A 288,358-nucleotide genomic window follows, 5' to 3' on the forward strand; every position below is an offset into this window, starting at 1 on the left:
GGAGAGAGTGAGCAGTTTCAAGTTCCTGGGTCTCAAGACCTCAGAGGATCTAACCTGGTGCCAACTTATTGATGCAGCTATAAAGAAGGCAAGGCAGCGACTATACTTCATTAGGACTTTGAAGAGATTTACTATGTCAACAAGAACACTCAAAAACTTCTATAGATGTACCTTGGACAGCATTCCGCCAGGCTGCATCACTGTCTGGTATGGGGAAGAGGGGCTACTGCACAGGACCAAAAGAACCTGCAGAGATTGTAAATTTAGTCGGCTCCATCTTGGGTACAAGCCTGCAAAGTACCCAGGATATCTTCAAGGAACAGTATCTCAGAAAGGCAGCATCCATTATTAAGGACCTCCAGCACCCAGGTAATGCCCTTTTCTCACTGTTACCACCAGGTAGGAGGTACAGAAGCCTGAAGGCACACACTCAGTGATTCAGGAACAGCTTCTTCCCCTCTGCCATCCGATTCCTAAATGGACATTGAACTCATGAACACCAGCTCACTCTTTTAATATATATTATTTCTGTTTCTGCACGATTTTTAATCTATTCAATATACGTATACTGTAATTTATTTATTTTTCCTTCTATATTATGTATTGCATTGAACTGCTGCTGCTAAGTTAACAAATTCCGCGACATATGCTGGTGATAATAAACCCGATTCTGATTCTGATTCTGAGTTTGAGGAGAGTTGGCATGTCACCAAAACTTCTAGCAAAGTCCTACAGATGTACCAGGGAGAATATTCTGAGTGGTTGCATCATTGTCTGGTATGGAGGCCAAGGTACAGAATGGGGAAGCGATTGCCAGAGCATTAAACTCAGCCAATTCCATTACGGGAACTAGCCTCCCCACCGTGATGGCAGTGGGGATTGAACCCGGCTTGCCTGTACTGTAAAGTGTTGTGCTAACCACGACTCTACTGTGCCACCTTCTGAAGGCGATGCCTCAAAAAGATGGTATTCATCACCAAGAACCCCCAGCACCCAGGACGTGCCCTCTTCTCATTGCTACCACTGAGGAGGAGGACACACACTCAACTTTTAGGAACAGCTCCTTGCCCTCTGCCATCAGCTTTCTGAAAGCACATGAACCCATGAACATGACCCCACTAGTTTTCATTCTCTTATTGCACTAATTATTCCTGTACATTTCTCATCATAATTCGTAGTGGTTCCTTAAAGTTCTCATAGGTGGGGTAATGAGAATGAGCTCCCATTGCCTATTAAACGCCCCCAACGGCATGTATCTCAAATAGCCTCTGACAACCAAGTCCAGCTCCTGGCCTTCACGTGTGTCTCAGCTACTAAACCGAGTGGAACCATTTCTACTGACAGGAGAAGGGGCAAAGGCAGGTTACTGGGGCCTTAAAACCAGTCGCTTTGGGCAGATGGTTCTCATCAGCCGTGTTTGGCAGCTCATCTAGGAGAAGGAAAACTCTGATCTCAAAGCTGTGCTGCCTTGTGGCCGTACCCACTCATGGGGGAAGACATCGGGAGTAAATCCCGAGGGAAAATCCGGAGCTGGAGTCCCTAAGGCAGTCCTACGTCGAGTTCAATGCTGACTGGCAACTCCTGCGACACTGCTGGTGTGCAACTGTATTGGTCTCTGCTGTTCCTTTGTGTTCATCGATGCATGGCGTGGGGGAACCTACTGCACAGGCAACAGCTTGCTCTCCATATCGTACTCCCCTGGCTTGCGTATCCAGGCAACTAGGACACAATGTCCATTGTCAGCTCTGACCAACAGAGGCTTCATAATTGATAGTATATTTTACATATACTACAAACCAAGGTGGGTTCACGATAATAAACCTGGTTCAGATTCACTAGCCAAGCAGATATAAGGATTTTTTTGATAAACAGCTGTTAGAATCTGAGCTTCAATGTCAGGGATAGAAGTCAAGACAGATCCCATTTAAGAACTTTGTCTATTAATTCATCGTCAAAATGATTTAGTCAAATATGATCTGCCTTTTATAAAGTGATAAATCCCTTTTTCTCTCTGTGGCCTTGTTGTGGTGTGACAAGATCCAAACTTGTTCCAATTTCAATGGAAACTTGAGGAACGACATCTCATCTTTCACTCCCAAGAATACATGTGATGTCTCGAATGCCCAGCACTTAGCTACCCCACCGTAATGTAAAAAATGACAAGCTCTGTCCTTTCTTCCACAATCTCCCCGGTCTCTGCTTTACTCTGTCAGTTTTATTTAATGCATCTGGGTGTCAGCTCTTAACTATCACCCAGTCTCTCCTCAGAATACAGCCAGACCTATAGAATACCGAAACACAGAACTCACTGCAGGGAAGTTATAAAATCAATAGGGAGGTAAGGGAAGTTATACATAAACGAGGTCTTATAGAACAGCCTAGTTCCTTTGGCCCACGATGTTTTGCCAATCTTATAACCTACTCTAAGATCAATCTAACCCTTCCCTCCCATATCGCCCTCCATTTTCCTATCACCCATGTATCTGTCTTGGAATTTCCTAAATGTCTCTTTATCACCACCCTTGGCAAGGCCTTTCCCACACTCACCATTCTCTGTATGGAAAAAAAAACTACTTCTGACATCCCCCCTCTACTTGCCTCCAATCACCGGAAAATTAGTTCATGGAAGGAGAATAAATAAAACAACTATCCTGACCTCAGGACGTGCCAATCACAGCCAATGGAAAACTTTTGAAGTACAGTCCTTTTTGTAATTGATTGATTGATCAATCGATCAGTTATCAACATTACTGGTTGAGCAATTTGGTACTTTGTTGTTCCTGAAGGAGCGCGGTGAGGTTTGGTGCTGAATGTGTGGCCTAGAGGTCTGGAAGCCTGGAGATAGGACGCGAGCCCACGATCGACTGCATTGCTTCTCTCTGATTGAGACGACGAGCAGGGTAACAGCAGTGCGTTTGACTGGCCTTCCTCTCCTTCTCGCGAGCTGTTGTTGGAGGAAAATTACAAGACTCTTAGGATCCACGTCGCAAGGATTGATCAGCGAGGGTGTGGACTCATTTTGGGGCATTTTGAGGTTCATGTTGCATGTGTTTCTGGATTCTGGGTTACATTTTTTTCAAACACGAGAAAATCTGCAGATGCTGGCATTCAAAGTAACACGCACAAATGCTGGAGGAGCTCAGCAGGCCAGGCAGCATCCATGGAAAAGAGTACGGTTGAAGTTTTGGGCCGAGACCCTTTGTCAGGACTGGAGATAAAAGATGAAGGGTCCGAGTAAGAAGGTGGGGGGAGGGGAGGAAGAAGTACACGGCAAAATTGTCTCGCCGTCTACGTCATGTCTCACTGATATACAGGAGACCAATTTTTAACAGTTCTCTCTGTAATTAATGTCATCCTTAATGGGATCCCACCACCAAGCACATCTTACCTTCCCCGTCATTTCGCTTTCTGCAGGGATTGCTACCTACACAACTCCCTTGTCCATTCATCCCTCCCCACCGATCTCCCTCCTGGCACTTACCCTTGCAAGCAGAACAAGTGCTACACCTGCCCCTACACCCCCTCCCTCACTACCATTCGGGGCCTCAAATAGTCCTTCCAGGTGAGGTGACGCTTCACCTGTGAGTCTGTTGGGGTCATCTACTGTATCCAGTGTGGCCTCTTGTATATCGGTGAGACACGACATAGACTGGGAGACTGCTTTGCTGAAGACCTATGCTCTGTTCACCAGAAAATGTGGAATCTCCCAGTGACCACCCATTTTAATTCCACTTCCCATTCCCATTCCGACATGTCAGTCCATGGCATCCCTTTACCGCCACGGTGAGGCCACACTCAGGTTGGAGAGCAACACCAACCTGAGTGGCCGCCAACCTGATGGCGTGAACATTGATTACTCAAACTTCCAGTAATTATTCCCCCCCCACCCCCCATTGCACCATTCCCCCATTCCCATTTCCTTCTCTCACCTTATCTCCTTACATCCCATCACCTCCCTCTGGTGCTCCTCCCCCTTCTCTTTCTTCCGTGGTCTTCTACCATCTCCTATCAAATTCCCCCTTCTCCAACCCTTTATCTCTTCCACCAACTAACTTCCCGGCTCTTTACTTCACCCTTCCCCCTCTCCTGGTTTCACCTATTCCGATCACCTCCCACAATGTATTTCTTCCTCCCCTCCCTCTGCCCTCCTGTTCTGACTTCTCATCTTTTCTCCAGTCTTGATGAAGAGTTTCAGCCCAAAACATTGACTGTTTACTCCTTTCCGTAGATGCTGCCTAGCCTGCTGAGTTCCTCCAGTATTTTGTCTGTGTTGCTACTTTTTTTTTGCTGTTTTTGAGTGGTTTGAGCGGGGGCAATCAATGCGGACTGGGGCGCTTCGGCGAAGAATGGTGAAGAATTGACAGAGTTAAGGTGGTGCCAAGTGGCTGCCTCTTTGAGCTCATCTATGAAAAACAGTTTAAATTCCTCTCTTTAATGTCTCTTTCTCCCTTTTTGAGGTAGTTTCGGTTCTCTCGAGGCCTTGATCTGCAATTGGCGCTCAAACTGCTCACTCCAGATCGGTGTTGCAAACTGAGAGAATGAAGATCAGGATTTCACTGCAGAGGATGTGAGGATGGAGGTCTTTGCGGTCGAGCAGCTGCACTCTCTCTGATTCTCAGGTCAGGAGTCTCACAGTAAAAAGCAACACAGCAGACTCTAACACCGAATCAGCGACTGTCAGTCTCCCCTTTCCGATATCTCCCTGTTCCTTGTTAATGAGGGAGAGAGCATGTCGAACTGTCGGGTAAACAATAGTTTTTGTTGAGTGCTGACCATGGTGTCTGTTTGGGTGCTTTGCCGTTCCTTGGCGAGTGGTGAGTGCTGACACTTTTGAGAGTGATGCTTGCTGTATCCTGCGTGGGAGAGGAGCTTTGGGGATCTAATGTTTTTCTGTTATTCATGCTTTTGGGGTGCTTCTGTTTTTCATGGTTGTCTGCAAAGACAAGTATTTCAGGTTATATCTGGGTACATCCTCTGACAATTAGCAGAACCATTTGAACCATTGGCCTGCATTTGCTAGTGGAGGGGGAGGGGCGCTGAGCTGAACAAAACTGAATACAACTGGACTCCTGGTTCAATGTTTGATATTCTATGTTCTCTCACTTTTTACTGTTTGTGCAATTTGTTGTTTTTTTTTGCACATTGGGTGTTTGACGTTTTCCTGACCGGGTTCCATGGTGTTTCTCTGTTTTGTGGCTGCCCACAGGAGGACAGAGTTATACTCTGTATGCATACTTTGATCACAAATTAACTTTGGATCTTTGATTGATCACCGTTATTCACCATATACTCTATATTTGCATGTGTTAGAAATTGGCTGTGGCTTGTTGCCACGACATAAGGTGGGGACTTATATGGGAGGCAGGGTTTGAGGGTCGGCAGAACATTGTGGGCCGAAGGACCTGTACTGTGCTGTACTATTCTATGTTCTATGTTCTACAAGACCATAAGATATAGGAGCAGGATTAGGCTATTTGACCCATCAAGTCTGTTCCACCATTTCATCATGGCTGATCCAATTTTCCTCTCAGCCTCAATCTCCTGCCTTCCCCCCTCCCCCATATCCCTTTATGCCCTGACCATTATGCCTTAAATATACATAAAGACTCGGCTTCCACAGCTGCCTGTGGAAAAGTATTCCACAGATTCACCGCTCTCTGACTAAAGAAATTCCTCCTCATCTCCGTTCTAAAAGATCGCTCCTCTATTCTGAGGCTTTGCCCTCTGGTCTTAGACTCTCCCACCACAGGAAACTTCCTCTCCACATCCACTCTATCAAGACCTTTCACCATTCGATAGGTTTCAGTGAGGTCACCCCTCATTCTTCTGAATTCCAGTGAATACAGGCCCAGAGCCATCAAACACTCTTCATATGACAAACCGTTCAATCCTGGAATCATTTTTGTGAACCTCCTTTGAACCCTCTCCAGTTTCAACACGTCCTTTCTGAGATAAGGGCCCAAAACTGCTCACAATGCTCCAAGTGAGGCCTCACCAGTGCTTTATAAAGCCTCAACATTACATCCTTGCTTTTATATTCTAGTCGTTATATTTTATTGTAGTCTTTGCTTTTATATTCTAGACATGCAACAAAAACAACATACAATAATAAGTGTAAATTATATGAAATAAAGTTAGAAGTACAGATATAGAATAAAATGTGTGTAACATATGTATGGTATAAACATCACTTACAGAGTCATATATAAAGTGCTTATAGGTAGAGGGGGCTAGAATGGTTGAGCAGATTAACAACCTGGGAGAAATTTTTTTTTGTTTTAATAGCCGAATAGAGCCTTCCAGAAGGGGGCTTTTGGAAAAGACAGTTTGCTGTACACAATGATAGAATACCCAGTACAACACCTCACACAAGTATTACTTGTGAAGTAGTCAGATAATTTCTTTCTGTAATATAAATAATAAGAGTGACTCATGGATAGAATGACTGTCTTGTTCTGACTTGAACTAATGACGCAGCAAATTTTGCATCCAACATGAAGTGTCGATGGGGTGTTATATCCAAGGATGACTGGGTGGTGGTTGTCCGACGTATCCACTGATGATAACAGACCTGTGCGGGAGATTTTTGCACTGGGGCAGTTCTACTCCTTGACCTCAGGTGTTCAAGTCCAGTGGTAGGAACAAGCGTCACAAACTGGGCTCTTCCTTGGTTGCAGTGGATGACCATGACATCTCCTGAACCTTGTCCATGCCCTTTGCTCTCCAGTACCACCTTCCTGGCCGTTGGGTCTCACTGGTGATCTACTGAGCCAGTCCACCGGAGCTGACTTCGCAAGCTAGGACAGGCATGTCCCTATCTCGCTGGGGTATGAGGCCCGGTGGCCACACACCTGGTTTAGCCACCTGCTGAAGCAGTGTACCGGGGCGTGGCTACTGTCACAGGCAAACAGCTACCTGGAGCCACAGGTGAGAACTGAGTGTCTGGTGGGAACCAAAGGTGAGTGAGCTGCCCCAGAATGGACATGACGAGCCTCTTCTCTTGAGGTGTTAGCCCTCCCTGGACGTCCCATATACCCCAAGGATGACAATCACACACTAAAATCCCTGTCCAGATCTTTGGGTTCGAGTTTTGGAACAGACTTGTACCTATAACCTTGTGATTGAGATGCAGGAATGCTGTTGGCTCAGACAAGGCAAATTCTTCAATGGTCCTTCACAATGTGGGTGCAAACAAAAGAGAAATCCAACTATTCAGTATGGAAGTGAGATTAATAACTACTGATTGAGGAATATACAGTAATGTGCAAAAGTCTTAGGCACACATGTATAGCTAGAGTTTCCAAAACTTTTGCACAATACTCTTGTAATTTTATGTATCATACTGTACTGCTGGTAGAAAAAAAATGAATTTCATGCCATGTGTGAGTGATGATAAAGCTGATTCTGATATAGGTCTCTGTTGTGGACTGAAAGTGGGAAGGGGACAGGGAGAGGGGAATCACTATTGGGTAAAGGGGAAGGGAGAGGGGAGGGAGCAGGAAGCACCAGAGAGACATTCTGTAATAATCAATGAACCAATTATTTGGAATCAAATGGTCTTGCCTAGTGTCTCAGGGCTGGGTGTGTCTGTACCCATGCCACCCTCTGCCCCTGGCACTCCTCTGCCAACTGTCCCAAACCCCTCCCGAGGCACTACACCCCCACCACTCCCAACATCCTTTGCTCCTGCCAGATTGACAGACTCGCTCTCTGGTCCACGTTGAAAAATACAATACAGTGCAAAAGTCTTAGGCACCATGGCTCGATAGATGTGTCTAAGAGTTTTGCACAGAAGGGGACGTGTGTTTTGGTAATTAATTTACTTCGATCTTTGAAAAATTACAGAGGGATGTTGATCAGCCTCATTCGGGCTGAGGATTGGCAAATAGCTGTCTAACCATATAAATGTACAATATTGCATTTTGGGAGATCAAACCAGGGGAGGGTTTAGACATCAAGCAACACACATCAAAGTTGCTGGTGAACGCAGCAGGCCAGGCAGCATCTCCAGGAAGAGGTACAGTCAACGTTTTGGGCCGAGACCCTTTGTTAGACATAGTAGGGCCCTAGGAATGCTATGGAACAAAGGGAGCTAGGAGAGAGCGTATGGTTCATGAAAAGTGGTGTCTCAGGTAGACAGGGTGGTGAAGAAGGCAGTTGGCACTCCGTCCTTCATTAGTTGGGGCACTGCGCGTGGGTGTTTGCAGTTAGACAAGTGGGTGAGGCCTCAGTTGGAGAATTGTGCACAGTTTTGGTCACCCTGTTACAGGAAAGATGTTCTTCAACTGGAACAGTGCAGAGGAAATTTACTCAGAATTCCCCTGGACTTGGGGGTCTGGGTTAGAAAGAGACGATAGACTTGGACTCTATTCCCTGGAACATTGGAGACTGATGGAGTCAGGCAAGATCACAGGGGACATCGACTGGGTGAAAGCACACAGAGTTTTTACCAGCGAGGGGGTGCTAAAAACAAGGAGGCATAGATCAGAGGCGAGAGATTTCAAGTTCAAGATCATATCAAGTTTAATTATTATTCACCTCTTCATGAATATTTATGAATACAGCCAAAAGAAAAAAACTGTTCTTCCTGGGCCAAAGTGCAAAACACAGTACCAAAACTCATGCAACACAGATCAAAGTTGCTGGTGAACGCAGCAGGCCAGGCAGCATCTCTAGGAAGAGGTGCAGTCGACGTTTCAGGCCGAGACCCTTCGTCAGGACTAACTGACGGGGAGCAACTCATACACAGCACAAGACAGATATATGAAAGCTAACAGTAAAAATACGGTCACAGAAAAAAAGAATAACATAGGGCGTCTCTGAGTTCATGAATGTCGCAAAAGCAAGGCCTCAGCAGACTGCAGAGGAACGCAACCCAGCGTGCCTTCCACCGAGCGAACACTGGAGGGCAGCACTGATGCCAGTACGGACACTGAATTGGGCACCGACTCCAATGCTGATGCCTCTTGCTCGGGTGGCTTTAAACAGGTGATGGAGGGTGACGTAACTGGTGGAAGTGTACAAAATTCAACCCCACCAACATTGACTTGGGGTTTCACTTTAAGGGACTGGTCTGACGTGATGACGTAATACTGCAATGGGTTTTTAGCACATTTTGTGTTCAGGTTTCAGAGTTCGATAAAATGTGTTACAGTTTTCCTTAATCGTAAGACGCCTCACTTCATTTTATTTACATTTTATCTACAGTGACACTGCAGCATGAGGGCCTCGTCCTTTCAGCTGTCCCACCATCGGTCCCACCAATAAGCCAGTGAACCAGCCTTACAGCATGGACAATGAACCGATGTATGCTACCTCAATATAGTTTATTTTCACTTTTTTTTGACTCACTTTTTGCATTATTTATTTAATTTTTAAAAACGTACTTTTCATTGTACTTTACAGTTTTTATTATGTATGGAAAAGTTCTGCTGCCTGGAAACAACAAATTTCATTACATACGCCAGTGATGTTAAACCTGATTCTGATTCTGGGCTGAAATCCTGCATCAGGGATGAAAATTGAAATTAGGGCGTGAGGAATCTTGATGGTTGGCACAGATTCAGCGGGCCGAAGGTCCCATTTCGTTGCCGTGTGACTTCACAGCCTCTTTTGTGTCAGCACAACTCCCCTCTGTTGGTAGGGAGTTGACACCATTTCTCCAGTTAAAGTTGATCCTAATTTGCGAATTGTGAAATTTTCTCTCCAAGGACGTCCTGTGGAATGATTAATCAATGGCAGATGTTACTGCATAATGCTGAATCACAGATGCACAAGTCGACTTGTTGCCCAGGCAACCAGAGCTTTTGCATAGCTCAGGGGTCTCTTGGGGAGAGTAACATCTGGAACAAAGGTTTTATTCAAGATGCCTTGAGCACAACGTCAACAGTGGATTCATTATTACACACAACCCGCCACAAGGCCAGACCCCACCTCAATGGCCCGAAGCCAGCTCAGGTGGGTGCTCTCCCTGCAGGGAGGGGAAAACCAGACAGGTGTTCTATTGTGGAAGTTCAAAATTCATAGTAATGTTTTAAAATCAAGAACATATATGTCACCATATTAAACCCTGAAATTCATTTTCTTGTGGGCATACTCAATAAATCTGTAGAATAAAAACCAAAACTATAACAGAATCAATGAGAGATCACACCAACTTGGGCATTCAACCACTGTGTAAAAGACAACACACTGTGCAAATACAAGAAGAAACAAATAATAAATAAATAAATAAACAAATAAATAAACATTAAGAACACAAGATGAAGAGTTCTTGAAAGTGAGTTCATTGGTTGAACAGCTCAGTGATGGGACAAGTGCAGTTGAGTGAAGTTATCCATTTTGGTTCAAGAGCCTGATGGTTGAGGGATAATAACTATTCCTAAACCTGGCGGCGTGACTTTCTTCCTGGTGGCAGCAGTGAGCAGAGAGTGTGACCTGGGTGGTGGGGTTTCCCCTGCTTTTCTGTGACAGCACTCCATGTAGCTGTGCCCAGCAGTGGGGAGGGCTTTACCAGTGAGGGACTGAGGTGTGCCCACTACTTTCTGTAGGATTTTTCATTCAAGGGCGTTGGTATTTCCATACCAGGCTGTGATGCAGCCAGTTAATGTACTCTCCACCACACATCTATATAAGTTTGTCAGAGTTTTAGATGTCGTGTCAGAACTTTTAACTCCTAAGGAGGCAGAGGCACTGCCGTGCAGTCTTTGTACTTGCACTTACCTGCTGGGCCCAGGACAGACCCTCTGAGCGAGTAACACTGAGGAATTTAAGTTGCTGACCCTCTCCATCTCTGATCCTCACATGAAGACTAGTCTATGGACTTCTGGTTTACTCCTCCTGAAGTCAATAATCAGCTCCTTGGTCTTGCTGACAGTGAGTGAGAGGTTGTTGTGAGACCTTCAATATCCCTACAATATGCTGATTCATCACCACCTTTGATTCAGCCAACGACAGTGATGTCATCAGCAAACTTGAACATGGCATTGGAGCTGTGCTTAGCCACACAGTTGTAAGTGTAAAGCAAGTCGAGCGGGAGCTGAGCACACAGCCTCGTGTACCTGTGCTGATGGAGATTGTGGAGAAGTTGCTGCCAGTGAGGAAATTGAGGATCCAATTGCACAAGGAGGTATTGAGGTCAAGGTCTGGAGTTTATTGATTGGTTTTGAGGGGATGATGGTATTGAATGCCGAGCTGTAGTTGATAGAGAACATTCTGATGTAAGCATTTTGCTGTCCCAGTGTTCGAGAGTATAGATGGTTTAATCTATAGACAACACCCTATCAGCATACATCACAGTTTGGTACGGCAACTGCTCTGTCCAAGACACCAGGAAACTGCAGAGAGTTGTGGACACATCACAGAAACCAGCCTCCCCTCCACGGACTCTGTCTACACTTCTCACTGTCTCAGTAAAGCAGCCAGCAGAATCAAAGACCGCACCCACCCCAGGCATTCTCTCTTCTCTCCTCTCCCATCGGGCAGAAAATACAAAAGCCTGAAAGCACGTCCCAGCAGGCCCAAGGACACTGTTAAAAAGATTAAATCATAATTTTTTCTGTAAAGATGAACTCTTGATCTCTTAATTTGTGTTACTTGTTTATTTATTGAGATGGAGCGTGTAACAGGCCCTTCTGAGCCACACCACCCAGCAAACCCTGGTTTAACCCCAACTTAACCATGGGACAATTTAAAATGACCAGTTAACCTTCTAACTGGTGCATCTGTGGACTGTGGAAGCACCCGGAGGAAACCCACACGGTCACAGGGGGAACGTACAAACTCCTTACGGACAGCAGTGGGAATTGAATCTACCTAAGGGAGTTCAAACCGGAGAAGTATGAAGTGATTAATTTTGGAAGGTCGAACCTGAAGACCGAGTACAGGGTGAATGACAGCATTATAGGCAGTGTGCAGGAACAGAAGGATCTTGTGGTCCATCTCATGCTGTCTAATCCAAGCAGCATCTCTTCTGCACTCTCTCTAAAGCTTCCACATCCTTTTTATAATGCGATGACCAGAACTCAGAATCGGGTTTGTTTATCAATGACATATGTCATGAAATTTGTTGTTTTGTGGCAGCAGCACAGTATAATACATAAAGTTTACTATAAGTTATGACGAGAAATACAAATGAATAAATACATTTTATATATACAGACATACACCTCATATAAAAAAGTCTTAGACACACATATATAGTGACAGTTTGTAAATCTGGCAGGAGCAAAGCGAAGGATGCTGGGAATAGTGAGGGTGGAGCACCCCAGGAAGGGCGTGGGACGGGTGGCAGAGGAGTGTCGGGTGCTGGATGTGGGTGGTGGGTGCGGGTACAGACCCATCCAGCCCAGACTCACCAGGCAAGGTCATTTGATTCCAAACAATTGGTTTATTGATCATCACAGAATGTCTCTCTGGTGCTTCCCACTCCCTCCCCTCTCCCTTCCCCTTTTCCCAACCATGATTCCCCTCTCCCTGGCCCCTTCCCACTCTCAGTCCACAACAGAGACCCGTATCAGAATCAGCTTTATCATCACTCACATGTTATGAAATTTGTTTTATTTTGCAGCAGTACAGTGCAATACGTAAAATTACTACAGTTCTGTGGAAAAGATATGTGCCTAAGACTTTTGCACAGAACCAATGTATTCCTTTCCAGTTCTGATGAAAGGTCTCAGCTTAAAATGTCAATTGTTTATTCCCCTCCACAGGCGCTGCCTGACCAGCTGGGTTTCTCTAGCGGTTTGCGTCTGTTACTATAAATATACACAGTATTATTTATATATAAGGGGTCCTTAATGATGAAAGCTGCCTTTTTGAGGCATCATCTTTTGGAGATGTCCTCGTTGGTGGGGAGCTAGGTGCCTGTGAATTTGCAACCTTCTGCATCTTTTTCCGATCCTGTCCATTGACCCCTCGACACTAGATGGTCGGAATACTTCATAGGTTAAAATTAATAATTCTGAATGTTTTTTTAAATGCTTAATTTATTTCTGACTGTCTCTATTATACGTTCATTGTCTGTTCGTTTGTTCGTTATGTATGACACGTGCGATGATGATCTTTCCATGACCATGATTGTTCTGGGCAAATTTTCCTGCAGAAGTGGTTTCTTCTGGGCAGTGTCTCTACAAGGTGGGTGACCCCAGCCGTTATCGATACTCTTCAGAGATTGTCTGCCTGGCGTCAGTGGTCGCATAACCAGGATGTGATCTGCACCGGCTGCTCATACGACCATCCACCACCTGCTCCCATGACTTCTTGTGACCCTGATCAGGGGGCTAAGCAGGTGCTACACCTTGTCCAAGAGTGATCTACAGGCTACTGGAGGCCACCTCCTTTGGTAGAGACACATCTCCACACCGCCACCTAACATTGATAGTAAACAGCAAGTAAGTAGCCGGACTCACACTTTTTCCGTAAAAAAGATAACTTTTTTATTAATTAATTAATCAATGATTATTTCTGCTCAAAATTACATGGCACACGAGAGAAACTTTTTGAAGATTATCACCACTTTGGGCAACAGGTTTGCCATAACCTTGTGTCCTATAGAGTCATAGAGAAAGGATTCAGTGATTCAAATTCAAATTCTTTGGATTCAAGGAAGATTTCACAAGATTGGAAAACGGCAAATTGGCAGTGACATCATTGTTTTTTGGCAGAATCTCAGATGGTGCCGCCTCCATCAAGCAGTGTGTTAGATTAACTGGTTGAGTTGTGTTGCAACAATGAAGTTCAAAGTTCATTTATTATCAAACTATGCACACTATATAGAACCTTGAGATTTGTCTCCTAACAGGCAGCCAAAGAAACAAAGAAACCCCAAAAAAAAACTCATTAAAAAAAAGACACCCAAAGTGTCGAAAAAAATTGTGCAAACAATTAAAGTAAGCAAATAACATTCAGAAGTGAGTCCACAGCCACAAAGCCAGTCGTCACTACAGTCGATCCAGGAGCCCGTTAGTTGCAGGCCACAGCCTTGGTTCAGCACAGAGATGAGTAAACTCTGCAGAGCAGAGAGCTGAACACCAGCCCGTCCTTTGTCTCTGGCCCCGACACCCTGGCCTTATCAATTGGCCTGGTGCTTAAACCTCAGCTCATTCCTCACTCTTGGACCCCAGGCCCCGCCGCCTCGGTTCTACTGCTTCAAATTGCCTCCAGCGGCCAAACACTGGCTCGTTTCCCACTCCTAGGCCTGGGCCCTGCAGCCTCGGTTAGGACCATACATGCCACGCTCCAATCATCCCACACCTTCGAGTTTTCAGCTCACACTGCAAAAATGCCAGATTATGTGGGCCGTCCAAAAGCTCGACTCCGAAAGGGAAGTAACAGGGTATCGATTGCAGTCATCGTTTACCAGAAAGAGTGTGATTATCAAAGTAATTAATAGTTGTTTCGCTGCCAGTGAGTTGTCGTCGTGCCTCACCAGCACTACTTTAAACTGAAACCCTTGCACTCAGCATCAGCAAGACCAAGGAATTGAATGTGGAGGAACACACAGCAGAACTCGCTGAGGGATTGGCTGTGGAAAGGGGGAGCACTTTCAACATCCTGTATGTCAACAGCTCTGAAGGTCTTTCCTGGGACCAACATATTGATACAATAGTTTATTTATTTAGCAACTCAGCTTAAAGACGGTTCACCTGCAGGGGGGTACCATTGCACAGGGTTGGGAAAAAGTTGCAGAAAATTTTAAACTCATTCGTGGGCACCAGCCTTCCCAGCATCAAGGACACCTTCAAAAGGTAAAGTGCCTCAAAAAAGCGACGTCCATCATTGAGGACCCCCATCACCCAGGACAGGCCCTCTTCTCATTGCTACCATCAGGGAGGAGGTACAGGAGTCTGAAGACACACATTCAACGTTTCAGGAACAGCTTCTTCCCCTCTGCCATCAGACTTGTGAACGGACAATGAACCCATAAACACATTTTTCTCTCATTTTGCACTACTTATTAATTTCTTGTATATTTCTTATTGTAATTTATAGCATATTTTCTATTGCACTGAACTGCTGCAGCAAAGCAATACATTTTACGATGTAATAACAATAAACCTGATTCTAATCAGAATGTCAGAGGGGAAGAAGCTATTCCTGAATTGAGTGAGTGTCTTCAGGTTCCTGTACCTCCACCCTGATGGTAGCAAGAGGGCACATCCTGGGTGATGGGGTCCTTAATGATGGATGCCACATTTTTGAGGTACTGCTCCTTGAAGGTGTCCTGGATGCTGGGGTCGTAGGGAAATCTGGTGGCGACATGGCAATGTAGTGGTTAGTGTATTGTTTTACATTCACTGCTGTAAAACCACGGTTTGATTCCCACCGCTGGGCTGTAGGGAGTTTGTACATTCGTCCTAGACCGTGTGGGTTTCCTCCCACGTTTCAAAGGCATACTGGTTAGGGTTAGTAAGTTGTCGGCACGCTGTGCTGGTGCCAGTGTGTGGTGATACTTGTGGCCTAATCCCAGCATAATCCTTGCTGATTTGATTTGAAGCAAACCACGCAGCTCACTGTATGTTTCAATGTACATGTAATAAATAAAGCAAACATTTTCATCTTTTGGCTGATTACTTTGTTTTTTTTGTAGTTCTCTGCTACACAAGATGTTCTAATATTTGGAAGCGAATGGAAGACATATAGCAGGGAACGATGGAAAAATGGAAGGCAATCAGGCAAAAGTGAATACGGCTCCGAGAGAGGGAATGACATTTGACTTTGCTTTTGAACGTACACAAACCCAGTCTGACTTCGAGAAAACGTACTCATCTTCCCCATCATCACCACGAATGGCAGTGTGGGGCACCTAGGTCCTCATGAGAACAGTGACTGTGCACACTATTAGCTTCCAACTAATAGAGGAGCCCGTACAGCAGGGTACTAGAGGAAAATGCAAAAAAAAAGATTAGGGTACTGTGGTAACATAGCAGTTCTCTCTTGCTCTCTCTCTCTTTTGCCTGTTATGCCACTGACATTTAGGGCAACAATGAAGGTCTTCTGTCTCTGGTGGTGTTCCTGGCTTTCTTGTCTCAGTAGCTTCCTCTCAATTTTCACTACTGTCCAGAGTGGAGACTCAGGAATACCATCACACTCAGACGGAGGATTCTTCATTGCTGTTTCCATAACAGCTTTGTTTCACCAGTCAGGGTTGTTAGCCCCGAGCTGAACCCCCAAACCTGGAGGATTAGTGGACCCCTCTTAGTCTGTCCCCTACCCTTTGACCTGTGTGGGATGGGTGACCCTACCAAGAGCCAAAGGATAAAGTCCTGACTCCAGCCAGCGTAGCTCTCTGGGTCATTGAGACACACAAGCCTCATGAAGGTTGTGGTCCTCTCGGAGAAGTATAGCGCTTAGCCTGGCACGATACACTTGCGGCATCCAAATTCAGAGTTGAATCCGTGACCTCCGTGAGGAGTTGTACATCCCCATCGTGGAATGTGTACGTTCCTTCCCGTGTGCATGTGGGTTCCCTCCGGGTGCTCCAGTTTCCTCCCGTAGTTCAGAGATGTACCAGTAAATTGTAAATTGTCCAAAGGTTAGACTAGGGTTAAATTGGTGGGTTGCTGAGTGGTGCAGCTGAAGGGCCGGAAGGGCCTGTTCTGTGCTGTATCTCTAAATAAAATAAAAGAAAGACTAACAGTTCACTGTGCCCTGGGTCAGTTTGGAGGTATTAACAACATCAACAAAGCCTGCAGTGTGAGATAAGCCATGTAAAGTGTGCTTGTTCCACTTGTTTTCCCACTGCAAAGTGCTGTTGTCAATGGGCAAACCAAGGGTGCACATATCAGACTGGTAGTTGGGTATTTCTATCTAATGTAGAGACACAGCGCGAGCTGTATCTGGACCACAAACCCACGCCGCCCATTTACACCCATGTGACCAGTTAAACCTCCTAACCAGTACGTCTTTGGACTGTGGGAGGAAACCCACCCGGTCACAGGGAGAACACAAACTCCTACAGACAGCAACAGGAATTGAACCAAAGTCGCTGGTACTGTAAAACGTGCCAGCTGCTACACTATTGTTAAAAGATTGGTTAAGCTCACACTACAAATGATAGTTGAAAGCAGCGGCTAATTTACTTTTGAAAGATTCAGGAAATGAGGATGACAAGAAACTAAGTGTTGATATCGAGACTGCCATATCATACTGATGGCAGCCATTATCATACCGATCGAGAACAGCCCTGAAGGGCTGAGTGGCTGACTCCTGCTCCTGTTGTTTTAGGTTCAAAGAAAGAAATCTTCTGACCGTGTGCTTTCATTCTGTCTGCGCCCCTTTTGGTAATCAGCTCACCCCTCAATTTCTTGCGTTGTTGTATATGTGATCAATTCATAATTGCCTTTTGGATGCTCTGTACCTGCGACATTGCTGCAAGTAAGTTTTTCATTGCACTTGTGAAGATGTGGATGGAGTGTGTGAGAATAAACTCAACATTGCCTTTGATTTAAGTGTATTAGGCCACACGACACAGGAACAGAATTAGGCCACTGGCCCATTGAGCCTGCTATTCCATCAGGGCTGATTTATTATCCCTCTCAACCCCACTCTCCTCTCTTCTCCCATCACTATCTACTTACTGCTTTGACACCCTGACTAAGCAAGAACGTATCAACCTCCACTTTAAATATACCCAATGACTTGGCCTACACAGCTATCTGTGGTAATGAATTCCACAGATTCACCACCCTCTGGCTAAAGAAATCCCTCATCTCTGTTCTAAACGGACATCCCTCTATTCTGAGGCTGTGACCTCTGGTCCTAGACCCCCCACCATTGGAAACATCCTCTCTATCTAGGCTTTTCAATATTTGATAGATTTCAATGAGATCTCCTAAACTTTAACGAGTACGTTAGCCATTTCTGCTCTGGGAAAAAGTCGGTCTGTTCACTTGATCTATGCCTCCTAACATCTTGTACACCTCTATGATGTCACCTCTCATCCTCCTTCACTCCAAAGAGAAAATCCCTAACTCACTCAACCTTTCTTCATAAGACATGCTCTCCAATCCAGGCAGCATCCTGGTCAATGTCCCCTGGACCCTCTGTAAAGCTTCCACATCGTTCCTATAATGAGGCGACCAGAACCGAACATAATACAGCACAGAAGTATGGTCTAACCAGGGTTTTATAGAGCTGCAACATGACCTGAACACAATTGGGAGTTTATTTGGAAACAACTGCACATAAATAGAATAAATAATAATTGCACAAATGCTGAACATAATATCTGAATCTGATCCAGATAGTGCAAGGGTGATGTTCAATAGTTAGATAGAGTCCCTGCCCCCCCCCACCCCCCAGTTGTGACATTTACCAACAGCATTGCAGACAAAGGGCCCAAATCATTTTTGAGGATTCCCACCACCCACCCCACAATCTCTCTGACCCAGTACTGCCCAGAAGGAGGTACAGGATCATCAGGACTAGGACTGTCAGACTGGGTAACAGCTTCCTCCCTCAGGCTGTGATACTAATCAATTCCCTGCCACGACTGAGGTCTCGTCACCAGGACAGCGAGCTGTTTACTGTTTACCTGGGCTCTGCACTAGATGCTCTTTGAATTTATTGCTTTAGGGATACAACACAAAATAGGCCCTTTGAGCCACAGCACCCTACTAACCGGTATGTCTTTGAAACCGCAGCACCTGGAAAGAACCTACTCCATATTCCACTCCCCACAGAGGACACCTCTATTGAACTCGGAACTCCGACACAGAGCTGTAATAACCTTGCCCCAACCCCTACGCTACCACGGCATCCATTATGTCTATTAACTTATTTATAGTATAATGTTTTGGTTTATGTGCTGTGTGTGATTTACATTATGCAGGTGCACCATGGACTAGGAGAATGTCGCTTCGTTTAGTTATATATACGTACAGTCAGATGACAATAAACTTGAACTCAAGTCTCTCCTCACATTTAAAAAGCACATGAATGTGTCAGACATGAACCACACAGCACACGTGACTAAATCCATTAAATATCTCATGAAATTTAATCGTCTGAAGCTTTTCACTACCACTTGCAAAAACCAGAATATAAATGTGTGCAGATCCAAGCCCCCACAGGCAATTCAAAGTTTAACCTGTAGACTCATTCAAAGATCTGTCCTCCATCTCATACCCCGTCAGACAGATTCAACTTCAGCTTAAAAGTTATCAGCAGGTTTCAAAATAAAAGATGTGGCAATCAACGCAAATTGCGTGAGCGTTCTTCAAATGTTCTACATTGTGATGGACCATAGCTGACGATGACGACATATTATTTGGGACAGGTCACGCACACAATTCAGTGCCAACAAGCAACCATCATCATGGAATGCCGGAACAGTTGACGTCTCTCCGCTCTGTCTCTCAGTACTTGGGTCTCTTCACCTCGACACTGTCAAAACAACAGATGGAAGAATTACGCTTCACATAAACCCAAGAGATTGTGCACATCTACATGAAATACTGGCACAAGAAATTAGCATCAATGAGACCCCCACCATGCAGCCCATGCTCTCTTCTTGCTGCAGCCATCAGGAAGGAGGTACAGGAACTAGGGATCGTTATTACCCCTCAACCATCAGCATGTTGAACCAAAGGAGATAACTTCACTCACCTTAGCACCGAACTGTTCCCACAATCTATGAAGTCACTTTCAAGGTCTCCTCATCTCATGTTCTCAATATTTATTGTTGATTTATTTATTATTATTATTTTGTTTGTTTTTTCTTTTTGTATTTGCACAGTTTGTTGACTTTTGCACATTGATTGATTGAACATCTTGTTGTTTTGCAGTTTTTCATTGATTCTCAAACACGAGGAATTCTGCAGATGCTGGAATTTCAAGCAACACACATAAAAGTTGCTGGTGAACGCAGCAGGCCAGGCAGCATCTCTAGGAAGAGGTGCAGTTGACGTTTCAGGCCGAGACCCTTCATCAGGACTGGCATCTTTTATGTGTGTTGCTTTTCACTGATTCTATTGTGTTTCTTTGTATTTAACATGAATGCCTGCAAGAAAATGAATCTCAGGGTTGTATGTGATGACATATACAACAATTGACTCCTCAACCTCAGAATTCCAGGTCCAGTGGCACTAGTAGTTGTCGCAACTGGGTCTTCCTCGGTTGCAGTGGATGACCGTGACATCTTCCGTGCCTTGTCATGCCCTTTGTTCTCCACAGAGCGTTGCAGTCGTCTTCCTGGTCGTTGGATCTCACTGTAGGTCACGTCCACCCAGTCCGCCAGAGCTGACTTCATATGTTAGGACGTGTATGCCCACTGGTTACCCTCATCTGGTTTAGCCCATCTCTCCAAGCAACCAGGGTGAAGCTGCTGTTGCATGCAAACACCTACCTGGAGCCACAGGTGAGAGCTGAGTGTCTGGTGGGGACCAAAGGTGATTGAGCTGCCCCAGAATGGACATGATGTGTCACAAGGCAGTAAGCTAGATAACTGCAAGTACAATATCTCTATCCCTCCATTCCCTACACGTGTCTAATATCCTTATAAACATCATTAACGTATCTGTTTGATCTCTATCCCTCCATTCCCTACACGTGTCTAATGTCCTTATAAACATCATTAACGTATCTGTTTGATCTCTATCCCTCCATTCCCTACACGTGTCTAATGTCCTTATAAACATCATTAACGTATCTGTTTGATCTCTATCCCTCCATTCCCTACACGTGTCTAATGGCCTTATGAACACCACTATCATATCTGTTCCCATCACCCCGCTGGCAGTCTGTTTCAGACACCATTCTCTCCTTTATCACACCCTTAATCCAGCAGCATCCTAATAAACCTCCTGCAGCTTTTCCAAAACCTCCACATGCTTCCTGTATTAAGACAGTTATGTTTCCTACAATAAAAAACAGTACACTGAGAAAACTGTTTTATTGGCTGAAAGATGCTCTGGCGTGTTGAGAAAGACTATTAATTATTTTAGTGATACAGCGTGGAGTAGGTCAACCTGCCCTTCGAGCCATACTGCCCAGAAACCCCCGGCAAACCCGATTAACCCTAACCCGATCACGGGACGACTTACAATGAGCAATTAACCTACCCAGTATGCGTTTGGACTCAGGGAGGAAATTGGGGCAGTCAGGGAAAAACTGATTCATTTCACGGGGAGGACACAGAGACCACACAGACGGTGCGGGATTTGAACTCGGAACTCTGGAAAACCCCGAGAGAACCGCTATGCTACTGTGGCCCCTATGTTTGTCAACTCAGATTTATTTATCACACGTACACTGGGAAATACAGTGAAATGCATCATTTGCGTTAACAACCAGCACAGCTCAAGGATGTGGTGGTGGGGTGGGGGGGGGGCAGATGGCAAGGGTCGCCACACATTCCAGTACCTACATAGCTTACCCACAATGCTCAGCAGTTCAACACAAGTAGCAGCAACAACAAAAGAAAACAACAGCAAAACAAGCTCCTTTTCTCTCTCTCTCTCACACACTTCCAACCCCAGGACAGGGCACATATATGTCCAGTCCACAGCCCCAGACTCTCAGACATCGGGTTTCCAGCTTCCAGTCCCTGGCCCGGACTCTCAGACACCGGGACCCCAACCTCCAGACCCCAGCACAAGAATTTCAGACATCGGTCCTAAACCTCAAGCTCTGGCCCACTCTCAGAACCGGGACTCCAACTTCAAGTCCCCAGTCCCAGATATCGGGGCAAAACCACTAGTTCCTGGCCCAGACTCCCAGATGTTTAACAGTTGTCAAAATTAAGTTAGTACAATGCAGAACACTGAAACAGAAGACATCACTTACCCGTCTGCCTCCAACTTCTTTCTCTTTTCAATGATCTGAAACAGAAAGAGCCATTAAATATTCAATCTGGAAAGCTGTGTTTATCCACATCTATAAATTATTAGAAAGATATTGGAAACAAGTGAATCAGGAAGTTTATTGCTAAGCTCAATTTGCAGCTCACTTGGTGGTCCCCTACGGGTTAAGCTGTGCTCAGTGCTGAAGTACCTTACGTGGCCTGTTCACTCTCAGTGCATCATAGATGGACTCATGTACTTTTAGAGCAAAACATCCTAAACTGAGGCTCCATCTACTAGAAGCCAAGAAAGCTTACCAGTGCCCTTTTCCTCAGAAGGCAAAAGAGATTTGACCCTCACCATTTTCAAAAATGAACATACTATATTGATATTTATCTAGATGTATGCTGCCATGATATAGCAATTGTTCTGCCCATGACTGCAGAGAGGTGTGGACACAGCTCAATGCACCATAGAAACCAGCTTCCACTCCATGGACTCTGTCTACATTTCTCACCGCCTCAGTAAAGCAGTCAGCAGAATCAAAGACCCCCCCAACCCCGGTAATTTTCTTCACTCCCTTTGGGCAGAAGATACAAGAGTAATATGCCAAATATTACACATCAAGTGGCAAGAGAGGGTACCAGATGTGGAGGTGCTCAAACGTGCTGGGACAGTCAGCATAGAATCGCTCATTACAGCTTCTCAGCTGCGTTGGACTGGTCATGTCACAAGAACGAGCGATGATCGTTTACCCAAAGCTGTTTTCTCTGGCGAGCTACATGAAGGAACGAGGAAGCACGGTGGTCTGAAGCTGCTCTAGCACCATATGAAGAACACTGACATGAATGTCAACCCCTGGGAGAAAGATGCTTTGGACAGAAGAAGTTGGCACTGCATTGTCAAGAAGTCAATCCCAGCTATCGAGGAGAAAAGGCAGAAGAAATATGAAGGTCATGAATGCAGACATTCGGTGCTAGACCAGTCAAATCACAAATGCAACTGATGTGGGAGACAGTGCCGATCTTGTGGCCCATAAACGTGCCTGCAGAGACTAAACTCTCAGCACAATCAACATCGAAATCAATGGACAGCCGAAGAGAAGAAGAAGACAAGAGCCTAGAAGCTAGTACCACCAGGCTCAAGGACAGCTTCTATCCCACTGTTATAAGATGGTCCACTAGTAGAAGATGGACTCTTGACTTCACAATCTATCTCACAATCTATCTCGTTACGATCTTGCACTTTGTCTGCCTGCACTGTACCACTTTATTCTGCATTCTGTTATTGTTTTACCTTGTTCTGCCTCAATGCACTGTGTAATGATTTAGATCATAAGATAGAGGAGCAGAATTAGGCCATTCGGCTCTTCAAGTCTGCTCCACCATTTCATCATGGCTGATCCATTTTCCCTCTCCGATCCAATCTCCTGCTTTCTCCCTTCGTGCCCTGACCAATCAAGAGTCTATCAAGCTCCCAATGTACCCAATGACTTGGCCACCACAGCCATCTGCGGCAATAAATTCCAGAGCTTCACCACTCTCTGGCTAAAGAAATTCTTCCTCATCTCCATTTTAAAAGGACACTCCTCTATTCTGAGGCTCTGGTCCTAGACAACCCCACCATAGGAAACCTCCTCTCCACATCCATTCTATCAAAGCCTTTCATCATTCGATAGGTTTCAATTAGGTCCCTCCTCATTATTCTGAACTCTAGTGAATACAGTCCCAGAGCCATTAAACACTCTTCATATGACAAGCCATTCAATCCTGGAATCATTTTTGTGAACCTCCTTTGAACCCTCTCCAACGTCAGCACATCCTCTCTCAGATAAGAGGCCCAAAACTGCTCACAATACTCCAAGTGAGGCCTCACTGGTACTTTATAAATCTTCAACATTACACCCTTGCTTTTATATTCTAGTCCTCTAGAAACGAATGCTAACATTGCATTTGCCTTCCTCACCACCAACTCTACAGATCTGACCTGAATAGACAGTATGCAAGACAAACTTTTCACCGTATCTCAGAACATGTGACAATAATAAACAAATATACTACTTTATTTTCACCAGTATCCACTTTTCAACTGTAGTGAACAGAGGTTATGTTTTAGTAACGACAGGTCACTGACCAGGAAGGTCAGTTCTGTCGCCCTCTCCAAAGCTGCATGATCTGGTAAGCGTTTCAGCAGTTTCTGTTTTCAGTGTTGTGGGTGGTTCTGCAGGATGCTGCCATTGTAAGGAGAGACATGGCAACTGAGCTGACGTTGGCCACTTCTACCCACCTTGCAGCAATTTGCATCATCCCACCTTTGAATTACTGATATTTGGAACAGTAAGCAGGTTTCATGCCAGAGGCAGAACGTAAGACAATAAACGGATGATATACAGATGGGTTGCTGCCTGTCTGCCTGTGGTGTGGAGGTACAGGTTTACTACCCAGGACACGAGTAGCGCACATACCGCACTGATCTTCTTCCACTGCCGATCCAGCTCTGCCTTCTCATTCGTTTCCTTGAAACGCCGTGTTTTACGTCCCTCTGACATCTTGATGCCGTATTGGAAAGCAGCTCTGCAGGGAAAGGAGACAGGAAAATGAGATACACTTGCACAAGGCTCAAAATTGTTTAATGCAATTTCCAGTGCACAAGTGATATTCAACAAGGGTCAGTATTGAAACCACTGCTTTTCACATCACACATCAACAATTGGGGTGACGCAATTGATGGCTTTGTGGCCCAGTCTGCAGTCGATACAAAGTCAGCTGGAGGGGCAGGTAGTGGTGAGGAAGCAGGGAATCTGTAGAAGAACTTGGAGATTGGCAGAATGGGCAACGAAGTGGCAGATGGAATACAAAGTAGGGAAGTGTATGGTCATATATTTCGATGGAAGGAATAAAGGCATAGACTATTTTCTAAAAGGGGAGAAAATTTAAAAAAATCAGAGGTGCAAACAGATGTGGGAGTCCTTGTGCGAAGATTCCCTAAAGGTTAACTTGCAGGTTAAGTCAGTGGTCAGGAAAGCAAATGCAATGTGTGCATTCATTTCCAGAGGTCTAGAGTTTAAGAGCAAGGATATACTGCTGAGGCTTTATAAGGCATTGATCAAACCATACTTGGACCATTGTGAGCAGTTTTGGGCTTGTTATCTCAGAAAAGGTGTGCTGGCATTGGAGGGGGTCCAGAAGAGGTTTACGAGGATGAATCTGGGAATCAAAGGGTTAACGTACAAGGGGTGTTTGATGGCTCCGGGCCTGTACTCACTGGAGTTTAGAAGAATAAGGGGAATCTCGTTAAAACCTAACAAATACTGAAAAGGCCTAGACTGAGTGGATGTGCAGAGGATGTTTCCTATAGTGGGAGAGTCTAGGACCAGAGGGCACAGCCTCAGAATACAGCGACGTCCCTTAGAAAACAGAGATGAGGAGGTATTTCTTTAGCCAGAGGGTGGTAAATCTGTGGAATTCAGTGACACGGACGGCTGTGGAGGCCAAGCTATTGGGTATATTTAAAATGCAGGTTGATAGGTTCTTGATTAGTTAGGGCATTGAAGGTTATAGTGAGAAGGCAGGAGAATGGGGTTGAGAGGGATAATAAATCAGTGATGATGGGTGATTGGGCAGAATTGATGCACTGAGAAGCCTAATTCTGCTCCTATGTCTTATGTCTGACTGAATGGCCTGAGCAGCAAATAAAGGAAAATTCAGCAATATACATCATCACTTCCACAATTTTTCAGTGACAGTATAATCATGGAGACCCAAGTTTTGTCCAAGTCAATACTCTAGGCTTTATTCTCTGGACACAGGTACTCTTCATTCAGACCTGATCCTCCTGGTGTACTGAGAACATGTTTCACTGTAGCAGCCATCACCTTTGGTGCACGTGATTAAGCAGTGTCCCCCCCCCCCCCATGTACCCTCTCCAAGGCAGATGCACATGATCCCACCCTGTGTCCAGTACTGGTTCTGATCCATGCTGGTTACTGCCGAAGGGCACTCTTATTCCCTCACGGTTGGACAAAGTAAATAACGGTGTGACTCAGCCTGGATGCTGTGCACAACGTACCTGTGGCACACTACAGCACAGAACAGGGCCTTCAGCCCATGATGTTGTGTCAGCCCTCTAATCTACTTTAAGATTAATCCAACCCTTCCCTCCTACGTTGCCCTCCATTTTTCTATCATCCATATGCCTGTCTAAGAGTTTCTTAGATGTCTCTAATGTAAATGCCTCTACCACCACCCCTGGCAGCACATTCCATGCACTCACCATTCAGTGAAATTAAAAACTTACTTCTGACAACCCCTTGGCCATTGTCTCTTATCGAGTCACCTCTCATCCTCCTTCGCTCCAAAGAGAAAAGCTCTTGCTTGCTCAACCTTTCCTCATAATCCAGACAGAATCTTCTCTAAAGCTTCTACATCCTCCTGATAATGAGATGACCAGAACTGAACACTGTACTCCAAGTGTGGTCCAACCACACGGCTGCAACACTATCTTGTGGCTCTTGAACTCAAAACATTAAGAAACACAGGTTAAAGTCTCAGAATCATAGAAAAAGTCTTAGAGTCATGCACTTTGGTGGAAGAAATAAACAGGCAGACTAGACTATTATTTAGATGGGGAGAGATTTCTAAATGCAGAAATGCAAAGGGACTTGGGAGTCCCTGGGCAGGATACCCTAATGGTTAAACTCCAGGCTGAGTCGGTGATGTAGAAGGTGAATGCAATGTTGGCATTCATTTTTAGAGGTATAGAATACAAGAGCAGGGTTGTGATGTTGAGGCTCTATAAGGCACTCATGAGACCACACTTGGGAGTATTGTGTGTAGTTTTGGGCTCCTTATTTTGGAAAGGGTATACTGACATTGGAAAGAGTTCAGAGAAGATTCACAAGAATGATTCCAGGAATGAAAGGGTTACTGTATGAGGAATGTCTGGCAGCTCTTGGGCTGTATTCCCTGGAGTTCAGGAGAATAAGGGAGGGGGATCTCATAGAAACATTCTGAATGTTAAAAGGCCTGAACAGATTAAATATGGCAAAGTTATTTCCTATGGTAGGGGAGTCTAGGACAAGAGGGCATAACTTCAGGATTGAAGGACGTCCATTTAGAACAGAGATGCGGAGAAATTACTTTTGTCAGAGTGTGGTAAATCTGTGGAACTTTTTGCCACGAGTGGCTGTGGAGGCCAAGTCATTGGGTGTATTTAAGGCAGAGATAAATAGGTTCTTGATTAGCCGGGGCATCAAAGGGTATGGGGAAAAAGGCAAGGGAGTGGGGATGACTGGAAGAATTGGATCAGCCCATGAATGAATGGTGGAGCAGACTCGATAGGCTGAATGGCCTGCTTCAACTCCAAAATCTTATAGTCGTAAAAGTACAGCACAGAAACAGGCCCTTCTGCCCATCTAGTCTGTGCCAAACCATTTCAACTGTCCACTTCTATCGACACGCAACAAGACCATAGCCCTCCATAACCCCACTATCCATGTACCTATCCAAACTTCTTTGAAACATTGAAATCAAACTTGCACGCACCACTTGTCCCGGCAGCTAGTTCCACACTCTCACAACCCCTCATATTTCTCCAAAACTTTTCACCTATCGCTCTTAACCCAACTCTGGTTGTAGTCCCACCCAGCCTCAGGAAAAAGCCTGCGTGCATTTAGCCTATCTATACCCCTCATAATTTTGTATATCTCTAACAAATCTGCCCTCAGTCATCTACGTTCTACACGGATAGACTGTGCGCCATGTGTTACTGGTTGGACAGTCTGCAGCTGCTCCTCTACCCTCAGTCACTGATAGTACTTTGTCTTCTGTGATCGGTAAACACAGACACTTACTTGGGCAAAGCCTCTTTGTTGTTCATGTATTCACTGTATTCCTCCTGTGTATCAAAATCCCAGCGGCCAAGGGGTCCCTTCTTGTTACCCTGCAGACAAAGGCAATAGAAATAGTAATTGAGAGAGCTTGTTCAAGGTCAGATATGAATGCACTAGGTGAGGCAGAGTATGAAAGATCCAACAGATTGCTGGCATACACGGAATAATCTTACCACCACTGAGGGTAACAAAGGACCAATCGATTATTCTCTCTGTTGTCCTAATGGAGCAAGAACAGATAAAGGTCTAGCATACTTATATACTCAGTGGTCACTATATTGGTATACCTGCTTGTTAAGGCAAATATCTAATCAGCCTATCATGTGACAGCAACTCAATGCATAAAAGTGTGTAGACATGGTCAAGAGGTTCAGTTGTTGTTCAGACCAAACATCAGAATGGGGCAAAATGTGATCTAAGTAACCTTGACAGTGGAACTGATTGTTGGTGCCAGACAGGGTAGTTTGAGTATCTCAGAGACTGCTGATCTCCTGAGATTTTGATGCACAACGCTCTCTACAGTTTACAGAGAATGGTGCGAGAAACAAAACGAAAACATCCAGTGAGCAGCAGTTCTGGGGGTGAAAATGCCTTGTTAATGAGAGAGGTCAGAGGAGAATGGTCAGACTGGTTCAAGCTGACAGGAAGGCAACATCAGCTCAAGTAACCATTACAACAGTGGTGTACTGAAAAGCATCTCTGAACGCACAACACTTTGAACATCAAAGTGGATGGGATACAGCAGCAGAAGACCACACCAGGTTCTACTCCTGCATCTAATAAAGTGGCCACTGGGTGTATGCAATAACTATTAACAAAACAGAAAAATAGTTTCTATAAACCAGCTGCATTTATGTAGGCCTCAGTTAGCAAAGAAACGCAGCACAAGCAGGGCAAGTGCTACAGCTGCCCTGTATCTCCTCCCTCACCAGCATTCAGGGCCCCGAACGGTCCTTCCAGGTGAGGGGACACTTCACTTTTGGGGTCATCTACTGTATCCGGTGCTTTCCACAATGGGAAAACTCGATGAGGTGGGGGGGGGGGACCTCTTTGTCGAGCACCTTGGTCCACCACAAAAAGCGAATTTCTCAGTGGCCACCTATTTCAGTTCCACTGTCCATTTCCATTCCAACGCGCCAGTCAAAGGCCTCCTCTATTGCCGCAACGAGGTAGTCTCAGGTTGCTCATTCTGGCTCCCCTTACCTCTTCTCACCTTCCCGTCATCTTCCTCTGGTTCTCCTCTTCCTTTCCTTTCTCCCATGGTCACTATCCTCTCTTATCAGACTCCTTCTTCTTCAGCCCTTTTACTTCTTTCACCTATCACCTCCCAGCTTTTCACTTTATCCCCCTCTCCCCACCCACCTTCCCCTTCAGCTGGTCTCCCCGATGAACTTCCCACCTTCTTATTCTGGCTTCTGCCCCCTTCCTTTCCAGTCGTGATAAAGGGTCTTGCACTGAAATATTGACTGCTTATTTCTCTCCACAGATGCTGCCTGACCTGCTTAGTTCCTCCAGCACTTTGAGTGTTTTGATCTGGATTTTCAGTATCTGCAATTTTTTTTTGTGTTTAAAGAAACCTCAGGAGCATATATCAAACAATCCCTCCTTGTAACTCAGGCCCCCAAGTGCTGGCACCCAATTATTCTATGACCTTTTGCAAAGCATCTTACATTAAACATCAAAAAGACAACTGCCACTGGGGACCCCCATCACCTAGAACATGTCCTCTTCATATTGCTGGCATCAAGGAGAATGCACAAGAGCCTGCAGTCACTCATTCAATATTTTAGGAACAGCTTCTTCCCCTCTTTCATCAGATTTCTGAATGGACAATGAACCCATGTACACTACCTCTCTATTATATTTTCATTTTTGCTCTCTGTTTTCATTATTAATTATATAATTTATACATATATCTCAGGTGGAGATGGGAAGTTGTACAAGGGCGAGATATACCACCTAGTTGAGTGGTGTCGCAGCAACAACCTTGCATGCAATATCAGTTATGACGAAAGAGCTGATTGTGGACTTCAGGAAGGATAAGACAAGGGAACACCAATCAATCTCCTAGAGGGATCAGAAGTGGAGAGAGTGAGGACCTAACCTGGTCCCAACATCTCAATGCAGCTCCAAAGAAGGCAAGACAGAGACTATATTTCAATAGGAGTTCGTTAAGATTTGGTTTGTCAACTAAAACACTCGAAAACATCTATAGATGTACTGAAGAGAGCATTCTGACAGGCTGCATCACTGTCTGGTATTGGGTGGGAGTTGGGGGATGGTGGCTACTGCACAGAACCGAAAGAAGTCACAGAAAGTTGTAAAATTAGTCAGCTCCATCTTGAGTACTAGCCTCTATAATATCCAGACATCTTCAAGGAGCAGGGCTTCAGAAATGAAACTTCCATTATTTAGGACCCCCATCACCCAAGGCATGCCCTCTTTTTATTGTTACCATCAGGTAGGAGGTACAGAAGCCTGAAGGCACACACTCAGCGATTCAGGAACAGCTTCTTCCCCTCTGCCATCTGAATCCCAATGGACATTGAACCCATGAATACTACCTCACTTTTTTTTAATACATATTGTTTCTGTTTCTGTACTATTTTTAATCTATTCAGTATACATATAATCACTGTAATATATTTATTTACTAACTTCCTTTCTTCCTTTCTATATTATCATGTATCACATTGAACTGCTGCTGTTAAGTCAACAAATTTCACAACCCATGCCGGTGACAATAAACCCGATTCTGATTCTATATGCATACACGTACATGTATATTGTATTTCATACTGTATGTACTGTGTACGAATATATATATATATATATTTCTTATTGCAGTTTATAGTTTTATATATTACAAGGTACTGCTGCTGCAAAACACCATATTGCAGTGATATTAAACCTGTTTTGGAGTCTGCAAACTTTTGCCATAGTAGGGTGGAAATTCCACTGTCCAATCCTGCTGTAACAAGCAGCCTTGTTAATGTGACAGGGTTCAACACTCATTCACCTACTGAAGAGAGATTTTAGGGAGCTAGGTACAATGTTGAGAAACAGGGTAAGAACAGGACGATTTGGCAGGTGATTGTGTGACTTAGGAACTGGTGCAGGCTGGGGTTCAGATTTATGGGTCATTGGGATCTCTTCTGGGGAAGCTATGACCTGTGAAAAAAAAGGGACAGGTCACACCTGAACCCGAGGGGGTCCAGTATCCTTGCGGGCAGGATGGCTAGGGTTATTCAGATGGGTTTAAACTAATTGGGCAGGGGGATGGGAACTGGAGTGATAGTGCTGAAGATGAGGTGGCTGGTTTACAAACAGAGACTCCTAGCAAGGAATACGCTGATGACAGGGCAAAACTGCAGTCAGCGGAATGAGTTGCAACATAAAAGCAGACAGAATTGAAAAGAGAGAATACAGGATTAAAGGTGTTATATTTGAATGTGCGCAGTATATGGAATAAGGTAGATGAACTTGTAGCAAAATTACAGATTAGCATGTATGGATGAAGGAAGATTATAACAGGGAGCTTAACATTCAAGGATAGACATTGTATCGAAAGGACAGGCAGGAAGGCAAAGGGGGGTGGCGTTGCTCTGTTGGTTAAAAAAAGATGAAAACAAATCATTAGAAAGAGGTGACATAGGGTCAGAAGGTGTTGAATCATTGTGGATAGAGCTATGGAATAAAGACCCTGATGGGAGTTGTATACAGACCCCCAAACTATTGTAAGGATGTGGTCTACAAATTACAATGAGAGACAGAAAATGAATGCCAGAAGGGCAATGCTACAATAGTCATGGGGGACTTCGATCTTCAGGTAGATTGGAAAAATCAGGTTAGTGCTGAATTCCAGAAGGGGGAATTTCCTTATAGCAGCTCATGGTTGAGCCACTAGAGAGACTGAAGTAAAAAAAAACCATTGGGGGCAAGTGATCATAATATGATCAAATTTATCCTGAAATTTGAGAAGGAGAAGCTAAAGTCAGATGTATCAGTATTAGTGGAGTAAAGGGAATCACAGAGGAATGAGAAGGGAGTTGGCCAGAATTGATTGGAAAAGAACACTGGCAGGGGTGATGTCAGAGCAGCAATGGCTGGAATTTCTGGAAGCAATTTGGAAGGCACAGGATATATACATCCCAAAAAGGAAGAAGTATTCTGAAGGAAAGATGACATAACAATGGCTAACAAGAGAAGTCAAAGCCAACATAAAAGCCAAAGAGCAAAAATTAGTGGGAAGTTCAAGGATTGGGAACCTTTTAAAAACCAATAGAAGGCAACTAAAAGAAGTTATTAAGGTAAAGATGGAATATGCAAGTAAGCTAGCCAATAATATTAAGGAAGATACCAAAAGTTTCTTCAGATACATAAAGTAGAAAAGAGAGGCAAGAGTGGACATCAGACCGCTGGAAAATGATGCAGCAGAGGTAGTAATGGGGAACAACGAAATAGTGGACGAACCATCAGCCTTCACTGTGGAAGACACTAGCAGTATGGTGGAAGTTCCAGGTGTCAGGGGGCATGAAGTGTGTGAACTTACCATAACTAGAAAGAAGGTTCTAGGGAAACTTAAAGGTCTGATGGTAGATAATTCACCTGGACCAGATGGTCTACACCCCAGAGTTATCAAAGAGGTGTCTGAAGGGATCATGGAGGCATTAGTAAGGATCTTTCAAGAATCACTAGATGCTGGAAGACTGGAAAATTGCAAGTGTCACTCCACTCTTCAAGGAGAGAGGCAGAAGAAAGATACGATAGGCTAGTAAGTCTGATCTCAGTTGACCTCAGATGTTGGGTGTCGATTTTTTAGGACGAGGTCTCAGGGTATTTGGAGGCACACGATAAAATAGATCATAATCAGCAAGGTAACCTCATCGGAAAATCATGCCTGACTAATCTGTTAGATTTCTTTGAGGAAGTAACAAGCAGGATAGACAAAGGAGTATCGGTTGATGTGTACTTGAATTTTCAGAAGGCCTTTGCCACACATGAGGCTACTTAACAAGCTACAGGCCCTTGGTATTGCAGGAAAGATTCTTGCCTGGATAAAGCAGTGGCTGATTGGCAGGAGGCAAAGAGTGGGAACAAAGGGAGCCTATTCTGACTGGCTGATGGTGACCAGTGGTGTTCCACAGAGGTCTGTGTGGGACCGATTCTTTTTACCTTATACGTCAGTGAGTTGGATCATGGAATTGCTGGCTTTGTTCCAAAGTTTGCAGACGATACGAAGACAGGTGGAGAGGCAGGTAGCTTGAGGAAGTACAGAGTCTACAGAAAGACTTAGATAGATTAGTAGAATGGGCAAAGAAGTGGCAGATGGAATAGTGTCGTGAGTGTATGGTCATGCACTCTGGTAGAAGAAATGAAGGGGTTGACAATTTTCGAAATGGAGAGAAAATGCAAAAATCTGAGGAGCAAAAGGACTTGGGGGTCCTTGTGCAGGATTCCCTAAAGGATAATTTGCAGGTTTAGTCTGGGGTGCATTCATACCAAGAGGACTAGAATATTATAGCAAGGATGTAACGTTGAGGCTTTATAAAGCACTGGTGAGGCCTCACTTGGAGCATTGTGAGCAGTTTTGGGGCTCTTATCTCAGAAAAGATGTGCTGAAACTGGAGAGGGTTCAAAGGAGGTTCACGGAAACATTTCCAGAATTGAATGGTTTGTCATATGAAGAGGGTTTGATCGTTCTAGGCCTGTTTTCACTAGATTTCAGAAGAATGAGGGGTGACCAAATTGAAACCTATCGAATAGTGAAAGGCTTTGATACAGTGGATGTGGAGAATGGCAGAGCAGACTCGCTGGGTCAAATGGCCTAATTCTGCTCCTATACCTTATGGTATTGACCTTTGCCGCCACCTTCTCACCTGATCCATCTTACTGTAATCCACCTCTTCGTCGCTGTCAACAGCCATGTCATCCAGCCTGCAAAAGGGAAAAAGGAAAAGGGAATGAGGCTAAACTCACAATTGTCTTCACTGCTTCAACAGCATGGGAACTGTGAGGGGAGGGGAAGCAACATGGAGCACGGTGTGATTACTCAGAACCACCTATAAATTTGCTAATGACACAGCCATTGTCGACAGAATTTCCGATGGTGATGAGGAAACGTACAGGGGTGAGATAGGTCAGCTGGTTGAGTTATGTCACAGCAACAACCTTATCCTCAGTGTCAGTGAAACCAAAGATATGAATGTAGACTTCAGGAAGGGGAAGTCAAGGGAACAAACAGCAGGCCTCATCGAGGGATCAGAAGTGGAAAGGGTGAGCAGTTTCGAGTTCCCGGGTGTCAATATCTCCAAGGATCTACCCTGGGTCCAACATATTGATGCAATTACAAAGAAAGCATGGCAGTGGCTATATTTCATTAGGAGCTTTAGGAGGCTTGGCATGACACCAAAAACAATTGCAAATTTCTACAGATGTACCGTGGAGAGCATTCTAACTGGCTACATTACCATCCGGTATGGAGGGCCACTGCACAGGATCAGAAAAAGCTGAAAAAGTTGTAATTTCAGTCAGCTCCACCACGGGCACTGCCAAATCCAGGACACCTTCAATAAATGATGCCTCAAAGAGGCAGCGTTCGTCACCCAGGACATGTCTCCTTCTCATTACCACCTTCAGCCTGCAGACTCACACACAATACTTTAAAAACAGCTTCTCCCCCACTGCCATCAGATTTCTGAATAGACAATGAATCCATATACACTACCCGACTACTTTTTTTGCTCTCTTTTTGCACTGATTTAATTTTTATATAAATATATATATATATATCTTATCATTTATAGATTTTTATTTTATATTGCAAAGTACTGCTGTGGTAAAACAACAAATTTCATGACATATGTCAGTGATATTAAACCTGATTCTGATATTGATACACTGTGGACTCGTCCACTGAGTCTATAGTTTGAGTGATCAGAGACTTTGATTGCAGGTATGTAAATGTTCTTGAACCTGGTGGTGTATTTCATTGGGTATATTTAAAGTGGAAGTTGATAGGTTCTTGATTAGTCAGGGCATCAAAGGTTACAAGAAGGCAGGAGAATGGGGTTGAGAGGGATAATAAATCAGTCATGATGGAATCATGGAACAGAATTGACGGGCCAAATGGCCTCATTCTGCTCCTACGTCTTGCGTGCAATCACTGATGGGATTGTACTATATACAGATTCCCCCAATAGTTATTGAGAAACAGATATCCAGGCAGATTTAGGAAAGGTGTAAAAACAATAGGGTTGTTGTCATAGGAGTCTTCAACTTCCTTAATATAAACTAAGTCCTTCTGATTAGATAGGCACCTCCACCCACTAACCCACCCCTCCAACCCCAACCACCACTTCATCATTTCCTGCCAGTCACCTTTTACATAGACACTCCTGTGCCTGGTGTATACAAGCTATCTTATTTATGTATTTATATTGATTGTATTTTAAAAATTATTATTGTAATTTTTATATTTTTTGTGCCGCGCCAGAGCGGCAGTAACAATTACTTTATTCTCCTTTATATTTATGTACTGGAAATGACATAAAGCAATGTTGAATTTTGAATATGAGTACAATGGAAGGATATGGACATTGTGTAGGTAGAAGGGATTAGTTTAGCTTACTCGCCTCAGTGTTGAACCTGGCTCTGTGGCTGTGGCCTGCGGTCATTGGTACAACCTCAGCATTAAATTGGCTCCGTAGCTGAGGCCTGTAGCCATCGCACTCACCTCAGGGCTGACCCTGCCTCCATAGCTGTGGACTTACTTTCAGAGACTCTGCAGTTCATGTTCTGTGGTTGTTTATTTGCTTTTCTTTTAATTGTTTGCACAATTTATTGTTTGTTTTTTTTACACAATGGATGTATGAGTGTCTTTGTGGTGTGGGTTTTTTATGGATTCTACTGTGTTACTTTATTTTGTTGCTGCCTGCAACAAGATGGATCTCAATGTTGTATAAGATAAACATACTTTGAACTTTGAAATAAAGAATTTAATACTCATTGCAAAACTTACGTGGCTGGGTAACATTCTGCGTAGCTGTCCGACGTTCCGAAAAAATCTCCAAGCCGCTTCTTCTCTTCCTGTCTCTTTGCCTTGATGTTCTGTTAAGGAAATGCTGATACCTGTACCTGTCCTGAACATCAGGAGCCCCATAAAGCCATTTCTACAGAACAGACAACCCAAGCAGAATGAGGAAGGGTTCTTTTTCTGAATGGAAGTTTTGAACAGAAGTTGAACCAAACCACATGGGACTGGGAAATCACGACAGAGAAAGTCCACGGGATCCAAGGGATGGACAAAAATGGGATTTAAAAAAAGTTGGGAGAAAGTTAAGTATGAAAATATTTTAGGGACCAGATGCTATACGCAATGAGGTATTGCAAAGCCTAGAAAAAGGCCCCTCGCTTTTTGTAGTATGTGTGTCATTTTCAATGTAGGGCACCATAACTAAGAAGTTTGCTGATGATACCAAAATTAGTTAATGCTGAGGAAGAAAGGGGCCAATACACTGGTTGGTAGGCAGTAATGTGACAAATGGATCTTATCCTGGGATTAGGGCAACATATTAGGGTGTAACGGTAGCGCAGTGGTTAGTGTGATGCTATTACAGCTTGGGGTGTTGGAGATTGTAGTTTAATTCCGACCTCATCTGTAAAGAGTCTGAACATCCTTCACGTGGAATGTCTGGGTTTTCTTTGGGTGCTCTGGCTTCCTCCCAGTTTCAAAAATGTACAGGTTAATAAGTTAGCTGTAAATCGTCCTGTGATTAGACTAGGGTTAAATCAGGGGTTGTTGATTGGCTTGGCTCTATTCCATAATCTATCTTAATTTTAAAAATATGTATATTTGGGGAAAGCAAACAAGGAAGACATAAGATAAAGCAGAATTAGGCCATTTTGGCCCATCGAGCCTGCTCTGCCATTTCATCTCAGCTGATTCAATTTTCCTCTCAGCCCCAATGTCCCACCTTCTCCCCGTATCCCTTCATGTCCTGACCAATCAAGAATCTATCAACCTCTGCATTAAATATACATAAACATGGTCTCCACAGCTGTCTGTGGCAAAGAATTCCACAGATTCACCACTCTTTGGTTAAAGAAATTTCTCCTCATCTCCATAACTAAAAGGACTCCCCTAAATTCTGAGGCTGTATTCTCTGGTCTTAGACTCTCCCACCATCAGAAACATCCTCTCCACTTTCACTCTATCAAGGCCTTTCACCATTCGATAGGTTACAGTTAGGTCACCCTTCATCCTTTGTGTTGGGCACGTGGCCAAGTGGTTAAGGTATTTGTCTAGTGATCTGAAGGTCGCTAGTTCGAGCCTCAGCTGTGGCAGTGTGTTTGTGTCCTTGAACAAGGCACTAAATTACGCATTGCTCTAGTGTCTGTGCGAGGAGTGGTGCCCCACCTAGACTTCCAGTCTGCGCCTTGTAAGGCATGAAAATGCCCAAGGCAGGCCTCTCTCGGTCTGAGTCGATGTTCCCTCCCTCCCTCATCCTTCTGACTTTGAGTGAATACAGGCCTAGAGCCATCGAATGCTCTTCATACGATAAGCCGGTCAAACCTGGAACAGTCAGTCACATTATCACCATTTTGTGCCATGTCGTATGAAGTGGGCGACCAAGGTTTGGCCATGATTGTTCTTGGCAAATTTTTCTATAGTGATCGGCCACTGCTTTCTTCTGGGCAATGTCTATACAAAGTGGGTGACCTCAGCCATGATCAATACACTTCACAGATTGTCTGCCTGGTGTCAGTGGTCACATAACCAGATAGTCACAGGGTAGTTTAAAACTAGAGATTGAAGGTGAAAAAGGAAAGATTTAGAAAGGATGGGCAGTTTTTTCACACAGTGTCATGGGTATGTGAAAAGAGCTGCCAGAGGGATGTGGCACAGGGGGTCATGATTACAAAATTTACAAGACTGCGAAGTACTGTCAGCTACAAGGGAGGGAAACGTTAGGCTGATCTTGGTTAAATGGTCAGCACAACATGGTGAGCTGAAGGGCTTGTACTGTGCTGTATTATTCCCTGTTCTGGCTTTCTACCCTATCTCAAAGATACGTGGTTTGGTCGGTTAACTGTCCACTAGAAACTGTGCCTCGTGTGTGGGTGACTGGTAGAATCTGGGGGAGTTGATGACAGTTTAAGAGAAGTAATGAATGTGATTACTGTAGGATTTGAGTGAGGGATTGGGTCGTATTGTTGTGGGCTCTCTCGTACAAAGGACTTGTTCTTTCTATCTCTCTGATCATGGACGTGAAAAGCCAATAACCACAGACACACTTATAACTGCTTGTAATGTTCCTCTGTTTCCTATAGTGGGGAGAGTCCATGCTCAGAGCACACAGCCTCAGAATAGAAGGATGTCCCTTTAGAACAGAGATGAGGAGGAATTTCCTCAACCACGGACGGCTGTAGAGGCCAAGTCATTGGGTATATTTAAGCAGAAGTTGACAGGTCTTTGGATGTCAAAGGTCACGGGGAGAAAGAAGGAGAATGGGGTTGAGAGGGAAAATAAATCAGCCATGATGGAATGGCCTAATTCTGCTCCTAAGTCTTATGTCTATGATAACTTATCTGTTAAATGCCACGGAGAACTACAAATATGTAAGGCAACTGGATACCTTCAGCAAACTGCGACAAAGCAATTGTGTAGCGTAGTGGTTAGTACAGTGCTATTACAGCACCAGCAACCCATGTGCAATTCCGCCGCTGTCTGTAAGGAGTTTTTTTTTAAAAGGAGATACAGCGTAGAATAGACACTTCCAGCCCAATGAGCTGCAGCACCCAGCAAGTCACCTATTAAACCCTAACGTGAGAAATTCTGCAGATGCTGGAAATCCAAGCAACACACACAAAATGTTGGAGGAACTCAGCAGACCCTGCAGCATCCATGGAAAAGAGTAAATGACTGTTAAACTAACCTAATCACAGGAAAATTTGCAATGACGCCCTGTGCCGTAATAGTGCAGTGCTACTGCTATGCTACCAAGCTGCCATATCGAGTTTGCATGGGTTTCCCCCGGGTGCTCCATTTCAGTATTGTTCATTCATTTCCGCAGATGCTGCCTCACCTGCCGAGTTTCTCCAGGATTTTGTCTTTGTTGCCTTGTCTTGGGAAAGGTTTCTATTTCCCTTGGCATAATTTGGAAGGCTGCTGTCATCCAGTCTTAGATCTATCACCCAACCACATTATGTTATCGTGCCTCCAAGCAAGCACTGCGCTGAGACAGTCCCTGTCAGACGGAAAGGATATGATTCTGCTCCCTGCCAACCTCCAGCTCCGGCAAACTTCTCATTGATCGATTTAATCAGATCCTTTGCCGACCCAGGACCTGCATAAAACAAACAGGGAGAGATGTTAATTTTCTTTTAAATTAGAAAATTCACCCCCCCACCCTCCCTGCTGCTAACATTCACCCCTCCTTCCCAATCCCCGTGAAATGTGTGTTACAATGAGTATGTTTTATTTTCTATCATTCTATCTATTTATTCATTTTATTTTGAGATACAGTGCAGGAACAGACCCTTCCAGTCCCACGAGCTGCACTGCCCAGCAACCCACCTACTTAACTGTAGCCTAATCACAGGAGTACAAGCTCCTTACAGAGGACACCAGAATTGAACTCCAAACTTCAATACCCCAAGCTGTAATGATGTTGGGCTAACCACTACGCTACAGTGGTGCATGTTACACTAGAAGCTGCCTATCTGAACTTGGCAGCTGGCAGTACACCCATTATGGTGTGGCAAGGCACACCTCAAATGCTATGTCAGCAGGATCTCGGAGTGTGATGAGGAGGTATACACAGGAGTGTGACAGATCTGCTGGTTGAGTGGGGTCGCAACGCAACCTCGCACTCAACATCAGTAACACCAAGGAATTGATTGTGGACTTCAGAAAAGGGAGGCTGAGACAACACAGACCAGTCCTCATCAAGGCGTCAGTAGTGGAAATGCTCTCTTCTCATTGCTACCATTGGGGAGGTGGTGGTACAAGATCCTGAAGACACACACAGCTTTTTAGGCACAGCTTCTTCCCCTATGCCATCAGTATCTGAATGGACAGTGAACCCATGTACAATAGCTCAGTATTTTCCTCTCTTTGCAACGCTTATTTATTTTTTAAATATATTTCTTATTTCTACTACTAGCACTTTTTAAATGTACTGTACTGCACTGCTGCCACAAAACAAATTTTACAACATGTCATTGACACTAAACCTGATTCTGATTGACTTCAAAGCAACACACACAAAATGCTGCAGGAATTCAGCGGATTAGGTAGCATCTATGGAAATGAATTGCCAGTCGACATTTTGGGTCGAGACTCTTCATCAGGACTGGAAAGGAAGGGGAAGAAGCCATAAGAAGAAGGTGGGGAGAGGGAGCACAAGCTGGCTGAGACCAGGCGAGGGGTAAGTTGGGTGGGTGGGAGAGCGGGCTAATGTGAGAAGCTGAGAGGTGACAGATGCAAAAGACTGAAGGAGGAATATGACAGGAGAGGAGAGTGGACCATAGGAAAAAGGAGAGGAGGAGGGGCTCCAAGGGGAAGTGATGGGCAGGTGCGAAGGGAAGGGGTGAGAGGGGAACCAGAATGGGGAATGGTACTGAGAGAAGGGTAAGGAGTTAAGAGAAATTAATATTCATGTCCCCTCACCTGGTCTCACCAATCACATGCCAGCTGCTTCCCCTCCCCCCACCTTCTTATTCGAGCTTCTGTCCTTTTCCTTTCTAGTTCTGATGAAGGGTCTCAGCCTGAAACATCGATGCTGCCTGATCTGCTGAGTTCCTCCAGCATTTGGTGTGCACTGTTCTGGATTTCCAGTATCTGTAGGATCTCCTGTATTCTAATCAACTTCAAGCTCTCCTAGGCCAGACACAACCCAGATTTGATGTGGAGCAATTCTGGCTTTTAATGTGATCCCACAATCTTCAACACTAATTTCAGGAGACTGTGTCTATATTCAACACCAGTGGCCTTGTTAACTCCTGACACGTTACTTAGACCACAAGACACAGGAGCAGAATCACGCCATTCTGTCATCAGGTCTGCTTCATTATTCTGGCTAAAGAAATTCCTCGTCTCTGAAAGAGACATCCTTCTATTCGAAAGGAAACATCCTCTCCATATGCACTGTATCTAGGACTTTCAATATTTGATAGATTTCAATGAGATCCCAACTCATTCTTCTAAACTCCAGCGTGTACAAGCCCAGAGCTCTTCATACATTAACCATTTAATTCCCAGGATCATTCTCATGAATCTCCTCAATGTCCGCACATCTTTAATCAGCTTATGTGGCTGCAGCAACCGGGGGTGGACTTGCCAAGATCACGTAAGACAGAGGCTCACAGTCAGCATACAGAGGCGGTATTCACTGACTTATTCGGTGAATGGGCTGGGCCGGGCCTGGCCTGTGACAAAACTCCGTCTGTATATTTAATGAAAGGAAGCTTGTCTACTCTCCAAAATATCAGTGAACCATTTTACCAAATAATTCTTCCTCTCTAATTTACCAGTAGATAATTATTGGTTATATTACACAAAAAGGGATAATTCCAGTCACATGCAAATATCATACAGTTAAACAAACATTAATAGTATTCAAAATCAAGAGATTCTGCAGATTCTGGAAATCCAAAGCAACATACACACACAGACACAAAATATTGGAGGAACTCAGCAGGTCAGGTAGCATCAATTGAAGGGATTAAGCAGTTGATGTTTCAGGCTGAGACCCTTCATCAAGACTGGAGAGGAAAGGGGAATGAATCAGAATAAGAAGGTGTGGAGAGGGAAGGAGGACAAGCTAGCAGGTGATAATTGAGACCAGGTGAAGGGGAAGGTGGGTGGGTGAAGTCACTAGAAGCCTCCCTCATAAAGGGCTCAGATAGGAATGACAGACTAGCAAGCACAGAATGGCAACCCTCTGTGCTGCATTATTTTGTTTCTCTACGAAGAAAACTGTTTGCCCAAGTAAAGGGCATCAAAGTAGCGTAGCGTTACAGTGGCACTATCTCAGCTTGGGGCGTCAGAGTTCAGAGTTCAATTCCAGCATCTGTCTTCCCCGTGAAAGCGTAGATTTCCTTTGGGTGCTCCAGTTTCCCCCCACAGTCCAAAGACAGACTGGTTAATAGGTTAATTGGTCATTGTAAATTGTCCTGTGATTAGGCTGGGGTGAAGTAGGTTGGTTGCAAGTCAGTGAGGCTCTTTGGTCTGGAAGGGCCTGTTCCGCATCATAAATTTATTTAAAATAAATGAGAGAATTTTATAGCGTACACAGGCTCGGAAGGCTCTGCAGCCCATCTAACAATTAACCCTGAGACCAAACAGGATCCCTACAGAAAACGTGCTGTAGAAATACTCACCAGCATCCATCTCTGCTGGCTGTAAAACATTGAAATAGAAATGGGTTAGGATTAGTCTTGTCGGTATAATTAACAACAGAGCAAAAACACAAACAACAACTGCATTTTTCAAAAGCAATACAGAGCAAGATGACAGAATAGACTTTTATTAACTTTTCCTGTTATTCCCAAACATTTTAGTGTGCTGGGTGTTGTGTGACACATTCCTAAATTACTGCACTGAAGAAAGGGGCCAAACTCCATTTTACCACACAGCACAATTATATTCCAGAACTTGTCAGCTTTATATCAGCAGACCATACAATCTGCCCTTACCATTTTTTATTTTAGTTCTGCATTTGTTCTTGGAAATAATTTTTTAAAAAACAGAATTTTAATTTGCTCCAACTTCTTAACTGTGGCACAGAAGAAACCTAACGAGAGCAGCACATAATTGCTGTGGATACATGACCAGGCACCCAGCAGTGATCCTGGGCCCAACATATTGATGCTATTACGTGGAGAGGCTGTTTCCTACAGTGGAGGAGTCTAAAACCAGAGGGCACAGCCTCAGAATAGAAGGACATCCCTTTAGGACAGAGATAAGGAGGAATTTCTTTAGCCAGAGCATGTGAATCTGTAAAATTCATTGCCATGGACACCCTGTGGAGGCCAAGTCATTGGGTATATTTAAAGTGGAGGTAGGTTTGATGGACTAAATGGCCTAATTCTGCTCCTACATCTTATGATCTTAATCCTAGAAGGCAGCACAAGGGAATTAAGATAAATGCCAATTGCCTGCAAGCCTCAGTTCCACAGATAAATACCTGGGCCAACGACAGTATCGCTTGTAAATGAGTCAAGGTCTACATATGGATGATATGTACACTATGGACTTGTCCCTTATGGCCTCTTATTTGGCAATCTTTTAACCATTCTCCCCCACCCCCTCATAGTCTTGAAAAAGTTACACTTATTGGCCACTTTATTACGAACACATGCAAATATCTAATCAGCCAATCATGTGGGAGCAACTCAATGCGTAAAATCATGGTCAAGGTTCAGTTGTTTTTCAGAGCAAACCAGTGATTAGAACTTACTTCGTCATCCACTCTGGGCTTTTCAAAGTAATTGTGCCTGGATTTTTTCTCTTCGTCTCTCTCTCTTTCCCTCTCCCGTTCCCGCTCCCTTTCTCGCTCTCTCTCCCGCTCCCGCTCCCTTTCTCTCTCCTTCTCCCGGTACTTTTCACGCTCCTTCTCGCGAACGACCTTCGCGGTTGTTGGCACATAGTCCCCGATGTCATCGAAGATGCTAAAAAAAAAAAGAATTAAACCCAGTAGTCCATGATATGTGAGATCATTCAAGCATTCTGCAAAATATATGATTCCTCCCTAACTGCAGTCCTCAGAATCAGAATCAGGTTTATGGTCCAGGTACAGGTCAATGAAGCCAGGCAGATTAATAATTCAGCATGGACTAGATGGACCGAAGGGCCTGCTTCTGTGCTGTAGTTTTCTATGACTAACAACACCTTCCTCCTTCCTGTTTCTTCCATGGTCATTGTCCTCTCCCATCATATCCCTTCTTCTTTAGCCCTTTATTTCTACTACCAATCACTTTCCAGCTTTTCATTCATTGCCCCCTCCCCACCAACCCTCTCACCTGCTCTCACCTATCACCTGCCAGCATGCACTCCTCTTCCCACCTTCTCAGTCTGGTTTCTTCCCTCTTCCCTTCCAGTCCTGATGAAGGGTCTAGGACTGTAACGTCAATCGTTTATTCCTCTCCTCAAATGCTGCCTGAGTTTCTCCAAGGTATTGTGTATTACACCTTTTGTTTCTCCAATATGTAATTTGTAATTTATAGAAATATTATGATTCCTTAAGATGGTTACAGCCAGGGGTGGTAATGGGGATAAGCTCACACTACCTAGTAAATGTGTGCCTCTTAAATAGCCTCCGACAACCAAGTCCAACTCTTGGCTTTCATGTGTGGCTTAGCTAAGTTCGGCAGGACTGTTTCTAACAGCAGGAGAAGGGACAAAGACAGGTTACTGTCGTCTTAAAACCAGTCGCTTCGGGCAGATGAGGTTCGCCAGTCATGGTTGGCAGCTCAGTTTATGTCTTTGCGCTGTACTGCTGCCACAAAACAACAAATTTCAAGTCATATCGTAAGCAGTTCACAAAAATGATTCTAGGTTTGAAAGGCTTATCATATGAGTAACATTTGATGGCTCTGGGCCTCTGCTCACTGGAATTCAGAAGAATGAGAGTGATTGCATTGAAACCTATCGAATGTTGAAAGGCCTAGATAGCGTGGATGAGGAGAGGGTATTTGTTAGAAACTATTGACACCCTTACATTTTCACAGCTCCGTATCAAAGTTCAAAGTAAAATTTATTATCAGAGTGTATACATATCAGCAGCCTACAACCCTGAGACTCTTTTTCTTGCTGGCATACTCAGCAGATCTATAGAACTGTAACCAGGATCAATGAAAGATCAAAAGCATAGAAGACAACAAACTGTGTAAATTCAAACATAAATAAATAGCAATAAATAACAAGAGAATGAAAAAAACAAGTCCTTAAAGTGAGATCATTGGTTGTGGGAAAATCTCAATAGATGAGTGCAGTTACCCCCTTTCATTCAAAAGCCTGATGGTTGAGGAATTATAGAGCGAATGTGGAGAAGTTGTTTCCTATGGTGAGGGAGTCTAAGACCAGAGGGCACAGCCTCAGAATAGAGAGACATCCATTTAGAATGGAGATGAGGAGGAATCTTTTCCAGCCAGCAAGTGATGAATCTGAGGAATTCGGTGCCACAGGCAGCTGTGGAAGCCACGTCACTGGGTATTTTTAAGGCAGAGGTTGATAGGTTCTTGATTAGTCAAGGCTTGAAAGGATATGGGAAGAAGGTAGGAGATTGGGGCTGAGAGGGGAATGGATCAGCCATGATGAAATGGTGGGGTAGACACAATGGACCCAATTGCCTAATTCTGCTCCTATATCTTATGGTCTTACTTAAGTCAGTGATAATAAACCTGATACCGAGTCAATGGTCTAAAGATTAAAGATTAGCTTTATTGGTAACATGAACATTGAAACAGGCAATGAAATGCAGGAATGTGGGAGGAAACTGATGTACTTAAAGGAAGCCCACACATTCATGGGGAAAACGTACAAACTCCTTACAGACAATGGTGGGAATTGAAGTAGATTTTTCCCACTGATTAGAAAGCTTTCATCATCTTGAAATCCTCTGTTGTGCCACAGCAACCTTCCCCATTCCAGTTGCTGGCACCGTAAAACGTTGCGTTAACCACTCTGCTACTGTGCTACACATTACGCACACGCGTGTGTGTGTGTGTGCATTTTAACTTGAAACCACCTGCCTTTCTGAACTGAATCTAAGCCCCTCTCTCAAGCCTCTTCAGCTTTTCCAAGATAAGCGCCCCAGGAAATTAAATGAAATATAGTACCTTATATCAGCTTCTGGTGGCCTCTTTTCATCACCTCCCAATTTACCTGAGAGAGAAATCGGGTGCAGAAACATTAAAATTGTTATTATAACCATTATGGAACATATTCACATTGTGCAGAACAATTCCACCATCCTCCCCCCCCCCCAACTTTCCCCCTTGGTGCATCAATAGAATTTAGTACAGTTATGACTACCAATGACAGACAGTACAGGAACAGGCCCTCCAGCACAAATGCTATGCCAAACCAATTAAATTTGTCATCAAATGGCGAACTAAACTAATCTCTTCTGCCTATGCAATGCCCATATCCTCCATTTTCCTCACATTGTCTTATCTAAATGTCTCTTAAATGTCCTTTATGTTTCTGCCTCTACCACCATCACATTCCAGCCATCCATCAGTGTAAAAAAACCTGCCCCTCACATCTCCTTTGAAATTACCCTCTCTTGCCTTAAATGCACACCCTCTGGTATTTAAACATTTCAACCCTGGGAAAAAAATCAAATCAATCTACGGTTCTCATAATCTCATAAGCCTCTATCAGATCTCCCCTCAGCTTCCGCCTTCAAGGGAAAAAAACTCAACTTTGTTTAACCTCTTAGAAACATAGAAAACCTACAGCACAATACAGGCCCTTCGGCCCACGAAGCTGTGCCAAACATGTCCTTACCTGAGAAATTACCTAGGGTTACCCATAGCCCTCTATTTTTCTGAGCTCCATATACCTGTCCAGAAGTCTTTTAAAAGAACCTATCATATCCAACTCCACCACTGTTGCTGGCAGCCCATTCCACGCACTCATCACTCTCTGCGTAAAAAACTAACCTGGATATCTCCTCTGTACCGACTTCCAAGCACCTTAAAACTGTGCAGCAGCCTTAAGTGTCCTATGGACTCGGACACCAAGATCTCTGATCCTCCACACTACCAAGAGCCTTACCATTAATACTATATTCAGTCATCATATTTGACCTACCAAAGTGAACCATCTCACACTTATCTGGGTTGAACTCCATCTGCCACTTCTCAATCCATTTTTGCATCCTATCAATGTCCCGCTGTAACCTCTGACAGCCCTCAACACTATCCACAACACCCCCAATCTTTGTGTCATCAGCAAATTTACTAAGCCATCCCTCCACTTCTTCATCCAGGTCATTTATAAAAATCACGAAGAGTAGGGGTCCCAGAACAGATCCCTGAGGCACACCACTGGTCACTGACCTCCATGCAGAATATGACCAGTCTACAACCACTCTTTGCCTTATGTGGGCAAGCCAGTTCTGTATCCACAAAGCAATGTCCCCTTGGATCCCATGCCTCCTTCCTTTCTCAATAAGCTACCCCTTGTCAATGCCTTGCTGAAATCCATATACACTACATCTACTGTTCTACCATCATGTTTAGTCACATCCTCAAAAAATTCAATCAGGCTCATAAGGCATGACCTGTCTTATGAGTTCTTGTTATAGCACGTGTCCTCTAATCCAGGTGGCATCCTGCTAATCCTCTCATATTGTGTTATGTGATGGAAAATTAGAGAAAGGGGCGGGAGGAGATCATCAGAAGTTAGAGAAATTGATGCTCATGCCGTTAGATTGGAGGCTATCCAGAAGGAATATGAGGTTTTGCTCCTCCAACCTGAGAGTGCCCTCACTGCGATTGTTCCTGCTGAACTGCTCTTTCGATGTCCTTGCCACACCCATTGTCCGGAACTGCTCCAGGAACAGCCTTGACATCCCATGCACCATCAATCTACAGGCCATGACATTCAGGGACTTGGGCCATATTTGTCTTTGACTGGATGTTTTACTGCTATCGTAATTATATCTGCTATATATGTCTTGTGCCCGTGTGTGACTGCTGGTACAGTGTCTTGTACCTTGGTCTTAGAGGATTGCTGTTTCATTTGGCTACAGTCACATGTATGGTTCAATGACAATTAAACTTGAACTTGAAAATATTGGGTGGAGTTACAAACTTTCTTTTCAACCTTACCTTTATCTTTCTTCTTCATTTTTTTGTTACGAGTTCCCTGGCGCAAGTAGGACAAGATCTGAGTCAATTTATTGATAACAATGTCATTGGTGGTCAGCGTTGTTTGTGCCTGAAGCGGAAAGATAAGATTGTTCAATGCAGAATAACAACATCCTCACTATACAAAATGATATAACGGTGATGTTTATGCCCAGGAGCTTCAAGTTCCTCGGCATAAAGATCACCAAGGATCTCACGTGGTCTGTACATACCAGCTGTGTGGTGAAAAAGGCACAACCGCGCCTCTTTCACCTCAGATGGATGAAGAAGTTTGGTATGGCACAACAAATTCTAAGAACTTTCTACAGGGGTACAATTGAGAGCATCCTGACTGGCTGCATCACTGCCTGGTATGGGAACTGTACCTCCCTCAATCACAGGACTCTGCAGAGAGTGGTGTGGGCAGCTCAGTGCATCTGTAGATGTGAACTTCCCACTATTCAGGACATTTACAAAGACAGGTGTGTGAAAAGGGCCTGAAGGATCATTGGAGACCCGAGTCACCCCAACCACAAACTGTTTCAGCTGCTACCATCCGAGAAACGGTACCGCACCATAAAAGGAAGGACCTACAGGCTCCGGGACAGCTTCTTCCACCAGACTGCTTAATTCATGCTGATGCTACTGTATTTCTATGTTATATTGACTATCCTGTTGTACATAATATTTATTATAAATTACTATAATTGCACATTTGAATGGAGACGAGTTTTACTGCTCATGTATTTGAAAGATGTAAGTAATAAAGTCAATTCAATGAAACCTTGTGTGGTGCACAATCTCGTAGGAGTCATGCATTTTCTTCATTCTTTTGCTTAAGTTAGTCAGTACTTCTTGGTAGAGGATGTGCTTCTTGTAGCAGTTGATAAAATTCCATCTTCCTCAGAACGTACTCATGCAATTCTACACTACCTTCATAGAGATCATCCTCACGTCAGCCATCACTGTCTGGTTTGGTGCAGCACCCTCCCACAATAAACAAAAACTACAGTGAACTGTCAGGTCAGCAGAAAAAGTTACTGTCTGCAATGTACCGTCACTGCAGGACTTGTATAGGTCCAGGACAAAGAAGTGAACGCAAATGTCATCTCAAAAGTTTCTTCCTGCTGGCAGAAGCTATGGGGTTAAGAGGGGAGGCAGAATACGAAATGGAAAAAGAGGGAAGTGGAGAGAGGAGAATTGCCAGAAGTCAGAGAAATTGAAGTTCATGCTGTGAGGTTGGAGGCTCCTCAGATGGAATATGAGGTGTTGCTTCTCCAAGCTGAGAGTGGCCTTATCATGACAGCGGAGGAGGCTATGGATAGGAATGGGAAGTAGAATTAAAATGGAGAAACCTGCCTTTTGTGGCGGACAGAGTGAAAGTGCTTGCTCTGTTCTCCTTAAAACTAGCAAAAAATGTAAAACAGCAAACAAGATAAATCAAAACCAATACAGAAACATAACACATTGATACTGCACCTCCATGGTAGGACAGTCGGCTTTGCTTCTGATCAGCGTTGTGGGTACATCCGTGTCTGCATATTCATCATCTAAATCCACAACATACGCCATGCGTCCCGGTAAAAACAGCTCATTTCGCTCCTGGGGCTTCATTTTAAACAGAATACGGTATATGTTGCGTCCTGCAAAGCAAGTGTGATGGTATTGAGTTCACTGTCCGCAAAAGCCCTAAACTGAAAAGGAAACTTTACGCCCTATCTGATATAGATATCTATGGGCACTCTCAATATAGGGAGGTTATACTGTATCAAGATACTCTTCAAAGATTATCTTACTTTCCTGCCTAGTCTCTGTGATGATGTCTTGCTACTCACTATTTGAGTGGTGGGATCTCACCCCTACCAAAGAGAGGATACTTCCAGCTAATAAAGTAGTTTAAATACAGTTTATCTTATTTTTCATGGTACCCGTTAGAAAAATAGGTCTGAATAAACATTCAAACAGAGGAATAAGAATTAAAATCAAAATCAGGTGCGACATCACTGGCATATGTCATGAAATATGCTGTTTAGTACCAGCAGTACATTGCAATACATAATAAGAAACTATAAATTACAGTAAGAAATAGAGTTGCAAGAAAAAGTTTGTGAAACCTTTGCCTAGTTTTCTCCATTAACTACTCATAAAATGTGGTCTGATCTTCATCTAAGTCACAATAATAGACAAACACAATCAGCCTAAATTAATAACACAAAGACAATTATACTTTTCTTGGCTTTACTGAACACATTGTTTAATCATTTACAGTCCAGATTGGAAAAGGTTTGTGAACCCTTGTACTTAAAAACTGGCAAAACCTCCTTTAGCAGCAATAACCTCCACCAAACATCTTTTGTAGCTGCTGATCAGACACGCACAACAGCGAGGAGGAATTTTAGACCATTCCTCCATACAAAACTATCTCAGTTCATCAATATTTCTGGGATACCTTCTTGTTATTTATTGCTCTTTATTTATGTTTGAATTTACACAGTTTGTTGTTGTAATGCACTGTAAGGTTTCACTGCTACTGTAATGGTTTCTCTGTAGCAGCAATGTTTGGGCTACTAGTAGAGATAACGGGGGCTTTGAAATGTGCGCCATCCAATGAGAGGGATATCGCTCTTTCTTGTGGGTCTGAAAGAAGGGATTTCGTGGTCTTTTGTCCGGGAGAGTTGAAGAGAGAAGACGCAAGTGGAGGGAGTTGGTAGACAGCTGGATGGAGTGGACTTGGAGTGAGGGTCCGCGACGCTCAGAGAAGGTCGATGGGGAACAAATGGACAGAAACTTGAGCTCCAACGAGCGCATTAGACTGTTTCATTAAAATGGGCCCTTTTTCTTTTTATTTTGTTTCTTACTAAACTATTGTCAAATTAATTATAAAGCTCAATCGTTTAACTGCATATTGTGGACTGTTTGTTATTTTGTGGTTACCGTACGGTCCATATTGATTTTTAACAGGGGAACACATCACGCAGAATCCACCCAAACAAGATTTCTCAAGTTTGGCCAGGCTGGAGGCTGCCTTCCCCTAGGTTAAGCCGCTAGCCGAACCGGAGGGTTACATTGTCCTCTATGCTCTTTGTCTTTCATCGATCCTGTTCAGTTACTGTTCTATAGATCTGCTAGTATGCCAGCAGGAAAAAGAATCTCAGGGTTGTACAGTGGTGATATGTATGTACTCTGACAATAAATTTTACTTTGAACTTTGATAAGGACCTATGAAAATGTAAGGCTGTCAATAATTTCTAATGAAGCAAAATGATCAGGTAACAGCATGTGTTAATGTACTTGGAATATGCAACAATTATGAGTTTTTAAATTAGTAATATTGTTTATCCATGTCTGATTTGTTGCTCAACAGACAGGCTTGTTGAGAATTGTGTACAAAATTCCTCAGGCAGTTTTCCAAAAAAGCCCATTAGCAGCAGTCATGGGTCAGCAGCTTTAAATTCCTCAGTGTTCTCATTTCAGAGGACCTGTCCTGGACCTATCACGCAAGTGCAATTACAAAGAAAGCATGGCAACACCCCTACCTTCTTAGAAGTGTGCAAATGTTCAGCATGACATCTAAAACTTTGACAAACTTCTATAGATGTGTGATGCAGAGTATACTGACTGGCTGCATCACAGCTAGGAATGGAAACATTAATGCCCTTGAACAGAAAGTCCTACAGAATGTCATGGATACGAGCCAGTCCACCACGGGTAAAGCCCTCTCCACCACGAAGCACATCTACACGGAGCACTGTTGCAGGAAAGCAGCATCCAATATCACTGACCCCCACCACCCAGGACATGCTGTCTTCTTTGCTGCTGCAGGAGGTACAGGAGCCTCAGGACTCACACCACCAAATTCAGGAGCAGTTATTACCCCTCAAACATCAGGCTCTTGAACCAGAAGGGATAACTTCACTTGCCCCATCACTGAACTGTTCCCATAAACTATGGACTCAATTTCAAGGGCTCCTCACCTCATGTTCTTGATATTTATTGCTTACTTACATATATTATTATTACTACTTTTTTTTCTTTTTATATTTTCACAGCTTGTTGTCTTTTGCACATTGGTTGTCTGCTCTGTTGGTGTGGTTTTGCATTGACTCTATCATTGTTATTGGATTTATTGATTATGCCCACAACAAAATTAATCTCAGCATTGTATAAGGTGACATATATGTACTTTGATAATAAATTTACTTTGAACCCTGAATTCTGGCACTCCGAGCTGTAATAGCTTCATGCCAATCACTGCACTGCCGTGACGCTTGATAAATTATTACTTATAATTGTTCTTATTATATTTCTTACATAAAATATACTTTATTTTACATATTGCATGGTACTGCTGCACAAAACAACGAATGCCAAAACATACGATACTGAGGAAGTGACTTCTATTTTCAATCAGCAATAATTCTGTGATTAAGTTCAAAACTGTAGTTGCTTACCCAAGCGGGTCTTGAATTCAATTTTATTTTCTGGATCTTCGTCTTTCCTGAAGAAAAAATTTAAAATAATTAACATTCAGAGTGAAGCACACCACGCCAACAATCACCTGCAAATTAAAGTTGACTCCTACTCAAATCAAGCACCTAATGAAAGTCGACATTAAGGCTCTCACAACACACATCAAAGTTGCTGGTGAACGCAGCAGGCCAGGCAGCATCTCTCGGAAGAGGTACAGTTTAAAAAAATTAAAGCTCTCAGTTGGATTTCTTACTACAATGGATTTCGGTTAATTGGGCAGGCATTTATTTGGGGAAACTCTTAAAAGAATATAAGCTAAACCAAGAAAACAGCCGGGATTCCTTGACTTATTTGGGACACTATAGCACTTAATTCGGGCAGGAGACTGTTGCTGAACAGTTTCTAACTAGGATTGTGCATGTCTTGAGGCCGATAGACATTACACCATGCTTAGAGCATTTTTAAATAGCATCAGTTGCATGTTTGAGTTCAAAAAGCAGTAACTTTTGTCACTGATAGTTGGTGAGAATAAGCAGCAAGACAACTCTACTGTTTTGCTCATTGTGGTTTCAAGCATCCAAGTTTGGAAATGGCAAAAATGGCCGGGAGTGTAAATGAAACAACTTTACTACATCGTCATGTACCCCGTGACGGGGGTTAAGAAACCAGCAGAAATAGAAACCACTTTGGAGTCTTGTATTGCTATAAACTACTAATATTTATTAGTAACTACGCAATACAGTAATATAAATGTAGATAAATCAAACCGGTTAGCAATGATTATATATAAAAGTAAGTGTGGAATATATATGTATGAAAACCAAGCTTCTTTTAAGTCTTGGGGTAAAAAGATACAGTCTTACGATGTTGAGTAAAGTTCAGTTCAGTTCAGTTCGTGGTATTTAGTTGAGTAGTGATAGAGAGAGAGAGTGAGTGAGTTGAGTCTTCAGGTGAGTTGTTGCCGTCGATCTTCTCGTCGTCCTCCGAAATCCTTTACAAGTCACTGACTGTGACTTTAACCAAGGGGACTGGTCTTCTGTGGTGGAGCTATCACCCAGGCGAGGGTGGACACACAGACAACTCCCCACCAGTCAACCCCTTCTTTACCGATGGAATAGCAATTTGGATCGATCCGCCTGATCGATCCTCCAAAACCCACTTTCTCTGCGGGCACAACAATGCTCATTCAGTGTCCAGATCATGTGCCCTGAGGTCTGTATCATCTGACCTCCCATTTATTTCACCAGGCTGAGCATCATCTGTCATTTAAAGAGTCCCTCCCTCCTTTGTCTGTAAAGGAGTGCACAAGCAGGCAACACGTCCTTGAAAGTAACATCAATAATCTGCCTTTGGTCACCATAGCAACTTCGAGCTGCTCGGTGCTGTCTCCAACTCCAAACTAGTAGAAATCCAAAGTTACTTCCAATGCCTTAAAGTGACAGTCCACTGTTAATCTTCGTCTCTCTCTCCTTTCCAAACAACCCATCAATGATAAATGTCTCTCTCCAAACAGTTAATAAGGGCACTCCTGGATCCCCGTACACTCCCCTTCCTCAGGGAAAAAAAAATTGTTGAAGACGATTTTTTTAAAATGTCCATCACAGGGTTTTAAACAATACAGGGAAAAAACATCAGATGACAAAGCAAAAATGGTTACAGTTTTCAACTTAACATCTGGATAATTAATCAGCTATAACATTGTCAGTACCTTTTACATGTTTGATTTTTAAGTCACCTTCCTGCAATATTGTACTCCAATTTAACAACCTTCTATTCTTATCCTTCATCTTAGAAACATCAATGGATTATAACCCATGTAAACCACAAGTGGTCTCTGAGCAACAAAAAGGTTTTGAGGTCTCTGATCATAGGCCTCAAAATGCTGTAAAGCCAGAATAAGTGTTAGCAATTCCTTCTCAACAGTGGAATAACTTTTCTGGTGTATATTAAAGTTCTTTGAGAAATAAGCTACTGGATATTCAATGTCATCCACTCCCTTCTGTAACAGTACTGCCCCAGTAGCTTCGTCACTAACACCTGTTGTTACAGAAAATGGCTTTGAAAAGTCAGGTGCTTTGAGCACAGGATGGTTTCCAGACGTTCAAATGCCTCCTGGCAAAGGTCACTCCATTCAAACCTTTCACTTTTCCCTAGGAGTTTTGTTAGGGGGAGAGCAAGGTCAGCAAAGTTCTTACATAACTTATGATAATACCCAACCATTCTTGCCCGTTGGAACTGGAACTGGAACTTCAGCAATAGCGTGAACCTTGGCCTGTACAGGAGCCAGTTGGCCCTGGCCCACCACACACCCCAGATATGCCACTGTGGCATGGCCAAATTCACTTTTAGCGAGGTTCACCGTAAGACTGGCCTTGGAAAGTCTGTCAAACTGTTTTTCTGCAACTGCAATATGCTCTTCCCACGTGTCATTCCAGACCACTAAATCACAGATATGAACTCCTGTGCTTTCTAACCCTCCAATCACAGAATTGATTATTCTTTGAAATGTTCCTAGAGCATTCTTCATCCCAAAGTGTAAAACATTGTATTCATACAGTCTAGACGGTGTCACAAATGCTGGTATCTCTTTAGCCCTCTCTGTTAAAGGAACACCTTTTAACCAGTCAATCTTAATAAGGTATTTAGCCTTCCCCACTCTATCAATACAGTCATCCATTCTCTTTCTTTGTTCTTTCTTGTTTCTAATTCCTTGTTCAACCATTTTACTTTTCTCAAAGTTCACTCTGTGAAGATACCATTTCATAGGCTGGGCTAATTTCATAATGATGTCATTCACTGCACCTGTGAACCATTTCAAAACACCAATTAGTCGTTTTACTTGTTTTTTCGGCTTTGGGTCCAACTGGTGGACCATATCAGTAATATTTTTCAAAACAATGGAATTCTGACATTTTAGTGAGTCTAGATTCAATGGGCAAACATGTTTTTCCATTCCATTATCAGATTTCACGACTCCATTTTGTACTTCAACAATTTTCCCAGCTACAATTCCAGTAAACAAGTGTCTTATTTTGACTCGACCATTTTGTAAACTTTCCTTGGCAAAGTCACAAAGCTTACTAAATCCCTTCCAAAGTTCTGTGAGTAGGGTCAAAGGTCCTTTTGGCCTGTAACTGAACACAGGTTCCAACAAATTACCCTTCACTGCCTTCTGAGTCGAATCTCCACCACTAAATAAGAAGAGGGGAACCCCCTCGTCCCAATTTCCTCATTTCTCACACAATGATATCCACCTAAAGGCATACTGTAAGCCATGTTTAAAATTTCAGCCTTGTAACCTTTCAAAACGACCACGTGGCTTGCAAGCACTGTGGCTGGTCTCCACCTCCTCATCAACACCCCATCTTTAAGGTAACATCCCACTGACTCTCTCTGAACCTCCTCTCCTGTGAGAGCCATCTCCCTTAAAGCCACCATTCCAGAATCTCGCTTCTGTTCCTCCATACATTCCTTTCTCAACAAAGACAAACCTTTCTTATACACCTTACCCTTATCAGCTGTACTACCCTCTAAGTCCTGCTGAAATCTGGAAGGTAGAAAAGTCTGTGATACATCATAATTTAACCCTTTGGTCTTGCTATAGGCCTCAACAGCAGCTTTGCTCATTAGCTGAATTGCTGAAACACTCTTATCTTGAAGAGCTGTCAACATGCCTCCATTGTTTACCAAATTCTGCATCATCATCAGGCTGATGAGAATATGAAAGAGGTTAAACAATCTCTTTATCAGCTTTCTCCGACCTTCACTACGCCTTGCTCCCATCACAGTACAGTGAATAACAGCACGACCTTGCGGGTGCTCACTTCCAAATGTCCAAACAAAATCCAACAAACTAGCGCGTCCTGCCTCGGCAGGCCTCTGTCCTGTAAGCAGGGTCAAAGGTCGTGCAACCAATCCAACCTTTTCCAGTACTTTTGCCATTATTTTCAACAACACTGACCTCATCAGGTTCCACTTCATGACCAACTTTTAAAACACGGTCAGATACAAATGACTGAGAATCCTCACTTTCCACTGGTACCAAGGTTAACCCCTTATTCACTGAACCAAGTCCATCTGACACAAAAGGACTGCATTCCCTTTCAACCAAGTCAGGCACCTCAGACTTCAACTGAGCCTCAACACAAGGTTCAGAATCCTGTGAACTCACAGGTACTTCAACAACCTGAACCACATTCAATCCGAACAACTGCCTCTTCTGGGCTATCATCACTTGTCCCAGTTTCAAATTCAAGGTCATCTCGAACCTCCCAGCTATTCTCTGGCCAACTCCTTTCTGGAGAAAACTCAACCTCGTGGGTTAAAACTTCTTCGTCTGCTTTCTCAACAGACCCCTGCAGGGTACAGAAAAACCCACTTTTTCTGCAGGCACAACAATGCTCATTCAGTGTCCAGATCATGTGTCCTGAGGTCTGTATCATCTGACCTCTCATTTATTTCACCAGGCTGAGCATCAGCTGTCATTTAAAGAGTCCCTCCCTCCTTTGTCTGTCAAGGAGTGCGAGCAGGCAACACGTCCTTGAAAGTAACATCAACAATCTGCCTTTGGCCACCATAGCAACTTCGAGCTGCTCGGTGCTGTCTCCAACTCCAAACTCAGTAGAAATCCAAAGTTACTTCCAATGCCTTAAAGTGACAGTCCACTGTTAATCTTCGTCTCTCTCTTCTTTCCAAACACACCATCAATGATAAATGTCTCTCTCCAAACAGTTAATAAGGGCACTCCTGGATCCCCTCACAACATCAACAAGTTTGAAATTATGAAGAATTTGAAGGTATCGACAGTCATCTTGAATGCCACGAGGAAAATGAAGATTTGAAGGATATAATCATCTAAAGCATTGTATGAAGGCAGTCCATTATATACACTAGATGGCTGCACTGATTTTGTTCATTTACAGTCAATCTAAAGAACATGGCAGATGAATTCCTCTGGTGATAACTATTAGGAACCTAAAAACTGTTTTATAATACTGTAAAGGTATTGTTAGTGTTCTAACTTGTTCTGCATTTCACTTAAATACATAAACTGTAACTCATTTAAATGGTAGTGTGTCTTTTTTTTGTACCTTTTAACTATTTCCATGAAATTTCAGCTAATTGGGAAACTGCTTAATTGGATGAAATGTACTGGTCCTGATGTGTCTCAATTAACTGATATCCACTGCAATTGTATTGGTAGCACAGCTATTAGTGCAATGCCATTACAGCTTGGAGAGTCGGAGTTCAGAAATCAAATCTGACACTATAAGAAATTAGTCCCTCCCCGTACTACATGAATTTCCTCCAGGTGCTCTGGTTTCCACCCATATTCCAAAGATGTGGTAATTGCTAAGTTAATTGGTCAGCGTAAATTGTCCTGTGATTAGGCTAGGGTTAAATAGGTGGGTTGCTGGTGGTACTGTTCATTGGGCTGGAAGGGCCATTTCTGCACTGTATCTCTAAATAAATAAATGATTGTCACATGCATCAAGTTGAAAAATTTGTCCTGCATAATGCTGTAAGTAATTGTGCACTGTGGGTGTGCTATAATGGCACTGGAATATTTTGTTCATTTATTTTATTTAGAGAGGAGGCATTGGTCAGACCACACGTAGAGCACTGTAGGCAGTTTTGGGCCCCTTATCTAAAAGATGTGCTGGCATTGGTTTATAAGAATAATCCCAGGAATGAAAAGGTTCATGTATGAGGTGAGTTAGATGGCTCTGGACCTGTACACACTGAAGTCAGAAGAATGAGGAGCATCTCATTGAGATCTACTGAATACTGAAAAGCTGAGAGAGAGTGGACTTGGAGTGGATGAGTCTCAGACCAGAGGGCAGAGTCTCAGAATAGAAGGATGTCCTTTAAAACAGAGATAAGGTGGAATTTCTTTAGTCAGAGGGTGGCAAATCTGTGGATTTTTTTTGCCAAAGATGGCTGTGGATGCCAAGCCATTGGGTATATTTAGAGTGGAGGTTGATATACTCTTGATTTGTCAGGGCGTCAAAGGGGAGAAGGCAGGAGAATGGGGTTGGGAGCAATAATAAATCAGCCACAATGGAATGGCAGAGCAGCCTCAATGGGCTGAATGGCCTATTTGTTTTCCTTTGGCTTATGGTCTTAGGTGAATTTGTAATCAACTTTCTCCACCCTCCATATACAATTTGACTGCACACATCTCAAGCCATTTGAAGGACTCCCTCAATGATCTATTTATCCTACATACCACATAACAGCTTTTAAACTGTTCTATTTACCCCTCTGTGAATGCTGTACGTTACACAGAACATAGACCAGAACAGTACAGGAACAGGCCCTTCGGCCCTAATGTTGTGCCAAACCAATTAGATTATTCATCGAATGGCCATCTAATCTCTTCTGCCTACTCAATGTCCATATCTTTCCATTTTCCTCACATTCATGTGCCAGTCTAAACATCTCTTAAAAGTCCCTCATGTTCCTGCCTCTACCCCCACCTCAGGCAGCACATTCCAGGCACCCATCGCTTTGTGTAAAAAAACTTACCCTCTCATTTTAAATGCATGCCCTCTGGTATTAGACATTTCAATGCCTTGGAAAAAGATATTGCCTACCTATTCTATTTATGACTCTCATATCCTTATAAACCTCAGCTTCTGCCATTCTAGAGAAAGCAACCCAAGTTTGTCCAACCTCCCGTTGGATTAAGGCAACATCCTGTGCTCTCTCCAAAAACTCGACATCCTTCCTAATGGAGTAACCAGATTTAATGACTCATTTCTTGTTCATATTTCTTGTGTTTACCAGATAATGATAGACTGATTCTCTAATCCTTTAAATATTAACTATTCTTGCATCTCAATTATTTTTAAACCAAAATTTTTCCTCACATTTTTTGCAGTATACATCACCTGTCTGCCCTTTCACTTCTGCCCCCAAAATTCACTTGCGATCTCAAAGCCCACACTGCCACCTGGCTTTGGAGCAGTGGAATTCACCACTGCAACATACAATTCACTGGAGGAAATCAGTGGTTCTGATGCAGAGTTTGAACTTGGACCAGCATCATAACATTTCCATTGTAATTATATGTACTCTGTGCTGTGTGTGACTGTTGGTACTGTGTGTTTTGCACCTTGGCCCTGGTTTCGTTTGGCTGTATTTATGTGCATGGCTGAATGACAATTAAATGAGTTTGAACAGTTGCTCCCTCCAACCTGTGTTCCTCCAGCAGATTATTTGTTGCTTCAGATTTCAGCACCTGCCCTCTCTGTGTGTCTCCGTATATGATAATCAACATGCAGATGCTAGCAAGCAGAAAGAAAACAAAAAGAGAAATCGAACCACTCAGTAGGTCAAATAGTATCTTTAAAATAAGAAATAGTATGTTTCAGGTAGACAGCAGCATAGTGGTTAGCACGACGCTATTACAGCTTGGGGCATCAAAATTCAGAAATCAATTCCAATGCCCTTTGTAAGGAAATTGTACATTCTGCCTGTGAATTGTGGATTCTTCTGGATACTCCAGTTTCTTCCTACATTCCACAGAAGTACTGATTAGTAGGTTAATTGGTCATCGTAAATTGTCCCACAATTAGGCTATGGTTAAATCTCAGGGGCATTGAGGCTCATTGGGCACTGTATCTTTAAATTTAAAAAAAATAGACAGATATTCACTCTTCGTCTTTCCATGGATGTTGCTGTGCATTGTATGTTTCCAGCATTTTCTGTTTTTATTGAACACTTACAGTTGGTGTCTACTTTATTAGGTAAACCTGCTCGTTAATGCAAATATCGAACAGCCAATCATGTGGCAGCAACTCAATGCATAAAAGCATGCAGATGTGGTCAAGAGGTAATCAAAACTGCATACAGTACCCCAAGTTAACATCTTATACAACTTCAACATAGCATCCCATCTCCTGTACTCAATACATTGATTCACGAAAGCCAACGTGCCAAAACTTTCTTTACGACCCTATTTACCTGTGATGCCACTTACAATGAATTATGGACCTATATTCTCAGATTCTCAGTGAGTCATCAGTCAGTGAATTGATCATCAGTGAATTAATTTGAGAGATAACTGAACTGGAAAGGGTCCAGTGTAGCCAGGAGAAAGGTTTTAATGTGCTCCATGACCAGCTGCCCACAGCATTTCATAATGGTTAATGTTAATGCCACTGGATGATAGTCATTTAGGCAGGCTACTGTTGCCGTTTTTTGGCACTGTTTGCTTTTTGTTCCAGAGAGACGCTGAATATATCCGTCAGCTGAGCTACACGGTCTTTCAGAGCCTGACCTGGTATATTATCAGGCCCTACAGCTTTCTGTGGGTTTTCCTCACCTCAGTTTCAGCCAGATGGACTGTCTGCTCCCTTGAGGGGAGGGGTGCCTTCCTTGCCAGCACTTTGTTCTGCACCTCAAACCGGGCGTAGAAGACATTCAAGCTCTCAGGGAGTGAAGTATCCTGGTCATTAACAAGCAGGGTAGACGTAGTTTGTAATCTGTGGATTCCCTGCCACAAATGCCTCATGTCTCTGGTATCTCAGAAGATGCTGCAAATTCTCTGAGAATGCTCTTATATCGCCTTCCTGATGGAGCAGAAAAGCACAGTTCTTGCTTCCCTGAGAGCTGTTCCATCTCCCAATCTAAAAACAGCATCACAATTCCTTAGCCTAGCACGGATCTCTGCAGCAAGCCATGGTTTCTGATTTGCCTTCAGCCAGATGTGTTTTGTGATAGTAACATCCCCAGTCCACTTCTCTCTGTAGCTGGTCACAGAATCCACATATTCCTCCATGCTAACATGACTGCCACAGAGCAGCCTCCCTGAACATTCTCCAGTTCGTATTATCAAAGCAGTCCTGCAGTGCAGAGATTGCACTCTCAGACAGGCAGCAGAAAACCATAAATGTACACTCAGTCGCCACTTATGAGGTATACAATAGCCTGTAACTTCCCTTTTGGGAAGTTTGAACCACTTGCACGACTTGGCATTTGTGTGGAGTCTCAAAGGTGCAGAGTGGTGGCACCGTAGCATGTACAGGCCGACTTCAGGGAGCCTGGGCCTTGGAGAGCGGAATATGAGCCAATGCTTGGCCATTACTGAAGCAATTTAGTGCAAGGCAAGCAGAGACAGCAGGGCCCAAGCTTGGGCCAGACAGCGAGGAAAGACCTGAGGTTTGACCATTTTAAGCACTGGGATGAATTGGAAGGGGCAGGTATGGGCTGAAATGAGACATCAGGGCCCGGGCCCAAGAGCATATCAGAGCAGCAGGGCCCAGGTCTGAGACTGAGGAATGTCAGGAGGTCTGGCAGATTTAAGCATCGGACCAGATCGAAAAGGTCAGGGGGTTGGGGGATGGAGGTGAGGGATGGGCCGGTTCAGCTCATTGCTTCGAGAGGTTTACTAGTCTCGGTGCTGAACTGAGGTTGTGGCCTACAACGAATAGGCTTCTGGATCAGCTGTGTGGCTTCGTGGCTGTGAGTCACCTTTGTGAACTTCAGTTCTGAATGTGATTTGCTTACTTTTATTGTTTGCACAATTTGTATTTTTCTGTACATTAGGCACTTAACAGACATTTTTTTTTAAAAAAAAGGGTTCTATTGAGTTTCTTTGTTTTGTGGCTGCCTGCATCTCAAGGTTGCACATACCTTGATAATGAATTATTTAATTTATTATTTTTTTTTTTACAGGAGCTACCTATTAAAGTGACCACTGAGTATAGTTTCCACGTGTTGGACAAGATGTAAGAAGTGACAGAGGCAGCATGGAAGCAAGCCCCTTAAACCAAGATCAACTCCGGCCACAAGGGCTACCCGAGACAGTCCTGCTTTCCCCAAGCTTGGTCCACAGCTGTCTAAACCTCTCTTATCCATGTGTCACAGAGATCGATAATGGGGCCTCAACTAGTTAAAAGGATTTATATTTTTAAACTTTATTTATTTAAAACTAAAGAAAAGGCCAGGAGAAATTATTTACTCATTTTATTTATTTAGAGATACAGCGTGGAACAGGCCCTCCCAGCAACCCTTGATTTAACTCCAGCCTAATCATGGGACAATTCACAATGACCAATTAACCTACTACCAGCAGGTCTTTTGGACTGTGGGAGGAAACCAGAGCACCCGGAGGAAACCCACACAGTTCACAATGAAAATGTACAAACACCTCAGCAGCAGTGCCTGAACTCTGGAATGCCCTGAGCTGCAACTGTGTCATGCTAACCGCTACACTACTGCGGCACGTACTGGAGAACAAGGAACTGACAGAGAAATTAAACCTCCTTACAGCAGGGCAGTGCTTTGGGCATAGAATGAAATAGGAGCCTATAGGAATGAACGGTAACAAGGAGGAATAATATACCATAAGACAGCCCATTGAATCTGTTCTGCCATCTGACCATGGCTGATTTATTTTCTAATAATATGTAGGCTAGTACAAGGGGGACTGGAGGGAAGCACATGGGTATTTAAAACCCACTTTCAAATCCCTTACTATCTCTTCTTTCAGTTAGTCCTGATGAAGGGTCTCGGCCCAAAACGCTGACTGCACCTCTTCCTATAGATGCTGCCTGGCCTGCTGCATTCACCAGCAACTTTTGTGTGTGTTGCTTGAATTTCCACTATCTGCAGATTTCCTCGTGTGGCATTTAAGAGTAGGCTATTTATTTATTTTACACAGAGTGGTGGGTGTGTGGAACGGGCTGGCAGGAGTGGTGGTAGAGGCAGAGACATTAAGGACACTTAAGAGACTCTTAACTCTGCCGTGGACAGTCCCAAGCCCAGCTGTGAAAGGAGGAGGGTTGGTCATCACAACAGCAACCCCATCCTGTAAAAAAACCCAGAGCTACAGAAATAGCAAAAGGAGCTCCAAAGACCTCAACCCTGGACAAGGAAGGACCTTTGATGGGCCATATTGTACCTGGGGACCTGAAAGAATGGACTAGGACAGAGGAATCTGTTGAGCTACTATCAGCAGCCTATGCCCCCATGGGAATGATGGGCTTTAAAAGAAGAAGGGAGTTTTAGATAGGCACATGTTTGAAAGAAAAGTTGAGGGCCATGTTAATCTTGGAGTAGGTAAAAGGATGGCACAATATTGTGGGATGAAGGAACTGTAATGTTCTGTTTTCATATTCCTGTCCCACTGTTAGAAGTATTTCAAGTTACTCAGATGCTGGGATCTGGAACTACAGGATGGTGGCATCCATTAGTCTCGCGAGACCATGAATCTGCACGTGGAAAGTCTTGCTTCAGTCTGTGTTGGTAGAGCAGCGTCTGTTGTGGCTGTAGAGTCCCACACGGGAGTGACAGTCTCGGCTGCAGCGACTGCACTTGAAGGCGCTGTCCTCCAGTGTTGTCTTGGTGCTGTTTTTCCGACGAGTGCGCTTTTCTTCAGCAGCAAGCCTCAGCTTCTCTTCTCTTTTTAGACCTGTGCGTAGTTCCAGCCTCCAGTGAGAGCGATCGCCTGTAATGTCCTCCCAGCTCTCAACGTTCATGTTCAGTGACTTCATGTCTCTCTTGCAAACGTCTTTGAAACAAAGATGAGGCAACCCTTGTGCTCTCTTGCAGGAGGCCAGTTCTCCATACATCAGGTCTTTCGGAATTCTCCCATCTGATATGCGGTGTACGTGGCCCAGCCAGCGGAGACGGCGTTGTTAGAGCAGGGTGAAGAGGCTGGGTATCTGGGCACGGGCCAGGACCTCATTGTTGGTGACTCAGTCAGTCCACATGATGTCCAGGATGCGTCTCAGGCTGCGAAGGTGGAAGGCGTTGAGACGACGCTCTTGTCTGGAGTAGAGGCTCCAGGTCTCGCTGCCGTAAAGCAGTGTGCTGAGGACACAGGCCCTGTAGACTGCAACTTTGGTGTGCATCGTCAGCTTTCTGTTCTCCCAGACTCTCTGTCAGCCTGACAAATGTTGAGGCTGCTCGTCCGATCCGTCTGTTGATCTCCGGGTCTAGGGAGAGGCTGTCCGTGATGGTGGAGCCAAGGTATGTAAACTCGTGAACTACCTCCAGCTCGAAGTTGTTGATGGTAATGGCAGGGGGGTGCTCAACACCTTGGCCCAACACGTTGGTTTTCTTCAGGCTGATGGTCAAGCTGAAGTCCTGGCAGGCTCTTGAGAAGCTGTCCATGAGGCGTTGCAGTTGCTCTTCAGAGTGTGTTGCCAGTGCCGCGTCGTCTGCAAACAACATGTCCCCGATGAGTACTTCACGAAGCTTGGTTTTCGCCCTCAGCCGGGACATACTGAACAGTCTCCTGTCCGATCTGGTGTGGAGGTAGACACCATCAATTGATGTTCCAAAGCCGTGCTTCAGCATGACTGTGAAGAAGATGCCAAACAGGGTGGGGGCAAGCACACAGCCCTGCTTCACACTGCTGCGGATGTTGAAGGTCTCCGAAGAAGAGCCGTCGAACTGAACGACGCCCTTCATGTCTGTGTGGAATGACTGAACTATCCTGAGGAGCCTCGGGGGACAACCAATTCTGGCGAGGAGTTTGAACAGGCCGTCTCTGCTCACAAGGTCGAAGGCCTTCGTAAGGTCAATGAAAGCGACATAGAGTGGTTGTCTTTGCTCTCTGCATTTCTCTTGTAGCTGTAGAAGGGAGAAGATCACGTCTATTGTGGAGCATTATGACCCGAAACCGCACTGAGACTCGGGACATACCCTTTCGGCTAACTACAACGCGATACAGAAAATCAGCAGGTTAAGCAGCATCTATGAGGGTGAAGGAATTGTCGACATTTGGGTCACAACCCAACATCAGGACTGCTACTTTTGAGTTACTTACTTCACTTCCTTCTGCACTTTCTCAATCAAATCTTCTTCTTCTCTCTCTTTGCTGGTGATTTCTGCTCGGACCTAATAAAAATGGACAACATAAATTCCTTTGATCCACCTGAAAACGTGCTGAAGATTATTTCTCACAGTAAAATAGTCAGGTGGGCTGTTACAAGACTATTGAATGCACTGCTAGTACGATAAAATGGATTTATCCTCTCAGTCTACTTGTAATGGACTCGCACCTTACTCAGCTTTCACTGTAATACTTTATTCTGCATTCTGCTATTGGCAGTTAAATCTGATCAACTACTCTAGTTAACATCCCCTCTCACCCCTCTATCCATGACACTTTAAACTAAAAAACGATCCAGTGCTTTCTCACCATATATGACAAATAAACTTGTCTTGGGCTTGCAGCTAGGAACAGGTAATGATTACAACCAAAGTTTCGATGACAAACCCTGCGAACTTCATCCCTCATAAAGCCCGAGAAGAGTTTATTCGTCACTTTAAACTACTTATATAATGTTGTTCACATTGTAATTACATGCTGGTATTTAAATGCTTATACACATTTTATTCCATACCTGTATTTCTAACTTTATTTCGTTAGTTCTTCTAATGCCTGAATGTTGTTTTTTGTTGCACGTCACACCTTGACCAACACATCACAGCAAGTTCCCAACACATGGTAAATAAAGTTGATCCTTGGTTTACCTTGTGCTATCTCAAAGCACGGTGTAGTGATTTGATGTGTGTACAGTATGCAAGTTTTTCCACTGTACTTCAGTACGTGATAATAAAAGAATAATGTACTGAACTGGAAAACGTTAGTTACAGCAGTGTTTAACCTCAGTATCAATTGGCTGACAACCCTAGCTCTGGAGCCAAGAATCTTTACTGAAGGATGATTAGACGCCAACACGGTATTACAGTGACAAAGGGCTCTTCTGAGATAATTTTGGTAATTTTAACATCATGTCATCTGTGCTCTGCCCATTCATAAGACACAGGAACAGAATTAGGCCATTCAGCCCAATGAGTCTGCTCCACCATTCCATCACGGCTGATTTATTTTTCCTCTCAACTCCATTCTCCTAGGTCAAAGTAAAGTAAAATTTATCAGAGTGCATTCATGTCACCACATACAACCCTGACTTTTCCCCATTACTTTTGACACCTTGATGTATCAACAGCACATCAACCTTCATCTTAAATATACTCAAAGACTTGGCCTGCAAGCATTCTGTGGCAATGAATTCTACAGATTCACCTCCCTCTGACAAAATAAAATTTTCATCATCTGTTCTAAAGGGCCCACTGTATTCTGAAGCTGTATCCTCTGGTCCTAGACTCCCCCCACTGTTGGGAAACACCCTGTCCACGTTCACTCTATCTCAGCCTTCCAATATTAGATAGGTTTCAATGAGACTATAAAAATTCAAGTAAAAGACTACAGAAAGTGATGGACATAACCCAGTCCATCAAACAATAAACCCTGCCCACCAAGTACAGTAAATGCTGCCATCAAGGCCATGACCGCTTCTCACTGCTGCCATCAGGCAGGAGATACAGAAGCCTCAGGTCCCATATCACCAGGTTCAGAACAGTTATAACCCCTTAACCATCAGACTGCTGAACTGGCATGGATAACATCACTCACCACAATTACACACTGACTCACTTTCATATTGTCATTATTAGTTTTATTTGCACTGTTGTCTTTTATTCACATTGCTGGTTTGTCCGTCTTCTTTTATGCATAGCTTTGAGCAGGGGAATCAAGAACTCGAGGGCATAGGTTTAACGTAGTGGGGCGGGGGGGGAATCTTGTCAGGAGTCTACTTCCTCAGCATATCATCAAAAAAACCCTGCCAAACTTCCACAGATGTGTGGTAGAAAGTGTACTGACAGGCTGTATTATGGCCTGCCATGGGAACACCAATGCCTTGGAGTAGAAAATTCTACAAAATGTAGTGGATTCTGCCCAGTACTTCACGACTACAAAATCCCCAACCATTGAGCACCTCTACATGAAACGTTACCATGGAAAGCAGCATCCACAATTAGAGATCTCACCACCCAGGCCATGCTCTTTTCTTGTTGCTACCATCAGGCAGTAGGTACAAAGCCTCAGGACTCAGGACTGAGTGAAATACATGTTAGTAGGGAAGTGGTGTTAGGTAAATTGAAGGGATTGAAGGCAGATAAATCCCCAGGGCCAGATGGTCTGCATCCTAGAGTGCTTAAGGAAGTAGCCCAAGAAATAGTGGATGCATTAGTGATAATTTTTCAAAACTCGTTAGATTCTGGACTAGTTCCTGAGGATTGGAGGGTGGCTAATGTAACCCCAATTTTTAAAAAAGGAGGGAGAGAGAAACCGGGGAATTATAGGCCAGTTAGCCTAACGTCGGTGGTGGGGAAACTGCTGGAGTCAGTTATCAAGGATGTGATAACAGCACATTTGGAAAGCGGTGAAATGATCGGACAAAGTCAGCATGGATTTGTGAAAGGAAAATCATGTCTGACAAATCTCATAGAATTTTTTGAGGATGTAACTAGTAGAGTGGATAGGGGAGAACCAGTGGATGTGGTATATTTGGATTTTCAAAAGGCTTTTGACAAGGTCCCACATAGGAGATTAGTGTGCAAACTTAAAGCACACGGTATTGGGGGTAAGGTATTGGTGTGGGTGGAGAATTGGTTAGCAGACAGGAAGCAAAGAGTGGGAATAAATGGGACCTTTTCAGAATGGCAGGCGGTAACTAGTGGGGTACCGCAAGGCTCAGTGCTGGGACCCCAGTTGTTTACAATATATATTAATGACTTGGATGAGGGAATTAAGTGCAGCATCTCCAAGTTTGCGGATGACACGAAGCTGGGTGGCAGTGTTAGCAGTGAGGAGGATGCTAAGAGGATGCAGGGTGACTTGGATAGGTTGGGTGAGTGGGCAAACTCATGGCAGATGCAATTTAATGTGGATAAATGTGAAGTTATCCACTTTGGTGGCAAAAATAGGAAAACAGATTATTATCTGAATGGTGGCCGATTAGGAAAAGGGGAGGTGCAACGAGACCTGGGTGTCATTATACACCAGTCATTGAAAGTGGGCATGCAGGTACAGCAGGCGGTGAAAAAGGCGAACGGTATGCTGGCATTTATAGCGAGAGGATTCGAGTACAGGAGCAGGGAGGTACTACTGCAGTTGTACAAGGCCTTGGTGAGACCACACCTGGAGTATTGTGTGCAGTTTTGGTCCCCTAATCTGAGGAAAGACATCTTTGCCATAGAGGGAGTACAAAGAAGGTTCACCAGATTGATTCCTGGGATGGCAGGTCTTTCATATGAAGAAAGACTGGATGAACTGGGCTTGTACTCGTTGGAATTTAGAAGATTGAGGGGGGATCTGATTGAAACGTATAAGATCCTAAAGGGATTGGACAGGCTAGATGCGGGAAGATTGTTCCCGATGTTGGGGAGGTCCAGAACAAGGGGTCACAGTTTGAGGATAGAGGGGAAGCCTTTTAGGACCGAGATTAGGAAAAACTTCTTCACACAGAGAGTGGTGAATCTGTGGAATTCTCTGCCACAGCAAACTGTTGAGGCCAGTTCATTGGCTATGTTTAAGAGGGAGTTAGATATGGCCCTTGTGGCTACAGGGGTCAGGGGGTATGGAGGGAAGGCTGGGGCGGGGTTCTGAGTTGGATGATCAGCCATGATCATAATAAATGGCGGTGCAGGCTCGAAGGGCCGAATGGCCTACTCCTGCACCTATTTTCTATGTTTCTATGACTCGCACCACCAGGTTCAAGAACCGTTACTACCCCTCAACCATCAGGATTTTGAACAAAAGGGGAAAACTACACTCATTTAAGGACTCTTGTTACTTCATGCTCGTTATTTATTGCTATTTATTTATTATCTACATTTGGACAGTTTATAGTTAGTTATCTATAGATTTGCTAAGTATGCCCACAGAAAAAGAATCTCAGGGTTGTATGTGGTGACAAGAATGTACTCTGATAATAAATTTTACTTTGAAATTTGAGATCTAATAGGAACCCGAGGGGTAACTTCTTTACCCAGGGACCAGCCAATAAATGGAACAAGCTGCCAGAGGAAGTAGTTGAGACAGGTAGGTTGACAATGTGTAAAAAGGATGTATATACAGAAAGGTGGTGGGAAAGGGCCAGCATCATCATGCAGGATCCCACCCACCCTGCTCATAGGCTGTTTGTCCTACTCCCTGACAGAATTGTGATAATGCAGCATCCACACCAGGACCAGGAGACTCAAAACAGTTACCTTCCCCAAGCAGTAAGGCTGATCAACACCTCCACCCACTAACCCACCCCTCCACACCCCCAACCACCACTACGTCATTTCCTGTTCAGAATCACCCAATGCATAGATATTGCTGCGCCCAACAACACTTTATAGATGTACAATCAATGTCTATAAGCCATCTTCTGTATTAATATTTATTGTGTTTTCATTAATTATTACTGTGTTCCTTACCTTACCATGATTTTTGTGCTTCATTGGATCCAGAGTAACAATTATTTTATTCTCCTTCACAATTGTATACTGGAAATGACATTAAACAATTCTGAATCTTGAAAAGGTACTTGAGCAGGTACATGGATAGGAGAGGTTTAGAAAGTTATGGGCCACACACAGGCAAATGGACGAGCTTGGATGGGACATCTTAGACCATTGGACCAAAAGGCCTGTTACTGTACTGTATAACCCTAAGTTCAAAGTAAATTTAATTATCAAAGTACATATATGCTACCACATATTACCAAATGCTGGCATAGATGGGCTTCCAGAGGAGGTTCATGAGGATGATCCCGGAAATGATAGGGCTAACGAAAGAGATGCAATTTGATGGCCCTGGGCCTGTACTTGAAGAAAATGGGGGGAATCTCATTGAAACCTGTTGAATACTGGAAGGCCTGGATACTGTGGATGTGGAGAGGATGTTTCCTATAGCGGCACAGCCTCAGAACAGAGGGACGTTCTTTAGAGTACGATGAGCAGGAATTCCTTTAGCCAGAGGGTGATGAGTCTGTGGAACTTATTGCTACAGATGGCTGTGGAGGCCAAGTCATTAGGTATATTTAAAGCAGAGTTTTGTAAGTTCTTGATTAGCAAGGATGTCAAGGCTATGGGGAGAAGGCAGGAGAATGGGGTTAAAAGGGAAAATAAGTCAGCCATAATAGAACAGTGGAGCAGACTTGATGGGTCGAATGGTGTAATTCTACTTCCATGTCTTAAGATCATGAGATTCATTTTCTCGCAGGCTTTGACAAGAATTAAGTACAACAGAATTTTACAAAAAATTATACACAAACATACAAAGAATGACAACCAATGTGAATCTCTATTGCTCTCTCAGTTAGCCATGGATTTGCACACCAAGATCCCTCTGTACATCAAAGCCCACCGATCATGGTATTAAGCTGGACATCACTGTTGTGGGCCAAATCAAAGGTGATTATGAATCAGCATACAGGAGGGAGATAGAGCATTTAGCTGAACAACAACCTCTCACTCAATATCAGCAAGACCAAGAAACTGATTGTAGATTTCAGGAGAGGGAAACCAGAGGTCCATGAGCCAGACCTCATCGGAGAATCAGAGGTGAATGGGATTAGAAACTGTAAATTCCTGAGCGTCACTATTTCAGAGGATTAGTCCTGTACCCCAGTACCCGTGCGATTGCAAAGAAAGCATAGCAGCGCCACTACTTCCTCAGAAGTCTGCAGAGGTTCAGCATGGCATCTAAAACTTTGACAAACTTCTACAGATGTGTAATGGAGAGTGGAGAGGCAGGTATAGAAACACCAATAACTTTGAATGGAAAATCCTACAAAAAGTAATGGATTCAGCCCAGCATATCACGGGTAAAGTCCTCCTAACCATTGAGCACATCTACATATAATGCTGCCATAGGAAAGCAGCATCCAACGTGAGAGATCCCCACCACCTAGGCCATGCTCTCTTTTCGCTGCTGTCAAAAGGTAGAAGGTACAAGAGCCTCAGGACTCGCAACACCAAGTTCAACAGTAATGACCCCTCAACCTTCACGTTCTTAAATCCACTCACTTACTCCATCATTGAAATGTTCCCACAATGATCTCACATTAAAGACTCTTAATCTCATGTTCTCATTATTTATTGCTATTTATTTATATTGACATTTGCACAGTTTGTTGTCTTCTGCACTCTGGTTGATCATTCATTGATCCTGTTAAAGCTATTACAGACTCTCTGATTGTACCCACTGGAAAAGGAATCTCAGGGTTGCACATGGTGACATATATAAAATTTGATAATAGATTTAGTTTGAACTTTATATTCTCAAAGTAGCTTACAGCAATTGGAATGCAAGCATCAGATACTGACTTCTGAAAGACTCCCAAATTATAAAGATCATCAAATGGGCAACTACTAACCTTCTGCAGGAGAGCAAAATCCAGCCCCTTCACCAAGTGAGTGTGCTCCATGTCACCACCCAAGAACTTGGACTCCTGGATGAGCTGCCGCCTCTTCTCTGCTGCAGACTTGTCCCTGCGACAAACAGAAGGACAAGATAGAGAGTTACAGCTCGATCACTTAAAGTCAACACAAAACTCACGCAAACCTAATTTTCCCACCATACACAGCCAATATAAGTTGGCTATATGAATACAGTGCTATATTGTAGATCATTTATTCCAAATTATGTCTGTTAAATCTGATTTAAAGAGTTAAAATAATTGTTGTAGATCTACCATAACGCCCCATCAATGAAGGCTGGAATTAAAAGGGTTTAAATTGATGTTTAGATAAAGCTAATCCTTCTATTTTATTTGTCACATGTAAATTGAAAGACACAGTGAAAGGCTTTGTTTTGTGTCAAATCAAATTAGTGAGGATTGTGCTGGGAGTAGCCATTCTTCCTGCACCAACATAGCATACCCACAAATTACTAATGCTGACCCACGTGTCTTTGTGGGAGACTGTGGGAGGAAATTGGAGCCACCGAAGGAAAACCACACGGTCACATGGAGAGTGTACAAGCTCTTTACAGACAGTGGCAGGAATCGAACCTGGATCGCTGGCACTGTAAAGCCTTACACCAGGTACTGTGCTAAAACTGTTTATCTTTCCAAATTTGGTTTTTGGTGATGCTGACGGTAAAATGTTACTTAAAATGAACTTTGGTGTGCAAAGTGGAAAATGGAAACTAGAAAGTAACTTTTTCCAAATGGTATCTTCTAAACCTGACTTGAAGAGTTAATCTAATCGGTTAAACAAATATCTCCCAGAACCCCACATCAATCAAGATGCCAATTAAAAGGGTTTACTTTATTTACAAGGCACTGAAATACCCATTTAAATTGCTGTAGTATTCATGATGAAAACAAACAGCATGCGGGGACATTTTAAGGGCAAGTAAGATTCAATGACATGACTTGGGTCTTCAGGGTCACCTAAAGGTCACAAAGAGCTCAATGGCTTACTCCCTTCACTGGAAAAAATAGATGAACCAGATTTGGCTTTACAATAATCAAGTCGCTCTTCACTAGAGATCTGAAGATACTAAAACATTATTCTGTTCATAAAATCTAAATTCCAAGAGGTGCTGTGGTGGGATTTGAAGTTAACGCCTGCGGATCATCAGTTGCTGCATCTGGAGTACTAGAGCAGTAACACAAACATAAACTCCAGCATGGACAGTCCCAAGCCCAACTGCAAGAGGAAGAGGGTGGGGCATGGGGCTAGAAACCCGGTAACATTAAAAACCCAGGGCTACAGAAACGCCAACTACCTCATCTCTGAGAGAGGAAGAATCTTCGACGGGCTACACCTAGGGTAGACAGACAGAGGACTCTGGCAAGCTGCTGTCAGTAGTTTATGCCCCAGAAGTGGAGATGGGCTTAAGTCAGAAACACAACCATTACTGGTCCTAGATCCAAGTTGATGAGCTGCCATTTCTTCGTGATTGTTTATACTTTCCTTCCCATGTGCCCATGGGTTTCCTCCCACAGTCCAAAGATGTACCAGTTAGTAGTTTAATTGGTCATTGTAAATTGTCCTGTGATTAGACCAGGGTTGTTGGGCTGTGTGGCTCGGTAGGCCGAAAGGGCCAATTCTGCCCTTTATCTATAAATAAGTAGGTAATAAAAATCATCATTTTTAATACAAGAAACTCTGCAGATGCTGGAATCCAAATCAACACACATAAAATGCTGGAGGAACTCAGCAGGTCAGGCAACATCTATAGAAATGTTTTTTTTAAATATGGGAATTATATTTCAATTGGCTGAGATTAAAAAACTGTTCTAAATGTAGAGATTACGACCATTAGGATTTGTGTCATTGCTCTGACAGAAGGAATGTAAACTGTACTTACGCCTCAGCAGTTGGTCCAACGGCTCTGTAGTTTGCCGTCGTACTGATGAGCTCAGTTTCCTCATAGTCTTTGTTCACGCCATCTCGTCTCTCCCGTGCTCGATCACGGTACTTCTCAGCCAGCTCGCGTTCGCGTTCCAGCTCCTGCTGCCGCAGCTTTGCATAGTAACTGGATGCAAGCAAAACAATGGCATGCTTCAATATTATCAGAGAGGCGCAGAATTAGGCCATTCAGCCCATCATGTCATTGCCATTCAACCATTCTCAATCTCATCCCCCTGCCTTCTCTTCGTAACATCTGATACCTTCACTTATCAAGAAACTATCAGCCTCCAATTTAAATATACCCAATGACATGGGCTTCAATCGCTGCCTTTTTCCATTGGATTCAAAAACAACACATCATCACTTTATCATTAACCAAGGAAAACTCCAGGTAAATGCTTGAGAAAATCTTAATTTGGATCCCAATGATGCTGATGCTTGAATGTAATTTAAAATGGGCTCTGATGTGCAAAGTGAGAAAGCAGAACAGAAACACGCTCCAATATCTCTGCCTCTTTCATCGCTGCATCAGTTTTATTTATTTTCACTTGCACAGTTTGGTTGTGAAACACCAATGCCCTTGGATGGAGAAGATTACAAAAAATAGTTGATACAGCCCAATCCATCAGAGGTAAAGCCCTTCCCACCATCGAGCACATCGACATGGAGTGCTGCCACAAGAAAGGAGCACCCATCGTCAAAGACCCCCACCACCCGCACACGCTCTCTTCTTGCTGCTGCCATCAGGAAGGAGGTACAGGATCCTCAGGAACCACACCACCAGGTTCAGGAGCAGTAATTACCCCTCAACCATCAGGCTCTTGAACCAAAGGGGTTAACTTCATTCAATTTCACTTACCCCATCATTGAACTGTTCCCACAGCCTGTAGACTCACTTTCAACGATTCTTCAACTCTTACTCTCAGTATTAACTGCTTATTTATTATTATTTTTTCCTTAGTATTTACTGTGAATGCCAACGAGAAATGAATCTCTGGATTGCATATGGTGACGTTTATGTACTTTGATAAGAAGTTTACCTTGAACTGTTTACAATCTTGATATGAAGTTGTAACCAAATTCTCCCGTGTGGAACCTGACTACTCGCAGCCCAAAACCATCCGAAGCAATTCTGCTAAGCTTACCTTTTCTTCTTCCTCCTGCGGGCAGCAGGGTCGTCCTCCTCGTTGTATTCCCTCGGCATCCTGTGATGAGACATTAGCAAATGTTCAATTACACTCGCACCAATGGCCTATCAAATGGGAGTGGTTAATGGGCAGATTGCAATTCCTCTTTACTCAGCTCCAGAACCCGCCATGCTCCCAAAACGCTTCGTGCCAGTAATTATGCTCCAAGTAGATTCTTCCCAGGCAAAATCAGCTGATTCCGCCTAAATTGCTTACAGGTTTACTGCACTCCTCCTCAACTGAATATATACTATTCACCCCAAGGAAGGTTTAAAAATCACTGGCAGGTATTGTGAAAGTGGTTTTGCAGCAGCACGACATTGCAATATAGAAACAGTATAATTTCATTGTTGAAAATAAAACCCAACTCCTGGAAGATCTCAGCAAGCCAAGGGGATGGTCGATGTTTAGGTCAAATCCTCACATCAGGGATGAAAATGTCAAGGGAAGATGTGAAATGGAGGGGAGAGAAAAAGAGCTGGTAGGTGATGTAGAACCAGGAGAGCTGTGGGGACTGGGAGAGGGAGGGCAAGGAGATTACGAGGAGCAGTACAAATGAGAATGGGAGAACAGGGAGACAGGGACAATCTTACTGTCTGCCCCCCAACTGCCGGTGGTGAGGCAGAACTATACCAGACTGTGTACATTGCAGTCAATAATCGCCATCAGTGGCCAAGTCTGCTCCACGATACAAACACAGTGGGTTCCGGTTAATCAAGGCAACTGCTTATTTGGAACAATTTTCAAAGAACAAAAATAGAGAAAATAGCTGGGATTCCCTTCGTTTATCTGGGACACTATGCTGTTAATTGGGATGGGAGACTGCTGCCAAACAGTTTCTAACAAGCAACAGCTGCATGCACTTATGTGGCCGTTAGACACGACATCGTACTTAGAGTAATCAGTTTTTAAATATCGTCAGTTGTGTGTGTTTGTGTTCAAAAAGCAGTGATTTTGTAACTGATAGTTGGCAAGAAATAAGAACAAGACAATTCCGAACTGTTAACAAAAGTTTCAAGTATTCAAGCTTGGAGATGCGAAAAATGGCCCAGTATGAAAATGAAACAATTCCACTACTTCAGCAAGTTAGGACCTATTTGAAGGCATCGACAATCACCTTGGATGTTACAATGAAAAGAAATTTGGAGAAGGCAATCGTCAGAAGCAATATATTATCTGCACTAGGCACCTGCGCTAATTTTGTTCAGTTGTCAGAAGTACACAACAGCGTACACTGGATGAATTCCAGTGTTGATATATATTAGGAACCAATACACAGCTTTATAGTACTCTAATTTGTACTGTTTCATTTAAATACATAATTTGTTACTCAGTTAAACAGTAGATTGTCTCTTATTTTTTACACCTTTTAACGGTTTCCATGAAACTTTGGCTAATTGGAGTAGCCACCTATTTTGGCCAAAATGTACTGGTCCTGATGTGTCCTAATTAACTGCAATCCACTGCATTTATAGTTATGGCCTTTGCTGGCAAAACTATCATTTGCTTTCCATCTGTTAATTCTCTTCAAGAAGATGGTGCTTCGCCGTCTCCTTGAGCCACTGTGCTCCTCTGGTGGAGGTGTATCGACAGTGTTGTTGGTGATAGGGTTCCAGGGTTTAGATACATGAAGAAATGGTAAACTGTATAGGTTTCTGGGCTTGCTAAGAGCCCTGGCACCCTTGTTGGGTTTACCTATTTACAGGTCTGGGGCTTCCCTGCAAGAGGGAATGTTTACAGGAATAAAAAACTTCAACACAAGGCCAACCAAAAAAGCTTTGCACAGTGTTAACTATGCCAGATAACTAAAAGCTTCATTGCAACTGTACAACTAAAAAAAAAATTAAACAAACATTTGGAAATAACCATAAGACCATAAGACAAAGGAGCAGAAGTAGGCCATTCGGCCCATCGAGTCTGCTCCGCCATTTTATCATGAGCTGATCCATTTTCTCCTATTTAGTCCCACTCCCCTGCCATTCACATAAGCAGACCGACCTCAAAACTCTTGAGCATCTCATTATACTCACTCATGTTGGCGAGTTTTTGAAGGTGGAGCCGATGATGGCGTTGACCTTGGGGTCATCAGTAATTTTCGGAAGTCCTCATTGGTCAGCTTCGACCTATGAAAAGCAACAGTACAATTTTAACAGAAGTGTAACAATAGTTTCTCAATGCATTGCCAAGTTCAAGTTCACATTTAGGGTCATTCAACAATACACATGTATGCAGCTAAGTGAAACAACATTCCCCAGGAACCAAGATGCAGAACAGTACATATATCACATAAAATAATATCAACAGATAAAAAGGATATTCTGTCGATGTACAAGTTGACATGAAGTGCATATATGACATAGTATTAAATACACAACTGTTATTGTTACTGGCATTGTCATAAATAGTGTGTACTGGGTGTTCAGAAGTCTCCCAGCCTGGGGAAGAAGCTGTACCCAGCCTAACAATCCTTAATTTTATATTGTGATACATTCTGCCTGATGGTAGGAGGTCAAAGAGATGGTGGGTTGGATGGGAGGGGTGCTCTGCAAACACAGAGCTTCTGGTTTACAGCCGGGGTAGGGGTGAGAGAGACCTTGATAATTCTCTCAGCAGTCCTCGCAATCCGTTGCAGGGTCTTGCAATTCCCAGACCAGATGGTGCTGCAGCTGGTCAGGATACTCTCGATGGTGCTCCGGTAGAACGTGGTTAGAATGGAAGCGTGGAGTATTGCTTGCATCCATCTCCTCAGGAATTGGTGACGCTGCTGTGCTTTCTTGACTACAGGGGTGGTGTTGAGGGACCGGGTGAGATCATTTTTGATGTACACTTCAAGAAACTTGGTGCTCCTGATTCTCTCCAGGGAGGAAGCAACAACCCCTTGAATTAATTTGGTTATTTCTTGACTTTTCAGGAAGTGATGCACGTGAGCTATGAAATTACAAGAATGGATTCCCACAAATAAAAACAGTAAATGGTGGAAACACTTCAGCAAGTCAGGCAGTAACTGTGGAAAGAGAAACAGATTTAACACTTTAGCTCAAAGACCTTCATGAACATGCTCACTAAGTCTGCTGAACCAGAGTGCAGAGGGCCCAGAATGAATTCAGCTCAACGGCAAACACCTATCAGGGCATTCATGGATGACCTCACAGTCACCACAGAATCAGTCCCAGGCTGCCGGTGGATTCTGCAAGGGCTCGAAAAGCTGGTGGAGTGGGTCTGGATGAGTTTCAAACCTGCCAAATCAAGATCAATGGTGCTGAGGAAAGGGAAGGTGGAGAACAAGTTCCGGTTCAGCATCGCAGGCACAGCCATCCCAACCATCACAGAAAAGCCAGTCAAGAGCTTAGGCAAAGTTTTGGCAGCTCTTTAAGGGACACAACATCCGTTCAGGCAACCTGCACCGAGTTGGATGGCTGGCTGAAATCTGTGGACAAGTCTGGCCTAGCTGGGAAGTTTAAAGCCTGGGTGTATCAGCATGGCATTCTTCCCAGAATCCTGTGGCCCCTCCTCGTCTATGCAGTTCTGATCTCGACAGTCGAAACCTTAGAGAGGGGGGTTAGCAACCACCTCAGGAGATGGCTGGGGCTGCCAAAGAGCCTGAGCAGCATCGCACTCTATGGACACCACAACAAACTGCAACTGCCCTTCAAATCCTTGGAGGAAGAATTCAAGGTAACAAGAGCCAGAGAAGTGCTACAGTATAGGGACTCAAGTGACCAGAAGGTGGCTAGAGCAGGGATCCAAGTAAGTACTGGCAGGAAGTGGAGGGCAGAGGCGAGGCTGCGTCACAGGAGGCTGGTGGGAGTGGTCACACGAGGCCGAGCTGGGCTAGGATCCTTTCCAACTCCCCAAATGGACAACAGAGGGAAGGAAAGGCGTCGTCTAGTTCAGGAGGAGGTGAGAGCAGTAGTGGAGGAGACGAGAGCCTGCAAGGCGGTGGGAATGAAGCAACAGGGAGCTTGGACAAGATGGGAGAATGCGGTTGAGAGGAAAGTGACCTGGGCTGATCTTTGGAAAGCCAAACCACACCGCATCCAATTTCTCATCCAGGCAGTGTACGATGTGCTTCCAAGCCCATCAAACCTGCACACATGGGGCAAGGCAGAGTCATCTGCATGCCCACTGTGCTCCAAGCGAGGAACCCTGGAGCACATTCTCAGTGGCTGCGCAAGGGCACTTGGTGAGGGACGGTACAGGTGGAGGCATGATCAGGTCCTGAAGACCATCGCTGAAGCTGTCAGTGCAGGAGTTGAGTGGGCAAAGCGGTCCCGACCCTCCAAGCAGAGCATTAGTAGTAGTCATAGTCATACTTTATTAATCCCGAGGGAAATTGGTTTTCATTACAGTTGCTCCATAAATAATAAATAGTAATAGAACCATAAATAGTAATATGTAAATTATGCGATAAATTATGAAATAAGTCCAGGACCAGCCTATTGGCTCAGAGTGTCTGACCCTCCAAGGGAGGAGTTGTAAAGTTTGATGGCCACAGGCAGGAATGACTTCCTATGACGCTCTGTGCTGGATCTTGGTGGAATGAGTCTGGCTGAATGTACTCCTGTGCCCACCCAGTACATTATGTAGTGGATGGGAGACATTGTCCAAGATGGCATGCAACTTAGACAGCATCCTCTTTTCAGACACCACCGTCAGAGAGTCCAGTTCCATCCCCACAACATCACTGGCCTTACGAATGAGTTTGTTGATTCTGTTGGTGTCTGTCACCCTCAGCCTGCTGCCCCAGCACACAACAGCAAACATGATAGCACTGGCCACCACAGACTCGTAGAACATCCTCAGCATCGTCCGGCAGATGTTAAAGGACCTCAGTCTCCTCAGGAAATAGAGACTTTGTCAGAGCTGGGGAGCAGCCAAAACCTGCCAAAAGAACATCTGCAGGCATTCTGACCTCTGCAAGGGACTGGCAGCTGTTGGTGGACCTTGAAGGGCAGCTGAAGTTCCCCAACCATATCGCAGCCACCACCCTGCGACCAGACATTGTCCTAGTGTCTGAGTCTACTACGCAAGTGGTGCTGCTGGAGCTGACAGTCCCATGGGAAGATAGCTTGGAAGAGGCCTTTGAAAGGAAGCTCTCCAAGTACGCAGGACTGGTCAGCAACTGTCAGCAGGCTGGATGGAGAGCGAGGTGTCTCCCAGTGGAGGTTGGTTGTAGGGGATTCACAGCCCGTTCCCCAGTTAGAGCCTTCAGCAATTTGGGCATCGAGGGAGAGAGGAAGAGGAGAGCCATCTGCAGTATCAGCGACGCGGCAGAGAGGGCCTCAAGATGGCTGTGGCTCAAAAGAGGGGAGCCATGGAGTCATAAGTAACTAGCCATCTGGACACAAGCTGGGGTCTGATCAGCCCCGGCTGGGTCACCTGGAGGAGGTCGTATGATGTTGAAAGACCCGAAATACCCGATGATTCCAGGAACATCACTGAAGATGTGTCCGGAAGCATCAATAGATGTATGCACACAGGAAAAGATAGAAAGGCTAGGGTCAACTTCATCTGCCATATACACCAAGTGTATAGTGTCTTGTAAAATTATTCAGCCCCAACCCTTTGTTCATATAAACGAGTATTACAGCCAGGGATTTTGAGCAATTTAACTGAGAGTTTGTATTTGTGAATCACATGCTCATTTTTCGCAATAGAGCCCAAAAAAAACGGGAAAATTTTAAAACATGAAAAGTTAAACATTCAAAAACTTAAATGTCAGGAGTTCAGAAGTATAGTTAATTACTTACTTGAAATACCTCTTGCAGATATTACTGCCTTTTTTGTCTTATATGTCTTTTTTGATAGGTCTCTATTAGCTTTGCACAGCATGATAGAGCAAGATTTACCCCATTCCTCCTTGCAAAATTGCTCAAGCTGTGCTAGGTTCAAAGTTCAAAGTACATTCATGTATACAGAATACAACTCTGATTCATCATCCTGCAGGCAGCCATGAAATAAAGAAACATCGTGTAACCTGTCCAAGAAAACATCAAACACCCAACACACAAAAAAAACCTAAATTACACAAACAGCAACGAGTGAGTGAACAACACACAGAATATCAACCATCAAACCAGGAGTCCGGGAGTATTCAGTTTCATTCAGTTCAGCCTCACACCGTTAGCCCACTGCAGGCACAGGGCCATTCTTCACCAAAGCAAGCCACTCTGCATCAATCACCCCCATCAAACCGCTCACTCTAAAACACAGAGTAACCAGGATCCAGGAGCACATACAACATGAACCCAAAGTCCCCCAAAATGAGTTCACTGCCATGAGCCTCGCCAATCAATCCTGACAACCTGGATCTCAAAATTCCTGCATTTTCCACTAACAGCGGATAGTGAAACGGAGAGGAACACAAGTCAAATGCAGGCAGGCAGCAATGAATGCCTGCCTGTTCCTGTTCTCATCCTTGTTGGCTTCAAACTTGCTCGACACCTCAATCGGAAAACAGCTATGGAGGTTAGTTGGGAAGTGGCAGTGAACAACTATCTTGAGGTTTTACGAGAGATGTTTGATCGGATTAAGGTCAGGACTCTGACTGAACCACTCAAAGTATCAATTTCCTTCATATGACGCCAATCCATGGTTACTTTGGCAGTGTGCTTCGGGTCATTACCCTGCTGAAAGGCAAACTTACTCCCCAGTTTAAGCTTTCTGGCAGACACATTGTTATGATCAGGACTTGGACACATACAAATAGAGGAGTAAAGCAGAACAGAAATTTGTGAAATACATGTGGTGGACCATAAAACATAGGAGCCGAATTCAGCCATTTGGCCCATTGAGTTTGTCCCACCATTCAATCATGGCTGATTTATTTTCCCTCTTAACCCTGTTGTCCTGCCTTCACCCCATAACCTTTGACACCCCAATTAATAAAGAATCTATCAACCTGCACTTTAAATATACTCAATGACTTAGCCTCCAGTTGTTTGTGACAATAAGTTCCATAAATTCACCGCAGTCTGGTAAAGAAATTCCTCCTCATCTCTGTTCTAAAGCGATGTCCTTCTATTCTGAGGCTGTGCCCTCTGATCCCAGACTCCCCCACTGCAGGAAGCATCCTCTCCAAGCCTAGTCTATCTAGGCTTTTCAATATTTGATAGGTTTCAATGAGATCCCATCTCATTTTTCAAAACTCCAGCAAACAGGCCAAGAGCCATCGTACGCTAATCCTGTCATTCCCAGAACCTTTCTTGTGAACCTCCTCTGGACCGTCTCCAATACTGGCACATCCTTTCTTAGATGGAGACCAAAGCTGCTCACAATACTCTGAGTGCGGTCTGACCAATGCCTTATGAAGCCTTAGCATTCCATCCTTGCTCTTATATTCTAGTCCTCTCAAAGTGAATACCCGGGAACGCATAGGCACGAGCACCAAACAGTATACATCTGTGGTGAATGCTTATCTGGGAGAACAGTGGTTCCACTTCCACAGCTGTTGAATACTCACTGATTCAGCGACCGAGGATCTTCCATCTCGTGTGAATCAGGCGCCAGAGGGTTTGAAAACGGCTCATCTGTAGTGACAGAAAAATATATCAGGTGAGTTCAAAGTAAATTTATTATCAAAGTACAAATATGTCACTATGTACAACCCTGAGATTCATTTTCTTACAGGCATTTACAGTAAATACAAAGAGAATAAAAATATAATAAATAAGCAATAAATATTGAGAACATGAGATGAGTGGTCCTTGAAAGTGATTCCATAGGTCTTGGGAACAGTTCAGTGATGGGGCAAGTGAAGTAATCCCCTCTGGCTCATGGTTGAGGGACAATAACTGTTCCTGAAGCTGGTGGTGGGGATCCTGAGAAGACAGCATGGCCTGGATGGTGGGGGCCCTTGATCATGGATGCTGCTTTCCTTTGACAGCGCTCCTTGTAGATGAGCTTATTGATGGCGAGAGCTTTACCCACTGTATCCACCTCTTTGTCACAAACAGGAGAAAATCTGCTGATGCTGGAAATCTGAGTAACACACACAAAATGCTGGAGGAACTTAGCAGACCAGGCAGCATCTATGGAAAAAAAAAAGTACAGGTCCTGCCGAAGGGTTTCAACCCAAAACGTTTTCCACAGATACTGCCTGGCCTGCTGAGTTCCTCCAGCCTTTTGTGTGTGTTGCTCCACTATTTTGTGTAGCCTTTTCTGTTCAGGGGCATTGGCATTTTCAACGGGAAATATCAATACCTTTGGCCTGGTGAAGACATCTTTTCAAAAAAAAAATCAGATGTCAAGCACCAACTTGAAGAGGCATAAAGAGGACTTGAATTTATTTTCGCAGATCAATAGAGAATGCCTTTGTATGATCACGTTGGCTGCTTTACCGAGGCAGCGAGAAGTGTAGGCAGGGTCCGGGGAGGGGAGGCTAACACTATTTTCTGCAATTTTTATTGCCTTTTCCCTCTATACTACCTCAAAGTACTAAAGCAATGAAAAACCTGTATGGATGACATGCAAACCAAAGTTTGGACAAAATCAAACCTCACAAACTGCTGGAGGAACTCAGCAGGTCAGGTAGCATCCATGGAGGGTAAATAAATAATCGACATTTCGGGCTGAGACGAAAGTAAGCAATTGCAACGCCGCAAAATAACAATTTTACGACATATGCAAGTGATATTAAACACAATTCACATCCTGAACATAATATAATGTGTCAAACCCTCCGTTCCGATCACGCCAACACCTGCGACTTCTCCTGTTTATATGCAAGTGTCGCCTTCCTCACAAACACCAGGCCGCAAGCTTCGGGCCCACTCCACCCACCCTCCCGCTCGCCTGGCAGCGTAGATCCCGGCCACTTACTGTCTCTCTCCGGCATCTTGACCGCTTTTTGTGCCCGTTCCACCGACGACTAGGACGCGATACCGCGACAAAACCGACAGCGCTCCGCAACTCCTGCAGACCTCCAGCAACTATCCCACAAGACACCACTACACACCGTCCCGCCTGTTACCCTTGGATTGGTTCCGATTGCGCCAATCTCTGCGATGTCACCGCACAGTATCCCCAATCCTATCACGGAACCCAATTGAGTGACAGCTATTACTCGCGGTTTGGCAACGAGGCAGTCTGTTGGTCCAATTGGTCCATCTGGAGCCAATCGTAGCTATCCTCATCTAGCCCGCCGTTGAAATGTTTCTATTGGCAGATTATGCGTTATTCCCTAAAGTGATTGGTCCATCGTGACGCCCTCAGGCGGAACGCTTGCTGTCACTCTAGGTGACTCGCTGTTCTGACTGGAGGTGGTTGCCCGTGACGACACAGGGAGTGGAGCAAGATGGCGGCGCAGGCGGCTGCGGCGGCCGTGGTGAGAGGCATCGGGTCAAAGCTGAGCCAGAACCTGCGGGAGCTGCGGATCCACCTGTGTCAGAGTTCGGCGGCTAGCCAGGGCGTCCGGTGAGCAGCGGCGGGCTTGGGAGGAAGCAAAGAGGTTGGGATGATGTACTGATGGAGGCGACTATTGAAAGGGGACTGACCAAAGGTGAAAGGGTCGTGAGGTATATTGGGCTGAAAGAGGACAGAATATGATGGGGGGCAGTTGAGCGGGGAGTCAAGATTAGTTGGGGGAAGGGGCAAGAACTAAATGGGTTCGGGGTGGCAGAGCAATAAGTGATTGTTGGGTAGGCGAGGTGGGGGTGGAAATATGAGATTGGGGTGTGTGGAAGTTCGGGTGGAGAGTAGTGATGGGGAAGTAGTGAGATGGGAGGTGGCAAGGTCAACTACAGTGAAAAACTTGCAACAGGATCGGGCACATAGGTTCAGACAACATAACAATTATAAATTATACAAGGCAGTGAAGGGCGATCTGTTGAATGAAAGGGTTAACGTTTGAGGAGCGTTTTGACAGCTCTGGACTTGAACTTGCTGGAGCTTAGAAGAGTTGGGGAGGGGGATCTGATAAAGTTTAAGGGAAAGGGGGATTCTCAAGATTCCTGTAAAACAATGATTTAAGTACTGACTATGTCTGTGACTGCAGTGTGTTTGAATAATGTCTCACAGCTGCTTTCTTTGGAGAAGATAAGGGTTAAAGTTCGCCCAGATCTACATAGATGTCTCTGGGCTTTTCACACCTTTTGATTTTGACAAAAAGCAATACCTGATGGAAATTAGACAGAACATTCCTTTCTTAATTAAAGCATAAATTTGATGGATGTTCTTATCTTTGTAATTAAGTTGTGGCTCCAGCAAACCAGGTAGGACATTCTTTTCTTTAATTAAAGTGGCTGGAGTGTCTAACAAATTGATTGTACTTTTGTATCAATGGTCCATTGACTTGGCCGGAATGGTTATCAAACTGATTGTTCTTTTGTATTGGTGGCCTTATAACTTCTGACAATTCTGACATGGGGCAGTGAACTTGTAGAACCGCCGGGGAGATGAGAACGGTCCTTTCCCTGATGTCGGGTCCAAGTTCACTCGCCGGCTGAGCTCGAAGAAATAAACGGGTGAAAAGATAAGTAACAATCTTTTTGTGCTGTCGTTATTTGATCTAGCAAAGTTACGTTTACAGATCTAAGTGAAACCTATCAAATATTGAAAAGCCACGATACAGTGGATGTGGAGAGGATGTTTCCTGTGGTGGGAATGACTTGGACCAGAGGATACATACGGGGGCGTCCATTTAGAACAGAGATGAGGAAGACTTTCTTTACTCAGAGGACGGTGAATATCAACTTGCAAAAACAAGATATTGGTGCAAAATCAAGACAAGCAGAGACAAGAGGTGGTCTGTAGAGTTCTGTTGCTGAGGTAGGGTTAGGATTGTGCAGGTGAATAGAAGAACCTGGTAGTTGAAGAGAAGTAACTGTTTCTGACTCAGGAGGTGTGGGACTACAGATACCCCTTTTCTGAAGGTAATGATGAACTCCTTGGTTTTGTTGACATTGAGGTTGTTACCAAAGTTCAAAATCAATTTATTATCAAAGTATTTATTATCACTGTCACCATCTACAATCCTGAGATTCATTTTCTTGGGCATTCACAGTAAATACAAAGCAACACAATAGAACAAGCATAATAATGATAATAGCTATGGTGTTTGACCATCGTATCCAACAATGACAGGGAACTTGTGCCGGAGAGTTCTTAAAGTGGAAAAGCTGTTGCACTGGGATAGTTCCACTCTCTCAACTTCAGAAGCCACGGTCCAGTGGTGTGAACAAATAACAGAAACAGAGGTCTTCCTTGAGGTTGTAATGGATATTTGTGATGTCTTCTGTGGCTCGTCACACCCTATGCTCTCCAGAGGGTGTTGCAGTACCTTCTTCTTGGCTTTTGGATCGCACTGGGGTATAAGGCTGCCAGCTACCCTCACCTAGTTTAGCCTGCCTGTTGATTCAGTGTCCATAGAGGGGTAAGGGCTCTGGTGTCCATTCTGGGGCAGCTCACTCACTTCTGGGCCCCACCAGACACTCAGCTCTCACCTGTGGCTTCAAGTAGCTGTTTGCATGCACACCCCAGTAATAATAATAAATAAATAAACGATTTATATCGAGAATATGAGATGAAGAGTCTATAGGTTGTGAATTTAGTTCAATGTTGGGTGAGTGAAGTTATCCTGAGAATGCCCAAGAAAACATTTAATTGGAGTGGGGGGAAATATGATGCTATTAGGCAGGAACTTGAGAGCAGATGTTCTCAGGGAAATGCACAGCAGAAATGGGGCAAATGTTCAGGGAACAGTTGCATGGCATTCTGCATAGATATGTTCCATTGAGGCAGGGAAAGGATGGAAGAGTTATCTACCATCTGGTTATCTAGCTTAAGAATGGAACTAGGAGAGCCAGAAGGGGCCATGAGAAGGACTTGGTGAGCAGGATTAAGGAAAACCCCAAGGCATTCTACAAGTATGTGAAGAGCAAGAGGATGAGCCGTGTGAGAATAGGACCAATCAGGTGTGACAGTGGAAACGTGCATGGAGTCACAGGAGGTAGTGAAGGTACTTAATGAATACTTTGCTTCAGTATTCATCAGGGAAAAGGACCTTGGCAATTGTGAGGATGATTCACAGCGGACTGAAATGCTTGAGCATATAGACATTAAGAAAGAGGATGTGCTGGAGCTTTTGAAAAGCATTAAGTTAGATAATTCACCAGGAACAGATGAGATATACCCCAGACTACTGTGGGAAGCGAGAGAGGAGATTGCTGAGCCTCTTGCGATGATCTTTGCATCAATAGGGACGGGAGAGGTACTGGAGAATTGGATGGTTGCAAATGTTGTTGTGGAATGTTGAATTGTCTTTATTTCTTACATCCTTCACATACATGAGGAGTAAAAATCTTTGTGTTACCTCTCCATCCAAATGTGCAATCGTGGTAATTTATAATAAATGGAACAGTTAATGTAATATAGAGTACACTCAGATCAGTGTGAGTTCATCAGTCTGGTGGCCTGGTGGAACAAGCTGTCCCGGAGCCTGTTGGTCCTGACTTTTATGCTGCGGTACTGTTTCCCGGATGCTAGCAGCTGGAATAGATTGTGGTTGGGATGGCTTGGGTCCCCAGTGATCCTCCGGGCCCTTTTTACACACCTGTCCTTGTAAATGCCCTGAATCATGGGAAGTTCACAACTACAGATGCGCTGGGCTGTCCGCACCACTCTCTGCAGAGTCCTGTGATTAAGGGAAATACAGTTCCCATACCAGGCAGTGATGCAGCCAGTCAGGATGCTCTCAATTGTGCCCCTGTAGAAAGTTCTTACGATTTGGGGGCCCATACCGAACTTCTTCAACATTCTGAGGTGAAAGAGGTGCTGTTGTGCTTTTTTCACCAAACAGCTGGTATGTATAGACCACATCAAATCCTCAGTGATGTGTATGCCAAGGGACTTGAAGCTGTTTACCTTCTCAACCCCAGATCCATTGACAATAGGGGTTAGCCGGTCTCAATTCCTCCTGTAATCCACAACCAGCTCCTTTGTTTTTGCTACATTGAGGGAGAGATTGTTTTCTTAACACCACTGTGTCAGAGAGATGACTTCTTCCCTGTAATCCATTTCACTATTGTTTGAGATAAGGCCAATCAATGTAGTGTAGTGTTCAAGAAAGGGAGTAGAGATAACCCAGGAAATTATAGACCAGAGAGCCTGACTTCAGTGGTGGGCAAGTTGTTGAAGATCTTGTGAAGCAGGATTTATGAGCATTTGGAGAGACATAATTTGATTAGGGATAGTCAGCATGGTTTTGTCAGGGGCAGGTCTTGCCTTACGAGCCTGATTGAGTTCTTTGAGGATGTAACAAAACACACTGATGAACATAGAGCAGTGAATGTAGTGTACATGGATTTCAGTAAGGCATTTGATAAGGTTCCCCGTGCAAGGCTCCTTCAGAAAGTAAGGAAGCATGGGATCCGAGGAGACCTTGCTTTGTGGATCCAGAATTTGCTTGCCCACATAAGGCAAAGAATGGTTGTAGGTGGTTTGTATTCTGCATGGAAGTCGGTGACCAGTGGTGTGCCTCAGGGATCTGTTCTGGGACCCCTCCTCTTTGTAATTTTTATAAATGACCTGGATGAGGAAGTAGAAGGTTGAGTTAGTAAGTTTGCTGATGACACAAAGGTTGGGAATGTTGTGGATAGTCTGGAGGACTGTCAGAGGTTACAGCGGGACATCAATAGGATGCAAAACTGGGCTGAGAAGTGGTAGATGGATTTCAACCCAGATAAGTGTGAAGTGGTTCACTTGGTAGGTCGAATTTGAAGACAGAATATAATGTAAATGGTAAGACTCTTGGCAGTGTGGAGGATCTGAGAGATCTTGGGGTCCGTACCAATAGGACACTCAAAGCTGCTGCACAGGTTGACAGTGTTGTTAACAAGGCGTATGGTGTATTGGCCTTCATCAGCTGTGGGACTGAGTTCAAGAGCCATGAGGTAATGTTATATAACAGCTATAATAAGACCTTGGTCAGACCCCACTTGGAGTACTGTGTTCAGTTCTGGTCACCTCACTACGGGAAGGATGTGGAAACTATAGAGAAAGTGCAGAGGAGATTTACAAGGATGTTTCCTGGATTGGGGAGCATACCTTATGAGAATAGGTTGAGTGAACTTGGCCTTTTCTCCTTGCAGTGACGGAGGATGAGAGGTGACCTGATAGAGGTGTATAAGATGATGAGAGGCATTGATTGTGTGGATAGCCAGAGGCTTTTTCCCAGGGCTGAAATGGCTAACACAAGGGGCCATGGTTTTAAGGTGCTTGGAAATAGATACTGAGGGGATGTCATAAAGAAAGTGGTGGGTGTGTGGAATGCACTGCCAGTGGCGTTGGTGGAAGTGGATACAATCGGGTCTTTTAAGAGCCTCTTAGATAGATACATGGAGCTTAGAAAAATAGAGGGCTATGTGGTAGGGAAACTCTAGGCAGTTTCTAGAGTAGGTTACGTGGTCGGCACAACATTGTAGGCTGAAGGGCCTGTAATGCACTGTAAATTTCTATGTTCTGTCCCCTCTGGTTCAAAAGCCTAATGGTTATAGAATCATAGAAAGGTACAGCACACACTTCAGCCCATGTAGTGGGTGCCGAATTATTTAAACTGCCTACTTCCATTGACCAGCACTGAGACCACAGCTCTCCATGCTCTACCATCTATGTACCATCCATGTTCTCAGATGTTGAAATCGAGCTTGCATTCACCACTTTGCTGGCAGCTCATTCCACAAACTCACCACCCTCTGAGTGAAGAAGTTTCCCCTCATGTTCCTCTTATACTTTTCACCTTTCACCCTTTTCCTCTTAACATATCTGTAGAATCCCTTGGTGTTCTCCTTCACCTTATCTGCTAGGGCAACCTCGTGCTTTCTTTTAGTCCTGCTGATTTCTTTCCTAAGTGTTCTCTTGCATTTCTCATTAGCACCTAATTTGTTCCCACATGCCTATACTTGCTGTGCAACTCCTTTTTTCTCTTAACCAGGGTCGCAATATCTCTTGAAAACCAAAGTTCCCTATACTTATTATCTTTATCATTTGTTCTGATAGGCACATACAAGCTTTGTATTCTCAAAATTTCACTTTTGAAGGCCTCCCACTTAAAGTTTCAAAGGTTTATTTATTATCAAAGCATGTATCTGTATACAACTCTGAAATTCACCTTCTCCAGATAGTCATGAAACAAAGAAAGAATATGAAAGTTGTTCAGAGAGAAACATCAAGCCCACCCATCCACCCCTACGCACACAAAAAGAACGGCATCCCGATCGTCAACCTCCAAAACCCTCTTCCATTGCACAAAACAGAACAGGAAAATCCCCTCCACCCCCACAAAAAAACCTAAAAAAAACCCAACAGAACATCAAATACACCTCCCCACACACAACAAAACGGAAATGAATGGCTGATAAACAAAAACAGAGAATATAAAAACCGTAAGTCTGAAAAAGTCCACAGTCCATAAACACAATAGTCCAATCCTTGAACCATACCATCCTCCGATATCACTGACAATCATTGAAAGAGAGGGATGCCACACCAGGCAGAGGAGCCTATCTGCCCGCCACAGTGAGCCACACAGCCATAGGCCACTCACAGCGATCAAAAGGAAGGCAGGCAATGCCGAAAATTCGCTGGCCTTCTGCGTTTGCCTCGATGTCACAATCTTCCTTGACACTTTAATTGGCAATTGCTGGACACTTCAATAGGCGAAATGGAGTCGGACATAGGCTCACGCCCCATCTCGAAGTTTCTTTGCATTGAGGCATCCGAGTACACGTTCACTTGCCGGAATCTTCTCGGAGACAGCAAAATGTTGGATCACTCAGCCGATCTCCAAACTAAATTGCAGGCTCAAACAGTCCCAGAAACACCTGAAAAACAGGTGTGAAAGAGGTGAAAAAATAGAAATGGAAGATGTCGACTGAGGGAAAGTTGTTTGTTCACTGGTGCCATCTTGACTGGAGTAGATCTTTGTCAGAAAATAGCCTGTCAATCCACATTTGCCAGATCCATACCAATACCTTCAAACTTGGCCTTTCTCCAATCAGAATCTCAACCCACGGACCAGACCTATGTCTTTGCATATTTGAAACTAATGGCAATGAGATCACTAGATGCAAACTGTTCCCCTGTTCAAACTTCTGCCCTGTCTCATTCCCTAATAGCAGATCCAGTATAGCATGTTCTCTGATGAGAACTTAAGTGTACTGAGTCAGGAAACATTCCTGAGCACATTTGATTACCTCTATCCCATCTATTCATTTTACAGTGTGGGAACCTAAGATGCTATAGAACCTTATGTTGCTTGCAAGTGTGCATTCTCTGCATACATTTGTTCTTCTAAATCCCTCAGACTTTTGGGTGGTCTATAATAGAGCCCCATTAACGTAGTCATACCTTTCTTATTTCTTAGTTCCACCCATGATGCCTCACTAGTCGAGTTCTCCTGACAGAGCCCTGCTGTGACATTTTCCCTGACTCGTAATGCCACCCCTCCTCCTTTACGTTGCATCTAAAACAACAAAATCCCAGAATATTGAGTTGCCAGTCCTGCCCCTCCTGCAATCACGTCTCCCTGATGGCTACAATGTCATAACTCCGGGTGTTGATCCATGCCTTGAGCTCATCCGCCTTTCCTACGATACTTGGTGTGTTGAAATAAAAGTGGCCCAGGACATTAATCGCACCATGATTCCTGACTTTGTCTGGAATCAAAGTAGGGTTGAGGGGTAATAACGGTTCCAGAAACTGGTGGTGTGGGTTTTGAGGCTCCTGTACCTCCTTCCTGATGGCAGAAGCAAGAAAAGAGCATGACCTGGTTGGTGAGGGTCCCCGACGATGGATGCTGTTTTCCTGAAGCAGCGCTCCTTGTAGATGTGCTCAGTGGTTGGAAGAGCTGGGCTGTAGCTGCTACTTTTGTAGGCTTTTCCATTCAAAGGTATTGGTGCTTCCATCTGTGATGCAACCATCACAATACTCACTTCTGCACGTAGGTAGAAGTTTGTCCATTTTTAAGTGTTGTTGTGGCACCAGTCAACCACATGCTTTATTTCATTGCTCTATGCAATTTCATCGCCAGCAATTTTGCTAATACCAGTGGTGGCCACAAATAGGTGATACTGGAGCTGTGCTTAGTCACACAGCTATGGGTGTAAAGAGAATAGAGCAGGGGTACGCTGTGGGGTTGGCTTGGCTTGGCTTAGCAGAGAAGTGATTATGGGGCTGGTGTGGAGGGGGAAGAGATGAATCAGATGTTGGCGGCAAGTTGAGAATGGGGTGGTGAGTACTGATTGGCAGTTGATGGGTGGACAGTGGTGGGGGCAGTTGTGAAATAGAACGGGAATAGAGATGAGAGTAGAGGTAACTGGTGACATGGGAGATAGATGTTGGGAGCAAGGAGAGGTGAGCTACTAACACTTGTACTCTCTTGATGTAGAGGACGGCATGGTAACATAGCGTTTAGCACAGAGATGTCAAACTCATTTTAGGTCACGGGCCGGATTGGGCAAAATGCGACTTCATGCGGGCCGGATCAGTTGTGCACGCGCATGTGCTCCCACAGCTTTTGTTGCCTTTGTTTTTTCAACCTGCTCTCATGTGTCTCAGTCTCTGCTATAACTACAAAGTGTTTCACTTTACGAATTTCATTTCTTATGAAGAAGATTGCCTAGCAAGCATTATTTTTATGATTGGTATTAACTTACAGTTGTAGGCTACAAGAAAGTTGTGATGAGAGAGAGAAAAAACGATGCTAGTTTGGCTAAGATTGTTTTGGGAGCCACACCCTTTCCATTAATAAACCATTTGAAATCGAACATTAGCAGACACAAATGTAGACCCAATGAAATAAATTGTAAATGCAGGCTACACAACTGCACCTAATTTTTATCAGCCTGCTTCCAGCAATCAAACTCAGACAATGAACACAGTTAGCCTCTAATTTTTATTGAAGTGATCACATTTACAATAATAGAATAGCCAGAAAATGAATGAATCACCATATTATGACACTCAATATTTCATAATGCATTTTGCTTACATGTCGCAGTGCATTGAACAGTGTCACCCATTTTTCACTTGCTGCTTCCAGACACCTGACATCTCTTGGCTTTAACTAGCTTGTCAACGTCAGGGACCAGTTTCCGGGCAGTTGTGATTTTCATAATGTCATTTAGATGTCTGTGTGTCAGCTGCCAGCGCAGTTCAGATTTGTTAATGTTCATTATGGAGAACACCTGCTCACAGAGATATGTTGTCCCGAACATGCAAAGGATCTTTGAGGCAAAGTCTGTCATCTTGGGGTACATCAGTCCCAGGTATCGATAGAATGAGTCCAGACCCACAGTCTCAAATTTGTATTTCAAAGCCGAGTTGCACTGAATTTCAATTAGTTCCATTTGGAGTTCCTCCGGCACATCTGATGCTGCGTTGATGGGAAACGGTGAGCAAAATAGTGAGAATTCCTTCTCGAGCTGAGTGAAGACTTGGAAACGATTCTGAAACTCATTTTTCAGCCGTGATATTTTGTCCTTGTATCTACCCATGTTGTCATTATTCCCATGAGTGACACGCACAGACTGCAAAGTGGGGAAATGAGCTGGGTTGTTCCAGGACAGTTGCATCTCCCACAGGCCTAATTTAATTTGAAAGGCACGAATGCTGTCGTAGTATTCCGTAGCAACACACATAAAAGTTGCTGGTGAACGCAGCAGGTCAGGCAGTATCTCTAGGAAGAGGTACAGTCAATGTTTCGGGCCGAGACCCTTTGTCAGGACTAACTCACGAAGTCAACACAACTTTTATGTGTGTTGCTTGAAATTTCACTGCCTGCCTTGATGTCGAAGTTGGAGGTTCGTCGTCTGCTGTGGCTGATGTGGAAGGCTTGCTCGACTGCTGAGCCTCACACATTTTTAGATCATACAGTTCTTTGTAAGGACTCAAACCATCTTGCAAATATGCTCTAAACCGACGTACCCTTTTAAAATTAAAGTCGTACTTTATCATTACTCATTCAGTTTCAATTGTTATCCTTTCCTCTTCCAATTGCATCAGCTCTTCATCTATCAGATCTTGGTCATGGGGTGCCAAAACCTCTTCAACATCACCTTCGTCAATTTCCACAAGCCAAACTCACTTTGTCCTTACTTCGTTCACCACGATCAAAACGCTTAATTATTTCTAGTTTTACGCTAAGTGTAACACCCTTATGAGCTCTTTTAGGCTTTTCCGATACAGTACCTTAGAAATCATCTTGCAAACGGCTGCTCACAGGCATGTGTTTAAGCAATGCCGTTCCGAATCCGGGGGAGAGCGGCTGCTCGGAGCGTGCGCTGATTTTCTTTGTAACAGTGAAAACACCTTCTGTTAGCGAAAACAGGGTACTAATGTAGGTCTTTTGTAACAGTGAGGTTTCATAAAGCGAACATTCGAAAAGCGGGGACACCTGTACCATGCTGCCTACATTTCCGATTTCATACACAACTGATATCACGGAAAAAATTTTAGGCTTAAATCCTTATCGGAAGGGATTAATAGCAACTATTTATGATATGATTATGAAAATACAGCCAGGTATATCTGATAAAATTAAAAAATGGGAAAGGGAAATTCAACTTCACTTACCTATAGAGAAATGGGAGAAAATTTTGCAATTAGTTAGCTCTTCCTCTATATGTGCTAAACATACGCTGATATAATTTAAAGTAGTGCATAGGGCCCATATGTCTAAAGATAAACTAGCTCATTTTTACTCCCATATAAATCCTATTTGTGACAGATGTCACTCTGAGGTGGCTTCTTTGACTCGTATGTTCTGGTCCTGCCCTCTCTTGGAAAAATTTTGGAAAGATATCTTTGATATCATTTCAACAGTTTTGCATTTTGATTTACAACCCCATCCTATTACAGCAATTTTTGGTTTGCTAATGATGGGACATGACTCTTTATCCTCTTCAGCCTGTCGTATGGTCGCATTTGTTACATTAATGGCCAGAAGGTCCATTTTATTGAATTGGAAAGAGACCAACCCTCCTACCACATTTCAATGGTTTTCTCAAACTATATCATGTTTAAATTTAGAAAAAATCAGAAGTGTCATTTTTGATCCTTCGGTTAAATTTGAAGAGACTTGGAAGCCATTTATTCAACATTTTCATATGATGTAGTTTGACCTTTTCCGAATCCTTTTTATTAACTTAGAATATATGAATAAAGGAGCGGAGTTGACAACATTAATGAATGTATTCGATCTAATATATTGGTTCAGCCCTGTTTTGTTCTGTTTTTTTTTTGTTTTTTGGGGTTTTTCTTTGTGATATCCTTTTCTTTTTATTTCTTTTTTCTTCATGATTAATTATATTAAGAGTTTGGAGGTCTATTACATTTGTACTATTTGTAGTTTCTCTTGTATGTGTTTATTAGCAATAATGTAATTCCAATCTCTTTATATCACTGTTGTTATTATATTTATGAACTTGAAAACTAATAAAAAGATTAAAAAAGAAAAAAAGAAAGAACACATTAATAATAATAATAAAAACACAATAAATATAAATACATAAGATAGCTTATTGCTGGTATGCTCATGAAATAACTGTAGGTTGTCCATAAGGTGACTGATGGGAAATATTAAAGTAGTGGTGGAGTAGTGGATGGAGGTGTTGATCAGCTTTACTGCTTGGGGAAGTAACTGTTCTTGAGTCTGGTGGTCCTGATTTTCCAGTAAATTTGTGAAATATGTCTTTGATGGCAGGTAGGCTGGTGCTGGTGGTGCGCTGGGCAGCTTTGACTACCTGCTGTAGAGCCTTACTGTCTACTGCAGTGTAGTTTCCATATCAGACAGTGATGCAGCTTGTTAGGATGCTCTTACACATCTTTAGAATGACCTGAGGGTAATTGTGCAGGTAGAAGACAAACGATTAATTTATTACATGGTGGAATAATCTAGAAGAACTATTTAGCACATTAGGTTTACTGTATTTTCTAGGATGCTGTCTGGATTAGAGAGTATGTTTTATGAGGAGGGTTGAGCAGGCTGGAGTGAAGGAGGATGAGAGGTGATATGATAGAGGTGTATAAAATGATAAGAGGCAAAGATCGGGTGGACAGCCAGAGTAATTTCTCCCAGGATGGAAATGGCTAATACAAGGGACCATTATTTTAAGGTGATTGGAGGAAAGTATAGGGGGATGTTGGAGGTAGGATTTTGTACATAGAGTGCATGGAACATCCTCTCTGCCAGGGGTGGTGGTAGAGGCAGAAAGATTAGGGACATTGAAGAGACTCTTAGATAGGCACGTGAATGATAGAAAAATGGAGGGGTTTGAAGGAGGGAAGGGCTAGATTGACCTTGGAGTAGGTTAAAATGTAGGCACAACATTGTGGGCCAAAGGGCCTGTGCTGTTCTGACGGGCAAAAGAAATGCTTCAAAGATAACATCAAAACCAGCCTGAAGAAATTCAGCAGGACATCTAGAAATGGGGAAGACATTGCACTCAATAGATAGACTTGGAGGAAATCCATTCATGAGGGAGCTGCCCTACAAGAGAATGACCTACACTATGCTGCAGAGAACAAGCAGAGGTGTGAAAGGAGAAACTGACCAACTAAACTACAGCCACCACTTACTCTAGCACGCACTGCAAGCAGAATACACGGGCCCTGGATCGGGCTCCACAGTCACCTGAGGATCCACCAACAGACAACCCCTTCGGAGAACATCACACTCCACTCGAGTGATCCCACTACTGCTACTGTGCTGTACTGTTCTATGTAATAGCAAGTACAATGGATTCTGGTTAATTTGGCCATCAGTTAACTGGGGAGCTGTTTATTTGGGCCAACTCTTAAAAGAACAAAATCTAATTGAGAAAGTAGCTGGGACTCTGTTTATTTATTTGGGTCACTACGCACCTTAATTGGGACAGGAAACTGTCGGTGAACGATTTGTAGCTATCATTAGTCACATCCATGTGCACTTGTGTGGCTGTGAGGCACTACACCTAGCTTAGAGTGAACAGGTTTTAAATAGTGTCTGTTGTGTGTTTTGGTGTTCTTGTCGTCACTGATAATTGGCAAGGACTGCTTTGTTCACTCTGGTTTCAAGCATTCAGGCTTGGAAATGCCAGACATGGCCAGGGATGAAAATGAAACTATTTCACTACTTCAACAAATTTGGAACTGTGAAGAATTTGAAGGTATTAACAGTGGTTTCAATGTTGCAATGAAAATGAAGATTTGGAGGATGCAATCGGCAAAGGCATTAAATGAAAGTAGTCAATTGCCTGCACTGATTTTGTTCACTTGTAGTCAATCAAAAGAACACAGCAGATGAATTCCTCCATTGGTAACAATGAGGAAGTTATATAATTTTATAGTACTGTAGTATTGACAGCCCACCTCAGAGTACTGAAGCGTTACGTTTATCCAGCTATGTTATATGGCTCAGAATATTGGACAATATCTAGTAACATGAGGAAACAAATTGAAGCAGCAGAGATGTGGTTTTTGAGGAGGATGCAAAGAATATCATGAATGAAACAAATATCTAACGAGGATGTCATGAACAGAGCAAGCACAAAAAGAGAAATAATGTATGAGATCACGAAAAAGCAACGTAACTTCATTGGACATGTGATTAGGAAAGAGGAGTTAGAATGCACGGTAATTAGATTATGAGAACACTCAGTCCTCTTTTATTGTCATTTAGAAATGCATACATGCATTAAGAAATGATACAATGTTTCTCCGGCGTGACATCACAGAAAACAAGACAGACCAAAGACTAACACTGACGAAACCACATAATTATAACATATAGTTACAGCAGTACAAGCAATACCATAATTTGATGACGAACAGTCCATAGGCACAGTAAAAAAAATAGTCTCAAAGTCCCCGAGTTGATCGACTCCCGAGTCCCCGATAGCAGTGGCAAAAGGGAGAAACTCCCTGCCATAAACCTCCAGGCACTGTCAACTTGCCAATACCTTGGAAGCAGCCGACCCTGAGTCCATCCGTCTGAAAACTCTGAGCTTCTGAGCAGCCTCTCCGATACAGCCTCCTGAGCGCTTTCGACCTCTCCCCGGCCGCTGAATCACGCAACGCCGAGGATTTTGAGGCCTTCAGCTCCAGAGATTCCGGTTACCACACAATAGCAGCAGTAGCAAAGCAGACATTTCAGAAGTTTTCCAGATGTTCCGCTATGCACTCTGTCTCCATCAAATCAGAATTGTGCACGGTCCCCTACTTGACAGATAACAGATATTCATCACCGGAGAGGCCGCGCGCGCTGCCGTCGCGCCGCCATCTTCTCCATAACTATTATGGGAAAGATTGAAGGGAAGAAAGCAAAAGGAAGACAAAGACAAATGATGATGGAGATAGCAGCCAGGGAACTGGAAATGAATACCAATGAATTGATCCACTTGACCCAAAACAGGAGTGTGTGGGCCATGGCAGTCAAAGCTCAAACTGGGCATAGCACCTGATGATGATGATGAGTAGTATTGATAGTGTTCTAAGTTGTTCTGTGTTTCTTTTAAATACATACTTTGTTACTTAGCTAAACAGTAGTTTGTCTTTTTTATACCTTTTTCACTATTTCCATGAAACTTTGGCTAATTGAGCCAGCTGCTTCATTGGGCCAAAACGTGCTGGTCCTAATGTGTCCCAATTAACGGGAAACCACTGTAGTCATATTTCATTTGACTCATTTGGCAGGGGGTGAGGTTTCAGCAGAGTGAATGGGAAAAAAAACTTGCCATCTGTTACAGGAAAGATATCAGGGGAGACGAATTGAAACTGATTGATGAAAGTATTTAATATGGCAACTGGCGATTGGAACGCATTGCCTGAAAGGTTGGTTAAAAATAGATTAAATAATGGATTGGAGCCTACTGAACTACGGCCAGTTCTGTAGAGAAATGCTGCGTAGGGCTGAGTTGTTCCAGGTTTCCAGTGCTGCAACAAAGAAGTCAAGTAAACCAGTGGTCAGATATCCAAAGTTCGAAGTAGATTTATTATCAAAATATGTATGTTACCATATAATCCCTGAGATTCCTTTTCTTGCAGACGTTCACAGTAGAACAAAGAAATACAATAGTCACGAATAACTACACAAAGACTGACAAATAATCAATGTGCAAAAGAAGACAATCTGTACAAATACAAAAAGCAAATATTTAATACTGGGACATGAGTTCTCACTGGAGTTTAAAAGAATGGGGGGGGAGGTTCTCATAGAAAGGGCTAGATAGAGTGATGTGGAGAGGATGTCTCCCATGGTAGGGGAGTCTAGGACCAGGGGGCACAGCCTCAGAACTGAAGGCTGTCCCTTTAGAACAGAGATAAGGAGGAATGTCTTTAGCCAGAGGGTGGTGAATCTCTGGAATTCATTGCTGTGGGCGGCTGTGGAGGCCCAGTCATTGGGTATATTTAAAGCAGAGGTTGATAGGTGCATGCTTAGTTAGGTTGTCAAAGGTTATGGGGGGTAAGCGGAAGAATGGGGTTGAGAGGGATAATAAGTCAGCCATGGTGGAATGGTGGAGCAGATTTGATTGGACAAATGGCCCAATTTTGCTCCTCTGTCTGAAGGTCTAAGAGGCTCCCCATTCTAGCTGTCTGCATGTGAGCAGACGGCTCTTTTCTCATATCCAGTTTCTCAATACCCCTCGGTAACTTCGGTAACCTCTCAGTAAACGAAGAGGTCATGCACTGGCCCTGGAACTCTTCTTCCCTTACTTTTAAAACCGTCCCACTTGACAGATGTCTCCTTACCTGCAAACTGCATCTTCTAATCAATTTCTGAGAGCTCCTTCCTGATGACATTGAAATTAACCTTCCCTAGTAGGGCTTTAACTTGAGCACCAGTTCTGTCTTTTTCTATGACTATCTTGGAACCAATTGAACTCTGGTCACTGGTTTCCAACTCCCCCTCAGCCGCCCCCCCCCCCCACCGACACATCAACCACTTGACCAACCTCATTTCCTAAGGGGGGTAGTGTTTAGAGCCATCTACATATTAGATCTTATGACATAGGAGTACAATTGGGCTGTTCGGCCCATCAAGTTTACTCTGCCAATTCCATCATGGCTGATTTATTATCCCTCTCAACCCCATTCTCCTGCCTTCTCCCTGTAACCTTTGACAACCTTAATAATCAAGAACCCATCAATGTTCACTTTAAATATACCCAATCACTTGGCCTCCACAGCCATCCGTGGCAATGAATTCCACAGATTCACCACCCTCTGGCTAAAGAAATTCCTCCTCATCTCTGTTCTAAATGGATGTCCCTCTGTTCTAGTGCTTTGTCCTCTGGTCCTAGAGACCCCTCTATAGGAAAGACCTTTTCCACAATCCCCACCCCCATTCATTGAACCTATCAGGGTCATCTACTGTATCTGGTGCTCCCAGTGTGGCATCCCTCTACGTCGGTGAAACACGATGTAGATACAAGGAAACTTGCCCAGACACACTGAACTTGGGGCAGTTGTACTGATGTGGGATTAATTTTGGTTCCTTACAGAGAGGTGACCAATGTAGAATGGTCTCCTGTGCTTCTCCAGTTTTCAGTGGTTTTTAATGTTTTCTTCACTCAGGGATTTCATCGAGCAGCACTACGTGACAATGAAGAAGGCAAATCCTGAATTTCCCATTCTGATCCGAGAACGTGCCGGTATCCAGTCTAAAGCATGGGCAAGATATGGTAAGAAATGAAGTTCAGCTGTCAGGACAACAGCTGAAATTGGGGGAATGTGCTGTGATGGTTTGAAATACTTCGTGGAGCTAAGCTGAAGAAATTTCGCAGTACCTTTAGAGAGCTAGTGCCAATTTTCCCTCTAATATTTTTCCCAGTAATTGTGGACATGCTATGTGGGCGCCGGAAATGTGGTGACACTTCCAACGCCAACATCCTCAGACTGTGTTGGTCGTTGACACAATCGACTCATTTCACTGTATGTTTTGATGTACATGTGACAAGTATAGCTAATCTCTTTAAAGAGCAGATTTTGGCTGCATCATTAAAAGTGAAAATAATTTTTGCTATCTGCTGGGAGAAAATAATGGCAATGCCTCAGAACCTCTGTAGGGGAGAAAAAAAAATGAACTTGAACGCAAATTAAAAAACATGAGTGGCCTCTCAGCATTGAATGCAGGAGATTTAAAACAGAAAATGCTGGAAATACCCAGCAGGTCAGCCCTCATCTGTGGGAAGAGATACAGGGTCAATGTTTCAAATCCCTTTGATCCACTACTGTCAGGGACAATGTACGGTAGCATCAGGATTAAGACTGCTACACTGAGTCATAGAATCGTAGAAAACAGGCCATTCGGCCCATGAAAACTCCCTAATCCCGTCGACCTCGTACCCAGACCATAGCCCTCCATACGACTGTCATTCAGGTACATACCCAAACTTTGCATGAACATTGAAATTGAGCTCGCATGCACCACTTGCACTGGCAGCTCGTTCCACACTCTGACCACCCTCTGAGTGAAGAAGCTTCAACTCATGTTCCTCTTAAACTTTTCACCTTTCACCCTTAACCTATGACTTCTAGTTGTAGTTCCACCCAACCTCAGTGGAAAAAGCCTGTTTGCATTTACCCTGTCTATTTCCCATCATAATTTTATAAACCTTTATCAAATCTCCTCTCAATCTTCTACTTTCCAAGGATAACTTCTTCCCCCAGTCTGTGAACCTACCACTATCGAGGTCTGGTCACTAGGATAACAGGCTGTCTACTGTTTTCCTGTGCTGCACACTACATGCATTCTGAATATATATTTATTAATTTAGTTATAATATTTTGTTTTATGTGCTGTGTGTTGTTGGTGCACCATGGTCTGTAAGAATGTTGTTTCCTTCGGTTGTATATGTGTACAGTCAGATGACAATAAACTTGAACTTCATTAGAACTTGGAAGAAAACTCAATAATCTTATTAATCTGATTGGTAAATGGCTTTATTATTGTTACATGTATGGTGAAAAACCTGCCTAGTTTACTGTACATACAGATCAGGTTGTTACACAGTGCACTGAGGCAGAATGGGGTAAAACAATAACAGAATGCAGAATAAAGTGTTACAGTTCCAGAGAAAGTGCAGTGCAGGCAGACAAATGTAATGCAAGTTCATAAGGAGGTAGATTGTGAGGTCAAGAGTCCATCTTATCGTACTAGCAAACTGTTCAGTTTTATAATAGTGGTCTGCTCTTCCACGGTTCTGTGCGTTCTCCTTGATGTGGACGGGGAAGTGGATGTCCCAGTACAACTCTGGGAATAAGCTGTAAACCAGGTTAACTGGCCACCGAGTTAATGGGAGCAGCTTGAGAACATAAACAATCAGCTTGAGGAGCTGCAAAATGCAGAGCAGGAAGGCACGCCCGGCAGGTCAGGCTGGAAAAACCTTCCCCGGCCAGTGGGGGAGATAAAATCAAGCTGAGCCAGTGTAAGATGTTAACAGTCTTTTTTCCAGGCAAGGCGAGTCCAAAAGTCGGGGGCTTAGGTTTAGGATGAGGGAGAAAAATTTCAAAAAGGACCTGAAGGGCAATATTTTCACGTAGAGGGTGGTGAGTGTATGGAACGATATGCGAGAAGAAGTGGTTGAAGCAGGTACAATAGAATAATTTAAGGAGCATTTAGAACATGGAACACTACAACACAATACAGGCTATTTGGTCCACGATGTTGTACCAGCCTTTTAACCTGATCAAACATCGATCTAATCCTTCCCTCCCACATAGTTCTCCATTTTTCTGTCACCCATCAACTTAGCCAAGAGCCTGTTAACTGTCCCTAATCTACCTGCTTCTACTACCATTCCAGGCAGGGTGTTTCACACACTCACCAGTCTCTGTAAAGAACTAACCTCTGATATCTCCCACTATACTTCCCTCCAAACACCTTAAAATTATGCCTTCTGGTATTAGGCATTTCCACTCTGGGGGGAAAAGCCTTTGCTTGTCCAATCGATCAATGCCTGTTATCATCCTGTACACCTCTATCAAGTAACCTCTCATTCTCCTTTCTCTGCAAAGAGAAAAGCCCTGGGGGAAAATCAGATGGAGGTTGATAAGTATGTGAAGGCGAATAGATTGCATTGAAATAAGTGGGGGAATGTATGAGAGTCGGGATCCTGGAGGACTTGATGGGCTGAATGGCCTCCTCTCTGTCTTACAACAAACAAACTTAACAGTCACAAAAGCCACTATACATATGGGTAAAAGTTGTTAATTTATTTTGTTTATATGTATTATAATCGTTTGCCATGCTCCCATCAGGGAGGAGGCTACGTAGTAACCACGCCAGGACCACCAGGCTCAAAAACAGTGACCTTCCCCAAGCAGTGAGGCTGATCAACACCTCCAACCATCACTACTTTATCATTTCCTGACAGAGTCACAGACACTCCTGTGCCTAGCGTCACTTGTTCAGTTTTATAATAGTGGTCTGCTCTTCCATGGTTCTGTGCGTTCTCCTTGATGTGGATGGGGAAGTGGATGAACCGGTACAACTCTGGGAATAAGCTGTAAACGAGGTTAACTGGGCACCGAGTCAGTAATTAAATGGACAATTGTTCTATGTATATATGCTATCTTATGTATTTATCGTTATTGTTTTTATTATTATTGTGTTCTTTATTTTATGGTGTTATTTTTGTGCTGCACTGGATCTGAAGTAACAATAATTTTGTTCTCCTTTACACTTGTGTACTGGAAAGTACATTAAACAATCTTGAATTGCTCAGACAACCATCGCTATTTCTCGTAAACTGCACTTTGCAAGTCAAACATTCAGTCCTGAGGTGCAGTTTACTGATCTGATTCTTTATTTCCCTCCTGTTTCAGACTTTGGAAGAGAGAGAAATGTGCCGCTAGATAATTTAAATTCTGAGCAGGTGGCGAAGGCGCTGGAGTCCCTGATTACCAAGCCGTGAACTGCAGCCCAATCCATGTGTGAAGAACAAACAGCGGTGTGGGAATGTTCCTTTCACTGCATTGCCAGATTTTCCTGAGTGGAAAGAAATTTAACTGTAAAATAAATCTAATTTTAAATGGATCTGTGTCCTGTCTGCATCCATTTTCTGCAGTTGTGTTCCAAATATCGTTGGCTGCAACACTGTTAATGAGCAGGCAGATAAAATATTAAACCAGTCCCTGATTGCCTAAGCAACATCTTGGTATGACGATTTCCCAACCGTGCAAGATTTAAGGGCAATTTGTGTTGTGAATTGGCTTGGGATTTCTGGGTCTTGTTTTCCTTAGCTCCTTTAATGGTTCACACAGATCATCGTCCCAGCTGTCTCATATTGGATTGAAATTCAAGTTCCCAGATGTGAAAGCACTTACACTAAATGCCCCTGAAGTAATTCCAGTGAAAAAAACTTCCCTGATCACCTGACCATTTTTTTTTGCCTGTGTGTGAGAATTTGCAGTTTAGTGTTTTGAATGGATGCTCCTGCAGTACTATGCAAACTCTCTGAGGACCTGCCCTGGGTCCAGCACGTACAGGCAGTTACAAAGAGGGCACAGCAGCACATATATTTCATTAGGAGTTCCAGGAGATTTAGTATGTCACCAAAGATGCTCGCAAATTTCTACAGATGTACTGTAGAGAGCAATCTGACTGGTATGGGGAGGGGTGTATAATACACGGGATTGATATAAGATGCAGAAAGTCGTTAAATTACTCAGCTCCATCATGGGTACTAGCCTCTGTAGTATCCGCACATCTTCAAGGAGCGATGCCTCAGAAAGGCGGCATCCATCATTAAAGACCCAAATCACCCAGGACACGTCCTCTTCTCACTGCTACCATCAGGAAGGAGCTACAAGAGCCTGAAGACACTCACTCAATGATTCAGGAACAACTTCTTCCCCCCTGCAATCCGATTCCTGAATGGACAATGAACCCATGAACACTACCTCACTATGTTTTGCACTACATATTTAATATATAGATATATTCTCACTGTAAGTCACAGTTTTCTTTTTATGTATTGCTGCTGCACAACATCAAATCTCATGACACGTAGGTGATATTAAATCTGATTCTGAAGTCTTAGACACATATATATAGCTTGGATGCCTAAGACTTGAGCACAGTACTGTAGTAATTTTATGCATTGCATTGTACTGCCACAATAAAAAACAAATGTCATGACACGAGAATAATGACAAACCCAAATCTGATATGGGTCTCTATTGTGGACTCTAAGGGAGCAGGGAGAGGGAGTGTGAAGCATCAGAGATATTCTATTCATTTGTTATGTGCTGTGTCATATGATGGGTGATCATGGCCTTTCCACGACTGTCATTGTTCTTGGCAAATTATTCTACAGAAGTGGTTTGCCATTGCTGCCTTCTGGGGCGAGTCTTTACAAGATGGGTAACCCCAGCCATTATCAACACTTCAGAGATTGTCTGCCTGGTTCCAGTGGTCTGCACAAGCTGCTCATACGATCATCCACCACCTGATCCCATGGCTTCATGCTACCATGATCGGGGGCTAAGCAGATGCTACACCTTGCCCAAGGGCGACCTGCAGACCAGCACGAACACCTCCTTTGGTAGAGACATATCTCCACTCCAGCACCCTCATTCTGTAAAGATCAATAAACCAATTGTTTCGAATCAAATGACTTTACCTGGAGTTTCATAGTTGGGTGTGTCTGCACCCACATCCTTGACACTACTCTGGCACCTGTCCCACAACCCTTCCATGGCACTTCACCCTCACCACTCCCAACACCCGTTGCTCCTGCCAGATTTACAAACTCGCTCTCTGCTCCACTTTGACAAATACAGTACTGTGCAAAAGTCTGAGGCACCCAAGCTATGTAAACTATTTGCCTAAGATTTTCCACAGTACTCAAAAAATCTAAGTAATGATAATAGGCATCCGTTAGTCTCGTGAGACCATGGATTTGCGCCTTGGAAGGTTTCCAGGGCGCAGGCCTGGGCAAGGTTGTAGGGAAGACCAGCAGTTGCCCATGCTGCAAGTCTCCCCTCTCCACGACACCGATGTTGTCCAAGGGAAGGGCATTAGGAGCCATACAGCTTGGCACCAGTGTCATCGCAGAGCAATGTGTGGTTAAGTGCCTTGCTCAAGAACACAACACGTTGCCTCAGCTGAGGCTCGAACTAGCGACCTTCAGATCACTAGACCAACACCTTAACTACTTGGCCACGCGCAAACACAAGGTAGGTAATGATAGAGATCTAGAAAATTATAAGGCTAGCAGGAAGGAGCCTAAGAATGAAATTAGGAGAACCAGAAGGGGCCATGAGAAGGCCTTGGTGAACAAGATTAAGGAAAACCCCAAGGCATTCGGCAAGTATGTGAAGAGCAAGAGGATAAGACATGAGAGAATAGGATCAATCAAGTGTGACAGTGAAAAGTGTGTATGGAACCGGAGGAGATAGCAGAGATACTTAAGGAATACTTTGCTTCAATATTCACTACAGAAAAGGATCTTGGCGATTGTAGGGATGACTTACAGTGGATTGAAAAGCTTGAGCATATAGACATTAAGAAAGAGGATGCGTTGAAGCTTTTGGAAAGCACCAAGTTGGATAAGTCTCCGGGACCAGATGAAAAGTATCCCAGGCTACTGTGGGAGGCAAGGGAGGAGATTGCTGAGCCTCTGGCAATGATCTTTGCATCATCAATGGGGATGGGAGAGGTTCAAGAGGATTGGAGGGTTGCAGATGTTGTTCCCTTATTCAAGAAAGGGAGTAGAGATAGCTCAGGAAATTCTAGACCAGTGAGTCTTATTTCAGTGGTTGATAAATTGATGGAAAAGATCCTGAGAGGCAGGATTTATGAACATTTGGAGAGGCATAACATAATTGGGAATAGTCAACATGGCTTTGTCAAAGGCAGGTCATGCCTTATGAGCCTGATTGAATTTTTTCTGAGGATGTGACCAAACACATTGATGAAGATAGAGCAGTAGAGGCAGGGTATATGGATTTCAGCAAGGCATTTGATAAGGTACCCCATGCAAGGCGTATTGAGAAAATAAGAAGGAATGGGATTCAAGGGGACCTTGCTTTGTGGATCCAGAATTGGCTTGGTCACAGAAGCCAAAGAGTGGTTGTAGACGGGTCATATTCTGCATGGAGGTCGGTGACCAGTGGTGTGCCTCAGGGATCTGTTCTGGGACCTCTCCTCTTCATGATTTTTATAAATGACTTGGATGAGGAAGTGAAGGGATGGGATAGTAAATTTGCTGATGACACAATGGTTGGAGGTGTTGTGGATGCGTAGGTTGACTCTGTGGTTAAGAAGGCCTACGATGCATTGGCCTTCACCAACCATGGAATTGAGTTTAAGAGCCGAGAGGTAATGTTACAGCTATGGTCGGACCCTACTTGGAGTACTGTGCTCAGTTCTGGTCACCTCACTACAGGAAGGATGTGGAAACCATAGAAAGGGTGCAGAAGAGATTTACAAGGATGTTGCCTGGATTGGGGAGCATGGCTTATGAGAATAGGTTGAATGAACTCAGCCTTTTCACCTTGGAGCGGTAGAGGTGTATAAGATGATGAGAGGCATTGATCATGTGGATAGTCAGAGGCTTTTTCCCAGGGCTGAAATGGCTAGCACAAGAGGACACAGTTTTAAGGTGCTTGGAAGTAGGTGCAGAGGAGATGTCAGGGGTAAGTTTTTTTATGCAGAGAGTGGGGAGTGCATGGAATGGGCTACCAGCAACAGTGGTGGAGGTGGATATGATAAGGTCTTTTAAGAGACTTCTGGATAGAAAAATAGAGGGCTATGGGTAACCCTAGGTAATTTCTAAAGTAAGTACATGTTTAGCATAGCATTGTGGGCCGAAGGGCCTGTATTGTACTGTAGGCTTTTCTATGATACTGTAGCAATAAAACAAAACTGTGATATTGACTAAATGTCACAGGGCAGTTGAAGGTTGAATATGAAATATGAAAGCAAGCATGCAAGTACAGCAGGCAGTGAAGAAAGCTAATGGCATGCTGGCCTTCATAACAAGGGGAATTGAGTATAAGAGCAAAGGGGTCCTTCTACAGCTGTACAGGGCCCTGGTAAGACCACACCTGGAGTACTTGCAGTCTATTGAGGGAGTGCTGTGTAGGTTCACAAGGTTAATTCCCGGGATGGCGGGACTGTCATATGTCGAAAGATTGGAGCCACTAGGCTTGTATACTCTGGAATTTAGAAGGCTGAGACGGGATCTTATTGAAACATATAAGATTATTAAGGGATTGGACACACTGGAGGCAGGAAGCATGTTCCCACTGATGGGTGAGTCCAGAACCAGAGGCCACAGTTTAAGAATTAGGGGTAGGCCATTTAGAACAGAGTTGAGGAAAAACTTTTTCACCCAGAGAGTAACACACATCAAAGTTGCTGGTGAACGCAGCAGGCCAAGCAGCACCTGTAGGAAGAGGTGCAGTCGACGTTTCAGGCCGAGACCCTTCGTCAGGACAAGTCGACTGCACCTCTTCCTACAGATGCTGCCTGGCCTGCTGCGTTCACCAGCAACTTTGATGTGTGTTGCTTGAATTTCCAGCATCTGCAGAATTCCTGTTGTTCACCCAGAGAGTGGTGGATATATGGAATGCTCTGCCCCAGAAGGCTGTGGGGGCCAAGTCTCTGGATGCTTTTAAGAAAGAGATGGATAGAACTCTTAAAGATAGCGGAATCAAAGGTTATGGGGATAAGGCAGGAACTGGATACTGATTGTGGATGATCAGCCATGATCACAGTGAATGGCGGTGCTGGCTCAAAGGGCCGAATGGCCTACTCCTGCACCTATTGTCTATTGTCTATTGAAACACCGAGGAGAGGTCATTCATCGCACAAGGTTTTGCCAATGTTGATACCAAATTATACTAAATGGGGTTGAAGGGTTACGGGGAGAAGGCAGAAGATTGGGGCTGAGGGGAAAATTGCATCAGCCATGATGGAATGGTGGAGCTTCCTGTGCATCACCCACACCCCTACATGCAGCCTCCATCGTGCCAAAAACTGACAGTGATCAGGCACTCAAGCTAGTGTCTGCTGCCATCACCGAACAGGAAATGCAGTCTAGGCATTTCGCAGGTTGAGACAAATGTGATGTTAGCATTCATTTCGAGAGGACTAGAATATTAAAGGAAGGATGTAATGTTGAGGCTTTATAAGCCTCACGTGCAGTATTGTGAGCAGTTCTGGGCCCCTTATCTAAGAAAGGAAGTGCTGACATTGGAGAGAGTCCAAAGGAAGTTCATGAAAATGATTCCTGGGTTGAAAGGTGTATCATATATGAGGAGCATCTGAGCCAGTACTCACTGGGGTTCAGAAGAATGGGGGGGGTGGTGGGAAGGGGGAATGTCATTGAAATCTGTCAAACACCTTGACAGAGTAGATGTGGAGAGAATGTTTCCTACAGTGGCTGAGTCTGAGACCAGAGGGCACAGCCTCGGAATTGGGGGGGGGGGGCGTCAATTTAGAACAGCAGTGAGGAGGAATTTCATTAGCGAGAGATGGCCAAGTCATGGATAGATTTAAGGCAGAGGTTTATAAATTCTTGATTAGTGAGGGGTTGAAGGGTTACAGGAAGAGGCAGGCGATTGGGGTTGAGAGAAAAATTGGATCAGCCATGATGAAATGGCGGAGCCAACTCAATGGGCCAAATGGCCTAATTCTGCTCCAATATCTTATAGCCTAAGAAACGGTCCACCCTAATGCATTTCAAGTCATAGTCAGGGACTTCAATCAGGCTTGTTTGATGAAATCTCTACCCAATTACCATCAGCATATAACCTGCAGCACCGGGGTTCCCGACACACTGCTACACTACCATAAGGAATGGTTACCGTTCTGAGCCCAGACACGTTTCGAGAAATCTGTACACTTGGCTATTCTTCTACCTGTATACAGGCGGAGGCTATGGAGCAAGGCTCCAGAGGTAAGGACAACAAAAAGGCGGTTTCAGGAGGTGAAGCAGCAGCTACAGAATTGCTTCAAGTTGATGGAGTGGGCCTTGTTCAAGGATTCATCAGAGGATCTGAACGAATACCCCGCAGTTGTTACAGACTTCATAAAAACAGTCATAGGCAAGTGTATCCCCACAAAATCATTCAGTGACTTCCTCAACTCGAAGCCCTGCTTGAACCATGATCTACAATCTGCAGAGGGTCAAATCAGTGATGTCCCTGTTCACTGATTTCTCATTAAGGACAGCTTGGTACTCCTGTGGATAAGGGTACCATTGATCTTTTTGATCACAGCCTTACATCAACATACTTCCTCTATAAGGGGCCCTACTATGAACAAACAAACGAGTGACCATGGATCGCCCTTGTCGCCAGCTATTGCTCATGTCTACATGGAGGATTTTGAGGAGACGGCTCTGAGTTCATCACCCCTACGCCCCAAGTGCTTCTTCAGATACATCGATGACACCTTCGTAGTGTGGCCTCATGGACTGCAGACACTCCAACAGTTCCACGACCGTCTGAACAGTATGCACCCAAACATTCAATTTACAATGGCAATGGAGGAGCATGGTTGCTTCCAGTTCCTGGACATTCTAATATGACCGAAACCGGATGGTAGCCTCAGGCATGACGTCTGTCGGATGCCCACTCGCACGGACTTGTACTTCAACAATAACAGCCACCATCACACCTTCCAAGGTAGAGCAGTTCTTTCTATTTTGGTTAACCGTGAGGAAACTGTTTCGGAACCAGACAGTCTCCCTGACGATTAGAAACATAGAAAAATAGAAAATAGGTGCAGGAGTAGGCCACTCGGCCCTTCGAGCCTGCACCGCCATTCAGTATGATCATGGCTGATCATGCAACACACGACCTTCCTACAAAATTGCTATAAGGTGAAGAAAATCAATCGGGCCCTTAAAAGGGCCGACAGAAAAGTCAGGACCTAACAACGAGGCTACCGCCTGTCCTCCCTATACTTCCGCGGTTTCTGGAAGGATCGCCAGGATCCGGAAGAAATACTGGCTTGGTAGCATCACAAGACCGCAAGGAAGCTCAAGTCACAGCTTAACCGGGTTAAAGATGACCCGGGACTCTGGTCGGCTGGCACTGAATGTGGAGCAGCATATATCGACCAGACGGGACGCACGGTGGAAACCCTCATCAAGGAAGACAGGAGGTGTATTGATCTGGGTTACCCAGAGAAATCAGCAATAGCTGAACACTGCATTCGCAATAGCTACAGGATTGAATTCGACGGCAAAAACTATTGTGCCGCGCTAATAGATTTTGTAACCGCGTGGTGAATGAAGCTATTGAAATAAAACTAGAGGAGATGAATTTTAACAAAGGCAAGTGTCTCGCTTCAAGTCAGAACTGGAATTCGATTGTAAACAAGGTGGCAGAGTGGAAACTGATTGGATGAGGACTAACCAATCAGGAGAGACAGAATATAGGGGTATAAATACCACCGGACTAGGCGAGGAATATCAGGAAGAGGAGTCAGTAGAACATGTAGTTTTGTGTTGCAGGAAGTATGGGATACAGAGAGAGATGATGAGAATTAAATTAAGGGAGTTGGGGGTGCAGGAATTCACATTAAAAGGGTTGCTGGGCATGGGTGAGAGAGCACAAGTCCGGGTACTTTCAAATCTCTTACTCACTCTTCCTTCAGTTAGTCCTGACGAAGGGTCTCGGCCTGAAACGTCGACTGCACCTCTTCCTAGAGATGCTGCCTGGCCTGCTGCGTTCACCAGCAACTTTGATGTGTTGCTTGAATTTCCAGCATCTGCAGAATTCCTGTTGTTTGTTGTCTGGGTATTTTTAGCGTTTTTGAGGGGTACAGGGGTCTTTTATAGGATATGACAGATAAACAGGAATAGGGTACTAGGATGGTCAAAGATGGGAGGGTAAAGTGTAGGTTTGTGTGTGTGTGTGTGTGTGTGTGTGCGTGCGCGCGCGTGTACGATTGGGTGAAGGGATTTAGAATATATGTCTAGTGCACATTCCGGCGCAGAGTGTGACGGTAATGCACCATTAAGCTGGATGCCAACCGCCGTAAAACAAGATACAGACAGACAGATGCCCAGGCATCATCCCTGATGAAAGTGGCGGAGTTTGTCATCAAAGTGTCTGTTATAATTGATAACTGAACCCAGCTTGAAGCCTGAGAAGAGTTTATTCACCACATATGCCGGGATATCAGTAGATCCTTTTTGATATTTGTGTGTCTGCCTAAATGCCTCTTAAACCTCAGCAAACTGTTTGCTTTCGCTACTAACCCCGGTAAACCACTGCTTTAAACTTCTCAAGCTTCAAGATTGTTTAATGTCATTTCCAGTACACGAGTGTAAAGGAGAAGAAAACATCCTGTTTTCCCCTCTAATCTTATGTTTAAAGGCGTGTCTGGAGATCGCCTCTAAAAGCCCTTGCTCTCACTTTAAGCCTTCGCCGTCTTGCTTTTGACACTAGTGGGGGGGGGGGGGAAGGTTTTTGACTGTCTATGCCTGGCCATTTATTTATTTATTTAGAGACACAGCGTGAAACAGGCCCTTCCGGTCCAGCAAGCGGCACCACGGATTTAACCCTAGCTTAATCACAGAACAATTTACAATGACCAACTGACCACAACAGGTCAATGGCAGATGCAATCTCAATTGCTCTCCACATGGCTTTGGACCACCTGGACAACACAAACACCGATGTCAGGATGCTGTTCGACTATAGCTCAGCATTTAATACCATCATTCCCACAATCCTGATTGAGAAGTTGCAGAACCTGGGCCTCTGTACCTCCCTCTGCAATTGGATCCTCGAGTTCCTAACCGGAAGACCACAGTCTGTGCAGATTGGTGATAACATATCCTCCTCGTTGACAATCAACACTGCCGCACCTCAGGAGTGGATGCTTAGCCCACTGCTCTACTCTCTATATACACATGACTGTGTGGCTAGGCATAGCTTAAATACCATCTATAAATTTGCTGACGATACAACCAATCTCAGGTGGTGACGAGAGGGCGTACAGGAGTGAGATATGCCAACTAGTAGAGTGGTGTCACAGCAAAAACCTGGCATTCACTGTTACCATCAGGGAGGAGGTACAGAAGCCCGAAGGCACACCCTCAGCGATTCAGGAACAGCTTCTTCCCCTCTGCATCCGATTCCTAAAAGGACATTGAACCCTTGGACACTACCTCACTCTTTTAAGTAGATAGTATTTGTTTTTTTTGGCATGATTTTTAATATATGTATACTGTATAAAGTATATGGAATAAGATTTAGTTCATTTATTATTATTTCTTCTAGATTATGTATTGCATTGAATTGCTGCTGCTAAGTTAACAAATTTCATGGCACATGCTGGTGATAATAGAAACATAGAAAATAGGTGCAGGAGTAGGCCATTTGGCCCTTCGAGCCTGCACCGCCATTTATTATGATCATGGCTGATCCTCCAACTCAGAACCCTGCCCCAGCCTTCCCTCCATACCCCCTGACCCCCGTAGCCACAAGGGCCATATCTAACTCCCTCTTAAGTATAGCCAATGAACTGGCCTCAACTGTTTCCTGTGGCAGAGAATTCCACAGATTCACCACTCTCTGTGTGAAGAAGTTTTTCCTAATCTCAGTCCTAAAAGGCTTCCCCTCTATCTTCAAACTGTGGCCCCTCGTTCTGGACTTCCCCAACATCAGGAACAATCTTCCTGCATCTAGCCTGTCCAATCCCTTTAGGATCTTATATGTTTCAATCAGATCCCCCCTCAATCTTCTAAATTCCAACGAGTACAAGCCCAGTTCATCCAGTCTTTCATCATATGAAAGTCCTGCCATCCCAGGAATCAACCTGGTGAACCTTCTTTGTACTCCCTCTATGGCAAGGATGTCTTTCTTCAGATTAGGGGATCAAAACTGCACACAATACTCCAGGTGTGGTCTCACCAAGGCCTTGTACAACTGCAGTAGTACCTCCCTGCTCCTGTACTCGAATCCTCTCGCTATAAATGCTAGCATACCATTCGCCTTTTTCACCGCCTGCTGTACCTGCATGCCCACTTTCAATGACTGGTGTATAATGACACCCAGGTCTCGTTGCACTTCCCCTTTTCCTAATCGGCCACCATTCAGATAATAATCTGTTTTCCTATTTTTGCCACCAAAATAAACCTGATTCTGAACTAACTGGTACATCTTTGGATTGTGGGAGGAAACGTCGGCGGCAGCAAGCCACCGATTTAACCCTAGCTTTTGTCTTCGGACCGTCAGGAAAACCGGAGCAGCCGAAGAAACTCACACAGTCACGGGTAGGGCATACAATCTCCTCCCAGATGGAACTCCAAACTCCAGAATGTCCTCCCATGTATGATCCATATCTCTCCATTCCCTCGATTATCATATACCTAACTAAACGCCTCTTAAACTCCGCCGATCTGCTCGTTTCCACCACTACCCACTGGTAACCCATCCCTGGCAGAGTATAACTTAACACAAGAGACTCTGCAGACGCCAGAAATCCAGAACACCACACACATGCTGGAGGAGCCCAGCAGGTCAGGCAGCATCCACGGAAATGAATGAACAGTCGACATTTGGGGCTGAGACCCTTTATCAGGACTAGAATGAAAAGGGGAAGAATCCAGAAAAAGGTTGGGGGGCGGGGAGGGAGTAAAAGCCAGAAGGTGGTTGGGGAAGGGGGAATGAAGTAAGAAGCTGGGAGGGTGATGGGTGGAAAAGGGCTGGAGAAGAAGGAATCTGATGGGAGAGGAGAGTGGACTATGGGAGAAAGGGAAGGAGGAGGGTACTGGGAGGAGGTGAGGAGAAGTGAGGGGCAGATTGAGGGAACTGGTAAGGGGACTCAGCCTGAAATGTTAACCGATTCTTCATTTCGATAGATGCAACTTGACCTGCTGGGTTCCTACAGCAGTTTACAATGGCTACATTTTGGCAACGAATCCGGCAAAAAAAAACAAAATGAGCATAAGGAACTAAATAAAACACACAAAAGCATAATAAATATAAAAGCAATTTTATAAAACAAGCACCTGCTATATACATATACTGATTGTATGTACATAAAGTGACACCAGGCGATGTGCACGTCGTGGTGGGAGGGTGGGTTAATGGCTAGAGGTGTTGACACCTTGGTGGGACGTTACAGAGGGGCTGCATATTCTGGAATCTGAACCAATGAACAATCCCATGGAGGAATCCAGCGCATTGAGCAGCGTCTGTGCGGAAAGGAATTGATGCAGGGTTTTGACCCGAGACGCCGACATTTCCTGCCCTCCCCTACAGCCGAGTTCCCGCAGCAGATGGTTGTAGCTTCGTTTTTGTGAACTGGTGTTAAAATCTGAGCAATCGTTTGCTCTGTGCCGCAGAGTAACATTTCCTTCTCAACTCGAGCAGCACTCGAATCCTCTTTTTTTTTTCACCATTTCCCACATTGGTACTTCTCCAGCTAACCAAATTAGAAAAATTACAAATTTGCATTTATATAGATTCTTTAATGCTGTTCAGTGCCCCAAGGTGATCTGGAGCTGTACAGAGGGAAACTGCAAAGATTTTTCTAATGTATAGATTTAATACTAGCCGAGCACAAAACAAATAACAGTGCAGATTTGTCTGGTTATAAAAAAATCAGATTTTGTTTAATGTCATAATCTTCAAAGTAAAGTGGTTTATATGGCACTGTTATGGCATATGGGCTGAAAACTTGTGTATGAATGGAATGTAGAACAGGCTTTTTACTGTACCCTGGTGAGATTAGAGTGATAGATCTATAGATAGACAGACAGAGGTAGAGATAGAGACAGAGGTAGGTGAGATAGACTGAGATAGTGCCGCCCAGCAACCCTCTGATTTAATCCTAAACACAAGACAATTTATAATGACCAATTAACCTACCAACCAGTAGGTTTCTGGCCCGTGGGAGGAAATACACACAATTACACGAAGAACATACAAACTTCTTGCAGACAGCGGTGGGAATTGAAACCAGTTTGCTGGTACTGTGAAGCGTTGTGCTAAGCACTACACTACCATGCTGCCCCAAATACCAGTTTACTCTTTGCTACACACTTCAAGTATCCCATGTCATAAGGAGTTCCACAGCCTGTTTTCAGGGGAGAAATCAGTTCAATCAATTTGTGATGTGATCTACACAGATGTATGTGTGAACTATTTACGAGGAAGTTTATATCACTCCCTGCCCGGATGGTGTTTCTGAGACTGCACGTTAACAACTTGGATTAACACAAAACTCAAGAATGAAGCATCACACGGCACTTCATGGAAACATTTAGACACTTGATATTGAACCACACGAAGGGTTGTTCAGAATCAGAATTAATATCACTGATACACTGCCTATTAAAAAGTATTCACCTACCATGGAAGTTTTCATGTTTTATTGTTTTACAACGTTGAATTACAGTGGATTTAATTTGATTTTTTTTGACACAGGTCAACAGAAAAAGACTTTTGTGTCAAAGTGAAAACAGATCTCTACAAAGTGATCTAAATTAATTACAAATAGAAAACACAAAATAATTAATTGCACAAGTATTCACCCACTTTAATATGACACATCAAATCATCACTGGTGCAGTCAACTGGTTTTAGAAATCACATAATTATTTAAATGGAGATCACCGTGTGCATTCAAGGTGTTTCAATTGATTGTAGTAAAAATACACCTGTATCTGGAAGGTCCAACTGCAGGTGAGTCAGTATCCTGGTAAAAACTACACCAAGGAACTCTGCAAAAAGGTTATTGAAAAGCACAAGTAAGAAGATGAATAATTTCCAAGTCACTGAATATCCCTTGGAGTACAGTTAAATTAATCAAGAAATGGAAAAACTGCGACTTGGGAGAAGATCTGCTTTCCAGCAAGACAATGACCCCAAGCATAAAGCCAAAGCTACACAGGAATGGCTTAAAAACAACAAAGTTAATGTCCTGGAGTGGCCAAGTCAGAGTCCAGACCTCAATCCAATTGAGAATTTCTGGCTGGACTTGAAAACGGCTGTTCACTCATGATCCCCATGCAATCTGACAGACCTTGAGCAGTTTTGTAAAGAAGAATGGGGAATAATTGCAGAGTCCAGATGTGCAAAGCTGATAGAGACCTATCCACAGAGACTCAAGGCTGTAATTGCTGCCAAGGGTGCTTCTACTAAATACTGATTTGAAGGGGGTAAATACTAATGCAATCAATTATTGTGTGTTTTATATTTGTAATTAATTTAGATCACTTTGTAGAGATCTGTTTTCACTATAACAAGCCTTTTTCTGTTGATCAGTGTAAAAAAAAAGCCAAATTAAATCCACTGAGATTCAATGTTGTAGAACAATAAAACGTGAAAGCTTCCACACAACATGAATTCTGCAGATGCTGGAAATTCAAGCAACACACATCAAAGTTGCTGGTGAACGCAGCAGGCCAGGCAGCATCTCTAGGAAGAGGTACAGTCGACGTTCAGGCCGAGACCCTTCGCCAGGACCTGACGAAGCGTCTCGGCCTGAAACATCGACTGTACCTCTTCCTAGTGAAAACTTCCAAGAGGGTGGGGGTGTGAATACTTTTTTTTTTACAGGCACTCTATATATGTTATGAAATTTGTGGTTTTGTGACAGTACAGTGCATGACATAAACATACTATAAATTTCAATAAGAAATATTTATTAAAAATTTAAATAAGCGAAAATAGCTCAGAAATCTAGTGGCAGAGAGGAAGAAATTGTCCCTGAATCGTTGAGTGTGTGACTTCAAGCTCCTGCACCTCTTCCTTGATAGCAAAGAGAAGAGGGCATGGCCTAGGTGATGGGGGTCCTTACTGATGGATGCTGCCTTTTTGAAGCCTCAGTAAAGCAGCCAGCATAGCCAAGGACCCCAGTAACTCCAGACCTTGATCTCCCTCTCCCATCAGGCAGAAGGTACAAAAACCTGAAAGCATGTGCCACCAGGCTCAAGGACAGCTTCTACCCCACTGGTAAAAGACTATGGAGTGGCCCACTGGTACAGTAAGACGTACTGTTGACCTCACAATATACCTCATCATGGTCTTACACCTTATTGTCTGCCTGCACTGCACTTTCTCTGTAACTGTAACACTTTATTCTGCATTGTTATTGTTTTACCTTGTCAAACCTTAACAATGTTGTGAATTGATCTGTACAGACAGTATTGAACATTTTTCCATTGTATCTCAGAACATGTGAGAATAACTTAACCATTTATTAACTCCAAAAGTCAGATGCACATACATTCATAAACAAGAGATTCTACAGATGCTGGAAATCCACAGCAACACACACAAAATGCTGGAGGAACTCAGCAGGTCAGGCAGCATCTATGGAGAGGAATAAACAGTTGACTTTTTGGGCCAAGATCCATTCCACCAATGGCAGAAGTGGTCTCCTCTCTCCTCACTTTGTGAATATTCTTTCCCACCAGTCTTATGTAATTTTGATGACATTCATAAAGATACTGTGCAGGCTGAAGACAGATGTCAGTGAGTTCATTAGTCGAGACCGGACAGTGGAATCCCCTGGGTCAGTGTGTCTGGAATTCAGAGGCCTGACGTCTGCAAGTCTGGAATTCAGAGGCCTGACGTCTGCAAGTCTGTGAGGCCACTGCAGGCCCAGAAATGACCTATCTTGGGGGTGGGTGGGTGTGGGTGTGGGTGTGTGTAAGGGGGCTTGTCTTGCTGTTGTTGCTCTGCTGAACACTGTAAACACGCTGTGTTAAGAGCCATCTTGTACCAAGGGATACCTGGTCTCTACTGGATAACACTCTTGTCTTTTTAACCTCAGAACATGACAAGCATTCCTCTTGAACTGTTACACGGCTGGGAGCAATTGAGTTTAATTATTCATTTAGAGATACAACACAGTAACAGATCCTTCCTTCCCAAGAACCCATGAACCTATTATACCCTTGTGACCAAATAACCTCCAGTACCAACCCATAGGTCTTCAGAAATTGGGAGGAAACCAGAGCACCTAGCGGAAACCCACAGCACGGGCAGAACTACGACGATAGGAATTAAACCCAGGTCGTTGGCACTATAAAGTGTTACATGAACCACGGCACTCAGCGATGAGTTGGGCGATCTGTATTTTGGTGCACCTCACACTACTGAAAGAACATTGAAAACACGTGTTTAATCTATTCTGGTTTATCACTAAATTAAACAAACTAATTTGGATTGGATTGGTTTGATTCTGTGCTCAGAATGTCAGTAGGTCTGGGGGCTTTACCAGCTGCCAGTGAAACAGGTGAGACACAACCTGCAGAGTAGTTGCAGTGAAACCAGGTGTAGATCTGGTCCCTGTGCATTATGAGAGATATACACATTATTCAGAGCAACACACACACAATGCTGCAGGAACTCAGTAGGTCAGACAGCATCTATGGACAGGAATGAACAGTTCACATTTCAAGCCTTCATCAGGACTCAGCCTGAAATGTTGGCTCTTTATTTCTCTCCATAGATGCTGCCTGACCTGCTGAGATTCTCTGGGATTTTGTGTGTGATTCCCAGATGGAATACAAGGTGCAGCCTCCAACGTGATGGCATGAATATCAATTTCTCCAACTTACAGTAATTATTCCCCCTACCACTTTCTTTTTCCATTCCCCATGTCTTCTCATCTACCCCTCACTTCCCTCTGGTTCTCCCCCCGCCATCAGATTCCTTCTTCAGTCCACTATCTTTCCCACCAGTCACCTCCCAGCTTCATAATTCATCCCATACCCCACCCATTCTTAGTCTGGCTTCTTCACCCTTCCTTTCCAGTCCAGATGAAGGGTCTTGGCCCAAAACATTGATTGTTTGTTCCTCTCCATAGATGCTGCCCGACCCACTGAGCTCCTCCTGCATTGTGTGTGTGTGTGTGTGTGTGTGTGTTGCTCTGAATTTCCAACAACTTGTGTTTACAGTACTGCACGTTTGAGTAAACGAGGTGATGTTCTATGGGGAGATTTTGCTCACGGCTGGACAACCTCCTCTTGAAAACACATGACACCCAAGTGAACCATGGTAGCGTAGCAGTCTGTGTGACCCAATTACAGCTCAAGGAGCCAGAGTTCAGAGGTCAATTCCAGTGTCATCTGTCAGAAGTCTCCACACGTCCTGCCCGTGGAATGTGTGGGTTCTCTCTGGATGCTCTGGTTTGCTTCCACAGGTATGTTCAATGGCCATTGTAAATTCCCCTGTGATTAGGTTAGGGCTAATTTGGGGTTGTCGGGGGCTGCTGGGGAGGCAAAACTTGAAGGGCCTGAAAAGCCTATTTTACATTCTATTGCTAAATAAATAAACTACACAATTGGAAAGGCACCAAGATTGACTCCCCACCTCTGCTCTCAATCAGATAACAGAAAACAAAATTGTATGGTAACATATATGTACAGTACTGAGCAAAGGTCATGTAAAAAAGATCTGTAAAGTGAAGATGCTTTTAAAAATAATGATGAAAAGTTTTTAAATGCCAAAAAATTACTATGAAGAGCAGTAAACAGTAAAAAAAAACACTAAATCAAATCAATATTTGGTGTGACTACCCTTTGCCTTTAAAGCTGCATCAGTTCCCTTAGGTACGCTGCTGTGCAGTTTTATAAGAAAATCGGCTAGTAGGTTGTTCCAAGCATCTTGGAGAACTTTCCACAGTTCTTCTGCAGACTTTGGCTGTCTCACTTGCTTCCAATTTTCCAAGTAACCATAGACAGCTTTGATGATGATCAGGGCTCTGTGAAGGCCAGACCATCTGAAACCATATAAAATATCTAGGGTGCCTAAGACCTTTCCACAGTACTGGTACTTTGAATGTGGAAAAACACAGAACACTACAACACAGTACAGGCCCTTTGGCCCACAATATTGTGCTGACTTTTTAAACCTACTCCAAGATCAATCTAACACTTTCCTCCTACAGCACCCTCCATTTTTCCATCATCCATGTGCCTATCTAAGAGTCTCTTAAATACTTCCAAAGCAGCTGCCTTGACCACCGCCCTGACAGGGCGTTCCATGCAGCCAACACTGTGTAAAAAAAAGCTGACACCCCCCCACCCAACATTTTCCTCCAATCACCTTAAAATCATACCTCTGTGTACTAGCTCTTCTTACCCTGTTTTTAAAAATCTCTGGCTGTCCACTCTATCTATGCCTCTTATCATTCTGTGCACCTCTATTAAGTCACCTCTCATTCTCCTCACTCTATCTTTCCTCATAAGACACGCTCTCTAATCCAGGCAGCATCCTAGTAAATCTCCTCTGCATTCCCTCTAAAGCTTTCATATTCCTTCCAAGAATGAGCAGACCAGAACCAAACAGACCAGGATATTCCAAGTGTGGTGTAACCAGGGTTTTATAGAGTTGCAACATTACCTCACAGCTTTTGAACTCAATCCCCTGGTAATCCCCAGCACACCATAGGCATTCTTAACCACCCGAACAACTTGCGTGGCATTCTGGAGGTGCGACCACAAATCCAAGGCTCCGGACAGGGGTCAAATCAGATCTTGGTTAATCGATGCATCCACTCATCTACCATCAAAGATAGCTGCAGTGCCAAAACCTGAGGAGAGGTAGTGATTGAAACCAGATGTGGCAAGTGTTCAAATTCTTCATACGGAGGTGAGGCCGAGAGGGCGAGGGACATCTCTCACCCTCAAGAGAATGAGGAAGATAAAGACCCATTTCCATAATCTCACTTTTAAATGAGCTTCATTAGGATTCCGGCCGGAGCCAACAGCTCGTCAAACTGCCTGTAGAGAAGAAAAGGAAGTAATTAGTTGAAGAGGATTTGCCTGCCATGTTGTTTGACTCAAGTCAGTGAATTGTCATTGGGTTTCTAATCAGAAAACCTGTTTCCATGGCTACCACAGGCAGCGCCTTTAATCTTTAGTTTGCAATAAACCCCCTCAACCTCCTGATCGGGAGAACGCTTTATTGTTGGGCTCTCCTGAGAGCGAAGCAGAGACTGCCAGGAATCGATGCATTCGGATGGTGCCAGGAGTCCAAAAGCATCAAATTGCAGCCCCAGACAGATGGATGAAAGGGGCCCTGTAGCAGTAGCCAGAGTGATGAGGCTTTCATCCCCATCTGTCAGCCTGACTACGAAAGCAGAGGCCCTCCTTCGCTGCCAGAAACTCCATTACACTCTGCCCTCAACAACTCCAGTTAGTTTTTCCTTAAAGCAGCTAGACAAGCTTACCCGTGACACGTGGAGTGATTCACCTTGCAAGGTCGAACTTGAAGGCAGAGTACAGGGTTAAGATGGGAAACAGATCCTTCTCCCAGGCCAGGAAATTAATGGAACTCCCTACCACCACCCACCTCTCATCACATATGAAGCACTAATAGCATTATACTGTTTACTCTTTAAACAATCATAAACAATACATTTTATTTACAAACCCCATTTCCAGAAAAGTTGGGATATTTTCCAAAATGCAATAAAAGCAAAAATCTGTGATATGTTAATTCACGTGAACTTTTACTTAACTGACAAAAGTACAAAGAAAAGATTTTCAATAGTTTTACTGACCAACTTAATTGTATTTTGTAAATATACACAAATGTAGAATTTGATGGCTGCAACACAACAAAAGTTGGGACAGAGTTAAAATAAGATTGAAAAGTGCACAGAATACTGTGACAATTATAGCCACCGGGGCTCGGGAGTACTTCGGAAAACCATAGTCACTCAACACAGTCCGTCGCTGCATCCAGAAATGCAACTTGAAACTGTATTACGGAAGGAGGAAGCCATACATCAATTCTATGCAGAAACGGCGGCGAGTTCTCTGGGCCCGAGCTCATCTCAGATGGACTGAAAGACTGTGGAACCGTGTGCTGTGGTCAGATGAGTCCACATTTCAGCTAGTTTTCGGAAAAAACGGACGTCGAGTTCTCCGTGCCAAAGATGAAAACGACGACCATCCAGACTGTTATCAGTGAAAGGTGCAAAAGCCAGCATCTGTGATGGTATGGGGGTGCATCAGTGCCCACGGCATGGGTGAGTTGCATGTACGTGAAGGTACCATTGACTCTGAGGCGTATATTAGGATTTTAAAGAGACATGTGTTGCCATCAAGGCGACGTCTCTTCCTGGGACGTCCATGCTTATTTCAGCAGGACAATGCCAGACCACATTCTGCACGGGCTACAACAGCGTGGCTTTGTAGACACAGAGTGCGTGTGCTTGACTGGCCTGCTGCCAGTCCAGATCTATCTCCTATTGAAAATGTATGGCGCATCATGAAGAGGAGAATCAGACAACGGAGACCACGGACTGTTGAGCAGCTGAAGTCTTATATCAAGCAAGAATGGACAAAATTTCCAATTGCAAATCTACTACAATTAGTATCCTCAGTTCCAAAACAATTAAAAAGTGTTATTAAAAGGAAAGGTGATGTAACACAATGGTAAACATGCCTCTGTCCCAACTTTTGTTGAGTGTGCTGCAGCCATCAAATTCTAAATTTGTGTATGTTTACAAAATACAATTAAGTTGGTCAGTAAAACGACTGAAAATCTTTTCTTTGTACTTTTGTCAGTTAAATAAAGGTTCACGTAAATTAACATATCACAGATTTTTGTTTTTATTGCACTTTGGAAAATATCCCAACTTTTCTGGAAATGGGGTTTGTATTTAGAGAACAGTGTGGTATAGGCCCTTCCGGCCAACAAGCCACACCACCCAGCAACCCACTGATTTTTAATCCTAGCCCAATCACAGAGCAATTTACAATGGCCAATTAACTTAGTAAGTTTGTAAACTTCTTACAGTGTCGGAATTAATCTCCAAAATTGGATGTCTAGGCTCATTCCTGACTTCCGACGAACCTTTGCCCCAGTAGGGGTGATGGTTGTGCGAACACCCCAATCCAACATCAGTTCTGGTCGCTCAAGCTCCAGGAAGGAAGCTATTAAGCTGGAACGGTGCAGGGAATATTTACGAGGATGGAGGTCTCGAGTTATAAGGAGAGCCTGGAGAGGATGCGACTGCTCTCCTTGGAGAGAAGAAAGCTGAGGGGCGCTTCCTCTCACTAACAGCAGGTAGATACATTGTAGTTTTAACTAACTGAAATCTGCCGAAATAAACACTTCACAAAGGCATCAGGATCCAACACTACTTGCAATGTTAGAATAAAGGCCCCGCTTCTGTAAGGACTTAATGAATAGACAGAGCATAAAACATTAGAAGCAGCACCTTCAGAATTGAGATTAGGAAACATTTCTTTAGACCCCAGGTGCTCCCTATCTGGGTCCATGGACCCCTTGCTTAATGGTATTAGCATAAAAAAGTCTGGCAACCCATGCTTTAAACAAAGAACATCATATATTTGGACCTCTCATCTCAGGCCAATGTTAACATTAAATCAGAGATTCTCAGATCTTTGTTAACTGTTCTGTCGCAGTTAGTATTATGCTTTACAGTGCCAGTGACCTGGGTTCAATTCCCATCACTATCTATAAGGAGTTTGTATGTTCTTCCTGTGACGGTGTGTGTTTCCTCCAGGTATGCCAGTTTCATAAGATTTGGGAGCAGAATTAAGCCATTTGGCCCATCGAGTCTGCTTTGCCATTTCATCATGGCCAATCGAATTTTCCTCTCAGCCCCAATCTCCTGCCTTCTCCCCGTATCCCTTCATGCCCTAACCAATCAAGAATCTATCAAGCTCTGCCTTAAGTATACATAAAGACTTGGCCTCCAAAGCTGCCTGTGGTAAAGAATTCCACAGATTCACCACTCTCTTGCTAAAGAAGTTCCTCATCTTCATTCTAAAATCATGCCCCTTTATTCGGAAGCTGTCCCTCTGGTCTCAGACTCTCCCACCACTGGAAACATCCACTCTTTTAAGGCCTTTCGCCATTCAACAGGTTTCAATTAGCTCACCCCTCATTCTTCTGAATTCTAGTGAATACACACCATCAAATATTCTTCATACAACAGTATTTTCATGAACTTCCTTTGAACCCTCTCCAGTTTCAGCACATCCTTTCTAAGGGACCAAAAACTGCTGACAATACTCCAAGTGAGGTCTCATTAGTGCTTTCTAAAGTTTCAACATTACATACTTGCTTCTATATTCTAGTTTTCTTAAAATGAATGCTAACATTGAATTTGCCTTCCTCACCACAGAATGAACCTGCAAATTAACCTTCAGGGAATACTGCATAAGTACTCCCAAGATCCTTTGCACCTCAGTTTTTTTGTATTTTCTCTCCAGTTAAAAAATAGTCAACCCTTTCATTTCTACCAAGATGCACGACTGTACACTTCCCAACACTGTATTCCATCTGTCACTACTTTGACTATTCTCCTAATTTGTCTATGTTCTTCTGTGGCCTCTCTACTTCCTCAAAACCACCTGGCCCTCCACCTATCTTCATATAGTCTGCAAAATTTGCAACAAAGCCATCAATTCCATCTTCCAAATCATTGACAAATAATGTAAACAGAATCGGTCCCAAAACAGGCCCTATGGAACACCACTAGTCACCGGCAGCCAACCAGAAAAGGCTCCCTTTACTCCCATTCTGCCCTACCAATCAAGCCACTGCTTTATCCATGCTAGAATCTTTCCTGTAACACCAGGGTCTTACATGTTGTTAAGCAGCCTCATTTATGTCACCTTGTCAAAGGCCTTCTAAAAATCCAAGCACACAACATCAACCGATTCTCCATTGTCTATCCTGCTTGTTATTTCTTCAAAGAATTCCAACAGATTTGCCAGGCAAGATTTTCCCCTGAGGAAACCATGCTAACTACAGCTTATTTTATCATGTGCCTTCAAGTACCCTGAAACCTCACCCTTAATAATTCACTCCAACATCTTCCCAACCACTGAGGTCAGACTAACTGGCCTATAGTTTCCTTTCTTTTGCTACTCTCCCTTCTTCAAGAGTGGAGTGACATTTGCAATTTTCCAGTCTTCCAGATGCATTCCAGAATCTAGTGATTCTTGAAAGATGATTATTAATGTCTCATCGATCTCTTCAGCCACCTCTTTCAGAACCCTGGTGTGTACACCATCTGGTCCAGGTGACATATTTACCTTCAAATACTCCAGTTTCCCAAGAACCTTCTCTCTAGTCACTTCATGACCTCTGATGCCTGAAATTTACACCACACTGCACAGTAAAAGACTGAGGCAAGATACTTATTCAGTTTGCCCGGCATTTCATTGTCCCCCAGCATTGTTTCCAGCGGTTTGATATCCACTCTCGCCTTCTTTTGTATCTGAAGAAACATTTGACATCCTCTCAAATTGTACTGGCTAGCTTACTTGCATATTCCATCTTTACATTCTTAATGACTTTTTTAGTTGCCTTCTGTAGGTTTTTAAAAGCGTCCCAATCGTCTAACTTCCCACTAAGTTTTACTCTATTATATGCCCTCTCCTTGACTTTTACGTTGTTTCTGACTTCTCTCGTTACCCATTGCTGTGTCATCTTTCCTTTAGAATACTTCTTCCTCTTTGGGATGTATGTATCCTGTGTCTTGCAAATTGCTTCCAGAAATTCCAGCTCTGCAATCATCCCCGCCAGTGTTCTTTTCCAATCAATCCTGGCCAACTCCTCTCCTGTGCCTCTGTAATTCCCTTCACTCCACTGTAATACTGATACACCTGACTTCAGCTCTCTTCACTGTACAACAATCCGGAACAGCTGATACTCTAGTCGGCTCAACCATGAGCTGCTCTAAAATACCATCTTGTAGGCTTCTCTAGAAATTCCCCCTCCTGGAATCCAGCACCAACCTGATTTTAGGAATATGCACCCAATCCACCTGCATATTGAAATGTCCCATGACTATTATAACATTGCCCTTTTGTTACGCATTTCCCATCTCCCCTTGTAATATGTAGACCACATCCTTACTACCGTTTGGGGGTCTGTATACAACTCCCATCAAGGTCTTTTTACCCTTGCGGTTCCTTCGCTCCATCCATAATCATTAAGCATCTTCCGACCCTATATCACCCCTTTCTAATGATTCGATTTCATTTTTTACCAACAGAGCAATGCCACCCCTCTGCCTACCTGCCTGTCCTTTCAATACAACGTGTATCATAGAAACATAGAAAATAGGTGCAGGAGTAGGCCATTCGGCCCTTCGAGCCTGCACCGCCATTTATTATGATCATGGCTGATCATCCAACTCAGAACCCCGCCCCAGCCTTCCCTCCATACCCCCTGACCCCTGTAGCCACAAGGGCCATATCTAACTCCCTCTTAAATATAGCCAATGAACTGGCCTCAACAGTTTCCTGTGGCAGAGAATTCCACAGATTCAACACTCTCTGTGTGAAGAAGTTTTTCCTAATCTCGGTCCTAAAAGGCTTCCCCTCTATCCTCAAACTGTGACCCCTCGTTCTGGACTTCCCCAACATCGGGAACAATCTTCCTGCATCTAGCCTGTCCAATCCCTTTAGGATCTTATACGTTTCAATCAGATCCCCCCTCAATCTTCTAAATTCCAACGAGTACAAGCCCAATTCATCCAGTCTTTCTTCATATGAAAGTCCTGCCATCCCAGGAATCAATCTGGTGAACCTTCTTTGTACTCCCTCTATGGCAAAGATGTCTTTCCTCAGATTAGGGGACCAAAACTGCACACAATACTCCAGGTATGGTCTCACCAAGGCCTCGTACAACTGCAGTAGTACCTCCCTGCTCCTGTACTCGAATCCTCTCGCTATAAATGCCAGCATACCATTCGCCTTTTTCACCGCCTGCTGTACCTGCATGCCCACTTTCAATGACTGGTGTATAATGACACCCAGGTCTCGTTGCACCTCCCCTTTTCCTAATCGGCCACCATTCAGATAATAATCTGTTTTCCTATTTTTGCCACCAAAGTGGATAACTTCACATTTATCCACATTAAATTGCATCTGCCATGAATTTGCCCACTCACCCAACCTATCCAAGTCACCCTGCATCCTCTTAGCATCCTCCTCACTGCTAACACTGCCACCCAGCTTCGTGTCATCCGCAAACTTGGAGATGCTGCATTTAATTCCCTCATCCAAGTCATTAATATATATTGTGAACAACTGGGGTCCCAGCACTGAGCCTTGCGGTACCCCACTTGCGGTATCCTTGGATATTAAGCTCCCAGCTATAATCTTCTTTCAGCCCAGATTCAGTGATGCTTACAACATCCTACCTGCCCCCCTGCAACTGCGCTGCAAGGTTATCCACCTGACTCTGTACTGTGCGCGCTTTCAAATATAACACTTTCGGTCCTGTTTTCACCCTTTTTGATTTTGTCTGCCCTTTATGTTGCAACTCATCCTGCTGACTGCAATTTTGTCCCTATCAACAGCCGCTCCTCATTAAACATTTCTCTGTTTGTAAACTAGCCACCTCATCTCACGATACTAGTCGCAACATGCTCAACCTTTTAATTCCCGACTTTGTCTGAGGTCTAACCAACATCTGCCTCTACAAACTCTCCACTAACTCTTCTGGCACTCTGGTTCCCATCCCCCTACAACTCTAGTTTAAACCCCACTGTGCAGCATTAACAACCTTCCTGCTAGATACTAATCCCCCTTCAGTTCAGGTGCAAATCGCCCCTCCTGTACGGTCCCACCTTCCCTGGAAGGGAGCCCAATGATCCAAAAAATTTATGCACTCCCTCCTACACCAACTCCTTAGCCACGTATTAAACTGTATAATCTCACATTTCCTCCCAAAGTCCAAAGGCATACAGGTTAGTAGGTTAATTGGGTGGTGCGAGCTCACTGGGCAAAGGCCTCATTCCTGTGTTGTATCCCTCTGAATTCAATCTTAGAAGTTGAAAAAAAAATTAAAAGATATAAGGAAGTGACAGGGAAAAGGTAAGTAAATGGACTTTTGTCAGATTGGCCAATGAGCTGACTTTATGCGGCAGTGAACAACCAGGACTGAATACATAATCACTTTTGTTCTACTATTCCTGTGCTGATAAATGGCCAGGTCATCCATTCTGGGCTTCAGATTTCTTGAAGTTCTGTCAGTAATGGAGCAATGGTGTTCACCACTGACCTTGAAGAAAGCTCTCCATAAAAGTTCGGGGCTCTGCTTGGTGAGAACTCTCACCTTTCTGATTCCCACTGCAAACAATGAGATTGGTTGTCCTGGCATTAGTGATGTCACCAGGCTGGCTGGGAGGCTGATCATGTTAGAAGGAATAATAGAAGAGCAGATTATTATTTATATGGTGAAAGATTGCAGCATGCTGTTGTGCAGAGGGACTTGGGAGTGCTTGTGCATGAATCGCAAAAAGTTGGCTTGCAGGTACAACAGGTTATTAAGAAGGCAAACGGAATATTGGCATTCATTGCTAGAGGGATTGAATTCAAGAGCAGGGAGGTCATGCTGCAACTATACAGGGTACTGGTGAGACCACACCTGGAGTACTGTGTGCAGTTCTGGTCTTCATACTTAAGGAAGGATATACTGGCTTTGGAGGCAGTGGAGAGGAGGTTTACCAGGTTGATTCCAAGGATGAAGCAGTTAAACTACGAGGAGAGATTGAGTCACCTGGGACTATACTCTCTGGAATTCAGAAGAATGAGAGGGGATCTTATAGAAACATACAAAATTTTGAAAGGGATAGATAAGATAGAAGTAGAAAAGTTGTTTCCATTGGTAGATGAGACTAGAACTAGGGGACATTGCCTCAAGATTCAGGGGAGAAGATTTAGGACGGAGATAAGGAGAAACTGTTTTTCCCAGAGTGGTGAATCTGTGGAATTCTCTGCCCAGGGAAGCAGTTGAGGCTTCTTCACTAAATATATTTAAGAAACAGTTAGATAGGTTTTTACATAGTAAGGGAATTAAAGGTTATGGGGAAAAGGCAGGTAGATGGATCTGAGTTTAGAAACAGATCAGCCATGATCTTATTGAATGGTGGGGCAGGCTCGATGGGCCGGATGGCCGACTCCTGCTTCTATTTCTTATGTTCTTAGTGCACTAGAAAGGCTCAGTGGCCTCCTCCATTCCCTATGTGAGGACCAGATCCATACCTTGTCTGTGAAGTATCTGTCCATCAGAAAATTGGCTCGCACTCTGATCTCCTCATTGTTGTTGTAGTGAATCGCCTCGAGAGCCGGGATCCCATTTTGATTTACAAACTCGGCAATGGCCTGTCACAATCACAGATTTTCAAATCAAATGATCAGGTTACTAATTTACACTCCCCACATTCTATCATGGATTTTCTTTGACACAGACCAAGACCAATCTCAACATAATTCTCAATGTGTCATTAAAATCCCACAGTTCTCAACGGGATACACACACGCACGCACGCTCCTGTACCTAGTAAAGTGGTCACTAAGTATATATATAAAGATATAGAAATAGTCCAAAAAGAGCAAGATATTGAGGTAGTGCTCATGGGTTCATTGTCTGTTCAGAAATCTTATGGCAGAGGGGAGAAAGCTGTTCCTGAAATGTTGAGTGTGTCTTCAGACTCCTGTACCTCCTCCCTCACTGTAGTAATGAGAACAGGGCATGCTCTGTGTGATGGGGGCCCTTAATGATGAAGTCCTGACGAAGGGTTCCGGCCTGAAACGTCGACTGATCGTTTCCACGGATGCTGCCTGACCTGCTGAGTTCCTCCAGCGTGTTGTGAGTGTTGCTTTGACCCCAGCATCTGCAGATTATTTTGTGTTAATGATGGATGTTGCCTTTTGAAGATGTCCTTGATGCTGGGGAGGTTCATGCCCATGACGTTGCTGGCTAAGTTTGCAGCTTTTTCCAAACTAGTGGAGTGTTCCCTTAGCATAACTGTAAGGAGGTAGTGTGGATTTGATGGGCTGAAGGGCCTGTTTCCATGCTATATAAGACCATTAGACATAGGAATAGGATTAGGTCATTCAGCCCAAGTCAGATCCGCTGTTCCTTCATGACTGATGTACTATCCTTCTCAAACCCATTCTCCTACAAGACCATTTACTATGTGACTTTGTTAATAGACACAGTTTTATCAACTCCCATAATGCAGAATTCATTTCTTTCCAAATGATGCAACTTAAAGATTCATCGAGTCAGTTTAATTCTATGGCATGGACAAAATAACTTCCCTTCAGGTCCTGGAACGCAGTCTGTTTTCAAATCAAAATACCAGGCACTGGCATTGTGTTCCAGCAGCATCACCAGGGCCCTTTAAGCTTTTGAATCGGTGCAGATTTCAATCAGAACTTTAATGGGCAAAGCTACTTAACGACCAGCTTCTGGCATCTGTTCTTTCAGTGATACATGAAAGGAATTGATAAATTTTAACGAGAGACGCGCAGGGAGCCAAGTATTGGACCTTTGCGTCTGTCACTAAATACCTTTTATACATAAGCAAGCTTGTACAGACCGGCTGAATTCTAATGAGACAAAACCCCGTGACAGTAGAAATACGGCTGAATCTTAGTTCAGAGGCAGCTAACAGCTAATGCTGCAGGATAGAGTTACTGTAACATATCAGGAATTAAGGAATTATTTATTTTATAATTTTGAAATTTAGAGATACAGTGCAGAATATGACCTTCAGGCACTTTGAGCTGTGCAGCCAGCAACCCACTGATTTAACCCTGGTCTAATCACGGGACCATTTACAATAACTAGTTAACCTTCTAACCTAATATGTCTTTGGGTTGTGGGAGGAAACTGGGGCACCTGGTGGAAACTTGTGTGTTCACGGGAAGGACATACAAACTCCTTACAGAGGATGCTGGGACTGAAGCCCAATGCCCTGAGCTATAATAGTGTCACATTAAACACTAAGCTACTGTGGCACAAAACCTGGCCCTTCAGCCCAACTGACTCAATTTTTTATGCCATTAAGCAAGGGGTCCACAGAGGCCAGGTTAGGAACCCCTGCTCTAAAGTTTCCTGTCCAAGTGCCTTTTAAATGTTGCTAATGTACTTGCCTCAACCAATTCCTCTGGCAGCTCATTCCACTTTCAGGGTGAAAAGTTGCCTCACCTTAAACCTATGCCCTCTAGTTCTTGATTCCCAACCCTGGGAAAATAGCGATGAATATTCACTCTATCTATGCCTCTCACAATATTATACTCCTCAATAAGATCACCCCTCACTTTCCGATGCTCCAATGAAAAATGTCCGAACCTGTTCAACCTCTCTCCATAACTCAGTCCCCCGAGTCCAGCAACCTCCTCTGCACTCTTTCCCTCTTAAATATAGCAAGACAACCAAAGGCGAACACAACATTCCCAATGTGGCCTCGCCAAAGTCTTGTACAAGGGGAAATGCTGGAGAATGGCATCACAGGAGATCCACTAAGCCTTGTTGAACATTGAACAAGATGTGATGGCTGTAGTCTTGCCAGCATCTCTACTTTATTAGGACTATGAGGAGAGTTAGTATGACAACAAAGGCTCTTGCAAATTTCTACAGATGTACAGTGGAGAACATTCTGACTGGTTGCATCACTGCCTGAGTCAGTGGACGTTGTTTGCTTGGATTTTCAGAAGGCCTTTGACACATGAGGCTTCTAAACAAGATAAGAGACCATGGTATTACAGGAAAGATACTAGCATTCTGTGCAAGTTGCTCTAGATTTCTAGTATTGTGCAGATGGCAAACTTGCGTAGTAGTTAGGGTACCGCTTTACAGTGCCGGGAGTAAGCTCTGGGTTCGATTCCTGCTGTTGTCTGTAAGGAGTTTGTACATTCTCCCTGGTTCCCTCCCACATTCTAAAGAATGTATAGGTTAGGGTTATGTGTTGTGAGCATGCAATGTTGATGGTGCAAACTTGGTGACAGGTGTGGGCTGCCCCAGCACACCCTCTGGCTATGTTCTTGGCAGCCCACAACACATTTCATGACATATTTCACCATTTGTTCAAAGCACCTGACAAATAACGCTAATCTTAACCTCTCCAGTGTAGAATGACGACTTTCCATTTCACTGGGGAGACGGACTTACCTGCACACAGTGCGAGAAGATCAGGTTCAGGACTTCCAGCGACAGGCGCACAACCTCTGCATCGGCCGCTCGGAGGGTGCTGCAAAGCGCAGGAAACAACTCCTTGTGTTGCTGTAGTTTGTCACAGTGTGCTGGCCCTTTCTCCACAATGTTACCCAACAGTATCAGCACCTGTACCAAAGACAACAAATCCATACCTGCATTCTAACCTGTAAAAACCATCTGCGATCAGATTTATTATACCTGGCCCATGACATGAAATTTATTGTCTTGAGGCAGTAGGTCAGGCGAGGACATAAAAACTACTACAAATTACGAAATTATCAGCGGACTCTGGTTAATTAGGGGAGACGCATATGCTGCTTATTGCAGCAGGAGACTGTTGCTGAACAGTTTCTAACTAGTGTCAGTCGCATGCGCTTGTGTAGCCATTAGTAGATACTTATAACGGGCAGTTTTTAAAATAGTGTTCAAAAAGCAGTCATTTCTGTCACTGATCAGTGAATGGCGGTACTGGCTCGAAGGGCCGAATGGCCTATTCCTGCACCTATTGTCTATAATTGACGAGAAATAAGTAGTAAGACAATTCAGAACTGTTTTGCTCACTGCAGTTTCAAGCATTCAGGCGTGGAGTTGCAAAAAACAGCCACGAGTGAAAATGAAACGATTTCACGACTTCGACAAGTCTAGGAGCAACCAGGAATTTGAAGGTATCGACAAACATCAATCAAAACTGAAGATTTGGAGGATGCAATTGTCGAAAGCATTGTATGAAGGCAGTCCATTATCTGCACTGATTTTGTTCATTGTGTATATTGGACGATTTCCTCCGTTGATAACCATTAAGAACTAATGTAATAGTATTCATAGTGTCCTAATTTGTTCTGTATTTCATTTAAATATATAACTTGTTACTTAGTTTGTCTTTTTTATACCTTTAAACTATTTCCGTGAAATTTCGGCTAATTGGGGCAGCTGCTCAATTGGGCCAAAATTTGCTGGTCCTGATGCGTCCCAAATTATCCGGAATCCACTGTACTGCAAAACCTGAAAGGAATAACAAAGGTGTTCATGGCTTAATGAAAACCAGGAATGCATGGTTTCATTAAAATGAACCACTGGAACTATTGAACTATTAAAATAAAAAATTCATGTCATCTTAAAGTTTCTTCCCCCACGCAGTTCATCTAATCAACCATTCTAGTTAGCTCTCCAACCCCCACTATCTATTACTCCCATCACTGCACTGTAAATACCTTAAACCACTTTTTATAATGCTGTCTACATTGTAAAAATACACTGGTATTTATGTATTCTTGCACATTTTATTCCATATCTGTACTATAATCTCTAATTTTTTTTTTAAAGGACTCTAATAGTTGGGTGGTGGGTTGGAGCTACATCTCTACCAAAGGAAGTATAAGGCACTTCTTCCCTTCGCCAGCCTGCAGGTCGCCCTTGGGCAAGGTGTAGCACCTGCTTTGCCCCCCGATCAGGGTCACGTGAAGCCATGGGAGCAGGTGGTGGATGGTCGTATGAGCAGCTGGTACAGATCACAAGTCTTGGTTATGCGACCACTGACGCCAGGCAGACCATCTCTGAAGAGTATTGATAATGGCTCGGGTCAGTCTTGTAAAGACTGCCCAGAAGGCAGCAATAGCAAACCACATCTGTGGAAAAATTTGCCAAGAACAATCATGGCGTTCAAGACCATGAATGCCTACATCATATCTCACAGCATATTTTTGTTGTATGACACGCCCTGACTAAAACACAGCAAATTACTAATACACAAAAATATTGTATATATGCTGAATAAAGTGTTGTATGAGACTGATAAATCAGCTTATTTTGTCAGAAGCACCAAGGGACAGTGAAAAACTTGTTTTGCATACCATCCATACTGATAATTTCATTACAACAGTACATTGAGTTAGTACACTGGAAAACGATAAGAAAATGTATAATAAAGTACAGAGAAAGTGTAGTGCAGATAAATGTAATGTGCAAAGACCATAATGAGGTAGATTGAAGTCAATCCTGGACTTATCTGTTCACCTCCAAGAGCAACACTGAGAAGATGGCTGATGGAAGGAAGCTGGGAGCCTGTGATGGACTGGACTGTGTCTCAAGTTCAAGTTGAATTGTCATTCAACCATACACAGGCAAACAAAACAGTGTTCCTCTGGGGCCAAGGTGCAATTCACAGTACCAACAGTCACACACAGCACATACAGCATGTGATATTAGGACAGTAGAAAAAGTTACAAAAAAAAATCTAGCCCAAGTCCCTGAGTGTCATGGTCTGTACATTGATGGTGCATGGGATGTTGTCCAGGAGCCAGGTTTCCGCAAGAACAAGCCCTCAGCAGTTCCTCATCTCAAGCAAGTGCAGCTGCAGACAAATGCAATCTGGCTTGTCTCCAACTGAAGGAACACTGAAGAGCAGCAGCGACCCTGACCCAGCACAGTATTCAGTGACATCCAGCCGACTCCAGTATCTCCTTCCCAATGAATCAGAGCGTCAGTATTCTGCATTACCAATGTCCAATGGGGTCTTGCGATAACAAGAAAGACGATCACTTCCAGCGTTTGTTGGATCATGCTACGTGCACAGCCTGTGACACTTCCTTCCCCAGCTTACCGAAGCAGGCTGGAACACAGCGTGCAATAAGTCCAGCTCCTTCCCTGTCCAGCAACTCTTTAGTGGAGTGGTCCTGCACAGTCTCATGCTCTTAATAACCAGCAGTGTCTTGTGATCATTAAAAAAAAAGACAAAGGATGAACAATTGCACCTTTGTTTGTATCCTAGCAGGCCACTGCCCCCGAATGCGCTAACATCTTACCACTCTCTGCATGTTCTGAGCAGTTGACAGATCGGGCTGAGGTTCGGCCCATCAGGAGAATTTCTGTAGAACATCTATGCTCAAGAGAACTCTCGGGGTTGTTATCATTCTGTCCTGGCCAATATTTGCTATTTAATCAAAGAACGATAACCAGTCATAATTTTTGTAGATGCACCACAAAGTGATTCTATATTCATACCCATACTTCAACCTCTAACATAGCTTTATATAATTCTTTATCCTTTCTGATTGCTGAATGAACATGTAAATACATACGCTGAATAACATTGATCCTCGAACCGTAGACAAGACGATAGGAGTAGAATTAGACCACTCGATCCGCTAGGACTGCGCCACCGTTCCATCGTGGCTGATTTACTGTTGCTCTCAACTCCACTCTCCAGGCTTCTCAGCATAACCTCTGATGTCCTTATTAACCAAGAATCTATCAACTTCCGCTTTAACTACACACAATGGCTTGGCCTCCACAGCCATTGTTGCAATGAATTATATAGATTCACTACCCTCTGGCTATAAAATATCCCTGTTCTTCTATTCTGATCCTGTGCCATCTGGTCCAAGGCTCCCCCACTATTGGAAACATCCTCTCCACATCCACTCTGTCTGGGCCTTTCAAAATTCGATAGGTTTCAATAAGATCCACCACGCCCCCACCCCCCCATTCTTCTAAACTCCAGCGAGTACAAGTTTAGAGCCGTCAAATGCTCCTCATATGTTAACCCTTCCATTCCTGAGTCATTCTCATGAACCTCCTTGATAAGATGAACTTCTGATGTCACATTCTACCTCATTATGGCCTATGGCCTTGCACCTTGTTGTCTGGCTGCACTACACCCTCTCTGTCCTGTGTTCTGTTATTGTTGTACTCACTTGAAGCACTGTTGCAATGAAATAGCTTATATCAACAGCATGCAAAACAAAGAGTGTTTCACTGTAGTGACAATAATAAATCAACTTTACAAATTTTCACAATGCAGCTTCTGAGATTGCTGTGTGAATTTTAGTAACTGTGTTTCTTCAACAGCCACTAGAGAAAAGCGGTACAAGTAAACAGTTTTATGATCTCCTCAAAGAGGGCTAGAGAAATGCAAGTTCTTCTGTGTTAATAAATTTCTATCCCTGTTGGACACCTTAATGACTGAAACCCAATGAGCTATAAAATCAAATATTCAGTAAACTAAAGTTACTCCCTTGGCGCGGCACCATCAAGTAATTAAGCTAAATCCTCTTTAAAAATTTACAACTCTTGAGGTTTAAAATTCCAGTTCATGCACTAAGAAAGAGTTAAGATGCAGTTTCCTTCAGACAGCCTGACTGTGGGGTATTGCTGTTCACATTTAGTGATGGCGATTATGCTCATGTTGAAGGAAACCGGCAGAATGTGAAAGCACGAATACATTCTCGTTCACAAGATATTAAAAATAACAAATCTACTGGGTTAGCATTGACAAAATGCTGGAGGAACGCAGGCCAGGTAGCATCTGGAGGAGAATAAACAGCTGACATTTTGGGCTGAGGCCCTTCAGGAAGGCAGCAGAAGCCAGCATAAGGTGGGGAGAGGGGAAGCAGTACAAACTGGTGAGACCAGGTGAGAGGGAAGGTGAGTGGGAGGAGAAGGGAGATGAAGTGAGAAGGAGGAAGGAGGTGATAAGCGGAAGAGGTAAAAGGTTGAAGAAGGAATATGACAGGAGAGGAGAGTGGATGAGGACTGAAATGGATAACCATGTAATATAACTGAGTATGTTGTGTTTAATGATCTCCATCGATCATTGCAAAAGTCAAAATGCAATGCAAAGCCACATTACACTTCTGTCAGACTGCAATTAGAGGAACAATGAAAAGTCAATGGCCTGAAACATTAACTGCTTCTCTCTCCAGCAATCTCTATTTCAGTGATGTTGAAACTGTATAAAAAATGTTAGGGCGTTTTTGAGGGTTAGCACATATAACAATTAATTTCAGCCATCAAACTTGGAAACATCCTCTCCACATCCACTCTGTCTAAGCCATAGAGAGCAGTGAACCTGTGGAATCCATGACCACAGACAGCTGTGGCAGACAACTCACTGGGTGTATTTAAAGCAGAGGCTGAAATATTCTTGATTGGTCATGGCATCAAAGGTGACAGAGAGAAGCCAGGAGAATGGAGTTGAGAGGGAAAATAAATCAGGCATGGCAGAGCAAAATTGATTGGTCAAGTGGTCCAATTTTGTTCCTATGGTTTATGACAGAGATCCTGAAGGGTAATAGGCCAGGGATGGAACAGTTGATGTTTTGGGCCGAGACCCTTCATCAGGAGTGGAAAGGGAGGGGACAGAAGCCAGAATAAGAAAGTGGCGTCACCAGTCCTGTTGAAGGGTCTCGGCCTGAAAACCTCAACTGTACTCTTTTCCACAGATGCTACATGGCCACCCGAGTTCCTCCAGCATTTTGTGTCTGTGCTACTTGGATTTCCAGCATCAGCAGATTTTCTCTTGTTTGTGATTCGACAACTACACTGCAAAATCTCTTCCAGGAATGCCAACCCTGAAGAAGTTTAAGTCTTGCCTTCGATGGGAGTCCAGTGAAACCCTCTCTCACTGCTCCCACTCTGACCAGTCCTGACGAAGGGTCTCACCCCCAAAAGAATCAACTGTACACTTTTCCATGGACACTGCCTGGCCTGCTGAATTCCTCCAATATTTTGTGTGTTTTACTAAGAAGGTGGGGGAGAGGGAAGGAGGACAAGCTGGCAGGTGATAGGCAAGTTGAGGTGAGGTGGAGGCTGGGTGGGGGAGGGATTGGGAAGGGCTAGGTTGAAGAGGCAAGTGTCTGAAGAAGGAATCCTCCAGGGCACCTAAGTGTGACTCGAGTAGCAGCAGTACCCTCAATGGATACCATTAAATATTCCTGAATCTGATAGGAGAGGAGATTGTACCATGGTACAAAGGACAGGAGGAAGGGAACCGGTGGGGGGGATGATGGGCAGATGAGAAGAGAAGGGAAGAGAACATAGAACATAACAGCACAGTACAGACCTTTCAGCCCATGTTGTTGTGTTGACCTTTTAACCCACTCTAAGATCAATCTAACCCTTTTTCTCCCAGATTGCCCTTCATTTTTCCACCATCCAAGTGCCTATCTAAGAGTTTCTTAAATGTCTCGAATGTATCTGCCTCTATCACCACCCCTGGCAGGGTATTCCACACACCCACCACACAGGCATTTAAAGGGAAGACCTCTGAAAATGCACACAACTCAGTTCGTTCAATTGTTGCTGGTAAAAGCAACCGGTGCTGAACAATCATGGAGTCAGTCAGGCTTCCGATGAACAAAACTGCCAGAAACACAAATATTCTGCAGATGCTGGAAATCCAAAGTAAACACACAAAATACTGGAGGAACTCAGCAGGTCAGGCAGGATCTATGGAAAAGAGCAAACAGTCCATGTTTGGGGCCAAGACCCAAGACAAGACGATGCTGCCCAAGTTGCATGCCATCTTGGACAATGTCTCCCATCCACTACATAATGTACTGGGTGGGCACAGGAGTACATTCAGCCAGAGACTCACTCCACCGAGATGAAACACAGAGCGTCATAGGAAGTCATTCCTGCCTGTGGCCATCAAACTTTACAACTCCTCCCTTGGAGAGTCAGACACCCTGAGCCAATAGGCTGGTCCTGGAATTATTTCCTGGCATAATTTACATATTACTATTTAACTATTTATGGTTCTATTACTATTTATTATTTATGGTGCAACTGTAACAAAAACCAACTTCCCCCAGGATCAATAAAGTATGACTATGACTTTGACTTCTTCAGGACTGTGTGGCATCGCTGTTGATATTTAGTGATGATTATGTTCAAATTGAAGGAAACTGGCAGAATGTAAAATCACAAACAAATTCTTGTTCACAAGAAATAAAAAATCTAATGGATCACCATGTACAAAGTGGTGGAGGAACTCAGCAGATCAGGAAGCATCTATAGAGCCTCAGGCCTAGAAAGGAAGGGGGAAGAAGTGAGAATGAGGTGAAGGGAGGGACTCCTATACAAGCTGGCAGGCGACAGAAGAGACCAGGTGAGGTGTTTGGAGGCTCAGTCAAAAGTGATCTGGGGAGATTGGTTGAAGAGGTAAGGGACTAAAGAAGGAATCTGATAGCAGAGGAGAGTGGACCATGAGAGTAAGGGAAGGAGGGGAACCGGAGGGAGGTCATAAGGTGAGAAGGTGAGAGGGGAACCAAAACAAGGAATGGGAAAAGAGAAGGGGAGGGCAGAGAAATTACTGGATGTTAGGGAAATCAGTGTTTATGCCATCAGGTTAAAGGCAACATATATCTCAGGATAATGTATCAGCCACGATGGAATGGTGGAGCAGATTCTTAAGGCTTATGGAGTTCAGAATCAGTATTGAAGAGCAGAGGCGTCAAATCCAGACAAGCGGAGAGGCATAGACTCACCAGAGTGTTGATGCCGCCAGAGAAAAGCATCAGCTGGAGTACCATGGGCACCAGGTCCAGGCTGAAGATGGCCGAGCACAACTGGTCATCAGCAGCTGCCGGGAACAAGCAAATGGACAGCTAGTGACTAGACATCACTGAAAGAGACAATCTGAAACAAAGTCAGACAGAGCAGGGGATGTCAAACATTCCCAACAGCTGAGGTGCCACGATAGCGCAGCAGTCAATGTGACGTGAACAGTTTGGGTTGTCAAAGCTCTAAATTCAATTCCAACGTCTATATATCAATGATTTGGATGATGAAATTGACGTCTTTGTTGCAAAGTTTGCAGGCAATATGAAGATAGGTGGAGGGGCAGAGAGTTTGAAGGAAGTAGAGAGGCTACAGAAGGATTTTGACAGATTAGCAGAACGGGCAAAGAAGTGGCAGATGGAATACAATTCTGGAAGTGCATGGTCACGCACTTTGGTAGAAGTAATTAAAGGGTCGACTATTTTCTAAATGGAGCGAAAATACAAAAATCTGGAGCGCAAACGAACTTGGGAGTCCCTGTGCAGGATTCCCTAAGGAGTGTTGATTGTCAGCATGGAGGAAATATTATTTCTGATCCGCACAGACTGTGGTCTCGCAGTGAGGAAGTCAAAAATCCAGTTACCATGCTGTATCTCCAAAATAAAAATAAAAGTCGCACTGAGCTTTCTTCTAGAACGGCTGCAGTCCTTGAGTTGTGGGTACAACACCTTAACACAGACTCACCGGTTAAGTTGTTGAGGAGCCACAGACACTCCCGCGTCAGGGACGGGTGCGACTGTAGGAACTTGTTGATGATTGATCTCAGTGCCTGCAGAACTCGGCAGTCCAACAGCCGGTCTCTGCTCAGGACTGATTCACAGCTCGCCGTAAGATTTCCCAAGCAACGGGCCACGGGGTAAATGAGCTGAAAGAGTAAGGAGAGAAGTATAAACAAAAGTTTCTATCCTCAAAAATCCTCACCATCCAGGTCGTGCTGTCTTCTCATTACTACCATTGCTAAGAAGGTACAGGAGCCTCAGGTCCTATACCACCTGGCTCAGGAACAGTTATTATCCTTCAACCATCAGGCTCCTGAACTAGAAGGGACAACATCACTGACCTCAACTGAATCCACAACCAACAGACTCACTTTCAGAGCCTCTACAACTCGTGTTCTCAGTATCTATTTACATTTCCATATGGTCTTTTGCACACTGGTTGGTTGCCCACCTTTGTTACAGCGTAGTTTTACATTGATTCAATTGCATTTCTCTGCTCTACACTGAATGTCCACAAGAAAATTAATCTCAAAGGTGCATATGGTGGCATACGTGTACCGTACTTTGACAATGAATTTACTTTGAACCTTGAATAAGAGATTCTGCAGATACTGGAAATCCAGAGCAACACACACAAAATGCTGGAGGAACTCAGCAGGTCAGGCAGCATCTATAGAGAGGAATAAACAGTTGACTTTTGGCCAATGTACCAAAGCTTTCTTTATGACTGAATCTTCTTGACCAACCTCTCACGTGGGATCTTGCCAAAGGCCCTGCTAAAGTCCATGTAGACCACATCCACAGCATATACCTGATCCCTTAGAATACATTCCACTAACTTTCCCACTACTGATGTTAGTCAGGCTTACAACCCTATAAATCCTTGGCTTATTCTTAGAGCCTCTCGTAAACAACAGACCAATATTAGCTATCCTCCAATCCTCCTGTACATCACCTGTAGCTAAGGACGTTTTAAATATCTTTGCTTGGGTCACTGCAATTTCTGCACTAGCCTCTCACAGGGTCCGAGGGAACAGCTAGTCAGACCCTGGAGATTTATCGACCATAATTTGCCTCAAAACAGCAAACACTTCCTTGTTTGTAATCTGTATAGGGTCCATGACTTTGCTGCTGCTTTGCCTCACTGCTATAGACTCCATGCCCGCCTCCCAAAAGATGCAAAAGGGCAATTTAAGACCTCTCCCTTCGCATTTGACTCCACGCATAGATCACCATTTTGATCTTCCAGAGGACCAATTTTGTCCTTTGCTATCCTTTTGCTCTTAATATATCTGTAGAAGCCCTTGGGGTTCTCCTTCACCTTGTCTAAGGCAACCTCATACCTTCTTCTAGCCCTCCTGATTTTCTTCCTAGGTGTTCTCTTACATTTCTTAAACTCAAATACCTCATTTGTTTCTGCCTGCCTATACCTGCTACAGTTGCAAGAAAAAGTTTGTGAACCCTTTGCAATTACCTTGTTTTTCTGTATTAATTACTCATAAAATGTGGTCTGATCTTCATCTAAGTCATACAAATAGACAAACACAATCTGCCTAAACTAATAACACACAATTATACTTTTCATGTTTTTATTGAACACATTGTTTAATCATTCACAGTCCAGGCTGGAAAAAGTATGTGAACTCTTGTATATAACTAATAGAATCTCTTTAGCAGCAATAACCGCCACCAAATGTTTCCTGTAGCTGCTGATTGGACTTACACAAAGGAGAGGAGGAATTTCAGACCATTCCTCCTTACGAAACTGTTTCAGTTCATCAATGTTTCTGGGTTACCTTGCACAAACAGCCCTCTTCAGATCATGCCACAGCATCTCAATTGGGTTAAGGTCTGGACTCTTGACTTGTCCATTCCAAAGCACAAATTTTCTTCTTTTTAAATCATTCTGTTGTAGATTTACTCTTGCGTTTTGGATCATTGTCTTGTTGCATCATCTAACTTCTATTAAGTTCAGGTAATGGACCGCTACCCTGACATTATCCTGTGAAATATCTTGATACAATTTTGAATTCATTGTCCCCTCGATGATTGCAAGCTGTCCAGGCTGTTATTAGTATAAGCAGATTGTGTTTGTCTATTATTGTGGCTTAGAGGAAGATCAGATCACATTTTGAGTAATTAATGCAGAAAACCAGGTAATTGCAAAAGATTCACAAACATTTTCTTTCAACTGTATGCACCACCTTCTTTTTCTTAACTAGGGCTTCAATATTCTCGAAAAGCAAGGTCCCATAAACCTGTTATCTTTGCCTTTTATTCTGATCAGCACATACAAACTTTGCACTCTCAAAATTTCAGTTTTGAAGGCCTCAGTTACTAAGTACACCTTTGCCAGAAAACAGCCTTACCCAATCCACATTTGCCAGATCCTTTCAGATACCATCAAAGTTGGACTTTCTCCAATTTAGAATCTCCAACAGCAGACCAGAACTATCCTTTTCCGTAATTACTTTGAAACTAATGTCATTACGTTCACTAAATGCAAAGTATCACAAACTTCCATCATGTGCCCTGTCTCATTTTCTAATACAACATTTCATATCACACGCTCTCTAGTTGGAACTGGTATGTACTGATTAAGAAAACTTTCCTGAAGACATTTTACAAACTCTTTCCATAAGACCACAATAAGACAGAAGAGTCAAATTAGTCCATTTGGCCCATCGAGTTTGCTCCGCCTTTTAATCATGGCTGATCCTTTATTCCCTTCCTCAACCCCATTCCCTGGCCTTCTTCCCATAACCTTTGATGCCATGTCCAATCAAGAACCTATCAAGCTCTACCTTAAATACACCCAACAACCTGGCCACAGCTGTCTGTGGTAATAAACTCCACAAGTTCATCACCCTTTGGCTAGAGAAATTTCTCAGCATCTCTGTTCTAAATGGCTGCCCCTCTATATTTTAGAAAGGATATACTGACATTGGAAAGGGTTCAGAGAAGATTCACCAGAATGATTCCAGGAATGAAAGGGTTACTGCATGAAAAACGTCTGGCAGCTCTTGGGCTGTATTCCCTGGAGCTCAGGAGAATGAAAATCGAGGCGGAAGACTGCAACTAGTGGGGCACTGTCTATGTCACCCCGACCTACCAGCCAGCCTAGTCGTCATATGGGAGCCCAAGCACGGGAGGATGAACCCTGGGCGCCCTCCCAAGACTATGGTCAACACGCTCCTGGAAGACAGCGGCTCGGCTAATGTAGGATGAACTGAACACACTGATGAGGGAGAGAGAGAAGTGGAGAGTCCGTCATTGCGCCCAACGCCGGCCCCCTAGGCCTGAGTCAACGTAGTAGTAGTAGGGGGGAATCTGATAGAAACATTCTGAATGTTAAAAGGACTGAGCAGATTAGATATGACAAAGTTATTTCCCATGGTAGGGGAGTCTGGGACAAGAGGGCACGACTTCAGGATTGAAGGATGTCCATTTAGAACAGAGATGTGGAGAAATTACTTCAGTCAGAAGATGGTAAGTCTGTGGAATTTGTTGCCACAAGTGGCTGAGGTCAAGTCATTGGGTGTATTTAAGGCAGAGATAGACAGGTTCTTGATTAGTCAGGGTGTCAAAGGGTATGGGGAGAAGGCAGGGTCCTGCATCTTGGGTGTAACTACCACTCTCTATGTCCTGTCTACCAATCCCTCAGCTTCCCAAATGGTCCAGGATTCATCCAGTTCCAGCTCCAACTCCTTAACACAAGCTGCAGCTGGATGTGCTTCTTGCAGGTGTAGTCATCAGGAACACCGGAGGTCCCCTGCCTTCCCACATCCCGCAAGAGGAACATCCCACTATCCTGACTGGCCTTTGCCAAAGGCTCGATGAGTCAAACTTCAGCTCCCCCCTCCACAATGGCCACTCCACTTAAACCTAACTTACACCTTGCCAACTGCCCAATTCTGCACAATCCAATGTCTCCTCGGGAACTGTGGCATGCAAAATGAGCTGACTGCTCCTGCTTGCTTCTTTTAAACTCTCTCTCCCTCTATGCAATCCTATGTCTCCTCCGGAACATGCCACACACAATGTGCCAACTACACTTCTTTTAATCTCTCTCTCCACGCAAATAGGAGGTGATAGGTGGAAGAGAAAAAGGACTGAAGAAGGTATCTGACAGGAGGAGAGTGGACCATGGACCATGGGAGAAAGGGAAGGAGCAGGGTCACCAGAGGGAGGCGATGGGCAGATGAGAAGGAGTAAGAGGGGAACCAGAAAGGGAAATGAAAAGAGAATGGAGAGGGGGAGAAATTACCAGAAGATAGAGAAATCAATGTCCACGCCATCAGGTTGAAGGCTACCCAAGTGGAATATGAAGTGTTGCTCCTCTAGCCCGAGTTCAGTTTATCATGGCCAAGTATACTTTGAATGACGGAAGAAAATTTCTGAGGAACAGCAAGAGCAACTGCCTGGGATTATGTTACTAATGGTCCTTATCACTGGCACTGCTCAGATGCTAAAGATTCTGTAAAAATCCAAGTTCTTCCTTAAACATTTCAATAGATTTACTAAATATCCAGTATTTAGAAGAGGGGTTTTGGCATTCACGCCCACAGACCCTCAAAGTTACAGCACCAGCAATTGGGAGCTCAGTTCCTGCTGATATCTGTAAGGAGTGTGTACTCTCCCTGTGACCATGCAGGTTTTCTCCCAATTCCACAAACATTTGGGCTAGGATTAGTAAGCTGTGGGCATGCTACATTACCACCGGAAGCATAGCTTCTCCCAGCACATTCTCAGACTGTGTTGGTCGTTGGGGCAAATGACGCATTTCACTAAGTTTCAACACACGTGTGACAAATGAAGTTAATCTTTCTATATAAGAAACTGTGGCATTTCCCACTTCACAACATCCATGCTTCATAAAAACAAGTAGTAAAGTGCTTTAGAAAGTCCCAAGGCTATAAACAGCATTGCATAAACAGTGATTTTTCTTTCTATTATGCATTAGATGGATCCTGTCCTACTCTGAAATGGCACTGACGACGGGCATGTGGGGATAAATTAAAGGATCTCCCAGCTTTACTTACCAATTCCACACCATCTGTTGTTGTGCTGGAATCAATGGCATTGCCCAAAACTATCAGCAGTCGTACAGCTTGGTGCACAAGGCCCTGAGAGACCAGACGTTCACAGTTGACACCACTGCGAGGGAAAGAGAGAGAGAGAGATGAGTGTTTCAATTAGCCTTCTTCCCCATCGGGGAGGATGTAAAGGAGCCCTGAAGACATACATGCAACGTTTTCAGAACAGCAGCTTCTTCTCTGCCATCAGATTTCTAAAAGGTTCCTGAACACCACCTCACTATTTTTGCTCTCTGCTTGTACTCTTTAAAGATATTACTTACTGTAACTTATAGTAATTTTCACCCATTAATCATCACATATGAAGTGCCAGTAGTGTTATACTGATTACTTTTTAAACTTGCATTGTAAATGTACCTTGTGTTAAATATAATGGACCCGCTGGTTAATAGTAGAAAAGATGGCATAAAAAAGATTGGGAGCCCCTGATTTAGGGTGAGAGGGGGCAACTTTAAAGGAGATATCCGGAACAAGTTGCTGTTATTATTTTACAGAGAATGGTGGGTGTAATGATGGCATTGAAAAAGCTCTTAGGTCGGCAAAGGGAGATTCAAAGAACATGCAGATAATGGAGGGATATGGAAATTGTGTATGCAGATGGGATTTATTTAGCTGGGCATTAAATTACAATTTCAATTAGTTTGGCATAACATCATGGACTGAAGAGCCTGTTCCTGTGCTGAGCTATCCAATGTCCACTCAACCATCAGGCTCCTGAACCAGAGGATATAACTTACCTCAACCATCACTGAACTGTACCCACGAACTATAGACTCACTTTCAGACTCTTCATCTCTTCCTCTTGATATTTATTGCCTATTTATTTATTTATTATTATTTTTCTCTTTTGTATTTGCAGTTTATGGTGTTCTGCACATTGGTTGTCTGCCCGTCCTGTTGGGTGTGGTCTTTCATTGATTCGATTATGGTTTTTGTATGTACTGTGTATGCCCACAAGAAAAAGAATCTCAGGTTTCTTCACGGTGACATATTGTATATATATTTGATAATAAATTGACTATGAACTTTGAATACCCCTTCAGAGAAGTGAACCAGCTGTTTCTACCCGGTCCAGGCCTCGATGTGACTTTAGACCCGTATCCAAGCAGTTAAACCCTTACTGTCAACAATACGTCCCAGTATGTCACTCTGCAAAGGACAACGACACATGGACAACTGCAGCTGCGTCATATAGAATCATATCCATAGAATAACCATGCTCGCAGTATTGTGTTCAGTTCAGGTCACTTCAGAACAGGAAAGATGGGGAAGGCTTAGAGAGGGTGCAGAGGAGATTTACCAGGATGCAGCCTGGATTAGACAGCATGTCTTATGAGAATAGGTTGAGCAAACTAGGGTCTTTCTCTTTGGAGAGGAGGAGGATGAGAGGTGGCTTGACAGGGGTGTACAAGATGGAAAGTGGCATAGATTTAATGGATATCCAGAGATTTTCCTCAGAGTAGAAATGGCTAGCACAAGAGCACATTATTTTAAGGTGAATGGCGGAAAGAAGAGGGGGGATGTCAGAGGTAATTGTTGTTGTTTGTTTGTGTTTTTTTTTACAGAGTGGTGAGTACATGGAATGCCCTGCCAGGGATGGTGGTAGAGGCAGATACAATAGGGACATTTACCAGACTCTTAGACACAGTTTCTAAGGTTGTCATAGCCAGAGGTGGTAGTGGGGATAAGCTCCCACTACCTATAAAGTGCTCCAGATGGCGTGTGTCTCTAACAGCCTCTGACAACCAAGTCCAACTCTTGGCCTTCCCGTGTGGCTTGGCCAGGCCGAACTGTTTCTACTGACAAGAGAAGGGGCAAAGGTAGACCACTGGGCAGGTGGGGCTCATCAGTCTTGGATGGCAGCCCACCGAGGAGAAAGAAAACTCTGATTTCAAACCTCCACTGCCTTGCGGCCATACCCACCCATGGAAAAGGCTTCAGGAGTAAACCCTGAGGAAGAAATCTGGAGCTGGGGTCCCTAAGGCAGTTTGATGTTGTTTCCAACTTCACTCTGGCAACCTCTGCGACGACACCGGTGCCAAGCTGTATCAGCGCTTGCCCTTTCCTTGGACTACATTGGTGACGTGGAGAGGGGGAACCTGTTGCATGGGCAACAGCCGGTTCTTCAAATCTTCCTGCCCAGGTTTGTGCCCTGGAGAGGACACAGTCCATCAGATGCACAAACCCATGATTCCCTGGGATTGATGGCTGCCTACTACCAGATAGCCACATGAATGATAGAAAAATGGAGGGCTATGTGTGAGGGAAAGGTTGGATTGATCTTGGAGTAGGTTAAAAGGTGAGAACTACATACTGGGCTGAAGGGTCTGTACTGTCCTATGTTCTATGTAATAGTTAACCTACCTAATGATCCCAGGAATGAAAGGGTTAACAAATGAGGAGCATTTGATGGCTCTGGGCCTGTACTTGCTGGAGTTCAGAAGAATGAGGGACTCATTTTCAATGATTGAAACCTATTGAATATTGAAAGGTCTAGATAGAGTGGATGTGGAGGGGTTGTTTCCAATAGTGGGGGAGTCTAGGACCAGAGGGCACAGCCCCAGAATAGAGGGACAGCCATTTAGAACAGAGATGAGGAGGAATTTCTTTAGCCAGAGGGTGGTGAATCTGTGGAATTCATTGCCACAGAAGGCTGTGGAGACCAAGTCATAGGGTAGATTTAGAGAACAGCTTGATTAGTCAGGGCATCAAAGGCTACGGGGAGAAGGCAGGAAAATAGAGTTGAGAGGGGTAATAAATTAGCCACGAAGGAAAGGTGGAACAGACTCGTTGGGTCAAATGGCCTAATACTGCTCCTATGTCTTATGGTCTAACTGGATGGGGATTGGGATGACAGCTGGTTACGTAGGCTTGTTACCTACTCACGATGTAATGCAGACACCAGGCGGACTCCACAGCCGTTGGCATCCCAAATTCCGAATCCGGATCCAACAGGTGGATCAAACGTGGAGTCAAGCTGGCTTCCAGAACCGCACTGTCGAGATTCAAAATAATTATACACAAGTCAGGGAGAGAAATTATTGTAAACAGCAAAAACACAAGTTTGAAAAAAAAAAGTCAAAATTGACTAAAAGAACTGACATTTATTTATTTAGCGAGACAGTGTGGAACAGCCCCTTCTGGCCCAATGAGCCTCACCGCCCAGCAACCCACCGATTTAACAGTAGCCTAATTACAGACCCCTGGATCTGGAACAGACCGGTACATCTTTGGTCTGCAGGAGTAAGCCCATGTGCTCATGGGAAGAATGCAAGACTTCCTTACAGAGGACGCCAGAATTAAACTCCAAACTCTGACGCCCTGAGATGTAAGAGTGTCATGCTAACTGCTACAGTACCAAAACCCACCATTTGGGCCATGTTTTCTTCGTGCTGCTGCCATTGGGCAAGAGGTACAGGAGCCTTGGGTCCCACACTATCAGGTCCAGGAACAGTTATTACCCTTCAATCATCTGCCTCCTGAACCACTATTGATATCTTCACTCACCTCAACACTGAACTAATTCCACAACCTACAGACTCATTTTCAATCACTCTTCCTTCAGTTAGTCCTGACGAAGGGTCTCGGCCTGAAACGTCGACTGCGCCTCTTCCTATAGATGCTGCTTGGCCTGCTGCGTTCACCAGCAACTTTGATGTGTGTTGCTTGAATTTCCAGCATCTGCAGAATTCCTGTTGTTGACTCATTTTCAATTACTCTTTATGATTCATGTTCTCAGTCTTTGTTTAAGTACAATTTTTATATATCCTATTGTACTTTTCCCTATATATGCCTGAAATAAAACTAATCTCGAGATAGCATATGAGCACAGGAGATTCTGCAGATGCTGGAAATCCACAGCAACACACACAAAATGCTGGAAGAATTCAGCAGGCCAGGCAGCATTAATGGAGGGGAATAAACAATCAGTGTTTTGAGCTGATAACCTTCAATCAGACGTACTTTGATAATGAATTTATTTTGAACTCCTCCCTAGCAAAGGTTGATTGTTCCAATGCTCTCTAGTAGTCTGGTAAATCAGTTATTTAGATGGAGCACAATTCCCTCTGGTGACAAAACAGAGCAACTGCACAGACAGAACACACTCCATATGATAAACAGGGAGTGACACAACCAATCAGAACACTCTCTGCTGTCCAAAGTTCAAAGTTAATTAATTTTATCTATTTATTTGGCGATGCAGAGTGGAATAGGCCCTTCTGGCCCTTCGAGGCATGCTGCTCCAGCAATTCCATGACCCCAATTTAATTCTACCCTACCCTAATCATGGGACGATTTACAACCTACCCAGAAAGTCTTTGGACTGTGGAAAACTTATGCATTCCATTAGACCATAAGACATAGGAGCAAAATTAGGCCATTCGGCCCATCGAGTATGCTCTGCCATTCAATCATGGCTGATACATTTTCCCCCTCCTCAGCCCCACGCCCCAGCTTTCTCCCTGTAACATTTGATGCCATGGCCAATCAAGAACCTATGAATCTCTGCCTTAAATACACCCAATGACCTGGCCTCCACAGCTACCTGTGTTAACAAATTCCACAAGTTCACTATCCTCTGGCTAAAGAAGTTTCTCCGCATCTGTTTTAAATGGACACCCCTCTATCCTGAGGCTGTGCCCTCTTGTTCTAGGCTGCCCCATCATGGGAAACATCCTTTCTACATCTACCATGTCTAGGCCTTTCAACATTCGACAAGTTTCAATAAGACCCTCCCTCATCCTTCTAAGTTCCAGTGAGTACAGAATCAGAACTATCAAATGTTCCTTGTAAGATAACCCTTTCATTCCCGGAATCATTCTAGTGAACCTCCTCTGAACCTTCTCAAATGCCAGCATATCTTTTGTTAGATTTTTGTTAGAGCCCAAAACCATTCACAATACTCAAGGTGAAGCCTCACCAGTGCTTTATAAAGCCTCAGCATCACAACCCTGCTCTTGTATTCTACACCTCTTGAAATGAATGCTAACATTGCAATTGCCTTCCTCACCACCACCTCCACCTGCAAGTTAGCCTTTAGGGTGTTCTGAACAAGGACTCCAAAGTCCCATTGAATCTCATATTTTTGGACTTTTTTCCCTATTTAGAAAATATTCTGCACATTTATTTCTACTACCAAAGTGCATGACCATGCATTTTCCAACACTGTATTTCATTTGCCACTCTCTTGCCCATTCTCCTAACTGTCTAAGTCCTTCTGCACCTTACCTGTTTCCTCAACGCTTCCTGTCCCTCCACCGATCTTCATATCATCTGCTAACTTGGCAACAAAGCCATCTATTCCATCATCTAAATCACTGATATACAGCATAAAAAGAAGCGGAACCCAACAATCCCTGTGCATCAGAATCCGGTTTATTATCATCGGCATGTGAAGTGAAATTTGTTAACTTAGCAGCAGCAGTTCAATGCAATACATAAAATAGAAAAAAAATATTAATAATAAGTAAATTAATTACAGTATACATATATTGAATAGATTAATAATGGACATTGCCCTTCTGAGACACTGCTCCTTGAAGATGTCCTGGGTACTTTGTAGGCCAGTACCCAAGATGGAGCTGACTAGATTTACAACCTTCTGCAACTTCTTTCGGTCCTGTGCAGTAGCCCCTCCATATAGTGATGCTATCTGTCAGAATGCTCTCCATGGTACATCTATAGGAGTTTTTGAGTGTATTTGTTGACATACCAAATCTGTTCAAACTCCTAATGAAGTATAGTCGCTGTCTTGCCTCTTTATAACTGAATTGATATGCTGGGACCAGGTTAGATCCTCAGAGATCTCGACACCCAGGAACTTGAAACTGCTCACTCTCTCCACAGCTGATCCCTCTCAGGATTGGTCTGCACTCCCTTCTCTTCCCTCACACCCTTCAACATCTGGCACACCACTAGTCACTGGCAGCCAACCAGAAAAGGATCCTTTTATTCTTACTCACTGCCTCCTACCAATCAGCCAATGTTCTAAACATGCCAGTACCTTTCCTGTAATACCACGTGCTCTTAACTTGGTTAGCAGCCTCATTTGTGGCAACTTGTCAAAGGCCTTCTGAAAGTCCAAATATACAATAACCACTGCATTCCTTTATCTATCCTACTTGTAGTCTCCTCAAGGAATTCCAATAGGTTTGAGAGGCAAGATTTTCCCTTAATGAAACCATGCTGACTTTGTCCTATCTTGCTGTGTGTCACCAAGCACTCCATCACCTCATCCCTAACAACTGGGCTACAAGTTCCTTTCTGCTGCCTTCCTCCTTTTCTTAAAGAGTGGAGTGACATTTGCAATTTTCCAGTCCTCTGACACCATGCATGAGTCCAATGATTTTTGAAAGGTCATTACTAATGCCTCCACAATCACTATCGCTACCTCTTTCAGAACCCTAGGGTACAGTTCAGCTGGTCTGGGTGACTATGTACCCTTAGGTTTGTCAGCTTTTTGAGCACCTTCTCCCTTGTAACAGTAACTGCACTCACTTCTCTTCTTCCACACACACCAACATCTGGCACACTGCTAGTGTCTTCCACAGTGAAGACTGATGCAAAATACTCATTTAGTTCATCTGCCATCTCGTCCCCTGTTATTATTCCTCCGGCCTCATTTTCTAGTAGTCCCATATCCACACTCATCTCTCTTTTGTTTTTTTACATACTTGAAAAAGCTCCACAGACAAACAGAGACTCCCTAAAGGATGGCAGCAGAATTGAACTCCGAATACCCCAACCTCTAAAAGTGTCGTGCTGATCTACCTACTTACTTAAGACTAGAGGTACAGCACAGAACAGACCTTCTGACCCAATGAGCCACTCCACCCAGCAGCCCATCGATTTAAACATAGAATAGTACAGCACAGTACAGGCCCTTCGGCCCACAATGTTGTGCCGACCCTCAAACCCCGCTTCCCATATAAGCCCCCACCTTAAATTCCTCCATATACCTGTCTAGTAGTCTCTTAAACTTCACTAGTGTATCTGCCTCTACCACTGACTCAGGCAGTGCATTCCACGCACCAACCACTCTCTGAGTAAAAATCCTTCCTCTAATATCCCCCTTGAACTTCCCACCCCTTACCTTAAAGCCATGTCCTCTTGTATTGAGCAGTGGTGCCCTGGGGAAGAGGTGCTGGCTGTCCACTCTATCTATTCCTCTTATTATCTTGTACCTAGCTGAATCACAGGACAATTTGCAATGACCAGTTAACCCGTTAATTGGTCCATCTTTGGACCGCTGGAGGAAACCTGAGACTCATTCCCAGGACAGAAATGGGTAAAACAACAGATGATTGGGGGACGTCAGAGGTAGCTTTTTTTTTTAAAACACAGAAGGTGTTGGGTACTTGGAACATGTTCCAGCGTTGTTGGTAGTGCCAGATACATTAGGCACAGTTACGATCACATGGATGATAGAAAAAAATGGAGGGGTATATGGGAGGGAAGGGTAGGATAAAAGGTCAACACAACACGGTGTGCTGAAGGGCCTGTACCGTTCTATGTTCTATTCCCGAGAGCCGGTTTGAGAAGGGAACTTACGGGATGATTTTCTCTCCTGCTTCCTTGGCCTGGAGCAGTTGGGAAAGCGAGTAAGCCGCTGCCTCGACGACTGCCTCGTGAGGAGACTGAAAGAGAGCAAGAATACTTGAGGCACATGTCAACAGAGTTAAGGCAGAACTGAGGAGAGGCAAAAGTTAATTTTCGAAAAAGGTAGAGATTGTGTTCAGTTGATGAAGTGGTTAAGGCGTGTTGGACTTCATTAATTGGGGGATTGAGTTTGAGAGCCGCGAGGTAACATTGCAGCTCTATGAAACTCTGGTTAGACCCCATTAGGAGTATCGCATTCTGTTCTGGTTCCCTCCTCGGAAGGATGTGTGAGGGTGCAGAGGAGATTTACCAGGATGCTGCCTGGATTACAGACAATATCTGGAGGCGGAGCGGAATAATGATGGCACTAAACAGCGACTCCTTTGTTTGCATCTTCAGAAACAGCTCTAGTTCCATCTTTAATATCTTTATTTTCCCTTTCAGGGTTCTTTTAAAGACCTGATCTGGAGTTACACGCTGACTTCGGTTCTCTGCGGGAATGGGACCCACTCTCGGGGTTTCATAACAGACCGTTGTTCAGCATGCCAAGGGCTCAGCCTAAGAGTCCAGCTCAGATATGGAAGCCTAGGATCTCGGGGCTCTGGAGACAGGCGGATCGAGGGTCAGTGTCACGGCAGGAGACCCGTGTGTCGTCGGGGGGGGGGGTTGACATATCTACAGCCGTGTGCCTGGAGACCCAAGATCTTTGAGATCTTCGGGCACATAGCTCGAGAAAAAGCAACGTAACGGACTTTTCATAAACCAGCGAGTTGTTTGTTATGTCTCCCCACTCACTGGGAAAACAGAGACACTTCCTTCTCCCTTATTGGGGGGGGGGGAAGGTGGGGAGAGCGGGGAGGGGGAGGGGGAGAGCGCGCGGGCACCTGTGGTATGTCGCATACTGGGTAAAACACACAGTCTTTGTGGTGACTGCAAGTCTGTGTCTTTGCTGTTGCTTTGCTCACGCTTGAGTGCTCAGTGGCGGGTGCCGATGTTTTATTTTGCCGGAGGGGGCAAGGGAGTGATTGTTCCTTGCTGCCGCTTACACGTGGGAGGGGGGAGGTGGGGGGACTTTGGGGTTCTAACATTTAACTGTTATTCATTCTCTGAGGCACTCCTCTGTTTTCGTGGATGGTTGTGAAGTAAAAGCATTTCAGGATGTATATTGTATACATTTCTCTGACATTAAATTAGACCTTTGAATCTTTGAATGTCTTATAAGGATGAGAGGTGACTTGACAGAGGTGTACAGGATGATAAGAGTCTCTGGACAGACAGAGATTTTTATCCCAGGGTGGTAATGGCTAATACTCGGGGCATAATTTAAGGTGATTGGAGGAAAGTATAGAGAGGATGTCAGAGGTAGGTTTTGTTTTGTGTTTTTTTAAATCAGAGAGGTGGGTGTGTGGAACAGGCAGATGGTAGAGGCAGATACTTTAGGGGCATTTTAAAAATTCTTGAAATATGAACGTGGCTGATAGAGAAATGGAGGGGTATGTGGAAGGAAAGGGTTAGATTGATCTCAGAGTAGGTTAAAAAGTTGACAAAACATCATGGGCCAAAGAACCTGTACAGTGCTGTGATGTTCTTTGTTATATGTAATAGTTAACCTACTTAATGATCCCAAGAATGAAAGGGTTAACGTCTGAGAGTTAGGTGACTCTGAGCATGCAACTGCTGGAGTTCAGCAGAATGAGGGGGATCTTACTGAAACCTGTTGAATGTTGAAAGGTCTAGATAGAGTGGATGTCGAGAAGATGTTTCCCATGGTGGGGGAGTCTAGAACCAGAGGGCACAGCTTGAGAATAGAAGGATGTCCCTTTAGAATGGAGATGAGGAGGAATTTCTTTAGCCAGAGGGTAATGAATTTGGAATTCAATGCCACAGATGGCTGTGAAGGCCAAGTCATTGGCTATATTTAAAGCGGACCCTGATAGATTCTTGAATAGCTATTAGTTCTAGAGATGTGGTGTGCTAGGGAGGTTTAAAGAGGGACAAAAGCATGGTTTTATACAGAACTCTGACAAATTTTGGAATGTAACAAAGTACTCTACAGCCAAGGGTCTCAGAGGAAAGCAGCACAGAAACAGCTCTTCAGCTCAGCTGGTCAGGCCAATCACAGCATCCTCCCTGCTGCCTTCTGAAACCACACACACCTTCGGGACCCAGCAGTCAGGCAGCATCTATGAAGGGGAACAGACAGTCGACATTTCAGGTCAAGACCTATCATCAGGACTGGAACGGAAGGGAGAAGATGCCAGAATAAGGTGGTGGGTTGGTGGGTGGGTGGGTGGGGGAGGGGGAACGAAGTGAGAGGCGAGACCGGTGAGTGTGTGAGGGAGGGGTGGAAAAGCTGGGAAGTGACACAATGGAAAAGGTAAAGGGCTGAAGGATGAATCTGACAGGACAGGAAAGTGGTCCATGGGAGAAATTGAATGAGGAGAGGCACCAAAGGGAGACGATGGACAGGTGAAGAGGAAAAAAGGTAAAAGGGAAACCAGGACAGGTAATGGAAAGAGTGAGAATGGGGAGGGGGATAAATCACCAAAAGTTTGACAGGAGAGTGCAGGATGGAAGAAAGGGACAGAGGGAAGTGACAGGCAGAAGAGGTTGAAGAAGGACTCGCTAAGGGAGGACAGTGCAATAAAAGCAAGGAGGTGGGAAACTGAGGCTGATGCTGTTGCTTTGGATTTGTGTTGCTCTACACTTCCAGCACCTGCAGCTTCCCCTGTGCCTCCAGGTCCGCTGATCTGTCGCACTTAAGTGGTGTGTTAACATTTTTTTGAAAGCAGGCTGGCCAGTGGTGTTCTGGGGAACGTGTCTCACCTGCAGACAGGTTGCCAGTGCTTGAATCACACCTTGTAGCAGGAGCTGACTTCGAACGGTTTCATTCTCTGCTGCCATGTTGCCCAGGATGTATAAACACTGCTCCTGAAAGCATTTCCAGAATCGTTAGGGCGACTTATGCCATCAAATCCATCCAAAATCAATACCCCATATAATCAGCAGTTCCGGCACAAATAAACAGCCATTCCACTCCTCTAATGATAAGACCACAGGATACTGGAGCAGAATTAGGCCGTTTTGTCCATTTAATCTACTCCGCCATTTCATCATGGCTGATCCATTTCCCTCTCAACCCCGTTCTCCTGCTTTCTCCCCATAACATTTGACACCCTGACTGATCAAGAACCTATTAACCTCCGCTTTAAATATACCCATAGTCTTGACCTCCATAGCCGTCTATGGTAATGAATTCCATAGATTCACCACCCTCTAGCTAAAGAAAATCTTTCTCATCTCTGTATCTATAGGAGGCACAACCTCAGGAAGGCAGCATTGACCACCTGGACCATCTGGACCATGCCATCTTCTCACAGTTACCATCGGGCGAGAGGTACAAAAGCCTGAAGTTCCACATCACTGTGCTGCCTGGCTGCATCATGGCCTGGTATGGGAACATCGTTGCTTTTGAGCGGAAAATCCGACAAAAGGTAGCGGATTTGGCCCAGTACATCACAGGTAAAACCCTCCCAACCAGTGAGCACATCTACATGAAATGTTGCTGCAAAAAAGCGGCATCCATCATCAAAACTCCTCATCACCTAGACCATGGTCTTTTCTCGCTGCTGCCATCAGGTAGAAGGTACAAGAGTCTCAGGACTCGCAACACCAGGTTCAAAATCAGTTACGACCCTCAACCATCAGGCTCTTGAAAAAAAGGGGATAACTACATTCATTTAAGGACTCTTATTTCATGCTTGTTATTTATTGCTATTTATTTATAGCTACATTTGCACAATTCGTTGTCCATTGATCCTGTTTACAGTTACTGTTCTATACATTAGCCACGCATACCTGCAGAAAAAGGAAAAAATCTCAGGGTTGTATGTGGTGACATGTTTGCACTCTGATAATAAATTTTACTTTGAACTTTTGAACTTTACCAGGTTCAAGAACAGCTACTTCCCTTCAACCATTCGGTTATTAAACCAACCAGCACAACCCTAATCAAGATTGACCTTAGTACAGCGACACTGTCACCACTTGGTACTAAAGTGGATTTTGTCTTTTTTTTTTATTGTGCTTATTAGTTATTCTTGTAAAAACTGTGCCAGGATCAGGAACATTTATCACTGACAAAGTACAGTGCAAGACAAAAATGACCATGAATCACAGTATACAGTACTGTGCCAAAGTCTTGGGCTCCCTGGTATATGTGCACAGTTCTACAGCCCTCCACCTTATTCTGGATTCCCACTCTTTGCTCTACACTGACAAATACAGTGCTGTGCAAAAGTCTGAGGCTCCCTGGCACAGGATCAAAACAAGCTGCAGAAAGTTGTGAACTCAGTCAACTCAGTGAGCGGGATGAACGGGCAAAGATAGAATGACAAAAAAAAGGATTTGTACAAATGATAGATTAGGTATTGGTTTCTAGCTTGGTCATTCTATACACTGCATAAGCTTAAAGACTAATCCCAAAAGGGAAGTCAGGTTTTCTTATTATGCAAGGCTCCAGTGGTATAAATGTGGGCTGAGGCTTTATAAGGCATTGATCAGTCCACACTTGGAGTATTGTGAGCAGAATTGAGCCCCTTGTCTAAGAAAAGATGTACTGGCATTGGAGAGGGTCCAGAGTAGGTTCACGAAAATCATTCCGGGAACGAAAGGGTTAAAGTATAAATTGATTGCTCTGGCCCTGTACTTGCTGGAGTTCAGAAGAATGATGGGGGGGGGGGGGCGATCTCTTTCAAACTTCAAAAAGAGGCCACAGTCTTAGAATTAGAGGGTACCCATTTAAAACAGAGATGAGGAGAAATTTTTTTAGCCAGAGGGTCGTGGATTTATGGAATTTGTTGCCACATACAGCTATGGAGGCCTGATCATTGAGGGTGTTTAAGGAGGAGATTGATAGGTATCTAATTAGTCAGGGTATCAAAGGATATGGGGAAAAAGCCGGAAATTGGAACTAGATGGGAGAATAGTTTAGCTCACGGTGGAGTGGCGGAGCAGACTCAATGGGCCGAATGGCCTGCTTCTGCTCCTTTGTCTTGTGTGATCTTGTGTGAACTCCCTCATGGGCACTAGCCTCCCCAGCATCTAGGACATCTTCAAGGTGCACTGCATCAGAAATCGGCAGTCATCACTATGGACACTCATCACCCAGCCATCTTTCCAATGCTACTGTCAGGAAGGAGGTACAGGGGCCGGAAGACACACACTCAACTTATAAGGCACAGCTTCTTCCCCTTCACCAGCAGGTTTCTGAATGGACAATGAACCCATGAACACTACCTCACTATTTTTTCCTTTTATTCTCTTTTTGCACCGGTTATTTGTTATGTCTACTGAATTTACAGTTTTTATGTATTGCAATGTACTGCTGCCACATAATAACTAATTTCACAACACATGCCGGTGATTCTGTTGTGTGTGCATAAGACTTTTGCACAGTACTATATATAAAAAATGGGTGGTGGGGTGGAGATATATCTCTACCAAAGGAGCTGTAAGGTGCTCCTTCCCTCCTAGTCAGCAGGTCACCCTTGGAAAAGGTGAGGCACCTGCTTAGCCCCCGTTCAGGGTCATGTGAAGCCGTGGGAGCAGGTGGTGGATGGTCGTACGAGCAGCTGGTGCAGATCACAAGTCCTGGTTGTGCGACCACTGACACCAGGCAGACAATCTGTGAGGAGTATTGATAATGGATGGGATCACCCGCCTTGTAAAGACACTGCCCAGAAGAAGGCAATTTGTCAAGAACAATCACGATCATGAAGACCAATTTTTGCCCACATCATACAACATAGCACATAATAATGATGATGTGTATAAAAAAAAGTGCAAAAAGAAAGCACAATAGTGAGCAACACACATCAAAGTTGCTGGTGAATGCATCAGGCCAGGCAGCATCTGTAGGAAGACGTGCAGTCGACGTTTCAGGCCGAGACCCTTCGAAGGTCCTGACGAAGGGTCTCGGCCTGAAACATCAACTGCACGTCTTCCTACAGATGCTGCCTGGCCTGATGCGTTCACCAGCAACTTTTATGTGTGTTGCTTGAATTTCCAGCAGCTGCAGAATTCCTGTTGTTTGCATAATAGTGAGGAAGTGTTCATGGACTGTACAGAAATCTGATGGCAGAGATGAAGACGACGATGTTACAATGGTGAGTATAAATAATTTATGTTAATTTATGCTTTTCTTGTGAATGCTGCTTATCTGGTGCTTGTGATACTGCTGCCAGTAAGGTTTTCATTCCACCTCTGCAGATGTATTTATGCATATGACAATCAACTCCATTTCGACTCAGTTTGTGATTCTAGGTACAAGTCTGCCCCCTGGTGTTGGGCACATGAAACACACTGTCAAAGGAAGTGGTGGAAGTACAGGGAACATTTTAGAATTTTCTCTATATTTTTGCAGAAATATTACATAAAATGTGATCGGATCTTTAAGCAAGTCCTAAAACTAGATAAAGAGAACCCCATTAAATAAATAACAAAAATAACACAATATACATGTTCATTTGAGAAAAATTATCCAATATTACATGTATTTGTTGGAAAAAGTATGAGAGCCTCAAGGATTATCAGTTCATTTAAAGGGGAAATCAGAGTCAGGTGTTTCAATCAATGGGATGACAATCAGGTGTGAGTGTGGGAGGCCCTGCTCTATTTAAAGAGCATAAACTTGGGTCATCACTATCAAAGTCTGATCTTTAGCACACAGGTTTTTGGAAATGTGCCATGCCTCAATCCAAGGAGATTTCTGAGGACCACCGGGCTTTAAAAGAGTTTTGGGCTCCAGCAATCCACAATCAGGCAAATGGTATACAAACAGAGGGAATTCAATACTGTTGTTACTCTCCCCAGGAGCGGTCGACCAACAAGAGCAAGGTGTGTAATATTCCAGGAGGTCACAAAGAACAAATACATGTAATTTGGATCATTTTTCTCAATAAATAAATGAACAAGTATAAAGTTTTTATGTTATTTATTTAATTGGGTTTTCTTTATCTAGTTTTAGGATTTACGTGAAGTTCTGATCACATTTTAGGTCATATTTATGCAGAAATAGAAAAAATTCCAAAGGGTTCACAAACTTTCTAGCACCACAGTAGGCATGATAGCATTGTCTGAGAGACATTTAGACAGACACACAAACGGACAAGAAACGGGCATCATAGTTGCTTAGGGTTAGCGCGACACTATTACAGTTTGAGGTGTTCTGGAGTTGGGAGCTCAATTCCGCTGCCTTTCTGCAAGGAGTCTCTATGTCCTCCCCTTGGAGTGTGTAGGACTTCTCCAGGTCCCCTGGTTTCCTCCCACTGGCCAAAGATGTACTGGGCAGGTTAATCGGTCGTTGTAACTTGTCCCGTCATTCGATCGGGGCTGTGGGGTTGCTGGGGCGGTGTGGCACGGCTCAAAGGGCCATCTCCTCGCTGCACCGTTAAATAATCAAATAAGAATGGAGCATACCAACCACATGCAGGCAGATATGCAGCTTAAACTGGCTTCGTGATCGGCACATTCATTGTGGGCTGAAGGGCCTGTTCCCAGTGCTGTACTGGTCTACAATACAAACAGCATGTCCTTGGTTACGTTCATCACATTAGTACATTGTATTTACAAAGTGCCAAGGCCACTCCTAGTGCCTCTTTGAGCAATACACCCAAGTGACTATTTACAGATACAGCACGGAAACAGGCCATTCTGGTCCAGTGAGCACGCACTGCCCAATTACACCCATGTGACCGATTAACCGCTACGTCTTGGGACTGAGAGAGGAAACCGGACCACCCAGAGGAAACCCACGTGGTCACGGGGAGAACATACAAACTGCTTACAGACAGCATTGGAAATTGAACCCAGGTTGCTGCTCTAATAGCATTATACGAACCACTACACTACCGTGCACCCTCAAAATACTTTGTAAACTAAAATGGTTTGGGATATCCTAAAAGGAATATCAAAGGCTATACTGTAATCTAACCATCTAAAATATATTTAATGTACATTCAGTGGCCACTATTAAGTACACAAGGCATGTATGTTCGTGGTTTTCTGCTGCTGAAGCCCATCCACGTTCAGAGATGCTCTTCTGCACACCACCGTTGTAATGTGTGGTTAGTTCAATCACTGTCACCTTCCTGTCAGACTGAATCGACTAGCCATTCTCTGACCTCTCCCGGAAACAAGCTGGCTTTGCCCACAGAACTGTGACTCCCATGTTTTTTCTCCTCTTTTTCAAGTCAATCTCTGTTAACTCTAGAGACTGTTGTGCATGAAAATCCCAGGAGATCAGCTGTTTCTGAGATACTCACACCATCCCATCTGGTATCAACAATCATTCCACGGTCAAGGTCACTTAGATCACGTTTCTTCCCCACCCTGATTCTTGGTCTGAACAACTAGAGAACCTCTTGACCATGTCTGCATGCTTTTATGCACTGAGTTGCTGCCACATGACTGGCTGATTAGATATTTGCATTATCGAGGTGTACAGGTGTACCTAATAAAGTGGCCAACAAGTGTATCTAATACATTTAAATATACTAACATAGTTTATTTAATGATATTTAACATAGTTACACATTAAGTACATTAAATACATCTTTAACAATATTTAAGCCTCTACTGCTTCCCAGGGCAGTTAATTTCAGATTCACTACCCTCTGGCTAAAGAAATTCCTCCTCATCTCTGTTCTACAGGGAAGTATACTCCAGCAAGTACAGTCCGTGACCACTCAATCTTTCCTCCTAGGCTAACCCTCTCATCTCCGGAATCAACCTTGGTGAATCAAACATAAATAAATCCAAATTCCTTATGAAATTTTAACCACAAAATTCAACATATTTCCAGTACACAAGTGTAAAGGAGAATGAAATAATTGTTACTCCAGATCTGATGCAGCACCAAAAAAAAACACAATAAGATAAAGAACACAATAAATATAAACACAGATGATAGCTTATATACATAAATTAATTAATTGTATGTTCAACAAGTGACCCCACACACAGGAGTGTCTGTGCATAACGTGTCCTTGGTCCAATCACTGAATAGTTCCCACAACTTATGGATTTACTTTTGAGAACTCTTCATCTCATACTCTTAATATTTATTGCTTATTTATTTGTTACTATTACTTTTTTTCTTTGCTTTTGGATTTGCACAGTTTGTTGCATTTGCACACTAGTTGTCCACCCTGTTCGTGCAGTCTTCCATTGATTCTATTATGGTTATTGGATTTAATAAGTATGTCTGCAAGAAAACAAATCTCATGGTGACATATTTGTACTTGGATAATAAACTTACTTTAAATGTTTGAACTTTGACTGACAGGAAACGATAAAGTAGTGGTGGTTGGGGGTGTGAGTTAGTGGGTGGAGGTGTTGATCAGCCTTACTAGTTGTTTTTGAGTCTGGTGGTCCGGCCGTAGCCTCCTCCCTGATGAGAGTGGGAGGAACAGTCCATGAGCAGGGTGGGCAGGATCCTAAATGATGCTCAACCTATGAACTCAAAGCCAAGCTACAGCTAAGAACCTGGTGTGAAGATCCGTTCTATGAACTGACACTTACCGTGAACTTTGCACTCTGACCCGAGAGGTAGGTTAGTAGGTAGGGTGTTGCTGGCAAACACACGAGCGAGATGCTGGGATCGCTGGCATGGGAGAGCTTCAGTAAACACCGTGCGGCTTCAAGCTGAACCGAAGCCAGGTTGCTGGTGAAGAGCCCAATGAGAACGTGGATACTGTTTTCCAAACTATACATGGGGTTGAAGCAGAATTAAAACACTCAGATTACACTTACTGAATCTGTTTTTATTTTGCTGACTGCTTGAATTAGACTTATTTACTTCCCGTTACGCCACCCTTTTTAGGGTGAAAACGAAGGTTTTAACCGCGTGTCTGTTTCTGTAAACGTTCTGTTTGACCAGTCAGAATAAACCCCGTGGATTACTCTTACTCCAGCCCCTCTCTACCCTTTGACCTGTTTTGCATGGGAGACCCTAGCAAGAGCCACAGCATGAAGTCCAGACGCCAGCCAGCATCGCTCTCCGGGTCATTGAGGCCTGCAATGAGGATGTGCTCGTTTTCGAGGATAAAACGAAGGATGTAAGAGCAGAACTGGGTCATTTGGCCATCGAGCCTGCTGTGCCATTCCATCATGGCTGATTTATTACCATTCTCAACCCCATTCCCCTGCCCTCTCCCGATCAACTTAGACACCCTTACAAACCGAGAACATAATCATCCTCCACTTTAAATATACCCAATGACCTGGCCTCCACAGCAATCAATTCCACACATTCACCACCCTCTGACTAAAGTAGTTCCTCTTCATTTAGGTTCTAAAAGGACATCCTTCTATTCTGAGAATGTGTTCTCTGGTCCTACACTACCCCGCTATAGGAAATATCCTCTCCACATCCACTCCATCCAGGCATTTCTATATTTGATAGGTTTCAATGAGATCCCCCCACCCCCCACATTCTTCCAGACTCCAGTGAGTACAGGCCAGAGCCATCCAACGCTCCTATGTTAACCCTTTCATTCCTGGGGTCATTCTCAAGAACCTCCACTGGACCCTCTCCAATGCCCAAACATCTTTTCCGAGATAATGAGCCCAAAGCTGCTCACAATACTGCAAGTGCCGTCTGACCAAAGCCTTATAAAGCCGCAGCATTGCATCCTTGCTTTTGTATTCTAGTCCTCTCAAAATGAATGCTGACTGCTTGAATTAGACAGAAAACATAAGCAGTAGCAGCAGAATGAGACCATTTGGCCCATCGAGTGTGCTCTGCCATTCTATCATGGCTAATTCATTATCCCTTTCAACCCATTTTATCATTTCCCCCAATTCTTATGACAGCAAAATAGTTCCCTTACCTAAACAATCTAGTACGCCATCAGCACAATGGCAAAGAAGTTAACATAACGCTTAACAGTACCGGCAATCTCAATTGGGGTTCAATTCTCACTTGTCTGCTGTAAGGAGTTAGTATGTTGTCCCTGTGACTGTGGATTTCCACAGCTCAGTTTGCTCCTGTATGTGTTAGGACAGGTAAGTTGTGGAAATGCCACGTTGCCATTGAAAGCATGGCAAGACCTCCGGGCTGCCTCCAGCACGATCCGCGGGCTGTGTTGGTCGTTGACACCAACCGATACATTTCACTCTACGTTTTGACGTACACCGAGGCACCACGGTAGCATAGTGGCTAGTGTGACGCTGTTACAGCGTGGGTCGCCGGAGTTTGGTGTTCAATTCTGGCATCCTCTGCACATCCTTCCCGTGAGCACGTGGATTTCCTCCAGGTGCTCTAGTCTCCTCCCACGAACGTGTTAGCGTTATTTAGTTGTGGGGACGCTATGTTGGCACTGAAAGTGTGGTGACACTTATGGGCTTCCAGACTCAAAAGGAATTTTGGCTTCTTCCCACTTCCTGACGAATTGTCTCAGCCTGAAACATCGATTCTTTATTCCTTTCCATCGATAATGCCTGACCTGCTGAGTTCCTCCAGCATTTTGTGTGTGTTGATGCAGATACAGGTTAACCACCACAAATCTGGAATGATTGAGACCTGTGCAGTATTGGATTAGTGACTTTGCTGAATCACAGATGGTTAGATTAGGATTAAATAAACACCTCTAACCCACTTGATGATCATCTCATCCTTGGATAATAATAAAAAAGAATGACAAATGAAGGGCAATTCTTTTACAAATTCTTGTACTGGTCTGTCAGAGTCACCTGCACTCAGTAGCTGCTTCATAAACAGGGAGCGATATTTATCCTTCAAAAAGTGTAATATGCCATTGTCCCGGGGTTGAATTAATGATGTACAGTTAGGCAGCAGGTAGATACTGTAAACATTATTCTTTACCAAGAGTTCTGCTTTTGGATGCACAAAGCAGTTATTTAAAATCAGCATTATCTTACCAATTTTTGTCCAGACCAACAGAAGCACAATAAGCTCTCGCTCCTGGAGAGATCAAACCATTCCAATGTAATCTATTCTTTTTTGTTGGCACAGTAAATTGCTGGAAACTAATTCACACCTTTGAAAGCTCTAGGACGTAAACTTTTGCCAATGACTAACAGCTTACACCTGTGGGTTCCTGCAGCATTAGAGCAGAGTGACATGATCTTTTGATGTTTTATAACCAGTTGGTGATTCTGCATCCTCTGTAGTCAGTGTTCGTCTTGAAGAGCAATGCCAATATAAACGGCTTTGGCCCCATTGTAGACCTGTTCAGGACTTACATTTTCGTCAGAAACTAACTTAGCAAACTGAACAATAAACTCAGCAGCTGTTTCCTTGTCTGCTGACTGCTTTTCACCACACACTGCACGAAATGTTATGCCACGTTACTGTTGGAAACACTGAAGCCACCTTTCACTGTAATCACTCATAATCCAATCCTAATTCTTTGTGAAATAATTAGATTATGAGGACACTCAGTCCTCGTTTACTGTCATTTAGAAATGCATGCATGCATTAAGAAATGATACAATGTTCTTCCAGAGTGATATCACCAAAAAAACAAGGCAAACCAAAGACTAACACTGACAAGACCACATAATTACAAAATATAGTTACAGCAGTGCAAAGCAATACCATAATTTGATAAAGAGCAGACCATGGGAACAGTAAAAAAAGAGTCTCATCGACTCCCGATAGTCCCCAATAGCAGGTGGCAGAAGGGAGAAACTCTCTCTGCCATAGACCAACCAGGCACCGACAGCTGTTGATGCATTGGAAGCACCCGATCACAGCCAACTCTGAGTCCGTCCAAAAACTTTGAGCCTCCAACCAGCCCTTTGATACCGAGCACCATCTCTGCCGAACGCTTCGACCCCGTCCCGGCTGCCGAGCAACAAGCAAAGCCGAGGATCGGGGCCTTCCCCTCCGGAGATTCTGGATCGCACAGTAACAGCGGCAGCGAAAAAGGCATTTCAGAAGTTTCTCCAGATGTTCCTCTGTTCTCTCACGTCTGTCTCCATCAAATCAGGATTAGTTTCACTTATCTCTCCTGACAGTTCTACACCTTCGCTGAGAGTTTAAGCCACTTTATGAGAACTTTTTAGTTGCGAACATTTTCCATCTTTCATTGTTTTCCTTATGCACAACTGTTTTTTTGATTTGCTATCAAAGAACTGGAGCAACTTTTTTTTTTGTCTCGTTGTATTATAAACTGTGGCAGAGCCAATATTATACAAGTCACATATGCTTTTCACACACACACCACTGTCGAGTTCTTTCAGAACTTCCACCTTATCTGGTATATATAACGTATGCATTTGGGCCTTACACCACGAGAAACACTTCCTTTATTCAATGAAGACATGACTGAGGCTCAATAAGCACAGGTTATAAAAATAAATGCAGAATAACACAGAGGAACGACTTGCTTCATTTAAAGACCGTGCCAACAGCTGACTCTGATAATGGCGACAGTATGGCCCAGCAACACAGGAAATTTGAAAGCAGACTGGCAAAAATAATGTCCAAACCAGTGGTGGAACCGGATTACTGACTGCCGGATTCGAGGTGGTCCACCTGTATCAGCCAAGGCTCTTCATCTGGAATTATTGCAGAATTTTGTGAAGTGTATTTAGGAGAAAGCAGGTACAGGCACCTGACAAATACACCAGTACAGTACAAGCGCCAGACAAATACATTATAGTACAGGTACCTGACAAACATCTTCTGTGCCTCCGTCTGGTGCAGAAATTGGCACAGGGCTTGTAATGCAGTTACCCGATCCTCTGATCCACGCTGAATCCTCTGGTACAGCTGTGATACCTACAGAGAAACAGGACACTGTGCTGAACGTAGAACCTCAAATTACCTGTTCCTTACAAGCACTTGTCCACAGGGCAACAGACACAAAATGCTGCAGAAGCAGGGTGAAGCGGTAACGTAGGCATTAGCCTGACATTATTACAGCTCGGAGCGTTGGGGATCAGAGTTCAATTCCGGCATCCTTTGTAAGAAGTTTGTACAATCTCCCAGTAAACTGCATGGGTTTCCTCCCACAGTTTGTAGATTAATTGTCCTGTGATTTGGCCAGTGTTAAATTGGTGGGTTGCTGGGCGATGTGGCTCACTGTGCTGGAAGGATCTGCTCTGCGCTGATAAGAGCATCAATGGGCGAGAATAAACAGTTGACTTAAGTTCATCAGTGAGATGCGAAAGGGTCTCGGTCTGAAACGTCAACTCTTTATTCCTCTCCATAGAGGAATAAAGCCTGACCTGCTGCATTCTCCAGCATTTTATGTGTTACCTTGGATTTCCAGCAACCGCAGAATTGCTTTTCAAACTTACTCACAGAGCCATTCCCTTAAATCTAAATGCTTATATCTTCCTTTGCTGAGTCTGCTCCAAGACAAATGGTCAAATAGGGAACAGATGATAGACACTAGTTAACAAAATAAATAAAAAATCTCTTGATTGAGGAGTACAAGATGGTAAGAGGTACAGATCGAGAGACTTTTTCCCAGGGTGGAAATGGCTTATGAAAGGGCGTAATTTTAAGGTCATTGCAGAGAAGCCTAGGGGGAAGTCGGAGGCAAGTTTTTAAAAAAAAACACAGACAGTGGTGCGGGTGGTAGTAATTACAGACACTTAAGAGACTTAGATTTATGGTTTTTTATTATCATTCTTCAGTAGATAAGTGTAAATGAGAATGAAATGATTGTCACTCCAGATCCGATGCAATATAAAAAAACATAAAATACACAATAAATATAAATCTAAAAGCAATCCTATAAAACACAAGTACCTGTTGTATTTTCAGGAGTGCTTGCATATGCAGGATATGCACGTGGATGATAGAAAACTAACAGAGGACTCTGCAGGAGGGAAGAGAGCTGGCTTAAATGTCAGCACATCGTGGGCCGAAGGGCTGTACGGTACTGTTCTATGTTTTATGAATAAAACAGCGTAACATAAAAGGAATTAGAGATACATCAATTAAACAGGATAGAGGGACGTCCCTTCAGAACAGAGATGAGGAGGAATTTCTTCAGCCAGAGGGTGGGGAATCTGTGGAAACCATTGTCATAGACAGCCGTGGAAGCCAAGTCATTGGGAATATTTAAAGTGGAGGTTGATAGGTTCTTGATTAGTCAGGTTACAGAGAGAAGGAGGGAGAATGGGGTTGAGAGGGATAGTAAATCAGCCATGACTGAATGGCAGAGCAACACTCAGCTCTGCTTCCCACTCCCATTCAGATATGTCCATACATGGCCTCCTCTACTGCCATGATGATGCTAAACTCAGGTTGGAGGAGCAACACCTCATATACCGTCTAGGTAGCCTCCAGCCCCTTGGTATGAACATAGAATTCTCCATCTTCCGGTAATTCCCTCCCCCTCCCTTCCTCTATCCCTATGTCACTCTGCCCCCTCCCCCAGCTGCCTACCACCTCCCTCATGGTTCCGCCTCCTTCTACTACCCATTGTGTTTTCCCCTATTCCTTCTTCACCTTTCCTGCCTATCACCTCCCTGCCTCCCCTCCCCCACCCCTTTATCTTTCCCCTTACTGGTTTTTCACCTGGAACCTACCAGCCTTCTCCTTCCCACCACCTTCTTTATAGGGCCCTGCCCCTTCCCTCTACAGTCCTGACGAAGGGTTCCGGCCCGAAACGTTGACTGATCTTTTCCACGGGTGTTGCCCAACCTGCTGAGTTCTTCCAGCGTGTTGTGAGTGTTGCTTTGACCCCAGCATCTGCAGAGTATTTTGTGTTTATGAATGGCAGAGCAGACTCGATGGGCTGAATGAACTAATTCTGCACCTATGTCTTATGGGATTGTTTTTATAAGACCATAAGTCACAATGTACACGTAACTGTTAAGTGGTACTGTGCTGTAATGTTCTACACATAAAACTGAGTAACAGAATGGAACTGGTTGCATAGCAAACCTTTTCTCACAGTGATATTCAGGTATACCATCGTCACTGCTCATACTAAGCTGCACAGGTGCGTGGCCACACAGTAACTGCAATGCATCCATGCAAATAGCCTTTGTTGCCATACTGTGGAACTTTCTTTTATGTAATGTTCACATTCCACAAACTTTGTAACATTTTAGAGCTTCAACATATTTACATTGTCAGTGTTTCAAGTTACAACATTACAAATTGTAACCTTCCCACAGCCAATAGACTCACTTGTAAGGACGCTTCATCTCATGTTCTTGATATTTATTGCTTATTTATTTATTATTATTATTATTTAAAAACTGAGATACGGCCATAGCTATGCACACTCATTTCACAAATGCTAGGAACTTCCCGACTATTCTAGCAGTGTTTAGTATTGCGGGTTTCTGGAGATTTACACAGATATTGTTTTTGTAGCCCTAATTGCTTAACGCACTGACTTTTGTAGATATTACTATCGGGGTGATGGTTACCTTGTTCGTGTTCCAAAGTTTTTCAATTTCCTCTTTCAATTCCGCATATTTCTGGTGTTTGCCACTTATTGATTTCGGTATGTTATGTGTGGTTGGAATGACTATATCTATAAAATAAGTTGTTCTTGCTTGTTTATCCTGTATTACTATATCCAGACAGTTATTATGGACTGTCCTATCTGTAATAACGGATCAGTCATAATATAATTGATTTATTTTTTTTATTTCTTTTTATCTTTTTTTTTGCATTTTCACAGTTTGTTGTCATTTGCACACTGGTGTCCACCCTGTTGGTGTGGTCTTTCATTGATTCTATTGTGATTATTGGATTTACTGAGTTATGCTCACAAGAAAGCGAATTCCAGGGCTGCATATGGTGACATATATGTCTACATATGTATATGTAATAAATTTACTCTGAACAATAAACACAATATGGAAGTTGGCAGCTTATCGTTAATAAACAAGCAGCCGCTGATGCCGTCCAAGTTTAAGCATTTACGAAATGTGAAAGATTTTCTTTCTTGTACTGCATTTCATTATCCCTTCAATTAATAAATAAAATCAAAAGTATGAGACTTTTCATTTTTTATTCACAATATTCATAGTACACATGTTATAAACTAAAACATTTAAAGTGTTGTGCAGTTTTCAGGCCATGTAAAAACGTCCTGCTCAGAACAATGGGTGGCCCGTGCAAACGTTAACAAAAATTAGAGGGAACGTTGGTCATCACAGGACACGCCAGAACCAGGACTGAGTGGGTCTTACCTCCTCCTGAGTGACCAAGGGTTCTCTTATCTCCATCTCTTCTCCATCACCTTGAAGCTCCCTCAGAAGTCTCTTGCTGACGAGTTGCTTCTCCCTCCGTGCCTTTCTCAGAGCTGAGCACAAAAGGAAAATCCAGCAGCTTGTAAGTCAAACTGATGAGCAGTAACATTACCAGTCAACCAACCCAAATATTGCAGGCAAACTAAGTGTTGTTTGGAATTCTATGGATTTATGTCAGGAATACGTGGCACAGCAGTGTAGTGGTTAGCAAAACGCTTTACAGTAAGGATAGCCCAGGTTCAATTCCCGCTGCTGCCTTTAAGGAGTTTGGATGTTCCTCCCCGTGAGCATGAAGATTTCCCCTGGATGCTCCGGTTTCCTCCTACAGTCGAAAGACGTACTGGTTGGTCGGTTAATCGGTCATTGTGAATTGTCCCGTGATCTTTCGTGGCGCATCGGGTGGCAACTTTGTCGTCTCTTTAGCGTTTTCCTCTTTTCTAACGAGGTTGAGTTGCCAGCTCAACGCCCAACCCAGCACGGGTGAGAAGCCCGAGGAAGCCGGCCAGATCACACGCCTCGAAATCCGGAGCCACTACACCCGAGATTGGCCAGGATTACATTGGGGAATGGCCGGGTGACGCAGCTTGAAGGGCTGGAAGGCCCTATTCCACCCTGTACATCAATAGATAAATAAAATATTGTGGATTCTGTCCTTGAATATTACAGCTACAGTTACATCACCAAAGCTCTATGAACGTGCAAAAAGAGCTGCATTCTTTTTTCAATCCTGGCTAGCTACTTTTAAAATGATAAAATGCTGTCACGTAGGAAATACTGTACTACACTGCATCACAATAAAAAAATATAAAGCCAGTGAGTGAGGAATTCATCATTTACACAGACACCTTGTGGTACACAGCCATGGTACAACCCTCACACTACCGAGGGGATTTTCTACTGAAAGCCTCGTGGAACGAAACAGTGAACCCACACGCGGATGGGAGGAGATACAAGGTATGATCAGTGTGAGCCATGGATCAGTTAGAAAAGTAAACACAAGGGATTCTGCAGCTGCTGGAAATCCAGAGAAACACACTCAATTTACTGTAGGAACTCAGCAGCTCAGGCAGCATCTATGGAAATGAATAAACAGTCCATGTTTCGAGCCCAAGACCCTTCATCAGGAATGGAATGGAAGAGGGGGAAGATGCCAGTGGCGGGAGGGGAAGGTGTAATAAAGTTCTCACTGACAGCAATAATTTGGATTGAAAGGTAAATATTGACTCCAGAACATCAGGAAAGTCTTCCTACTTTTCAACAAAAGGATGGCGAGACTGATGGCAGAATGCCTCGGCTATTGCAGGAACCAGGCCCTCATGACGGAGTGTCATTTGTTGCAGCCATCCAGGAGAGGTGCCAGAGGCGGTGTGGGAGGAAGCAGAGGCCTGGACTGCATACTAGGTTGGGGACTGGCACCTCCTGCCTCCAGTGCTTGCTCCATTTTAGAACAAGCTGGACTAGGACAACACGGTAGTGCCGTATCAGTCATGGTTAGTGCGACACTGCTACGGCTCCGGGTGTTTGGGAGTTCAGAGTTCAGTTCCAGCGTCGTCTGTAAGGAGTCTCTGTACGTCCTCTCCAAGAGAGTGTGGGCTTCCTCCGGGTGAACTGCTTTCCACCCACAGTCCAAAGGCGTTTGTTAGTAGGTTAATCGGTCATTGTAAATGGTCCTGTGATTAGGCTAGGGTTAATCGGGGTTGCTGGAGCTGCACACCTCCAAGGTCTATTCGGTGTGGTACCTCTAAATAAATAACATCAGTCTACAAGCCATGCCTCTCGGGGACTTGGGCTCTATTATTTTTTGTGTGATGGTATAGTTATATGTGCTGTGTGCTGTTGGTATTGTGTTGTGCACTGGAGGAACATTGTCTCATTTGGCTGTATTCATGTATGGTTAACTGACAATAAAACCTGAAATTGAACTTAAAACATCAAAAGAAATAAGTTTAAGAATTCACAAAGCAAAAGAAAAACACACAGCTGGAGGAGGTCATTGGGGGTTAAATGGAGGGTCAACGCTTCATGCCGAGATCCTTCAACGGGACAGGTGAAGTGTCTCACCTCAAAACATTGACCCCTCCACAGATGGAGAGCGGTGGGGGGGGAGAGAGAGAGAGACACACACACACAGGGGAAGAGGGACCAGGGTGGGGGGGGGGGGGAAGGACAGGAGCTGGGATAGAGACACAGGGGGAAGAGGAACCAGGGTGGCAGTGGGAACCAGAGCTGGGATAGAGAGACAGGGGGAAGAGGGACCAGGGTGGGGGGGGGGGAGAGAACCGGAGCTGGCATTGAAACACAGGGGGAAGAGGGTCGGGGGGGGGGTGAGGACAGGAGCTGGGATAGAAACACAGGGGTAAGAGGGACCAGGGTGGGAGGGGGGAGCTGGGAGAGAGACACAGGGGGAAGAGGGACCAGGGTGGGGGGGGGGAGAACCGGAGCTGGCATTGAAACACAGGGGGAAGAGGGACCAGGGTGGGGGGAGGACAGGAGCTGGAATAGAAACACAGGGGGAAGAGGGACCAGGGTGGGGGGGGGGAGGACAGGAGCTGGAATAGAAACACAGGGGGAAGAGGGACCGGGTGGGGGGGGGGAGGACAGGAGCTGGAATAGAAACACAGGGGGAAGAGGGACCAGGGTGGGGGGGGGGGAGGACAGGAGCTGGAATAGAAACACAGGGGGAAGAGGGACCAGGGTGGGGGGGGGGAGGACAGGAGCTGGAATAGAAACACAGGGGGAAGAGGGACCAGGGTGGGGGGGGGAGGACAGGAGCTGGAATAGAAACACAGGGGGAAGAGGGACCAGGGTGGGGGGGGGGAGGACAGGAGCTGGAATAGAAACACAGGGGGAAGAGGGACCAGGGTGGGGGGGGGAGGACAGGAGCTGGGAGAGAGACACAGGGGGAAGAGGGACCAGGGTGGTGAGGGGGGAGGACAGGAGCTGGAATAGAAACACAGGGGGAAGAGGGACCAGGGTGGGGGGGGGGAGGACAGGAGCTGGAATAGAAACACAGGGGGAAGAGGGACCAGGGTGGGGGGGGGGAGGACAGGAGCTGGAATAGAAACACAGGGGGAAGAGGGACCAGGGTGGGGGGGGGAGGACAGGAGCTGGAATAGAAACACAGGGGGAAGAGGGACCAGGGTGGGGGGGGAGGACAGGAGCTGGGAGAGAGACACAGGGGGAAGAGGGACCAGGGTGGTGAGGGGGGAGGACAGGAGCTGGAATAGAAACACAGGGGGAAGAGGGACCAGGGTGGGGGGGGGGGAGGACAGGAGCTGGGAGAGAGACACAGGGGGAAGAGGGACCAGGGTGGTGAGGGGGGAGGACAGGAGCTGGAATAGAAACACAGGGGGAAGAGGGGCCAGGGTGGAAGACAGCGATAGGATCCTCACGTTCCCCCCAACTCCGCTCACCCCACTCCTGCTGCCTCCGCCGGGCTTTGATCTCGTCCACGGCCGGAGCTCCGCTCCCCCGCCACATGCCGGCAGCTCTGCACTGAAGATGCCTTCACCCCTCTCCGCCGCCGCCACCGTCACCGTCGCGCACTAATGACACTATTGGCCTGGGTCTGCCGCCTCTGTCGCGCGCTGATGACGTTTTCCAGGCTCCTCAGCGCCCCCTGCAGCCTCGGAGGATCCGATCCGTCTCACAGCCCGGGCCAACCTGCCAGGTTTCCTGTTGGAATTGGAATTCATAGTCATAGTCACTTTATTGATCCCGGGGGAAATTGGTTTTTGTTACAGTTGCACCATAAATAATTAAATAGTAATAAAACCATAAATAGTTAAATAGTAATATGTAAATTATGTCAGGAAATAAGTCCAGGACCAGCCTATTGGCTCAGGGTGTCTGACCCTCCAAGGGAGGAGTTGTAAAGTTTGATGGCCACAGGCAGGAATGACTTCCTATGATGCTCTGTGTTGCATCTCAGTGGAATGAGTCTCTGGCTGAATGTACTCCTGTGCCCACCCAGTACATTATGTAGTGGATGGGAGACATTGTCCAAGATGGCATGCAACTTGGACAGCATCCTCTTTTCAGACACCACTGTCAGAGAGTCCAGTTCCATCCCCACAACATCACTGGCCTTACGAATGAGTTTATTGATTCTGTTGCTGTCTGCTACCCTCAGCCTGCTGCCCCAGCACACAACAGCAAACATGTTTGCACCTATTTTCAATCGGTGATGCAAATATGTAATTATTTGTTAATTTAAATCTTGTCCTCAGTGGTCAGACATCTACTTTGAGATAGCCAGATAGTGCAAAAGAGGAATAGTGAGGTAGCGTTATGGCCGTTCGGAAGTCGGATGGCAGAGAGGAGGAATGATCCGTTCCTGAACATTTGTGTCTGTGTCTCCAGGCTTCTGGACCCCCTCCCTGATGGTAGCAATGAGTGCAGGGCATGTGTTCGATCAGAATCAGAATCAGGTTTATTATCACCGGCATGTGACGTGAAATTTGTTAACTTAGCAGCAGCAGTTCAATGCAATACATAATATAGCAGAGAGACAAAATATAATAATAATAAAATAAAACATAATAAATAAACAAGTAAATTACATATATTGAATAGATTATTTAAAAATGTGCAAAAACAGAAATACTGTATATTTAAAAGGTGAGGTAGTGTCCAAAGCTTCAAAGTTCCATTTAGGAATCGGATGGCAGAGGGGAAGAAGCTGTTCCTGAATCGCTGAGTGTGTGCCTTCGGGCTTCTGTATCTCCTACCTGATGGTAACAGTGAGAAAAGGGCATGCCTTAGGTGCTGGAGGTCCTTAATAATGGATGCTGCCTTTCTGAGACACCACTCCTTGAAGATGTCCTCGGTACTTTGTAGGCTAGTGCCCAGGATGGAACTGACTAGATTTACAACCCTCTTCAGCTTCTTTCGGTCCTGTGCAGTAGCCCCTCCACACCAGACAGTGATGCAGCCTGTCAGAATGCTCAACACTGTACAACGATAGAAGTTCTTGAGCGATTGCTCTTTCCCTGATTGCTTTCCATTGTAAAATGATTCCCAGGATAAGTAAACTTCAATCAGAATCTGGGCTACATAAACCTGCTGAAGAATCTTGGACTGAAACATCAGCTGTACTCTTTTCCATAGATGCTGCCTGGCTTGCTGAGTTCCTCCAGTATTTTGTGTGTGTTGTTTTTATTGCGTACAGGAGTTGGGATGTTTTGCTGAAGTTGTATAAGATTCTGTTCAGCCTTAACTCGGAGTGTCGTGTCCAGTTCAGGTCACCTACCTACAGGAAAGGTACCAATAAGATTGAAGGAGTGCAGAGGAAGTTTACAAGGACTTTGCCCTGACTTGAGGACCTGAGTAATAGGGAAAGGTTGAACAGGTTAGGACTTTATTCTCTGAAGTGTAGGAAATTGAGGGGAGATTTTTAATATCTTATACAGAGGGCAGCATAGTTTGCGGGATGCGGAGTCAGCTGGGAGCAGAGTGAAGTTTTAAGGGCTTTGGCTAAACGGGCTTAGGCGGAAACGGGCGAGGCGAAGAGGGTTTGGTTATTCATTTTTTTTCACTGTTATTTGAAGAGAGGGGAAGTATGAGTGTGAGGGCAGTTTGTTGTTCTCGGTGCCGGATGTGGGAGGTAGTGGAGTGTCCCAGCCTCCCGGACATCCATATCTGCGCAAGGTGCGCTGAGATGCAGCTCCTAAGGGACCGCGTTAGGGAACTGGAGCTGCAGTTCGATGACCTTCGTCTGGTCAGGGAGAGTGAGGAGTTGATAGAGAGGAGTTACAGGCAGGTGGTCACACCGGGGTCACGGGAGGCAGACAAGTGGGTCAAGTTTAGGAGGGGAAATAGAATCAGTTAATAGAGAGTACCCCGGTGGCTGTGTCCCTTGACAATAGGTACTCCTGTTTGAGTACTGTTGGGGGGGGACAGCTTACCTGGGGGAAGCAACAGTGGCCGTGCCTCCGGCACAGAGTCCGGCCCTGTAGCTCGGAAGGGTAGGGAAAGGAAGAAGAGGGCAGTAGTAATAGGGGACTCGATAGTTAGGGGGTCAGATGGGCGATTCTGTGGACGCAGTCAGGAGACCCGGATGGTAGTTTTCCTCCCTGGTGCCAGGGTCCGGGATGTTTCTGATCGCGTCCAAGATATCCTGAAGTGGGAGGGTGAGGAGCCAGAGGTCGTGGTACATATAGGTACCAATGACATAGGTTGGAAAAAGGGAGAGGTCCTGAAAGGATAATATAGGGAGTTGAGAAAAAGGACTGCAAAGGTAGTAATCTCGGGATTACTGCCAGTGCCACGTGACAGTGAGAGTAGGAATGCAATGAGATGTAGGATAAATGCGTGGCTGAGGGATTGGAGTAGGGGGCAGGGATTCGGGTTTTTGGATCATTGGGACCACTATTGGCGCAGGGGTGGCCTGTACAAAGGGGACGGGTTGCACTTGAATCCTAGGGGAACCAGTATCCTGGCGGGGAGATTTGTGAGGGCTACTGAGGTGACTTTAAACTAGAATGGTTGGGGGGAGGGAATCAAATTAGGGAGACTAGGAGTGGGGAGGTTGATGTAGGGGAAAAGGAAGAAAAAGATAACAAAGTTGTTTGCTCCATTAAGGATAAACAGAGAGTGGGAGGTGGAGAGTTTCTTAAATGCATCTATTTTAATGCTTGGAGCATTGTAAGAAAGGTGGATGAGCTTAGAGCATGGATTAATACCTGGAAATATGATGTTGTAGCTATTAGTGAAACGTGGTTGCAGGAGGGGTGTGATTGGCAACTAAATATTCCAGGATTTCGTTGCTTCAGGTGTGATAGAATAGGAGGGGCAAGAGGGAGGTGTTGCATTGCTTGTCAGAAAATATTACAGCGGTGCTCTGGCAGGATAGATTAGTGGACTTGTCTAGGGAGGCTATTTGGGTGGAATTGAGGAATGGGAAAGGTGTAGTAATGCTTAAAGGGGTGTATTATAGACCACCTAATGGGGACCAAGAACTGGAGGAGCAAATTTGTAAGGAGATAGCAGATATTTGTAGTAAGCACAGGGTTGTGATTGTGGGAGATTTTAATTTTCCACACATAGACTGGGAAGCCCATTCTGTAAAAGGGCTGGATAGTTTGGAGTTTGTCAAATGTGTGCAAGATAGTTTTTTGGAGCAATACATAGAGGTACCAACTAGAGAAGGGGCAGTGTTGGATCTCCTGTTAGGGAATGAGATAGGGCAGGTGACGGAGGTATTTGTTGGGGAACACTTCGGGTCCAGTGATCACAATGCTATTAGAATCAGTGCAATTATGGAGAAGGATAGGACTGGACCTAGGATTGAGATTTTTGATTGGAGAAAGGCTAACTTTGAGGAGATGCGAAAGGATTTAGAAGGAGTGGATTGGGACAATTTGTTTTATGGGAAGGATGTAATACAGAAATGGAGGTCATTTAAAGGTGAAATTTCGAGGGTTCAGAATCTTTATGTTCCTGATAGGTTGAAAGGAAAGGTTAAAAGTTTGAGAGAGCCATGGTTTTCAAGGGATAGTGGAAAATTGGTTCGGAAAAAGAGAGGGATCTTCAATAAATATAGGCAGCTTGGAGTTAATGAAGTACTCAAGGAATATAAAGAATGTAAAAAGAATCTTAAGAAAGAAATTAGAAAAGCTAAAAGAAGATACGAGGCTGTTTTGGCAAGTAAGGTGAAAATAAATCCAAAGGGTTTCTACAGTTATGTTAGTGACAAAAGGATAGTGAGGGATAAAATTGGTCCCTTGGAGAATCAGAGTGGACGGCTACGTGCGGAGCCAGAAGAGATGGGGGAGATTTTGAACAATTTCTTTTCTTTGATATTCACTAAGGAGAAGGATATTAAATTGTGTAAGGTAAAGGAAACAAGAAGGGTAGTTATAGAAAGTATGACAATTAAAGAAGAGGAAGTACTGGGGCTTTTAAGGAATATAAAAGTGGATAAGTCTCCGGGTCAGGACAAGATATTCCCTAGGACCTTGAGGGAAGTTAGTGTGGAAATAGCAGGGGCTCTGACAGAAATATTTCAAATGTCATTAGAAGCGGGGATGGTGCCGGAGGATTGGCGTATTGCTCATGTGGTTCCATTGTTTAAAAAGGGTTCCAAGAATAAACCTGGCAATTATTGGCCTGTGAGTTTGACGTCAGTGGTGGGTAAATTGATGGAAAGTATTCTTAGAGATGGTATATATAATTATCTGGATAGACAGGGTCTGATTCGGAACAGTCAACATGGATTTGTGCGTGGAAGGTCATGTTTGACAAATCTTATTGAATTTTTTGATGAGGTTACTGAGAAAGTTGACGAGGGTAAAGCGGTGGATGTTGTCTATATGGACTTCAGTAAGGCCTTTGACAAGGTTCCACACAGAAGGTTAGTTAGGAAGGTTCAATCGTTAGGCATTAATATGGAAGTAGTAAAATGGATTCAGCAGTGGCTGGATGGCAGACGCCAGAGAGTAGTGGTGGATAACTGTGTGTTAGATTGGAGGACGGTGTGTAGTGGTGTGCCTCAGGGATCTGTACTGGGTCCAATGTTGTTTGTTATATACATTAATGATTTGGATGATGGGGTGGTAAATTGGATGAGTAAGTATGCAAATGATACTAAGATAGGTGGTGTTGTGGATGATGAGGTAGGTTTTCAAAGCTTGCAGAGAGATTTAGGCCGGTTAGGAGAGTGGGCTGAAAGATGGCAGATGGAGTTTAATGCTGAAAAATTTGAGGTGCTACATTTTGGTAGAACTAATCAAAATAGGACATACATGGTAAATGGTAGCGCACTGAAGAATGCTGTAGAACAGAAGAATCTAGGAATAATGGTGCATAGTTCCCTGAAGGCGGAATCTCATGTGGATAGGGTGGTGAAGAAAGCTTTCCATATGCTGGCATTTATTAATCAGAGCATTGAGTATAGGAATTGGGATGTAATGTTGTAATGGGCATTGGTAAGGCCAAATTTGGAGTATTGTGTACAGTTCTGGTCACCGGATTATTGGAAAGATGTCAATAAAATTGAGAGAGTACAGAGGAGCTTTACTAAAATGTTGCCTGGGTTTCATCTCCTAAGTTACAGAGAAAGGTTGAACAAGTTGGGTCTTTATTCTTTGGAGCGTAGAAGGTTGAGGGGGAACTTGATAGAGGTGTTTAAAATTATGAAGGGTATTGATAGAGTTGACGTGGATAGGCTTTTTCCATTGAGAGTGGGGAAGATTCAAACAAGGGGACCTGAGTTGAGAGTTAAAGGGCAAAAGTTTAGGGGTAACATGAGGGGGAACTTCTTTACTCAGAGAGTGGTAGCTGTGTGGAATGAGCTTCCAGCAGAAGTGGTTGAGGCAGGTTCGATATTGTTGTTTAAAGTTAAATAGAATAGATATATGGACAGGAAAGGAATGGAGGGTTATGGGCTGAGTGCAGGTCGGTGGGACTAGGTGAGAGTAAGAGTTCGGCACGGACTAGAAGGGCCGAGATGGCCTGTTTCCGTGCTGTAATTGTTATATAGTTATAGGTGTACAAAATTATGAGGGGATAGACAGGGTAAATGCAAACAGGCTTTTTCCAACAAGATTAGAAATAAAAGTCATAGGTTAAGGGTGAAAGGTGAAGTATTACACCACCTCTGATGGGAAACTTCTTCACTCAGAGGGTGGTGAGACTGTGGAACGAGCTGCCAGTGGAAGTGGTGGATGCAGGTTTGATTTTAACATTTAAGGGGGGTTTGGTTAGGTACATGGAGGGGCACCACGGGAGCACAGCAGTTATCGCGACACTATTACAGCTCAGGGCTCCGGCATTCAGAGTTCAATCCCAGCATTCTCTGTAAGGAGTTTGTACGTCCTCCCCATGGAATGTGTGAGGTTTCCTCCGGGTGCTCTGGTTTCCTCCCACAGTCCAAAGATTAGATTAGATTATGAGGACACGCAGTCCTCTTTTATCGTCATTTAGTAATGCATGCATTAAGAAATGATACAATGTTCCTCCAGAAAGATATCACAGAAACATAAGACAGACCAAGACTTAAAAAAAAACTGACAAAAACCACATAATTATAACATATAGTTACAACAATGCAAGCAATACCGTAATTTGATGAAGAACAGACCATAGGCACGGTAAAAAAAAGTCTCAAAGTCTCTCGAAGGTCCCATCATCTCATGCAGACGGTTGAAGGGAGAAACTCTCCCTGCCATGAACTTACAGTGCCGCAAACTTGCTGATGCAGCATCCTGGAAGCACCCGACCACAGCCGACTCTTGAGTCCAGCCGAAAACTTCGAGCCTCCGACCAGTCCTCCAACACCGAGCACCGAGCACCATCTCTGCCGAGCGCTTCGACCCCGGCCCCGGCAACAGGCGATAGGCAAAGCCGAGGATTTGGGGCCTACCCCTCCGGAGATTCTCGATCGCACAGTAGCAGCGGCAGCGAAGCGGGCATTTCAGAAGTTTCTCCAGGTGTTCCTCCGTGCTTCTCACGTCCACCTCCATCAAATCAGGATTGTGCACGGTACCTACTTCACAAATACAATATCAATTCGGAGCGGCCGCGCGCACTGCCAAAGATGTACTAGTTAGTAGGTTAATCGGTGATTGTAAACTGTCCTGTGATTGGGCTAGGGATAAATCGGTGTGTTGCTGGGTGGTGGGGCTCATTGGGCCAGAAGGGCCTGTTCTGAGCTGTATCTCAATAATAATAGTAATAATATTAATAAAATCCAGAGGGTGGTGAATCTGTGGAATTTGTTGCCATGGGTGGCAGTGGAGGTCAAGTCATTGGGTGTATTTAAGGCAGAGATTGATAGGTATCTGAGTAGCCAGGGCATCAAAGGTTATGGTGAGAAGGCAGGGGAGTGGGACTAAATGGGAGAATGGATCAGCTCATGATAAAATCGCGGAGCAGACTCGATGGTCCGAATGGCCGACTTCTGCTCCTTTGCCTTATGGTCTTATGGGTGATGGTCCAGGTGCAGATCAATAGGACTAGGACGATCAGCTGTTCGACATGGACTAGATGGGCGGAAGGGCCTGTTTCTGTGCTGTAGCACTCTATGACTCTATGCCTTTGGCTCCTGGTGAAAGATTTTCCCATCATATTGCCACAGTGAGCAAAATCCATAAAACACTTTTAAGGGAACTTCAGCAGATTTGTAAAAGCACCTTGTGGGAGCATAAAAACTTGTTAATGGAAGGAAGAGAAGTCAGGGGATGCAACCCAAAGAAGGTTTGAGCAGTTACAACAAACATTAGAGCCAGATAAATTGAAACGTTATTTATAATTTAGCTGCACAGCCTTTCCATTGTAAAATGATTCCCAGCCTGATGAAACATTCATTGTAATGTTGGAGCGCTCGGACAGGGCAAGTTTTAATTTTTAATCTGCTGAGTATTCACCAGCAGTTTGCAAATTCCCAGTTGGTTAAATGAGCCTTGGAAAAGCAATGACTGCTGCTCGCTAATGAAGACCTGATCAGTGAACGTCACTCCAGACTCTCTGCCTGTTTTCGGAACAAACATCACGCAGAGGAGAGAAGCATTTGGTCCAAGAAGTAAGTTTCTGACAAATTACTTGCTATTTATTTATTTATTATTGTCACCAGTACTGAAATACAATGAAAGACATTTGTCTTGCAAACACCCAGACACATGATGCCTTGTATAATTACGTTAGTTAAAAGAAAACAGAATTTCATATTCATATTCCAAACCTATACTTCCAACTTTTTTTTTACATAATTCTTTATTCTTTATAATTGTCAAGCACCTCTGCTCCATCCGAGACTTCCCGGTGGTCAAACAGTTTAATTCCCATCCCCATTCCCTCTCCGGCATGTCGGTCCATGGCCTCCTCTGATGATGAGGCCACCCTCAAGGTGGAGGAGCAACATCTTACTTTCCGTCCGGGTAGCCTCCAAACTGGTGCCATGAATATTCCTTCTGGTAAACAAATTACGCCTGAACCCCCCGCCCCCCAATCCCCACTCGGACCTTTCACCTCTTCTCACCTGCCTTTCACTTCCCCCTGGGTCCCCTCCTCCTTCCCTTTCTCCCGTGGTCCACTCTCCTCTCCTATCAGATTTCTTGACCTTTTCCACCCACCTGGTTTCACCTATCACCTTCTAGCTAGCCTCCTTCCTCTCCCCACACGTTTTTATTCTGGAATCTTCCCCCTTCCTTTCCAGGCCTGACGAAGGGCGTTGGCCCGAAATGTCAACAATCAATTCATTTCCATAGATGCTGCTTGACCTGCTGAGTTCCTCCAGCGTTGTGTGTGAGTTGCTGTGGATTTCCAGCATCTGCTGAGGTTCTCGTGTTTCACATGATTGAATGTTGCATGTCGTCCCCTGACCGACACACCACAGCAAATTACTAAAATTTGTAAATGTTCGTTTCTTCTGTAAGACGTGTGTGATCATGGTCTTTCCATAACCACGATTGTTCTTGGCAAATTTTCCTACAGAAGCAGTTTGCCGTTGCCTCCTTCTGGGCAATGTCTTTTCAAGACGGGTGACCCCAGCCATTATCAATTCTCTTCAGAGATTGTCTGCCTGGCGTCAGTGGTCGCATAACCAGGACTTGTGATCTGCACCAGCTGCTCATACGACCATCCACCACCTGCTCCCATGGCTTCACATGACCCTGAACGGGGGTGGGGGGTGGGGGGTTGCTAAGCAGGTGCCCAAGAGTGACCTCCAGGCTAGCGTTTTTCCCCTCCTTTGGTAGAGACATATCTCCACCCCCAACATCCGTACATGTAAAGGTATAAGGCGAATAAAGTTGATCCTTGATCCTTGAATGGAGAATGTTATATAAAGAACATAGAACACTACAGCACAGTACAGGCATTTCAGCCCACAATGTTGTGCCAACCTTTTAATCTACTCCAAGATCAGTCTAACCCTTCCGTCCCACATCGCCCATTTTTCTATCATCCATGTGTCTGTCCAAGAGTCTCTTCAATGTCCAGAGCGTATCTGCCCTTAACACCACCCCAGCAGAGTGTTCCACACACCCACCACTCTATGCATAAAAAAACCTGCCTCTGAAATCCCGCCTATCCTTTCCCACAATCACAAGTTATGCCCCCCAGGTATTATTGTGTAATAGTGTGTAGTGTAAACAGAAAATGGAATGGAGAAAAAAGAGTTGTAGTGACAGAGAACGTGCAGTGTAGGTGGACAAATGAAAAGCAAGGGATTAAGAGTTCTTTCCAGGAATGAAAGAGTATGAGGAGTGTTTGATGTCTCCTGGATTCACTGGAATTTAGAAGAAAGAGGGGGATCTCATTGAAACCATTCGAATATTGAAAGGTCTAGATAGAGTGGATGTGGAGAGGATGTTTCCAATCGTGGGGGAGTCTAGGACCAGAGGGAACAGTCTCAGGATAGAGAGACGTCCATTCAGAACAGAGATGAGAAGGAATTTCTTTGTCAGAGGATGATGAATCTGTGGAATTCATTGCCATAGAAAACTGTGGAGACCAAGTCATTGGGTATATTTAAAGCAGAGGTGATAGGTCCAGAGGTGACATTGGTTATGGGAAGAAGGCAGGAAAATGGCGTTGAGAGAGGTAGTAAATTGGCCATGATGAAACGCTGGAGCAGACTCGATGGGCTGAATGGCCAAATTCTGCTCCTATGTCTTATGTTCTTACTCTTTATCATGTGGTAGGTCAGTTCAGAAATCTGATAACAGGAGTTGTCCCTCAACCTGTTGGAACTTGAAAGACTTTTCCGTCTCTTGCCCAAGACAATCACCCTGCCCATCCACCGTTGCCTCCCCTCGGTGGGAGAGGGGAGAAGAGAGAATATCTGGGGTGTTACCGTTTGCAACTTCAAAACATTAAACTAATTCAACTGAAGACATGGAAGACATCTAGCTTCGCGTTTACTTTAAGCGAGACGCACGCGTAGCACGTGGTAATGTGATGACATATGCAATTCACATATTTATACATGTAATCCATAGTGAATTTTTTTGATGAACAAGAATGCTTAATCAAACAATATATACAAGATTACTCAAATATTAGTGAAATATTAAATACAAAACACAAGGTGTGTGGTTGAGATCTTTGATTCTGCTGGCTGCTTTACTGAGACAGTGAGAAGTGTAGACAGAGTCCATGGAGGGGAGGCTGGTTTCTGTGATGTGCTGGGCTGTGTCCACAACTCGCTGCAGTTTCCTGTGGTCACGGGCAGAGTAGATGCTATACCAAGCCATGTGATAAAATGCGTTATACAGTGCATTGATAAAAATTGGTGAGGGTTTAAAGGGACAGGCTGAATTTCCTTGACCTCCTGGAGAGGTAGAGGTGTTGGCGAGCTTTCTTGGCTGTGACCTCAACAGGACCAGGTCAGACCCACAGGGATTTGCTCGATTATGATGGAGTGGACTTATTACGTACAATTGTTGCCCGGTCTTGTTGTGTACCATTGTTGTGTTGAGCCGGTGGGCAGGGTCAGTGATTGTCTTGGACGATTTTCTTGTGATCATTCGACGTGGGTACTGTACAATACTGCCACACGTTCACTGGTTCATTGGAGAGACTGGCAGTGGGGAAGGTGCGTCGTCTCGGTTGTGCTGTGGACTAGGCCAAGGCCACAGGGTCACCTGTTGCAGTTTTCCAGGGAAGTACACACTGGAGGGGGTGTGGGAGAAACCAGTGGCCTCTGTGGGTGTTCTGGAATCTGTTGGATGCTGGCCCCTCCCGTTGCTGCTACCCTCCAGTGTTCACTTGGTGCTACTCTCCAATGTTCGCCCGGTGCTGCTCTCCAGTGTTGGCTTGGTGCTGCTCTCCAGTGTTGGCTCGGTGCTGCTCTCCAGTGTTCACTCGGTGCTGCTCTCCAGCTTGTGCTCAGTGCTGCTCTCCAGTGTGTGCTCAGTGCTGCTCTCCAGTGTTTACTCGGTGCTGCTCTCCAGTGTTCGCTCGGTGCTGCTCTCCAGTGTGTGCTCGGTGCTGCTCTCCAGTGTTTACTCGGTGCTGCTCTCCAGTGCTCGCCCAGTGCCACTCTCCGGTGTTCGCTCGGTGCCGCTCTCCAGTGTGTGCTCAGTGCTGCTCTCCAGTGTTCACTCGGTGCTGCTCTCCAGCGTGTGCTCAGTGCTGCTCTCCAGTGTGTGCTCAGTGCTGCTTTCCAGTGTTTACTCGGTGCTGCTCTCCAGTGTTTACTCGTTGCTGCTCTCCAGTGTGTGCTCAGTGCCGCTCTCCAGTGTTTACTCGGTGCTGCTCTCCAGTGCTCGCCCAGTGCCACTCTCCGGTGTTCGCTCGGTGTCGCTCTCCAGTGTGTGCTCAGTGCTGCTCTCCAGTGTTCACTCGGTGCTGCTCTCCAGCGTGTGCTCAGTGCTGCTCTCCAGTGTGTGCTCAGTGCTGCTTTCCAGTGTTTACTCGGTGCTGCTCTCCAGTGTTTACTCGTTGCTGCTCTCCAGTGTGTGCTCAGTGCCGCTCTCCAGTGTTTACTCGGTGCTGCTCTCCAGTGTTCGCTCGGTGCTGCTCTCCAGTGTGTGCTCGGTGCTGCTCTCCAGTGTTTACTCGGTGCTGCTCTCCAGTGCTCGCCCAGTGCCACTCTCCGGTGTTTGCTCGGTGCCGCTCTCCAGTGTGTGCTCAGTGCTGCTCTCCAGTGTCGGCCCGGTGCTGCTCTCCGGTGTTCGCTCGGTGCTGCTCTCCAGTGTCCGCTCGGTGCTGCTCTCCAGTGTTGGCCCCGTGCTGCTCTCCAGTGTCCGCTTGGTGCTGCTCTCCAGTGTTCACTCAGTGCTGCTCTCCTGTGTCCGCTCGGTGCTGCTCTCCAGTGTTTGCTCGGTTACTGCTCTCCAGTTTTGGCTCGGTGCTGCTCTCCAGTGTTCGCCCAGTGCTGATCTCCGGTGTTCGCTCGGTGCTGCTCCCCAGTGTTCACTTGGTGCTGCTCTCCAGTGTTCGCCCGGTGCTGCCCTCCAGTGTTCGCCTGGTGCTGCCCTCCAGTGTTCGCTCGGTGCCGCTCTCCAGTGTTCGCTCTGTGCTGCTCTCCAGTGTTCTCTTGGTTACTGCTCTCCAGTGTTTACTCGGTGCCGCTCTCCAGTGTTCTCTCGGTTACTGCTCTCCAGTGTTCGCTCGGTGCTGCCCTCCAGTGTTCGCTCGGTGCCGCTCTCCAGTGTTCGCTCGGTGCTGCTCTCCAGTGTTGGCTCGGTGAAAGAACAAACTGGACCAGGTGAACTTATGATCACTTCTACAGTCATACCACTCAGGGTCTTTGGCTCCAATATTTTTTCGTTGTGACTGTTTGCTTTCCTGCAGTCATAACCATGTGTGCATTTGTGCTATGCGCAGTATGCTCTGTGCTATTGGCAATGTCTTTTGCACCTTAGCCCTGTTTTGTTTGACTGTATTCCTGTCTGGCTGAATGATAGTTAAACTTTAACTATATCCTGCATTCTGTTTTTAATTCCTTTTTACTATCTTGATGTATTGAATGATCAGTCTGGATGGGGCATGCAAAACAAATCTTTTCAATGTAAACAGAGTTGGGGAGTGGAGAGATGAGGGCATTACGGTAGCTTAGTAGTTATCATGAAGCCTACAGTGCCAGCTGTAAGCTCAGGGTTCAATTCCTGCCACTGTCTGTATGTTTGTTCTCTCCATGAATGTTCAGTTCCTGCCATTCTCTCTCCATGAACGCAGGGGTTTATTCCGGGTGATCCAGTTTCCTCCCACTTTCCACAGATGTACAGTTTGGTTCAGTAAGTTGTGGGCATGATATGTTGGTGCTGGAAGTTTGGCGACACTTATGGGCTGCTCCCAACATAATCCTCGGACAGCGTTGGTCACTGATGCAAATGACCCATTTCACTGTCTGTTTCAATATTTTGTACCAAATAAAGCTAATCTTTAATCCTTGGGTGGATGATCAGCAGGGCGAAGAGCAATGCGGGATGGTGGACGGATGAAGCCAGTTGGGGAGGGTGTGGGGTGAAGATCGGAGATGGACAGGTGGATGAAGAGGGGTGTGGGATGATGGATGGATGGGAGAGGGTGTGATGTGGATTGGGGTTGGGGTGAAGATCAGAGTTGGGCAGGTGGATGAAGATGGGTGTGGGATGATGGATGGATGGAGGAGGGTGTGGGAGTGTGGGGTTGTGTGGGGTGAAGATCGGAGACGGACAGGTGGATGAAGAGGCGTGTAGGATGATGGATGGATGGGGGATGGTGTGGTGTGGGTTGGTGTGGGGTGAGGTGAGGATCCGAGATGGACTGGTGGACGAAGAGGAGTGTGGGATGATGGATGGATGGGAGAGGGTGTGATGTGGGTTGGGGTTGGGGTGAAGATCGGAGATGGACAGGTGGATGAAGATGGGTGTAGGGTGATAGATGGATGGGTGAGACTGTGGGGTGAGGTGAGGATCCGAGATGGACTGGTTGATGAAGAGGGGTGTGGGATGATGGATGGATGGGGCAGGGTGTAGTGTGGGTTGGGGTGAAGATCGGAGATGGACAGGTGGATGAAGAGGGGTGTGGAATGATGAATGGATGGGGGAGGGTGTGGGGTTGTGTGGGGTGAAGATCAGAGATGGACAGGTGGATGAAGAGGGGTGTGGGATGATGGATGGATGGGGGAGGGTGTGGGGCTGTGTGGGGTGAAGATTGGAGATGGACAGGTGGATGAAGAGGGGTGTGGGATGATGGATGGATGGGGGAGGGTGTGGTGTGGGTTGGTGTGGGGGGAGGTGAGGATCCGAGATGGACAGGTGGATGAAGAGGGGTGTGGGATGATGGATGGATGGGGGAGGGTGTGGTGTGGGTTGGTGTGGGGGGAGGTGAGGATCCGAGATGGACAGGTGGATGAAGAGGGGTGTGGGATGATGGATGGATGGGGGAGGGTGTAGTGTGGGTTGGGGTGAGGTGAGGATCGGAGATGGACAGGTATATGAAGAGGGGTGTGGGATGATGGATGGATGGGGGATGGTGTGGTGTGGGTTGGTGTGGGGTGAGGTGAGGATCCGAGATGGACAGGTGGATGAAGAGGGGTGTGGGATGATGGATGGATGGGGGAGGGTGTAGTGTGGGTTGGGGTGAGGTGAGGATTGGAGATGGACAGGTGGATGAAGAGGGGTGTGGGATGATGGCTGGATGGGGGAGTGTGTGGGTTGGTGTGAAGATCGGAGATGGACAGGTGGATGAAGAGGGGTGTGGGATGATGGATGGATGGGGGAGGGTGTGGTGTGGGTTGGTGTGGGCTGGGGTGAAGATCGGAGATGGACAGGTGGATGAAGAGGGGTGTGGAATGATGGATGGATGGGGGAGGGTGTGGTGTGGGTTGGTGTGGGGTGAGGTGAGGATCCGAGATGGACTGGTGGATGAAGAGGGGTGTGGGATGATGGATGGATGGGAGAGGGTGTAGTGTGGGTTGTGTGGGGTGAAGATCGGAGATGGACAGGTGGATGAAGATGGGTGTAGGATGATGGATGGATGGGGGATGGTGTGGTGTGGGTTGATGTGGGGTGAGGTGAGGATCCGAGATGGACAGGTGGATGAAGACGTGTGTGGGATGATGGATGGATGGGGGAGGGTGTGGTGTGGGCTTGGGTGAAGATCGGAGTCGGGCAGGTAGATGAAAATGGGTGTGGGATGATGGATGGATGGGGGAGGGTGTGGTGTGGGTTGGGGTGAGGTGAGGATCCGAGATGGACAGGTGGATGAAGATGTGTGTGGGATGATGGATGGATGGGGGAGGGTGTAGTGTGGGGTGGGGTGAAGATCGGAGTCGGGCAGGTGGATGATAGGTGGAAACACCTATCCTACTGGTCACATTCCACCTCCATTCTCAGTTCCGATGTCCAACAGACTGATGCATTCATAAAGAAGGCACATCAGCGGTTATACTTCGTTAAGAGTTTAAGGAGGCTTGGTTACCAAAGACTCTACCAAATTTCTGCAGATATACCATGGAGAGCATTCTAACTGGTTACATCACCCTCTGGTATGGTGGCACCAAAGCTCTGGGTCACAAGAGGCTGCAGAGGGTTGTAGACTCAGATAGCTCCATCACAGCCACAACCCTCCCCACCATCGAGGACATGTTCAAGAGGCAGTGCCTCAGGAAGGTGGCATCCCTCACTGAGGGCCCTCACCACCCTGGACATGGTCTCCTCTCATTGCTCCCACATCGCGGAGGTACAGGAGCCTGAAGACACACACTCAACAATACAGGAACAGGTTCTTCCCCTCCGCTGTCAGATTTCTGAATGGACAAAAACCATTGAAGCCTACCTCACTAATTCTTTATATGCATTATTTATATATTTTGTAATTTATAATAATTTTTGTCTCTGCCACAAAACAACACATTTCTTTTTTTATTTTTATTTGGATAAGGAATTCACAATTATCATGTACTTTTTTCACACATATAACCTTTTCCATTTTTTATATGTATAAAACTACAATTATTTATACATTCTTAAGTACACATTGAGATGATATAAAAGCAAAATAAACATTTAAATAGATAATTATGTACTGTGGTAAATCTAACCTATTAGGCTAAGTAATGAAATTAGTTGTTAAGAAAAATGGTAATAATAGTTTCCATACAACCCTTCTGGACCATTTCCACTGGTCCAAAATGTTGCATACAAGCCTATATACCAACCATTGTAGGTGTTTATATCCCAATTTGTTCGTGCTTGTTCCTGCCCGCAGACATAATTATCCAATCCCTATGTACTTATTTACTTAATTTTTTCATTTTTTTATCCCTTTCCCAAATCTTTCCCTTTACTTGTGTTAATTCTCTATTTTCCAAAAAAAAACAACAAACATTTAGACTAGGGGTGCTTACGTTAGCAATATTACTGTGTTGATGAGAAGAGCAATATAAATCATTAGGAGAGTCATCTAAAGTCTGCTCGCATTGGGGTTATATATTCAATCCATTTATTCCAGATTTGATAAAATGTTTCTTTTTGAGTTCTCAGGGAGTAGGTCAACTTTTCCATTTTAAATATTTCCAAGATAATTTCGTACCAATCTTCTAATGTAGGTGGTATTGGATTTAGCCATTTTCTAGTGATTGATTTCTTACTTGCCACTAAGAGGGCCTGCAGCAACTTTATATCTTCCTTCTGTTCAAGGAACAATACACGCCCCAAATAGAGCGTCTCAAAGTTCAGAGGTATCTGGGACCTAAGTACCTTAACTAATGTTCTATGAATACCTTCCCAAAATAGACTTAATTTAGGGCAATCCCAGAAAATATGAAAATGATTTTCCTCCTTGGAGCTGCACCTTCTCCAACACATCACATTTGTATCTTTATATTTTTCCTGATATGGGGTCTTGAAGTATCTTATAATGTTTTTCCAACAATGTTCTCTCCAAGTCAAAGAATTAGTCGAGGACCATTGAAAGCTGCAGTTTTTCCCCCAAGCCTCCTCTGAAAGTACCAACCCCGCTTCTTTCTCCCACTTCTCTTTAATATACAGTGTATTTACATTTTTAGCATGGGAGAGTGCATTATATAGGCGAGAAACTGATTTACTAGGTATTGAACTGCAAGCCGAATTCAGAATCTTGAAAAATTCTAATTCTACTGTTGATAGGTCTGTATATCTACAACTCTGGTTAACATAGTTTCGTATTTGAAGGTACCTAAAAAAGTCATTATGTTCTAGGCCATGTTTGTCCTGCAGGATTTGGAAACTTTGTAATACTCTTTTATCTATAAATGAGAGGTAGGTTGTAAGACCTTTCTTTATCCATAGCTCAAATCTTTTATCTCCTCTGTTGGGAAGGAATTCGGTATCATATGAAAACAACACATTTCATGTCAAATAAATCAGAGAAAATAGACCTGAATCTGATTCTAGTTCTGCTTCTCAGACCAAAGCATTGACAATTCTTTACCCGCCCCCCCCACTCCACATACACAAGTGGTGAATGACCCACTGAGGCCCTCAAACAGTCTGTTTGAAACTCCATAAAAAAGTTCTGTGTTTCAATGAGAACAGCTCCCTCAAGGTTATTATAGCCAGGGGGTGTAGTGGGGATAGGCTCCCCCTGCCTATGAAATGCTCCCAATAGTACCTTATGCTAACTCTCAATCTTCTGTAATATATTTTATCATTTGTTAATTTATTTATGATAATGTTACTTTACATGCAGTGTGTGTAAGTTATATGTACTGTGTTCTTCACGTTGGTGTGGAGGGACATTGTTTCGTTTGACAGTATACATGTGTACGGTTGAATGACATTAGACTTGAATTATTGCAAAATGGGTCCACAGTCACAAAGTGGAATTCTCAGCTGCTTGTTTCCTTTGCCTCAGATGTCTGAAGAGATTCACGTGCAGGTAGCCGTTGGAATCCAGCAGACAGCAGGTGAGGACTCCAAGCCGGGCACCTCGCCGTGTGCCGTGGGGACAGTGTGGTGTTGAGGTTCTGTGGTCAGTAGGGCAGGGGTTAGACCGGGAGTCTTCAACAGGGTTTGTGGGGCCCTTATGATGCAGTCGGTGGTTTGTGGAACACTTCAGGCTGGGAGCTGTGTAGGTGAATGATGGTGGGTGGTAGGTGAAGAGACTCTGAGTGTGTGTGTGTGTGTGTGTGTGAGAGAGAGAGAGAGACAGAGAGAGACAGAGAGAGAAAGACTCTGTGTGTGTGTGTGTGAGATAGAGAGCGAAACAGAGAGAGAAAGACTGTGTGTGTGTTTGTGTGTGTGTGACAGAGAGAGAGAGATACTGTTTGTGTGTGTGTGACAGAGAGAGAGATACTGTTTGTGTGTGTGTGAGACAGAGAGAGAGAGATACTGTTTGTGTGTGTGTGACAGAGAGAAAGACTGTGTGTATGTTTGTGTGTGTGTGTGTGACAGAGAGAAAGACTGTGTGTATGTTTGTGTGTGTGTGTGACAGAGAGAAAGACTGTGTGTATGTTTGTGTGTGTGTGTGTGTGTGTGACAGAGAGAAAGACTGTGTGTTTGTGTCAGACGGACTGAGTGTATGTATGAGAGACAGAGAGGGAAAGAGGGAAGGAAGAAGAGAGAGACTTTGTGTGTGTTGTGTGCATGTAAGGCAGATTGAATGTATGTGTATGTGTGGGAGGGGGAGAAGTGAGAGAGAAAGAGGCTCTGTGTGTATGTGTTTTTGTGAGAGACTGTGTGAGAGGTGAAAGAAAGAGAGAGAGATTATGTGTGTAAGAGTGAGTGGGGTAAGAGAGAGAGAAGAAATTTTATGTGTGTGTGAGAGAGACTGTGAGAGAGAGGGAAAGAAAGAAAGAGAGACTGTGTGTGTGTGAGAGAGAGAAAGACTCTGTCAGACAAAGAGAGAAAGAGACTGTAAATGTGTGTTTTTGTGAGACACTGTGTGTTTACGAGTCTGTGTGTGTGTGTGAGAGAGAGAGAGGGAGAAAGGGAGGGATTCTACGTGTGTGTGAGAAAGAAACTGAATATGTGTGTAAGAGAGACTGTGTGTGAGAGAAACTGAGTGTGTTTTTTGTGTGAGAGACAGAGACACACAGTCTCTCTCACTCTCCCATACACACACTCGGCCACCCCTCTCTCTCACACGTACACAGTCACACAGTGTGAGAGACTCCGTGCGAGAGTGTGTTTTTGTGTGAGAGACTGTGAGAGAGAGACTGAGTATGTGCGTGAGTGAGAGAGAGAGAGAGAGAGAGGCTCTGTAAGTGTGTGTGGGAGAGAGACACACTGTGCGAGTGAGTGAGAGACAGACAGACAGAGAGACTATGTGTGTGTGTGTGTGTGAGAGAGAGAGGGAGAGACTGAGAGAGCATTCTACCTCCCAAACTACCACCCCCTCCCCATCCGGCATCTCCTGCCCCACATGTGGCTGAGTTTGCAGGTCCCACAATGGTCGACGATAGTTTGCTTCCACTACACTTATAGAGGAGGATATGCATGCATGTGTCTTCAGTGAGAGAGGAAACATTTAAAGCAGATCTGAGGGCTTTGTTTTTCACACAGAGGGAGGGGAATACTGTATCTAGAATGAGTTGTCAGAGGAAGTGGTAGATGCTGGTACAATTACAGTGTTTAAGAAGGCATTCAGAAAAGTGCTTGGGTTGGAAATATACAGAAATACAGGCTAATATGGATGAACGGGATTAGCATAGATTGGCATCACCACAGGATCAGTGTAGACTGGCATCACAGATGGCACAGGATCAGCATAGACTGGCATTGCAGCTGGCACAGGATCAGCATAGACTGGCATTGCAGCTGGCACAGATGCTGTATGATTCTGTGACACATCAGCCAGATAATTACAGGTTGTGCCGGTGGTCAGGAAGACAAACGCTATGCTAGCATTTGTTTCAAGAGGACTAGAATATAAAAGCAAGGATACAATCCTGAGGCTTTATAGGGCATTGGTCAGACTGCACTTGGAGAACTGTGAGCAGTTTTGGCCCCTTATCTAAGATATTGGAGAGGGTCCAAGAAGATTCTGGAAATTTAAAGGGTTAACATATGAGGGATGGCTTTAGTCCTGTACTAACTGGAGCTTAGAAGAATGAGAGGGATTTCATGAAAACCTATTGAAATATCTAGATAGTGGATGTTGAGAGGATGTTCCCACTAGTCAGGGGAGGGAGTCTAGGACCAGAGGTAACAGCCTAAGAATACAAGGATGTCCCTTTAGAATAGAGATGAAAAGGAATTTTTTTAGCCAGAGGGTGGTGAATCTGTGGAATTCATTGCCACAGATGGCTGTGAAGGACGAGTCATCGAGTATATCTAAAGCAGAGGCTGACAGGTTCTTGATTAGTCAGGACATCAAAGGTTATGTGGAGAAGGCAAGAGAACGGGGTTGAGAGGAAAAATAAATGGCCTCATTCTGCTCCTATGTCTTAAGGTCTTGTGATCAGAACAGGCGGGGTTGCATCAGCACCTACAGTAACCTCCAAACTTTTTGTCTATTTGCAGATGAGGAAGAAGGAAGATCAACATCAGTGACCATCAAAGATTTTAAAAGTCTAACTGTTGTAGAGCAGAATGCAGAGGGAAAGGTCAGTCAGAAAATTGTGTGCCATTCTGGTCATTGAGCTACATGAAGAATGTCAGTAAACTGGAGTGAGGGCAGGCAAGATTCACGAGGATGCTACAGGGAATGGAGGGCTTGAGATTTTTTGGATCTGTTATTTTCTGATCGTTAGGGTTCTTCCGGGAGTCAAGAATGGCCAGAAGTCTTAATTCTTGATGATCATTTACTTTAAAGTTTAAACAAACATACAAATACTAAGCAAACTAAGTATGGAGCTGAGAAACAAGGAAAAAGTGAACGAGAAGCTGAGACGGCGAAGGTAAAAGGAAAAGATGGTGCCTCTGAAAAGTCCATGACTTTTATAATTGAGATAAGAGAAATTCCTTAGATAAAATAAACCAATCAATGGTTGCGCAATTACACCACATGGATAATGTGCTAACACTTAGCCAACGAAAAATCAGAAAGGTGATAAGGAGTTAGTTTAAAGGCTGTACCACTTTCTGCCAGCGAGTGGGGAGAAACACCGCAGACTGTGAAATATACAGGAGTTTGTTAAAATGTACAAACGATTAAAAACATTACATTAATTATCTAATATCTTATAAAAGTATTATTAAAGAAAACAGTGGTTTTGAACAGTTATAAGGAGATCAGCTTGGACTTCATTTTATAGAGCATAGGAAGCTGAGAGGTGACCTTATTAGAAATTTATCTAATCGTGTGGTATACAAAATTATGAGGGGTATAGATAGGGTAAATGCAAGCAGCTTTTCCACTGAGGTTGGGTGAGACTAGAACTAGAGATCATAAGTTAATCTATTTTATTTATTCTTTATTTCTATTTTGGAGATTCAGCACAGTTACAGGTCCTTCTGGCCCTACAAGCCTGCACCTCCCAATTACACCCATGTCACCAATTAACCTACTAGTCTATATGTTTTTGGAGTGTAGGAGGAAACCAGGGCACCTGGAGGAAACCCACAGGGTCACGAGGAACACGGTAGCGTAGTGCTTTACGGTGCTGGTGACCTGTGTTCAATCCTCACCGATGCCTGTAAGGAGTTTGTATGTTCTCCCCGTCTCTGCATGGGTTGCCTCTGGGTGCTCTGGTTTCCTCCCACAGTCCAAAGTCATATACGAGGGGTGATTGATAAGTCGTGGCCTAAGATAGAAGAAGTCCATTTTAGAAAACCTAGCACATTTATTTTTCAACATAGTCTCCTCCTACATGTACACACTTCATCCAGCAGCCGTGGAGCATACGGATCTTGGACCTCCAGAAAGTGCCCACAGCAGGGGTGATTGATAAGCTCATGGCCTAAGTTAGAAGGAGTTGAGTTATTAACTTCAAACTTTCTGCATAATCACTCAAAGAGTTGAACTGCATGTGCGTGTAACGAGAGCGTCTTGGACCTCCAGGTGGTCCACAGCAGGGGTGATTGATAAGTTCGTGGCCTAAGGTAGAAGGCGATGAGTTATACAGCTCTCGTTACATGCACGTACAGTTCAACTCGTCGAGTGAAAATGCAGAAAGTTTGAAGTTAATAACTCATCTCTTCTACCTTAGGCCACAAACTTATCAATCATCCCTGCTGTGGACCACTTTCTGGAGGTCCAAGACGCCGACTTCTACAAAGAAGGGATCCGTATGCTCCACGACCGCTGGACTAAGTGTGTAAATGTAGGAAAAATGAATGTGCTAGGTTTTCTAAAATTGGCTCCTTCTAACTTGGGCCACGAACTTATCAATCAGCCCTCATAGGATAGTGGTTCAATTGGTCATTGTAAGCTGTCCCGTTATGAGGTTGGGATTAAATCGTGGGGATTGCTGGGTGGCGTGGCTCGATGAGCCAGAAGGGCACCTTCCACGTTGTATCTCAATAAGTAAACAAATACATAAAACCCTGGCCTAATCACGGGACAGTTTACTGTGACCAACGGTACGTCTTTGAACTATGAGAGGAAACAGGTGTAAACCCACGTGCCCACAGGAAGAATGTACAAGTTCTTTTACAGAGGACTCTGGAATTGAATTTCAAGCTCTGACGTCCCGGGCTGTAATAGTAGTGGGCTGATGCCCGAGTTCTATGAACATATTCTGTGTTTTATGTTTAAATGGATGGGGTGCTGTAGCTGAGCAAGAAGTTGAGGGAAAGTTGAGGCAGGTGGAAATGTCGGGTGGGTAGGATTCATTCTTCCCAAAGCCTGCAGGACTCTGGGTTCTATCAAACCCTCTGTCTCTGAGCTCAGTGATCATCAGTGTGATTAAACTATTTTCCCTTCACCAGCAGGAGAGCACCTTCACTTTCGACTGTGTCTTCGAGCAGGATACTGATCAGGTGAGGAGTGTTAGCTCGCACCTCCAACAAGATGTCTCTACACTTGGACTGCAAACTGTGGTACCAGGTGTTGCTTCTGAAATAGTGTATACAAACTCTAGATGCTGCAAATCCAGAATAACACACAAAATACTGGGGGAACTCAGCAGGTCAGGCAGCGTTTATGGAGCAGAATAAACAGTCAACGTTTCGGGTGGAGACCCTTCTTTAGGACTGGAAAGGAAGTGGGGAAGATGCCAGAATAAGACAGAGGGGGAGGGGAAGGAGTCCCAGGAGGAGGTATTTGGCCCTTTATTCCCCCAGTGTAGCCTCCAACCTGACAGCATGAACATCAATTTCTCTAACTTTGCTTATTTCTCCCCCTCCCCTTTCTTTCTCTTTCCATTCCCCACTCTGCTCCTTTTCCTTTCTCTTCTCCTCCCCCTGATGCCCCTCCTCCATCCCTTTCTCCCAGGGTCCTCTCTCTTCTCCAGTCAGATTCCTCCTTCTTATTCCGTTTACCTCTTTCACCTATCACCACCCAGTGTCTCATTTCACCCCCCCCCTTCCCCACCCACCTTCCCCCTCACCTGGTCTCACCTATCACCTCCCAGTGTCTCACTTCATCCACCTCCCCGACCCACCCACCTTCCCCCTCACCTGGTCTCACCTATCACCTCCCAGTGTCTCACTTCACCCACCTTCCCCCTCACCTGGTCTCACCTATCACCTCCCAGTGTTTCACTTCATCCCCCCCTTCCCCATCCACCTTCCCCCTCACCTGGTCTCACCTATCACCTCCCAGTGTCTCACTTCATCCCCCCTCCCCCACCCACCCACCTTTCCCCTCACCTGGTCTCACCTATCACCTCCCAGTGTCTCACTTCATCCCCCCTCCCCCACCCACCCACCTTCCCCCTCACCTGGTCTCACCTATCACCTCCCAGTGTCTCACTTCATCCCCCTCCCCCACCCACCCACCCACCTTCCCCCTCACCTGGTCTCACCTATCACCTCCCAGTGTCTCACTTCATCCCCCTCCCCACCCACCCACCTTCCCCCTCACCTGGTCTCACCTATCACCTACCAGTGTCTCACTTCATCCCCCACCCCCCACACTCCCACCTTCCCCCTCACCTGGTCTCACCTATCACCTCCCAGTGTCTCACTTCATCCCCCCTCCCCCACCCACCCACCTTTCCCCTCACCTGGTCTCACCTATCACCTCCCAGTGTCTCACTTCATCCCCCCTCCCCCACCCACCCACCTTCCCCCTCACCTGGTCTCACCTATCACCTCCCAGTGTCTCACTTCATCCCCCTCCCCCACCCACCCACCCACCTTCCCCCTCACCTGGTCTCACCTATCACCTCCCAGTGTCTCACTTCATCCCCCTCCCCACCCACCCACCTTCCCCCTCACCTGGTCTCACCTATCACCTACCAGTGTCTCACTTCATCCCCCACCCCCCACACTCCCACCTTCCCCCTCACCTGGTCTCACCTATCACCTCCCAGTGTCTCAGTTCATCCCCCTCTCCACCCACCCACCTTCCCCCTCACCTGGTCTCACCTATCACCTACCAGTGTCTCACTTCATCCCCCCTCCCTCACCTACCCACCTTCCCCCTCACCTGGTCTCACCTATCACCTCCCAGTGTCTCACCTCATCCCTCACCCCCCCACACTCCCACCTTCCCCCTCACCTGGTCTCACCTATCACCTCCCAATTTGTTCTCCTCCCCCACCCCACCTTCTTATTCTGGCTTCTTCCCCCTTCCTTTCCAATCCCGTTGAAGGATGTCAACCCGAAACATCGACTGTTTATTCCTCTCCATAGATGCTGCCTGATTTGCTGAGTTCCTCCAGCACTTTGTGTGTGTTGTACATAAAGTGTGGTGTAACTACTTGTCCCAATAGATCAATGTCAGAGTTAGTGGTCCAGAGGAGAGTGTCCCACAGCTGACCCCTTTGGCACAACATGAAAGCACTGCACGTGCTGAAACCAACATCTAACTGTCATTAGAAAGAAGACACAATGGCACCTCTACTGTCTTAGAAGATTGTACAGATTCGGCATGTCGTCAAAAACTTTGACAAACTCCTATAGGTGCATCCTGGAGAGTATCCTCACTGGTTGCATCACAGCCAAAGAACAGAAAAGTCTACAAAGAGTAGTGGATACAGCTCAGTCCATCCCATTGAGCTGATACATAAAGACGCTGGCTCAAGAAAGCAGTTTCCATCATAAGGACCCCACCATCCAGGTCATGCTCCCTTCTCACTGTTGGCATTAGGAAGAAGGTACAGAAGCCTCAGGAAACCAACAGGTTTAGGAAGAGTTGTTACCCTTCAACCATCAGGCTCCTGAACCATCGTGGGTAACTTCACTCACCTTCACTCCGAACTGATTCTATGACCAACAAACTCACTTTCAACGATTCTTTACAATTCATGTTGTCATAGAGTGTCATCTTTTGCACGTTGGTTGTTTGTGAAGTTTTTCATAAAATTCTCTTGTATTTCCTGTCAATGCCTGCAGGGAAATGAATCTCAGGGTAGTATATAATGACGTATATGTACGTACTTTAATGATAAATTTACTTTGATCTCTAAAAAAGACTTGAAATGCTCATCAGGTCTGGAAGTGTCTGTGGAGAGAGAAACTATGGCAAAATTTCCAGACTGTGAGGAAAGGTCAGCAATGTGAAACATTATCCTCATTGTGGGAAATAGGGCGATCTCTTTTTATCAAAGTTCAAAGTAAACTTATTAGCAAAGTGCATATACCATAGGTCACCATATACAACCCTGGGATTCATTTTCTTGCGGGCATTCACAGTAGATAGAAAGAAACACAACAGAATCTATGAACGACCACACACAAGACAAACAACCTGTATGCAAAAAAAAACAAACTGCGCAAATACAAAAATACAGAAATAATAATAGTACCTAAATAAGCAATAAATATCAAGAACATGCATTGTAGAGTCTTTACGAGTGAGTCCATATGTTTTGGGAACAGTTCAGAGATGGGGCGAGTGAAGCTAAGTGATGTTATCCCCTCTGGTTCTAGAGCCTGATGGTTGAGGGGTAATAACTGACCCTGAACCCCGCCCCCCACCACATACCAGATATACAACATTCACTGTGGGTCTTCAGACTCCTGTTCCATTGATTTTATGATCACAAAAGATGCTGAGGAACTCAGACTGGATGAAGGGTCTCAACCCAAAACGTCGACAATCCATTCCTTCCACAGATGCTGCCTGACCCACTGAGTTCTTCCAGCACCTTTAGTGTTGCAGCAGATTCCAGCAGCCTCCTGTGTTCTCACTGATCTCTTGAAGGTTATTTCCGATGTTAGGAGAGAGTGTACAGTTCCCTGGTGAAGCCGCTGCTGTCTAGGGTGAGGCTCGGATACAACGTGTCTCTGGTTGTGTGCGGTACCTCTAGCAGGAGCAAACTGCTAGAGGGAGAGGGGAGAGAGGATGGCATCATGCGTAAGGTAAGGCTTCCTTACCTTGACGTCTTTTTATAAAGGTTTAGCTTTATTTGTCACATGCACTTTGGAACATACAGTGAAATGTGACGTTTGCAACAATGACCAACACCGTCCGAGGATTTACTGGGGTCGGACCACGAGTGTCACCATACTTTTGGCACCAGCATAGTATGCCCACAACTCACTAACCCTAACCCAGGTGACTGGAATGTGGGAGGAAACCAGGGTACCCGGGGGAGTGTGTACAGTGTCAGGAATTGAACCCCAATACATTAACCGCTGGGCTACTGAGCTGTTAGTGTCTTAACAATAACAGCCATGGAACTACTGAAGTGTTGTAAACACCCCAAGTACTCACTGACCCCCTGTAGGTTTGTGTGTTGTGTACATGAGGCTCAGTCTGTGGGGTGGACCGAAAGGGTTTGCAGTCTCCCCTAACCACCTGTTATTTCTGTGGTTGGGAGGAGTCAGTATATCACAAAGTACAGAGGGTGAGGGTTTTACAGCTTCTGTCTGAGTAATGTCGAGGCTTTGCAGAGGGTGCAGAAGGTTTTTACCAAATGCTGTCTGGATTGTGTATAGTTCTGTTTGCCCCATTATAGCAAGGATATTGAGGCTTTGGAGAGGGTGCAGACACCAGGGTGCTGCCTGGATTAGAGGGCATGTGATATAAGGAGAGGTTGCACAAACTTGCGGTGTTTTCTCTGGAGAGTGGAGGCTGAGGGGAGATCTGATAAGAGTTCTATAAGATTGTGAGAGGCATAGCTAGAGTAGACAAAAAATATCTTTCCAAGGGTTGAAATGCCTTTTAAGGTGAGAGGGGGTAATTTCAAAGGAGATGTGAGGGGCAAGTCCTTCACACACAGAGTGGTGGGTGCCGGGAACGCACTGCCAGGGGTGGTGGTAGAGGTAGAAACGTTTGGGACATTTAAGAGATGTTTAGAAATAGGCATCCGTTAGTCTCATGAGACCATGAATTTGCGCCTTGGAAAGTTTCCAGGGCGCAGGCCTGGGCAAGGTTGCATGGAAGACCGGCAGTTGCCCATGCTGCAAGTCTCCCCTCTCCACGCCACCGATGTTGTCCAAGGGAAGGGCACCAGGGCTGATATACTTGGCACTGGTATCGTGGCAGAGCAATGTGTGGTTAAGTGACTTGCTCAAGGACACAACACGCTGCCTCAGCTGAGGGTCGAACTAGTGACCTTCAGATCACTAGACCGACGCCTTAACCACTTGGTTGGTCACGCGCAGAGACATTTAGATAGGCAAATAAATGTGAGGAAAATGGAAGGATATGGACATTGTGTAGGCAGAAGAGATCAATTTGGTTAGCAATTTGATGACTCATTTGTTCGGCACAACATTGTGGCCAAAGGGCCTGTTCCCTGTGCTGTGTTGTTCTGTGTTCTATGTTATAAGGGCCTGTATATGTCCAGTTAGGGTCTTCAGAGTATCAGGAGGCCCATAACATTGTCAGTGGTACCTCTCAAACGTCCAGCAATCTCTTTGACCCCCTACCATCGGGCGGGAGGTACTGTAGCATTAGGACAAGGACTGTTAGGATGGGAAGCAGCTTCTTCTCCCAGGCTGTGAGACTACTGAACTCCCTCCCACCACCCAGATCTCATCACGTATGAGGCGCCAGTAGCGTTATACTGTTTACTTATTGTGTCGTAAATGCACCTCATGCTAAATGTCGATCTTCTGAAATATATTTTATTATTTGTTAATTTATTTCCGGTAATATTACTTTGCGTGTTGTGTGTGAGTTATATGTAATGTGTTGTGCACCCTGGTCCAAAGGAACGTTGTTTTATCTGGCGGTATACATGTGTAAGGCTGAATGACAATAAACTTGAACTTGCAGTTCTGGAGCACTTTAGCCCCACACTCCTGCCCTATGGTCAGGGTGGTTTGCTCGGGTGTGATCTCCACCTGAGGTGCCCACTCACAGATCTTATTGGTGGGTTGTTGCGTATTCTGCCTGCTCCTCCTCTGGCGTATCAGTACCCGTGTAACCCCGGAGAAGGAGCAGGTGTGGTGGATGTCACCCTCTTGAGGCACCACCTTTGGAAGGTGCCCTTGAAGGTGCGGAGGGTTGTTTCCTTAGTAATGTGATGACAGTATGTATGTCTAATACTATGAAAGCTGTGGTCAAAGTTACAGTCAAGATGGTGGTGAGCTGTGGTCTCTGTCGAGTTCTGGTTGAGATGGTGGTGAGCTGTGGTCTCTGTTGAGTTCTGGTTGAGATGGCAGTGAGCTGTGGTCTCTGTTGAGTACTGGTTGAGATGGCAGTGAGCTGTGGTCTCTGTTGAGTTCTGGTTGAGATGGTGGTGAGCTGTGGTCTCTGTCGAGTTCTTGTTGAGATGGTGGTGAGCTGTGGTCTCTGTCGAGTTCTGGTTGAGATGATGGTGAGCTGTGGTCTCTGTCGAGTTCTTGTTGAGATGGTGGTGAGCTGCGGACTCTGTCGAGTTCTGGTTGAGATGGTGGTGAGCTGTGTGGTCTCTGTCGAGTTCTGGTTGAGATGGTGGTGAGCTGTGGTCTCTGTTGAGTTCTGGTTGAGATGGTGGTGAGCTGTGGTCTCTGTTGAGTTCTGGTTGAGATGTGGTGAGCTGTGTGGTCTCTGTTGAGTTCTTGTTGAGATGGCGATGAGCTGTGGTCTCTGTCGAGTTCTGGTTGAGATGGTGGTGAGCTGTGGTCTCTGTCGAGTTCTTGTTGAGATGGTGGTGAGCTGTGGTCTCTGTCGAGTTCTGGTTGAGATGATGGTGAGCTGTGGTCTCTGTCGAGTTCTTGTTGAGATGGTGGTGAGCTGCAGACTCTGTTGAGTTCTGGTTGAGATGGTGGTGAGCTGTGTGGTCTCTGTCGAGTTCTTGTTGAGATGGTGGTGAGCTGTGGTCTCTGTCGAGTTCTGGTTGAGATGTGGTGAGCTGTGTGATCTCTGTTGAATTCTTGTTAAGATGGTGGTGAGCTGTGGTCTCTGTCGACATTGTGGCTCAAACTTAGTTGCTCTTTTAAGTTCATAGGCGGGGATGATTTTGAGGATAGAGAGGGAAGTTAGGGGTCAGGTTGGGTTTAGGGACAGGAATGTTGGGAATTTAGAGGTCAGGCCAGTACCTAGGTCTCCACTTTGTGTTTAAAGATCAACAACGTGGACTGTGATGAAGAACATCCAGGGTCTAGGTCTCTACGCCTGAAAGCCAGCGACATGGACAGGTGAAGGGCATACGGAAGCTAGACCTCTGCTATGAGCAGGAAGGCCAGCAACGTGGACAGGTGAGGAAAGGTGTCTGGAGTCTAGGCCTCACTCCATGCTCCGCACTTGAAGGTCAGTGACGTGGACAGGTGAGGAAGGACATCTGGAAGCTTGGCCTCCCTTCATGCTCCGCACTCGAAAGCCAATGACATCGACTGGTGAGGAAGGACATCTGGAAGCTTGGCGTCACTCCATGCTCAGCACTCGAAGGTTAGTGACGTCGACAGGTGAGGAAGGGTGTCTGGAGTCTAGGCTTCCCTCCATGCTCCGCCTTCAAAGGCCAATGACGTCGACAGGTAAGGAAGGAACTCCAAAGATGTTGGGCTGCCCCAGTTCGGTGGGTATTGGGATCAGATCACATGAGAGTCAATGAGTGGTGATCCTGGAGTTTGGCCATGAAGTTTGGGGTCCTGTCATCACCTAGACTGGGGACCGATATAGAAGATCTAAACCTGAAGGCATCAGAAGTGTGAAACTCAAAGCCTGATGCCCGAAGCCCAGAGACTGGAGGCTGGAGGCCAGTCATTGAACAGAAAATCCTACAAAAAGTAGTGGATACGTCCCAGTCCATCATGAGAAAAGTCCTCCCCACCATTGATTACATCTACACAGAGCATTGTCACAGAAAAGCAGCATCAATCATCAAGAACACCCCAACACCGTGCAGGGCATGCTCTCTTCTCACTGTTGCTGTCACGAAGGAGGTACAGGAGACTCAGAAGTCACATCACCAGGTTCAGGAACAGTTATTACCCCTCAAACATCAGACTCCTCAACAGGCTCAGAGGGAATAACTTCACTCAACCTCACTTGCCCCATCATTGAAATGTTCCCACAACCTATGAACTCATTTTCAAGGACGCTTCGACTCACGTTCTCAATATTTGTTGCATACTTAATTATTATCATTATTGCTTTTTCTTATTGTGTTTGCACAGTTTGTTGTCTTTTGTACATCTGTTGTTCGTCTGTCTTTGTTGGTGCGGTTTTTCATTTATTCTAGATGGTGATGTACATGTACTTTGATAATAAATTTACTTTAAACTTTGTCCTGGGGTTTGAGAACTGTTGGAGTGTGTGTGTGTGTGTGCGTGTGTGTGTGTGTGTGTGTGTGTGTGTGTGTGTTGTTCTGAGCATCGTGGGCATGCTATGTTGGCGCAGAGTGCGTGGCGACACTTGCGGCTGCCCCCACCTCATTGTTAGGTTGTGCCGGCTGTTAATATAAACGACTCGTTTCACTGTATGTTCCGATGTTTGTGGACTGGATTCTGCATGATCTGTTTCTGGTTGCTCCTGTTTTCGTTGCTTTTTTGGGTGATTTTGCTCGGTGGGGGGGGTGCTGAACTGAGTACGCCTGGACTCTTTCGATTTTGTGTTTTATCTACTGTGTTTTTTGCTCATTTTTTTTGTTGCCATTTGTGCGATTTCTTTGTTTTGAACGTGGCGGGGGTGGAGTTTGACTTTTATTCTTTGAACGGGTTCCATGGTTTTCTTTGTTCCGTGGCTGTCTGTGGGGAAAACGAATCTCAGGGTTGGTACTGCATACAGTACATACTTTAATCATAAATGTACTTTGAATCTTTGTGATAAATGAATGAATCTGAAGTCTGAGGGTAATCTGAATGGAGCAAAGAAAGCCATGTACTGCTTTTGAGTTCCTGGTACATATTTGCTATGAATTACATTTACATGAATACTGTTAATCCTTTATGCTTTGCAGATGTTGGATGATGTGTTTACAGAGCGAAGGTCAGAGGAGGATCACTGCAAAGAACTCATCACGTTCTCTGACATTCAGGTGAGGCTGCTTTGGGTTTTCTGAAGTGCTGGTAATTTGGGAAAGCGGAGCTGCTGGCGAAGCAGTGACCAAACCAAGAATGCTGGATGAATGTCGGAGCGCCGCAGCACAGGGCTTCTGTTACAGAAGCAGCCTTCACTGGACCAGGCTGCTGGAGGTTGGAATCACATCGCTGCCAGTGTCACAGAGCTACAGAGCACAGAAACTGGCCTTTCGCCCAACCTTCCAAACCTGTCCCATCAGGATCAAAATCTGAATCATGTTTATTATCAAAAACAACAGGAATTCTGCAGATGCTGGAAATTCAAGCAACATACATCAAAGTTGCTGGTGAATGCAGCAGGCCAGGCAGCATCTCTAGGAAGAGGTACAGTCGAAGGTGCACCCGACGCAGACTGGGAGACCGCTTTGCTGAACATCTACGCTCTGTCCGCCAGAGAAAGCAGGATCTCCCAGTGGCCACACATTTTAATTCCACATCCCATTCCCATTCTGACATGTCTGTCCACGGCCTCCTCTACTGTGGAGATGAAGCCACACTCAGGTTGGAGGAACAACACCTTATATTCCGTCTGGGTAGCCTCCAACCTGATGGCATGAACATCGACTTCTCTAACTTCCGTTAATGCCTCACCTCCACTTCGTACCCCATCCCGTATTTATTTATTTATTTGTTTGTTTGTTTTTTGTTTGTTTATTTATTTATTTTCCCCTCCCCCCCCCTCTTTTTTCTCTCGTTGCCCCTCTAACAATAACTTCTTGCCTGCTCTCCATCTTCCTCTGGTGATCCTCTCCCCCTTTCTTTCTCCCTAGGCCTCCCATCCCATGATCCTCTCCCTTCTCCAGCCTTTTATCCCCTTTTGCCAATCACCTGTCCAGCTCTCGGCTCCATCCCTCCCCCTCCTGTCTTCTCCTATCATTTTGGATCTCCCCCTCCCCCTCCAACTTTCAAATCCCTTACTAACTCTTTCTTCAGTTAGTCCTGACGAAGGGTCTCGGCCCGAAACGTCGACTGCGCCTCTTCCTATAGATGCTGCTTGGCCTGCTGCGTTCACCAGCAACTTTGATGTGTGTTGTCACGTTTATTATCGCTGACTTACGTCACGAAACCTGCTCTTTCACAGCTCCAGCACTTTGCAAGACATTAAAAAAATATTATGAATTACAATAAAAAATTTAACGAATAATGCAAAAGACAAATTGCACAGTGGTTTCCGTTGTTTTGTGGCTGTTTGTGGGGAAGATGGATGTCAGGGTTGTGTACTGCATACATATATAATAAACGTGCTTTGAATCTTTGAAACTTTGGTGTTCATGGTCCATTCAGAAATCTGATGATGGACGGGAAGAAGCTGTTCCTAAAACGCTGTGTGTGTGTCTTCAGACCCCTTTACCTCCTTGATGGTAGAGATGAGAAGAGGACATGTCCTGGGTGGTGTGAGTCCTTCATGACGGCTGCCACCTTTTTGAGATGCCCTTGATGCTCCTGCCCATGTCAGAACTGGCTGAGTTTGTGATCCTCTACGGAATTATAAGTCACAATAAGAAATATGTTTTTTTAAAAGTTAGAATTAAAAAAACATTTAAAAACTACAGTATAAAATGGGTGGTGGGATGGAGGTAAGTCTCTCCCAAAGGAGGTGTAAGGCGCTCCTTCCCTCCGCTCGCCTGCAGGTCACCCTTGGGCAAGGTGTAGCACCTGCTTAGCCCCCCGATCAGGGTCACGTGAAGCCATGGGAGCAGGTGGTGGATGGTCGTGTCAGCAGCCGGTGCAGATCACAAGTCCTAGTTATGCGACCACTGACACCAGGCAATTTCTAAAGAGTGTTGATAATGGCAAGGATCAACTGTCTTGTAGAGACACCGCCCAGAAGAAGGCAATGGCAAACCACTTCTGTAGAAAAATTTTCCAAGAACAATCATGGTCATGGAAAGACCATGATCATCCACCACGTCATACAACATGGCACATCATGATGATGCTGATGATAGCGCAAAAACAGAACAAAGTAATGAGGTAGGGTTCTGGGTTCACTTCCCTACATGTGTCATTGATCTCTCAATACCTTCACTGTCCATGTGTTTGTCTTTTAAACATTGTAATTGTACCCACACGTAGTGAGCCAGTGACTTCACCTGACGCCTAAGGGAGATTTTTGTAACTTACTTCCTTACTGCCCATTACGTCGCTGGTGTGTAGGGCAGCAATCAGGGTTTCCCACCTCTGGCAGTGTTCAGAACTTCTTTCATCACGTCAGTAGCTTCCTCATGGTTTTCACTACTGTCAATCGTGCAAGTCCTGTGTGGAGACTCAGGAATACCAAAGCACTCAGATGTAGAAGGATTCTTCATTGCTGCTTCTGTAACAGTTTTGTTTGACCAGTCAGGGTTGTTAGCCCTGAGCTGAACCCCCAAACTGATGACCCTTTGACCTGTTTGGCATGTGGCCTTACCAAGATCCGAAGCATGAAGCCCTGGCTTGAGCCAGCATAGCTCTCCGGGTCATTGAGGTACACAAACCTCCAAACCCTATGACAAGGTTGTGGTCGCCTTGGAAGAAGATTTTATAAAGTGACAGCATAATCTCCCTGCTGTTGGAATCATTGTCCTAACTAATGAAGACCAGTATCCCAGCACATTGATGCAATCATGAAGCAGGCAATGCCAGCAGCTCTGTTTCAGTAGGAGTTTGAGGAGATTTGGTATGTCACCAAACACTCTGGCAAATTTCTACTGATGTACTGTAGAGAGCATTTTGACCGGTCGAATCACTCTCTGGTATGGAGGGGCCACTGCACAGGATTAGAAAAGCTGCAGAAAGTTGCAAAACTCAGCCAGCGCCATCAAGGACACTCGCCTCCCCAGCGTCGAGGACATCTTCAAATTGTGATGCCGCAAAAAGGCGGCATCCATCACGAAGGACTCACGTTCTGGGACATGCCCACTTCTCATTGCCACCATCAGGGAGGAGGGACAGGAGCCTGCGGCCACACACTGAATAGCTTTTTCCACACCCCACCCCCAACATCAGCTTTCTGAACGGTCCATAAACACTACCTCACTATCTTGTTCTCTTTTTGCACTAATTTATGTATTTCTTATTGTAATTTACAGTGATGTTTTAATGACTTGCACTGTACTGCTGCCGCAGAACAATGAATTTCAGGACATACTGTATGTCAGTGATAATAAACCTGATTCTGATTCTGATTTCTGGATTCTGATTTCTGATTCTGATTTCTGATTCTGATTCTGATTCTGATTCTGATTCTGGAGTGCCTTCTTCTCTACTTGTACTGCTACCTTCAAATATTCTTGGACCTGCAATCTGAGGTCCTTTTGTCGTTCAGAACTCCCTAAAGCAAAACCTTTCATAGTGTACAGTACATCCTATCCTCACTGGTAACCCAAAATGTGACATAGAGTTAAAACTTTCCATAAGACCATAAGACGTAGGAGCAGAATTAGGCCACCTGGCCCATTGAGTCTGCTCCACCATTCAATCATGGCTGATCCTTTTCCTCCTCCACCTCAACCCCAGCTCCTGGCCTTCTCCCCGTAACCTTTGATGCCATGTCCAATCAAGAACCTATCTTAAATATACCCAACAACCTGGCCTGCACGGCTGCATGTGGCAACAACTTCCACAAATTCACTGCCCTTTGGCTAAAGAAATTTCTCCGCATCTCTGTTTTGAAAGGGCGCCCCTCTATCCTGAAGCTATGCCCTCTTGTTGTAGACTCTCCCACCATGGGAAACATTCTTTCCACATCTACTCTGTCTAGGCCTTTCAGCATTCGAAAGGTTTCAATGAGAATCCCGCCCCCCACCCCCCCCTCCCCAGCTTTCTGAGTTCCAACGAGTAACCCAAAATGTGTCATACAATTAAAACCTTTCATAGTGTAAAGTTGATCCCGTCCCCACTGGTAGCCAAAATATGTCATAGAGTTAAAACTTTTCCTAGTGTAAAGTTGATCCTATCCTCACTGGTAACCAAAATGTGCCATAGAGTTGCAGAGCAAGACAACATGGATGCAAGCCCTTCGGCCCATCTCGCCCTTGCTGACAACGGTGCCCAACCAGCTAGTCCCCATTTCCTGCTTTCGGTTCATATCCCTGGCTCACCCACTTCGTCTGGCTGCTCGTTCCATTTTCTCACCCACCGGCATCTGGGTGAAAGAGTTGTCCCTCAGGTCCCTTTAAAGATTTTTCCCAAACCTGTGCCCTCTAGTTTTGGACTCCCCTGCCCTGGGGTACAGACTGTTATCTGTACTTCTCATAGCTTTGAGCATTTCTAGAAGGTCACCCGTCATGTTCCCATGTTCCAAGGAATAAAAACGTAGACCGGTCAACCTCTCCCTGTAACTCAGGCTGTCTAGTCCTGGCAACATCCTTGTACATATCCTCTGCCCTCTTCCCAGTCCAATCACATCTTCCCTGTAATGGTGAGATGGTGAGCAACCTGTGCTCAGTACTCCCAGTGTGGCCACACCAGCAACTTAGAGATTTAAAGATCAACTTTATTTTGATTTATTTAAAGATAAAGCACAGAGCCCTTTCAGCCTTACCACCCCAGCAACCCCCAGTTTAACCCGAACCTAACCACAGGACAATTTACAACGACCAATTAACCTACCTGGTACGTCTTTGGACTGTGGGAGGAAACCGTAGCCCCCAGGGAAAACCCACGTACAGAGACTCCTTACATAACAGCGCTGGAATTGAACTCCAAACTCCGGAACGCCCTGAGCTGCAGTTACATCATGCTAATTGCTACACATGTACACCGAAACATGAAAATGCACCCTCGTATTTATCCATCCACCAGTTCTCAGCCCATCTCATTGATATCCCGATCAAGTTCAAGTTTATTGTCATCTGACTGTACATATATAAAACCAAAGGAAGCTACGTTCCTCCAGACCATGGTGAACTACAATACATAGACCACACACAGCATGTAAAACAAAATAGTGCCATAAATAAGTTAATGAAATCTAATTCAAAATACATGTAGTACATAGCACAGGTAAACAGTAAACAGAAAGACTTCCCTCCACACCGTCAACGATATCATCACAATAAAGCAAGCCACTTAGAGTGATATGAGAACACAGAGCAACACACACAAAATGCTGGAGGAACTCAGCAGGTCAGGCAGCATCTATGGGGAGGAAGAAACAGTCGTGTTTTGGGCCAAGATCCTTCATCAGAGTTGGACAGGAAAGAGGAAAAAGTCAGAATAAGAAGCTGGGGGGAGAGGCAAGGGTACAAGCTGGGAGGTGATAGGTGAGACCAGGTGAGGGGAAAGGTGGGTGGGTGGGGGGGGATGAAGTGAGACACTGGGAGGTGATAGGTGAGACCAGGTGAGGGGGAAGGTGGGTGGGTGGGGGAGGGGGATGAAGTGAGACACTGGGAGGGGACAGATAGAAGGGCTGAAGAGGAGGGAATTTGTTAGTAGAGGAGAGTGGACCATGGGAGAAAGGGAAGGAGGAGAGGTACTAGAAGGAGGTGATGGGTAGGTGAGGAGAAGAGAAGGGGTGAGAGAGGAACCAGGATTGGGAATGGAAAAAGAGAGAAGGGGGAGGGGGAGAAATTACTGGAAGTTTGAGAAATCAGTGTTCATGCCATCAGGTTGGAGGTGACCCAGATGGAATTTGGGGGGTTCCTTCTCCAGCCTGGACTTCCAGAATCTGCAGAATCTCTTGTGTTTATGGAAATACAGGTAATTTTTCAAACTAGCCCCTGATTCAGCTCTTTATAATTCTGCAGTTTCATCCTGACGGTTCTATTGTAGACCTGCTGAGCCCTCATGCCAGAGAGATACAGTGCCTACAACACTCAGTGCTGGGGCTGTAAGTGGGACCTGTGTGTGTGTGTGTGTGTGTGTGTGTGTGTGTGTGTGTGTACACGCGCGCTGGGAACCTTCGACTGGGGGTCCGGTTTGATGCTCTGTGCATGTCAGGGGTGTCGATGCATGGCATGCGTGTAACATGTGTTAAGCTATGAGTGTGTCTGTGCTCTGTCTGTAATTGCCATGGGTGCTGATTACGTCATGCTAATTGCTATGCACGTTACACTGAGAGATGGAAGTGCACCCTCGTGTTTATCCATCCAGTGCGAGGAGCTGCTGCCTCGCAGTGCCAGGGGCCCTGGTTCAATCCCAACCTCAGCTCTGTCTGTGTGGAGTTTGCATGTAGTCCCTGTCCCTGCATGTGTTCCTGTCTCCTTTACGTCCCCAAGACATAGCAGAGTCATAATGCAACGTGGCTGTTCGGCTGACCAAGTCTGCAGTAACCAGCACCTATTTACACAAATCCTACGTGTTGTAATTCAATATTCCCATCCTATTTGAGCAATGTTTTCAAAGTTTCGAAGTATATTTTATTATCAAAGTACATATATGTCACCATATACAACCGTGAGATTCATTTTCCTGTGGGCATACTTGGCAAATCTATAGAATAGTAACTATAACAGGATCAATGAAAGATCAACCAGAGTGCAGAAGACAAACTGTGAAAATATAAATATAAATAAATAGCAATAAATAATGAGAACAGTAGACAACAAGGTAAAGAGTCGTCAAAGTGAGATCATTGAGGGGTAGTAACTGTTCCTGAACCTGGTGGTGCGAGTCCTGAGGCTCCTGTACCTTCCGCCTGACAGCAGCAGTGAGATAAGAGCAAGGCCAGGGCAGTGAGAGTCCCTGATGATAGACATATTGTTCAATGAAGCATTCTTTGTTTGCTTACATTATTGATTAGGGGTTATGCATAAGAAACATGTGAATGGCATATGTCATTACACCCCCACCTCATATGGACCTGGGGGTGCACCTGGACGACAGACGTGAGTGGAGTATCAATGCAGAGGCTGTGTACAACCAGGGCCAGAGACGTCTCGACTTCCTGAGGAGACTGAGGTCCTTTGGAGTGTGCATGCCTCTCCTTCACATGTTCTACCAGTCTGTTGTCCCAGCACAATCTTCTGTGCAGTGGTGTGCTGGGGTAATGGCATCAACATGGGTTTTGCCAGAAGGCTTAATAAACTGATCAGAAAGGCTGGCTCTGTTATAGGAGTCAAACTGGACACAGTGGAAGCTGTGGCAGAACAAAGGACCCTACAGAAAATCCTGGCAATTCCGGACAATATTTCTCACTCTCTGCATGCCACCTTGGCTGAACAGAGAAACACTGTCAGTAACAGACTGAGACAACTGCGTTGCTCCGAAGGGCAGCATGTGAGGTCATTCTTACCCTCGGCCATCAGGCTCTAAAGTGAATCAAGCTATAGCTGGGTCAGTGATGACCCCCTCCTGTTAGACTGTTATTAACCTCTGTTTACCACACCCTGTCATTGTGGACACCCTGTGCGATACTGTATAATACTAGCATCACTTCCTAGCTGGACGATGTGAATGTGCACCCATTACTGTATAAAATTACGGTAATTCTTGCACTACCATCTTATCAATGTGAACTTGGAAATCTTGTAATCTTTGACTTGTAAATCTTATACATCTTATTTTTAAGGTAACTTATTTTTTTTATTCTTTCTTACTTCTTTTCTAATATGTGTATATCTGTGCACTTGTAAGGCTACCGTGACACTGCAATTTCCTTTGGGATTAATAAAGTATCTATCTATCTATCTATGTGAGCGCCTCACTAAAGAAAAGAAAGAATATCCCGGCTCCTGTGTTTTTGTTTCGATTAGTTTCTGGAGTTACAAAACATAACACTACACTGACCCTATCTTATTCCCACCCTCTCCCCCCCAACACAAGATTCTAGTCCTCACACACACAGTTAATTGTAATTTTATTTTATTTTGAGATACATCGCGGAACAGGCCCTTCCGGCCCAACGAGCCATGATGCCCGGCAGCCTGCTGATTCAATCGGAGCCCAATCACAGGACAATCTACAGTGACCAATTAGCCGACTAACCGGTATGACTTTGGACAGTGGGAGGAAACCGCAGCACCCGGAGGAAGACCGTGCGCACGCAGGAAGAAACGTACAAACCTGCTTATAGAGGATGCGGAGTCGAACTCTGAACTCTAACGCCCAGGGCTGTAATACCATCACACTGACCCCATGGAACATAGACCAGTACAGGCCCCACAGCCTATGATGTGGCCCTCACCTTTTAACCCACTCTAAGGTCAATACAATTCCCTCAGGGACAGTCCCAAGCCTGTCTGTGAAAGGAGGAAGTTTGGACATGGGGGCCAGCAACCCCATCCCATAAAAACCCAGAGCTACCAACAGGTGCTTCAAATACCTCATCCCTGGGAGACGAAGGTTCTTCGAAGATGGGCTACACCTGGGGACAAGTTGAAAGACTGGTCCAGGACAGGCAACTCTGGCCAGCTGCTGTCAACGGCCTGTGCCCCGGTAGAGTGATGGGCTTAAGAAAGAAAGGAGATCAATTGAACCCTTCCTTCCTACATAGCTGTCAAATTTTCTGTCATTCATGAGCCTGTCTAAGAGTCTTCTAAATGTCCCAAATGCATCTGTCTCTACCACCACATTCCACACACCCACCACTCTCTGCGTAAAAAAACCTATATTCTCCTCCAATCACTTTCAAATTATGCGCCTTGTATTAGCCATTTCTGCTCTGGGAAAAAGTCTCCGGCTGTCCATTCAAGTTGTGCCTCTTATCATCTTGAACATCTGTATCAGTCACCTCTCATCTCCCTTCACTCCAAAGAGAAAAGCCCTAACTCACTCAACCTATCCTTATAAGCCATGCTCTCTAATCCAGGCAGCATCCTGGTAAATCTCCTCTGCACTCTCTAAAGCTTTCACATCCTTCCTACAGTGAGGTGGCCAGAGAGTAGGGTAAAAGGTCGGTACAACTTCGTGTGCCAAAGGGCCTGAACTGTGCTATAACATACCATGTTCTATGTTAATGGAGTTGAGAGGGAAAATAAATCAGCCGTGATTGAATGGCGTAGGAGGCTTGAAGGGTCTAATGGCCTAATTTTGCTCTAATTCTGACCTTATGGTCTTATAATAAACCAGTTTCCTCAACGACCTTACCTACGTGTGGCTCCTGAATGTTACCCTGGCTTCAGTTCAGGGGCAATAAGGTTGATAGGTTCAGAGAGTTAGACACAGCACAGAAACAGGCCCCTCAGCCTAACCTGGCCTGGATGCCTGTCTCCATTAATCCCATCCCTTTTTGGCCCAAATCCCTCGAAATCTTTCCTATCCATGTACAAGTCCAAATATATTTTAGCCATTGTTATTCTATGCACTCCTACCACTTTCTCAGGCAGCTTGTTCCAGATACTCACCACCCTCTATGTGAACACTTGCAGAGGGACAACGTACCTTGGTAGTGAAGGCGAGAGACTGAGAAATTAGTCAATTCACGGAACAGTGGAAGGAAGCAGTTTCCAGGAATTGTTCATTGCAAGAGGGATTGAAATCAGAATTTGGCGGGGGCGGGGGGGGGGGCGCGGTGGTTATGCTGCAAATGTAAAGGATACAACTGAGGCCGCACCTGGTTGACTGTGTGTAGTTCTGGCCTCTTGACCTGATGAAGGATATACTGGCTTTGGAGGTGGTGCAGATAAGCTTCATCAAGTTGATTCTGGAGTTGAGAGGGCTGGCCTCTGAGGAAGGATTGACTGTACTGACTGGAATTCAAAAGAATGAGAGGGTATCTTAAAGAAACAGATAAAATTATGAAAAACACTAGAAATTCTGCAGATGCTGGAAGTCTGAGGCAACACACACAAAATGCTGGGGGAAGAAGTTGAATCCATCTGGGTAGAGATTGGGAATAGTAAAGGGGAAAAAAAATCACTGGTTGGAGTTGTCTATCAGCCACTGAATAATAACATTATGGTGGCACAGGCAATAAACGGAGAAATATCTGAGGCGTGTCAGAATGGAGCAGCAGTTATTGTGGGAGACTTTAACTTGCACATAGATTGGGTGAATTAAGTTGGTCGAGGCAATCTTGAGGAGGACTTCATAGAATGCATCCATGATGGCTTTCTTGAAAAGAATGTTACTGAACCTACAAGGGAACGTGCTATCTTAGATCTGGTCCTGTGCAATGAGACAGGTAAAAATAGTGATCTTGTAGAGGGATCACAGTATGACTGAATTTCTTATACAAATGGAGGGTGCAATAGTTCAATCAAAAACCAGTGTATTATGCCTAAACAATGGAGACCACAATGGGTTGAGGGAGTATTTGTCTAGTGTAGACTGGGAACACAGGCTATATGGTGGGATGGTTGAGGAACAGTGGAAGACTTTCAAAGAGATTTTTCACAGTGCTCAACAAAAGTATATTCCATATAAAAGCAAGGACAGTAAGGGTGGGGAGAGCCAGCCTTGGATAACTAAGGAAATAAAAGGAGGCATCAAACTAAAAGCTCGTGCATACAAAGTCGCCAAGAGAAGTGGGAAACTGGAAGATTGGGAAAACTTTAAAAAGCAACAAAGTACCACTAAGTGAGCAATGAAGAAAGGGAAGCTAGATTGTGAAAATAAGCCAGCACAAAATATAAAACTGGATAGTAAAAGTTTTTGTAATTATATAAAGCAGAATGATGTGGCTAAAGTGAATGTAGGTCCCTTGGTGGACGAGAAAGGGGAATTGATATTGGGTAATGAGGAAATGGCTGAGGCTTTGAATGACTATTTTGTGTTGGTCTTCATGGTGCAGGACGCACCTAACATGCTAAAGAGAGATGTTACGGATGTGATGGGAGGTGAGGACCTCGATACAATAGCTATCACTAAAGAGGCAGTGCTGAGCAAACTTGTGGGCCTGAAGAGAGACAAGTCCCCTGGTTCTGATGGAATGCATCTCAAGGTACAGAAAGAAATGGCAGAAGTTATAGTAGAGGCTTTGGTGATGATTTACCAAAATTCTCTGGACTCTGAGCAGGTCCCGGCACATTGGAAGATGGCGAATATTACGCCACTGTTCTAAAAAGGATGTAGGTAAAAGGTAGGTAGGTATAGGCCAGTTAGTTTAACATCTGTAGCTGGGAAAATGCTTGAAGCTATCATTAAAGAAGAAAGAGTGAGGCATTTGGACAGAAGTGGATCCGTCAGGCAGATACAGCAAAGCCAGGTCCTGTTTGACAAACTTACTGGAGTTCTTTGAGGATATAGTGAGCGCTGTGGATAGAGGGGAACAGATGGATGTTATTTACTGGATTTCCAGAAGGAGTTTGATAAGGTGCCACATAAAAGACTTATCCATTAAATAAGGACGCATACAGTTGGGGATGATGTATTAGCATGGATAGAGGATTGGTTAACTAATAGAAAGCAGAGAGCTGGGATACATGGGCATTACTCTGATTGGCAATCAGTGGTGAATGGTGTGCCACAGGGGTCGGTGCTGGCCCTCAACTGTTCACGATATACATTAATGATCTGGAAGAGGGGACTGAGTGTAGTGTATCTAAGTTTGCTGATGTTACTAAATTGAGTGGAAAAACAAATTGTGCAGAAGATATGGAGAGTCTGCAGAGAGATATAGATAGGTTAAGTGAGTGGGCAAGGGTCTGGCGGATGGAGTACAATATTGGTAAATATAAGGTCATCTAGTTTGAAAGGAAAAATGGAAAAGGAGATTATTACTTAAATGGTAAAAGAACTTGTAGCATGCAACTGTGCAGAGGGACTTAGGAGTGATTGTGTATGAATCACAAAAGGTTGGTTTGCAGGTGCAGCAGGCCATCAAGAAGGCAAATGGAATGTTGGCCTTCATTGCTAGAGGAATTGAATTTAAGAGCTGGGAGGTTATGCTGCAACTGTACAGGGTGAGGCCGCATCTGGACTACTGCGTGCAGTTCTGGTCTCCTTAGGTTGAGGAAGGATATACTGGCTTTGGAGGTGGTGCAGAGGAGGTTCACCAGGTTGATTCCAGAGATGACGGGGTTAGACAATGAGGAGAGATTGAGTCACCTGGGACTGTACTCATTGGAATTCAGAAGAGTGAGAGGAGATCTTAAGAATGAGAGGAGACATATAACATTATGAAAGGGATAGATAAGATAGAGGCAGGAAAGTTGTTTCCACTGGTAGGTGAGACTATAACTAGGGGACATAGCCTCAAGATTCGGGGGAGTAGATTTAGGACAGAGAAGAGGAGGAACTGTTTTTCCCAAAGGGTGGTGAATCTGTGGAATTCTCTGCCCAATGAAGCAGTGGAAGCTACCTCAGTAAATATATTTAAGACAAAGATGGATAATTTTTTTCATCGTAGGGGAGTTAAAGGTTATGGGGAAAAGACAGGTAGGTGGAGATGAGTCCATGGCCAGATCAGCCATGATCTTATTGAATGACGGAGCAGGCTTGATGGGTCGGATGGTCAACTCCTGCTCCTATTTCTTATGTAACTCAGCAGGTAAGGCAGCATCTATGGAAATTAATAAACAGTTGATGTATGGGTCTGAGACGCTTCTTCAAATTACGAAAGGTTTAGATAAGATAAAGGCAGGAAAGTTGTTTCCACTGAGGTGAGACAAGAACTGGGGGACATAGAGTCAAGATTGGGAGAATAGATTTAGGATGGATATGAGGATAAGCTATTTTTTCCAGAGAGCACTGAATCTGTGGAATTCTCTGTCCAGGGAAGCAGTAGAGGTGACCCCATTAAATTGATTTAAGACACAGTTTGTTAGAGTTTTGTATAGTAGGGGAATTAAGGGGGGGGGCGGAAACAGGTAGGTGGAGCTGAACCTTTGGCCAGATCAGCCATGATCGTACTGAATAGTGGAACAGGCTCGACGGGCTGGATGACCAACTCTTGCTCCTTGTTCTTGCGTTCTTATGAAGAAATGGATATGTTGGGATGGTATGTGACTTGGTGTTCATCTGTGTCTTGTCCTTGCTGGGTTTGGAGGGAATTGGAATTGGTTTATTATTGTCACATGTACTGAGATACAGTGAGAAGCTTGTCTTACATACCATTCATTCAGATCAGATCATTACACAGTGCATTGAGGGAGACCAAGGGAAAACAGTAACAATGTAGAATGAAGTGTCACAGTTACAGAGAAAGTGCAATGCAGGCAGACAATAAGGTGCAAAGATAACAAGATAGATTGTGAGGTCAAGAGTCCATCTTATTGTATTAGGGAAACATTTAGTAGTCTTAGAGAAGGAGGAGATTGGGGCTGAGAGGGAAAATAGATCAGCCATGATGAAATGGTGGAGCAGACCTGATGGGCCAAATGGGCTAATTCTGCTCCTATATCTTATGATCTTATGGTTGGGATAGAAGCTGTTCTTGTGCCTTGTGGTATGTGCTTTCAGATTCAGATTCATTTATTTATCATGTGTACATTGAAACACACAGTGAAATGTGTTGTTTGTGCTAACAGCCAACACAACCTAACGATGTGCTGGGGGCAGCCCGCAAGTGTCACCACACATTCCAGCGTCAACGTAGCATGTTCACAGTGCTCGGCAGAACAACACAGAACACAACAAGCAACAACAAGGCAACAACCCCCTTCATCCCTCCCACCCACCCATCCGTATACACGGACACTCCCCCCAACTCCAGGACTCATTCCTCGTGGCTTTTTTATCTCCTGTCGGATGGGAAGGGGAAGAAGAGAGAATGTCCGGGGCTTTCAGTGTTGCCTTGGCAAGTTTCTGCGCTGTGTTTTTGAGAGGTCATCCATTCCTTTCATGTCCTTTGCTTACAGAGTCCTGGTGGAGCTGAGTGAGATGGTTGTGTCCAGTTCTGAAGATGCCTGGAGCTTGTATCAACAGGGGTCAGAAGCCCGGAGGCTAGGAGGAGCACATCTTGACAGGTAGGAGCTCCTTCTTGCCATTTAATTTCAACATGGCTGACTGGATCGCTGTGGTACAGTCTCCATACAGACACCTCAAATTGTATTTCCATGAGAAGAAAAGCCACGGACTTTTGCCTAGGGTGGAAATGGTTAATACGGGGGGAGGGGGGAGGGGGGCACAATTGTCAGAGGCAGGAATCCCTGAGCCCCATGCTCTCTGGCGCCCCACACAGGCCTGAAGAGCTCATTACATCAGCAGCCTGATGGTTGAGGGGTGATGACTGTTCCTGAACCGGGTGGTGTGAGTCCTGAGGCTCCTGTACCTCCTCCCCGATGGCAGCAGCGAGATGAGAGCATGGTCTGGGTGGTGGGGACCCTTAATGATGGATGCTGCTTCCGTTATCCTTTGTGTATCAGGTGCATGCTGACCTATCCTGAAGGGAGACAATGCAAGCGCAGAATCTGTTCATTTGCTGTCCTCTGTCTATTAGGTGCAATACTGTAACACTGGAGCGTCAGGAGACTGCCACTGCCTGTGTACGTTCTTGCTTTCGGATCTTTGACCTGACAGGTGGTCCACCAGGGGACGTGGCGAATGGGTAAGTCCGCAAACATGCTCACCCAACTTTTAGAGTCACAGCATGGATCCAGGCCCTGCTGACCACAATGCCCAACAATTTCCTGCATTCAGCCTATATCCCTCCACACAGTGTCTCCATGTATCTTCCATGTAAGGGCAGGAATGGCTGAATTCATGAGTCTTGGAATGGGGTTGACCAGCTCGCTCTGGCAGAGAGCCAGTGTGAGTTCAAAGGGCCAAATGGCCTTTTTCTTTATGCTATAGTAATTTACAGAGGTGAGCATTTGGAGTCTGTTGCCATAGAGAAATACAGCACGGACCCAGGCTCAATGGCCAACCACATTGCCCACCCATTCTGCCAATACCCTTTTAAGGCCCCACACTCCATGTAAGGGCAGGGACATCTCGATTCATGTGTCTTGGAATGGCGTTGACCAGCGTAGTCTGGCAGAGAACCAGTGTGGGTGTAATGGGCTGAATGGCCTTTTTCTGAGTTGTAATAATTTTACACAGAGGTGATGCTTTGGAGCCTGTGGTCAGAGAGTTATACATTGTGGATAAAGGCCCTTAGGCTTAACCAGTCCATGCAGGTCACAGTGTCCACCCAGCGGTCTCAGTGTCCTGTGTTTGGCCCGGATCCCTCCAAGCCAGAGGTTCCCAGCCTGGGGCCCAAGGACTCCTTGCTTAATGGTATTGATCCATGGCATAAAAAAGGTTGGGAACCCCTGCTTTAAGCCTCACTCCTCCATGTACGTGTCTAAATGTAGTATTGTACCTGCCTCTACCAGTTCCTATGGCAGCTCGTTCCGTATCCTCACCACCCTCTATGTGGAAGAAGTTGCTCTTCAGGTCCCTTTCAAATCTTTGCCCTCTCACCCTAAAACCATGGCCCTTAGTTTTGGACTTCCCTACTCTAGGGAGAAGACTGCTACCATCCAACTTACCAGGACTCTCATAATCTTAAATATTTCTATAAGGTCGCCACTCATTCACCTACGTTCCATCAGATAAAGACTTAGACTGTCCAGCCTCTCCCTATATCTCCGGCTCTCTGGTCCTGACAACGTCCTTGTAATTCTTCTCTGCAGTCTTTCCAGTTTAACACATCTTTCCCGTAACAGGGTGACCAAACTATGTAGAGTAGTCCAAGTGCAGCCTCACCAGTGCCTTGTGCAACTGCAACATAATATCCCAACCAGAGGATTCAGCAGGTCAGGCAGCATCTATGGAAGGGACTAAACAGTCGATGAGTTGGGCCAAGACCCTTCATCAGGACTGGAAAGGAAGGGGGAAGATGCCAGAATAAGAAGGTGGGGCAAGGGGAAGGAGGACAAGCTGGGAGGTGAAAGGTGAGACCAGGTGTGGGGGAAGGTGAGAGGGTGGGTAGGTGGTGGGGGGGGGGAGAATAAAGTGGAGGTTGGATGCAACATATTCAAAATGCCGGAGGATCTCAGCAAATCAGGCAACATCTATGAAAATGAATACACAGTCAACATTTCAAGTCAAGACCCTCCTTAGATGCTTCATAGAAACATAGAAGATAGGTGCAGGAGTAGGCCATTCGGCCCTCTGAGCCTGCACCACCATTCAGTATGATCATGGCTGATCATCCAACTCAGAACCCCGCCCCAGCCTTCCCTCCATACCCCCTGACCCCCGTAGCCACAAGAGCCATATCTAACTCCCTCTTAAATATAGCCAATGTACTGGCCTCAACTGTTTCCTGTGGTAGAGAATTCCACAGATTCACCACACTCTGTGTGAAGAAGTTTTTCCTAATCTCGGTCCTAAAAGGCTTCCCCTCTATCCTCAAACTGTGACCCCAAACTGTGACTTCCTGACCTGTTGAGTTCCTCCAGCATTTTGTGTGCATTGATTCTAAAATAATGCCAGCTTAGTTGTTTGCGGAACACTTTAGGCTTCATAAGCAGAATCAAAAGGAAGAGGAGTCTGTTTCAGCGTATGTGGCTGAACGGAAGAAGTTGTCTCAGCATCGTCAGTTCAGTGACGCACTGAGAGATTGTTTAGTTTGTGGAATCTTACAAGAACGCTTTCAAAAACATCTCCGAACTGAAACACACCCTACATTTATAAGAGTAGTTGAAATCGCTGTATCAATGGAAATGGCAGCCAGAGATGCAATTGAGTTGCAGTCAGGACTGACAGTGAGTGTGAACAAAATTGTAACGTCAAAATAGAAACTACCTGGCCGAACAAATTGTGTTACCAGTGTGGCAGGTGCTCACATATACCTGACCAACGCAAGTTTAAAGGTGAAACTTGCAGAAAATGCAACAAAGTAGGAAATATACAAACAGCATTTCAGGCAGACAAAAATAAATGGACTGCATAGGGAAGAGAAAAAAATAAAAAGTCAAAATGCAGTTTCAAAAGGAGCACTGATCTGCACGATGTTGATGAAAACTCTGATGATAATGAGAGTGACACAGGACTGAGTAGCCTTGAGATTTACAATGTGAAAACTAACAATAGACAAGCAATATGGCTTACACCAGAAGTGAATGGGTAAATTAATTAAAGCGGGATCGGACACTGGCTCAGCTGTTTCAGTCATTCCACAAAATAAGTTTTATGCAGCATTTCAAAGATAATGAACTGAAGCCTGCAGCTATCCAATTAAGAACTTATACTGGAGAAAAGCTAACTCCTGTGGGAATGACATTCACATCAGTGAAATACAAGAGCCAACAAGCCATGTTGGGCTTGTCTGTGGTAAAAACAGTAGGGCCAGCAATGTGGGAACGAGATTGGCTGAGACAACTACAACTTGGTTGGACATCAAACCAACATTTGCATGGCACATCCCCTGTCATAGAGTCAACTCAAATTGAACTAAGAAAGGTACTAGCTGATGGCACTGGAAAACTCAAACATATCAAGGGTAAAATAGTGTAAAATGAAAATGCCATACCCGAGTTTTATAAAGCCCATCCAGTTCCTTATACCATCCATGATAAAGTAGCCAGTGAGCTAGATTGCATGGCAGCTGAAGGAATTCTTTCCAAATTTGAGTTGAGCCCATGGGCAACACCAGTGGTTCCAGTTGCCAAGATTTGTGATGACTTTAATGTCACCATCAACCCAGTACAGAAAGTAGATCAATACCCTCTGCCCAGGATAGAGGATACCTCTGCAAACTTTTCTGGAGGAAAACACTTCAGCAAAGTGGACTCAGCTGAGGCCTACCTACAGGTGGAGATGGAAGAAGAGGCCGAAGAGTTTCTTACCTTAAATGCTCACTAAGGGCTTTATTGCTATAACAGGCTTATTTTTGGAGCAGCATCTGCACCTGCACTCTGGCAGAAAGCTATGGACCAGGTGCTCCAAGGCTGCCCAGGCACTCAGTGTTACCTGGATGACATCATTGTTACTGTGAGGATGACAAGGAGCATCTCCAAAATCAGAAGAAAGCAAATCCTATGGAACATAAGTCCTTAGGTAAAAAAGTTAAAAGCTTATGTCAAAAAGCCAAAGAAGAATGGTTAAACCAGGAATGTGAGCAAATAGAAAGAATCCCTATTACTGATCCAAAACTGTTACATCAACAAATCAAGAATATCACTGGTAAAAAGCTCCTCTGTTCTTCAGGTGGATGTTTGATAGCAAAGGATGGTACCATTATCATGGAAAAAGATGAGATTATGAACAGATGGACTGAGTATATTCAGGAATTGTTGTTTGAAGACGATCGAGGCGAGAAACCAGAAATTAAGAAAAACATTGAAGGTCCAAGTATTTTAAAATCTGAAGTTCATAATGCAATAAATAAGATGAAGAAAGGAAAGGCAGCAGATCCTAATGAATTAGTAATAGAACAAATTATCGCCCTTGAAGATTATGGAATTGAAAAACTTACTGATTTAATCAATGACATTTATGAGATTGGAATAATACCAGAAGAGATGAAAAAAAATCAGTATTTATCACTCTTCCAAAGAAACCCGGAGCAATAGAATGTGAATTACATAGGACCATAAGTTTAATGAGTCATATCACCAAGATACTTCTAAAAATTTTGATGACAGGAGCTATAAGTAAGATACAAGCTGAAATAGGTAAAGAACAATGTCGTTTTGTGAAAGACAAAAGTACAAGAAACGCAATATTGATGTTAAGGATACTATCAGAACGAGCTATTCAAGTGCAAAAAGATTTGTTTGTTTTATCAACTACACAAAAGCATTTGATAAAGTGAAGCACAATAAGTTATTAGAAATATTACAGAAAACTCTAGATCTAGATTCGAAAGACCTCCGCCTAATAGAAATCTGTACTAGGAACAAACTGCTGCTGTAAGAATAGATGGAGAAGTGAGCCAGTTTACGAAAATCAAGAGAGGCGTTAGACAAGAGTATGTTTTCTCCCCTGATTTATTTAATGTGTACAGTGAAACAATATTATAAAAAGTAAGAGACATCTTGGGAATCAAAGTTGGCAGTGAATACATCTATAATTTCAGATATGCAGATGACACTGTGTTAATTGCAAGTATGGAGGAAGAACTACAAAACTTTATTGATATAGTTGTTGAAGAATGTACAAAAATGGGTCTATCTATCAATTGCAAAAAGACAGCATGTATGGTGATATCCAAAGAGAAGGAGAATCCTATCTGCGGGCTGAGAATAAACGGGGAAGACATAAAACAAGTACAGAACTTTTGCTACTTGGGAAACTGGGTGACATCAGATGGTAGGTGCGACTTGGACATTAAAAGAAGAATAGGGATGGCAAAAGACACCTTTACGAGAATGAAGAGTATACTGACCAATACTAAACTAGGCATGACAACCCGCCTCAGAGTACTGAAATGTTACGTTTATCCAGTTATGTCATATGGCTCAGAATGTTGGACAATATCTAGTAACATGAGGAAATGAATTGAAGCAGCAGAGATGTGGTTTTTGAGGAGGATGCAAAGAATATCATGGATGAAACGAATATCTGACGAGGATGTCATGAACAGGGCAAACACAAAAAGAGAAATAATGTATGAGATCATGAAAAGGCAATGTAACTTCATTGGTCGTGTGATGAGGAAAGAGGCGTTAGAATGCATGGTAATTATGGGAAAGATTGAAGGGAAGAAAGCAAGAGGAAGACAAAGACAAATGATGATGGAGACAGCAGCCAGAGAACTGGAAATGAATACCAATGAATTGATCCACTTGACCCGAAACAGGAGTGTGTGGGCCATGGCAGTCAAAGCTCAAACTGGGCATAGCACCTGATAATGATGATTGCAAAACAAATATTTCACGACATACGACAGTGATATTGAAGCTGATTCTGAGCATCTCTGAACACACAACACATCGAACCTTGAAGTGGATGAGCTACAGCAGCAGAACTTCACACTCCTGTACCTGAGACAATGGCCACTGAGTTTTATCTAAAACATTAGATAAAAGAAAATTCCATCTGTGTGGCCACAAGGTCTATGTACGGGGGAGCACTTCAGTTACTGTGTGGCTGCGCCCCCGGGCAGCTTAGAGAGAACAGGGTTGTAGAGGCTGATCCAGGATCCACGTATTCTAGTGTAGGCTGGACACAAGTAAGTGGTGGCTGTGGTTAGTGTTTGGGTCTCTTGGTTGTTCATTCTCTCCTTTCAGAGCTGCTGCTTATTCTCTGCAGCTTTCATGTAGAACAGCTCCCTCGAACAGATTTCCTCCAGGTCTATATTGAGTGCAAAGTCTTCCCAGTTTTTAGATGTGCTGTTGAATTTCTTCAGACTGATTTTGATGTTATCATTGACGTGTTTTCTTTCCCCACCAGGGGCTCACTGACCTTCAGCTAGGAGTAAAGGATCTGTTTGGGGAGATGAGTTAGGTATCTGAATGACCCATCCATCAGAGTTGGTATTGCTTTCTCTTGGTGGGGATGCTGAAAGACACTCTAGGAGACCTCTCCTGTGTGTTAGTCCTGACAAAGTGTCTCTGCCCAAACATCGACTGTTTATTCCCCTCCATAGATGCTGCCTGACCAGCTGAGTTTTGTGCGTGTTACTCGGGAATCAAGATTCAAGATTGTTTAATGACATTTACCAGTACAAAAGTGTAAAGGGGAATGAAATAATTGTTACTCTGGAACTGATGCGGCACAAAAGAAAACCCACAATAAGATAAAGAACACAATAATAAAAAACCACAATAAATATACCGTAAATACATAATATTGTCTATGTACATAGATTGATTTTATGCCCATAAAGTGACACTGGGCACAGGAGTGTCTGTACAGAAGGTGATTGACAGGAAATGATAAAGTCCTGGTGATTGGGGGTGTGGAGGGGTGGGTTAGTGGGTGGAGGTGTTGATCAGCCTTACTGCTTGGGGAAAGTCACTGTTTTTGAGTCTGGTGGCCCTGGTGTGGATGCTACGAGGCCTCCTCCCTGATGGGAGTGGGACAAACAGTCCATGAGCAGAGTGGGTGAGATCCTTCATGATGTTACTGTCCGTTTTCTGGCAACTTTCTGTATATATGTCTTTGATGGTGGGTAGGTTGGTGCTGGTGATGCATTGGGCAGTTTTGACCACCTGTTGTCGAGCTTTCCTGTCTGCCACAGTGTGGTTCCCTGTGTGCTGGACTGACTACATGGACGTTGTCTCTCTTTGTAGATTCTCCACACTGGAGAATATACTCCGTGAAGGACCAGCACAGAGACCCTTAGGAAGACTTCTGCACCAGAGTCTCAGAGGAAACAGCTGTTCAGCTTTGATCTGCTGCCTGAAACTGCCAGGTAATCTCGAATCGGAGAACCATTGTTAGGCTGCATTCAGAGTGTTGTGTGTGAATCTGCTCATCCCTATTACCGAAAAGATGTGGAAATTCAGATTCAGATTTATTTAACACATGGACATTGAATCATGCAGAGAAAAACATAGTTTGCATTAACAATCAACATACCCTTAGGATGTGCCACTGAGGTTATGGGTCAGGGGTAAAAGGTAAAATGCTTAAAGAGAACCTGAGAGGTGTGTTGTATTAAATTTTGTAAAATACTGGATGTACGTCTGAACAGTTCAAAATGAGAGTTTAACTCTGTGAGCTTGAAGCACGCAGCTGACTGTGCAAGGTAAACACAGTAGTTTTGTTATTGTCGAGTGCTTGCTGACAGTGTTCCACATGCCATCCTGGGGCTGGAGAAGTGTCAGTGTGTTTGGCTGGGAGGTGGGATGAGATTTGCTTGGCTGTGGTTCTGCTGAACACCGTGGTGTGCTCTGTTGGTGCGGAATGCGGTGACGCTTCTGGGCTGCCCTCAGCTCATCGCCAGGTTGTGTCGGTTGATCAAAGTTCAAAGTAAATTTATTATCAAAATACATGTATCACCAACTACAACATTGGGATTCATTTCATTTCCTTGCGGGCATAGAATAATAGCCATAACAGAATCAGTGAAAGACTGCACCAACTTGGGTGTTCAGGCACTGTGTTTAAGGCAACAAACTGCAAATACAAAAGAAAGAAATAATAATAATGAAAAAATAAGCAATATATATCAAGAACACGAGATGAAGAGTCCTTGAAAGTGAGTCCATAGTTTGTGGGATCAGTTCGCTGATGGGGCGAGTGGATTGAGTGAAGTTATCCCCTCTGGTTCAGGAGCCTGATGATTGAGGGGTAATAACTGTTCCTGAATCTGGTGGTGTGAGTCCTGAGGCTCCTGTACGTTCTTCCTGATGGCAGCAGTGAGAAAAGAACATGATCTGGGTGGCAGAGTCCCTGATAATGGATGCTGCTTTCTTGCAACAATGTTTTGTGCAGATGTGCTCAGTGGAGGGGAGGATTTTACCCATGAAGGACTGGCCATATCCACCACTTTTTGTACGATTTTCCATGCAAGGGCATTGGTATTTCCTTACCGGGCTGTGACACAACCAGTCAATATGCTCTCCACCACACAGCTATAGAAGTACATCAAGGTTTTAGATGTCACGCTGAATCTTCGCAAACTCCTAAGGACGTAGAGGTGCTGCCGTGCTTTCTTTGTAATTACATTTACAGCATATGCTGGGCTCAGGACATAATGCAATTTTGTTAATACAATCGACACTTTTCACTGTATGTTTCAATGTACATGTGATAAATAAATGTATCTGAATCCAGACAGATCAATTCAAAACATAAATTTATTAAGCTTGCACAAAGAAAAACCATTACAGGATGCGGAATTGTAACAAAGATCAAAGGAAATTGACAATATTGATATTGAGAGAGCCGTTACCTCAATGAGGTGAACTCATTATGCTCAACGATAATGCCTCGACTGAGGCATCAACTGTCTGGTTTCCCTCACAGACGCTGCCTGACCCACTGAATTGGACCATAAGTCCATAAAGTACAGGAGTAGAGTCAGGCCACTTGGCCCATGCAGTCTGCTCCATCATTCAGTCATGCATGGCTAATTCTTTTTCTCAACCCCGTTCTCTCACCTTTGTCTCGTAAACCTTAACTCCCTTACCAATCAAAAACTGTTTATTCTGGCATCTTTCCCCTTCCTCCTCAGTTCTGATGAAGGGTCTTGGCCCGAATTGTTGACTGTTCATTCATTTCCGTAGATGCTGCCTGACCTCTGCTGAGTTCTTCCAGCATTCTGTGTGTGTTGCTGTGGATTTCCAATATCTGCAGAACCTCTTCTGTTTACAAAAAGCCTATCAATCTCTGCCAGTGACTTTACCTCCAGTGTGATCTGTGGCAAAGACTTCTATGAATTCACCTCTCTCTGACTGAAGAAATTCCTCTACATCTCTGTTAGATTCCAGGCTGACAGAAACATTTTCTCCCTGTCCTCTCTAACCTCCTTTCCGTATTTGAAAGTCCTGAGGTTCCTCCAATAGTTTATTTTTCACTCTGAAAACATCTGAAGTCTTTTGTGTCTCCCACAATCAGAATCCGAATCAAGTTTATAATCACTGACATATGCATGAAATTTGTTGTTTTGTGCCAGCAATACTGTGCAATACATAAAATAGGAAATACAGTATAAAAATGAACAAATAGTGCAAAAAGCGAGCAAAATACTGAGGTGGTGCTCATGGGTTCATGGACCGTTCAGAAATCTATGGTGGAGGAGACGAGGCTGTTCCAATCGGGGCCCCAAACAGGCAACATTTCACCTGTGAATCAGTTGGTATTGTCTATTGTATCTGTGCTCCCGATGTGGCCTCCTCTACATTGGTGACACCACTTTGTCAAGCAGTTCCGTTCCATCCATAAGAAGCAGAGTTTCCCAGTGGCCAACCATTTTAATCCCTATCCCTATTCCCATTCCAACCTGTCAGTCCATGCCCTCCACTTTTGCCACGATGAGCCGCACTCAGATTGGAGGAGCAACACCTCATGTCGGTCTGGGTAGCCTCCAACCTGATGGAATGAACATCGATTTCTCTAATGTTCTCCCTTTTCTTCTGTTTTCACTCCGACCACTTCTCCTCACCAGTCAATCAACTTCCCCTGTTGCTCCTTCTCTTACCCTTTCCCCCATGGCCCACTCTTCTCTCCTATTGGTTTGCTTCTTCTCCAGACCTTCACCTTTTCCACCTATCACCTCCCAGCTTAACACTTCATCCCCCCTCCCCCATCCACCTGTCCTCAGTTGTAAACAAGAGAAAATCTGTAGATGCTGGAAATCCAAGCAACACACACAAGTGCTGGAGGAACTCAGCAGGCCAGGCAGCATCGATGGGGAAGGGTAAACAGTTGAAGTTTTCGGCCGAGATCTCCTTCCAACTTGTTTTCCTTCCTCCCCTCACCTTTAAGAACTCAGCATGGTTTCCTTAAAGGAAAATCCTGCCTGACAAACCTATTACAATTTTTTGAGGAAATTACAAGTAGGCTAGACAAGGGAGATGCAGTGGGTATTGTGTATTTGGATTTTCAAAAGGCCTTTGACAAGGTGCCACACATGAGGCTGCTTAACAAGATAAGAGCCCATGGAATTACGGGAAAGTTACATACGTGGATAGAGCGTTGGCTGATTGGCAGGAAACAGAGAGTGGGAATAAAGGGATCCTATTCTGGTTGGCTGCCGGTTACCAGTGGTGTTCCACAGGGGCCCGTGTTTGGGCTTCTTCTTTTTACATTGTACATCAACGATTTGGATTATGGAATAGATGGCTTTGTGGCTAAGTTTGCTGATGATACAAAGATAGGTGGAGGGGCCAGTAGTGCTGAGGAAACAGAGAGTCTGCAGAGAGACTTGGATAGATTGGAAGAATGGGCAAAGAAGTGGCAAATGAAATACAATGTTGGAAAGTGTATGGTTATGCAATTTGGTAGAAGGAATAAACGGGCAGACTATTATGTAAATGGGGAGAGAATTCAAAGTTCTGAGATGCAACGGGACTTGGGAGTCCTCGTACAGGATACCCTTAAGGTTAACCTCCAGGTTGAGTCGGTGGTGAAGAAGGCAAATGCAATGTTGGCATTCATTTCTAGAGGAATAGAGTATAGGAGCAGGGATGTGATGTTGAGGCTCTATAAGGCACTGGTAAGACCTCACTTGGAGTACTGTGTGCAGTTTTGGGGTCCTTATTTAAGAAAGGATGTGCTGACGTTGGAGAGGGTTCAGAGAAGATTCACTAGAATGATTCCGGGAATGAGAGGGTTAACATATGAGGAACGTTTGACCGCTCTTGGACTGTACTCCTTGGAGTTTAGAAGAATGAGGGGGGACCTCATAGAAACATTTCGAATGTTGAAAGGCATGGACAGAGTGGATGTGGCAGATCTGTTTCCCATAATCGGGGAGTCTAGTACGAGAGGGCATGACTTAAGGGTTGAAGGGTGCCCATTCAGAACAGAGATGCGAAGAAATTTTTTTAGCCAGAGGGTGGTGAATCTATGGAATTTGTTGCCACAGGCAGCAGTGTAGGCCAAGTCATTGGGTGTATTTAAGGCAGAGATTGATAGGTATCTGAGTAGCCAGGGCATCAAAGGTTATGGTGAGAAGGCGGGGGATTGGGACTAAATGGGAGAATGGATCAGTTCATGATAAAATGGTGGAGCAGATTCGATGGGCCAAATGGCCGACTACTGCTCCTTTGTCTTATGGTCTTATGGTCTTATTCTGGCATCTTCCCCTTTCTTTCCTGTCCCGGTGAAGGACCTTGGCCTGAAATATCGACTCTTTATTCCTCTCCATAGATGCTGCCTGACCTGCTGAGTTCCAGCAGCATTTTGTGTGAGTGGCTCTAACACTTCCTCCCCTGTCTAACGATGTGTGTGTGTTCTGTCTCCCAGAGCCGTGGCCTGGACGGACAGTCTCTGCACTGTCCCTCGCCCACAGAGTGATGGGGCTGACAAACTGGGTGTGTCAGTTCTGCTGGGACTGCCAGGAGGTCACACGGAAACTCCGCTCCACCATCGGAGAGCTCCGGAAGAGGGCGAGCAAGGCCGGCGACCTCTGCGGTCAAGACGTGGAACAACTAGGACGCTTTGTACAGGAATTACAGGCCAGTGGTGATCTCGCAGGCGTGTACACGATTAGACAATCCTCCCACTGAGAACCCTGTTGGATACAGTATTCAGTACCAACCTCAAGTATACATTTACTATTTGGAGATACTGTGTGGAACAGGCCATCCACCCTAACGAGCCCAGCAAACACTGATTTAACCCTACTCTAGTCACAAGACAACTTACAATGACCAATTAACCTCCCAACCGGTATGCCTTTGGACAGTGGGAGGAAACCCACGCAGTCACGGGGGAGAACGTACAAACTCCTTACAGAGGATGCCGGAATTGAACTGTGAACTCTGACGCCCTGAGCTGTAATAGTAATGTGCTAACTGCCGTGCCACTGTCATCCCCGGCATGTGACGTGAAATTTGCTAACTTAGCAGCAGCAGTTCAATGCAATACATAATCTAGCAGAGAAAAATAAATCAATCAATCAATCAATCAATCAATCAATTACAGAATATGTATATTGAGTAGATTAAAAACATGCAAAAATCAGAAATACTGTATATTAAAAAACAGTGAGGTAGTGTCCAAGGGTTCAATGTCCATTTAGGAATCGGATGGCAGAGGGGAAGAAGCAATTCCTGAATCGCTGAGTGTGTGCCTTCAGGCTTCTGTACCTCCTACCTGATGGTAGCAGTGAGAAAAGTTCATGTCCTGGGTGCTGGAGGTCTTGAATAATGGAAGCTGCCTTTCTGAGACACCGCTGCCTAACGATGTCCTGGGTACTTTGTAGGCTAGTACCTAAGATGGAGTTCACTAGATCAACCAACTGAAGCTTCCTTCAGTCCTGTGAGGTAGCCTCCCGTCCAAACCAGACAGTGATGCAGTCTGTCAGAATGCTCTCCATGGTACAGCTGTAGAAGTTTTTGAATGTATTTGTTGACATGCCAAATCTCTTCAAACTCCCAATGAAGTATAGTCACTGTCTTACTTTCTTTATAACTACATCGATATGTTGGGACCAGGTTAGATCCTCAGAGATCTTGACACGCAGGAACTTGAAACTGCTCACTCTCTCCACTTCTGATCCCTCTATGAGCGGTTTGTTGTTGAGCCTACTAGGCAATCAGCTATACTGCATTGGGTGTTAAGTAATGAACTGGAAGTGATGAGGGAGCCAAAGGTAAAAGAACCCTCAGGAAACAGTGAACACAATATGGTTGAGTTCGACTTGAAATTTGTTAAAGGGAAAGTAAAGTTTGGCGTAGTAGTATTTTAGTGGAGTAAAGGAAGTTACAGTGATATGAGAGAGGAGTTGGCCAGAGTAAATTGGAAGGAGATGCTGGCAGGAACGACAATGGTGTGAGTTTCTGGGAAAATGAGGAAGATGCAGAATAGATGCATTCCAAAAACAAAAAAATACTCAAATGGCAAAATAGTACCATTGGGAAGTCAAAGCTATTGTAGAAGCAAAAGAAAGTGCATAAAACAAAGCAAAAATTCGTGGGAAGACAGAGGATTGGGAAGCTTTTAAATACCTACAGAGAGCAACTAAAAGAGTCCTTGGGAGTGAAAAGATGAAATATAAATGCAAGCTAGCAGAAAATATCAAAGTGGATAGTAAAAGCTTTTTCAAGTATGTAAAAAAATAAGAGAGATGAGAGTGGATATAGGACCACTAGAAAATGAGGCCGGAGAAATAATAATGGGGCACAAGTAGATAGCAGATGAACTGAATGAGCATTTTGCATCAGTCTTCACTGTGGAAGACACTAGCAGTGTGCCAGATGTTGAGGGGTGGGAAGGAAGAGAAGTGAGTGCAGTTACTATTGCAAGTGAGAAGGTGCTCATAAAGCTGAAAGAGTTAAGGATATATATGTCACCTGGATGAGAGGAACTGCACCGAGGGTTCTGAAAGAGGTAGCAGTAGAGATTGTGGAGGCATTAGTAATCATCTTTTCAAGAATCATTGGACTCTGGCATGGTCCCAGAGGACTGGAAAATTGCAAATGTCACTCCACTCTTTAAGAAAGAAGGAAGGCAGCAGGAAGGAAATTATGGACCAGTTAGCCTGACCTCAGCGGCTGGGAAGATGTTGGAGTCAATTGTTAAGGAGGTCTTGGTGACACAGGACAAAGTCAGCATGGTCTCCTTAAGGGTAAGTCTTGTCTGACAAACTGTTGGAATTCTTTGAGAAGATTACTAGGATAGATGAAGGGGATGCAGTGAATGTTGTATATTTGGACTTTCAGAAGGCCTTTGACAAGGTGCCACACATGAGGCTGCTTACCAAGTTAAAAGTCTGTGGTATTACAGGAAATTTTCTAACATGGTTAGAGCATTGGCTGATTGGTAGGAGGCAGCGAATGGGAATAAAAGGATCCTTTTCAGGTTGGCTGTCAGTGACCAGTGGTGATCCACGGGGGTCGGTTTTGGGACCACTTCTTTTTATGCTGTAGATCAATGAATTAGATGATGGAATTGATGTCTTTGTTGCCAAGTTTGCAGATGATAGAAAGATTGGTGGAGGTGTGGGTAGTGTTGAGGAAACAGGTAGGACGCAGAAGGACTTAAACTGATCAGGAGAGTGGGCAAGAAAGTGGCAAGTGAAATACAATGTTGGAAAATACATAGTCAAGTACATTGGTAGAAGAAATAAATGTGCAGATTATTTTCTGAATGGAGAAAAAAATCTAAAAGTCTGAGATGCAAATGGGCTTGCAGAACAACCTAAAGGTTAACTTGCAGTTTGAGTTGGTGGTGAGGAAGACAAATGCAATGTTAGCATTCATTTCAAGAGGTCTAGAATACAAGAGCAGGGATGTGATGCTGAGGCTTTATAAGGCACTGGTGAGGCCTCACTTTGAGTGTTGTGAACGTTTTTGAGGCCCACATCTAAGAAAAGATATGCTGGCATTGGAGAGGGCCCAGAGGAAGTTCACAAGGATGATTCTGGGAATGAAAGGGTTATCATACGAGGAACTTTGATGGCTCTGGGTTTGTACTCGCTGGAATTTAGGATGGGGGTGATCTCAATGAAACCTTTTGAATGTTGAAAGGCCCAGACAGAGTACATATGGAAAGGATGTCTCCCATGGTCGGAGAGTCGAGGACAAGAGGGCACAGCCTCAGGATAGAGGGGCGTCCATTTAAAACAGAGATGCAGAGAAATTTCTTTAGCCAGGGGGTGGTGAATTTGTGGAATTTATTACCACAGGCAGTGGTGACGGCCAGGTCATTGGGAGTATTTAAGGCTGAGCTTGATTGGCCACGGCATCAAAGGTTACGGAGAGAAGGCTGGGGAGTGGGGCTGAGGTGGGGGGAAAAATGATCAGACATGATAGAATGGTGGAGCAGACTCAATGGGCCAAATAGCTTCATTCTCCTCCTACGTCTAATGGTCTTACGAAGAGTCTCAGCCAGAAAAATCGACAGTTTATTAATTTCCTAAAATGCTGCCTGACCTGCTGAGTTCCTCCAGCATTTTGTGTGGATTTCCAGCATCTGCAGAACCCCTTGTGCCTGTGACCTCTGAGTCTCTGACCCTCACCTGCTGTTTGAACCTCCTGAATTCCAGAAAGTATTTCTTTTTATCAAGGGGCTGGAATTAAAGGGATGAAAGGGTTAAAGGCAGACCCATCAACATACATACTGACATGAGTCTACAGATGTGCAGTAGCATCCTAACAAGCTGCATCACTGCATGGTACAGGAACTGCATGTGGCAGACATGGGGGCTCTACAATGGGTAGTCAAAACCATCCAATACATCACCATCAGGGTCATAGATACAGAAAGGTGCCAGAAAAGGGTCAGTAACTTCATGAAGGATCCCACCCACCCTGCTCATGGACTGTTTGTCCCACTCCCATCAGGGAGGAGGCTACGTAGCATCCACACCAGGACCACCAGACTCAAAAACAGTTACTTTCCCCAAGCAGTAAGGCTGTTCAACACCCCCACCAATTAACCCACCCCTCCACACCCCCAACCACCACTACTTTATCATTTCATGGGAACACAGAAAACCTTCAGCACAATACAGGCCCTTCGGCCCCCAAAGCTGTGCTGAACATGTACTTACTTTAGAAATTACCTAGGGTTACCCATTGCTCTCTGTTTTTCTAAGCTCCATGTACAGACTCTCCTGTGCCTAGCACCACTTTACGGACATACAATTTATATATATAAGCTATCTTATGTATTTATATTTTTTTGTGTTTTTTTCTGTCCTGTATTGGATCTGGAGTAAAAACCATTTCATTCTCCCTTACACTTGTGCACTGGAATGATGTTAAACAATCTTGAATCTGATACAGATGGTGAAACAGCAACGCTGGGAGAAGAAGGAAGAGAACTCTGCAAAGTGCAAAGAGGAGCGGAGGCAGCATCTCAAGGCAAAGGTTGGTCTTGATGGGCCAAGGGGGAGCTTCCAACATCCAGGTTCAGGATGATCAAAGCACTTCACCCTCTAAGAGGGATCTTCAAGTGAAAGTCAAAGATCAAAGTACATATACTCTCAGTGGGGACTTCATTAGCACACTTACGCACCTGCTCGTTAATGCAAATCTCTAATTTGCCAATCAGGTGGCAGCAACCCAATGCATAAAAGCATGCAGACATGGTCAAGAGGTTCAGTTATTGTTCAGACCAAACATCAGAATGGGAAAAAATGTCGTTCCAAATGACTTTAACTGTGGAATGATTGTTGGTGCCAGATGGGGTGGTTTGAGTATCTCAGAAACTGTTGATTTCCTGGGGTTTTCACGCTCAACAGTTGGAAGAGTTTATAGAGAGAGAATAGTGCAGAAAAACAAAAAAACATCCAGTGAGCACCCAATTCTGTGAGTGAAATTGCCTTGTTAATGAGAGAGGTCAGGGGAGAATGGACAGACTGGTTCAAGCTGACAGGAAAGCGACTTGTCTGCAGAGCAAGAGATTGTGGAGTGAGTAGGAGATAGTTCCTTGTGGATCTTACCCGCCTGTTTTAAAAGCCAGCAAGACCTGTCGGGACTTGTTTTCAGAGCAGGCAATTGCGCGGACTAATAGTAATTTAGCAAGGGCCAATTAAAAGAAGGGAGGTGTAAGCAGAGCACCATTGTGTGAGTGGACAGTGGTAGAGAGTTCAGGCTTTGGCTCAACAATCATTCCATTGAGTTGCTGCCACATGATGAAATATTTGCATTGCTGAGCTGGTGTACAGGTGTACCTAATAAAGTGGCCACAGAGTGTACTAAGCAAAGACTGACGAGCAACCACTGTGCAAAGGAGACAATTAAAAACAAATAATACTGATAACATGGCTTGTAGAAACCTCGCAATTGAGTCCATAGGTCGTGGGATCAGTTCAGAGCTGAGGTGAGTGAAGTTATCCCCTCTGGTCGTGAACCTGGTGGTGAGGGACCTGAGGCGGTGGAAAGAGTGCTTAGCCTGGACAGTGGAGCTCATCGATGGTGGACACTGCTCTCTTGTGGAGATGCTCCTTGTAAATGTGCTCAGTGGTGTTTTCCAAAAGTGCTGCTTCCTCAGAATTTTTTCATTTATGAAAGACTTGAAGCTGAACACAATTATAATTTCAGACGACTTGTGCAATGTAGGAATCTGGAGAAACAAATTAAATTTTATAGAATATAATGTGCTTAATTGCATACCGGTGCTGACACTTTGCAATTCTTCAACTAAGCTAAAAATGTTTTGTTGATGATTTTTGTTTGTACTTGGTGTCTGAGGCTTCTCGATTAAGTCTCCAACAATAAGATGGGTTCCAGTTGCCTTGATACTATTTCAGCATGACCACAATGTCCTCGTGAAACCTTTCACCGTGCTCGTCACTGACGGCACCAAGTTTTGCAGGGAAGAAGTCTAAATGGGATTGCAGAAAACAAATCTTTTTGCACTTCATGGTCTTGTATGCTTGAAGCATGTCGTCAACCAGCTGCATGTAGCTTGGTACTTTGTCATTGCCAAGAAAATTTTAAACAATATTTTTGAATGTCTTCCTTGCGCTTTTCTCCAGTCCCACTAGAATTACCTGTCATTGATGACCTGTTTGATTTGTGAAACAACAAAAATGCCTTTCTTAATTTTGGCATCAGTTATTCAGATTTGAATTATGAACTGAATTAATGTTTAGACGATTATTAAAAAGTACTGCATGATAGGGTGATTTCAATGACCAGCCACACAAGATCCATGAGATACCCCCAGAAGTATTCAGGAAGCAAAATCATTGTGGTCCAGTGTATTCTATGTGTTGTGTGTCCGGACTGCTGACCATACACAAAGTCGTGTTGACTGTGCCCATCTGCTCCCAGCAGGGTTTATCAGAGCAGGTCACAGATCCCAGAAATTTCCCATTGGAAGACTGGCGTTGCTCCACACAGTCCCCATCTGTGCTCCTTCAGAGATACAGCCAGGAAAAGGATAAAATCAGGCGGATGAAGGAGGAGCTGAGGGATCAGGTTGCAGAATATCTCAAAGGTGAGAGAAAGCCCCACAGCACTGATAGGTTTAGCACATAAAATTCATATCTCTATTCTGAACTCTATTTTTATATGATTCTTCATTCTGTATAATTGTTGAATATTGTCATGTTTTGTTACAAGTTGCACCAACACACCACAGCAAATTCCTTATACATGTATACACTCAGTGGCCACTTTATTAGGTACACCTGTACACCAGCTTGTTGATGCAAATTTCTAATCAGCCAATCATTTGGCAGCAACTCAATGCGTAAAAGCATGCAGACATGGTCAAGAGGTTCAGCTGTTGTTCAGGCCAAACATCAGAATGAGGAAGAAATGTGATCTAAGTGACTTTGAGCATGAACTGATTGTTGGTGCCAGACAGCGTAGTTTGAGTATCTCAGGAACTGCTGATCTCCTGGGATTCTCACACACAACAGTCTCTAGAGTTTACAGAGAATGGTGCGAGAAACAAAAAACATCCAGTGAGCGGCAGTTCTGTGGGTGAAAATGTCTTGTTAATGAGAGAGGTCAGAGGAGAACGGCCAGACTGGTTCAAGCTGACAGGAGGGCAACAGTAACTCAGACAATCTCAGGTTACAACAGTGGTGTGCAGCAGAGCAATTCCGAACGCACAACACATCGAACCTTGAAGTGAATGGGCTACAGCAGCAGAAGACCATAAGATATAGGAGCAGAAGTAGGCCATTCGGCCCATCAAGGGTACTCCACCATTCAATCATGGGCTGATCCAATTCTTCCAGTCATCCTCACTCCCCTGCCTTCTCCCCATACCCTTTGATACCCTGGCTAATCAAGAATCTATCTATCTCTGCCTTAAATACACCCAATGACTTGGCCTCCACAGCCACTCGTGGCAAGAAATTCCACAGATTTACCACCCTCTGACTAAAGTAATTTCTCTGCATCTCTGTTCTACATGGACGTCATTCAATCTTGAAGTCGTGCCCTCTTGTCCTAGACTCCCCTACCATTGGAAATAACTTTGCCATATCTAATCTGTTCAGGCCTTTTAACATTCAGAATGTTTCAATGAGATCCTCCCTCATCCTCCTGAACTCCAGGGAATACAGCCCAAGAGCTGCCAGATTTCCCTCATATGGTAACCCTTTCATTCCTGGAATCATTCTCATGAATCTTCTCTGAACCCTCTCCAATGTCAGTATATCCTTTTTAAAATAAGGACCCCAAAACTGCACAAAATACTCCAAGTGTGGTCTCACAAGTGCCTTATGGAGCCTCAACATCACATCCCTGCTCTTAATATTCTATACCTCTAGAAATGAATGCCAATATTGCATTCGCCTTCTTCAAAACTGACTCAACCTGGAGGTTAACCTTCAGGGTATCTTGCACAAGGACTCCCAAGTCCATTTGCATCTCTGCATTTTGAAGTCTCTCCCATCTAAATAGTCTGCCCGTTTATTTCTTTCCCCAAAGTGCATGACCATACACTTTCCAACATTGTATTTCATTTGCCACTTCTTTACCCATTCCCATAAACTATCTAAGTCTCTCTGCAGGCTGTTTCCTCAACACTAACCGCTCCTCCACCTACCTTTGTATCATCGGCAAATTTAGCCGCAAATCCGTTAATCCCATAGTCCAAATCATTGACATACATCGTAAAAAGCAGCAGTCCCAATACCGACCTCTGTGGAACTCCACTGGTAACTGGCAGCCAGCCAGAATAGGATCCCGTTATTCCCACACTCTGTTTCCTGCCAACCAGCCAATGCTCCGCCCATGCTAGAAACTCCCCTGTAACTCCAGAGACTCTTATCTTGCTAAGCAGCCTCATGTGCGGCACCTTGTCAAAGGCCTTCTGAAAACCCAAGTGCACCATATCCACTGAATCTCCTTTATCTACCCTGCTTGTAATTTCCTCAAAAAAATGCAGTAGGTTAGTCAGGGAGGATTTTCCTTTCAGGAAATCATGCTGGCTTTGGCCTATCTTGTCATGTGCCTCCAGGTACTCTGTAATCTCATCCCTAACAATCGATTCCAACAACTTCCCAACCACTGATGTCAGGCTAACAGGTCTATAGTTTCCTTTCTGCTGCCTCCCACCCTTCTTAAATAGCGGAGTAACATTTGCAATTTTCCAGTCATCCAGTACAATGCCAGAATATATCGATCCTTGAAAGATCATCATTAATGCCTCTACAATCGCTCCAGCTACTTCCTTCAAAATGCGAGGGTGCATTCCATCAGGTCCAGGAGATTTATCCACCTTCAGACCATTAAGCTTCCTGAGCATCTTCTCAGTCATAATTTTCACTGCACATACTTCACTTCCCTGACACACTTGAATGTCCGGTATACTGAAGACGTCTTCCACTATGAAGTCTGATGCAAAATACACATTCAGTTCCTCTGCTATCTCTGCATCTCTCATTACCTGGTCAGGTGTCAGATCTCTCAGTGGGAGAGCATTTTGGAGATAGTGATCATAATTCTATCTCCTTTACAATAGCATTGGAGAGAGATAGGAACAGACAAGTTAGAAAAGCGTTTAATTGGAGAAAGGGGAATTATGAGGCTATCAGACAGAAAATTGGAGGCTTAAATTGGAAACAGATGTTAATAGATGTCAGGGAAAAGTACAGAAGAAATGTGGCAAATATTCAGGGGATATTTGTGTGGAGTCCTGCATAGCTACGTTCCAATGAGTCAGGGAAGTTATGGTAGGGTACAGGAACTATGGTGTACAAAGGTTGTAATAAATCTAGTCAAGAAGAAAAGAAAAGCTTACAAAAAGTTCAGAGAGCTAGGTAAAGTTAGAGATCTAGAAGATTATAAAGCTAACAGGAAGGAGCTTAAGAAGGAAATTAGGAGTGCCAGAAGGGTCCATGGGAAGGCCTTGGCGGACAGGATTAAGGAAAACCCTAAGGAATTCTACAAGTATGTGAAGAGCAAGAGGGTAAGATGTGAAAGAACAGGACCTATCAAGTGTGACAGTGGGAAAGTGTGTATGGAACTGGAGGAAACAGCAGAGGTATTTAATGAATACTTTACGTCAGTATTCACTACGGAAAAGGATCTTGGTGATTGTAATGACTTACAGCAGACTAAAAAGCTTGAGCATGCAGATATTAAGAAAGAGGATGTGCTGGAGATTTTGGAAAGCATCAAGTTGGATAAGTCGCCAGGACTGGATGAGATGTACCCCAGGCTACTGTGGGAGGTGAGGGAGGAGATTGCTGAGCCTCTGGCGATGATCTTTGCATCATCAATGGGGACGGGACAGGTTCTGCAGGATTGGAGGGTTGAGGATGTTGTTCCTTTATTCAAGAAAGGGAGTAGAGATAGCCCAGGAAATTATTGACCAGTGAGTCTTACCTCAGTGGTTGGTAAGTTGATGGAGAAGATCCTGAGAGGCAGGATTTATGAACATTTGGAGAGGTATAATATGATTAGGAATAGTCAGCATGGCTTTGTCAAGGGCAGGTCATGCCTTACGAGCCTGACTGAATTTTTTGAGGATGTGACTAAACACATTGATGAGGGAAGAGCAGTAGATGTAGTGTATATGGATTTCAGCAAGGCATTTGATAAGGTACCCCACACAAGGCTTATTGAGAAAGTAAGCAGGCATGGGATCCAAGGGGACATTGCTTTGTGGATCCAGAACTGGCTTGCCCACAGAAGGCAAAGAGTGGTTGTAGACAGGTCATATTCTGCATGGAGGTCAGTCACCAGTGGAGTGCCTCAGGGATCTGTTCTGGGACCTTACTCTTAGTGATTTTTATAAGTGACCTGGATGAGGAAGTGGAGTGATGGGTTAGTAAGTTTGCTGATGACACAAAGGTTGGAGGTGTTGTGGAGGGCTGTCAGAGGTTACAGTGGGACATTGATAGGATGCAAAACTGGGCTGAGAAGTGGCAGATGGAGTTCAACCCAGGTAAGTGTGAAGTGGTTCATTTTGGTAGGTCAAATATGAGTTGGCAGAATATAGTATTAATGGTAAGACTCTTGGCAGTGTGGAGGATCAGAGGGATCTTGGGGTCCGAGTCCATAGGACACTCAAAGCAGCTGTGCAGGTTGACTCTGTGGTTAAGAAGGCATACGGTGTATTGGCCTTCATCAATCATGCAATTGAATTTAGGAGCCGAAAGGTAATGTTGCAGCTATATAGGACCCTGGTCAGACCTCACTTGGAGTACTGTGCTCAGTTCTGGTCGCCTCACTACAGGAAGGATGTGGAAACCATAGAAAGGGTGCAGAGGAGATTTACAAGGATGTTGCCTGGATTGGGGAGCATGCCTTATGAAAACAGGTTGAGTGAACTCGGCCTTTTCTCCTTGGAGCAACGGAGGTTGAGAGGTGACCTGATAGAGGTGTATAAGATGATGAGAGGCATTGATCGTGTGGATAGTCAGAGGCTTTTTCCCAGGGCTGAAATGGCTGCCACAAGAGGACACAGGTTTAAGGTGCTGGGGAGCAGGTACAGAGGAGATGTCAGGGGTAAGTTTTTTACTCAGAGAGTGGTGAGTGCGTGGAATGGGCTGCCGGCAACAGCGGTGGAGGTGGATACAATAGGGTCTTTTAAGAGACTTTGAGATAGATACATGGAGCTTAGTAAAATAGAGGGCTATAGGTAAGCCTGTTAATTTCTAAGGTAGGGACATGTTTGGCACAACTCTATGGGCCAAAGGGCCTGTTTTGTGCTGTAGGCTTTCTATGTCTCTATTACAATATCTCCAGCATCATTTTCTATTGGTCCTATATCTACCCTCAACTCTCTTTTACCCTTTATATATTTAATCTTAAAAAAGCTTTTAGTATCTTCTTTGATATTAGTCACCAGCTTCCTCTCATAATTCATCTTTTCCTTCCGAATGACCTCCCTAGTTTCCTTCTGCAAGTTTTTAAAAGCTTCCCAATCTTCTATCTTCCCACTAGCTCTGGCCTCCTTGTATGCCCTCTCTTTTGCTTTTACTTTGGCTCTGACTTCACTTGTCAGCCACGGTAGTGTCCTTCTTCCCTTTGAAAATTTCTTCTTATTTGGAATACAGTATATCTGTCATGCACTTCCCCCATTTTTTGCAGAAACTCCAGCCATTGCTGCTCTGTTGTCCTTCCTGCTAGTGTCTCTTTCCAGTAAACCCTGGCCAGCTCCCCTCTCATGCCATTGTAATTTCCTTTATTCCACTGAAATAGACAGTAGGTGCAGGAGTAGGCCATTCAGCCCTTTGAGCCAGTACCACCATTCACTGTGATCATGGCTGATCATCCACAATCAGTACCGTTTTCCTGCCTTCTCCACATATCTCTTTACTCCGCTATCTTTAAGAGCTGTATCTGACTCTCTTTTGAAAGAATCCAGAGAATTGGCCTCCACTGCCTTCTGAGGCAGAGCATTCCACAGAACCACAACCCTCTGTGTGAAAAAGTTTTTCCTCCGCTCCGTTCTAAATTGTCTACCCCTTATTCTTAAACTGTGGCCTCTGGTTCTGGACTCCCCCAACATCGGGAACATGTTTCCTGCCTCTAGTGTGTCCAAACCCTTAATAATCTTATATGTTTCAGTCAGATCCCCTCTCATCCTTCTAAATTCCAGTGTTTACATCCCCAGTCGCTCCAATCTTTCAACATATGACAGTCCCGCCATCCCGGGAATTAACCCAGTGAACCTACACTGTACTCCCTCAATAGCTAGAATGCCCTTCCTCAAATTTGGAGACCAAAACTGTACATAATATTCCAAGTGTGGTCTCACCAGGGCCCTGTACAACTGCAGAAGGACCTCTTTGCTCCTATACTCAACTCCCCTTATTAAGAAGGCCAGCATGCTATTAGCTTTCTTCACTGCCTGCTGTACCTGCATGCTTACTTTCACTGACTGATGAACAAGGACACCTAGATCTCATCGTACTTCCCCTCTTCCTAACTTGACACCATTCAGATAGTAATCTGCCTTCCTGTTCTTGCTACCAAAGTGGATAACCTCACAAATATCCACATTAAACTGCATCTGCCATGTATCTGCCCACTCACCCAACGTGTCCAAGTCACCCTGTATTCTCATAACATCCTCCTCACATTTCACACTGCCACCCAGCTTTGTGTCATCTGCAAATTTGCTAATGTTACTTTTAATCCCTTCATCTAAATCATTAAGTACCCCACTAGTCACTGCCTGCCATTCTGAAAAGGACCCATTAATCCCTACTCTTTGTTTCCTGTCTGCCAACCAATTTTCTATCCATGTCAGTACCCTACCCCCAATACCATTTGCTCTAATTTTGCACACTAACCTCCTGTGTGGGACTTCATCAAAGGCTTTCTGAAAGTCCAGGTACACTACATCCACTGGCTTTCCCATGTCCATTTTCATAGTTACATTCTCAAAAAATTCCAGAAGATTAGTCAAGCATGATTTCCCCTTCGTAAATCCATGCTGACTCGGACCTATCCTGCCACTGCTATCCAAATATGCCGCTATTACATCTTTTATAATAGATTCCAGCACCTTCCCCACCGCTGATATCAGACTAACTGGTCTATAATTGCCTGTTTTCTCTCTCCCTCCTTTCTTAAAAAGTGGGATAACATTAGCTACCCTCCAATCTGCAGGAACTGATCCTGAAGCTATAGAACATTGGAAAATGATTACCAATGCATCCACGATTTCTAGAGCCACCTCCTTAAGTACCCTGGGATGCAGACCATCAGGCCCTGGGGATTTGTCAACCTTCAGTCCCATCAGTTTACCCAACACCATTTTGTGCCTGATACGAATTTCCTTCAGTTCCTGTTACCCTAGGTCCTCTGGCCACTATTACATCTGGGAGATTGTTTGTGTCTTCCCTAGTGAAGACAGATCCAAAGTACCTGTTCAGCTCGTCTGCCATTTCCTTGTTCCCCATAATAATTTCACCCATTTCTGTCTTCAATGCCCAACTTTGGTCTTAACTAATTTTTTCCTCTTCACATACCTAAAGAAGCTTTTACTATCCTCCTTTATATTTTTGGCTAGTTTACCTTCGTACCTCATCTCTTCCCCCCGTATTGCCTTTTTAGTTATCTTCTGTCGCTCCTTAGAAGTCTCCCAATCCTCTGGCTTTCCGCTCATCCTTGCTATGTTATACTTCCTCTCTTTTATTTTTGTACTGTCCTTGACTTCCCTTGTCATCCACGGTCGCCCCTTACTCCCCTTAGAACCAACACATTGGAATTTAGTTTCTCCTTCTCAAATTTCAAAGTGAACTCGATCATATTGTGATCACTTTTTCCCAAGGGTTCCTTAGCCTTAAGCTCTCTTATCACCTCCAGATCATTGCACAACATCCAATCCAGCACAGCCGACCCCCTAGTAGGCTCAACAACAAGCTGTTCTAAAAAAGTCATCCCTTAGACATTCTACAAATTCTCTCTGTTGAGGTCCAGTACTGGCCTGGTTTTCCCAATCCACTTTCATGTTAAAATCCTCAATGATTATCATAACATTACCCTTCTGACACGCCTTCTCTATCTCCTCCTGTAATTTGTAATCCACATCCCGGCTGCTGTTTGGAGGCTATTAGGGTCCTTTTACCCTTGCCATTTCTTAACTCAACCCATTGAGACTGTACACCTTCAATCCTATGTCAGCCCTTTCTAATGATTTAATATTATTTCTCATACACAGAGCCACACCACCCCCTCTGTCTACTAATCTATCTTTCCAATACATCATATATCCTTGGACGTTCAGCTCCCAATGGCAGCCATCCTTTAGCCAAGTTTCAGAGATGGCCACAACGTCATATTTGCCAATCTGTAGCTGAATTTCAAGATCATCCATTTTACCTCTTATGCTGTGTGCATTCAAATATAACACTTTCAGTCCAGTATTTGCTGCTTTCTGTTTTAACTGCACTACGCCTCTATTGCCCTGTAACTCATGGCACTGGCTGTGATTAAGCCTCACCAAGACCACAAACATACACTCTGTGGCCACTTTGCACAGTTGGTACCTGGTAAAGTGGCCACAGAGTGTACGTGGGGAATAAAGTTGATCCTCGTTCAAACCGGCTGCTCCTCCCACTCCAAATCCCGATTTCAGTCCCTCCTGATCATCAAACTTTGAACAATATAGTACAGGAACAAGCCCTTTGGCACACAGTCTTCTGCTGAACTTAATAAATATCTGAATAGACTAATGCTTTCTGCCTCTACAATGTCCATATTCCCCCGTTCTCTGTGCGTACACGAGCCTCTTAAATGCCTCTATTATATCCTCTTCCACCACCACTCCCGGCAGCACTCTTAAAGTTCAGGAATTTCCGGTACACACGTGTAAAGGAGAATAAATTAATTGTTACTCCGGATCTAATGCAGTTTAAAAAAACACAATAAGAAAAAAAATTAAAAGCATAATAAATATAAGTACATGAGACATCTTGTATACATAGATTGATTGTATGTCCATAAAGTGATGCAAGGCACAGCAGGAAATGATAAAGTAGTGGTGGTTGGGGGTGTGGATCAGACTTACTGCTTGGGGAAAGTCACTGTTTTTGAGTCTGGTTGTCCTGGTGTGGATGCTACGTAGCCTCCTCCCTGATGGGAGTGGGACAAACAGTCCATGAGCAGGGTGGGTGGGATCTTTCATGATGTTACTGCCCCTTTTCCAGCACTGTAAATACATCCTTGACAGTGAGTAGGCTGGTACCCAGACCCACTACTCTCTGTATGTAAACATTAACATCTCCAACTTAACCCTGTAGAATTCTGGCCCCAGATATTCCTTTGTTTTTTTCTTCCTGACCTTTTCAATAATGTCAACTCCCTTTCCCCAGATGATTTCATCCTGAAACTTTAACTCTCTGTTTCTGTCTCTCTCTCTCTCTCACCCCAGAAGCTGCCTGACCTGCTGAGTATTTCATTTCTTTCACTTATTTCCCTGTTAACCAGACTGATAACCCATCAACATCTCTCCAACTCTTCTGCCGCTCACTTCTGGAATTGGAATTGGTTTATTATTGGCACATGTACCGAGATACAATGAAAAACTTGTCTTGCATACTATTCAAGCAACACACATAAAAGTTGCTGCCTGGCCTGCTGCGTTCACCAGCAACTTTTATGTGTGTTGCTTGAATTTCCAGCATCTGCAGAATTCCTGTCGTTTGCATACTATTCATCCAGATTAGATCATTAGATTAGATTAGATTATGAGAACACTCAGTCCTCTTTTATTGTCATTTAGAAATGCATACATGCATTAAGAAGTGATACAATGTTTCTCTGGAGTGATATCACAGAAAACAGGACAAACCAAAGACTAACACTGAGAGAACCACATAATTATAACATATAGTTACAGCAGTGCAAAGCAATACTATAATTTGATGAAGAACAGACCATGGGCACAGTAAAAAAAAAGTCTCAAAGTCCCTGAGTCGATCAACTCCCAAATCCCCGATAGCGGTGGCAAAAGGGAGAAACTCCCTGTCATAAACCTCCAGGCACCGTCAACTTGCTGATACCTTGGAAGCAGCTGACCCCAGCTGACCCTGAGTCCATCCGTCCGAAAACTCTGAGCTTCTGACCAGCCTCTCTGATACAGCCTCCCGAGCGCCATCCTCTGCCAAGCGCCTTCGACCTCGCCCCGGCCGCTGAAACACGCAAAGCTGAGGATTTCAGGGCCTTCAGCTCCGGAGATTCCGGTTACCACACAGTAGCAGCGGCAGCGAAGTGGGCATTTCAGAAGTTTTCCAGATGTTCCTCCGTGCTCTCATGTCTGTCTCCATCAAATCCCCTACTTGACAGATTACAGATATCATTCACCGAAGTGGCCACACGCGCCGCCGTCTCGCCGCCATCTTCTCCCCCCCTCCCGGTGCATTGAGGTAGAACAAGGGAAAACAATAACAGAATGCGGAATAAAGTGTCACAGTTACAGAGAAAGTGCAGTGCAGGCAGACAATAAGGTGCAATGAGGGAGACTGTGAGGTTAAGAATCCATTTTATTATACCAAGGGACCAGAGGCCAGTTTATGTCATACTAGGGAATCAGTCTTTGGAACTGGTCTATTATTGTCACATGTACCAAGAGTTTGTCTTACATTAATGTTCATAGAGATCAATTCATTGGACAGTACAAGGAAAGGCAATAACAGAATGGAGAATAAAGTACTAAACATAATAGACTCCACAGACGCTGGAAGTCCAGAGCAACACACACAAAATGCTGGAGGAACTCAGCAGATCAGGCAGCACCTATGGAGAGGAATTAAGAGTCAATGTTTCAGGCCGAGACACTTCATCAGGGTCTTCATCAACGTCGACTCTTTATTCTTCTACACTGCCTGACCTGCTAAGTGCCTCCAGCATTTTGTGTGTGTATGCAGAATTAAATGTTACTGTTATGTCTTGTAACTTCAAAACTTCAAACTAATTCAAAGATATGGGAGCCCAGGGATGCAGGTCAAACTATAAGTTTACTTAAGTGAGGCATGTGCATATCACATGTTAGGGTGATGACATATGCAATTCATGTATTTTTACATATAACCTGTAATTAATCATTAAAATGCATAAGAATGCATAATCAACATATATATGTGTGAGTACTCAAATATTATTGAAATACTAAATACACAAAGTGCAGTTCAGGTAGATACTATGTCACCAAAGTCTTGCAATGGATAGTGGAGAGCATTCAAACTGGTTGCATTACCATCTGGTATGGAAGGCCCACTTCAGAAAGTTTTGGAAAAAGCTGCAGAAAGTTGTGAACTCGTCCAGCTCCATCACAGGCACTAGTCTCCCCAGCAATGAGGACAAGAGGTGATGCTCCATCATGGAGGTCCCCCCATCACCCAGGACATGTCCTCTTCTCATCGCTACCATTAGGGAGGAGGTACAGGAGCCTGAAGCCACACACTCAATGATTCAGGAATAGCTTCTTCCCCTCCGCAATATATCTGTGCTTCTCCGTGCATTGTCACCTTGTCACGGTGGAGAGGCTTGTGTGGTCCTGTGATCCCGAGAGCGATGCCGTCTGGAGCTATGCTCCTGGTAGGGTCACCCATGGTGGTAAGGTCGAGGACGAGGTCCCTGACAAAGAACAATCCAACCAAGACCTCAACGGTGGAACAGGCGGACAAAGTTACTCTTAACTCAATGGCTGTGAGGGCGGATGAAGGCTGCAACAAATCCATCAGCTCCAATCGTCGTGGTTTCCATGCCATTGGAATCAGTTGGTTGCTTTGTGAAGCATCATGTGCTTCTTGGAGTGCAACATCAAGTACACGTTAAACAAATACCCGCACAGGCACCTTCACTCTGTGGGCCACTTCTTCAGAACAAAGACCATCATCCTCGACCTTGAGGGATAGCCATGACGACAACGATATATGTGTATATATGTATATGTATAATTTATAGGTTTTAAAAATAAATATTCTGTACTGCAATGTACAGCTGCCGCAAAGCAACACAACATTTGCCAGTGATATTCAACCTGATTCTGAAGTCATTCCGTTTGTTTTCATTCTTCCCATTAACTGCGTGGGGAAAGCCGGGAGCAGGAGTGCGGATGAGAAGACAGCCCTTCTCAGCAATGTGCAGCAGTTAAGGGAGAGGCTGCAGGTGGAGACAGAGCACTTTGAGCACGTAAGGGAGGAACTGGAGCCGCTGGAGAGCATGGCCAGACTCAGCCAGGTATGCATCACTCACCATCGACAATCGTTCTGTCTGTGCTCTGGGGGCAGTTGACTCGGAGACATAATTTGCATGCTTGCTTGGTTTGCTTTTGAGCCGGTGTGGAAAGAAAGAGAAAGATCAGCTTCATCTGTCAATTGTACATCGAGGCACACCCATTTCAGCAGCTCCGGCAGCATGTGTTGGGCTGAGACTTTTCATCAGGACTGGAAAGGAAGGGGGAAGAAGTCAGACTGAGAAGGTGGGGGGAGAGCAAGGAGTACAAGCTGGGAGTGGACAGGTGAGACCAGGTGAGGGGGAAGGTGGGTGGCTGGGGGAGGGGGGATGAAGTGAGACACTGGGAGGTGATAGGTGAGACCAGGTGAGGGGGAAGGTGGGTGGATGGGGGAGGGGGATGAAGTGAGACACTGGGAGGTGATAGGTGAGACCAGGTGAGGGGGAAGGCAGGTGGCTGGGGGAGGGGGGATGAAGTGAGACACTGGGAGGTGATAGGTGAGACCAGGTGAGGGGGAAGGTGGGTGGGGAGGGGGATGAAGTGAGACACTGGGAGGTGATAGGTGAGACCAGGTGAGGGGGAAGGTGGGTGGGCGGGGGAGGGGGATGAAGTGAGACACTGCGAGGTGATAGGTGAAACCAGGTGAAGGGGAAGGTGGGTGGGTGGGGGAGGGGGATGAAGTGAGACACTGGGAGGTGACAGGTGAGACCAGGTGAGGGGGAAGGTGGGTGGGTGGGGGAGGGGGATGAAGTGAGACACTGGGAGGTGATAGGTGAGACCAGGTGAGGGGGAAGGTGGATGGGTGGGGAGGGGGGATGAAGTGAGACACTGGGAGGTGACAGGTGAGACCAGGTGAGGGGGAAGGTGGGTGGCTGGGGGAGGGGGGATGAAGTGAGACACTGAGAGGTGACAGGTGAGACCAGGTGAGGGGGAAGGTGGGTGGGTGGGGGAGGGGGATGAAGTGAGACACTGGGAGGTGATAGGTGAGACCAGGTGAGGGGGAAGGTGGGTGGGTGGGGGAGGAGGATGAAGTGAGACACTGGGAGGTGACAGGTGAGACCAGGTGAGGGGGGAGGTGGGTGGGTGGGGGAGGGGGATGAAGTGAGACACTGGGAGGTGATAGGTGAGACCAAGTGAGGGGGAAGGTGGTGGGTGGGGGAGGGGGGATGAAGTGAGACACTGGGAGGTGACAGGTGAGACCAGGTGAGGGGGAAGGTGGCTGGGGAAGGGGGATGAAGTGAGACCCTGAGAGGTGATAGGTGAGACCAGGTGAGGGGGAAGGTGGGTGGGGAAGGGGGATGAAGTGAGACACTGGGAGGTGATAGGTGAGACCAGGTGAGGGGGAAGGTGGGTGGGTGGGGGAGGGAGGATGAAGTGAAACACTGGGAGGTGATAGGTGAGACCAGGTGAGAGGGAAGGTGGGTGGGTGGGGGAGGGGGATGAAGTGAGACACTGGGAGGTGATAGGTAAGACCAGGTGAGGGGAAGGTGGATGGGTGGGGAGGGGGCATGAAGTGAGCCACTGGGAGGTGATAGGTGAGACCAGGTGAAGGGGAAGGTGGGTGGGGGAGGGGGATGAAGTGAGACACTGGGAGGTGATAGGTGAGACCAGGTGAGGGGGAAGGTGGGTGGGGAGGGGGGATGAAGTGAGACACTGGGAGGTGATAGGTGAGACCAGGTGAGGGGGAAGGTGGGTGTGTGGGGGAGGGGGATGAAGTGAGACACTGGGAGGTGATAGGTGAGACCAGGTGAGGGGGAAGGTGGGTGAGTGGGGGAGGGGGATGAAGTGAGACACTGGGAGGTGATAGGTGAGACCAGGTGAGGGGGAAGGTGGGTGAGTGGGGGAGGGGGATGAAGTGAGACACTGGGAGGTGATAGGCGGAAGAGGTAAAGGGCTGAACAGAAGGAATCTGATAAGAGAGGAGAGTGGAGCAAGGGAGAATGGGAAGGAGAAGGGGCACCAGAGGGAGGTGGTGGGCAGGTGGGGAGAAGAGGAGGGGTGAGAGGGGAACCAGAATGGGGAATGGAGAAAGAGATAGAAGGGGAAGGGGAGTAATTATTAGAAAATGAAGAAACTGTTGTTCATGCTGTCAGATTGGAGATGTTTGTCCTGGATTTTGCACAGAGATTTGGGGGTGGTGGTAGAGGCAGATACATTCGGGACATCTAAGAGACACTTAGATAGGCACATGGATGATAGATACATGGAGGACGATGTAGGAGGGAGGGGTCTGTCCTGTTCTGTATTCCACATTCATCCTTACCTCATGCTTTGATTTTATCTATGACACACACAAGGACACTGTACCATTGCAATCTGACCTTGACCGAATCTATACTGAGGCGCAGGAGAGGCGGACAAGACTGGCTGAAGATAATGCTGCCCTGCTACAACAGGAGCTGCTGAGGATGGAGCAGGAGCTGGCACTCCGACAGGTAGGTGTCCGACAGGAACTGCTTAGGGATGCAGAAAGAGCTGGCACTCCGACAGGTAGGTGTCTCCTCAGTTTAATGATTCACTCCACAAAGGCTATCACAGAAGATGGGACATTGGTGAGACCACACTTGGTAACGTGTGCTATTCTGCCCACCATACCGTAGGAAGGATGGCACCACACTGAAACAGGTGCAGAAAATGTTCATGAGGATGTTACTGGGACTGGAGGGCTTGAGTTATACGGAGAGACTGGATAGATGACCAGACATCACAGCACAGTACAGAACATCATGCCAACTCTTTAACCTGCTCTAAGATCAATCTAACCCTATCTTACCAGGCTGTCCATCTCACTTTCATCCATGTGCCTATCTAACAGTATCTGGAGTGCTCCCTAATGTATCTGCCTCTACCACCACCCCTGGCAGTGTGTTCCACACACCCACCACTCTCTCTGTAAAAAACTCTGACACGCTTTGCTCCAATCACCTTAAAATTATGCCCCCTTGTATTAGCCATTTCCACCCCGTGAAAAAGCCTCTGGCTGTCTGCTTTATCTATGCCTCTTATCATCTGGGGTATACGGCTGTCTGCTTTATCTATCCCTCTTATCATCTGGGGTATATGGCTGTCTGCTTTATCTATCCCTCTTATCATCTGGGGTATACGGCTGTCTGCTTTATCTATCCCTCTTATCATCTGGGGTATATGGCTGTCTGCTTTATCTATCCCTCTTATCATCTTGTACACCTCTATCATGTCATCTCTCATCCTCCTTCTCTCCAAAGAGAAAAGCCCTTGTTCACTCAACCTATCCTCATAAGACATGCTTTCTAATCCAGGCATCATTCTAGTAAACCTCCTCTGCACCTTCTAAAGCTTCCACATCCTTCTTATGATGAGGTGACACAATATTCCAAGTGTAGTTTAACGAACTGAAACATTACTTCATGGCTCTTGAACTCAACCCCCATCTAATGAAGGCCGACACACCAAACACCTCTTTAACCACCCTGTCAACTTGATTGGGGCTTTTTTCATCAACAACCAACACACTCCGAGGAGGTACTGGGGGCAGCCCACAAGTGTCACCAAGCTTCCAGCGCCAGCATAGCACGCCCACGACTCACTGACCCTAACCCGCGCATCCTTCGACTGTGGGAGGAAACCGCAGCAAGCAGTCAGGTGGAGAACGTACAAACAGTGGGAATTGAATCCCGATCGATGAAGTGTTGAGCTAGCTGCTGTGCTACCGTGTTGCCTCTAAACGTATTCCCCTTCACCTGCCGCCCTGCCCTCCTGAAGAAGCATTTCGGGAAGCCTGGGCTGGTGTGAATGGTCCAGTCTGCAAACATGACGCAACGTTGATGGAGGTGTAGTGGGGTTGGGGGGTGGTGGGGGGTGGGTGGTTGTTACCGAACGACAGTCCCTGATGGATATCGGTAATGTAGAGTATTTCAGGTCCGGTTGGCTGGTTCATTGGCAAGACTGAAAGTGGGGGGGCTGTGTGGCCTTGGTCGTTGCACAGAGTAGGCCCCCGTGCCGCGGGGTCGCCTGTTGCCGCCAGCCAGGGGAGAAGATGCCAGATGCAGTGTGGGGGAGAGCAAAGGTGCCTCGGACACGCAGCAGTCTGTGCTGATCACTCCCATTGGCGCTGCTCCGTGGCAGACAAACTGGATTGCATTAGTCTGTGGCTGCACTGGTGCGTGATGAGGAACTGCTGCAGGCTTGTCCTTGCAGAAACCTGGCTCCAGGACAACATCCCATGCACCATCAATGTATAGACCATGACACTCAGGGGCTTGGGTGAGATTTTCTTTTGTGACTGTCTGTTTTTCTTTAATTGTAATTATATGTGGTATATGTGCTTTGTGACTGTTGGTACTGTGTGATTTGCACCCTGGTCCCAGAGGAATACTGGCTTGTTTGGTTTTATTCATGTGTATGGCTGAATGACCATTAAACTTGAACTTGAAATGCTGGATGGAGTTTTATGCTTTATTTTATCTTTCCAGTTTATAAGAACACCATCAAGGGTGTCCTGATCGAATGCATATGAAAATTGTCAGGCATCTGACATTAGAAGGAGGAGAAGATGGCGCACAGCGGCCACTCTGGTGAATGATATCTGTAATTTGTCAATTAGGGTGCTGTGCACAATGCTGATTTGATGGAGAGAGACGTGAGAGTACGGAGGAACATCTGGTGAAACTTCTGAAATGCCTGCTTTGCTGCCGCTGCTACTGTGTGGTCCAGAATCTCCGGAGGGGAAGGCCCCGAGACCTCAGCTTTGCTTGCTGCTCGGCGGCCGGGCCGGGGTCGAAGTGCTTGGCAGAGGATGGTGCTCAGTGCTCAGTGTCGGAGGGGCTGGTCAGAGGCTCGAAGTTTTCGTATGGAGTTGGCTGTGGTCGGGTGCTTCCAATGAATCGGCAGTTGTCAGCACCTGGAAGTTTATGGCAGGGAGAATTTCTCCCTTTTGCTGCCTGCAATCTGGACTATCGGGAGTCGATCGGAACTTTGAGACTTTTTTTTACCGTGCCCATGGTCTGCTCTTTATCAAATTATGGTATTGCTTTGCACTGCTGTAACTATACGTTATAATTATGTGGTCTTGTCAGTGTTAGTCTTTGGTTTGTCCTGTTTTTTTTTGTGATATCACTCTGGAGGAACATTGTATCATTTCTTAATGCATGCATTTCTAAATGACAATAAACGAGGAATAAGTGTCCTCATAATTTAATCTGACTGTAAGTCCTTACAAGGGATTGCAAGGATTGCTGAGAGGATCACCGGGGTCTCTCCTCCACCCATCTGAGATAGCTTATCAGGAGCGCTGGGTACACAGAGCGTTTATCATTGTCAGTGATCCCTGCCATCTCTCTTTGACCCCCTACCATCAGGCAGGAAGTACCGTAGCATTAGGACAAGGACTGTTAGGATGGGAAGCAGCTTCTTCCCTCAGACCAAAAGGCTAATGGACTCCCTGCCACCATCCAGGTCTCATCGTGTATGAGGTGCCAGTAGGATTATACTGTTTAGTTTTTAACTTGTGTTGTAAGTGCACCTTATTGTTTGTTAATTTATTTGTAGTAATATCACTTTATGTGTGTGGTAATATCACTTATGAGTCCTGCTGTATGTACTCTGTTGTTCTTGGTCCAGAGGAATGCTGTCTCCTTTGGCGATAAACATGTATACAGCTGAATGACAATAAACTTGAGCTCGAATCCCCATGTAAAGCTGGCCAATGGTCTATTTCAGCAGGCCGGCGGAAGTGGAACCACGACGGAGACGGTGGAAGAGGCTGCAAGGCTGAGGAGGGAGCGGGATGTGCTGGTTCTACAGCTGGTGGCTCTGAAGAAGGAGAAGCAGGAGGCGGAGAACGACCTGCAGGCAATGCATCGGAAGTACAGAGCGGAACTGGGGGAGCACAAACTGCAGGCTTTGCAGGTCAGTGTGAGAAGGAGGAACACAGCCTGGCAAGCTGCCCTGAAAGCACGGCCATAAGACAGGGGCAGAATTCACAAGAATGAAAGGGTTAACATACGAGGAGCGTTTGACAGCTCTGGGCCTGTATATGCTGGAGTTTAGAAGGATGAGGGTGGGATCTCACGGAAACCTATCGAATATTGAAAGGCCTAGATAGAGTGAATGTGGAAAGGATGTTTCCAATCATGGGGGAATCTGGGACCAGACTCAGAATAGAGAAATGTCCCTTTAGAATGGAGATGAGGAGGAATTTCTTTAGCCAGAGGGCGGTGAATCTGTGGAATTCATTGCCATAGGCCAAATCATTGGGTGTATTTAAAGCAGAGGTTGATAGGTTCTTGATTAGTAATGCCATCAAAGATTACGGGGAGAAGACTGAAGAATGGAGTTGAGAGGGAAGATAAATCAGCCATGATGGAATGGTGGAGCAGACGAGTGAATGCGTGGCCTCAGTTGCTATGCAGACATGGCCCTCGTGCTGCTCCTCTGTCTTGTAGCCTGATCTTCTAATGAGGCCACTCGGGCTTCAAGTCTGCTCCGCCATCCCATCATGGCTGATCCACTTCCACTCTCAACCCCATCCTCCTGTATCCAGATGTTGGAGAGATCGATGTTCATGGCACCAGGTTGGAGGCGACCCAGATGGAAAATGAGGTGTTGCTCCTCCAACCTGAGTGTGGCCAGATAACGTAACTTGTCCGGAGAACAAAACACGAGGTATTTAATAACAGGTTTATAAAAGGACCCATTCTTCTCTCCACCTCCCAGGTCCTGCACGAGTTTGAAGAGGTGTCTCGGCGGCAGCAGAGCGCGTTGGAAGAGCGTTACTGGCATCTGCTGCGGGAGGCGATTACAGACGCGGTGTACCTCGCGACACAGAAACACCAACTGGAGCTGGGAATGAAGGAGCTGAGGAGGGGTAAGGGCCTGGTGCAGACGGGATCTGAACAGAGGACGGGGCAGCTGAGGTTGAGGCTTGGAGTGAGGGAAGTTACGGGGATTGAGGAAGCCAACTTTCAATGTCAAAGTCAAAGTCAAGTTTAGACCATATGATCATAAGGTGCAGGAGCACAATTAGACCATTCAGCCCATCTTGTCTGTTCCACCATTCCATCATGGCTGATTTATTATCCCTCTCAACCCCATTCTCCTGCCTTCTCCCTGTAACTTTTGACACCCTGACTAATCAAGAAGCTATCCATCTCCACTTTAAATCTACCCAACGACTTGGCCTCCACAGGCATCTGTGGTAATGAATTCTACAGATTCATCACCCTCTGGCTAAAATCATTGCTCCTCATCTCTGTTCTAAATGGACACCCCTCTATTCTGAGGCTGTGCCCTCTGGTCCCAGATGCCCCCACTGTAGGAAACATCCTCTCCATGTCTACTCTTTTGAGGCCTTTCAATATTCAGTAGGTTTCAATGGGATCCCCCCTCATTCTTCTGAACTCCGGTGAGTACAGGCCCAAAGTCATCAAATGCTCCTCATAAGTTAACCCTTTCATCTCCGGGATAATTCTCGTGAGTTTCCTCCGGACTCTCTCCAATGCCAGCACATTTTTGTAAGATAAGGGACCCAAAACAGCTCAGGAACTTCAAGTGTGATCTGACCAGTGCTTTATTGCCATGCTCTTTCATCCATGTGCTTATCAAAGAGCTTCTTAAATGTCCCTAATGTATCGATATTCAGTTGAAAGTATCAAAGTAAATCTGGATAATGAGGTCCTAAAAGAGAGCAGCGGAGAAAGGGAGACAGTAATTTAATTCATCTAAAATGTGGAACAGCGAGAGATTATTTACACTATCGGGAATTCTATGAAAGGGCAGACTACATTAAGTAGAACATCAAAGTCAAAGTCAAAATAAATTTATTCTCAAAGTATGTACATTCCAGATAGTTTAATGTCATTTCCAGTACACAAGTGTAAAGGAGAACAGAATAATTGTTACTCCAGATCCAATACAGCCCAAAAAATAACAGTAAGATAAAGAACACAATAGTACTAAAAAATATACAAATACATTGTATTTCCATAAAGTGATGCTATGCACAGAGGTTGTCTGTACGTCAAGTGACTCTGACAGGAAATGATAAAGTCGTGGTGGATGCGGGTGTGTAGACAGGTGGATTAGTGGGTGGAGGTGTTGATCAGTCTTACTGCATGGGGAAAGTAACCGTTTTTGAGTCTGGTGGTCGAGGTGTGGATGCTACGTAGCCTCCTCCCTGACGGGAGTGGGACAAACAGCCCATGTGCAGGGTGGGTGGGATCCTTCATGGTGTTACTGGGCCTTTTCCAGCACCTTTCTGTACATACGTCCTTGGTGGCAAGAAGCTGGCATTCATCATTATTTGTAATCGCAGATTGTCTTTCTTTGTGCATTGGTTGCCTGTTGGTCTTTGTTTCTGTGTGCTATTTCATTGTATTTCCTTGTTCTACTGCGAATGCCTGCAAGAAAATGAATCTCAAGGTTGATAATCAGTACTCATGACCTTCTACAGAGGCACAGTACAGAGCATCCTAACTGGTTTGTTAGAGTTGTCGGGGAGGGTTTAAAGGACTCTGGCACGGATGGTAAAAAAGCAAAGATAACGTGCAGTCAAACTGTCAGGGTGGGCAGGCAGATGACAGGACATAATTGCAGCCAGTAGGGTATCAATGGATTCGAGTTGCAAAATCAAAAACAGTCACAAATGCAGCACTCAAAGTGGTCCACATCTCAGCTACTGTTGGGAGGCCTGTATATAACTGCCATCAATGTCCTTTTACCCTTGCAGTTTCTTAACTCAACCCACAAGGATTCAACATCTTCCCATCCTACGTCACATCTTTCTACTGATTTGATGCCATTCTTTACCAGTAGAGCCACACCAGCCCCTCTGCATATCTTCTCATCCCTCCGATACAAGGTGTAACCTTGCTTCACCTTGCTTCAACCACGATCCAGTCAGGCCACAACATCACACCTGACAATCTGTAATAATGCAACAAGATCATCCACCTTATTGCCTATACTGTACTCCATGCATTGAGATATAACACTTTGAGTGCTGCATTTGTGACCCTTTCTGATTTTGCAGCTTGAATCCATTGATACCCTACTGGCTGCAATTATGTCCTGTCATCTGCCTGCCCACCCTGACAGTTTGACTGCACGTCATCTTTGCTTTTTTACCATCCGTGCCAGAGTCCTTTAAACCCTCCCCGACAACTCTAACAAACCAGTTAGGATGCTCTCTACTGTGCCTCTGTAGAAGGTCATGAGTACTGATTATTAACCTTGAGATTCATTTTCTTGCAGGCATTCGCAGTAGAGCAAGGAAATACAATGAAATAGCACACAGAAACAAAGACCAACAGGCAACCAATGCGAAAAGAAAGACAATCTGCGATTACAAATAATGATGAATGCCAGCTTCTTGCCACCAAGGACGTATAGTCATAGTCATACTTTATTGATCCTGGGGGAAATTGGTTTTTGTTACAGTTGCACCATAAATAATTAAATAGTAATAAAACCATAAATAGTTGAATAGTAATACGTAAATTATGCCAGGAAATAAGCCCAGGACCAGCTAATTGGTTCAGGGTGTCTGACCCTCCAAGGGAGGAGTTGTAAAGTTTGATGGCCACAGGCAGGAATGACTTCCTATGACACTCTGTGTTGCATCTCGGTGGAATGAGTCTCTGGCTGAATGTACTCCTGTGCCCACCCAGTACATTACGTAGTGGATGGGAGACATTGTCCAAGATGGCATGCAACTTAGACAACATCCTCTTTTCAGACACCACCGTCAGAGAGTCCAGTTCCATCCCCACAACATCACTGGCCTTACGAATGAGTTTGTTGATTCTGTTGGTGTCTGCTACTCTCAGCCTGCTGCCCCAGCACACAACAGCAAACATGATCGCACTGGCCACCACAGACTCGTAGAACATCCTCAGTATCGTCCGGCAGATGTTAAAGGACCTCAGTTTCCTCAGGAAATAGAGACGGCTCTTACCCTTCTTGAAGACAGCCTCAGTGTTCTTTGACCAGTCCAGTTTATTGTCCATTCGTATCCCCAGGTATTTGTAATCCTCCACCATGTCCACACTGACCCCCAATGTATATACAGAAAGGTGCTGAAAAAGGCCCAGTAACATCATGAAGGATCCCACCCACCCTGCACATGGGCTGTTTGTCCCACTCCCGTCAGGGAGGAGGCTACGTAGCATCCACACCAGGACCACCAGACTCAAAAACAGTTACTTTCCCCAAGCAGTAAGGCTGATCAACACCTCCACCCACTAACCCACCCCTCCACACCCCCAACCACCACGACTTTATCGTTTCCTGTCAGAGTCACAGACATTCCTGTGCCTAGCATTACTTTATGGGCATACATACAAGCAATCTATGTCTATAAGCTATGCATTTATATTTATTATGTTTTAGTTATTGTGTTCTTTATCTTATTGTGTTTATTTTTTTTTGGTGCTGCATCAGATCCAGAGCATCAATTATTTCACTCTCCCTTACACTTGTGTACCTCTTAAATCTGAGCCAGCACCATCTGAAGATATCAGTGCTGGGGAGGCTGGTGCCCATGATGGAGCTGGCTGAGTTCACAACTTGCTGCAGCCTTTTGCGATGCTGTGCAGTGCTGCCTCCATACCAGGCAGAGATGCAACCACAGTATCCTTGATGATACTCTTAACCCTCCCGGTACAACACACCGAATGCAGGGTAACCATCCCATACCGCACTGACCCACCAGGTTCCCACCAACCCACTGTGTTCCACCAGTAGTCTGTTCTTCTCCTGAGTCCGTGTTCTCTTTACCCTGCAGTGATCGCACATCTACGGGATCAACTCTCTGCTACAGGACAGCGGGAAGAGTTGCCACGGTGATGGAGAGAGGAGACAGACCCACCTCACATTGAACGGACTGACTAATGATTAGTGTGCGCATACATCACATCGTTGGATCATCAAAGTTTCAGTTTGGAGAGTTACAGAAACTTAAACTGTATGATCTTCCCATTTCTGGCCTCACTATTACATGGCACAGGTCGCAATCCCTAGAGGTCGTCTCCTTTAACTTAGCACCAACTCCCTGAACTCATTTTGCAGAACCTCACCCCTCTTCCATCCTATAACATTGGTACCTATATGGACCACGACCTCTGGCCACTCACCCTCCAACTTAAGAATGCTGAGGACTCGATCTGGCACCTGTGAGGCAATATACCACCTGGGAATCTCGTTCTTGTCCACAGAGCTCCCTTTCTGTTCAGGATGTTTCACGCACCCACTAATCTCTGTGTTAAATACCTTACCTCGGACACCGTGCCCCCTAGACTTTCCTGCAATCACATTAAATTCATGCCCCCTCACACTAGCCATTCTGCCCTGGGAGAATGTCTGACTGTCCACTCCATCACTGCCTCCAGGGGTACGTGGAAATAAAAAACTTCAGGCTAGATGATGGACGTGAAGGAATAAGTTACAAGTAAGGACAGAATAGGAACGATGGGGGCTAGCAAGGCCTAAATAGGCTGAATGGAACATAGAACATCCTTCTGATACAAAAAAAACCCTCAGAATAGAGTCTGAGATGAGTCATTGGGCACAGCACAGAAACAGGCCCTTCATCCCATCCAATCTGTGCCAAACTATTGTTCTGCCTCGTACCATTGATCTGTACCTGGACCCCAGCCCTCCACAGCCCATCCATCTGTGTTCTTATCCCAACTTCTCTTAAACATTGAAATCAAACCTGCATCTGCTGCTTTCACTGGCAGCTCCTTCCACGCGCTCACCACCCTCTGAGTGAAGAAGTTCCCCCTCAGGTTCCCCTTAAACATTTCACCTTTCACCCTTAACCCATGATCACTAGCTCTGATCTCACCCAACCTCAGTGGAAAAACGCAAACACGAGGAATTCTGCAGATGCTGGAAATTCAAGCAACACACATCAAAGTTGCTGGTGAACACAGCAGGCCAGGCAGCATCTCTAGGAAGAGGTACAGTCGACGTTTCAGGCCGAAACCCTTTGTCAGGACTAGAGTAGTAGTCTAGTAGTGGTAGTAGTAGTCACATGTAGTCCTGACGAAGGGTCTCGGCCTGAAACGTCAACTGTACCTCTTCCTATAGGTGCTGCCTGGCCTGCTGTGTTCACCAGCAACTTTGATGTGTGTTGCTCAGTGGAAAAAGCCTGCTTGCATTTACCCTCTCTATACCCCTCATAATTTTGTATACATCTATCAAATCTTCCCTCATTCTCCACGCTCCAGAGAATAACATCTTAATGTATTCAGCCCTTCACTATAGAAACATAGAAAATAGGTGCAGGAGTAGGCCATTTGGCCCTTCAAGCCTGCACCGCCATTCAGTATGATCATGGCTGATCATGCAACTCAGAACCCTGTACCTGCCTTCTCTCCATACCCCCTGATCCCTTTAGCCACAAGGGCCATATCTAACTCCCTCTTAAATATAGCCAATGAATTGGCCTCAACTGTTTCCTGTGGCAGAGAATTCCACAGATTCACCACTCTCTGTGTGAAGAAGTTTTTCCTCATCTCGGTCCTAAAAGGCTTCCTCTTTATCCTCAAACTGTGACCCCTCGTTCTGGACTTCCCCAACATCGGGAACAATCTTCCTGCATCTAGCCTGTCCAATCCCTTTAGGATTTTATACATTTCAATAAGATCCCCCCTCAATCTTCTAAATTCCAGAGAGTATAGCCTAGTCGATCCAGTCTTTCATCATATGAAAGTCCTGCCATCCCAGGAATCAATCTGGTAAACCTTCTTTGTACTCCCTGTATGGCAAGAATGTCTTTCCTCAGATTAGGGGACCAAAACTGCACACCATACTCCAGGTGTGGTCTCACCAAGGCCTTGTACAACTGCAGTAGTACCTCCCTGCTCCTGTACTCGAATCCTCTTGCTATAAACGCCAGCATACCATTCGCCTTTTTCACCACCTGCTGTACCTGCATGCCCACTTTCAATGACTGGTATATAGTGACACCCAGGTCTCGTTGCACCTCCCCTTTTCCTAATCGGCCACCATTCAGATAATAATCTGTTTTCCTGTTTTTGCCACCAAAGTGGATAACCACACATTTATCCACATTAAATTGCATCTGCCATGAATTTGCCTACTCACCTAACCTATCCAAGTCACCCTGCATCCTCTTAGCATCCTCCTCACAGCTAACACTGCCGCCCAGCTTCGTGTCATCCGCAAACTTGGAAATGCTGCATTTAATTCCCTCATCTAAATCATTAATATATATTGTAAACAACTGGGGTCCCAGCACTGAGCCTTGCAGTACCCCACTAGTCACTGCCTGCCATTCTGAAAAGGTCCCGTTTATTCCCACTCTTTGCTTCCTGTCTGCCAACCAATTCTCTATCCACATAAATACCATACCCCCAATACCGTGTGCTTTAAGTTTGCACACTAATCTCCTGTGTGGGACCTTCTCAAAAGCCTTTTGAAAATCCAAATATACCACATCCACTGGCTCTCCCCTATCCACTCTACTAGTTACATCCTCAAAAAATTCTATGAGATTCGTCAGACATGATTTTCCTTTCACAAATCCATGCTGACTTTGTCCGATGATTTCACTGCTTTCCAAATGTGCTGTTATCACATCTTTGATAACTGACTCTAGCATTTTCCCCACCACCGATGTTAGGCTAACCGGTCTATAATTCCCCGGTTTCTCTCTCCCTCCTTTTTTAAAAAGTGGGGTTACATTAGCCACCCTCCAATCCTCAGGAACTAGTCCAGAATCTAAAGAGTTTTGAAAAATTATCACTAATGCATCCACTATTTCTTGGGCTACTTCCTTAGGCACTCTGGGATGCAGACCATCTGGCCCTGGGGATTTATCTGCCTTTAATCCCTTCAATTTACCTAACACCACTTCCCTACTAACATGTATTTCCCTCAGTTCCTCCATCTCACTGGACCCTCTGTCCCCTACTATTTCCAGAAGATTATTTATGTCCTCCTTAGTGAAGACAGAACCAAAGTAGATATTCAATTGGTCTGCCATGTCCTTGCTCCCCATAATCAATTCACCTGTTCCTGTCTGTAGGGGACCTACATTTGTCTTAACCAGTCTTTTTCTTTTCACATATCTATAAAAGCTCCTCAGCTCCTCAAGTTCTGGCAATAACCTTGTAAATTTTCTCTGTACTTTTTCAATCTCATTGATACCTTTTCTGTAGGTAGTGACCAGAACTGCACACAATACTCCAAATTAGGTCTCACCAATGTCTTATACAACTTCAACATAGCATCCCAACTCCAGTATTCAGTACCTTATGAAGCGCAATCTGCCAAAAGCTTTCCTTTTGACCCTGTCTACCTGTGACAACACTTTCAAGGAATTATGGATCTCAGATCTCTCTGATCAATACCACTCCTCAGTGCCCCACCATTCACTGTGCAAGTCCTAACCTGGTTTGTCCTCCATACCTCACACTTGTCTGCATTAGGGGGACATTAGGGGGAAAGGAGGACTGTCTTGTCTCCCTTTCTCTTCACCATTTACACCTCGGACTTCAACTACTGCACAGAGTCTTGTCATCTTCAGAAGTTTTCAGATGACTCTGCCATAGTTGGATGCATCAGCAGGGGAGATGAGTCTGAGTACAGGGCTACGGTAGGAAACTTTGTCACATGGTGTGAGCAGAATTATCTGCAGCTTAATGTGAAAAAGACTAAGGAGCTGGTGGTAGATCTGAGGAGAGCTAAGGTACTGGTGACCCCTGTTTCCATCCAGGGGGTCAGGGTGGACATGGTGGAGGATTACAAATACCTGGGGACACGAATTGACAATAAACTGGACTGGTCAAAGAACACTGAAGTTGTCTACAAGAAGGGTCAGAGCCGTCTCTATTTCCTGAGGAGACTGAGGTCCTTTAACATCTGCCGGACGATGCTGAGGATGTTCTACGAGTCTGTGGTGGCCAGTGCTATCATGTTTGCTGTTGTGTGCTGGGGCAGCAGGCTGAGGGTAGCAGACACCAACAGAATCAACAAACTCATTCGTAAGGCCAGTGATGTTGTGGGGATGGAACTGGACTCTCTGACGGTGGTGTCTGAAAAGAGGATGCTGTCCAAGTTACTTGCCATCTTGGACAATGTCTCCCATCTACTACATAATGTACTGGTTGGGCACAGGAGTACATTCAGCAGAGACTCATTCCACCGAGATGCAACACAGAGCGTCATAGGAAGTCATTCCTGCCTGTGGCCATCAAACTTTACAACTCCTCCCTTGGACGGTCAGACACCCTGAGCCAATAGGCTGGTCCTGGACTTATTTCCGGGCATAATTTACATATTACTATTTAACTATTTATGGTTTTATTACTATTTATTATTTGATGCAACTGTAACGAAAACCAATTTCCCCTAGGATCAATAAAGTATGACTATGACTATTAAATTCCATCTGCCATTTTTCATCTCATTTTTAAGCTGCTCCTGATGCTTTTGCAAGCCTTGATAGTCTTCCTTGCTCTCCACTGTATCCCCAATTTTGGCATTTTCTGCAAATTTGCAGATTCAAATAACAATGAATGCAGCACCGATTCCTTTGACACACCACTAGTCATAGTCCTCCAGTCAAAGAGGCTGTGGTCATCTACAATCATTCTCTGACTACTCCCCCAATGCCAATATCTAATCCCATTTACTACCTCGTGCAGAATATTAAGTGACTGAGCCTTCTTGACCAACCTTCCATGCAAGACCTTGTCAAAGGCCTTGCTAAAATCTATGTAGATAACATTCAGTGCCTTGCCTTCATCAACTTTCCTAGTTAAAAAAACACTATAAAATAAGCAACACACACAAAATGCTGGTGAACGCAGCAGGCCAGGCAGCATCTATAGGAAGAGGTACAGTTGATGTTTCAGGCTGAGACCCTTCATCAGGACTAACTGAAACTAACTAAAAGAAGTTAGTCCTGACTAACCCTTCTTTCTTCTTTCAGTTTACTTCTTTCAGACTAACTGAAAGTCCCTTCTTATAAAATAAGATTGGTTAGACATGACCTACCATGTACAAAACCATGTTGACTATTCCTAATCAGTCCCTGTTTATCCAAATACTTACATATTCAGACCCTTAGAATACCTTCCAATAACTTACCCACTCCTGATGTTAGGCCTATAATTTCCTGGCTTACTATTACGAGCCTTCCTTTGACAACAGAACAACATTCGCTATCCTCCATTCCTCTGACACCTAACGTGGCTAAGGACATTTTAAATACAACTGCTACAGCCCGTTATCCTGTTGGGCGGCTCGAAGGCAGTGGAGCTGGACCTGTTGCCAGCGACTACCGTCACCCAAGGAGGAAGGTGTCGGAGGCGACGCGTGGTCAGTCAAGTGGTGCAAAGAATTGCCTTGGACATTTTTTCATGTCCAAGACCTTGTTTGACATTGGTAATGTCAAGTGCTGCAAGTCTGCTTCGCTAGTGCACTGGTGAGATCAATGGTGGGGGTGCTGAGTGGTGCGGTTTAGGCCCTCGTGCTACAGGGTTGCCTGCTGCATCTGCCCAGGGATGGAGGTGCCAGAGTCGGTGGGGTGGGTGTGGGGGGGGGGGGTTGCTCTGTGTATTGCACTCTACTGCTGATGCAAAAAAAACCCAGAGTTCATGACATATGTGAATGCTGGTAAACCTGATTCTGATACAGTATTATTATTAAGAGGAATAGATAGAGTGGATAGCCAGCGCCTCTTACCCAGGGCACCACTGCTCAATACAAGAAGACATGGCTTTAAGGTAAGGGGTGGGAAGTTCAAGGGGGATATTAGAGGAAGGTTTTTTACTCAGAGTGGTTGGTGCGTGGAATGCACTGCCTGAGTCAGTGGTGGAGGCAGATACACTAGTGAAATTTAAGAGACTACTAGACAGGTATATGGAGGAATTTAAGGTGGGGGGGGGTTACATGGGAGGCAGGGTTTGAGGGTCGGCAAAACATTGTGGGCCGAAGGGCCTGTACTGTGCTGTACTATTCTATGTTCTATGATATAGGTTTCTATTGTTCACTGAGAATCGAGAATCGAAGGGAGCAGGTAGAAGGGAAGGAGCTGGGAAAAGGGGAAGGAAGCGGGAAGCATCAGAGAGACATTCTGTAATGATCAATGTATGTGGAATTAAATGAGCTTGCCTGGTGTACTAGGGCTGGGTGTGTCTGCACCCGTGTCAGCCCGCACCCCAGCCCTTGTTCTCTGCCACCTGTCCCACTACCCTGCGGCTCTCCACCCTCACCATTCTTTTCTCCTGCCAGATTTACGAAGTTGCTTTCCACTCTTCTGGACCGAGATCTCAGATGTTGCTCCCAGGATTTGCTGGAGCCACTTTCCCAGGTGTCACAGCTCCAAGTACTCCCGTCACCACCGGGATTACTCTGGCTTTAACCTTCCACATCCTTTCTATCTGCTCTTTCAAGCCCTGGTATTTCTCCAGCTTCTCGCATTCTTTCTTTCTGATGTTAACTGTCATTTGGGATTGCCACATCTATTCCTATTGCTTTCTTCTGTTCCTTGTCCAGTATTATTGTGTCTGGTTGGTTGGCCAGTACCTGCTTATCAGCCTGTATTGGGAAGTCCCACAGGATCTTAGCTCTGTCATTTTTCACCACCTTCTCGGATGTTTCCCATTTGGACTTGGGAGTGTCCAATCCATACTCAGTGCAAATGTTCCTGTACACGATTCCTGCAACTTGGTAGTGTCGTTCAGTGTATACTGTCCCTGCCTGCATCTTGCACCCTGATACTATGTGCTGGATGGTTTCAGCGGATTCCTTGTACAGTCTGCATCTTGGGTCTTGTGTGGTGTGACAGACCCTGGCTTCTATTGTTCTTGTGCTCAGCGCCTGTTCCTGTGCAGCCATGAGCAGCACCTCTGTGCTGTCCCTCAGCCCTGCCCTTTCCAGCCATTGGTAGGGTTTTCTTGCGTCAGCCATATCTGTTATCTGGTGGTGATACATCCCATGCAGTGGCTTGTCCTGCCATGGCCTCTGGTCCTCTGGCTCTGCTTCACCCATTTCCATATCCCTGCCTGCTGTCTGAGGTATTCTCCTAGCAGGTCATCTTTAGGGGGCCACTTTCCTGACGTACTCATGGATATTTCGTATTTCTTCCAGGACTGAGTCCTTGACACTTCCAAGCCTGTCCTCCTTTACTCTGGTGATTGTACAGTCATTCCATGTTAGACTTTGGATGGAATCCAACATGTAATGTTAGTAGTTTCCAGGTCTTGATGTCAGTGGCTACCACATTCACCCTACCAGTCCTTGGCCAGCACACTATTGAGACAGGGTATCTGATGACTGGTAGGGTGAATGTGTTGATGGCTCTGATCTTGTTCTTCCCATTCAGCTGGATGTTTAGGACCTGTCTCACTCTTTGAGGGAACTTGGATGTTACAGCTTTCCTTGTGTCCTCATCGTGGCTTCCATGCACCTGCAGGATCCCCGGTTATTTGTAGCTTCCTGTACATCTGGTTTGTGGCCTTCAGGTAACCTGACTCCTTCAGCCTTGATGCGTTTGCCTCTTTTCACTACCATCCAGCTGCACTTTCACAGTCCAGCTGACATCCCAGTGTCTCTGTCGTACACCCTTGTCAGGAGTCAATGTCTCTTTCATTTCTGGCATCCATATACAGGAGGTGGCTGATGGTCACTCCACTCGAGAACCTGTACCCACATCCACTCTTTGAGATGGTCTGGCAGAAGGGGGTTCAAGCCTATGCACAACAGCAGTGGGGATAGTGCATCACCCTGGTATATTCCATATCCGATGGTCACGTGCTATTGGCTTTGAGTTATCCTCCAATGGCCCATTGAGTCCTTGATGGAGGTCCTTATTGCCTTGTTGACCTTGTACAGAGACAGGCACACCAGGAGGGACAGGGGGATACGGGGAGATGGAGACACCCCCCCCCAGGAATGATTTCACTGCTAATGCAATGGTCTTTCTGTAGGAGCAACGTTTGGGTTATGGTTACAGATAATGGGTGCTTTGGAATGTGAGCTGGGTCGTTTGTTCGGTGGGAGATAGAGAGAGAAGATGCTGGAGAGAATCATTTGTAGGATACTACCTGGTAGGGAGATCATGATTCCATGGAGCCAAGCACCGAGATCGACTGAGGATCGGTGAATTGAGCTCCAGCTGGTGCACATTTGACTGTTTAATTCTAATGGGCCCCTTTTGTTTTTTTTCTTTACTAACCCTTTAGTCATAAATATAATTCCTTTAATCGTATGCAGTGTACTGTCTGTTGTTTCTTGGCACAGATTTGTAACAGGGTAGCAAATTACACAGCATCCACACAAACCGGTGTTTGGGGTGGAAGAGTCGTCTCAATCTCATGGTTTAGCGGGACCAGAGTGTGTATTTCCTGGACTCAAACAGCCAAGGAAACCAGTGAGGTTTCATGTGTATACACCCGAGACTTTTGCACAGTACTGTATATGTACTATATATTAGTCCCTAATACAGTAATGATAGCAACCACAGAACTATATGTTTTGTACTCTTCAGGATTGTTGGTGCTATATTCTGCAACTTGACTCCAAAGGAACACTATTTCATTTAGGTGTTTCAATGTACGGTTGACTGATGACTGACAATTAAAGTTGAACTTGCAGAACAAATTCCAATGTATTGAACAGTCCATTCTAACTGATAGCTGGATGAGGGTGTGAGAGAATGAAATGAAGCATTTATCCAACACTCAGACCTTTCACTGATATCCACCCTTGAATTCAACAGTCTAAACCCCGTAACCTCTGAGTCATGCGCCAGTTCATAAATCAGAGTAAATAACACTCAGTCTCTAGGCTTTGCATAATAAAATATCTTTATTTCATAATGTATCACATCATCATATAGATATAGTACTTGTACCAGGTCCAGTATTTTAGAGCGACTGATACTGAAACAGGCAAATGGATTTTCCTTTAAGAAATTTTCCCAAAGTCGTCACCGACAACCTTCAAATAAAATGTTGGGAATCGCGCACCAGCAGCAACTACAACTAAAAACCACTGTCTGCTCTACTTTTCTGGTCTTCGTGAAGAATTACAAACTGAAGTGTCTGGGTCTGAATAGTCTGTTCAGAGCTCAGTGCAAGAAATACAAGGGTGAAACTGTTTAGTCCGGCACCATAAAGTTTTGTCCTGTTCAGAGGAAGCTGAGCGCTTCAGGCAAGAGCTCCAAGAACCGTCCGTACTGTCACTTTATTTGTCTGTCTGCACCACACTAACACTGTAGTCAGCATTGTTTTCTTTTTTGTACTACCTTCCGTACTAACTTTGAACTTGTGCTTTGAATAAAACTCAAGAGATTGTGCAGATGTTGGAAATCTTAAGAAACACATACAAAATGCTGGAGGAACTCAGCAAGATGCCATCTGACCGATGAGTTCCTGCAGCATTTTGTATGTGTTGTGAAACACTTTAAAACACCTTTTATAATTGTTTACATTGTAAATACATGCTTGTATTTCTATAATTGCACATTTTATCCATATCCATACTTTAACTTCTAACATTGTTTTGTTATATAATTCTTTATAACCGTTGAATTTGCTTTGCACATTGCACCAACGTACATTAAATTTCTAAATCAGTGGATTTTGATTCATTGGGCCAATGGTTAATAAGGCAGCCACTTAATTTGGGACAACTCTTATGAACAAAAATCGAGAAAATTGCGAGGATTCGCTTTGTTTATTTGGAACATTATGCTGCTACATTGGGCAGAAGACTGTTGCCAAACAGTCACATGTGGTCGTTAAGACATTATACCGTGCTGAGAGAGAACAGTTAAGAAACTGCATCAGTTGTGTGCACTTGTGTTCAAAAAGCAGAGATTTTTGTCACTGATAATCAACGAGAAATATGCAGCAAGAGATTTCAGAACTGTTTTGCTCACTATGGTTTCAAGCATTCAGGCTTAGAAGCGCCTGGGAGTAAAAATGAAACGATTTCATTACTTCACCAAGTTTAGAATTATGAAGCAGTCATCAATAACATTGTGTGAAGGCAGTTCATTATCTACACTAAGTGTCTGCATTGCTTTTGCTTATTTACACTCAAAAGAATGTACACTGGCTAAATTCCTGTCAATAACTAATAAGAACTAATACAGTTTTATCGTACTGTAGAAGCATTGATAGTGTTCCAATTTGCTCTGTATTTCATTTAAATACATAATTTGTTACCCAGTTAAATGGTAGTTTGTACTTTTTCTACCTTTTTAACAATTTCCATGAAACCAGCGAATTGGGGTAGCCATTACATTGGGCCAAAATGTACTGGTCCCGATGTGACCCAATTAACCAGAATGCATTGTAAATGTGAACGTACATGGCGAATAAAGTTGATCCTTGATCTGTTCTGCACAGCATACCAAACAAAAAAAACTTTTCCCTGTTTCTCAGTACATGGGACAACAATAAAGCAAGAACAGAAACCTAAGGTTTCCTCAAGGTGGAAATGCTGTTGGCTGAGATTGCAAAAGTGGCTGATTAGCTACAGATCAGTTCAGATTTTAGTTAGAATTAATAAGTACAGATCTGTACTACAGATTCAGAGCACGTCGGACCACAAAAGTTATTGGACTAGAGTTACCCGTACCTTCGATAACAAACAATAATCAAACTGAAGGTGCATTTTGGAAGAGATCCTAATACCACCAGCACCAGATTTCATTAAACTGTGCACTAAACTGCGCGCGTGCGTGTACGTGTATACACACACACACACACACACACACACACACACACACACAGCTTGAGGAACTCAGCAGGTCTGGCAGCAACTACTGAGAGGAATAAACAGTCAACATTTCAGGCTGAGATCCTTCAACAGGACTGGAAAGGGCAGGGGAAGATGCCAAACTACCTTTCCTGTCCTGATGAAGGGTCTCAGTTGAAATGCTATTTATTCCTTTCCATAGATGTTGCCTGATCTGCGGTGTTCCTCCAGCATTGTGTGTGTATTGCTCTGGATTTCCAGTATCTGCAGAATCTCATGTTTAGCAAATAACCTGTACTCTTCTAATGGCAGGACTAGCAATCTACAGCAAATTAGTGTTCTCCCAGGCAGCAGGGAGCAGAAATCAATTTGTCCCATTTCTGTGTCACATTGTTGGAGAAGAGAGTGTGTAATAACAAAAAAAAATTCAGGCACCGATTTAAAATCCTTTATAGAGAAATCCAGTCTCTAACTTCTATCAGGTATTTATTTAAAATTAAAAATTAAAAACCATAGAAGTATGTTAAAAAAACTAATGGCAGCCAAGAAATTTGGGGGGAAAAAAAACACTCTTGCATTGTTTTCATTAGTTATGTAATAAAGGCACAAGTTGTCTGAAAACTGGAAAATGGTTTCAACATCACTGAAGAACCATGGTTCCCTTCGTTCCACTGTTTACGGGTTGTGGGGGTGGTACGGAATGAGAACTCCACCCCCGCCACCCCAATCTCTTGGACACAAGACTTAACACTTCCCAAGTGCAATGCTGGAACTAAAGGCCGCTTGATTAGGGATGTAATATTGAAATGTTTATGACATTGATGAAGTCTAATTGGGAGAGGGTTTCATGTCAAAGATCTTTAAGACGTGTTCCGGTCTCTGATGTAAAACATTGCACAAAAGCTGCCTGACCAGTTGAGTATTTCCAGTCTTGGATCACAGGCCAAGTGTCTAAACCAGCCACACCGCTGTATTATAGATTCCCATTGGGAAGATGAAACAATAATAAAAAAAAAGGCAATGGACGGGTGTGCTTTTGACACAAGATACTGCTACTTCAGCCTAGAGCAGGGGTTCCCAACCTTTTCTTATGCCATGGACAAGTACAATTAAGCTAGGTTGGGAACCTCTGGCTTGGAAAGAGTTAAAACAGTGCTTGCAACAGCGCTTAAAATTGTCACACACCCTTTAAAAGATTGTGACAGGCATTTAACCCTGAATGTTGCCACAGCTTTTCAAATAATATATCTCTATTCAGCAAAAAGCCACATATATATTTCCTCTATATTCCAAATAATCATTAATACATGCTTCATTTGCATACATTTGAATACTAATTACATCACTGAAGCAAAATAATAGGTGACAGATCAAGGAGTTACTTTTTTCCAGCAAGTTCATTCACAATATGTAAACACAAATAGTTCCTTCCAGCTGCACAAGATCTGAAATGGGGCTGAGACAGCGGTTGTCTATGATACGGTCACATCAACGCAGTGAGGAGTTATCTGGGGTATGATTACGGATCCGCAAAAAAGACAAATTTGCTGGAAATTTCCAACCCATTCAGCACCTTAAATAAAAGACTTTGGTTTTGCTGGTGATACCAAAACATACTCAGCAATTAAAGTAGACCAGGAAGATCAGAAGACTTAATATCTGTGCAGCTAATATCACTGGGGAGCATGCTAGCTGGCCTGAGTGTGGGATCGGTCTTTGTAAATACACTTTAGTGTCAGTCACCTGACTATATAAAGTGTAACATCGGGACACAATCAGCCTTGCTCCAATGACCTCCAAAAACTCACTCCTGAGGTGAAACCACATTCTAGATGGACTGAACGGCCTGTTTCTTACTGTAGTGCCTCTATGGCTAAGAGGTTAGAGGTTAATACGTCTCATGTTTTATTGTCTCATTACAGGATTTGGAGGATTTAGAGAGGGTGCAGAGGAGATTCACTAGGAAGATGCCTGAACTAGAGGGCACGTCTTATGGGGATAGGTTGTGTGAGCTTGGACTTTTCTCTTTGTTGTGAAGCAGAATGAGAGGTGACTTGATAGAGGTGTACAAGATGATAGAAGCATAGACAGAGAGCATAGCCAAAGACCTTTTTGCAGGGTGGAAATGGCTAATAAGATGGGGCATAATTTTAAGGTGACTGGAGAATCTGGGGGGATGTCAAGAGGTAAGTCATGCTGCCAGGGGTGCTGGACGTTTAAGCCCATAGACAGACACCTGGATGATAGAAAAATGGAGGGTTACGTGGGACAGAAGGGTTCGATTGACTTTAGTATAGGTTAGTAGGTCGGCACGGTCTCATGAGCCAAAGGGTTGTAAAGTTCTATGTGGTAATTGGGGCACATTTACAAAGGACCCTCTCACTCCAGCAGTATGTGGACTAGCTTACAGCAATGTCCAGCAAGCAAGGCTACGTTTGACTGACCAGACGTGCTCCCCGTACACAGGCCAAGATACAACAGCTTTGAGATGCTACCAGATCCAGTTAGAGTAGATGAAGGCCTTGACAACATTGCTCTCACAGAAGAATGGAAAGCCAAGGCAACAACCTGGGCAGAAACCTGGTTAAAAATTGGGGAGAAATCTTTTCTATGGTCACATACCCCAACCGTGAGAATTTATTCAGAGATGCAGTGTGGAACAATCCCTTCCAGCACAACGAGCTGTGCTGGCCAGCAGCCCACCGACTTGACCCTAGTCTAACCACAGGACAATTAACATTGACCAATTAACCTACTAACTGACAAGTCTTTAGACTGTGGGAAGAACCTCATGGGGAGAACACACAGACAATGCCCCAATTTAACTGGGACACCCTGAGCTACAATAGCATTACGCAACCATTATAATCCTGTGGCACCCAAATCTGAGGATGATGAGTGATGATCGTTTTGGTGTAGTACCTTATGCCCAGAGTTCAACAGCTCCTTAAGACTCGGAGGAGGATTAGGCCATTTGGCCCATTAACTCTGCTCCAACACGGCTGCTTTACTATCCCTCTCAACTCCAAAGTAGATAAGAATAGAATTTGAGAAGCAGCCAGCCAAAGTGCCCTTGTTAATTTATTGGGCATTGAGTGTGGGCCCAATTTTTCTGTAAACATTGAAGTGAGGGAGCAGATCGAGATGAGAAGCTCTCAGCTGGTGCTACCCAATGTTGTAGTAGAGATGAATAGCCACGCAGATCAGGGCTGCGGCTACATAGAACAAGGGGGTGAGCTCCATGCTGAACAGGATGACGGAGAGCCCTGCGTTAACCAACATGGAGCAGGAGATCACGAAGAGGCGGGTGATGCCGCTGCCATACTTCATGATGGCGGACATGAGGAGTCCGTTCAGGGCCTGTGAGGCCACAATGAGGGCCACCCACGGCGAGAAGCCCTGGAAGAAGCCAGCGTCCGCGGGAGAGGAGGCCAGGTGCGCTGCAGCGTTGGCAGCCACCCCGAAAGCGTACAGGAAGAAGTTCTGCAGGCTCAGAGGCAGTGGCCGTGACTTCAGCGCCCACTCGGTGCAGGCTGCGGAGAGACCAGACACCGTACAGTACAGGGCGCAATAAGTGGCACCCAGAGGAGTGAGGTAGGGGCGAAGGGGTCCCAGGGACTCCCGGTCATCATGCCGACGGACGGAGCCAGCGTGACAGGCGCCAGCTGCTGTCAGGAGCAATAGTGCCAGCCAGCGGCGGGGGGAGAGACGCCGGCGCAGGAGGAGGCCACAGAAGGTGGCGGTGGCCACGATCTTGAGATTACCCAGAACCTGAAAGGTGACGGGGTCCATCTGCTGCTGCATGTGGACTGCCAGGTTGTTGTTGATGGCGTAGAGGGCAGCAGGCAGGGCGAAGGGGACGGCAGCCATTAGGGAGGCTGAGGGGGAGAGTGGGACCGGCGGGGAGTGTCTGCGGGGAAGGAGGAGGCCGACGGCCGATGCACACAGTTTGACCAGCTCGGTCAGCACCACGACAGAGGAGCTGCTAAAGGGGACCTCCAACCCCACCTTGCACAGGGTGAGCAGGGGGGCATGTGAGCCGTAGGCCAGCGCAGAGACCAGTAGCGCCAGTGCCCAATACAGCTGTCCTCTCAGCCGGCCTCTGTTGGTGGCAGTGGCGTCCTCCCACAACTCCATCCCCTTCCCACTAGACAGAGGCCTGCCAGAACAATTCAAACACTTGAAAGCAAATGCCAACGGGTGCTATAAAGTAGGAATGAGGCCGGCCAAGCAGCTGAGAGGACAGCGGAAAACCAACCGTTTTGCAAGCACCCGTCTTTCAGAGTTGGTGTTAGTCTCAAGTTCCACAGGGAGGATGTACAGGAGCCTGAAGATCCACACTCAACAGTTTAGAAACAGCTTCTCCCTCTCTGTCATCAGATTTTTGAACAGTCCATAAACACAACGATGTACTTTGCTCTACTTATTTATATTTCTTATTGTAACTTATAATAATTTTTTTTATGTATTGCACTGTCCTGCTGCCGTAAAACAAAATTTCACGACGTATGTTCGGGGATAATAAAACTTGATCTTGATTCAAGTTAGTCCAGTCAGCCTTCGGCAATACTTAGGGTATCTTGACCCCAGGCTGGCATCCAACTCTCCCCACTGCCTTCTCCTCCTCTGGAGACCAGCTGGTGGTTGGAGACGCTAGAAGCCGGCTTGGAAGCTGTGGCGAAGTTTGGGGTGGGGGGGGGGAGAAAGAGTTGGAGTTGGAGATCCTTACTTTGGTCCCTTCTTCAGGGAGTTCAGGTAGTCTTTGACAGAATTCTCCACGTTGGGGATGTTGTAGTTCTGGGCTGCATAGATCCCAGTGACTGTGCCCACCAGCACGCCTAGCACAGCAGATGCCCGCAGCTTTGCCACCACGTAGCCAGCGAGGAAGCCCTTCAGGAACGGAGAGGCGAGTAGCGAGCCACCCTGTAACAGGTAATGGAATAGGTATATTGTTACGTATAGCAAGATACAGTGAAAAGCTTGTCTGGCATACTGTTTATTCACTGAGCAGAATGCCAACCACCACCAACGCCCCCCCCCCCCAAAGGCTGTAAATTCAAGCTCAAGTTTAGTTGTCATTCAAATACTCACACACATACAGCTAAATGAAACATTATTCCTCTGGGGCCAACGTGCAAAGCACAGCACATACAGTCACACAGGTTCCTTAAGGTTGTCATAGCTGGGGGGGATAGTGGGGATAAGCTCCCAATGGCATGCATATCAAATAGCCTCTGACAACCAAACCCAGCTGCTGGCCTTCAGGTGTGACTTAGCCACTAAGCCTGGTGGAACCGTTTCTACAGACAGAAGAGGCAAAGGCAGGTTAGCTGCACCTTAACATGGGTCTCATCAGCCATGGCTGATCAAAGAGTTTAAGGCTGACTGGCAACTCCTGTGATGCTGCTGGTGCCACGTCGTATCGGTCGGTTTCTTTGGATTCATCAGCTGCGCGGAGTGGGGAAGCTTGTTACTTGGGCAACAGCTTGCTCTCCATATTGTGCTGACCTGGCTTGTATATCATGCAGACAGCTAGAATGCAACATCTGTGGTCGGCCCAGACCAATGCCAGACCTCACAGTCACACACAGCACATAAAGTTACGATAGCACATACAGTCATAAAATAATGGTAGCATAACTCTCTTGGTGTCATGGCCTGAACATTGATGGTGCATGGGATGCTGTCCTGAAGCCATATGTCTGCAAGAACAAGCACCCAGCAGCTCCTCATCTCATACTGGGTAAGCAGTAGATGAAGGCAATCCAACTTGTCTTCCAGAGAGCAAACACTGGACAGCCAGCCTGCGGGAGCTAAGCCCTAACCCAGCACAGATTCCAGCATGTTGCTGCACCTCTTCTCTCCCACACTGCCTCTGGCGCCTCTTCCCCGGGCGCATGGATCCCACAGCATGAAGGCCTGGTCCACACAACAACCAAGGCCAAGCAACTCCCCCACCGTCAGTCTCACCAATGAACTGTTTCCATTTCTGGTGTTCTAATGCAGAGATCATTCAATTTGTACGTCCTGAACACATACAAGACTTGTATGTGTCCACGACAAAGAAGCGGGAATGGAAAAATCATTGCAGGAACAATCTACCCTGAAAACTCTTTTCCAAAAGCTCCCTTCTGCAAAGCGTTATACCTCAACCTCAGTGGAAAAAGCCTGCTTGCATTTACCTTGTCTATAATCCTCATGATTTTGAATCTCTCTATTAAACCTCCTCTCAATCTTTAACATTCTAAAGAATAAAGTCCTAATCTATTCAATCTTTCTTTACAACTCAGGTCCTCCAGAGCCAGCAATATCCTTACAGGTTTCCTCTGCACCCTTTCCAACCTTGTTTATGTCTTGCCTGTAGGTAGATGACCAAAACTGCACACGATACTCCAAATTAGGCCTTACCAACGTCTTAAACACCTTCAACTGAACATCCTATCTTCTGTACTCAGTACATTGATTTATGAAGGCAAATGTGCCAAAAACTTTCCTTACAACCCTGTATCTACAGGGCTTATAAAAAGTATTCACCCCCTTGGAACTTTCCATGTTTTGTTTTACAAAATTGAATCAGTGGATTTAATTTGGCTTTTTTGACTCTGATCAACAGGACTCTTTTCTGTCAAAGTGGAAGCAGATCTCTATAAAGTGCTCTAAATTAATGACAAATGTAAAACCTTGCAGTCAAGGTGTTTCAATTAATTGTAGTAAAAATACACCTGTATCTGGAAGGTCCAACTGCTGGTGAGTCAGTATCCTGGCAAAAACTACACCATGAAGACATAGGAACACTCCAAGCAACTCCACGAAAAGGTTATTGAAAAACACAAGTCAGGAGATGGATACAAGAAAATTTCCAAGTCACTGACTATCCCCTGGCGTACAGCTATTTCAACCATCAAGGAATGGAAAGAATACGGCATAGCTGCAAATCTGCCTAGAGGAGGCCGTTCTCAAAAACTGTGTAAAGGTGCAAGGGGACTAGTGAGGGAGGCCACCAAGAAACCTGTGTCCTCGGGAGGAGTTACAAGCTCTAGTGGCTGAGATGGGAGAGACCGTGCATACCCAGGTGCTTCAGCAGTCACAGCTTTAAGGGAGAGTGGCAAAGAGAAAGCCACTGTTGAAAATAAAACACCTCACATGAAAACTCAAGAGTTTGCCAGAAGGCATGTGTGGGACTCTGAAGTCAGCTGGAAGAAGGTAGAGAGTAAAATGAATGCAGCAAAATGCAGGGAAACCCTGGAAGAAAACCCTGATGCAGTTTGCAACTGAGACTTGGGAGGAGATTTATTTTCCAGCAAGACAATGACCCCAAACATAAAGCCAAAACTACATAGGAATGGCTTAAAAACAACAACGTTGATGTCCTGGAGTGGCCAAGTTAGGGTCCAGACCTCAATCCAATTAAGAATGTGTGACTGGACTTGAAAAAGGCAACCTGACAGAGCTTTAGCAGTTTGGTAAAGAAGAATGGGGAAAAATTGCAGTGTCCAGATGTGCAAAGCTAATAGAGACCTATCCACACAGACTCAAAGCTGTAATCGCTGCCAAAGGTGTACCTACTAAATACTGATTTAAAGAGGGCGAATATTTATGAAACAAAATAATTGATTGTATATTTATAATTAATTTAGATGACTTTGTACAGATCTGTTTGCAGTTCAACAAAAAAGAATCTTTTTCTGTTGATTGGTGTCAAAAAAGACAAATTAAATCCAATGTGATTCAATGTTGTAAAACAATAAAACATGAAAACTTCCAAGGGTTGCAAATACTTCTGATAGGCACTATACCTGTGACACCACATTCAATGAATTATATACCTGTGTTCCCAGATCCCGTTGTTCTACCACACACCTCAGTGCCCTACCAACTCTGTGTACCACCTACCCTGGTTGGTCCTACCGAAGTGCAAAACTTCACACTTATCTTCCCTAAATTCCATCTGCCAGTTTTCAATCCATTTTTCCAGCTGATGCAGATCTCTCTGCGAGCCATGATCGCCTTCCTCACTGTCCACTACACCCCAGTCTTAGTGTCGTCTGCAAATTTGCTGATCCAATTAACCACGTTATCATTCAGATCGTTGACACAGATGACAAACAAAGGACCCAGCACCAATCCCTTTCTTTTTAAAATCTTTTTTATTATTAAAGATCAACAAAAAGATAATCAAGTCAATACGTACAATAAAGAATTAAATTAGCAAATAACTGATTAACAAAGCTAAGCAATACATCAATAATTAAGAAAAAATAAAGTGTTAAGTCTGAAAGAAAAAAAAGAGAAAAATAAACCCCTACTAACTAAAAAAAAATGAAAAAAAAACCCATTGGGAGCACAACCCTGGAGCTATACATCATACAAGCTTCCATAAAAGAAAAACATCAATCTGCCAACTCAAATCCATTTAAACAAAAATCGGAAGGAAACCATATTAATTAACTCAAATCAGATGATAATAGCGGGCAAAAGAACCTCTCCCATGCACAAAGCCATTGTGACAATCCTTAACCAGCCCATGTCTATCCAAATACTTATATATCCAGTCCCTTAGAATATCTTCCACTAACTTTCCCACTCGCCCAACTATAATTTCCTGATTTCTGTTTAGAGCCTTTTGAAAACAGCAGAACATTGGCTATCCTGGTACCTCTCCTGTCGCTAAAGATGTTTTAAATATCTCTGCTATGACCCCAGCAATTTCTGAGCTTACCTCCCATAGGATCCGAGGGAACCCTTGAGGTTGACCTTGTCAACCCTTGGGGAACTATCCACCATGATTTTCCTCAGGGAGGCAAACACCTCCTCCTCTGTAATCTGTACAGGGTCCGTGAAGTTGATGCCACTTTGCCTCATTTCTATAGACTCTGTATCTGTCTTCTGAGTAAATACAGATGCAAAGAATGCATTTAAGATCTCCCCATCTGTTTAGGCTCCATACACGGATTGCCACTCTGGTCTTCCAGAGGACCAGTTTTGTCCCTTGCAATTCTTTTCCTCTTAACATACCTGTAGAATCCCTTAGGATTTTCCTTCATCCTGTCTGCTAGAGCAAACTCATGCCTTCTTCTAGCTGTCCTGATTTCTTTCTTAAGTGTTCTCTTGCATTCCTTGTACTCCATAAGCAACTCATCTGTTCCTACTTGCCTATATCTGCTATGCATCTCCTTTTTTCTCTTAAGCAGGGCCTCAATATCTTTTGAAAGCCAAAGGTTCCTTACACTTGTTATCTTTACTTTTTATACCAATAGGTACATACTCTCAAAATTTCACTTTTGAAGACCTCCCACTTTCCAAGTAGACCTTTGCCAGACAACAGCCTGTCCTAATCTCCACTTCTGATACCATCAAAGTTGGCCTTTCTCCAATTTAGAATCTGAAGCCAAGGACCAGGCCCGTTTTTGCCTACTTACTTTGAAACCAATGCATTGTGCTCAGCGAATACAAAGTGTTCCCCTACATGAACTTCTGTCATCTGCTGTCTCGTTCCCTGATAGCAGATCCAGTGTCACACGCTCTCTCATTGGGACTTCTACGTACCGATGAAGGAAATTTTCCTGAACACATTTGACAAACTCTAAGCCATCTAGTCCTTCTACAGTGTGGGATTCCCAGTCAATCTGTGGAAAGCTAAAATCACCTACAACAACCTTATGTTCCTTGCAACAGTCTGCGATCTCTTTACAAATTTATTTCTCTAAATCACTCGGACTGTTGGACAGTCTGTAATAGAGCCTCGGTAATATGGTCATACCTTTCTTCTTTCTCAGTTCCACCCATATCACCTCACTAGACGAGTTCTCCAGTCTGTCTTGACTGAGCACGGCTGTGATATTCTCCCTGACTAGTATCACCACCCTCTTTAATCCTTCCCACTCTGTCATGTCTAAAACAACTGAATCCCAGAATATTGAACTGCCAGTCCTGCAAGCAATTCTCACTATGGTTACATCAAAATTCCAGGTGTTCATCCACGCCCTGAGCTCATCTGCCTTTCCTATGATATTTCTTGCATTGAAATATACAGTACGCAGATCAGGACATTAGTCACACCATGCTCAACTTTTTGATTCCTGACTTTGTCTGAGGCCTTAGCAACATCTGCCTCTACAACCTCTCCACAAACTGTTCTGGCTTTCTGGTTCCCATCTCCTTGCAATTTTTTTTAAATTGTCATAATTGTTAAATGTTGTTTTGTGTTGCATGTCATGCCCTGACCAACACACCATAGCAAATTCCAAATACAGGTAAACCTATGTGGTGAATAAAGTTGATTCTTGATCTTTGACAATATTTAACAGGTACTGGGACAGGTTGCTGGTGTGGAAAGATTGAGAGGGATACAGGCCAATTGGAATGCTTAGTTGGGCATCTTGGCTGGCAAGGACTAGATGAGCCAAAGGGCATGTGCGGCTCCAAGATCAGGCATGGTGTTACTGGAGAACTCAAAAGGACACCAAGCTGAAGTAAATCTATTATCAAGGTACGTATATATCACCATCTACTACCCTGAAATTTGTTTTCTTGTGGGCATTCATGATAAAACAAAGAAACCCAATAGAATCATTGAAGAACTACACACAAAGATGGACAAACAACCAATGTACAAAAAAAAAGACAAACTGCACAATACAAAAAAACACATAAGACTGAGAACATGAAATGAAGAGACTTTGAAAGTGGGTCCATAGGTTGTGGGAACATTTCAGATTTAAGGTGAGTGAAGTTATCCATGCTGGTTCAGGAGCCTGAGGATTGAAGGGTAATAACTGTTCCTGAACCTGGTGGTCTGAGCCCTGAGGTTCCCGTACACTTCTTATCAAAGTATGTCTAAATTGTACAACCTTGAGATTTGTCTACTTACATGCAGTCACAAAACAAGAAACCCAAAAGAACCCAACTAAAAAACAGAGCAACACCCAATGTGCGGATTAGGATAAAACACACAAATTGTGCAAACAAGAGAAGCAAGCAACAGCTTTCAGAGTAAAAGAGAATCCATTGCCCTGAAGCCTGGAGCAGCCAGAACAGGCCCACAGCCTCAGTTCAACACACAGTGGCGCAAACCGTAATGACGCTTGCAGACACAAAGCCTGGACCAACCGGAGTTTGCCTTGGCGTCGGAGAGCGAGCAGAATTAGCCTAACCCACACCTCTGGCCCCTGACACCCAGCCTTTTCAATCCATCCAGCCCGGCTTTTAAATTGTTCAAACAACAGATCGTCCCCGCATTAGGATCTGGGCTCCGCTGCAGTGATACCCTCCGGGCCCGGACCCCACCGCCATGTTCCTGCCCATACCCAGCCTTTCCAAATCGGCCTGGCATTTAGTCAATCCAAGCTCGCTCTCAGTTTAGGTGGATGGGCGCCAAAACTCCTCCACTCATTTTTTTCTCCGCTTTGTCCACTTCATCTCAAATACGCCCTGACCTCTCTCCGACTCCATCTTGCACTCGCACGCCTCAACCCTTGGATCAGCCTTGCCTTTGCTTGTCTCTTCATTGTTTGCGGTACCATAATTATCCACAGAGTACTTTATTGTATTTCTCGCTTTGAAAACTGCCAGTAAGTTGTTGCCCATCAGTAGATCAATCTTAAACCGTACTATTCACAGGGGGGGTTAAATCAAGGTAATTTATTTCATACTCACATTCGGTAATCCCATCTGAACCTCCTCCTCCACCTTCCGCTGGATGCTCTCCAGTTGACCCTTCAGCTGTGCAAGGTCCTTCAGCTTACCCAGTGTGTCCTGCGGCAAGAACAGAAGTTACCAGACAAAAATCTGTAAAAACAACCCTCCCTCTTCTCTTCACCCCTCCTAGAAGCCCAGCCACTCCCTTCCTGAGGCCCAAAACATCCTCAGCTTCTCTGCCTCACTCTGGTGGCCCAGAACCCACACCCATCCCACCTCTTCCCCCCACCCCCTACAGCTCTATACTCACCTATCTCATGCTCCCTAACCCATCTTCACCCCACCCATCGTTTTGCCCCCATCTCTCCATCCCTTCCACAATTCCCAATCCAAACCCCATCTCCTCACTCCTACACCACTTCCCTTGCCCACTCCATCCTTCCTAACCCCTCCCCACCTCTACTCCATACTCGCACCCCATCACCGTCACATCTCTTCACAACCAGCTCACAATCCTTAACAGCATCTCCCTCTCCACAGTTCCCTGTCTCCTCACCCCATACCACTCCCCATGCCCACATCATCCTTAATACCCCCATGTCACAGCATCGCCCAGCTCCTAGCCCATCTCCCTCTTCGTAGTCATAGTCACTTTACTGATCCCAGGGGAAATTGGTTTTTGTTACAGTTGCACCATAAATAATTAAATAAAACCATCAATAATTAAATAGTAATATGTAAATTATGCCAGGAAATAAGTACAGGACCAGCCTATTGGCTCAGGGTGTCTGACCCTCCAAGGGAGGAGTTGTAAAGTTTGATGGCCACAGGCAGGAATGACTTCCTATGACGCTCTGTGCTGCATCTCGGTGGAATGAGTCTCTGGCTGAATGTACTCCTGTGCCCACCCAGTACATTATGTAGTGGATGGGAGACATTGTCCAAGATGGCATGCAACTTAGACAGCATCCTCTTTTCAGACACCACCGTGAGAGAGTCCAGTTCCATCCCCACAACATCACTGGCCTTACGAATGAGTTTGTTGATTCTGTTGGTGTCTGCCACACTCAGCCTGCTGCCCCAGCACACAACAGCAAACATGATCGCACTGTTCCTGCCTCCCAATGCCCACACTATTCTTGCTCCCTGCCCCACTCACTTCCCCATCCAGAGCGAGTGCCCTATACTCCCCGTCGCTCCTGGCCCCTCCCAGGTGTGGCACTGAATGTCATTCAAACCCGAGGCCTCAGCACCAGTCCGGTCTCAATCCCGCCGCGGCGGTTCTCTTCCATTCGCTGCCCGCTGATCCCCTAGTCCCGATTCCCCTCCCTCTGCCAACCGCAACCCCCGAATCCCCCCGCCGTCACCTCAGGAACTCACCTTATCGTCCGCCATCTTACCCGCGCCGGCGCAGTCCTCCCTCTCCGCCAGGGCGGCGAGCGGCGCATGCGTAGTACCGCATAGCCGGCTGAAGACCGCTGTGATAGGGGCCGCGGCGGTCTCACTCATCTGCTCTGGCTCCTCATTGGTTGGTCAAGGCTCTTTTATCCGGCTTCCGATTGGTTGTCAGAGGCTCGCTAAGATGGCTTTCCATTGGTCACCCGAGCCCCTTTCATCTGATTTACCATTAGTCGCCGGAGACTCTTTCCTCCAGCTTCCCATTGGTCGCCTGTGGCCTGCTGATCTGCTACCCCATTGGATGACTAAATTTTATTGATTTGGTGTCCCACCGGTCGCCTGAAAATCATCGATCTGTCACTCCATTGGTCACCTGAAGCTCAGTGATACAGCTTCCCATTGGTGGCCTGAGGCTCATGCATCCAGTTACCCATTGGGCCCCTGAGCATAATTGGTTGTCTAAAGCGAATTGTTCTGGTTTCCCATTGGTGACCTGGGCTGGGGATGACTGGCTGGTATGCTGGGTGGCACTGCACAGGGTCGAAATAAGCTGCAGAAAGTTGTAAACTCAGTCAGCTCCAGCATGGGCAAGCGTGGCCTCCCCAGCACCCAGGACGTCTTCAAGGAGCAAGAACTCAAAAACGTGGCATCCATCTTCAAGGACCCCCAATCACACAGGATCACCCTCTTCTCATTGCTACCATCAGGGAGGAGGGACAGGAGCCTGAAGACACTCACTCCAATGATTTAAAGACAGCTTCTTCCCCTCTGCCATCAGATTTATGAATGGAGATTGAACCCATGAACACTATTTTTTCTCTTTTTACACTACTCTTTTACTTTAAAGGATTTATATTCAATAGAATTTGCTTTCTTCCGTCTCCTTTCTTCCATTAGATTTTTGATTTCATCTGTCATCCACTTATTCTTTGTGCTTTTTTCTTTTTTAGCAAATCAAATCCTATAGAATACAAGTCCTTAGATAAAAAAGTTAAAAGCTTATGTCAAAAAGCCAAAGAAGAATGGTTAAACCAGGAATGTGAGCAAATAGAAAGAATCCCGATTACTGATCCAAAAAGGTTACATCAACAAATCAAGATTATCACTGGTAAAAAGCTCCTCTGTTCTTCAGGTGGATGTTTGAAAGCAAAGGACGGTACCATTATCATGGAAAAAGATGAGATTATGGACAGATGGACTGAGTATATTCAGGAATTGTTTGAAGACGATCAAGGCAAAAAAACAGAAATTAAGAAAAACATTGAAGGTCCAAGTATTTTAAAATCTGAAGTTCATAATGCAATAAATAAGATGAAGAAAGGAAAGGCAGCAGATCCTGGTGAATTAGTAATAGAACAAATTATCGCCCTTGAAGATTATGAAATTGAAAAACTTACTGATTTAATCAATGACATTTATGAGACTGGAATAATACCAGAAGAGATGAAAAAAATCAGTATTTATCACTCTTCCTAAGAAACCTGGAGCAATAGAATGTGAATTACATAGGACCATAAGTTTAATGAGTCATATCACCAAGGTACTTGTAAGAATTTTGATGACAAGAGCTAAAAGTAAGATACAAGCTGAAATAGGCAAAGAACAATGTGGTTTTGTGAAAGATAAAGGTACGAGAAACGCAATATTGATGTTAAGGATACTATGAGAACGAGCTATTCAAGTGCAAAAAGATTTGTTTGTTTGTTTTATCGACTACACAAAAGCATGATAAAGTGAAGCACAATAAGTTATTTGAAATATTACAGAAAACTCTAGATCTAGATTCAAAAGACCTCCGTCTAATCAGAAATCTGTACTGGGAACAAACTGCCGCTGTAAGAACAGATGGAGAAGTGAGTCAGTTTACGAAAATCAAGAGAGGCGTTAGACAAGGGTGTGTTTCTCCCCTGATTTATTTAATGTGTATAGTGAAACAATATTACAAAAAGTAAGAGACATCTTGGGAATCAAAGTTGGCGGTGAAAACATCAATAATTTCAGATATGCAGATGACAATTGTGTTAATTGCAAGTACGGAGGAAGAACTACAAAACTTAATTGATATAATTGTTGAAGAAAGTGCAAAAATGGGTCTATCTATAAATTGCAAAAAGACAGAATCTATGGTGATATCCAAAAAGAAGGGGAATTCTATCTGCAGGTTGAGAATAAACTGGGAAGACATAAAACAAATACAGAACTTTTGCTACTTAGGAAGCTGGTGACATCAGATGGCAGGTGCGACATGGACATCAAAAGAAGAATAGGGATGGCAAAAGACACCTTTACGGGAATGAAGAGTATACTTACCAGTACTAAACTAGGCATGACAACCTGCCTCAGAGTACTGAAATGTTACGTTTATCCAGTTATGTTATATGGCTCAGAATGCTGACAATATCTAGTAACATGAGGAAACGAATTGTAGTAGCAGAGGTGTGGTTTTTGAGGAGGAGGCAAAGAATATCATGGACGAAACGAATATCTAATGATGATGTCATGAACAGAGCAAACACAATAAGAGAAATAATGTATGAGATCATGAAAAGGCAACGTAACTTCATTGGACTTGTGATTAGGAAAGAGGAGTTAGAATGCACGGTAATTATGGGAAAGATTGAAGGGAAGAAAGCAAGAGGAAGACAAAGACAAATGATGATGGAGACAGCAGCCAGAGAATTGGAAATGAATACCAATGAATTGATCCACTTGACTGGAAACAAGAGTGTGTGGGGTCCTGGATTACCCCTATTGAACTGTGCTCGATTACCCCTATGAACTATGCTTTTGACGAGAGAGAGAGCTATTTAACACCGACATCTTGTTTTTAAGAGAGAGAGAGAGAGGGGCGAAGACTGCTCACAGTATGTTTACATTTCTATAAGGACGCTGCCTGATTGGAAATTCTTACAGACAGAGAAGGGAGGAGCTGTTTGAGTGACAGCTAGTATTCAGCACAGGGAGATAAATAGAAGGTCAGATGATAAACGGACAGACACATGTTTTTGGACACTGAATGAGCATTGTTGTGCCCACAGAAAAAGTGGGTTTTGGAGGATCAGTCAGGCTGATCGATCAGTGTCTCTTGCAGTGTGAACAGGGTGTGACCAGTGGGGAGTGTGTCCAATCCTCGCCTGGGTTGATAATTCCACCACAGAAAACCAGTCCCCTTTGTTGTGGTCACAGTCGGTGACTTCTAAAGGATTTCGGAGGACAACGGGAAGATCAACGGCATCAGCTCAGCTGAAGACTCAAATCCCTCCCTCTCTCTCTCTATTACTACTCAACTCAATACCACGAACTAAACTGAACTTTACTCATCATTGTAAGACTGTATCTATTTACCCCTAGACTTGAAGAAACTTGGTTTTTCATATATTTCCACACTTACTTATATATAATCATTGCTAATCTGTTTGATTTATCTGCATTTATATTACTGTAGTTACTAATAAATATTATTAGTTTATAGAAATACTGGACTCCAAAGTGTTTTCCATCTCTGCTGGTTCTTTAACCCGTCACGGGGTACGTGACAGGAGTGTATGGGCCATGGCAGTCAAAGCTCAAACTGGGAATGGCACCCGATGACGATGATGGTGATTTACTTTAAAATATATTATTACTGTACTTCTTACTGTAATTTACAGTCTTTATTATGTATTGTAGTGTACTGCCACTGAATAACAACAGATTTTCATGATATATGCCAATGATATTAAACCTGATTTTGATCCAGCTCGCCACTGGTCACCTGAAAGTCATTGTACACCTAATGGCTGTAGCAAGATTCCGGTTACTATTATTTATTAATATCTGACTAAACACATTGATGAAGGAAGAGCAGTAGATGCAGTGTATTTGGATTTCAGCAAGGCATTTGATAAGGTACCCCATGCAAGGCTTATTGAGAAAGTAAGGAGGCATGGGATCCAAGGGGACATTGCTTTGTGGATCCAGAACTGGCTTGCCCACAGAAGGCAAAGAGTGGTTGTAGATGGGTCATATTCTGCATGGAGGCTGGTCACCAGTGGAGTGCCTCAGGGATCTGTTCTGGGACCCTTATTCTTCGTGATTTATATAAATGACCTGGATGAGGAAGTGGAGGGATGGGTTAGTAAGTTTGCTGATGACACAAAGGTTGGAGGTGTTGTGGATAGTGTGGAGGGCTGTCAGAGGTTTCAGTGGGACATTCTTAGGATGCAAAACTGGGCTGAGAAGTGGCAGATGGAGTTCAACCCAGATAAGTGTGAAGTGGTTCATTTTGGTAGGTCAAATATATAGTATTAATGGTAAGACTCTTGGCAGTGAGGAGGATCAGAGGGATCTTGGGGTCCGAGTCCATAGGACACTCAAAGCAGCTGAGCAGGTTGACTCTATGGTTAAGAAGGCATACGGTGTATTGGCCTTCATCAATTGTGGAATTGAATTTAGGAGCCGAGAGGCAATATTGCAGCTATATAGGACCCTGGTCAGACCCCACTTGGAGTACTGTGCTCAGTTCTGTTCGCCTCACTACA

General features: G+C 44.7%; 6 protein-coding genes across 7 annotated transcripts; 1 reads left to right on the plus strand and 5 right to left on the minus strand.

Annotated features, from left to right (window-relative positions):
* Nucleotides 1-18,961: 18,961 nt before the first annotated feature.
* On the minus strand, nt 18,962-83,391 carry ik (IK cytokine). The gene is made up of 20 exons (XM_063053019.1): nt 83,235-83,391; nt 81,877-81,943; nt 76,445-76,537; nt 74,373-74,432; nt 73,184-73,351; nt 71,241-71,355; nt 64,787-64,857; nt 51,987-52,033; nt 49,015-49,178; nt 47,518-47,626; nt 45,517-45,562; nt 43,137-43,347; nt 42,058-42,076; nt 38,942-39,020; nt 35,693-35,773; nt 33,552-33,609; nt 27,634-27,722; nt 24,247-24,355; nt 21,787-21,821; nt 18,962-19,386 (listed from the first exon to the last, which is right to left on the minus strand). Exons 1-20 carry the CDS (start codon nt 83,248-83,250, stop codon nt 19,359-19,361), a joined length of 1,665 nt encoding a protein of 554 aa, XP_062909089.1. The 5' UTR covers nt 83,251-83,391; the 3' UTR covers nt 18,962-19,358.
* Nucleotides 83,392-83,670: 279 nt separating this feature from the next.
* Nucleotides 83,671-103,425, plus strand: ndufa2 (NADH:ubiquinone oxidoreductase subunit A2). Its single transcript, XM_063053022.1, has 3 exons — nt 83,671-83,828; nt 99,963-100,069; nt 103,215-103,425. The coding sequence occupies exons 1-3, from the start codon at nt 83,710-83,712 to the stop codon at nt 103,301-103,303; spliced, it is 315 nt and encodes a 104-aa protein (XP_062909092.1). The 5' UTR covers nt 83,671-83,709; the 3' UTR covers nt 103,304-103,425.
* A 13,335-nt stretch (nt 103,426-116,760) lies between these two features.
* tmco6 (transmembrane and coiled-coil domains 6) lies at nt 116,761-173,879 on the minus strand. 2 transcript variants are annotated; one of them, XM_063053021.1, is made up of 13 exons: nt 173,745-173,879; nt 170,272-170,943; nt 166,776-166,885; nt 162,658-162,841; nt 155,902-156,006; nt 153,028-153,113; nt 148,355-148,471; nt 145,423-145,537; nt 140,346-140,526; nt 139,589-139,683; nt 132,279-132,449; nt 129,362-129,481; nt 116,761-121,099 (listed from the first exon to the last, which is right to left on the minus strand). In XM_063053021.1, exons 2-13 carry the CDS (start codon nt 170,305-170,307, stop codon nt 121,091-121,093), a joined length of 1,329 nt encoding a protein of 442 aa, XP_062909091.1. In that variant the 5' UTR covers nt 170,308-170,943; nt 173,745-173,879; the 3' UTR covers nt 116,761-121,090. The 2 variants fall into 2 exon arrangements, with proteins under 2 accessions (XP_062909091.1, XP_062909090.1); XM_063053020.1 differs by having other exon boundaries at nt 170,272-170,384; nt 173,745-173,865.
* A 28,217-nt stretch (nt 173,880-202,096) lies between these two features.
* LOC134349880 (histidine-rich glycoprotein-like) lies at nt 202,097-203,080 on the minus strand. The gene has a single exon (XM_063054846.1). It carries the CDS (start codon nt 203,078-203,080, stop codon nt 202,097-202,099), a length of 984 nt encoding a protein of 327 aa, XP_062910916.1.
* A 65,812-nt stretch (nt 203,081-268,892) lies between these two features.
* On the minus strand, nt 268,893-274,948 carry slc35a4 (solute carrier family 35 member A4). Its single transcript, XM_063053023.1, has one exon. The coding sequence runs from the start codon at nt 274,938-274,940 to the stop codon at nt 273,969-273,971; it is 972 nt and encodes a 323-aa protein (XP_062909093.1). The 5' UTR covers nt 274,941-274,948; the 3' UTR covers nt 268,893-273,968.
* A 561-nt stretch (nt 274,949-275,509) lies between these two features.
* Nucleotides 275,510-283,871, minus strand: LOC134349129 (SLC35A4 upstream open reading frame protein). Its single transcript, XM_063053024.1, has 3 exons — nt 283,821-283,871; nt 282,459-282,557; nt 275,510-275,726 (listed from the first exon to the last, which is right to left on the minus strand). Exons 1-3 carry the CDS (start codon nt 283,833-283,835, stop codon nt 275,529-275,531), a joined length of 312 nt encoding a protein of 103 aa, XP_062909094.1. The 5' UTR covers nt 283,836-283,871; the 3' UTR covers nt 275,510-275,528.
* Nucleotides 283,872-288,358: the final 4,487 nt, after the last annotated feature.

This window comes from Mobula hypostoma, chromosome 7 (genome assembly GCF_963921235.1).
Source record: "Mobula hypostoma chromosome 7, sMobHyp1.1, whole genome shotgun sequence".
In the NCBI taxonomy this organism is placed as follows: domain Eukaryota; kingdom Metazoa; phylum Chordata; class Chondrichthyes; order Myliobatiformes; family Myliobatidae; genus Mobula; species Mobula hypostoma.

What these genes read in the sequence shown, in the direction of transcription:
- ik (XM_063053019.1), bottom strand. An exon ending in CCGACTGTCCTACCATGGAG is followed by an intron (nt 47,627 to 49,014) that starts GTGCAGTATCAA and finishes TTTCCGCTTCAG; the next exon opens with GCACAAACAACGCTGACCAC. An exon ending in AAGAAGTTGGAGGCAGACGG is followed by an intron (nt 19,387 to 21,786) that starts GTAAGTGATGTC and finishes TTGTTTTGACAG; the next exon opens with TGTCGAGGTGAAGAGACCCA.
- LOC134349129 (XM_063053024.1), bottom strand. An exon ending in TTCAGATGGGATTACCGAAT is followed by an intron (nt 275,727 to 282,458) that starts GTGAGTATGAAA and finishes TACCTGTTACAG; the next exon opens with GGTGGCTCGCTACTCGCCTC.
- LOC134349880 (XM_063054846.1), bottom strand. Translation starts at nt 203,080, where the DNA reads ATGTCGACAGAGACCACAGCTCACCACCATCTTAACAAGAATTCAACA.
- slc35a4 (XM_063053023.1), bottom strand. Translation starts at nt 274,940, where the DNA reads ATGGAGTTGTGGGAGGACGCCACTGCCACCAACAGAGGCCGGCTGAGA.
- tmco6 (XM_063053020.1), bottom strand. Translation starts at nt 173,811, where the DNA reads ATGTGGCGGGGGAGCGGAGCTCCGGCCGTGGACGAGATCAAAGCCCGG. An exon ending in GCTCCTCAACAACTTAACCG is followed by an intron (nt 139,684 to 140,345) that starts GTGAGTCTGTGT and finishes TGTTCCCGGCAG; the next exon opens with CTGCTGATGACCAGTTGTGC. An exon ending in CTGGCGGCATCAACACTCTG is followed by an intron (nt 132,450 to 139,588) that starts GTGAGTCTATGC and finishes TCTTTGGTACAG; the next exon opens with GTGCTGATACTGTTGGGTAA.
- ndufa2 (XM_063053022.1), top strand. Translation starts at nt 83,710, where the DNA reads ATGGCGGCGCAGGCGGCTGCGGCGGCCGTGGTGAGAGGCATCGGGTCA. An exon ending in GCGGCTAGCCAGGGCGTCCG is followed by an intron (nt 83,829 to 99,962) that starts GTGAGCAGCGGC and finishes TTCTTCACTCAG; the next exon opens with GGATTTCATCGAGCAGCACT. An exon ending in TAAAGCATGGGCAAGATATG is followed by an intron (nt 100,070 to 103,214) that starts GTAAGAAATGAA and finishes CTCCTGTTTCAG; the next exon opens with ACTTTGGAAGAGAGAGAAAT.